General features: G+C 40.3%; 1 protein-coding gene, 1 non-coding gene and 1 pseudogene across 6 annotated transcripts; 1 reads left to right on the forward strand and 2 right to left on the reverse strand.

Annotated features, from left to right (window-relative positions):
• The first annotated feature begins 41,679 nt into the window (after positions 1-41,679).
• Positions 41,680-223,209, forward strand: MPPED2 (metallophosphoesterase domain containing 2). Of its 5 annotated transcripts, none has more exons than XM_036495754.2 (7): positions 41,680-42,194; positions 47,666-47,914; positions 93,140-93,321; positions 137,943-138,168; positions 215,181-215,296; positions 219,041-219,154; positions 221,835-223,209. In XM_036495754.2, the coding sequence occupies exons 2-7, from the start codon at positions 47,787-47,789 to the stop codon at positions 221,951-221,953; spliced, it is 885 nt and encodes a 294-aa protein (XP_036351647.1). In that variant the 5' UTR covers positions 41,680-42,194; positions 47,666-47,786; the 3' UTR covers positions 221,954-223,209. The 5 variants fall into 5 exon arrangements, with proteins under 5 accessions (XP_036351647.1, XP_058519211.1, XP_004585492.1 ...); XM_058663228.1 differs by lacking the exon at positions 47,666-47,914 and adding an exon at positions 60,467-60,489 and having other exon boundaries at positions 41,995-42,194; XM_004585435.3 differs by lacking the exon at positions 41,680-42,194 and adding an exon at positions 44,033-44,107.
• LOC118759551 (U6 spliceosomal RNA) lies at positions 80,958-81,064 on the reverse strand. The gene has a single exon (XR_004996254.2). It is a non-coding gene; the product is annotated as a U6 spliceosomal RNA (small nuclear RNA).
• LOC105941839 (small nuclear ribonucleoprotein F-like) lies at positions 156,006-188,208 on the reverse strand (annotated as a pseudogene).
• Positions 223,210-276,557: the final 53,348 nt, after the last annotated feature.

A 276,557-nucleotide genomic window follows, 5' to 3' on the forward strand; every position in this document is an offset into this window, starting at 1 on the left:
AATGTTTACTGAAGCCCTCTTTCATAAAGGCTTGAACAGATTTATAGGGAATTTGAATGATTTTCTTAATGCCATTAAGAATTACAATAGGAGGGTCCAGCGCAGTAGCTCAGCAGCTAAAGCCAGGATCCCATATGGGCAAGGGTTCCAGTCCTGGCAGCCCCACTTTCCATCCAGATCCCTGCTTGTGGCCTGGGAAAGCAGTAGAGCACCGCTCAAAAGCTTAGCACCCTGCACCTGTGTGAGATACCAGAAGAGGTTCCAGGATCCTGGCTTCCAAACGGTGCAGCTCCAGCCATTGTGGCCACTTGGGTAGTGAATCAACAGATGAAAGATCTGCTTCTCTGTCTCTTCTCCTGTCTGTATATCTGACTTTCCTATAAAAATGAATAAATCATTTAAAAAATGAATTTAAATAGTGAGTGTGGAGTGATGGCTAAAGCTGCCACCTGCAATGTCAGCATCCCATACTAGCATGAGCTAAAATCCCTGGCAACTCTGCTTCTAACACAGCTACCAGTTAATGTACCTGGGAAAGAAGCAGAAGATGATGGAAGTCTCTGGGCCCTTGCATCCACATGGGAGATTTGGATGAATGTTCTGGCTTTAGCCTGGCCCAGGTCTGACCAATCAAGGAGTGAACTGGTGGGTGGAAGATTTCTCTCTCTCTATCTCTCCTGTTATTTAAAATGAATGAAACAAATATTTCTTTTAATAATTTTAATAATGACAGCCTATAATTCACATATTATGAAAAGTGTTCTTCTGCTTTGTGTAATAGATTAATAAAGACAATAATTCTCAACAAAGGTAGTTTTGTTCCCCAAAAGACATTTGGCAATGTCTCCACTAAGGTGGTAATTTTGCTTATCGTATCTTGGGTGGGAAGAGGTAGTGGTTATTGGTCAGGGGTGCTAACTTTAGCACAGGACATTTCTTTTCTCCATCTACAACAAAGAATTATCCTGACCCATAATGTCCATATCCCTAGGACTGACAAAAATCTGAGGCAACCTGTGACAAAGGGAAATTAAGTTATTACTGCAGTATCTAGGCAAGAAATGCTGGTGTTCAGGTAAGAAATGGTGGCTAATAGTGATGGGGATCCCGCTGGGAATAAGGTGAATTTTTATCCACAGGGCCATCACACCAGGCTCTGACATATGCTTTTAACATTCTCAAGAGCTTTAAGAAATAAAGGAGTCCAGCGATTGGCAAGAGTGCAAGTTCTGCTGAGCCAGCTACCTCATCTTGTACCCAGAATGCCTACATCATGAAGACAGGAGAACTGGAGGCAAATCAGTGCTTCCAGAGCCACTACCTAGCTTGCAGCCATCTTGTTTATCCAGAACAGTTGCAGATGCAGAAACTGGATCAGGATCCATTGCTAATACTCAGGTGCCTGCTTGAGGCAAAGGAAAATTCTCCAGAGAAAGGCCATGTTTTCCACATTTTTTTTTCTCCAAGTTTTTTTCCAATCCAACTTCAAGTGAAACCTAATTAAATATGTGAGAAAGCAAGGTAGATATAGATGTAGAGACGTACAGCCAACAATAAGAGACAAGGTAATACAACAGGATTATATTCAAAGAATTATATTCAAAGAGATAAAATTCAGTAGAAATGGTTTCAACCCAGAGCTTAGAAGCTCTTTAAAAAGTAACAAAATTGAAGGGGTACATGAAGCCAAATTAAAATTCAACAGTGGCGAACTTGAACAACTAAAAAGGCAATGGATGGCCAAATCATCTGAGTGGGATATTTACTGAACCAGAAGAAATTAGCAAGGGTGAATCAGGGAAGGAAATTCATTAGTGGCCTAGAGTAGACAAGTAAACCTATGCTTAGTAAATGACAGCCTTAGAGAATAAGAGTTAATAAACAGAAGCAACATTGGAAGAGAAAACAGACAAGATATTTGAAAATCTGCTGAAAGATATCAATCCACAGATTCAAAAATTTCAACTAGTCCTGAGGCGACAATGAAATTACTTCATAGCTAGGCAAATCCCCAAACACAAAAATGATAGAGAGTGGGGATTACTTACTGACATAAAGAAAAGTGGGGTAAGAGAAATGGAAGGTAAGACTCTAATCCTGTAAGTATGATGAAATAGAACATAGTAAAGTTCATTAGCTAAATCAGGATTGTGGCCAAACAGCATGACACCTTTTTTAATTAAAAGAATGCCTCAAGTGAAGCTGAGTGTGCCTGCTAAGTGTTTTCCCATCACAGGAGTCATCTATCACACATTATTACAGTCATCTCTTTGCTCACACATTGATTAACCACTTTGAAAGTAAAAGTAATACCTTCCATCTTGTTATTTTCAGAGCAGTGCCTGACAAACATAATGTTATCAATAAATTTTCATTATGTCCTGTAACACATCAGACTACTATTTGGTTGCTACAAAGGCCTATTGGTCCTTAAACAAGATTCATGTTTCTTTAAGTGAAGGCTAAAAGAAGGCATCCTCAGGACAACTAAGTGACTCTGACTTTCATCAATTTTCTAAGCCCCATCTTTCTTCTTCCCGTGTTGAGAGCATGTCTTCTGTGCTTAGAGTGAGCAAATAATTACAGGATAAACACTGATGCTCCAACGTTAACAACAGCAAAACAAACAAACAAAAAAAGAAGTGTATTGCTCTCTACAAAGTTAACTCCCTTATAAACGCCTTTTCTAAAAACCACACCCAATAAATGTTGATTACATCTATGGCTGCCATATCTAACTGCCCCTAGCATTGTCCAGTCCTCTGCAACTTTCTCTCTTACTGCTTCTATCTGCACTACCATTCTCCCCCAATACCTAGCAGACTACTAGAGTCATTTCTTCAATAACAAAAAGTATATTCTCAGATGTCAGAAAAACAGTTTCCTAGAAAAATACTATCAGTACCAATTATGCTGTGTAGCATTATCATATGTAATAGTCAAGCTTATTAACTATTAAATGGATTTTTATGAACTAAATGTATAAATTTAGCTTCTTAACAAGTAGAAATTATAATATAGCTATACACAATTGTCATGGAAACAAATTTCTGAAACACAAGATCTCAGGAAATTTGAATATTTCAGGCATGTTACAATTCTTGTCAGTGCACTTCTAAATGTTTGGTCATCATTTATTTTTCCTTCTGTACTTCATTGTTTCTTTTGCTATTCTATTACTGCTATGTATTTTTATTTGTTTTTCTTTTTCCAAAGAACATAATAAGATTCCCATTATTATCTGATTGTCTCCTTCACCAGACATTCTTGAAACTCTTACTAATTTTTACTTCCCTTGAACTTTGTAGAGAATTTATTTTAAAAGTTGTGTTCATTGAAAATATACATAAGTTTCCTCTTTAGTATTTGGAGTCAGCGCTGATACATGTTTTTCCACATCATAAAATCAAATTCTTAAACATTGAAAGCAGAGGATTCAGGAAGCTAATATAGTGGAAGCTTACAAAATTAGTGAATTCTACGTGTTGCTGACTACAGGAGTAATAGAATTTAGGCACTGAGTTTGACAAATCTGACTACTGAAGACAAATCTCACTTTTTAGAGCACAAAATCTAGAGTTGCTATTTTAGTATTTCTAATATCTAGTATCCAATAAAAACTTCTTGGATAAGGAAAAAATTAATATATGTGATCATTGTCAAAGGAAAGAAGCAGTCAACAGAAAGCCACCCCATGATAATCTAGATAATGCAATTAGCAAATTAAGCTTTGTTTGTAATTCTGCAAATAGATTGAATGTTAGAGAACACATCTACACACTATGTATGTACGAAGTAATCATGCCAAAACTGGAATTGTACTAAATCCTGACAAAATAACATTTAAGACATGCAGCATTATCAGACAAAAAGAGGACAATTTATACTGATAAAAGTATTGTCATATTGGGGGATACAAAATTTGCAAATGTTTATGTACCTACTGAAACAGCCTAAATTTGTAAAATTCTAAGCATTACAACTATGGTATTAAACACCCCACTGTAAGTAATTGATATAAAAACTATATTTAAAAACTGTATATTCTAGAGGGCAGCATTATGGTGTAGTGTGCTAGACCTTTGCCTGTGATGCCAGCATCCCCTATGAGTGCCAAATTGTGTCCCAGCTGCTCCACTTCTGATCCAGCTCCCTGCTAATGGCCTGAGAAAGCAGTATAGGATGGCTCAATGCCTTGGAACCCTGCATCCACATGGAAGACCTGGAAGAGGCTCTAGGCTGACTTCCAACTTGAAAGTGAGCGAAACATTTGGCAGACATTTCTCCACCAAAACAGATGTATAAATGACTACCAGGTATATGAAAAGGTGATCAATATTTATCATTATGTTCCTCAAAAATTACAAGTAGAATTACTGGATGGTCTAGCTTTCCAACTTCTTAATATTCACACAAAGGAGTTCAAATCATAATCTTAAATGGATACCTGAATTCTCACATCATGGTAGCATTGTTCACAATAGCCAAGATATGAAGGCACTGAAATATGCATAATATTCAGCATTAGAAAGCATATTATCATTGTAACAACATGTATGGACTTCAAGAGCCAGTGAAGTCAGCCAAAGAAAAACATTATGTGATTTCATCTATCTCATATGTGAGGTTTACAACAGTCCCATTTTCATAGAAAGGTAATGTAGTGGTTGTGGTTTTGGGGACATGGGAGTAGGAGAAAATAGAGAGGTGAAGGTCAAACGTCTAATTTCAGTTAAGTAAGACAAAAGGTGTACTCCCTGGCAAATTCCTGTATCTACCCATGTTGTCACATGTATTTAAAAGTTTGCTAAAACAAATAAATTGCAGTTGGTGTTTCTACCATGCACAAAAATTAACAGTAAATACAATTATGAAGTAGGTAGAAAGAAAGTTTGGGAGGTGATTGAGTGGTTATGGGTATTATGATGGCAATGGGTCCAATGGTGTACACTCATCCTTAAATACCTGCAACTACATACATTGAAAATATATATATAATACCATATATATATCATATATATCATTCTCTTTAAATAAATCTATAATAAATTTCACTAAATTGAATTTACTGAATGCATTTTATAAGCAAAAGTAAATTTAATCCAAACTGAAACAATAAGTAAATTATAAGTCAAGTAGAAAAATCAGCAGTTAAACATTTAGGCCTTTGAAAATATTAAGAAAAATTTAAGACAGAAAAATTGATCATAAAGAGAACAAACACAAAAGTCATGTTTAATAAAAAAAAAGAGTATTTCGATATATGTCTTGCAGATGTCAAAAGGAAAATGTAGAAATCTTTAGAGCAACGCCATGCAGGAACATTAGACATATTAGATAAAATGGGATACTTGGTCAGCCAACTTTCTCTCAAGAGAAATAATTTGTTGTCAAAATATTCTTAACAAAACATAAGATAAAAATATAAGATAAAGTGAAAGATATTGGGTTCAAATATTTTCTTCAGTAAATTCTGTCAAATATCTAGGGAAGAAATAACGCCAATTTTATACAAACACAGAACATGGATGAGGAAAAATACTCAATTTCATTTAACAAGCATACTCCTAATGCCCAAATTCAAGAACAAAACAAAAGAATGAGCAAGTGAGTGAAGAAATAAGGAAAAGATGGAAGAAAAATTGTAGGGCCTGTTTAATGGCTTAGTAGCTAAATCTTTGCCTTGAACGTGTCGGGATTCTATGTAGCTGCCTGTTTGTGGCCTGGGAAAGCAGCAGAGAACAGCCCAAAGCCTTGGGGGTCCTGCACCGATGAGGGAGACCCAGAAAAGCTCCTGGCTTTGGATCAGCTCAGCTATAGCCATTATGACCACTTGGGGAGTGAACCAATGGTAGGAAGATCTTTGTCTCTCCTTCTCTTTGTATATCTGCCCTTCCGATAAAAAGTAAATACATGCATATTTAAAAAAACAAAACACATGACACGAGAGAAAAGAAAACCTTAAACATATATGAAGAAACCAACTACAGAAATATATATAATGATGAAGCATCAAGACAATTTGAAGTATCTCAAGAATGCGATATTCATGCAATGTTTGAAATTAACCAATATAGTAAAATATAGAGCTATATAAAGGGAAATATCTATAGCATTTAATAACTGCTTTAAAGCATCACCCATTCATGACTAAGAACTCTCATCAGCATAAGGTATAGAAGAGAATCTCCTTAAGTGCATAACTTTTAAAAAAAAAGGAACAAAAATAGCTAATACCATAAGATGTGCTTCCTCCTAAACTGGTAAAAAATAAAAAGGAGTTTGGGGCCCGGCCCGGTGACCTAGCAGCTGAAGTCCTCACCTTGAACGCACCGGGATCCCATATGGGTGTTGGTTCATGTCCCAGCAGCCCCACTACTCATCCAACTCCCTGCTTGTGGCCTAAGAAAAGCAGAAGAGGACGGCCCAAAGCTCTGGGATCCTGCACCCGCGTGGAAGACCTGAGGAGGTTCCTGGTTCCTGACTTCGGATCGGCGCAGCTCATGCCGTTGTGGCCACTTGGGGAGTGAGTCATCTGACAGTAGATCTTCCTTTCTGTCCTCCTCTCTGTGTATCTAAGTTTGCGATAAAAAACTAATAAATCTTTTAAAAATAAAATGGAGTTTGATTCTACTCCCTTGCTCAACATTGGACTGGAGATTTAGGGAATAAAAAGATTAAAGAAGAATAAAAGTGGCTCTTTATGCAGATGAGTATTCATATTTTAAAAATCAACAAAAAATGGCACCAGTGCTACGCACAAATTTAACAGGTGTTAGATATGAGGTTAGTTTTCGAAAAATTGAGTTTTTCAGAGTGGCCATTTCCCAGTAATTCAACCAAGTACTAAAAACAAATATAGAGGAAATGTTTGATAAATTTTTGTTGGCCGTTTAGAAAATGTGAAGTTGTTTGCTTGTCCAAATACATATGAATCTTGAAGAGAGGTGGCACTATAGACATCCAGGAATATATACTGTTCACAAGGAGTGCCCCATAAATCTCACTATGGCAACACTGGAGACACTACAATGTTTTTCAGCATGCTATTGTCAATGTTGTGAACAAAATAGAGTAAAATGCTTCCCAAAAGATTTAATGTGAGTTTTCAGTATATTTAAGCAGTCTAACAGCTTACATAGTTTCCTGAAATATTGGGGTGGGGGGTGGGTGCGGAAAGAAGATGATGAGAAAAATAAGGAGATCATAGAAGAGTTACTTGGGTTTAACTAAAGTGCCAGTCTGCTCTTTCAAGACAAGCCTACTTTGTCAGAAGAAATGAATAAATGACTGAAAAAACTCCCATGATTTCAATTGCTTTGAAAATTGTTAAAATCCATTTGGTCTATAAAAATATTTTTCACTTGAATAGAAATGGGATGTAGTGTTCTATGAAAGAATTAGGAAAATTAAATCATGATTTATAACATGAAATGTTTAAAAACAAAATGTTTAAATAAAACATAAGAATTAAAGTAATAAAGGTGAAAGACCTCTACCTTAAAAACCAATAAAGAAACACGGGAATATATACCATAATCATAGATTTGTATAATCAGTAGTGTTAAGATGCTAATTCTTTCTATGTAACTATAGACTTAACACAATCCCTGTCAAAATTGATAAAAATTTATAAGCTGATGTGTAGATTTATTTTAAGGAGTTGGTATTATGGCTCAGTGGGTTAAACTGCTGCTTCCATCCTGTAAGAGGATGTCTCTTGGAGTTTCAGCTATGCTACTTCTAATCTAACTTTCTGCTAATGTTTGCCCTGAGAAGCAGCAGATAATGAGTAAATTGCCTGGATACCTTCCACCCATGTGTAAGATGAGGATGGAGGTCCCTGATTTTTGGTTTTGACCTAACTCAGTCTAAGCTGATAGAGGTATTTGAGGAGCAAAGTAGTAGATGGAAGATCCTTCTGTCCTCACTCTATGATCTGCCTTTCAAATAGATGAAAGTAAGCATTTGAAAAAATAATTAATATTGTGTACTCTTGGCATATTGACAGAAAAGTAGATAATTAGATACATGGAAAAGAATATAGAGTCTAACAATTGGCCCATACGAATAAAGTTAATTTTTGTCAAAGCCTCCAAAGCAATTCAATGCAGAAAACGAAGTCTTTCAGTAAGTTGTTTTTAAACAACTGTATCCATTGGAAAAAAAAAACCCACAGCTATTATCTCACATCATACACAAAAATTAATTTGTGTTTATGTATAGGCACACATCTAAAAGTAAAACCATAAGCCTCTTAGAGGAAAATGTAAGAGGTTATCTTTGTAAATTTAAAGTTAGCAGATTTATTAGGATGTATAAAACCACATCCATAAAAGAAAATGTGCATAGATCATATGAAAATTTAAAATTCTGTTTCCCAAGATCACCATTTAAAATAAATAGTTAAGGGGTAGTCATGTGAAACAGCAGGTCAAACCACTGCCTGGGTGCCCACACCCTGTTTCGCAGTATCAGTTCAAGTCCCAGCTACCTGCCTCCATTCCACCTTCCCGTGAATGCATCCTGGGAGAGACCCAGAGGGAGCTGGGGGCTCCTGTCCCGTGAATGCATCCTGGGAGAGACCCAGAGGGAGCTGGGGGCTCCTGTCCCGTGAATGCATCCTGGGAGAGACCCAGAGGGAGCTGGGGGCCCCTGTCCCGTGAATGCATCCTGGGAGAGACCCAGAGGGAGCTGGGGGCCCCTGTCCCGTGAATGCATCCTGGGAGAGACCCAGAGGGAGCTGGGGGCTCCTGTCCCGTGAATGCATCCTGGGAGAGACCCAGAGGGAGCTGGGGGCTCCTGTCCCGTGAGCATCCTGGGAGAGACCCAGAGGGAGCTGGGGGCCCCTGTCCCGTGAATGCATCCTGGGAGAGACCCAGAGGGAGCTGGGGGCTCCTGTCCCGTGAATGCATCCTGGGAGAGACCCAGAGGGAGCTGGGGGCTCCTGTCCCGTGAGCATCCTGGGAGAGACCCAGAGGGAGCTGGGGGCTCCTGTCCCGTGAATGCATCCTGGGAGAGACCCAGAGGGAGCTGGGGGCTCCTGTCCCGTGAATGCATCCTGGGAGAGACCCAGAGGGAGCTGGGGGCTCCTGTCCCGTGAATGCATCCTGGGAGAGACCCAGAGGGAGCTGGGGGCCCCTGTCCCGTGAATGCATCCTGGGAGAGACCCAGAGGGAGCTGGGGGCCCCTGTCCCGTGAATGCATCCTGGGAGAGACCCAGAGGGAGCTGGGGGCTCCTGTCCCGTGAATGCATCCTGGGAGAGACCCAGAGGGAGCTGAGGGCTCCTGTCCCGTGAATGCATCCTGGGAGAGACCCAGAGGGAGCTGGGGGCTCCTGTCCCGTGAATGCATCCTGGGAGAGACCCAGAGGGAGCTGGGGGCTCCTGGTGGCAGCCCAGTCATACGCTGGCTGCTACATGGAACTTGGGAAATGAGCCATCAGATGGTTCACTGTCACTTTTCCTAATCATTAAAAAATAAACAGTCACAGACTTGAAAAAAATTTGTTTATGAAAGATATATTCTGAAAATATAAAGAATTCTCATAGCCACTTATTTTAAAAAGATAGTCCAACTTAAAAATTGGGCAAAAGTTTCTAAGAGACTGTTCAAAACATGAAGCTTTTTTAAAAAGTACTCAACATTACTACTCCTTATAGATATGCAAATTAAAATCATAAATGAGATGCCACTTCACATCTACTAGAATTGCAAATATTAAAGATCATGACAATATCAAATATTTGCTAAGTTGTGATAGAGTTAGAACTTTTATGCATTATTGGTGAGAATACAAAATTGTCTGAACACCGTGGAAAAAGTTTTAGCAATTTATTATCAAGTCAAACATGTACCTCTGACCCGCTAATTTCACTCCTTTTTATTTACCAAAGAGAAATGAAAATCCATGACCCTAAAGCAACATAAGTAAGAATATTCATAGAAGACATATCTATAATACATCAATTGAAAAACAATACAAGTAAGTCTTGATGTATCTATAAAATACAATACAAAATAGTGAATTCTTAATACACACAAAAACATAAGTCAACCACACTGGGTATGCTAGACAAAGACAGCCAGATGTAAGTATACAAACTTACAATTCAATTTACATGCTATAATTTTTTATTCCATTTATTTTAGAACAGGTAAAAATTAATACACACCTACTCCAGGGAATATTATTTAGCCACTAAAAATACTAACATTCCTCCATTTGAAACAAAATGGTAGATCATTATGCTAGAGATCATTATGCTCAGTGAAATAAGTAAATTCCAAATGGAAAAAATATCATAAGTTCTCCATGGTATAAGTAGTCTCCATGCAAAGTGCAAGATAGATATATAGTTAAACAGGCACATACATGTATTCATCTAAAGAAGCCTTAACTGGAGACAGAACCTGTGACCTCCATCTGACACCATCACCACCATCTGACCCCGGCATCCCATATGGGAAACATGTCCTAGTTGCTCCATTTCCAATACAGTATCCTGGTGAAGGCCTGGGAAAAGCAGCAGAACACGGCCCAAGAGATAAGGTCCCTGCTACCCACGTGGGAGACTTTGAAGATGCTCCTGGCTTCTGGTTTTGGCCTGGCACAGACTTGACTTTGGAAGCAAACTGGGGAGCAAAACAACAGATAGAAGATCTCTCTTTTGTCTTCCTTCTCTGTATTTATTTCAAATAAATAAGTATTCAAAAATGTTCATGCAATTAACCTATTTAAATCATATTTAACCTCGTGTTTCTATCTCTGTTCATACTGAGAACACACAACTTTTAAGAATAATGTTTGGCAAACAAATAACCAAACAAACAAAAGATCTAGAATAGATAGAGAACAACAAGGAAAGCTTAGAATCAGACAGGAAACGGTCAGCGTTAGATTCACTTATACCTTATTAGGTGGGACACAAAGATTAGTTACTCCTCACTGGGGTATTGAGGATTTCTCTGCACACCCCTCCTAAAACTGTTCTGCACCTAAACTGTTGACATATGCCTTGTTGGAGTTATAAGCCAGTCTAGACTACCCGAAAAAAAGCCAGGTTTAGCAAAATTATGCTTCAACGCTATCAAATGCTAAATATTACAATGAAAATGGACACGAGACAGCTGAACAGTAATCTATGGCCATTTTAAGTTGTATAGAACTCAGTCGTGTATAAACTAAAATTGAAATGTCAATGTAGAAGTCACAGGATGCAGTTAAGAACTTGCATTTTTTTAGCATATTGGTTACTCAATACTATGTCAATTAATTCCATAACGTTATAAATTGTTACTGATGTTATGTTGGGGCTTTTAATTGATCGGGATGATACTCTGCCAGCTCTACCTTCAGACCAGAGATGGTCTCCCCAAGAAGCCGTTGAACTTGTCTGGACATGCTTGGTATAAGCTCGCAATGAAAGAATCTCAACTGAACTTGAACTGTGGTAATGCAACAAGGTAGAGGAATCCACCCAGGAGAAGGGTTTAGGGAGGGGTGGGGGAATCCCAGTGCCTATAAAACTGTGTCACATAATGCAATGTAATTAATAAAAAAAGAAGAAGAATATTTGGGGCTTACTTTGTCATTTCACTATCTCATTTATAAGCTTTGCTCTGTAATGTTGACTGCATAAGGAAAGTTGCTTTTATATACAACCATAGTTAATATAGGATTCATAACTCAAAGCTATTTCCAAATAAACAAAGCAACAAATCAACTTCAAGACTTACAGAATTTAACAGCAAAAATTATAGACTGTATATTAAGAGTCACAGTTTATAAGAATAGATCATAGAATTCAGCATTGCTACAATAAATGAATAAAACTACACAAAATGTCCTAATGTTAATCAATTTGTCAAGGTCTAATAACAAAAAGGAGTATTTAAAATGGGATTTTAATGCAAGAAATTGATGATGCGAATGACAGAGGAGCAAGAAAGCTGAAGAAGGAATGAATACTGGGGGGAAAGAGGGATTTGCAGCAACCAGATATGTATAGCATTCCTGTGCAATAGAGACAAAGGGGAAAGGGCCCAGGGGCAAAGCCCAGGTGCGAATAATTCTTGGAAGCTTTATCCACAAAGGGTTTATCTCGCAGAAGCTGGAGACAGGAGCAGATGCAGCTGTTCTGGAGACACTGCTAAGACAGAGAGACCTGGGTGTAAAATCCCCTGATTTCCCCGTATTCCCACCCTCCCATACCCAGAAGTAGCTCCCATTGGCCAAAGCCAGCTGACATGGGAGCCTGGGAAACTTGAATTGCTGGGGATTTAAGAATTCTTACATCCAAGAAGAGGATTATGTCTGGAATAGAGTAGGCAACGAAGGAAAAATAAAAGTATGCCTTGGCACAAAGCCTTATATTTCAGTTTTTATCAACTTGTTTAACTTTAGTTCTTTAGTTTCATGTTTCACATTGCAGTAAGCACAGATGTTTAATGTCAGAGTGATTGCTTATGGAGTTTTCTGTCCACTTTCTCACTCCCATCAGAGGTGATCCACAACAGACCTAACGATTCTTAAACCTTAGAACCCTGTTCTAGCCTCGTCTAAGACACTGGGAATATAACAACTTTAATTTTTTTCCAATTTTATTCCTTTGTAAAAAAAGGACCCCAAAAGTTGTATAAGCTTCTTATGCCATTAAAAACATGAATTTTATCATTTCTTAAGCATTTCACAGCCTTTAATTATATCTAAGGCAGTGTCTTTCCATGAATTTCTTCTATTAACACCTGCTTCATCAAGTGAAACTGGGATGGAGGTTCAGAGAATTTGATTTCAATACCACCTAACGCAGCATGTGAAATGTATTTTCCCTTCTGGAAAAACCCCTTACCATGGATTCAAAAGCTTCCTGGGACCCAGAGAGGGAACAAGTCAATGGAAATGTTTAGTTGGTGGCCAGAACAACCCCAGTGGCTGGTGCCAAAGTTCAAGTAACAGATACTCTAATGCAGTTAGTTGTTACATGAAGTTGAATTCACTGCCTACAGATCTCTTCCCTTTATTAAGAGACTCTGAAGCTATTTCTTTTTCCCAAGCAGAATGTGAAATCTTTTGATTTTTAAATGATCTAAAAAAGTTCACTTTGATGTTCTCTTAATAAATCACATCCAAATATTGCACTGAAGCCTTGAGCTGCTAGCTCACAGAATTTGACTTATTGAAAATATGCATAACCTGAGAAATTTATAAACAATCTTTGTAAGAAATTTTACTTTTTCTATTCCCAGTGTTAAAAAAACAAAAGGAATAAGAAGATAAAGCTATTCCAAGAAACCTCTACCCAAATTCTCTAATTAGATTGTTACTGTTTATTATAAATTAAAAACCTGTTTGAACAAAATCAATTTCGTACCAATGTTGTGCTTGGATATGCATATGAGAAAGATGAAAGAGGCTAACAGACATATAATTAAATAGAATACTTAATGTACATGGTAGCTAACAGGTACTGAGCTACCAATGTGAAAAACACATTGTCAGAGAGTCAATCAACAAGCATGTGTTAGGTCAGACACTGTTCTTTCTGCTGTGATAAAGCAATGAACAAAACAGCAACCTACCTCCTAGAAATCTGAAGTTCATTGGATGCAAAGAAAATCAATATGTAAGCAAAAGACATCTTAAGATGATTTGAGATATTCTGAAGGCAGGACACATTCTGCATGGTAGACCACAGTCATGAATATGGATGCTCACCTACAATATTTAAGAAGTCATTACTCTCAGCAGGGCCTGGTGTTTCAGATTTTAGTATTAAGAGCCCCCGAACCATGTCAGTGGAGGAGGAAGATTCCTGAATTGAAGGCTTGGTTGAAGGTGGGATGGATCAGGGAGTGGCAGGACTGTTAATGAGACTGAAAGATTTTGTGTTTATTTTCTTTTATTAAACTTGAAGTATAGTCTGAAGCAAGACCTCAGACAGAACTATCTTGGTTTGGAGCTAACAGAAGGCTACAGCCATTGGCACTACCTCAGTTATCATCATCTGCTGAGGAATCACCACCAAGTGACATATTCATGCCAGCACTATTCTCAAGTCTCCCACAGCATAGCATAGCTGTGGCTGCAATACTCTAAGGTCAGTAAGTATGTCTCTTCAGCTAGCGATGTGTCAATATTTCAATATTGTAATAATCAGGCAGAGTTAACATGTGTGTGTGATTCCTGCACTAAGTCTGAAATCTATCCTCTTTGACATAGAACATCAATGCAAGTTTCTAACCAGGGGAAAGAACCAATTAAAGTTGGGTTTCCAGAAGTTTCCGTGTGCATCTGAGTGCAGAATGAGAGTTAAATGAGAAACTAGAGCCAAAGAGATCAGTTAGCAAGTTATTCCAAAAGAGGCAGAAGATAAGATGAAATAAGCACAATAACTGCCCAAAGGATTTTGCTGTGAAAGTTAGAATCTGCCTTGATAGGAGAAAGCTAATGTAATCCATTCCTCCTTTAAACTGATTTGTCGGAGCTTTGTTTTGCTACTGAGGGAACCAAGTGAATATATCACTGTCAGCTACACGCCCTGTGGGCAAATGATGAAATTCTATCCCTGTTTCCTCTTCAAAGAATAGACTTCAAAACTCTGGTATGAAGTGAGCTAGATTAGGGGTGATTTGCTGAGGTACTTGTGTGCTTTCCAGTGACAGATCTTCTATGAATCTTTGCCATGTTGACCTGGGGGACCGGGAAACATTCATACCTAACATGGACAGTATTTTAAGACCCTCTTTAAAAACTCTAACCTATACTTTTGTTTATTTTTAATAGCAAGAGAGGAACACATCTTTGTTTCCTACTGCTTTAATGAAAGGCTTAAAAAAAAAAGAAGTTTCATTTCTTACACTTCTGGTGAATGGAATTCCTAGATCAAGGGACCTTGTTTAGTGCAGGATTTTTAACTAGTGGGGACACTCCATGGAGTTGTGAGGTGATGCACCCAAGAGACAGAGCAAAGCTGGCTTTTGAAACAGACCCAATGAACAAATCAATCCATTCATGTTAATGTGGCATAGCACTTATGACCCAACCACCTATTAAAGGTCCCACCTCTTAGATTTCAATATGAGCTTTGGTAGGGAGTTATAGGCTAGCAGAATAGTTGAGAGAGGAAGGGAGTGAGGAAGGAGATAAAACAGTATTAAGCACTTAGTGAGTTTTGGTCAGGGGTATATGAATGATCACTGCATTATTTAGCAATGTATTTGTAATTTTGAAAAATTTCTAAATAAGAAATAGAAGACAACAACGTTTCAGTTCACTGATCATTCTTCCTGAGAATTAACTGACCATAGTTATCTGTAGTGATAATTTTAAGTAGTCATTTTATTTTCACTCTTGGTAAGACCTCTCTAAAGGTGGTATAGTAGAGTGAATCCCTTGTGTCTAAATGAAAGACCAACTGGTTAAGTATTCCATAACATATTTTTCTTTTAGTTTTAATTTCCACATTACTATGTGTGAACAATGGACTACAGAGTATTCACAGGAGAAAGGGTCATCTATACTTCTCTCCAATCCATTATTACTCAGACAGACACCAAAAACCAATCATTATAGACTTTGCAGTAACTATTTACAATTTTTAAATTCATATTCATAGCAATTTTGAAGGCAACTACTGTGTTGAACAAATATGATGTAGTACCTAAGAGTGTCAAAGGGTACTTGAAATTCTGTTTATTTTCATATCATCACTTCAAAGAAGGTTCATTGAGTAAAAATTTTCAAATGTGGGCTTAATGTAGTTAGTAGCCTAGTGGCTAAATCCTTCCCTTGAAAATGCCAGGATCCCATATTGCATCAGTTTGTGTCCCAGCAGCCCCACTTTCTATCCAGCACCCTGCTTGTGGCCTTAGGAGAGCAGAAGAGGATGGCCCAAAGCCTTAGGACCCTGCACCCATGTGGGAGACCCAAAAGAAGCTCCTGGCTCCTGGCTTCACATCGGCTCAGCATTGGCTGTTGCAGTCTCTTGGGGGGTGAACTGGCAGATGGAAGATCTTTCTGTATCTAATTCTCTCTGTAAATCTGAATTTCCATTAAAAAAATAAATCTTTGAAAAAATTCAAATTCTCATAGCTTTTATAAACTTGAACAGATTTCAATTGAATTCTAATTATTTTTAGAAGACTCTAAATACCACTTTTGTGATTTATTCATATCTTAAAGTATTTTGTTGAATCATATAAAATCGAAATTTTGTAAATAAAAATGAACACTGATCATTTTATAAAATGTACTCCACTAAAATCAATATTTTTATTTCAGTGTTGATATTAAATAAAGTTATTCATATTTACTATTACATATTATTTTCTCTGTGAATAAACCTCAGAGCTTACAGAAACTTAAAGCATCATTGTTTCTAGAATTTCAGATCTCCTATTCAGAGTATTGGCTAGCATCTATATAGGCTCCCACAAAACTTCAAAAATAATTTATTTCTATGTAGTTTCATATTAACAGTTTTTCTACATCTCTATACCAGAAATATTGAAGAACATAAACTTGTTATGTTCCTGATGTAGCATATTTTTCTGTTTTTATTATTATGGTTGTTTTATGATACCATTTCAAAGATCTGGGATTTCCCTTAAACCCTCCTTAAACACCACCCCCACTGATTTCCCCTGTATCATTACAATAGTATAGTTCTTCATAAATAGTGGTGAGTCCATGACAAAGAGTCCAACATCCTATTGTCAAGACATATTTAACAGGTTCATTGGCAGTCCATCTTTGATCTGGAAGTAGAGATGCATACTACATTGTATCTTCATATCTACGTATGATAGTTTCCATTCACAGCTATTATGCATGCCCTTACATGAAAAGCCATAAAAAAATCAACAACATGAAGAAAAATAGAAATTTACAATGCCATGAAGTTAAGTAACATGCTACTGAATGACTAATGTGTCTCTGAAGAAATGAAAAAGAAAATCAAGAACCTTTTGGCAGAAAATGGTACGTACGTATGACCTATGAGTCAGTGAAGAACTTAATATGAGAAGAAACTGTTTGAATAAATGAAAATAAAAACAAAAACATTTAAATCCATGAGATATAATTTACACTGATCTTTGTGGGTGAAAGGTGTTTCCTGTATGCAACAGATAGATGGGTTTTGTTTTTTGATCCAGTTTACTAATCTATGATGTTTGGTTCATGATTTTAAGCCAATTATATTCAGAATGAATATGAATAAGTGATAATTTGGTTCTGTCTTTTTAGCAATGGGTTGTTCATTATTTGATTTAGTCTTTTATTGCCATTTTACTGGGATGTTTTTCACACTTGCCTTTGGTTTTGGTGGGTACTATTCGTTTTCTCTGTCAAGAGAATGTCTTAAAGTATTATTTGTATGGCAGGCCTGGAACAGACAAATTCTTAGAACTCATCTTTACTGTGGAAGAATTCGATTTCATTCTCTAAGACAAAGGAAAGCTTTGCTGGGTACTTTATTCTGGGCTGATAATTTTTTTCCTTTAGAATCTGGGATATGTAGCTCCATTCTCTTCTAACCAATAGATTTTCCTGTGAAAGTTCATCTGTGAGTCTGATTGCTATTTCTCTATATATCAATTGATTTTTTTACATGTACATGTAAGTATGTTTTCCTTGTGTTTAACTGAAGAGAACTTGATTATCCTGTGTCTTGGTGAAGATCGCTTTTGATTAACCCTTTTAGGATTTCTGTGTTCCTCCTGCATTCTGTTTCCCAATTCTTTCTCCATATTAGGAGAGTTTTCCTTGATTATTTCATTGAATATATTTTTAAATCCAGCTTCTCTTTCTGTGCCTTCTGGAACTCCCATAACTTTTATATTTGGCTTTTTAATAGTGTTTCTTAATTCTTGAACACTCTTCTTAGTTTGACTCAGTTCCTCTTCCAGCTTTTTGATTGTTTCACCATTGTGGCAAGAAATGTCTTTGAATTTTGTGATTCTTTTTTCTGCCTCATTCATTCTATTATGGAAACTTTCCACTGATTTTTATTTTGCTACATTGTGTCCTTCATTTCTAATAAACCTGTTTGATTTTGTTTCAGTGTTGCTATTTCCTGTATAAATTATTCCTTAAATTCCTGCAAGTGCTTCTCATTGTTGATAAGAAGCTTTAGAACAAGTTTTTAAAGTTCTTTATCCCCCAGTTCCTCAATGTATTCTTCAGTTAACTCTGAGGTTGGCAAGGGCTTTTGCTCCTTCGCAAAGGAGTCTTCAGTAATATCCATTATGCCTTCGTCTCTTTTTTACTCTTTGGCATCACACTTCTCGTTAGCAAATTCTTCTCATTACGGAAGATTTCTAAGCTGTGTCACCCACAGGTCTACGGTTCAATTTTACTTATCGCTGTTGGTACCCAGTTCTTTGCTAACAGTCACAGGTCTGATTTCCATTGGTCTCCGGAGCCCCAGCTCCTGGCTCACCATTCTCCACCTCCTATGATCCCATGCTGAGTCTACACCATTGTCTATACAACTTTTCTCCCACCTCCAGGTCAAGTTGTTCCCAGGATTAGGGAGACACTAGTGTGCTAAATAAGCAGGTTTTTGGTGGTGCTGATCTTTCTGGAACCTGCTGGCTGTCAGGTCTGAGGGCCACCAGGACATATTTTGACTCATAGGATATCAAAGTTAGTATTATTTTCCCTATGGGACAAGTGCAATACACTGAGGCAGAAGTGAGTTCACTCTTAGCGCAAGTTAAGCCCCACCCCATTGTTGTCCCTCCAGTATCACTGCGTTTGCCACTTTTACAAAATTGTGCCTGATATGCCACTGGTGGAGTTCTGGATCTCCTGGACGTTACAACTGAGAGCTGCCCAGACCTATTTTGAGTGGAACTTGTAGGATGCCGTGTCGGTGCAATGTACTGAGCCAGAAATGAGTTTGCTCTCAGCTTAGTGTATTCACGGTCCCATCCCACAGCCTTTGTATCCCTACGCAAATTGGCACCCAGTGCAGCTCTGGGGGGTGGGGAGTGAGATTTGGGCTGTGAAATCCACCCTGTTCCTGCACCACCTGTTTGGGGTTTGCTGATCTCTCTGTTTCTGGTCAAATCAAATAAATCAGCAGGAAGGGCAATTATTTGCCTGAGTTCACCTGCTAAGTTCCCAGTGAACTCTACTTCCCACCTGGCTGCTGGTGTAGCTCTGTCTTGCCAGTGGAGCTCAGATCACCACTTTCTGACTGTCGCTAAGGTATCTGGTCACTCCTGCACCACTCTGTTCTCTCTGCTGCTTTCCTGTGTTTGTCAGTCTCCAGCTGCCCCTCTTCCATCAGCCTGTCCTCTCCTATTTCCTGGAATGTGCCCTCTCTGGTTCTCCTTGGGTAATGAGTTTCCATCTGTTTAAATATGTCCTTATCCTATTCTGCCATCTTAACTTAATATAACATTTTTAATATACATTTTGGTCAAAAACTTAATGCTTCACTAAATAGTATACAAGTAAAAGATCATTGTTTAGTAAAAATACTGGCAGTGGTTATAAACAGTAATGAAGTAAAAGAAACACTGAGACACACAGGCACGTCTTTGTGTTTTTGAGTTTGTCTTGTGCTCTTTCTTTCATTTTAGCTCCCAAATATAAGGTAGAATATATGATATTTGTCAGGCTTATTTCACTTAGTGTGAGGTTGTCCAGTTTCAACAGTGTTGATGAAAACGCTACAATTACATTCTTTTTACAGCTGAATAATATTCCATTGTGTGTGATAGATGTATCCATTCTTCTGTTAGCCATCTTGATTGATTCTATAATTTGGCTATTGTGAATTACGCTGTAATAAACATGGTGGCTTACATACTTCTTTGATGCAATTGTTTCCTGTCTTTTGAACACATTCAGCCACATAGCCAACTGATTACAATGCTGAAAGGACAAACTCTGCAATACATGGTTCCAGCAAAACTGGAATTTATGTATGTGTGTATATATATATATATGCACAAAATTAAGTCCATATCTCTTACCATAAGTGAAATTAACCCAACATGGATCAAAGAGCTATGTTTTAGACCTGAGACTGAAGTTTCTGGAAGAAAGTCTTCACCCATATGAGATGTTGGCAGGGCAGTCAGAAATTCAACTTGCTACTCTATACCAACACCAGAAAAAAGGAACTTTTACACACTGTTCATGGGATTATAAATTAGTATAGCCACTGTGGAAAAGAGTATGGAGATTTATTTGTTTAAATATTTATTATTTTTACATTTAAAGGCAGATTTACAGACAGAAGCAGAGACAAAAAACAAGATCTGCCATCTGCTGGTTCACCAAATGGCCACAATAGCTAGAGCTAAGTTGATGCAAAGCTAAGAGCCAGGAGCTTCCTCCAGGTCTGCCACATGGAGGCACAGTGCCAAGGACCAGACCACCCTTTGCAGCTGTATCAGGCCGCAAGCAGGGAGCTGGACTGGAAGTGGAGCAGCCGAGTCCAGAATCAGCAACCATATGCAATACCAGCGCTTGTAGGAGGAGGAATAGCCTGCTGAGCCACTGTACTAGTCCCAGTGTGGAGATATTTAAAACACTAGAAATAGATTTGCCATGTGATCCAGCAATCCCACTACTGAGTCTGAACATACCGCATGACAGAACCTACATGATTAACTGTGATGTTTTCTGCATGTCTTGTTGACACATAAAAATTCTAAAACTATCTGATTATCTTTACAGTGGATCCTTGATTACCACTGCCACAGTGTGTTACTTCTTTACTTGTCCAACAGAAGCTTCACTAAGAGGTTGAAATTTTACTAAGTAGTGTCAATCTATTGGAAAAATCTACTTTTTTTCTTCTCATTTTCTCTGAATTACAGCTTCCGATAACCCCTGAAGGGTGAAAAACCACCTATTGAATTCTTTCACTCTTTTTAACAGGTGGATATTTTCAATTTGGCATGTATCATACTTAAATGCCAAATCCTGAACATAACACATGATGCAATGGGGCATAGATTATCCTAACTGTTCTGGTAAGTGCTATAAAAGAAAAAGTCTCTGAGTAATTCTCATAATTTGGCCCATTTACAACACTAGAATCTTTTTCTTGACAAAGAAAATGCATTTTTGCCATCAAATGATTTGTGTCTCCTTTAGTTATTTCTCGTTAATATCCTTAAGTATTGTAGTCTTGAGAATTGTAGTTTTTCTAGAGGCAGCAAGTTATATAGAGTGTCTATTGGAATCACACTCTGTCAGCAGAGCAAAAAATATTGTAGCTGTAGTACAATCTACCTAGTCTTTCTTTTATCACTTCAAAACTGTGCTGGCAAGATGAATAAACAATGAAGATCAAGAGTTGTTTATTTACAGAATTCACATCACAGTCTTTTTGCCCCAACAACTCACTATTTTAATCAATAAATATTTTTGTCTCTTTTGGCAGAACATGCATATTTCTCCTATTGTTACCTAAGCATTCCTATAATAAAAAATAGCAGATAAGACAAGGAACTGAATTTTAAAAAGCATTGTAGAGAAGGGGCATGAAGAAGCAGGAATATTATGAAGGAAGCAACAAAAGACTTAGGTGAGGCTAGGAACTCTGCTAAGAAATTTGTAGACCCAGGGCTTGGCAGCATGGCCTAGTGGCTAAGGTCCTCGCCTTGATCTCATATGGCTGCTGGTTCTAATCCCGGCAGCTCCACTTCCTCTCTATCTCTCCTCCTCTCAGTATATCTGACTTTGTAATAAAAATAAAATAAATCTTTAAAAAAAAAAAAAGAAATTTGTAGGCCCAAATCACACCCACAAGCACTAGTGCGGATACTGCCATGGCACTGCCAGAGTCCACATCCTAGCTGCAGCTGGGCAATCTCAGACAAGCTGTTTGCCCTCTGGGTCTTAGTTTACTTGTTGATAAAATGAATATAAGAAACATTGTGTATGGAGTTGAGAGAATTGGATGTGATATCCTAGGTAAAGCACTTAGTTCCTGGCTTTGATTCCTTGCTAACGAATGTTAACCATGAAAGTGACAGCCGTATGTTAGTAATTTCTTTTCTAATCTTCATGGTGAAACTCCCCAAAATATATATGAATAAGTTATTATCTTTGGAAACAGTTTTTGGAAACTCAGAAGAACAGTACAGAATCAGATTAAACCAAACTACTTGGAGTACCTAACTATCAAGCAACTGTAACTTTATTAAGTGCGACTTTGAGAGTCAGTCATTTCCAAGGTCTACTTTACACTAGGTGATACTGAACAATTTATCTAATCTTTCTTCTTATAAGATTGTTACAGAAAGGTCCGGTGCGATAGCGTGATGGCTAAAGTCCTTGCCTTGCACACGCCAGGATCTCATATGGGCGCCAGTTCTAATCCCAACGGCCCTGCTTCTTATCCAGCTCTCTGCTTGTGGCCTGGGAAAGCAGTCGAGGACGGCCCAAGGCTTTGGGACCCTGCACCCACATGTGAGAGACCTGGAAGAGGCTCCTGGCTCCGGATTAGCATAGCACCAGCCGTTGCGGTCACTTGGGAAGTGAACCATCGGACTGAAGATCTTTCTCTCTGTCTCTCCTCCTGTCTGTATATCCGTCTTTGCAATAAAAAAAGCAAATAAATCTTAAAAAGAAAAAAGATTGTTATAGAAAAAATCATAATAACCCGGAGGATACTAAGTATACTATAAGCATTCAATAAATGTCAGTTATTATTTTTAAGTGAGGGAAGTGGCCAATGAATACAGTCAGACGATAAAATCAGAAAAAAAAACTAACATACAACATAGCTAATTCAACAAACTTTTGCATTTGCTCTAAGATCAAAATTATGAAGCCTCTCACTAAAACAATATTTCTGATTTACTCCAAGTTTCTTTGGATCACATGCATTATTTCAGTTTTGTCTTAGAAATATAATTTTCTACTACTCCAAGAAATTTGAAATTGTGTTTCAATAAGATTTTTTAAATTCCACCCAATAACCCTATGGGCCTCATTATTAAGCCTTTTGCTACATATCCTATACTTAGTTCTCATAGCAGAACTGAATCAGGTCCCTCAGTTCTCAGAGGATGTTAGACACCATTACTTAAGAAACAAAATAAATATGTTTCAGAGAGGTGAAGTGAGCTGCTTATAAAGCTAGTCAAATATGTTACCAAACTAAATTAGTTACTTAGCAGATATCACCTTGTTTGATTCTGGACCTACTCTTCAGAGGCAAATATTACCCTTATTTTTTATTTATAGATAAGAAAATTGAGTCACAGACCTTGTCCAAGCAATAGTCACTAGCTACCTTTGGTTAATTCTATTTTAACGCAAATACAATTTAAAAATCTGTCCCTCAAACAGTCCAAATTTCAGGTGTTCCAGAACACTACTGCATTATTCAGCTCAAATTATAGACTATAGAACATTATCCCAAAAAGTCTATCAGCATTGCCCTACGAGTTTTAGTGTTTCATCTAAGTTCCAACGATGAACACTTGGTCTAACCAACGTTGAAGTCTAAGGATGCTAATTCTGAATTTGTCCTCTTATCATAGCCAAAACAGAAATGTCTTTATTTCCACATCTAGATTCTTTCAATCATTCACGATTTCTTCACACACACACACACACACACGCGCGCACACACACACACGCACACACTTTTATACAAATATATGTAGCTCCCTTGGAGAATTATTTATTAAACAATAGTTTCCAAACTTAGGACATTCATGTATTACTTCATGATTTTTGACAATCCACATGAAGCCTGCACCAATAGTAAATTTTACATATTTACCCATATTTGAATTTAAATTCATCTAAAATGTAACATATCTGTAATTAATATCTTTATTATAATAAGTTTTGTAAGAATGAATAGAATAAAAACCAATTATTTTATAATATTCTGGTAAGAAACAAAAATATTTTCATTTTATACAGCTATATTTGTATATTGTATAGGGGCTAAAATTATACTAATGTCAATCAGACTGCTTTCACTTGTCCTAAATCCAATTACTGAAAAAGAATTGATTTTCTCTTAATGTGATACAATGGCATTCTTCAATATTTCCATGGAACCCCCCAGGATTCTCCTCCATGCCCACCAAAGAGCTGGGAAGACTAGAACTACAGAAACACATTGGAGAATCTTAGGAAATACAACCAAGTAAGTTTAATGTGACTCAGTGTAGATAGTTGTGATGCTAAATTAATGCAGTGAAGTCAAAGTTATTTAAAGTGGCTCCAATAGTTCACATTAAGGCCGGTACATGGGGTTGGCTGCACCAGGCTAGCCTGCAGTACCCACCAGCATGAGCTGAAACTGGGGGCAGGCTGGACCCAACCAGGCTACAGCACACACTGGTGGATGCCGAGGTGAAACAAGCCATGCCTCTGGGAAGGGTGAGTGCTGATCCATGAGCCCTGGGTGTAGGGGATCTGGAGGGGTGTGGATCACCTGGCTTGAGTCCTTGGGCCCACTTGTGAGAATTGGTTCTCCTCAGAGAAAAAGACAGAGTAGTGGATGGCAGGCCGTGATGCATATGGAGGATATGGCAGTCCATTCGGGCCAGCTGAGGACAACAGGTACCATAGTAGAGGAAGGAGGACAGAACAAATTGAACTACCCCAGCCAAACAATGACAGCAAAACTCTGGGCAAATGGAAACTCTAAGATCAACTGTCAGTCAATGGACATTGGAAGGATTTCCTCATCCTTGGATCAGCAAGATTAACAGCATTTCTGAACTATACAAACCACTTGGGCAGAACCCTTGGAGTGCCCACTACATCTGGACCCTGGGTTGATACTGGGTGGCTGTTTCCCATCTTCGGGTACTAGGGCAATTGGGAGGCTGGGCATGTCTTCTCCCGTATGTTCCTCCTTCCCCAGAAGCAGGAAGAAATAGAAAAATTGAAAACAATCATTACACCTACTTTTCCCTAACCCTGATTAACTATGTAAACACCATCAAAAGTAAAAAATGTAAATTAAAAAAAAGGGTTATGCACAACGGATCAATGGCTAAATGCTTGCTTTGCATCCACCGCGATCCCATGTGTGTGATGGTTCATATACCAGCTGCTCTACATCCCATCCAGCTCCTCACTTAAGGCCTGGGAAAGCAGTGGAGGATGACCCAAAGCCTTGGGACCCTGTGCCCATGTGAATGACGCAGAAGAAGCTCCTGCTTCCGATCAGCTCAGCTCCGGCATTGCAGCCATTTGGGGAGCATACCAGTGGATGGAAGATTTTTCTGTCTCTCCTTCTTTCTGTGTTTCTTCCTTTCCAATAAAAACAAATGAAAAAAGGAAGTGGGTTCAACTTTTGCAGAGAAGGATCAGAATGACAGTTGTAAATGCAAAAATAGCTATTGCTGATTGGGGGCTGGATATGAGAAAATGCAATGCTATAGCCTTTGCAGTTTCATAAATGGTACTTGTACAGGAGGATATAGTAACTCATATTGTTATAACTGTTTTAAATCATGCATATACAAAAACAAGCATATACACACGCACACATACACACACTTCTCAGGAGGCTCATACTCCCATGGGGTGACTGGTTTATCATATTCCCCAACAATAACTATACTATTTAACTATTTATCTGTATGTATCATCACCATCACCTGATTTTTGGGCCTTGGTGCCAGCTTTGGCCTTCAGTTGCAGACTCCTTCACCTAATTGTCCGGGGTTGCTCCTTGTCTCCATTGTTACAAGCTCTTTCTACCTCAGGATCTTTGCATCTATTAAAGCTTCTTCCTTCAGCAAGTCATTCCCCATTCTGCCTGGCTGAACTCAGTCTTCAGATCATTGAGAAGCCTTCCCTAAAGTCTGATTTAAATGAGCCTATCTGAACCTAAATCTAAAAATCTAAACCTACATCTGTATCTGTCAGTCTATCTGTCATGTCTTTGTGTAGTTAAGATTAAGAAATTCCACAGGTATAAACAAAGTTTTGTCCTGGAACAAATCCAAGTCAACATGTTCTCCAATGACTAAATAAAGACATCATTTTAATGTTAGTTATTTTCCATTCTTTGTGAAAAATGTGGATTTAGAAGGCGAATAATAAAGGAAGAGACAGACAAGAGACAGAGAAAGGTCTCTCATCATCCAGTGCATCCCTGAAATGCCTGCAATAGCCAGTACTTGGCCAGGCCAAAACCAGGTGGTGGAAACTCGGACCAGGTCTTCTGTATAGGTAGCAGAGATCCAAGTATTTGAACCATCCTCAATGTCCTCTCCCAGTGCACATCACAAAGAAGCTAGAAACAGAAGCCAGAGTTGGTTATGAATCCAGACATAACAATATGGGACGAAGGTGTCTTATCCAGCATCTTATCCATCAGACTAAATGCCAGTTCCACAGACAAATACTCTAATCTTGTATTATCATAAATAAGATACATTGTGTTCACATGATAGAGTACATAGGCAAGTCATGTACGCATACTGAAATCCTAAAATTATATGCTTGGACTCAAACCTAAGTACTCTGCTATGATATTCAGGCATCCCAAAGAGTGGCTTCACTGATGTGCCAAATGCTTGCTCAACCTTGTTTCGCTTTCTCTCATTTTCTTGTGCTTACATAACCCTAAGATGTTTTGTGTTGTTCAACTCATTATGTCCAATACATATATCAGCTGAGAGAATGGTGAACTACCAATTAATGCCATAGGATTATTACACAAAGTGAAACTTAACTTTTTCATATGCCCTAAAATTTTTCATGTCTATGTCATTTTTTTCATGGAACTAAATTGGTTGCTGTGACAAAAGGACCTCTTAATAATCCTTAGTAGAATTAACTCATTTATTCTGTTACATTTGTGGTTATGTTTCAATCCCCTTCTATCTTGCTCTACAATAAATTCTGTGGGTTTGCAAATCAATTCTTTCAGAATCCATCAATGTCTCCAAATAATTGTAATGACTTCTAATGCTAACCTCCTGGTGTTGAGCCTAACATCACAATTTAGGGCATAATCCTTCCCCAAACTGCCTTTATTTCTTCAGATTTCCTGGCTTCCCTCATTTCTGACTATCTGGATATAAACGCCAAAGTTACTGTTACCTTTTCAGGTTTGGTAATTCACCAGAACAATCTACAGAACTCATAAATTCACTGTATTAAACCATTATAGCTTCATTACAATCAGAATCAGCAGAAGGGTACAACGCAAGGGGAAACGTCTCAGAAGACCCTGCGAGAAAAGCTTCCTTGTTCTTAAAATGGATATTAGCCAATCAGTACGCCAGTGTGGAACAACCTACAAAGTACACCAGCCAGGAAAACTCACCCAAGCTTCAGTGTCCAGAGTTCACACTGGATTTCATTATAGAGACATAATTGTCAAATTGTTGCCTATGTGACTCAATCTCTGAACCTAGAGTCAATCCTAGAAGTGAATCTAACATTAGGTGATGAAAACCTCATAGTACTTTACTGAATATATTTCACCTTTCTTACTATTTAATTTAAACTATATATAAGCCCCCTGGAATCATCATCTTAGCTCAAACCACAGCATGATCTGACAGATTTTCCATGAATAAGATATTCCTCTCACTGTAAAATGCGAAGGGTAGAGAGGTTACTTTCCAGGAACCAAAGACAAAGGCTATATCCTTTGCTATACGATGACTCGTGGCAGGTACAAAAGTATTGAAAATCAACTGTACAATGGCATTGCATCAGTTTTGTTTCTTTTTTTAAAGATTTAATTATTTTTATTGGAAAGGCAGATATATAGAGAGTAAAGACAGAGGAAGATCTTTCATCTGATGGTTCACTCCCCAAGCAACTGCAACAGTTGAAGCTGAGCCATCCGAAATCAGGAGCCAGGAGCTTCTTCAGGGTCCCAAGGCAGGTGCAGGGTCCCAAGGCTTTGGGCAATCTTCCTCTGATTTCCCAGGCCACAAGCAGGGAGCTGGTTGGGAAGCGGGGTTGTTGGGATTAGAACCGGAGTCCGTATGGTATCCCAGCACGTACAAGGCAAAGACTTTAGCCACTACACTATCGCACCAAGCCCCTGCACAAGTTTTCCACACCCAGGTTAGTCTCCTGATTCTGCTGCATTTCACTCACCAAATGAAGATAATAAGAAGAGGTGGCAGAAAAAGAAGAGGAGAAAATCTCTTCTAATCCTTAAAATATGAGGGGCATCAGAAAGTACATGAGAAACTGAAGTAAAATTCAATATTTTCTGAAATTCATATACCTTTACAAAAAGATAGACATTTTTATTTTTTAACAAAAACTTATAACATTTTGGAGTTCTCCATTTTTGAAACATATGCAAATTTTGCTCGCAAAGTCTGAAATTATAAAAGATGCTTGGCATGAATTCTTCATATTTTTTTATATTCCCAGATTCAAGAAAACAATAATAAACTTACTTATCAAGGATATATTGTTTCAGTATATGGTGTGCATAAACAAATCTGATTTGATTGAAATCGCTGGGAAAATTGTAAGTCTTCTGCTTAGGCTTTCTGTGCTGCAACAGAGACATCCTTTTTTTTTTCCTTTAAGTCTTTATTTCTCCTGTTTAATATTACAGAAAAGTCTAAATATTGAAGCATTGTTTTCCACTACTTGTTATTTTAAAAGCACTTATATTGCAAATAACTATAGCAAGTTAAAACTTGAATGAGCAATGACAGCAAGGAAAAATTCTCTACATTTTCTATGCATAGGGTCTCAGAATCAATGGCAATTTATTTCAGTCAAAGAAGCTCCTGATCTAGTACACCAGGTGGATCTCACTCTTTTCAAGCAACTGAATAGCTTATTTGATTGAAAATGATTGAGGCAATTGCACATGTGTATACTAGGCCATGGCATTTGATACAGGTTAAGTGCATATGAAAAGGAATAGAATTTGGGGAGAAATGGCCTTGGGCAATTTTTGCACTTTTTATTAATTTTCATTATTATGCCTCCACCTTGCTTCAAAAGAGAATTGGTATGGTTTGAATATGGTTTGTCCCTGCCAAAATTCACTTCAATTGTATCAGTGTTGAACTCTTAGGAGACATTTCAGGGTTGGTTAGGTCTTAGGAGCTCCACTCGCTTAAAGAGATTAATGTAGTTCCCATACAACTGAGTAAGTTATCATAAGACTGATTGTTATAAAGGGAGATGAGGACTTCTCCTTCGCCCTTCTTATCCACAAGCTCCTCCCCCATGAACCTGCTTTGCCTTTCTGTTTCGTGATTATGATATAATTCAGTTCACAGCTCTTACAAGAAGCTAAGCAGTTGCTGGTATCCCACACGGGAGCAGGCTCCCAAAACTTCTGGCCATCCTGTAAGGTGTGACTCCTGTACAAGGTGTGTGGACGTGTTCTCTAAAGTTTTCAGTGTAAAGAATGATGCAGAATTGTGACCTTTGGATTTAGGTCATCCTCGTGGCAGGAGCACCGCCACACCAGTAGCATCGTAACAGGTCCTTCTAGTGATTAGTTCTCAGTTCTGTCAGTCGCTCTTCCTTCATCTCCGTATCCTGACCCCACCCTGTGAAATATTCCTGTTAGTATAGCCAAGTAACAAAAGCACCTCCAGCTTAATGATTTATAATGCCAATGGAAAGAAGTATTTTGCTCAAGTTGTAGGATTACATAGGCATCTGAAGAGATAGCTCAGCAGGGTTAGCTTGGTTCTCTTCTACCGTTTGTTTATTTGTTTGTTTGTTTGTTTTTAATGTCAAGGCTTATTCCCAGAGGATTCAACCTGCCCATGTGTTTGCTACCTGGTCAGCAAGTCTTAAAAAAGCTAGGGTGGGTCAGGTCAGGTGGGGTTCCATGAAAACTTCTGACAATCTTGATATGGTTTGTCCTGCTTCTTGGTCAGAGAGCGGTTTCTTAAAAAGCAGCTAGGGACCCAAAGATACGTGCCTCAAGAAAAATCACCCCAAGGCCCCATCTTTTTGTGAGCTTATCTCTCTAGTCCTGCTGCACCTTTGGCTGAAGCACTGAAGAAGTTCCACTCAAGGATGCAGAGGAAGGAATACAGACATTCTCTCCACGGAAGTGAATACAGCAGTTGTCACATCATGAGACAAGCAGGTAGATAGAGTATCTATTATTATGGTCATTTTTGGAAAATTTACCCAGCCCTCTCAGTCTCTTGACTGATGGAATCCTGCTACTTTTCAATAAACTCCCTATTGTTGACCTTAGTGAAGGTCAGATTCTCCTACTTAAAATTAAAGAACCCTATCTAAAATCTGTTTTATTAACCCCTTGGCAAATAAATGTCACTTTAGTGCTGGATATTTAATTAATATTACCATCAGTGGATCAGTACTTAGCCATCAATTGGTTGCTAGATACACCTGCACAACTCAGAAATCTTTACTTCTCGGGAGAACGACTCTATGTTGTCAAGCTTCACTCTCTTTGCTGTAAAATCAACACGATTATAAGAAAACAGTTGAGGCAGAGAAAGGTTAGCTTGTTTACCGCAGAAAGCAATGGGGAGTGTGATGCTGCCAGAAACAGGTCTAGAAGTTTCAGGCTGCAACTATTAAATCACATAGAAATACCAGGAAAAGATAAGCAACTTGCACCAGTGATTGCTAAACTAAACACTCTAGTGAGTTCAAAGAGCCCTTAGGGCCTGCTGTTTATTTGGAAACACAGAAAGAAAAAAGTAGTGAGAGCATGGCAGAATAGAATTCTAGCTACATATTAGCTTATGATGTTATCTTAACCAGCCTTGCTTGAAGAATTTACATATTAGGGAAACATGAACTTAGGTATGTGTATGTGTATTTGTATATGCTTAGATTTATTTAATCATTCTGAAAAATCATTTCAGGGCATGTATGTACACATTTTAAATAAAAACGTAAGTTCCAGAGCAGAAGTTTAACCTAGTAGCTAAGATGTGTACATTGTATGTTGGGGTAGCTGGGCCCGTCCCTGGCTCTGATTCTTGATTCCAGCTTCGCACCAATGCCAACCCTGGGAGGCATGCAGTGAAGGTCTGAGTGACTGGGTCCCTGCCACATCCATGAAGAGCTTGCATTGTGCGTCTGACTCTTGGCTGCAGCTCCCAACACCAGCTTTACCCATTGTGGGCACTTGGGAAACTAGCCAGTGGATGGGAATATGTGTCCGTCAAAACAGACACCGAGAAGACCGAACTTCAAACAAACGGTATATTCCAAATAAGTATGCCATCAAAGTTACTCCCTAAAGAGAAAATAGTTTTGGCATAATAGCATATGAATAACGAACATGCATACTATAAAAATAGCAAATGAGATCATTAATATGTAGAATATTATGTTGCTGTACTAAACATAAAAATAGATAATGGAGCAGGAGATTGTGTTCGTAGGAATATTCCATTCCTCTTTCTGGAACTAATTGGTTAGTTTCCCTAAGATATCAGAAAGTGTTAAAAGAATTTTTAAAAATGCAACTGCGTGATTGACCACCCACACTCTTAAACTCTTTTAAAGGAAACTTTTAATGGATTTTAAAAAGAAGGAAATACATGCTTGTGATGGTCTCCATGCCTGCGATTTTATCCATGATATTCTCACAGTTTAATTTTTACTAATAAGTGATCACATATTTTATGTACTTTCTTTCCCTCATTGCATTTCCATTTCTTTTTTTCTCTTTTGGTTATGATCCAGAGGCCACACTTTGCAGTGACAATTTCATGGGCTGTTCTTTGTGATCACCGGCTGTGTTGTGAGAGCTGTTTTGTTCTTGTTTTCTTCTTGCCTGTCAAAGGCCATGGAGTGCCGAGGCCTGAAAACACAGCCCAAATCAGCATGGGCCCCAGAGATTCTAAACAGCATCTCAGGAAAATTTGCAATGAGCCTTTTTTACACGCAGCATTTCAGCTGTAGACGGATACTTTTCATCTGAACCAAATGTTCTTAGATGGCATTTTGCAAACATAAATGATACAAGACACTGGACCTCATATCCTGTTTTTCATTATCCATTATAAACAAAACCACGACTAAAATCCAAGGAAAATCATACATGTTGTTTTCAGAGTCCCATGTCCTAAAATCTCTGATTTGAACCCCCCTTATGGCCTATGCGTGCGAGAAAATTCTATGTCTGCAAAATCACTTATAGTACTATTTTTCCAAAGAAATAATTCTTAAGTTATGTTACTGAAACATCTTCCGGGGATTAATTTTGGAGATATTACTTCAATTGTTACTTTTTGTCTCATTTGTTAACAACTTGTTGCTGCATTCAGATGCATTAATGTTTGCTGTACTGAAGTTTCATAAAAATATGTTATTTTATACCATGATACTAGTTTTAAGATGTGACACTTTCATCTCTGTGTAAGCACAGTGCTTCTAAGTTAAACAACATACACAACTATCTATTATCTGCATTCCCTTTGCATTAGGTGTAACACTGGCACAAAAAACAGCCCCAGCTCCAATTTTTCCAGCTGTCCCTGTTGCCCTGTGATCTTCTGGTACACATTTTCTAGCCTGTTTGAAAAGGCAGTCTTTACCCCCCTCTTTGATTGTGTTTAGGCATGTTGCCAGCCTGAGACATGGATTAATACGAACAGAATCACAGACTTTTCTGAACATAAGTCATTGGCGTGTATTTAGTAGCATATACCAAGCAAGAAAAAGGCGGTCCGTCGGTGCTTTTGTGTAGAGTCTGGGTAGGTTTTGATTTCACTCGAAGTCAAGAACAAAGCGACCTCTGACTTTTCCTCAAATTCAGCCCGTATGGAATGACTTTTAATGACTTCACAAACTGCTGGCCTTCACATGACTGGAGGATTTTTTTACTTCTTAAGTTTTCTCCTTCTATGACGTTTTATGATTATACCTTATGCCACAGTTCTATTTTTGTTCTTCATGTTTTCCTGAGTGCTTACAGTCTAGAGGGAATTTTTTTTAATCATTTGGCCACCATCAAATGTGTTTTTCAGTTTGGGGAGAGTGTAGAGAGCAGCAGTGAGTGCTGTGCCAACATGGCATTCCCTATTGAATGAGCCAGTTCCATCCCCTGAGTCTGAATAATTTAGAGGAGACGTGATGTCATTGTCTACTTAGAGATAAATGGGAAGGAGTCTGGGTGTAGAATTTTGGAGTAGCCTTTGTAATAACAGTAATTAAAAAGAGCATTACCTCATGTATTAAAGCTTTTTGTGCATACCATGTGCTTTCCTCATTTTCAACCAATATCACTCATAAAGGCCTAGTATTTCTGTTTCATTGTTTTTGAAGCACTGTTTGATGACACCAACTTAACAGTTTTCTCACAGTTCACTGCCTCAGTTTTCATCAGATTATTTTTCTGGTTACACTACACATTTTCATTATCAATTTCCATATTTCTTGAAGACAGGCAGGGACCAGTTTGCCAACAGCAGATTCAAATACCAGAAAATAGCTGATGTAGAACACATTTTTCTTTTCGTGCAACCGTGGCTAAAAAAAAAAGTTTACAACTGAACAGGCCAACCCTTTGACACTCACACACACCATATTTAACTTGATAAGTGAATATGCATTATGAAGATTGAGGCGTACTTACAGACTTTCATGTGCAAATTTTAGGAAAAGGTAAACATAGGCCTTATACACTCCCATATACTTAATATTCAGCTAGTAAAAAAGTAGCAGTCATATCATTTGCCAACGAACTTTCAAATTCTAAATAATTCTGAAATCCTCCCCTCCCTTAACAGCTTGCTCATATTATCTCTGTCACATCTTGAACTTCTTGATACTGAATGAACGCTGCTGATTCAGGCCCATTATATGTTCTGGATGACTCTGAAATATGGGAGCAAGTTTTATATCAACAATTGGTAACAAAGTTTAAGCATCAGTTAGTCACTACTATCAATGAACTCTCAGCTTCCCTGTTTTGCTGATGTGTTTAAAATGTCATAAATAAGATTGGATGGCAGGGAGCAAAACATTAAATCCTGATTGGGTGGTTTAGAATATTATTCATGCCTCTAAGCAATAAGGTTTAAGGTAATCTGTAGTAAATTAACAAAATAAATAGGCATCTTCTGTTTTTTCAAACATCGTTCCATCAGTTTTCCAAACATGAATATCAATACTTGAGGGACTTTTAAAATATGCATCAGGACGACTGAATTCTAAAGGCAGCATCTCTTAAAAATAATCTCTATAATCATAAAATATATGAATATATGAAATTACAGTACTCTAAGAACTTTTAGTCATAGAAAGATGCTTAATAAAATGGAAAGGTGTTCAAACGATTTTTATTCAGATGGAAGAATAGTCTATATATAGGTGATAGAGTAAGACGGGGAAAAAGGTATTTTATTTCTTAATTTATAGGGACTATTAATTTTGTGTTAAGATATTTAAAATTCAACTATAAAATTAAATTATGTAACATTCAGTAGCCTAGTGACTGAAGTCCTCATCTTACATGTACTGGAATCCCATATGGGTGCCAGTTTGTGTCCTGGCAGCCCACCTCCCTTCTAGCTCTCTGCTTGTGGCCTGGCAAAGCAGTACAGGGTGGCCAGAAGTTTTGGGAGCCTGCTCCCATGTGGGATACGTGGAAGAATCTCCTGGCTCCTGGCTTTAGATAAGCTCAGTTTCTGCTGCTGAGGCCACTTGGGGAGTAAATCAGTGGATGGAAGGATCTTTCTGTCTCTCCTCTGTATATCTGATTTTCCAATAAAAACCTCTTTAAAAAAAAAAAACTATGTAACAATTTCTTGCTATGTATTAGGAATTATTTCAAATTCCTTCAAAATGTAATTCTTTAAGTATGCTATGTGGTAGGTTTGCATCTCGTCATATCCGAGTGCCTGGGTTTAAGTTCTGCCTCTGCCTCTCATCCAGCTTTCGAATAGGCAGTCAGCGACACAGGCTCATGTACTTGAGCCTTTGCCGCCCACGTGGGGGACAGGATGCAGTTCCAGACTCCTGGCTTTACCTTGGCCTAGTGCAGCTCTCTCTCTTCCTGTAAGAAAACAGAAAATTAAATAACTCATTTAATTCTAATATCAATTCTATAAAATGGGTACTTTTATTATCATTTTTTTTACAAAGGATAAAAATCATGACACAGAGGACTTGAGCAATTTATTCAAGGTCACACAAATAGTAATAAGGAGAGACAGAATTAAAATACCATTCTGCTCTCTGTTTCTCCATTTTTATTAAATTTTTTTAAATACACTTCATTAAAAAGCTACGTAACAAACTAATGGCAAGGAACATTTAAGAACATTGATATTACAGCTGGAATCTGAATTTCTTTTTGCTTGTTTATATTTTTCTATTTTTCATAAGGCAACCAATAGCGTCATTGGGAAAGGGAAAAAAATTCTTCCTGAACTAAGCAAGAAATAAGAATTTTGATGTAGTACCATGATTTTTTTCCTTTTTAAGCTACCATTCAGTAGACGCTGCATCTATTTTATGCATCCAGTAAGACAGCGTGCCCTACTCTTGAACGTTCCTTTTAGTGCAAATATTACTTTGTTAATAAATGGTCATTCTAGAATCATAAGAAGAAATTAATGGAAATTTCAAAAATATAGAAATGCCAAGCAGAGAGATGAGTTAGAAAATAGATTTGTAGTTGTATTAGTTCTATAACACTTTTTATACTTCCTCTGCATCTTTTCTGGGCCTTCTGGGTTGTTAAACATGACCACAGTGATTTAGTTTGTATCAACAAGTTAATTAGCAACTGGACATCATTCCTACAATATATTCTTCAAGTCTCATAGAATTCATATGGAACAATTCCAATACTGAGAGAATATTTTTTTTTACTCATAGTTAATGTCTCTGTGTTTCCTTAGTAGTATATGTGGCTCTTTAAACATCTCAATAACAATAATAATAAAATTTATTATGAATCATTTAAAATAGTGTGTGGAATATCAAGTAAATGGAATGAGCAGAGTCATGAGGTATTTAATTTTGATCTATTTAGGGACTTGTTATTTCATATGAAAAAAATTAAAGTAGGAAATAAATGGGCTTCGATGCCACCTAACTGTCCCTATGTTTCATGTCTGGGCAAATGACATGGTCTTCCACTACACAGACTTCACAGACTACACTTAAGTAGCCCGTGCTTTTTACGGACAATTTACTGAATATTTTTTATCTTTTCCTCTAGAAGTCTCCTGGCAAAGGTCATTATCACCTCCAAACCAATGACTCCAGTAGCCCACCCCCCCATGTTCACTCCAGCACTCTCAAATCCATTCTCCATATTGGGGGGAGGTGAAGTGAGGGAATCTTTGCAAAGCACTAATCTAATCATTCCACACTTTCCACTTAGTGTCTTCAAACAGCTTCCAGTGGCTCTTAAGATAAACTCACACACCTTGGACAGGGTCTTAGCTGTAACCTTCAAATATCTTTGGCATGGTCTTACAGTTTGGACCTCTATCCACAATTCCAGATTGTTTCCAGATTCTTCTTGCACTGAGTCTTCATTCTCAGTGCCCAATGAATGTGGCTTCTTTTTATACCAAAGACATCTTGAAACTTTTTTCCTCCACCCCAGAAGCTTTCACTGAACCTCAAAGAAGAGTTCTCCCCATTTCATATTTTCTTTGCACCAAGTGCCTTCCTTTTCACAGTTACAGCATGTAGTTCTTTGTGTGATGGTCAGTGTCTCACCATGTCTGTGAGATTAAATTCAGCTGTGCATTGCATTGCATAACAGTAAAGATGTATTCTGACAAATGAGCTGTTGGGGAATTTTATTGTGTGAGTATCGTATAATGTGCTTCTATAGACTGAACAGCTAAGAAGTCACTGGGAGTACCATCTTATGGGACAATTGTAGAATATGTGCTATGTTATCAAAATGAATCTTGCCATATAACATGAGAAAGCTCTCAGTGATTTTTGTTTGTTTCCGTTATAAGACAATTGGCATGGTTAAAGAGTTGTGCTTTCTTGGCACATAGTAGAACTTAAACAATACATGTTTGGGTAGGCATTTGGCAAAGAATTTAAATTGCCACTTGTGACACCTGCATCCCGTACCAGAACGTCTGGGTTTAAGGGCCTCCTGCACTGCCAGTTCAGCTTCCTGATAATGAACACCTTCAGAGGAGGCAGGTGATGGGAGGTAACAGGAACTGCCTACTGCCTCCTGTGTGCAAGACTCAGATTGAATTCCAAACTCCTGGCTTCCACCTGGCCCCCAGTCCTTGATCCTAAGAGCATTTTGAAAGTGAATGTAGTCTTTTGTTTGTCCTCTCTCCACTTTTAAAATCAATCAATAAATAAATGCAGAGTATTCAAACCATTACACTAATTATAAAGAACAAGTTTTATATTCTACTTTAAATTCAGTTTAAAGAAAGATTTTTTTTGCTGAAAATAACATTATACATTACATTCTCAAACTATTGATTTATCTTTAGCCAGCTTGTGAAACTGAATTATTAAACTTTTTTTAAAGATTTATTTATTTTTATTGCAAAGTCAGATATACACAGAGGAGGAGAGACAGAGAGGAAGGTCTTCTGTCCGATGATTCACTCCCCAAGTGACCTCAATGGCTGGTGCTGCGCTGGATCTGAAGCCAGGAGCCAGGAACTTCCTCCAGGTCTCCCACGTGGGTGCAGGGTCCCAAGGCTTTGCGCTGTCCTCAACTGCTTTCCCAGGCCACAAGCAGGGAGCTGGATGGGAAGCAGAGACACTGGGATTAGGATCAGCATCCATATGGGATCCTGGCAAGTTCAAGGCAAGGACTTTAGCTTCTAGCCCACCACGCCAGGCCCTGAATTATTAAACTTTAAATATCTTCTTACCTCTATTGTTTTCTCTACCATAGTTCAAGAGAGATGACTAAAGCATTTATTTCAAAGAAGATCCTCTCTTATTCCACGACAAGCCTGTCCTGGTTATCCTAAATCCTACTTTTCCAAAATTGAGACATGTTATAAAAAAAGACTGAAAATATTAAGTTGATAACAATGATCATGTAAGCCTGTTTGGATAGATATTAAAACTAAAAGCACACCAAACCATGTTTACTTTCTTTTTCAGATTTTTTAAAGTAATTGTTGCATAAGCAATACTTTTCTAATTTAATGACACATGCTAGACCTTGACTAGCAAATATGATAAAAAATCGACATGAAATTTTAATGTTTATATGCCTCCCAATGGTTATTACTTAAGTTTAGAGCAAAACTGGCTAAATTTAATCTAAGCCAATTGAGTATAAAATTACTTTGTGAAACAAAATTTATTCACTTCTAGTACTTTTCTGAATCTTTTTTTAGCGATAAACATTTTGTGTTGGTTAACTAAAAGGAAATTTTAGTTGCAAAGAAAATAATATATATACTTATTCTGAGAACTTAGAAGAGGATCTACCAATAAGATTAATCACAGAAACTTCTCCTGAGACTATATCTTAGTCTTGATATACTTTAAGTCCCAAATTTTACTCAGCACTCAATTTTGACATTTCTCCTGTATTTTTAACAAGACTGTCCTTAAATGGGCACGATGCATAATACCCCGTTTAACTGTGAAAAAAATTAGTTTCTGAAGGTCTTGTGCATTATTTCACGTTCCTAAGGCCATTTGCAAACCCATTAAAATGTGCAGTTTCCCAGCTCCATGGGAGGTCTTTAACTCTTACCCCTCCAACACTGGCCTCGTGACATCACTTCCTTTCCTGCCCCTTCATTGTGAATTTGCCTCATTCACTGATGTACTTTCTTGACGTTCTCATTTACAGACCCTTGGAGCCTCTTAACAAACATTTCCAAGCCTCTACTATGTGCATAGCATGTAAGGAAGAAAAACACATAGAGGGCAAAAGTCTTTCTTCCACACAGGCAGAGATTTACAATCAAAATATTCGAAATATGTAAATAATAATAAAAGTAATTGCTGAACTGTGGAAATTCAGAACAAAAATAGTATATTGACTCAGATATTTTTCCTAATTGCAAGTTCCTAATTTTAGTTCCATTAAAAAAGTTATATATAATTTCTGGTAATATGCTTCTTAGGCTTTTTTGGAAATAATAAAAATATTGACAACTTTAAAAGATGAAAAGGTTGCTGTTTGCTATGGGAGTTTGATGGTGTACATGACTTTAGTGAAATTCAGTAATTTCAATGATTTTTTTAAGAATAACTACAAGAATTGAACAGAATTTTAAATTACATTCATGTCCCTGACATATGGTAAATTCTGTTCTAAACAGCAGATAAAAGCCAAGTCCAAATAAAGTATTGGCAATCCAAAGGAAGCATCATTTAGTTTCCAGTCTTCCACACAGTTGAACCACACCCCCTTCTTTCATTGTCTTGCACAATGCATTCAGAAATCACACTTTAAAAAGTATTTCAGTGGGCTATCAAGATGCGTGTTTCACAGTTCCTTTAACTAAGTCACTGGAAAGAGTCCAGCTTTAGTTCCTTTAAGGGGAAACATTGGCAACACTTGTTTAAAGCTAATATTGAACCTGCCATTTGATTTTTGTCTTATTTTCCTTTACATAAAATAAAATTAGTAAGAAACAGAAGTCATTTTTGTAAAAGACAAACAATAGTTTCAGTTGTTAGCATTTAAAATTAGATATACATGACAATATTTGGAAGCTTCTGTGAGGGGAGAGTTCACAGCCAATCACTAAAAAATTAAGTTTTCAGTATAGGTCTCTGTAGAGAAAAGAATTTAACAGAATGCAATATGTTCTAATGCACGTAATGAGCATTATTTGAAGTGATTTCTTATTTCTGGTTGACTTTTAAACTCACTGAAAATCTTGCAGATTTTATTTAGTTACTTAATGGAAATAAAAATTCATAACAAGTCCAATTTGGTTACTACTGGATAACTAATTCATCAGCAAGGGACCCTGTAGGGTCCAACTTCTTCTGGTCTACAAATTATGATTTGGGGCTTTTTATTCTGACCCCCTCCCACTAAAATGGCACATGAATTTTCACCTACTTTGCAAAGGATCACCCACTTGATTTTTCATGCCACTAAATACCCTATAAAGATGCCTGAGTAATACAGAACACATTATTATTCACTATGTGCATGTATTAGATTCAAAAATCATATTCAAACTGGTTGCACTGTTTTGATTGATTACCTGCTTGGTTTATTTTAAATAAAATCACAGAAATTATTTGGCTAGTGATTATCTGGAGGGGGCACTAATTAAATCAGCCCAAACCATTGTAAAAACAAAAAATATAGATAAGAGTGGTGCACTGCTAACACAGAGGGTAAAAGAAAGAAAACCAAGCATTTCTTCAAAAAATGATGGTAGTCGGTGTTTGCTCCTGGGCTGAAAAACAAAAGAAAACACAAAATAAAAGCACTCTTTCACCCCTTCTTTGGGATTCTTTACCAACCACGCTTGGTGCGATTTGTTCTGCACAAGGAAAGGCCTCTCTGTTAGACACCTGCATATCTGACAAGTGGGCACACTCTTGCCCACACTGCATAATGAAATAAATATATTAGGAAGGCCATTTCCCCTTCATTTCAGTCAGGGCATCAGAGATGGGTTACTTAACATTCAAGTGCCAGAAAAACCCATTGTAAAACGGAAATATTTTTAAGTGAATTCCGTTTGATCTCTCTCTCTCTCTTTTCTTTTTTACAGGGGCTCCTACCAGCCTCTTTCCCTTCCTCCCCAGACCTTGGAAACCAATTAGTTTCAGCACAGATCAGTTTGAAATGGCTCCTTTTTAATTTTTAGGGGTTTCAGCCAGGCTGTCTGGTCAGTTGTCATACTGTATACTTAACACACTTCTCTCTTGCACACACTTAGACTGGATTTCCCATTGGAGAATACATAGGTCTTTAGCTGTGACTCCTGGAAAGAAATCAGATCGAGTTGCTGGCCAAATCCTTCAGCGCTGACAATGGCACAACATCACAGGCCACCTCATTCCTCACACACAACACAGCCAACCAAGTTTTCCAAAAACCTCCTCGTCCTTGTTTCCCGTCTTTCAGCATCTTCATATCTCTCCCTTTCCTTCCCTTGTTTGCATACAATTCTTCTATCTTCCAAAGAAGCAGAGAAAAGCCGGCTAACTTTGAATTTTCTAATGTTTTTGAAGTAGTTGTCTTTGGGGGTGGGAGAGGGATGTGTACGAATACTAAATAAACAGATAGATAGATGAAGGAAATAATGAAGACTGTTTGCCTCAGTTCATCTTCCTGTCCTGAACCTGCCTTAATTCATGGAGGTGAAAGAAATCATCAGCTCGGCTGGCCTTTTTCTCTCTTGGAACAACATTGCAGACCGAAAAGAGGTGAGAGTGTGTCTGTGTGTGCTGCCTTGGAGGGCTGAGGGAGAAGCGGAACGCAGAGCTGCCCTAGGAAAACCTCTGCTCAAGGGTGGGAAGGAACCTAGGGTCGCCTTCCGAGGTGCGGGCGAAGCGCCCTAGCCTCTCCTCCTTGTCCCCGCAGCCCAGTTCTGCGCCTTGGAGCAGTGCCAGGACCACTGACAGCGCCTGGCAGGTCGATGGGTGGGGGGCCTGGGTGTTTCTTTTGCAGAGTCCGCCCATCTGGGGGGACATTTCCCTCATTTTCCGAGGACTCCGTGGCCCGTCCCCCAACCTCCGCATCCCCTATCATTTTTTTTTTTTTTACGCTGATCACACATGATGAACTTGCAGCTCAGCTTCCTGCCGCCTGCTTGACCCGGGAGCACCAGCAGGCTGCCGGCCTCGCCCTTGGCTGCCTCCTCCTCTCGAAGCCCTGGGGCCTCGGGGAGCCAGTGGGGGTTCGAGAGGGCCAGGCCCGCAGGAGGGGCGTGCAGGGGGTGCGGGGTCCCGCCGGGGAGCGCGCACGGAGCGGCGCCTCGGCCGCTCAGCTTCCTGGAGCTCTGCTCCTTTGACCCCAGTGGCAGTCCCTGTCACTGCACCGCTCGCGCTCCCTCTGGCTCGCCGCGCCCTCGCTCCCTCTCCTCGCCCCCTCGCTCGCTCTCTCCCCACAACGAGGCTGTCGGGGTCCTTTCTACCCACGCCTCCCCTCAGCGCCGCGCCCCCGGGTCCCCGCCCCTGCCCGCGGCGGGACCTCCGGGGTCGAAGGTTCTGGCCCGCCCGCGCCCCCTCGCCACCCCCGCGCACCCCCAGAGCGCCTCCAGCCGGCTCGGGCCGCTCGGCGATGGATCGCCTGCTCGCCGGGCGCTGAAGGCATCCCCGGGACCCGGAGCGCTGCCCGGGAAAGGTAATCCGCCCCGGGAAGAGAGGCGGAGGGCGGGGGAGGGGGAGGAGGCGGCCGGGCGCCCGGTGCCGAGCGTTAGAGGAAGGGAAAAAAATGCACACACAAAGCGGTGCGCGGGTGAGAGGTGCCTTGTCAGAGGCGCGTGAGAGGCTCGGAGGCTGCGGACCGCGGCTGCCCCGGTGCCCCTGACACTCGGCAAGCGGCCCATTCGAGACCTGGGGAAGACTTATCTTCCAGCCCCGAGCGAAAGCCAAATCTTCTGGAGGAGCTGTCTTCTTTCCCACTCCCCATCTTGCCCCTTTTCTCTTCTCCCCTCCCCCTCAGCCTTCGGCCCCCCGACCTCTTGGGGTCGGCACCTCGCTGACCCCCCCCCCGCCTCCGCTGGGCTTTCTTCGGAGGGGAGGAGGAGGGTATCCACAAGAGGTTGGGGCGAACGCCGGCCCGTGGAGATGGGGGGCTGGGGACGAGGACCGGGGCGAGCTGTTTACTAGAAAGTCCCGAGGTTGTCTGTTCGAGCCGCGCCGGCCTAGGCCCGGGTGCATTGTGTGTTGGCCCGAGCCCCGGCTGCCCGCGGCGGCCCGAAGCCAGGTGCAGTGGCTGGGAAGGCGCCGCGCAGCTTTGTGCTCCGGCTCTGCGCTCCGAAGCCACCCCGGGCCGCCTGCGCGCGCGCGCAGCTCCCGCACGGGGCTTTTTTCTCACCCGGTGCCCGGCTCCCCAACCTCACTCTCCGCCACCGCCTCCAGTCTCCGCTCCGCGATCGCAGGCTGCGCGTGGAAGGACCCGGCGACCCGAGCCGGGGCCGGGAGACGGGGACCGCGCGGCAAGCAAAAAAAAGTAACCGCTGCCGCCCTATTTCTTCTCTACGGAGGCAGGAGTTTTCTTTGCTGTTTGCCTGGAACAAGGTTATCTTTGTCAAGCTTTTGAATTCCGGGGTTTCGCGGCCTACCAGGTGAAAGGGGCATCCACCCTACCCCCGGAGGTTCAAGAGGGGATTGGAATCCATCAACGAGGAAAATAAATCAGGGATGTCCCAGTGGGGTTGATTTATTGCACATGCATTCACCCACCCCCACACACCCTAAATTAAGTGCAAATGCGGGTCATGAAAAATGTGTAATTGATTTGAGGTGTTGCAAACAAATGCACACAAATAGGTCAGGGTGGAAAACAAACAAAAACTTAAGTGGTAGAAAAAAAAAGCAGCAAGAAAGTGAGGGCGGAGGGACTCCCCCTGCCTCCATTTCTCCTTCCAGCGCTCCCTGGCTCTCTCAGGTCCGTCCCCCTTCGCGCTTCGGGCAAGATGCCTGGGTAGCCGCTGGGCACACAGCCGGCGGGCTCTGGCTCCGCTCTATGGGCTCAGGGATGCCAGTGTGCCCAGGAAGCTGACGTCGGGGACTTGGGGCTGTGATGCCCCACCAAGGGTGGCGCGGCGTCGGAGCCTTTAGCCACCACTGGTCAGCAATCCTGCCGGGGGCTGGGGAGAGGGAGAAAAGGGGGAGGGTTAAAAATAAAAGAAATAGAAATAGGCGAGCGCCCAGGGGAAGCTAGCCGGCTCTACCAGCAACTGGAGGCGGCTGCGGTGGCAACGGGGCACTGGGCGAGAAAGGCTGGGTGGCTATTCCAGGAAGGAAGGGCAGCGGTGGCAGAACCCGCAGGCCAAGGGTGGGAGGGTAGGGCGCGCGCACATGCAAGAGAGAGAGAAAGAGCGAGCGAGAGAGACCCCCATCCTCAGCTGCCCACCCGTTTTAAAACAAACAAACCAATCCAAAGTGGAGAATTCCCGCGCCCCCCACCCGCACCGCCCCCACCATATATAGACTCCACGCGTCGCTCGAGGTGCTGGAGAAAAGTCTTGCCCTCACATTCGGAAAGAATGTGTCATTCGGGTGTCCGCAGTGCTGGAGACAAGTTCAGGTGTAAGTGCGGAGGGAGGGAGGGAGGCGGGGAGGGAGTGAGGGCTCTCGGTGGACCGAGGCACGTGGACCATCGTGTCAGCATCTTTCCCCCCACCACTCGCAACTGTGCTGGAGAAGTCGCCGTCCGCCTGCAAGGCGTGTGGGCTTTGCTCCTGGATTAGAGGCAGGGATGCAAGAGCGTGAAAGAGCAGGGGAGTGAGTTTTAAGAAAACACTGTTTCTGAGAGGCGGAGGAAGGGGAGAGTGAAATTTGGCAGAATTGAAGGAGGAGAGTGCTCAAGTTCCTCCAGGCTCTGGGCTGGGCTGTCTTCCTGAGACTAGTGGCTAAACTGAGCAACCGTGGTTTTATTGTGGCAATCGCGGGCTGCTGTCTTTTAGGGTATGCCGGGAACTGCAAAGGTAGAGAGGTCGGGAGTCCTGGCTTTGAAACTTTGGCAAAATCAGACCTTTGGTGTCTAAGAGGTGGAAACAGATACTTAATTCCTCAGACTGCCAGCCTTCTTTAAAAAGTTTTCCAACTGGATCCCTGGGAAAGGGCATTGCTAATCGTTTCGTTTAAGGAACAGGAAAGTGATTGCTGTCTAGGAAATGCAAAATGTGTTCTCCAGTGATTTTGCTTTAAGAGAAAATCAGACTGATTCCAGCATACAAGTTTGGCAGTGTTTGGTCCTTCTTGGATTTCTGTTTAGGTTTCTTAGGGCTTTGTACTGGATTCTTTTGTTTTCCAGAGCCAATGAGTTGAACTGTAAGAGGGATATTTCAGGAGAGGATACAGCCCTTTTGAAGTATTGTGTGTCAAAAGTGAATTAAGTGTGAATAGGGTGAGATGCACCCCACACACACGTGAACACTTGGAAGGTTTTACCACCTAAATACGTGAGGCATGAGAATAAAGCTTCTCATAGTTTTCTGCAGTGTCTCTTTCTGTGGTTTTCAGCTCCCCCTCCCCCTTCTCAGGTTAAAGCAGGTGCCTTTGCCCATTGTCTCCTGTCTGAGAATTACTAGAGGAAAAAAAGAGTTTCTTCCATGTAGTGTTGGTGTTTAATATTCTTGGGGGTATGTTCATTTGGAGTCCTAGGGAAGGGGAGGTGAACATAGCATTTTAAAAAAATAAGCCTTTTCTCGGCTTGTCTGTAAAGGTGCTGTGAAAGTTTTGAAGCTCTGCCTCAATCTGACATTTTCTTCAAAGAACTCCAGATTAAAGAAGATAGACGCTGCAGGTGCACTGTTTCGATAAAGCATTTGAAAGGGAACATGGCAAAGATGAATTCAAATGAGCCACCTAGTTAGCCCTTCGAAGTTACAGGGTGCTTGCTGATGAAAGGGTTTTCTGTTTGTCTTGATGGAGCAGAGGTGCAGAGAGGCACAGATATGTTCGCTGCTGGAGTAAATGCTTGGCGGGTTGACTTTAGGATGAGGGGACCTGTTAGGGCGGTGCATTGATCACCTTTTAAATTTGATGTCTTCTCTGCTTCCCTTGAGAGAACTTGAGAGCGAATCGTGCCAACTACAACTATTTACTGCATAGGTATTTAAATACCAGGCATGTATGTTTTGTTTGTAGAATTCACTCCAGCATCATTCAGATTCTTCCTGGCATCAGGTGCAGAGAGTGTTACCCAGAGGTCAAGGTGGTCTGGACAGGAATTGAATTTCCTTTGCTTCTGAATGCTCCATGCTTCACACAATAGACATTGATGGAAGGAACATAAGAAATGCCAAGTAATTTTTATACCGTTCTCTAATTTATGCGAGCACCAAGTTCTCTCACAGTCTGAAGAATGTGTATTTTTCCCCTCTGTGATGGCTAACATTCTTTTTAATGACAGTCATTTCTATAACAGGAAGATGTTTTCATTTGTATTTACTTTTCAGCGCCACGCAATTATGCAGTTTTGCGCTTCGGTAGTGTCTCGGTACTTTGTGTCTCAAAAGAGAATTACAGTGCTTAGAACAGGGCTGCAATTTGAAGCAGGTGTTGTGTTTTACTGTTATGCAAAATAACAGTAAAATATAATTGTGGGGGAAATTAAGGAAACAGCTGCAAACTTGGTATGAAAACTGCCACATTATGATTTGTAAGCAGTTCTTACAGATATCTTACATCAGAGGAGCAGAGAGTGATTTTTAATTTAGTTAATCCTACTGGCCTGGTTGTCTACCAACTGGTGCTTAAAGGACTTCTACCTCCCATGAAGTGTGAAAGAAGAAAGAGAACCCAATACTTTGCTTTAAAATACCAGATTTTAAACACTGGGGATTCAACTCTCGGCAGTACAGTTATAGGTTAGGAACACAGGCAAGGTAGATGTTGTTTAGCAAGCTTTGCTAATATGAAGATGGCAATGATTTGAGTAGAATGCCTTGGAATTTCTTGCCCCAGCTAGCATATGGAAGACTATACAAGCCCCGGGTTGTAAAATAATAAAATAAATGGCCTATGGCAGGCCATCTGCCTTTTGCTCGATATTTAAGGTGTTTCATGCCAAATTTAAATCTAATCTTATTACGCTAAATATTTTTATTTGAAATAGCAGCTAAGATTCCTGGAGCTTTATGGTGCACATGGCAAATGTATTCAGATGCAAAGTGCCTTATCTAAGAGTCTGGATTACTCCAGAAGTGTGCTACTCACTACTTCTCTGCTGCACTGATCAGTTATAACAGCTTCCACGCAAGAATTCACTTCTCTCAGTTTTGAGTTATCATACAAATAGATATTGTCATTTCTCAGCCTAGTATAACAACTAGTATAATGACATTTACAAGAACAATCAGAACTGGTGGATATTTTCAAATAAAGAAATCAATGATGAGAATTACACAGCGCTGAGAATGAGGTGGTAAGTGTAATGGCTGTGTTTAATATTGTTCTGGCAGGTTCAGCGGAAGGGAGGAAATGAACCCATCCAAAGTGGTAGTACCACCATGGCTGTGTTTGAAGGCACTGTGCCACATTTACTAAAAGGATTTGCCTTGCCATAAAGTTCTTGGCCAGAAAGGAATGTATGTGTATACCAGGAATCACATATTCTGGAAGCTGTTTGTGAAACACAAAGTTGGATTACTGCATTCATATTATGTGCCTATTGATAGTTCTGTGCAGGGATCTGCTAGAAGCAGAGTGTTTTGGGATTGCCTTTGTCGTGGTGTTGTATGGCCTTTGCAAGCACTGAGATTTCAAATGATTACCTGACACCAACTTTGTAAAAACCAAACATTCCAATTAGTGGGGACGGTTTGGAAGAGTCTCTACTTTGAGCACAAACAATTTATAGTGACACCATGGCAACTGAGGATGCGCCCTTTCCCTAATTCACGCTAAGTGCCATCATTGTAATTAAAGAGAAGATCTTCATTTGAAATCCATTGAGATGATTTGGTAATGCCGAGCAATGTCATATAGAGTATAATGTTCACATTGAATGCAAGGAAGGAAGGAAGACAGGAAGGATTATATCTACAAGGAAATAATACATGTCCGTGTTTCTACTGACTTAATTTCATGTCTAAACATCACACTTCTTATTGCTTAGAACTGTCTTTCTTTTTCTTCCAGAGACGCACAGTGGTATTGATGAATAGATCCTTATATTCAGAGGTCAGCTGAAAAGCACCATGCCTGCTTCCATCTTTTGCTCCAGACAATTGTGAATTGCTCATGCCTAAAGGGAGGAAGGATGGCACATGGGATTCCTTCTCAAGGCAAAGTTACCATAACGGTGGATGAGTATAGCTCAAACCCCACCCAGGCATTCACACACTACAACATCAATCAGAGCAGATTCCAGCCTCCACATGTGCATATGTAAGTATTACGCATGCATTTTAAAAAAATTAGCAGTAGAGAAAATAAGAACATTCACTAATGATTTCTGCTAGGGATTATAAAAGGCAAATGATTTACAGAACAGATGCGTATCTGGGGTTTCAAATAAAGCTCAGAAGGAGTCCCTTACATGAGTGTAACGCTTCAAGTTTTCAGACCACTCCCAGTGATAGATTGTCTACATTTTGTAGCTGAGAACAGAGAAGTTAAGACAGTTGCATAAAGGGATTACGTTTGACAGTTTCCTGATTCCCAGTGCACTTTGCTTTTTATTGTGTTACTTGTTTCCATGATAAGACAATTCTTTAAAAATTCTGTGGTTTTTCCCCCCACACCTCACCCAGCTACCCCTTTACATTCAGCTGGGAAATAGGCCTAATTGGGACTAATTGTCTAGCTACTGCTCAATCCATTGTCTTGCCTGTTGCCAGTGAAACACGTGCTGCATGCTGCAGGACTCAAACAATATGAAGAACAAAGAATTAAGGGACAGTGGAACAGTTGGTTCCAGGAATTGTACTTTTATCTCACTCCCTAATACTACTTAGGCCACGGTCAAGGCTTAAACTGTTTCAGAAACAAAGTGTGGGAGACACAAGGATTTTGTAGCACCTGGTTGTACACCAACTTTTTTTTCCCTTTGGTCCTATCCTTCAGGATGTGCTGGGCTTTTAGCAAAAGGGAGCAAAAGGTCACCATCTCCCTTGTTTATTCAAGGTCTGGTGCTTATTCGCTCCAATGTCTAACATGAGTCTTTCATGGTAGGACTAAACCTCTTTGAAAACTGTTGTTCAGTCAACATAGAAAGGAGGTTAGGGCTCTGTTGACTGTTTTTACCACAGCTGGAAGAATTGAACTTGGGGAATGCTTAAGTCACAAGCTTTTTTTTTTTTTAAGAAATTGTTTTATGTGGGCATTTGAAGAATTAGGAGAATTGTCCTGCTCCCACCCCCAAACACACACAATCCACCACTTAAATTTAGAAACACCAGCCACACACAAAGGTCGTTTCCTTGGCTGCTTTGGTACAGTGTAAATGCTAGGAGGTTGGTTTGCAGGAATATTCTGAAGAGCCATGCAGTTACCTAGGATGATTTTCTGCAGTGGTAGTGCTAAGACAGTGTGTTTAAACAAGAGCAAAAGGAACAGGTAGGAACAGCACACTCGCAAATGGTTAATGCTAAACTGTTTTTAAGAGTTTTGTACTCTGTTAAAAGCAGAATGTATTCATAATTATGACGGATTGCTATCATGATTTTAAGGAAAAGTTTGTAAGGTGCTATTTCTTAAAATGGGTCTGCTAAACAATCATCATGCTTCGTTTCAAATATTTTCCTGTTTCTGCTTATTTGTTTTTCTTCCAAGGTGCTACAGGTGTTTAGGATGCCATTAGTTCCGTCGTGTTTGTGTGACATTATCTATCAGAACCTTGTGGGTCCTGTTCATAGCCGGGCAAATGACTGCTGGGAAACCTCAGCTTAGTCCTCAGGCCAGCAGATATTCTGCTCATTTACTCTTGGCATTAAGTTTCCACCACATGCAGATACTTTAAAACCATGTAGTCTTAGAATGGTCTGCTTATGTCTAGTTGTGAAAAGTATGAAGGATCAAATTGTGTCTTTTAGGGGTGTGTGTGTGAAAAAAGAAGGCTTTCAAAATGTGATTTTTGATGACAATCTAGACAACTGCCTGGGATTTTATCAGACTCGTTTTCCAGAAGAGAGGGTTCACCCGCAGTATGGTCCACTGTGTCTTCTCACTTTATTACCAGAGAGCATTTGCTAACTGAACCACAGGCTCCAGCCACACAGGTTTGCGCCCTGTCACCTGAGCACACCATGGGCTCTTCCATGTTGGTGCCATTGGCTTTTCTCTTTCTTGCAGCAGCAACAAAGTTCTGCCATGCTCATTAAGTACCTTAAAGCTACTGCAGGTCCCTCCACTTCCAGACGGAAGCCTTTTCTGCTTCTGTCTTCCCAGTCCCAAAACAGTTGTGCCTGCCCAACATGACATCTTTGTTTAATGTGCATGTACTTCACACAACTTCCATGATTTTTTTTTTAATCTGCTGGCTGTCTAGTGTACTTCTCTATCTAGTCTAATGCTCAGATCTACATTGCTTCTATTTCTTAAAGCAGGGACTGCACTTCTGAACAAGTGGAACTAATTCAAAAATACCGACTCACTGATCCTTTAACTGTGCATTGAAATGAGAACTTGTTATCAGTGCTTGCAGATTTTCCTTGGAACTGTTTTTTAGGTCATATGTTGATGTTTCTAAGGAGGTATGTTTCATGAAGATGCTGGCTCACTTTCTTTTCAGCTTCACATTTTTTTTTTAATTAAAGAATATGCTCTTGTTTTGTAGTCCTGACTAGACAGTGACTGATCTATACTAAGCATGTAGGTATTATGATCTAGTAAAACAAACAAACAAAAAACTTTTGTCTAAATTAGAAACTTAGATTTCCTGGAAAATAATTAGAAACATTTAGTCTGAGATTTCTTTAGGTTTTCCAGCAATTTTCAATGTGTTGTGGCAGAACTTCGTTCTTTCGAAAGATCGTTTTTTCTCCTTCAATGGTTGGTCATTTATTTTTGATGGGATTTTACTTTTCTCTTTCACCTACACCTGAATGAAGTGCATGACTGACTCCTTGGCTTACAGTTAAAATTCCATTCCCTGTTTTCTTAGATACAACCTGATGTTGGTCAGAGTTTTCTCATCTTAATAAGTAACCTACTTCCTTTTTGGAAATTTGTGGCTGACTTTGAACAACCTACTTTATTTCTTTAGACCTCAGTTTACTCATCTGTCAGCTAGTGCATCAGATGTTTCCTGAGGATCTTTTCAGTTGTGACCTATTAAAATTAAGATTTCAGTTCAGACAATCTGTTGCTGTGTGGAGAACAAAGATAAAACACTGTCCATCCTCATCTTCCTGAAGCTCGTTATTGATTTTAGAGTTGACATTTCAACTGGTTTTAGGAGGTCTTGATTCTGTGAGTTCTAGCAAGACTGCCTTCCAGCTTTCTGATAAAAACTGGCTTGAATTTCTGCTTGTGACACAATGATTTTTTTTAAGAAGAAGAAACCAATGCTATATGACCTTGGGAAAAAAATCAAATCACAGCTGGGGTCGGCAAACAAAAATTTAACTTAGATCTATGTTTCCTTTTACTGTGAATCTTGAACATACTAATAGATGCTATGATTGAAACCTAACAATTAACAAGGCTTCATTTTCTCATAATCCCTTCATCTTTTCCAAACAATAATGTTAAAAGAATTAGATCCTATTTTAATGAAGATAGAAATAGGTATTGAAAAAGCCAGGTCTTAAAATACCACACAATTTGTGTCTGTTTAACCATTCAAAGACTCATAAATACTCCAAAAGAATTTTAGAAAGATAACTAGATTCCTTAGTTTTTTTCCTGCAAGGTTTGTGTTAGGGTAAAACCTGCTGTCCCATGTAAAGTAGGATGGCTGATCAGTCTACTGGGGTTAATTTTCCCATCTTTTATTGAAGAATGGGCTGCTAGGAAGCCGAAGTTCAATTTTGTCTTCCATTTTGCCACTTTCTTTGACTTGTCTATGCTTTTATTATTAACAACCTTGGGATCCTGAGTAGCGTTCCTTTACTCTTGATTTAAGGAAACCACTTGGCATAGAGATAATAACATCATCAGAACCAGCTTGTTGGGTTGTAACTAGCCACAGAGAAATGGCTTACCTTCTCTGTGTTTTCTTTTTCCATCTGTAAAATGTGGATAACAAAAGCAGTGTCTGTCTCAGAGGTTATGAAAATTAAAAGGATGAAACATATTAAATTTGAATTTTGTAGGTGTGCTTAATTTTGTAGGTGTGTAGTCTGTGCCCAAATGGTAACTGTTGTCATTAATGATCTGTTGCTTCTGGTTTTGTCAATTGTAAATTGTCTTCGTTTGTTTTGAAAGTCGGTGAAGGTTAAATAGATGAGTGAACAAGAAAATGACTGATGAGTTTTGTGCTGTTTTACTTAAGGAGTCATCACCAGCATGGTACCAGGGAAGCTTTCCAAGTTGGGGTTTTGGTTGTAAGGCTTGGAAAATGTAAGGCTAATTTAGTGCCAGTGAATGTGCTGAAGAGGCCCAGAGTGTCTCACCTATCCGCACTTACTCAATGGGTGTGGCCATCCTGTGAACCAGGTGCTGCCTAGCTTCTCTTTATGGCATCACAAAAATCTTTCTTCAGTTGGGTTGGACCTTGGTCCTCGGTCTCGATTCCCACTATCACTGTCCCCCTCACTCTATATTAACTTAAAAAAGCATCAGTGTGTAACCATAATCCAACTAGGATTGCATGCAGAGGGCCTGGTCTGGGAAACAAGGACCTGGTAACAGAATGTGATCTGAAAGCGGGGATCTGTTATATAGATGTTGATACAGGCATGTCTGGATGATGATGGAAGAATTCTGGCCCTCAGTCTTCACATCTGTAAAATGTGTTCGAGGGTCTTTTATGATGACTGTGGAAGTCAAATGAGATTTCATGACATATAGTCATAAAAGGTGCTTAATAAGTAGATGCAGCTTAGTTTCTATGGTTTTGTCCACTGGCCAATGAGTGTGAGATAAACATTAGTATCTTCCTTTCTGTGATCTGTGTGAATATAATGTGATTAGTTGAACTTGTATTCTTCTTATACTGTTACATTGTGTAATATTCAATGTTGCGGCTTAGGCATTTTTAATCAAAAATGGTCTATAGCCTAGGCTCTCAGGATGAACATTCTGTGCCATATTCTTAAATGGTTTTGTTTGTTTGATCTAAGGTTTTTATTTTTATCCAGTTCCAGAATGTGGTAGGAAGTAGTAGAAGTTCTTTTAGTCCTGGATTAGATATTCCTAGGTTCAGAAAAAAAAGTTACAGAGAAATGTTACAGAAAAATGCCCTGTGACTTAAAAAATATGTAAAAGTAGTAAAAAGATACATAAAGATAAATTCATTCCCAAAATTATTCCCTAAATAGTCACCTATAATGTTTATTACAGGTGACTATTTAGGGAATAATTTTGGGAATGAATTTACTTGAGGGAGTTTTGGGTGAAGACCTGTAGCATTCTATTTTATACACGTTTGTATAATTTAGATTATGTTTACATCAGTTTTGTCATACTTATTTGACAAAAGCTATGTAAAGGAATGGTAAAAATGTAATTTGTCTGCAAGTACTACTTTTTCTGCAAGATTTGTATCGAAGCCTTGCTCTGTTGCAAATATTCTGCTTTATTTTGCCCTTTCTTCCTTGGGCAGCACGATTTGTTTTCTTTTGTATTCATGGTATAGGCCAAAGGCTGTGTTCATTGGCTCAGTATAATTTAACTTGCTTCTGTATGGGAAAACATGGATAATACTAGAATGTTGTTTTCAGCTAAGTCTTTTCATTGAAGGAATTTTTGCTTCAAAGTATCATCAAATTCTGTTTTTGAGAACACATGATCACCAAATAGACTGTTTTAGTAGGCTACCTGACAGTGTTCCAGTAACCTGCATGCTGGATCTGTTGTGGCTGCTAATGAGCCCTGGAATCTTCAGTTAGGGGGTGTTTCAGAATTTCAGCTTCTTCAACAATGATTAAACCTGAGCACCATTAGCAGTATCGCTTGCCATTCTGACAATGTAGCATTTCTCCCATTTCTTATCTTTCCCTTTGTCTATTTAAAAGTAGGAATATGAATTCCATATCGTTTATTATATTCCTTGGCGAAAGAGTATTTTTGTGAGATACGATAGGGATATAGGTAGGGGGAGGCAGAAAGAAATGAACCCTTGACATAGGGAACGAATGTATCAATGAAAGAATGAAAGTGTGGGGCTCCATGAAACTTCACCAGTAAGGTAGAAATTTATTCTTTGCTTTAGAGCTGGCTGCATTAGCCGTTAAAAAGAATTTCTAAATACATACGCCTCTTGGTAAGCCACTTTCTCATTCTCATTACAGATTTATCACTGGTTTGCACATTAGCATGGCCATAATTTTTTTTAATGTTTTCAATCTGAAATTCATCTTACAGATGCTGAATGGCCCTTTTAGTTTGCACTCACATATAAACAGAGGGTATTTCTCTCTTCTCATTTCTTTTGCAAAATAAGTTCTTTTCTCATACTCTTCCCGAGGGTCCCCATCTTGTGGTCCGTGACAGTTGGACTTTATTTTACAGCTGACTCTATTTGGTAGGTTTTTTTGTTTGCATTTGAGCAATCAGAAGGCAGTCTGAAATTAGGATTTTGTTGTTGTTGTTCATATAGATTCGTCCTTAATGCTATAAGTTGATTTTTTGTTTGGTGTTTTGATGATGGACAGTTTTGGAGGGTGCAGAATTTTGACAAATCAAACATATCTACCATGTTATACCTGGATTTTGAATTCTGAAAACAGTTGCCTACGTTTGTTAAGTAAAGATGCATAGAAAAAGTGTAACCACGGTCAATGAACAGACATACCCGTAACCTGAGGAGTTCTACGTTCATCTCGTAGGCATTGAATGTGCTTCCTGTTTAAGGAGTTTTATATTTTTTAACTTCTTCATGGAGGAGCTTGGTAAAATTATGTTTGTAACAAGAGAAACTGAGCAAGCCCTCCTGCTGTACATAGTCTGCATTTTTAGTCTGTAGTTTTAAGTCTGAGATTTTAGAGCCTGTAAAGATGAGAATGTAAATGCAGAAACAAAGCTAATGCCGCTGCATGTCCTGTGCCCCCTGGACACACTCTGGGTGGTTCTGATCCATTTTCCGAAAGCGGAGAACGCTGACCCAGCCTTAGAAGGTATATTCTTTAGCTTTTTTGAAGTTTGCCATATTTTCCTAGCTCTCTGCTTCTCAGGACTCCCCCTCCTCCTTTTCAGACTTTCAAAGTATTCTAGAAATTGATGTTTCTGTAGCTATTCTAGCATGCTTAGGCTATTATTTCAATATCAGCACCGAAAAAAAGCCATGACATTTTTGCAGACCACCATGTTAGTGGGCTTTATGTTTTCTTAACGTAAGAAGTGTACTTGGAGGCTTTGTCTGTGTGGAAATACTAACGCTGCAAAGAGGAAACTCTGTTAAATTTATTGGCCTTTGCAGTGTTGGGGTCTGCATATTTTGTTCTGTTTTGCTTTGAATAAATTTTTGTTTGATTGCCATCCTATAGAGTAGTAAAACATATGCAAATATGAAAATGGATTTTTTGAGAGTTTTTCTGTGTCCTCTTTACGACAAATCTAAACTGTGTGCTTTACTTTTGGTTTAAATCTTTGCAGACCTGTTATGTACTGAAAGTGCCAAAGCTATTTTTAAAAAGACAGAAAAAAAATAACACCATAATTTAGTAAAGCAACCAGATACATCTTACTGCTTAATACTATCTGAACTTTGAATTTGGAGTGAGGATTAGGTCATTATAGAAATTTGTCTGTTGTTTGTGACTTTCTTAAACTATTGTAACACTGCACAATATAGCACGATCTCTATGAAACACATTTATTTCTTGTGCAACAGTTATTAAAACCTATCAGATCAAAGAGTTGCTAATTTCTGGACTGAGAAAATGTCCTTTCCTGTCTTTCTTTGGGTTATTTTGGCATTCAAACTGACTAAGAAAAGTGGCTCCTCTGTGGTATTTTGTTTTAGGTATTTGTCCCTAGAACAAGTTTCAAACTTTTTTTCTTCATGAGCTCTTAACAATGTGTTTTGAACAAAGACTTAAAGCTTGCATGAAAGAATCTCAACTGAATTTGAACTGTGGTAATGCAACAAGGTGGAGGAAGCCACCATGGGGGGAGGGTTTGGGGAGGGGCGGGGGAAATCCCAGTGCCTATAAATCTGTGCCACATAATGCAATGCAATCAATAAAAAGAAAAAAAAATTCAGATAAAAAAGGTTTAACTCAAAATGTTCTGTCTCTACCAGTTAAGCAACCTCTGAACATTTTCTTATTCCCTGAAGGTTTTAAGCCTTTCACTGTACTTTAGACATTTTACCAGATCTGTTTAAGTTCTAAGTTTTATAAAAGTTTTCTACATTTGGTTGGCTTTGCCTTAAGACTACAAGGATAACCATAGATGTATATCAAACTGTATTAGATGCTTTTAAATACAAAAATTGTAGCCATTGCTCCTATGCACTTGTGTTTAATAAAAGATGTTTTTCAAAGTTACCGAACTGTTGTGTACTAGTTCTGCCTCAGGGGTGCTTTAGTCTGAATAATTGTGCCCCTTCAAAATTGCTGTTGCAATGCTCCAAGATGACAGTATTCGAAAGTGAGGCCTCGAATCCACTAGGATGTTGCAGCCTTTGCAAATAGGATTAGTGCCCATAGGAGAGGCCTTTAGCACAGCTCTTACCCCTGTCCTCACGTGAGGACACTACGGTAAGGCACCGGCTGTGCACCAGGGAACAGTTCCTCATTAGACATTGAGTCTACTCACACAGTTGCTTTGGACTTCCCAGGCTCTAGAACTGTGAGAAATCACTTTCTGTTGTTTATAAGTAACCTGATTGGACTAGCACAGGTAGGCATAGCAGAGAAGTAGGAGACAGTGTTTTTGTGGAGAAGAGAAATGGGTATTTGTGAAGGGAAGAAGAAGACAGTTTTTGGGGAAATATACAGCAGGTAGATCTTGTGAGGTCATAACTATGTTTGCAGTAATGACAGACCAGATCCTCGGCTTGTCGTTTTACCTGGGAGGGTCAGTATTCCCAAACATCAGGCAACAGGGAGGTGAGACTTTAATTGTATTTGGTTTCTTGGGTACAACTCGATGGAAGAGTTAGAACTTAATACCTAGCCTCGTGAAATAACTTCTGAACCCAAGCATTTGAAAGAACCAGAAAAATATGTTTGATAAATTGACTTTTTTTTGACCACTGAGAAGGAATAATTCTAGACCTATTTACATAATATCTTTTAGTTCACAGTTCAATATGTTTGAAAAAGTCTATTTGACAAATAGTGAACTAAGAACTGACTTATCAAAAATGTAAGACTCTGCAGTTGCAGTCTCCAAGGTTTACCATCTGTTGTAATCTAGGAGATTTACCATATGTTACTCTCAAATTTTGACTTTTACAGGTTAACTTGTTTTCACTTTGTTCTTAACCCCTGTACTTTAGGCAAAGCTGGCAGCACTGGCGTGTATTTGGATTCAACAAACTCTGAGAAAAAGTGGGGAAGGCTAAATCTTTGCGGATCACAGAGTAGAGTAGGAGGAGGTGTTAACTCCTAAAAGATATTAAGTTCTAATTCTCCCATAAAGTTGTTCAAAGAAGAGTCTAATATTTCCCCCTGTGAAATATAAAGGCAAGATATTCTGTTCAGTGTAGTGGTGTAAGCCCTGTTCGATGCTCTCTGCCAACCAACCCCTGAGAATTAAGAAGGGCAGTGATGCCCTCCTGGTAGGCTGTGTGTTCCACTTTGTGCCCCTGGCTGGTGGTTGGCTCCTCTGTCTTACATCTGTCCATCCCTGTCCCACCATGATGTTAATGGCAGTCCGGCACGCTCTGCTGTTTATCTTGGAATTTGATACTGTCATCTTGGCAACCAAACAAGGACCTTTACTGCTCAAACTGTTTGTCATTTGTTGTTAATTATCTGTTACCATAAATTCTGCACTTTGAGAAAAAAAAGAGAATGTTTTGAAATATTTCAACCAACATGTAAGTGGAGCTTCAGTTTCTGTGTACAAAAGAAAAGGGGGGGAAATGAGCCCTTTAGAGAACTCATTTCGGGGAAATCAAGTGCCCTGTTTTCTCAGACAGGCTCTGTTAGAGCCTGCTGATTCAGCCAGGATTTACACTGTGAAAGGACCTTTGCAAATTCAGCGATGGTGTGTGTTAATGAGAGGTGCCCCCATTGGAGGAAAAAAAAATAATTTAACTTTCCACAAGGAGTTATGCTTTTATCCGCTCTTTATGCCATAATTGTGGTGTGTGTGTGTGTATGAGAGAGAGAGAGAAAGAGAGAGAGAGAGCGAGCTTGTTCCCTTTAGCTGGCTCCTCCTTTTCAAAGGTTATTAAGACAGAGTCGTCCAGAGTGAAAGGTAGCTTCTGCTTACCTGCTTTTATGGGGTGTTTATTTTGTCAAGTGTAGAATGAAAATGAATTTTTCTGGCCATTAGTGGATTTTAGTCATGCTCTCACACTCTGTGGGGAAGGTTATGTCACATTATAAATGGGGAATGCTGTTTTGTGAGGTGTTGTACCAGAGGCTGCAGAAGCAACTGCTGGATTAAATGAGCAGGTTGAGAGAGGGAGGGAGGGAGGGAGGGAGAAAGAGAGAGAGAGAATGAAGGCTTATATTTCGGAGAGGGCGAGTTTGGGAGTGGCATAATTGCTAAGCAGAAATCTGGACACAATTAGAAATACAGAAATATAAAAATATATCCAGATATAGTCAGTCCCCTCTACTCTGTCTTCCATGTATACTTAAAATGTCTACTACAGATTCCTCGTTTTTGCAGTGGGAATCTTAATATGCTTCCATTGGTAATGGTATGTGTTCTATTAAATGATGTGAAGTGCTTACCTAGGCTTTTGGCATATTAATAGTACTCTTGTTTACCATCATAGCATCTATCACGTTAACACCTGAGCTTCAGAGGTTCTGTAGTTCTGGAGGTGGCTTGGAGACCTTCATGCAGGTAGCTTTTTTTTTTTGAGCCATTAGGTTTGATGTTCTTTTTTTTTTTTTTTTTAATTAGGGTTTTTTTTTAGGGTTGTGCTGCCTCCTAAGGGCTTCCCACAGCAGGATGTAGGGAATAGGTCCCTGTTAACTTTCTGATAGCCTGGGGCACACACAAAAAACTCCTGAGCTCAGCTTCCGCTTGCTGCCTGGAATGGTGTCACTGTCAACCACGTGTCTTTCACCGGAGTTGTTGAATTTGCCTGGGTGAAATCATTTGTCCAGATTCCTAAGGAATCATGACAACAGTGCTGTCACTGAAACAAAGCACCATCTGTAAATATTCTGCTTTGAATATTCTCATTTGTTTTTTTGTTAGTGTTTTTCAAAGTGGGTAGAGTAGGTGCGTGTGCCCTATTCCACAGCACAGATGACTATCAAATTTTAGAATTAGGAACAAAATATTAAATGGATTAAACTAGTGACTTAATGACTTTGAGTATGAAACTAATAGACTGGGAGAATATAGTGAGCACCCCCTGATTGTTTTGGGGGAGGCTGGGAATTGGATTTTAACACTTTGGATTTTTTTAGAGGTCATTAAAACTGATGGGATCAGATTACTTGACTGCACATCTGAAATCTGAAACTTGCCCTAAACCATGCAATTGAGTTAAGCTCAAAATTCAAGGCCTCCCCCTAAGACTGGCCTTTGGGTAAGCCTCATTGTTGATCACAAAATGATTTCCTTTGAGAGGAGCAAGACAACAGTGAGGTTTTTACGGCCAATTTTGTCTGCACATTGGTGCCAGCCAGACGTTTGGCAACAGTTAGTGCCAACTTTGATGATCTGTCCGCTGATGATTTTCCCAAGGTCTTCAAAACTGTCTGGATTCAGAACTGACATTGAAGGCAGTGTGGGTTGCAAGTTCAGCTTTCTAGGCATGTCTTCTGCATTTTTAGTTGTTTTTTTCTTTGAGTGGAGAGATACTAAGGGGTGCGGAAAAGCAGCAGATGGACCTGCTACCTTCCACTTTTACACTGCGTAACCTTTACAGTATTCCTCCCTAAACACTATTTTCTCCCAACACTTTTGTCATTTTCTTAAGATTTATTGTATTTATTTGAAGGATTTACAGAGAAGAAAGGACACACAGAGAGATTTACTCACTGATTAACTCCCCAGATGATCCTGATCACTGTGACTTGGCCAGGCTGATGCCAACAGCCAGGATTTTCATCATGTTTCCCTCTTGGCAGCAGGGACCCAAGCAATTAGACCACCATCTGCTGCTTTCCCATGCACATTAGCAGAGAGCTGGAGTAGAAGTGGAGCACCCAGGACTCTAACCAGTGCCTATATCGGATGTTGGCATCACAGGTGGTGGTTTTACTAGATATGCTACAATGTTGGCCTCGCCTTTGTCACTTTACCGGAAAACTTCTACCACTTTCTTTGGCTTAGGTGTCCATATATAAAAACCCAGGGTACCTACAAGTCATGGTTTCCCTTGGTTGTAATTGACACCCATGCATGCTTTAATTTTTAAGTGAAACTTTTGTCTTCTGCTAAGCTATAAACATTATGAAGACTGCAACCCACCATTTAGGGGTTTTTTTGTTGTTTCTGCTGCCATTGGCTGTATCTGCAATACCTATCAAAGTACAGCATGTTGTAGACAGTCTATGAATTCTTGCTGAATGAATGGGTGAGTGAGTGAGAGATGAGTTTGTAAAATAATTCAGAAGATTAATACGTGTTTCTGTAGAAAGTTGTGTTCCTTTTTAATCATCTATTCTTTGGAAAGAAAGTATGTAAACTTGCCGATATATTTGGCTTTGAAAAGGGTAACTTACGTAAGTCTCCCCGTATTTTTTTCAGGATGGAGTTGGATGAAGCTCAGAGTGAGTATTTCTGATAACTCCTGCACTAATGCTATAACCTCTTCTGCCTGCAGTTGACCTTGCTTTGACTGTAGTAGGCGCTCATTTCTAACATAGGAAAAAAATCCAAGTTTCTCTGTGAACTTGACCCTAAACGTTTGGGTTTTCTATATTCTCTTAAGAACAGAAACATCAGAAAATATATAGTTTCAAGTCCTTCTAAAATGCTTATTCATTGATCCTAGAGGAGTCATCAATTATTGGGTAGAAGAATGCAATTAATTATAATATAAGCAGTCCACTCACCAGCAGTTTAACAACTTCCTTTAATGCAAAGGTATTGAGTAAGTACATAAAGACTGTGCATTGTGAAAAAGTATGCATGGATTTGAAATACTATTTGGATGAAAATAAAGTTAACTTTGAGTGATATTTACCATAAGCTTTTTGAAGTTCCCTTATGAGTGGCATTTTCTTGAAATGAAGGCCGTGAAAGCAAGTGATCTAAGACTCGTGTTTTCTGCATAGTTAGTGCAAAGCCGTCTTTATTCTGTGCTGTTAGGTTCAGCAACCTTACCATGTTTTCTGAAATAATAAACTCTAAAGTTTGTGATCTGGGTTAGATACACATAATACCACCGTAACAGCACTAGTGTTATAGCAGTTAGAACCTTTTTAAAGAAATTTCCTTAAAGGCAGAACGAGTAACATTCAAAGTAAGCATGTAACAGAAATCTGATTATGGGTAACTGAAATATAAACGCCCTGAAAGCCAAATGATTGGAGTGAAAGACCCCAATATAAAATGTCAGACTCAAGAAATACTTCTACATGGGGCACAAATTAAAAGAGGGGGAGTAGGAAGAGAAGTCTGCAAAACAAGCACTTTGGGGCAGGATGTTTTTGAAAGGGGTGACTGCTTTGAGGTTTTCTCCCTAACTTTCCCCTGTTTGCTAAGGATGGTGTTATGTAATTAGGCTTCTGGAGTTGCCTTGTGGCTGAAGACCTAATTGAGTCTCTGAACTTGAATGCAGGGTTAGAGTTAGAGCGTTTTGCCCTGGAGGTAGAAGCCCTTTGATGAACCTGCCTCTTTGATAAAGACCTGCAGGGATTGGCAGTGAGATTGTTTCGGTAAAGAATGGTCCAGTAATTGAAGAGTTAGTGCTCCTTAGTATATGAAAATTGTTGTTTAAAACAGGGAAGATACGAAAATCCATATGCACAATTTAAATGAGCCTGTATTCTGCGTTATAAGTATGCACCGATGCCAAGTAGAAAACCGGAACACTCTCAGGATGCTGTTAGGGCCAAGCAGAATCTCATTAGGGACAGCTTCAAAGATCAGTTCCTCGTGTCCATAAAAACAAGTGTAAATTATCTGGTGCACGCCTGCTGTTAGCAGTCGCGGTGTTGCATTATGTATGATTCAAGATTGCACCGACGAGACACAGGCTGCGCCAAGTTTCATAGGTTGTGCTGAGTTCCATAGTGTGTATGTGGGAATCACTCCACCCACATTTATTTATTTATTTAGTTGCTGAGATCTACATTTTGGAAATTTATTGATGTGTTTCACTTCATGGAGGGTGCCATATATAACCCGCCCCTATATTTTTGATAAATTGAAGTCAGTTCAGAGAAGCATGATAAGGTTCTGAAGTGTTTATATAAGCCACCAATCCACTCAGATTTATGTATCTTGTTTTCTCACATATGGAGCCAGATTAGGGGTCTACAAAGGCTGCCTGGGCACATAGGGTTGGGTGTATTCACTTCCCTCATTCCCTCCCTCATTTTGGTCTCCTGTTTCGATTTTTAAAATGAGGTGTGAATGCTCAGTAGGATGAGAAAATGTGGTGAGCTTCAACATGTAAGGCATTAATAAATAGTTTTGGAATGTATGCAAAGGGTCTGGATATACTCACAAGCATTGTTACGTGAGAAGGAAGGGAAGTGATAGAGTATGCCATTTAAGCACATGGAACCATACCACCAAAGCCGAATGTTGATATTCCTCTTACTGTCTGTGTAATTTGGGGGAGGGGAGTCAGTTACTGAGTCTCTCTGAGGGGAAAAACTGGCACCTCCCTCAAACAGCTGTTGCTTGCAAAGGTTCAATGGTTCATTCATGTAGCGTATTTAAATTCCCTGGAAACATAGGATGTGCTGTGGAAGTGTTTGTTCATGATGATGGTAGTGGTAGTGGAGTAGCAGTTGTAGCAGTAGTCACAGTGGTGGGATAAGGTAGACTTCCCAGTGCGGCCAGGCCTGACTAGGTATGGAACAGCTGGAGCCTGGGAGCGCAGATGAAAGGTGTACTGCAGTAGGCATAGACAGATGAAGAAAGAACAGGTAATTCAGGAAACCACCTCTTCAGGCTCCACTAGGAGAGACCACTAAATAGAAAAGAGTGAATAGGTGTGTACTCTTCTGGGCCATGTGGCCCAAGGAGCTAATTGTGGGATATTGGGAAAAGGTTAATAAGTAGCAAGAAGGATACATCTTTTTCCTAACTGGAGTCAGAGAAAGTGCCTATAACATCTTTCTTTTATTTCTCGAAACCTATTCCAGCACCAAAAATCATATGGGAAAAGATACAAAAAGAATAGCACTACATAGACTCATTTGATTTTCTTCTTTTTTTTTCTTTTAAAAATATTATTATTATTATTATTATTATTATTATTATTATAGATTTATTTATTTTTCTTGGAAAGTCCGATTTACAGAGAGAAAGACCTTCCATCTTTTGGTTTACTCCCCAAGTGGCCGCAAATGTCAGAACTGAGCTGATCTGAAGCCAGGAACCCTGCAGGAGTTTCTTCTAGGTCTCCCACATGGGTGTAGAATCCCAAGGCTTTGGGTTGTTCTCCACTGCTTTCCTAGGCCACAAGCAGGGAGACAGAAGGGAAACAGAGCAGCCCGATTAAGAATGGGTGTCCATGGGCCTGACCCCATAGCATTGCAGCTAAAGTCCTTGCTTTGTACACACAGGGATGCCACATGGGCGCCGGTTCTGATCCCAGCGGCCCTGCTTCCCAACCAGCTCCCAACTTGTGGCCTGGGAAAGTAGTTGAGGATGGCCCAAATCCTTGGGACCCTGCACCCACGTGGGAGACATGGAAGAAGCTCTGGGCTCCTGGCTTTGGGTTTGCTCAGCTCCAGCTATTGCGGCCGCTTGGGGTGTAAATTATTGGATAAAAAATCTTCCTCTCTTCTCTCCTCCTCTCTGTATATCTGCCTTTCCAATAAAAATAAATAAATCTTCAAAAGAAAATAAAATTGATGCCCATATGGTTTCCCAGCACATGCAAGGTGAGGTCTTTAGCCACTAGACTACCACGCTGGACCCGACTCACATGATTTAAATACACAAATGTTACCATATCTGTGACCTCTATTTTGAAATTTACATTTGTCAGTTTAGGGCGGAATAACTACTAACATAACAAAATCACTTTCTGTATTGGAAGTTTCTTGAAGGACAGAATTAATGCTGGCTGACCTGGAAACTTCTGCAATATCCAAGTACTTGATGATTAAAAGCATCTTCCATAAATAAATAAAGAATCTTCATTATGTATTTATTTTATCATTTTTAATCTCACAATAAATTTGTTTTGAAAACAGCATCTCTCTGTCCTCTTTAGGAAGTCATCTCTGCTGCTAATGTGTGTGCCCCAACACTAATTAGCTGTACTCCTTGCTTGCTTCAGTGTTTCCGCTTGGAATTTGCTATAAATGCCATGCACTAACCAATATGTTGAGAATGGGTTGTTGGCAGCTCTCATATGTTGGCATTAAGTGATTGAGGCTACATTTGGACTTTTGTAGCCCTGTGATGGCTTTGCTTGAAAAATCGGAAGTGCAGTCTGAAGTACTTGTATATGGGATATCATTGCTTCTTCAGAGTCTTTGAAACCACCAGCAGGATAGAAAGGAAATGAACAAGGAATAGAATGTTTGGCAGAATGTTGATGTCACTGAAAATGTTACAATCAGTGAACCAATAAATATTTATTGGAAGGAGCATGGAGGGCAGAGTTCATGGTTTTGTGATATATAAATAAATTGTTGTTAACAAATGAATATATGAGTGCCTTCTTAGGTTCGGCAGTCAAAATAAGGAAGAGCCACAAACCCTCTGGTCTTAGTATGCTGTATAGATCATGCCTGTTGAGAGAATCCACAGCTTTTGACCTAAGAAAAATTTGACAAAACAATCACATGTATTATTAATAGCGTAGCAAATTTTCATATGTGTGCTGTAAGAAAATCAGTAAGTAAATGACACATGGTGGGTGGAAGTGATGAGAGGCTGAGAGACACGATAAAGGTCACGTAGTACCGCTAGTTTTCAGTATGGTTTGTCTCTTTATGATGCTTTAATGGATATACCTGCCTAAGAACCTTATAGTTTGAGACAGACATTACATGGTTACTGAGTTGGAGGAGAGAATTTTTTCAAGAATTAGACAATAAGCTTTTATGGAACATCTGACTTAGTTTACCAATGTTATTTCCTAGATTTTCCCCTTTGTGTGTACACCAGGATAGTCAAAGGGTCTTCAGATTTGATACTTTCCCCAAAAATGAAAAACATAGGCTTCCCGTGAAAGTAGAATGAACTGGAATGGTTACTTCTGCTTTGGAGAATCACATTTTACTTTGAAGATTTTTTACTGCTCTTACTATTCTAGTGTCCCCTACATCCTTGTGAGGATCTGTCAGCATCTCTTCCCCACTCAGTGATTGTGCACACTGCAACATTAGTTGCATTTTTGCTGGGATGTGGGAGTTGAGAAGTGTGCAGCCATATGCTGTAGGCTTAGATGATGATTTGCATTCTGGGCAAGTTGGATGGCTTCTGGCCCATTGCTTGCAGTGGTTGGAGATGAGCAAACCTATATGCCACGAGGTTTTTTCCATTTGGAGATATGAAAATGGAAGGTTGGGTGTTTCAACCCAATATGTTTTTTTTTTAAGTTCACTATGAACGTAGTTTTAAGATGATTATGGTGGAGGGCCCGGCGGCATGGCCTAGTGGCGAAAGTCCTCGCCTTGAAAGCCCCAGGACCCCATATGGGAGCCGGTTCTAATCCTGGTAGCTCCACTTCCCATCCAGCTCCCTGCTTGTGGCCTGGGGAAGCAGTCGAGGACTGCCCAAAGCTTTGGGACCCTGCACCCGCGTGGGAGACCCGGAAGAGGTTCCTGGTCCTGGCATCGGATCGGCGCGTACCGGCCCGTTGCGGCTCACTTGGGGAGTGAAACATCGGATGGAAGATCTTCCTCTCTGTCTCTCCTCCTTTCTGTATAATAATAATAAAATCTTTAAAAAAAAAAGATGATTATGGTGGAATACTGCTGCTCACAGGGAAATCAAAGTCCATTTTTGAAGAGTATATTTATATTTATTCATTTTAAAAGCAGAAGAGAGGAATGGGGAGAATTTTCTGCTTATTGGTTCACTCCCTAAATGCTTAGGGCAGGCCAAATTCAGGATCCAGGAACTTCATCCAAGTCTCCCACGTGGGTGGCAGAGATTCAAGTACTTGAAGTATCTATTATTTCTCAGGTGCTTAACAGAAAGCTGGATTGTAGGCAGAGACAGAGGTAAGACTCTGTACATACTTTTCCACATGGAGTGAAGATGACTGAGGTGGGTTAACCTGCGGTGCTGCAGGACAAACCCCCGAAATCTCCAAATTTTCAGAAGTTTGCCAAGGTCGCTTTTGGAAAATGATGTGTCTGGTGAAAAATGAAAGGTTGATATGTGAGTCCTAGGTTATAGCTAGAAAGAAGTACAGAATTCTAGGTCTCTAAATGCACCATCAGGTGACTATAGATAATGTAAAATATGTTCCTCCATCAAAAAAACATCCTAGGAGACAGAATTTTGGATGATTTAGCTATGAACAACAGGCAAATGCTAGAATGGATAAATTTACATACCCAGATTGTATATTAGACATTATATACGTGTAACAAAACAACAAATAAAATCCCACAAAATGCACAATTTTTATATTTGTTAAACGTTTTCAATTAAAATTTTTTTCAAGTTTTAAGAACTGGTGCTATTGTCATTTTTTGAAAGGTACTTTTTGCTAAGTATACTTGGTGTTTGCATCACTTGGTCAGTGTTGAAGTATGTCTTCTTCAGTAGGCTTGACAAACCCTGTGGCCACAAATAACTCCACAAGGAGCATTTGTAGCTGCATATATTTTTTTCTCTTGGAAAATGCTATGCAGCAGGTGTGTGGTATCATATTGAACTTCTTTTGGTAGCTGGACCCAAGTTGACTTTGGCCATTATCCTTTTTGCCTAGGGTTCTGCAGATCCAGCTGTCTATAGGGCTGTAGCTAAATGCTTTGGATGCTGGCGGGAAGACTGGCAGCTGGAAATTGGTTCAGTTGCTGCTGGTGAGTCAGTAGTACCTGTTAGATTTCTAAACACTGAGCCTCACAGGAGGGAGAATTCTTCCAGCAGTTTTTCGGGAAGTTCAGAGATGGCATTGGGCCGCAACTCTCACGTTTAGTTGAAACTGTTGAATAGCGCTTTCAGTTGAACTGCTGAACTTCATAAGAGGAACATTATCTAATCAAGGCTGTAGTTTTGGTGATAATTAAAAATAGTAGCTCTGGAATACTAAGACTTTGACTTACTAAGCAGACAAGTTCGTAAGATATGCATCGTGAAGACTCCCACTAGTGAATATATGGGTTGCAGCAATCTTCATTTCAGTGCAGAAATTATATGGCTGTATTTCCTAGGGACAAACATTTTTTGTGTGTTCACATGTAAAAAAAGGGAAAGTTGAAAGTAGATGACAGTGCTTACTGAATACTCTCGGCCATCTACAAAACAAATAAAACACTGGACATGTTTGCATGTGGGTTGAACACCTCAAATAACAATTGCTTCCACAGCTGACCTTGTTTTCAATTGAGGGCATGGAGAAGCCACATTATTAAGCATATTGGGTCAACCCAAGGTTCATGTAACATCATTTTTCTTTCTAAAGAGATGAAAGTGTCTTTAGCTAGATTGTTTTCTCTTTGCACCTCACCGGGCAGGGGGTAGCATGATTTTTGCATGACTACAGATCTGCTCTACAAATAAGCACATTCAGTCTTTTGTTTTAAATGTAATCAGCAAGATTGCATTTGCATTGCTTGTAAGTGAATCACATAAGTGAAATTACATCCTCTGCATCTCATTTGGTATCATAAAATGTTATGGGATGCTGGCTGTTTCTCTGCAAGTAAAGTGTCTTGAGTTAGTATTAGAATGCTTGCTTTCATTTTCCTTTGTGACCAAATTTGTTGCATTCTGCAGAGCTAAGGCTCATATTTTCACGCACGTTAGTTGCTAGAGAAACACTTGTTCAGGCCTCCGAAATGAGCCACGATATTGGTTCAGTAGGGGGTAAATGGGAGTTTTAAGTCTATCTCTTGTTGTATGGCAAGTCGTTGCTAATCACTTTCTGTTGCCTGTGAGTACTTCTGCTTACTAAGAGTAAATGCGATTCAGTGTTCCTTGGAAGTACGAAGCAATCTGAAGCTTTTCAGGCAGTTGGCTACAGAAAATGTTTTGCATAATTTAAAAAGTTAGCCCTTTTTTTTAGTGACTGTTATGAAATACGTATCTTAATTAGCTCTTTGAAAGGCTTCCTTAAGGCAGATGACTCCAAAGTCCTTTTGAGGTTCCCCTACCAATTTTCTTTAAAGTAAATAATTTAGCACAACAATAATAATTGCCAACCTCAGAAGTCAGTGATTTCAGTGACAAATGAGACTGCCCTGTTCTTAAGTTGTTGCCGCTCTCCACTGAGATTTTCCTAATTCATTAATCTTTCAGATTGAAGTCAAAGCAAGGGTGTAAGTTCTTACACACCTTGTTCCAATGTGGTTACCTACCAAGTCTCTGTTTTTAACAGCATTATTAAAAAAAATCTGAAAGGCAACATTTGCTTAAATGTGAAAACTGTTTTCCAAAAGTCAAAATCATACACCAACAACATGTGGGTACTTGAGAACACATGAAATCTTTGAATTTTGAAAGCAGTATTAAAAACCTACTTCACTGAGTTTGAACAGTATTAGAAAATTAGGAGAAACAAATGTGATGAATGGTAAATTAAAATACAAATGTAGAGGGTTTTTTTTTCTCTTAAAAGATAATGTGAAGAATTCTAAATTAAAATGAAAGCTTTCTAAATTGCTTACAGGTTTTTGCTTAATAATACTGAAAGGGGGGGCCCGGCGGCGTGGCCTAGCGTCTAAAGTCCTTGCCTTCAACACCCCGGGGATCCCATATGGGCGCTGGTTCTAATCCTGGCAGCTCCACTTCCCATCCAGCTCCCTGCTTGTGGCCTGGGAAAGCAGTAGAGGACAGCCCAATGCATTGGGACCCTGCACCCGCATGGGAGACCTGGAAGAGGTTCCTGGTTCCCGGCTTCGGATCGGTGCGCATCGGCCCGTTGCGGCTCACTTGGGGAGTGAATCATTGGACGGAAGATCTTCCTCTCTGCCTCTCCTCTCTGTATATCTGACTGTAATAAAATGAATCAATCTTAAAAAAAAAATACTGAAAGGGACTTCAATTTTCTGTTTTTATGTAATTTTTAAATACGTCAAATCATTTCATAAAAAAGGAAGCAGTGTAATGTATTTTTAATTAAGACACTTTTAGTTCAAGAATACCGTACAAATGAGAAATGTTCATGTTTACAGTTTGAGGTAGCAAATTTCTACACAGCAAAATATCTGTGTGGCTAGTGTCAGCAGTGGTTTTACATAGTTTTTTTTTTTTTCAGACATGTATTTTTGGGGCCCGGCGGCATGGCCTAGCGCCTAAAGTCCTGGCCTTGAACGTGCCAGGGTCCCATATGGGCGCCAGTTCTAATCCCGGCAGCTCTGCTTCCCATCCAGCTCTCTGCTTGTGGCCTGGGAAAGCAGTAGAGGACGGCCCAAAGCTTTGGAACCCTGCACCCACATGCGAGACCTGGAAGAGGTTCCAGGTTCCCGGCTCCAGATTGGCACAGCATCGGCTGTTGCGCTCACTTGGGGAGTGAATCATCGGAAACAAGATCTTCCTCTCTGTCTCTCTTCCTCTCTGTATATCTGACTTTGTAATAAAAATAAATAAATCTTTAAAAAAAAAGACATGTATTTTTATTGGAAAGACAGATTTACAGAAAGGAGAGACAAAGAAAGACCTTCCCTCTGCTAGTTCACTCCCCAAGTGGCTGCACTGGCCAGTTGAGCTGATGTGAAGTCATGAGCTAGGAACTTCTTGTGGGTCTCCCACATAGGTGCAGGATCCAAAGCTTTTGGACCATCCTCTGCTGCTTTCTAGGCCACAAGTGCTCAATGGGAAGTGGAGCACCTGGACATGAACCAGTGATCATATGGAATCATGCCATTATCAATTAACGAATTGAGCCCAATTTTATGTAGTCTTACAGATCATTTTATTTTAGGTTGCAAAATATTATCATAGAATCATAAAAACATTAGGTATTTTTACAGTCTACAATTCTTGTTAATAAAAATTGAAGTCACCTTTGTTACCATTGCTTTATAAAATTAGTTTACAAGGAGGATAATTATCCAAATTGCAATCCCCATGGGCTCCCATGCGTTTCTCTACAGCACGCTGCTCCAGGATGTGAGACAACTGTCATTTTCCTTTGAATTGCTCTCCTAGGCATATTTCTCACTGGTAGTCATTTATGATTTCCTGAAAACTCTTCTCTGCAATTTGAAAAATTATCTGGATAATATTTCTAAATTGTTGACCTCCTTGAGTTAAAGTATGTTTTTTCTTCTAGCTCTAAAAATACCCTTATCTTCTATTCCATACGTCAGTATTTTCTCATTAAAAAAAGTAGCCATTCATATCCCACTTCAAGTGAGGTGCTGCCCTTTGAAACTAGGTCCCTCTCTGTCTGCAATTGTCCAAATCAGAGCATCAGGTGTGCTAGCTATTTGAAAAAACTTGCTTGGGACTGTAAAATATTTTTGGGTTTTCAATTTTTTCGTTTTAATTTTCTGTGTGTTACCAAGCTAGGATAAAAGAAAGGGAGGGATACAGTATGGAAGGAAGGAAGGGAGGAAAGAAAGGGAGGAAGAAAAGGAAGGAAGGGAAGAGAAGAAGGAAAAAATAAAAGAAACAGAAATAAATCTTTTGTAAATATAATTTACAACATAATGTATAAGAAAAGAAGCTGGGAATAGCTTTGGAACAAAACAATATAGGATGATCCTAAAAATTAAATCTAAAAAATTTTTTTGAAGTGCAGTTGCATGCTACAGGTCAGAATCAGCTTCTTCTCTTTTTAAATAAGTTTATAAAAATAAATAATTAAGGGCATAGGGAATGTGTGTGTGTGTTCTGCTTGGTGTTGTTATTACTTATTCCTCAGTATCAACAGTGCTGAGCTGCGAAATGACCTCTTTTGAAGCCAGTTCATGGACATTTGAGGAAAGATTTCTCTATTTTTGCTTTTTTTTTTAAAGATTTATTTTTATTACAAAGTCAGATATACAGAGAGTAGGAGAGACAGAGAGGAAGATCTTGCTTCCGATGATTCACTCCCCAAGTGAGCCGCAACGGGCCGGTGCTGCGCCAATCCGATGCCGGGAACCAGGAACCTCTTCCGGGTCAGGTGCAGGGTCCCAAATCCTTGGGCCATCCTCGACTGCCTTCCCAGGCCACAAGCAGGGAGCTGGATGGGAAGTGGAGCTGCCGGGATTAGAACTGGCACCCATATGTGATCCCCGGGCGTTCAAGGCGAGGATTTTAGTCGCTAGGCCATGCCGCCGGGCCCAGATTTCTCTATTTTTGAGCTAGAGAAATTATGTTCGTTTATACCTTTCCAGTAAAAAAGCGTGAGTTCTAGGTCAGTATAGCGTAGAAATAAAATTCACTGTTTAGTTCTCATATTTGGCTTTCACACTCTGGTCAGCAGCCCCTTAGACTCAACAGGCTTAATGTTTTCTTCGATTAGATCTCTCATAGTCACAGCCACAAGTTCTCATATTACTAATTCTTGTAACACATAAGTATTACTAGAGGACCCTCCTGCTTATTCACCAAAAAATTAGACTGACTATTGAAAAGCTGACCTAACAGTTGATATAAATGATCCTTATTTTCAGAGGAATTATGGACTATTAAGCACAGACACTGAAATTGTACATTCTCTTGTGGAGTGTGACATGATGGTTGATGGAATGTTTACTAATTGGTTGCTTACTGAATAGCATATCTTAAAGCTAACTATGAAATAGTAAAAATTCTTATTGGGAAATTATTATTATGGGAAAGTAACAAATGTGATATACTGTTTGGCAGTATATTTTTAACTAGAGAAGAACGTTTCCAAATGAACATGAATTATGGCTTTGTTTATTATTGCTTCAGGTATTTCAGAGATAGAGCTCTCATCTGTGGATTCACTGCCCAAATACCTGAAATGGTTGGTGCTGTGCCAGGGCAGAGCGGGAGCCAGAAACCTAATAAGGGTCTCTGAGTGAGTTACAGAGAACCAGCCAATGGAGTTATCTCTGCTACCTCCCACGTGTGCATTATTGGAAACCTGGAATTGGAAGTGGAGCTGAGACATGAACCCAGATCCTGCAATACAAAATGTGGACATCTCAACCAGTTACTTAACTTCTAGGCCAAATGCCCACTCTATAGCTCTGTTTTATTTTACTGTTTTGAAAGCTCATTACTTGTCTTGATCTAATATCTGCTCTCGGTTGATAATCAATTACATTGACACATTTCCAAAAGAATATTTAAATTCTTATATTTCATAATATGCAAAACTGTCAAAGAAAAAAGTTTTAATTAGTACCTCTAGGTTTTTTCCTAGGCTTTTTGTCTTAACTTCATGAAAACTGCTTTTGGAAACAGCCCTCATCTTCTGTATTGTAAGGCATACACTCCAAGTTAGAACAAGGAAGCTAGCTTTAAAAAGACCAGTCAGCCCAAGAAAAAAAATCACAGAATAACATTAAAGTTATCAGGGTCATTTATTATACTAAATGTAAATTGCCTTAATATAGTGTCTTATTTTTGAGCAAAACTTTTTATAAGTAGATTATTCTCTCTCTTTCTCTCTCTCTCTCTCTCTCTCTCTCTCTTTAATCTGGAAGACAGAGTGCCAGAGAGAGAAAAAGAAAGAGAGAGATTGTATATCTGTTGATTGATTCCCCAAATGTCCACATTAGTTGGTGTTGGACCAGGCCAAAATCAGGGGACAGAAATTTCATCAATTTCTGACACCAAAGTTTGCATGAAACTTGCTAGTTTGTCAAGAAGGCAGTGACAGATCCATGGATATTAAGGATGAGTTTTTTCACTTTTCTTTTCCAAAACAATGCTCATGATAAAATCATATGGAGTCATGAAGAAGCATGAGGTAAATATAATCCAGACCCATAAACATTTTGCAATAATTCCACTGACTGAGACTCTATAAAACAGCATGACTTATGATGATTTCTTTGTACAAAGGGAAACATGGATGTGGAGGAATTAATTATCAAAAGGCTGGGGAATGACATGAATTAAAAAACTGGATTGAGAAACAAATTGTATAGATCTAAGTTTCCTCTTTTGTAAAATGAGCCAGCTGATGGTTAGAGCAGTCTCGAAGATCTTTGCATTTTTATGCATTCTGAATATTTCAGATAAAGTTTGATCAAATTCCTTAGGTTAGTTCCTGCACTTTCCACTCACAAGGTGCAGAGATTGGATGATAATATGGGAGATGTCTCCATGGAGACATTTTACATGTGGGAAAATTCAAAACTATTAAGTTATTCACTTAACACCCAATTCTGACTGGGAAAACTTAAACAAGGTTTTCTCAACATTGAGGTGTACTTGGAGACCTGTGGAAGAAAGGAATATTCTCAAAGGACATGTTAACAATGGAAATATTAAATAAGGATGTAGAGTTCTGGCCCTGTACTGCCTGGAATGAATAATCTGAGTGCCCATGGGGATGTATTAGAGTTGTTTTTTGCATTGGCTCCTAGGTAAGTTCATCCAAGGAGCATGTGAATGATGCCCGAGAGAATTTGGACTTGGGAGCCTCTATTGTCAGCATTGCTGCTGACTCACAGTTTGATGCCAACATCTGAGTCTCTTTTTCTTCTCTATAAGATAAAAAGTGTGTCCCTAAAACTTTTCTCTTGTTAAGAATAAGTGAATTGATGTATCTTTTCATTTAACTGATAGAGAGTGGTAATATTGAGGTGGTATTTGGACTAATTTACCTTCAAGTAGCATGAATTATGGTTGGGTAAACAGTTCAAAGACTCTAGACAGAAATTGTTTCTATTGGGAAGAAGAAAAAAATACTAAAACACAAACCGACAAACAAACAGCAACAACCAACCTCCCCCCGCCCCCCAAAAAAACCTTTTGGTGGAGAAGAACTATTTGTCTAGTTACACAGATCATGAAAAAATGAGAATTCTGCTGTTGGACAAAGTGGCATCTGGGAAGTAGCAGAGAAAGTGGAGTGGTCTGGACCAGCTAGGCCGGGGAATCCTGGAACCTCTCTGCCTTTTGACTCTATAGATGCTGCAGATTTAGAAAGGAGACAAGATTGAATGTGTGGAGCTCTGCTATAATAAACTGGGCAATTCAGGGGCAGCAGGTGCTACGAGGCTTATGTGAAGGCGTGTAGGGGGTTCTTCCAGCAGAGGGGAACATGGTAGCAGACCTTGAAGAGATAGTCTAGAGTATCAACACAGGAATTTTGAAACATATAAATACTTAAAGAATGGAAACAGTAGGTAGGTTATTCTTTCAGGGTCCAAGAGAGGTCGTGCCAGACAAGTCCAGGATGTACTAGGGAGTCTTTATTAACCAGGCTTGGTGGTGACAGGACCCAATAGAAATTGGCAAATGACAAGTCCATGTGTCAATCCAATCTGATTTGAAACCCTGAGAACAAACGGTCATTACCGTAAAACCTACCTGTTACACTGAAGACCTATGTCACAGCTTCCCCAACAATGTAAATTATCCTAAAAGATATATAGCAAACAACCTAGACACACTTACAAAGATGCAGACATTCACCTTTTCCTGGCTTCTCCGTCCATATTCCATGGCAGGTGTGGCTTTCAAGCTTGTGACCCTAGCTGCCTAGCTCGCAACAGTTATTTTGGTTCAAAAATACTTGAAATCTATGTATAGTTCTTTTTTTCATAATATTCATTTTCCATGAACTTTTTGAAGATCTCTTGTAGGAGCCTAGCCTTAAAGTAATAGCACAGACACATGATTGTAGTCTCTGGAATTTTGGGATGATGTCAAAACTTTGTAATAGGAAGAAGGCAGAGGCTCTCTCTCTACAGAGGAAGTTCTGGAAATCAGAGGTTAATGTCAAATGACTTACCACTGGGATGCTGCAGACCTTGGTTTTTAGGATTTTCTGAATGCTACTTGAAGTCAAGTTCAGTTCAAGAGCGGTGGACATAAAACTAATGCTTCAGGGTAGAATGCTGGCATGGGAGCAGGGAGCAGAGACTCAGCTCTTCTGTTGTTGGAAATGAACTGAGTCCCTGCAGGACTCCAAATTGGGAAGGCTGGCTCAAGAAAAGCCAGCAGGTCCTGAAGCTTTTTCCCCCAGCTTCTGGTTTGTTCATAGTGAAAAAAACAAGCAGTAGAAATGAATCTATCTTTCTTTCTTTCTTTCTTTCTTTCTTTCTTTCTTTCTTTCTTTCTTTCTTTCTTTCTTTCTTTCTTTCTTTCTTTCTTTCTTTCTTTCTTTCCATGTTTATTTATTTTCATTGGGAAGGCAGACTTAGAGAGAGAAGGAGAGAGAAAGATCTTCTATCTGCTGGTTCACTACCCGAATGGCCACAATGGAGGCTTTGGGCTATCTTCCACTGCTTTCCCATGGCATAAGCATGGAGCTGGATTGAAAGTGGAGCAGTTGAGACACAAACCAGCACCCATATGGGATTCCAGTGTTCTTAACGGGTGTATTAACCAATTGAGTCATCATGCAGGACGCAGTGGTGATCCTAATTCTGCAATCTGTAGGCCTTTGACCTTATGTTTATGCTTATTTACAGTTGTGCTATCTGACTCCTTGAAAGAGTCCTTCTTCTTGGAATACATACTTTCGGTGCTGTCATTAGTAAGGTAGGGATGGTGCTTGTAGTTGCAGATAACATATGCAGTACTCAGAAAGCCTTTTGGCTTGGTTGTTTATTTCTTCTTCATGAGGCTTACCTCAGAATTCTAGCTCAGCTTATTAAAAAGCCTGTTCTTTACAATTTGTTTATCATGATTTTCAACTTGAACTAAGTCCTTTTCTCTTTCTGATTTTTTTCCTAAGTACAACAGTTTCAAAATTCTGGCTGTAGTGCCTAGAAAATTTATAAATGCCATCTTCACTGCTTAACTGGTAACCTTCTCTAGCAAAAATCCATGTTTGTTTTTTATAATCCAAGTTGTTTCTTAGGGCCATGCCACAATTTCTGAATTGAAATTTGGATCTTAAGGTGGTGATTTGGCATAAGCATGAAGGTGCTGAGTGAACCTTGGTAACTGTGCTTTATGACTTTAGTGTCACATTCTGTGCCCATAAGCAACCTCTACATTGTTTTTCTTCCTAACTCTTGCCCTATTATTTTTTTCGTGAAGAAAATACAATGAACATTATATATCACTTAAAAAGTGGGTTTTAAAGTGAATTTGGTGGCAAATGATGTTGTGTGGTGAGGGAACAGTGATTTGAGGAAATAAACTTTGTAGGAGAAGAAGAGGAGAGAACGTATCAAGCATCTGTGCTCTTGGTTTGCATTGGAACAGTGACTGCAAAGGTGGGAGGTGTGTTTGCTCTTCCCTGCTCTCACTCTGGGTGGCCAGGGCTGTAGAGAACATGATTTTATTTGTCTTAGAGAAGTTGCTGTAATTGTTGACCAGAACTGCTGGCATTTGGGGTTCACACATCACAGGACTCATGGTCTGTTGGTATTTGAAGAGCAGGACCCACGCTGTTTCTCACCTATGGTGAGAAGTTCTGTATCTAGTTCCACAAATGGCCTGGTTCAGGACCCCAGGCAGTCTCCATTGTTAGGACTGTGCATCTAAAATCCTTGTATGGCATGACAGCTTTAAAAGCCTTTTTGGGGAGTTCTGCAAAGGGTAGCAGTTGAAGGAATTATGACAAAACTAAGCCATGAAATATCCTGCAGCTAGTGAAAGCTCCATAATAAGTCCTCAGTAACACTGAAAATGCTGATGTTATGATGGCTTAAATGAGGGAAAAAAATTAAAAACATTATAAAATCTTGAATGCAGGGCAGTCTCAATTATGTAATGCAAAGCAAAAAGAGGAATGACACCAAAATATTACTAATAATTCTTTGAACTCTGAATTTTAGTAAGGTTAATTATCCCTAACCTTAGTGCATATATGCCTCATAATTATAGGGGTATAAAGCTTTTTTGTAGAAACAAATAATTCTAATTTTGGGAAACTTCTTTGTGAATCTGGGCAGTTCTCTTGTCCTTATTATCTTGGTTTCTTGGATCACTGTTGGTTGAATGAATTAGCACATTGCATTTTATAAAATAACAACTATTTGAGTCGAGCACTGAAGTGATGTACAAGCTTTGAAAGTTTTAATAGTACCATATGAACGATAATTTTAAGCGATGCAGTTGACATATGAGTTGCAAAGTGGGGAGTTCTTTCCCAGGTCAGGTGCCGGGTGCTTTATTATCTGTTTGTATGAGACCTACATACAGAACACTTCATCAACAAAGGTTCTCATACTTTGTTGGCCTGGTGAAATCAGGGCAGTTTTGAGGAATTTTACAGACAGAGAAATCACAGAAAAGCAGCAACCGTTAGAAATGACTGTTGGTCCCTGGTACTGTGTTCACTGCATTCTCAGCTTTCCTTCGGAGAATCCTTATGAAGGATTCTTTATGTAAACATGAGAAAACTGTATATAAACTGGGAAAACTAAAGCACAAGATTTACTAACTTGCCCATATTCTAGAAGTTGTCATTTTGGGTATGTGGGATCTAAATCTATGTTGTTGGTCTCCAGAACTTGCTATGCTCATCAAGTTTTCTGGGGAGTCTAGTAAAGTTCCTGCTGGAATTTATATTAACCATCAGTTTTTCTTTTAAATGAAATAAGAAACAGAAGCCAATGATGTTTGGAACAGTAAAATCACCTGATAAAAGACAGCACTTAGAATTTTTAGAACATTTTCTTTTCAGCCGTGTTATAACTATGTGGCTCAAACTAAGATTTTTAAAGTTTCTGAAATATTTAAAAGTGACTTGTTTGAAATATGTAAAACATTTCGTTTCTTCAGGTTAGTGTTAAGCATAGAAAAGCATTGGACTTTTGGGTAGTATAACAGTGAGTAAATCCACAGGTTGAAGAGACTGCCTTTAAGTAGGGTTTCACCATTTACTGCATTTTTGACTCTGGGGAAATCATTTAACCTCTTTAGACTAGTATTTCTCATCTGCAAAATGGGATTAGTACTATCAAGTTTATTAGGATTCTTGCAAGAAGTATTTGCAGTTATGTTCATAAGGTACTTGGCACAGAGCCCGAGTCATGGCCTTAGCGTGTGCTGATGGTGGTGATTATTGTCATTACTGGGAGTTGGGGAGCCTGGAGCCTGGAGTCTGTGTATGGCTGTGTTGCTACTGTTAACCACGATGATAGACTCCAAGGGGAATAATAAGAGTGTTCATTTTACCTGTAAATTGATGCAACAGCTTTTAAACAAGTGTGAAGGCCTCTGTCCGTGTACCTGATCAATTTGGAAGGACACAGAGGCAACAGGATGCCCCTGCCCAGAAATCCAGTTTGCATAGAATTAGTTGAGTGGGTGCCATTCAGTCACATGTAAAGAAAAGCTTTCACAAGGAGAGCTAGGAACACTATTCACAGATTTTTCTGATTTGTGGCCTCTCATCAACAAAGGGCCAACCCTGACTTGGACTGATGGAGAATCTAATCACATCTTTTCCCAAACTGTGCCTTTTGGTTAATAAATCTGTCTGGGGTTTATCCCCTTCTCATGGGAGTGAGAAAAGGATAGAAAGAGCCCATTTTCTCAACCCTGAAAGCTGTGGAAGCATCAGCGTAGGCATGTGTGTGCGTATGTGTGTGAACTTGTGATTCTAAAAATTATCTACACCTTAAATCACCACTACTGTTCAGTGAAGTTTAGCTTTGGCAAACTCACATCTAAATTCCTGGCTACTTTCACATCCTCTCTACAGAACTATATTGGGATAGCCGACCAGCCCTAGGTCCTGTACAAACATTTAACAGTCAGGACAAATGAAGAGAAGCTGTTTGGTAACTCGCTTTATTAATCTTTGCAGTGACTGCTTCTAACATCACCATATACTGCAGATTCTGACAGGAATCACATAGTGCCCACAGAAGAGTATCAGCTCCAGTGCTAATCAAATTTAATCTGCAGCCAGAACTGCTTTTATACAATGGGTTTTTGGGGCATTGCTTATTAAATAATGAGTCTTCAGCACTGTCTATTGGGTAAATCTGAAGTCTTGGTTGGTTGAAGCTAACTTTCTTAGTTTTACTATTATTACTTTAAAGAGCAAGTGATATAGAAATGAAAAAGGGGCTAATTTGAACTTAACATGCGCTCTTGGCCACCTCTCCTCGAAAGATGATTTAAAAACAGGCAATGAGCCAGAGATTTTCCAAGGGTAACTTTCTCAACATGGAAGAGAAAAATTATTGCAGTGCCCTTTAGCTAAGTACACTCACTTCAGCATTTATGGATAGCAGAAATCATGTGTTCACCTCTTTGGGAGCAGGAAAACTTGAAACAGCCCTAGGGCTAGAAGTCTAAGGGTCAGAGCTGGAATGATATCTGATAGTAAGACACAAGAAGTACCTGTAAGGGTTTGTTTTGTTTTGGTTTGGTTTTTAAGTTATGTGGCTGCCCAAAAGCCAAAGTTGACTAACCTCTTTTCCCTCTTAACCATTGTTGCTCCAACAGAGAGAGATAGCTGACGTTCGAAAAACCCTGTAAGCCTCTACAATATGCCATTTTGCAAAGTGCATGCCTAGAGTGTGGCATTCATGTGAGTGCAGGAAGGAGTGAAAAGAAGCAAACAGAATTATGCAAATATGGTGGAGGAAGTCTTTCTAGTAAATTTTTAGCAATGTTGACACACTGCTGTGCTTGAAGTTTATCCCCTTTCCAAAGTATAAAGCACTACTCACAGGATGTGGTTAAGAACTTGCATTTTATAACATATTGGTAACTCAATACCATGTCAATTAACTTCGTGATGTAATTTATTGTTGAAGTTGTGTAGTGGCTTTTCATTGGAGGGGGTGATATTCTGCCAGCTCTACTTTCAGACCAGAGATGGTCTCCCAATGAAACTTTTGAATTTATCTGGACAATAAGATGCTGCACTTTCTGCATGGTCCACTCCTACAATGAAGGAATCATGACTGGATATGAACTGTAAAAAAAAATGCAAGTTCTTAACCACATCCTGTAACTACTTCATTGACATTTCAATTTTAGTTTACACACAATCAGCTGCTATACACCTTAAAATTGCTATAGGGTACTATTCAGCTGTCTCGTGTCACATTTAGCAGCTTTTAGTATTCAAGCATGATTTTTACTGAACTTGGAGAATTTTAGGATAGTCCAAACAGCTTTATAATTCTAACAAGTCATATGTTAATGATTGAGGAGCAGAACAGTTTTAGGAGGGGTATGCAGAGAAATCTTTAATGCCTTAGTGAGGAATAACTAATCTTTGTGTCCTACCTAGTAAGGTATGTGTGAGTCCAAGTTGACTGTTTCCTGTTTGTCCTAAGCTTTTCTTATTGGTCTCTGCCTATCTAATCTATTTTTGGGGGGTTCCAGAGCAAACCTGATGGTCATTGCAAGAGAGGGTGGAGAGCCAAAGTTGGAACTAAGTAAGAACCAGAGAAAGCTCCTCTCCTGGGTTCCGAAGGAAGTTTACTATTCTTCTGTTTCTGAAGACTGTTCAGGGCTCCTGACTGTTGTTCCGATGACATTAGATCCTGTGAGGAAGGATCTGGGCTTCTTCCATCCCATGTGGGAGATCCGATAGGGAATGGATGACGTCAGAGTTCTTGGCCTACGAGGGAGCTCCAATTCCCCGTGGTCTCCTTGGCAGTTGGGATATAGTCCTTGGCGCTCATACTGATAGTCCTTGGTGAGGATCCGGGAGTCTCCAGGGTTGGGATACAAGCCTTCTCCTGTCCTCTTGCTCCACTCTGGGGTCCCCTTCTCTGTGCATATGACCTCCTGTTAAGAGACTGTCAGAATCGCTCTTGGATGCCCCTGTATGTCTTAACAGTTTTTGCTAATGTCTAATGCAGATTTGAGTCTGCTGTCTGTAAGCTACTTGTTATAATCTTGATAGGTTATACTTAACATCAAAAATATGGAACGCTTCACGAATTTGCTTGTCGTCCTTGCACAGGGGCCATGCTAATCTTCTCTGTATCATTCCAATTTTAGTATATGTGCTGCCAAAGTGAGCACGACATTGATTCATTAGTGAGAGTAGAGACATCACAACTGTTAAATGCCCACCCCTCAACCTTGTTATATTAGGAATTAAGTTTCTAACACATGAACCTTGGCGGGTGGGCAGTGGATAATGCAATAGTAACTTCATACATATCACTTTATGGAGCACAAGTACTATAATTGAATGAGATAACTAAAGCTTAGAGAGATTTAATAATTTGTCCATGGTTCCTACCCTGGAAAATTGAAGGACCATGGTCCAAGCCATGTCTTATTAGTCTTTTACGTGACCTAAAAGTGGTGATATCTTAATCATTTTGTCCTTTCTCAATATATGTACATATTGATATAATTTATGATCACATAATTATAGGCATTTTGATTATATTTTGAAAATGTGAGGCTCAAGAAATCAAAATGACATCTTAATAACTTCTGTAAAAATGATATTCTTAAACATGTCAATTTTCATACAGGTACAAAATGAACACCTGTCAAATGTTTATATATCTACATAATGAAAGAAGGAATTGAAGAAGTTGCTACAGGTTTATAGGAAAACCACGCATGTATATGAGAAAAAAAGGAGTGCTAAAGTGAATTTACAAGTGGGTAAAACTGAACAGGAGTCCATTGAGCTACCACTGAACAGAATTCATTGATATCTGCAGAAAAGATTCATTTGGATAGCTTTTAGTCTACAAGTGACTCATTTGTAAACTGTTACACTTGCTTTAAGGGATTGGGTCATCCCCAGAAGCTCCAGCTTTCCATCAAAAGGATGTGCACTACATGGTCTTAAGAAAAGCATTTCATAGCAAAGAATATACACTTATGGTACAAATAGACCAGGATACAAACCCAAACTCCCCAGCAAATGTGTGTGCTTAAGCTAAGCTTGGAGGAGAGTCTAAGAAAGCACACATACACATGCACAGAGACTTTGAAAGAAGTAAAGATACTGATTTTGTAGTATCCTGGGCCCATAGGATATGTGCACTGCCAAATAGTATTAGTAAGTAGAGACCTTATGACTAGAGCTAACATATAGTTATTTCTAAACTAATGTTTGTTGAATGACTGAATCAGGACTGGACAAAGTTTTTCCTTAGAAGAAATTTGGATAGGCCACTCCAAAATATGCCACTTTGGCATATTGATTATTTTGAGCTGAGCCACTTAGAAAACAGCAAATGCTGTGAGAGTTTCCTCTGACTCTCACTTATCTGCATAACAATCATTCCTCCATGAAGAACTTGAGGAAGTCAGCTGTCATCAGTTTACTCCCTGGGACTTTTGTCAATCAGAGAAGATTGAGTCTTCTTACCAGGACCAAGTCTAGAAGTTGACAACATTCCCAGAAAAATTTTGTAGAAACTATTATGTCTCTCATCTATTCTTCTAAGCCCATTCATCTTTCCTAGAATTATTTACTATTTTGTGTTGCCTATAATCCTACCCACATCTGTTTCCCTATAAAAATGGCGTGTAAGCTCCTACGTTTACCACTTTTCCAGTTTTCACTCCCCCATCCATCTTACAACCTACATTTCAAATATCCAGATAGTAATTGTTTTAGCCCTTGCAGTGTAGATGATGTTTGGTACAACTGTGAAACTCTGCTGGTTTATTTGAAAATAGCCATAAAAATATTTAAACAAGTGAGAGTGGTTATGTTCAGCATGTTACACAAGCAAACATAGGGTCAGGTTTTGTATATGATTTACTGACTCATGGACTAAATGAATAATATGAGTTATTCAGAAGTTTAAGGAAGAGAATGAACTATCTTATCTTTTGGAAGACCTTAGCAGTGTTACTCAATAGGAACATGGGCAGAGTTGGGCTGATGTTAATGAGAAACTTAACACAACATTATACAAGGCATTTCTTTTTGTAATTTGCTTTAATAAATTGACTTCTGGAATTTTAGTCAGGCATGGATTTATATTTTTCTTAACCACATATTAGTTTGGTGATCATGGACACAGAGCTTATCATGTTACAACTTGAAGGTAGACCCTGAGATGTCATGGGAGAACAAATCATGAAATGATTCTATCCAGGTAGTGTTTATTTTAAGAGGCAAGAACTTTTATGGCTTTTCAGATGTGTGTAATCTAGGCAATTTTTATGACTGATTGATGGAGCAACTTTTCTGACAAGGGATAAAGAGTTTGGGTAGGATAGATTTTTATTAACATGAAACAGTCTCAAGAAAAACAAGTGTTAAGTCCAAACATTATTTTATTGGTTTTGATAAATCAATGAATACCATCATGTTAAGCACTGTTATGAACCAGCATTTGTCTTGAAATGTACTATTCCCAACTCCTTTTTGCTGTAGATTTTACTAAATCTTTGAAAATAAGTCTATCAACTGAACAGAAATTTAGAAAAAGAACACAGACCTTGAAAACCCAACTTACATACAAGCACTTTACAAGCCATTTAGCCATGCAAATATGAAGTTACTGACTCTTCAGATAAGCACAATTAACTAAACCATGTAGTCCATTAACAACTACATGGGAAAAATTAAGCCTCGGAAAGCTTGGTTTTCATGAGGAAGAAAGAACTGCCTCTCATTTCACTTTTTTTTAATAGTTAAAAAAAGGCTCATATAATCTGCTAGAGCCAACATTTTTAGAACCCTCACACAACATTAAATAAAATACTAAGTGCTCATGATGGCCTTTAATGTTCTTTCTACTGGGCTGAACTAGAGGAAAGTGTGCAGGGTTTGAAAATGATCCATCTTTTCTTTGTCAATTTGCTAAGTGTCATTGATTTTAAAACTGTGTGCCACGTTAGACCAGATCTGCTCTTAGGTGTGTTTTGTGTGGTGGAAGAGAACATAGTATGAGGTTAAACTGAAGAGAAGAGCAGACGCTAAGCTGATGAAAGGCACCCCCTAGCTCTGTGCCTTTGCCATTTAGCTTAAAAATCTGAGTCTCAGTTGACTCACAAAACATGAGAAAAAAGTGGGGCCTCCGTGTGTAAAGATTAAATGAAAATGATCCATATAAAAGTGTTACACAGAGCCTGGCTTCTGTGTGATAACTGCTGCTGTTCCTCTTCATCATTTTGTTTATTAGTATGTTCAGCCAAAATTTTTCCTATGTTAGTATCCACGTCAGTGCAAAATATGTACAAGACAGAACTGGGGGAGGATTAATAGTGTAGGATATTGTTGTGCCTTTTTTGACTACATTTCCAGTCCTCCTTTGCAGTATATATTTGCATGATTATGACTATGGTTTTTGTTTATGATATCATAATCAATTTTCTACTGTCTTTTCTTCATGCTCTTTCTTTTCTGTTTTCTTTTTGACAAAGTTTCACTTTATCATCATATTCCTGGATTTTATTTTTGCAGTCAATTCTGAGCCAAACTTGCCTCCAGTTTTCTCACCAACTAGTTTTCCTGAACTCAGCTTTTGTATACCCTTTGTGTACATTTTCATTGTGTGAGTGGGTAGGGAACGTGTTCTGGGGTTTCCAGGTGTCTGACAGTCTGATGCTCACAGTGTGATCCTCTGACATTCAACTCCCCATCCTATCAGGCTTTTAGATATGATACTCAGTGTTACATAATTTCTGCTCTAGCCATCCCATACTATTGTTTTTTTATTCTCAAGACACCCCTTCATTTCTTCCTGATGTTCTACATTCTGTGATTATTTCAATCCCAACTCAAGTCTCAAGTCTCAGTTTCAGACTGATACTAGGCTGTGTGTGTGTGTGTGTGTGTGTGTGTGTGTGAGAGAGAGAGAGAGAGAGAGAGAGAGAGAGAGAGAGAGAATGAGAATCATTTATCAGTACTCATGCTTCTTCCCTGACTCTTAATGTTGATACGCTGTTCTGGGCCTACTAGAATTCCCCATCCTTCTGCCATATATATATATATGTTTTCTTTATAGCACAGCACCTCAGAACTCCCTGAGTATTAGACTTTTCATGTCGTGTCATTGTAGGACATGGGCCATCTTAGAATTTGTTAAGGCACATGGAAGATGCTTAATCCATACTAGGAACATAACTGACTGAGCAGTTGCCAGGCATGTTAGTAGGCGTTTGTTGAGTAGTGAACTGATAGATTAAGAGTATGGTCCTTGTGAGCCCTATCCCTATTGTTGCTTCATCTTCCTAGACTGACCAATGTACCTGGCATACAGGTGGGCACTTAATAAAACAGCATTGATTGCCCATTCAGTTGATAGTGTGGAATAATGTGCATTCAGTACAATGTCACATGCCTTCCTTTCTCAAATGCAATACCATATCCAGAATTTTAGGTCCAATTCATATGGTTCTAGCAATAGAAGATCAGGAAGCCTTTAACCCTGAACAGTACATCTCTAGTGGAATGTTTATGACCCCATGATATCCATCAAGAGAAGCTCCAGTGGCTGACAGAGTAGTTAGCTTGATGGGCATGAAAACACTTCAAATGGCAGCAGTCGAAGGACTGTGAATTCATAGTGCATGCAGTGTTCAAAGAATTAAATTGTCACCACTTAATATTCATTGAATGTCAGCACTGTACTTTCGTACTTGGAAAAATAGACGAGACTCAGTCTGTGCAGTGGGCTTTGTTAGCTATAATTGGTTGGTGATAGAACAGTGTTGATACAGCAGTTCAGCAGTTAAAGGAAAGCAGTGCCCTTGGTACAAATGTGAATATATTTATACATCTGGCTCTGTTCTGCTTCCTGTGTTTCAGCACCATTACTGTTCCAGGAACTGATGGTTAAACAGGCGGATTTCAGTGGCTTGTAGTTACAGGAGAATGATAACCCCATCTCTGAAGCACCTTTCTGGAAGCATACATCCTTTCACTCTTGTATATTTGTAACTTGATTTCTTGCATATTTGCTTTCCTAAACACTGGATATACCTGGAAACACCATAACTGTCCACAGTTCCAGATGGCAGTTTCACTTCCATTTATGTAAAGTCTCACTGAATCTGATTCCATGTAGATGGAAGTGAACTGCATTTATCATTGCATTGAATATTTCAGACTGAAATACAGTGTTTCAACTTACTTCTGAGATCAAGTTGTTTCTGAAGTCTTTCACCAGTACTAGCAGTGGATAAACAGGTTGGATACTCAGGGGACCTTGTGTCCTTTGGTCCTGCTCCTGTTTTAACACTGGAGAAACAGAAGTTAGAAGAGCGCAAGTGACTTGCTCCTGTTTGCAACACTGATCGGTGATAGTATTGAGAAGGCACACAAACCTCAGGAATACATACTAGAACTCTCTGTAATGAGGCTCAACTGGCAACTAAAGTAATCCCTCCAAGAGACATGTGTTTGGAAACTCAATCAGCTTGTCCATGTGACCTGATAGCTGTGAGATCAGCTTCTATCTTCATCAGGATTCCAAGAACCAAATTTTTATAATATTGACTTTGGCAACGAATTTGTGTCATGCATCTTTTCAAGTCTTTAGGAGACTCCCTTTAACTGGATAACATGTGAATTGAAGGAGTAGTATGAGGAGTGCTAAGCCTTGGATTGTTTTACAATTTCAATAATTTTGAGTAGTTTCTCTAGATAATAATTACTATTAGCACTTAAAGGTCTGATCTACTGGCACTTTGAAATTTTAAAAAATAATTTTTATTCTAAGTGAGAGCGTATTTCAACCTCCAAAATTAAGTGCATGGGAAGACAAATGAAATACAGATTAGGAAGCCTGGGTTCTGATACCTGTTCAGATTCTTCATAGTAAAACAAATCACTGTGAACTGGAAACAGACACCACTGGTGTTAGATGAAATGCACTATAATAGACAAACACACTTCAAATGATATTTTAATACATGTGTGCTATTTTCCATGTGTAGTTGGAAAATTAGACCACATAGCTGATTCTTGAGAGCAAAGCTGCAAAATGTGGAAGAGCAATAAGACATTTAAGCAGAATTAGTTAATAGTTCAGGTTAATAAGGCAAAGACCACATAGATGATACTTAGAAGAGTGAAACATCAGATTAGATCATCTCTAAAATCCAGTATGGAAATTCTGATCCCATTAATGTGTGCCTGCCATTCATTTATTCATTGTTGTCTTAGCACATTTTGCATACAAGTTCATCAAGCAGTGTACCCAGATTGGATGGCGCAATATAACAAGTATGGTTTAACTTTCATGCTACTTAAATTTTCTGAATAAAAAACTTTCAATATCACATTGGAAGGCTTTTAGAGATAAATTCAGTGAAATGTAAAAGCATAGCATCAGGATTTTGAAGTGGAATCGTGATGATGAAGTATATTAAATCCCATTAAAATATTTTATGAAGTTGATGTTTTATCCTCAAATTGTATTGTAGAATAATTGTGTACATAAGTATTTTAACACTCATAGTCTCCAGAAAATCAAGTCACAATAAATCACCAGATGCCAGCCTTTCTGAAGCTCAATATGGCTTTCAATGCCAGATGAATTTGTTATTGTAAAAAAAAAAAATAAAGGATATATTAAATAGAGAACTCCATAATGGAAGTAATAATGATACCATCATCTTAATTTGTCTGAACACATGTATGGGTTGTTAAGAAGACCTAATGTGTCAAGACTGAATAGGTAAGAATGGTTTATTTGTATGAATATCCAATGAAGAATACGAACATTTGATGGTCACGAGTTTGAAGATGTAAGATTTAAGTTTTGGCACAAAAATTGGGAAATTCATTAAACAACAGTTGAAGGTTAGAACTAAGGTCTTTAGGAAAATCCAGCAGTGTGCTCAGCATTGTCACCTCTCCATGGCCTGGACTAGTGTTGGTCTTTGATGAGTGGCTCATTGGTTCATGAGTTCACATAGATCATGAATTCCAACACTACACATGGAGAGGGGTCTGATGAGTGTAATGTTCATGGAGAAGTGGATCACCAGGGTTCTGAGAGCACCAGACATTGTATCACTCAAGGGGAAGCTGGAGAAGCTGAGGTTACAAAATTAGAGAAGATTTCAAAGGATTATATATAGACATTTTCAAATATCTGAGCTGTCAAATGGAAAAGGGACATCATTCTTATTCTCTTGTTATTTCAGAATGAAGAACTAGGATTAAGAAGGTATGACAGGAAGGAAACAAGTGTATTTAAGACTATAGAATTATTTGCCCAGTACTGTGCTTGGTGTTATGTTTGTGATTTCTTTTAATTCATACAAACTCCCCGAGTTGTAGCTATTATTATCTCTTCATAATACAAGCAGAAAATGAGATCATAGAAATTAAGCGATATGACTAATATAACAGAAAAAGACTGTCAACTGCTGATTAAATATTTACTAAATATTATACTGGGAACTATTTTAAAGGTGTTTCATACCTTTCTCATCTTGATAGCAATCTTAGGTTATTGGTACTATTGTTATATCTTTTATATCTTAAGGCACATGCAGTAACCTCACTTTGAATCATACTCTGAATAAATACAAAGTGGGATACAGAGCCTGTGAACAACATAGCAACTAGACAGTATTATTCCCATTTTATAGTAGCAAAAAAAAAAATGAAGCTCGAGTGATTTAAGGAACTTACACAAAATCAGTTAATGACTAACCAAAAATGTTACTTGGTCTTTAGGTCAAGTGTGTTAACAATGCTTAGCTTTCTTAGGGGCAGCAAATGTAGAACATAAACTTTCCAAGGAGTAGAATCGGTAAAATCCGTTATGGGCTGCACATGATGAGAAAAGTGAATTCACAGCTACCTTTCTCTGAAAACCTTAGAATTAAGATTGATGCTAAACAGGCAGGGAAGGTGTAGGTGGTATTCAGAGATTATATAAAGCTTCGGACCAGATGCCTCTTAAGGTTTTGTCCTGCTCTGGGATTTATAGTGCTATGTTTTCTTCTCATCTTCCCATGTCATCTTGTTTTCCTTCTGGTGTACTTGAATGTATGTGCAAATCTCACTCTGATATTTCATTCTGGCTCTGGGGTTTATACTGCTTTGGTAAGATGCTCACCAAGGATATTTGGCATATTGCCCTGTGGAATATGTCGGGTCATTTGAGAAGTCAGCAGCTTATAGAGTGAGTGGTGAAGTTCTTGACTAAAGGGAAAAATATGATGTGATGATCTTCACACGATGTGAACAGGTAGATCTCCCAACTGTAGTCAAAATCTCTCTCAGTTGTACATTTGCAATGAGAAGGTTGAGCTCTCCTGATTTTTGTCTTCAAGGTATTTATCAAACTCCAAGTTTGGGAATGATAGTTTTCCTAGGATTGTCTCAACTTTAATTATTTCTACTGTGACTTGCTTGCTTTACCAGACTCTTATTTTCAAATTTTCTTCCTCCCTGTGACACCTGGGTGATATTTGCTATTCCATCCTGCAGTGTGGCCCTGGGTTACTACATTGTCTTGGGTCAGAACCCATTTTTTGCTTTGCCATTAGTTCTGTGAGTAAAAAAGAACCTCAGTGCCAGCTTGGGTGATCTGTATAATTTCTTCTTTTGTGCCATGACATTTTATACTGTCCTTGTACACACGGATCAATCCTCCACACATTTCCCAAAAATCTACTAATAGGAAGCAGATCTCTGCTCAACTTGCTGTCTGCTTTGAATTCACTAGCTTCTCTCTGTTTTAAGATTTAATTTATTTATTTGAAAGAGCTAAAGAAAAAGAGGGAAACATGTACACACCACGTACACACCACACACACACACACACACACACACACACACACACACACACACACACACAGATCTTCCATCTACTAGTGTACTGCCCACAAGGTAGCAGCCACTAGGTCTGAATCAGACTGAGGCCAGGAATGAGAAGCCTCAACTTGGTCTCCCACTTGGGTGGCAGGAGCCCAAACACTTGAGCCATCTTGCATTGCTTTTCCCAGGCCATTAGCAGGGAGCTTGATTAGAGTGGAGCAGCCAGAGCATGATCCAGCGTTCGTGCGGGATGCCAATATCACAGGTGGAAAGCCTTATTCATTGCATGACAATATCAGTCTCTACTTATTCTATTTCAATTTGAAGTTGAGGGGGAAAAAAGTACTTTCTCCCATTTTCTTGTCCACATGCCTTTGTGTTCCTTGGGCTCCAGTGAATTTTTAAATTTAATTCTGCCAGATGTTTAAATATTTCCCTAGGAGGTGAGAAGCTGGGGAATGAGGTTAAAGCAACTCAGACATTGTAGATCTTCTCCATCTCAGAAAACCTGTTTCCCAGTATGAAATTAAAATGAGAAGCAAAGAATGTACAGTGTGATGATTGGTTGCTGCAGAGTGGGTATTTTGGTAAATAGAGGCTTACTCACAGTGAAAGATTAACACCTGTACTGCCTTCTCTCAAAGTGACTGTGCTGTCCCTCTGGTAAACTGGGAGGGACTCACAAAGAATTAAGATATACCAGCTCAGCCAACTTATGCAAAGGGGGAAGAGATTGTGTCTATCATTTTATTATTATTAGATTGATAACTGAAAAATAAATACATACATAGATGATTCTGAATGTATTAAAATATTGGCTTACTAAATTCTCATTTCAGTATTGAGTGCTGAAATATAAATACAGTTCATTCTACTCTAGTAAGTAACATAACTTCAAGTCAAAATATCACCTATGACTTTTAGAGGATGACAGCCATAGCAGGCAATAATCATTGATTCTCTGGGAAAACTTTTAGAAAGTAGATGTTTATAAGTTGAAGCCAATAAAAATCAGGACATACAACTCTGCACCGGGAAGGAAGAAAAGAACATTGGATGCAATCAGGAGCGTTTCCAGGCTACTACTGAGATCTCAATGGATTTGTCTTCATGGCAATAAATAACATTAGTTTTAAATATATGCATTTATTTTTTAAGTTTTTTTATTGGATAGGCAGATTTACAGAGAGAAGGACAGTCAAAGAGAAAGATCTCTCTGTTAGTTCACTCCCCAAGTGACTGTAATGGCCAGAACTGAGTTGATCCCAGGCCAGGAGCCAGGAGACTCCTCTGGGTCTCCCATGTGGGTGCAGGATCCCAAGGCTTTGTGCCTGCTCAACTACTTTCCCAGGCCAAAAGCAGGGAGCTGGAGGGGAGATGAAGTAGCCAGGACACGACCCAGTGACCATATGAAATCTCAACGCGTGCGAGGTGAGGATTTAGCCACTGAGTAATCATGCTGGGCCAAATATATGTATTTTATATATGTGAAAGGGAGAGAGAGAGAGAGAAATGATCTTTCATTTGCTGCTTTACTCCCCCAAATGGCCACAACAGCCAGGGATGGACCAGGCCCAAAGCAAGAGATGGAAACTACATCTGGGGTCTTCCATATGGGTGGCAGAGGACCAATTACTTTGCCCATTTTTCACTGCTTTCAAAGGCTCACAGGCAGCTGGATCAGAAGTAGTGCAGCTAGGACTCAGACCAGCGCTCTGACATGGGTGTCGCTGGCTTCACAAGCAGTGTAACTAGTTGCACCACAAAACCACCCCATCACATATATGTTTCTAATATGTACAAGAAAATTCTTTTTTTGCAGGAGATGAACTTTGTTTGAATGCCCTGTGTAATGAGCTCACACTTCTTCCTGCTTCCTTTTCCGTCTTCGTCTCCCCATTTCTCATTTCCCTCTCTGTGTGCGTGTCTTTCATTTCCCTCTTCCTCCTCCTCCTCTGTTCTAGTTTTCTCCTGACAAAAACAAAATAGATGAATCGTTGAGTAAATATGACACTACCCATGTTGCACAAGATGTCTTTATTTTTTCACTGAAATTGTCATTGTTAAGACAGATTGATATTTTAAAAAGGGAAAAATAAAAAGGGAATAAAACAAAGACTTTAGAGGTTACATGTACAGGCAGTATTTTTTTTTTTTCCGAGTGTTCTCTGCTGCATGTTAACTATCAGGAGTGGGACTGTGATATGAAATATTGTTCCTTATTTAATGCTTCACACTCTAATCTCTGCATTGCATATTTGCTTCTCTCATGACCTTCTCTTTGCATCTATAATGGCTTCTGTTCACCCGTAATCCAAAAATAAGCATATATTCCTACAAAGAAATTAAAGCAAGCTGTCAGGGTAGAGTTAATATAGTTAAAGCATCCTTAACTCTGCTACAAATCTTTTGAATAATTAAAACTGTATGCTTGAGGAGTCAGATTTGCATTTCTTTACCAAGTTTATTTAGTACACTTTGTTACACTCAATTAAATGAGAATGTTCTGTTTCATTTTCTTTGCTTTGGGTTGATCGTTTTGCCTTTTGATTCCTATGCCCTAGTGTAATTTCACAGTGTGTAGGTTTCTAAAACTATACACATATTAATGCATATGTAGATACTTATACACCCATTTAAAAGGCTTATATTTGTACTGAAGAGAATCCTGCCCAAGACATTAGGGCATTCTTCTAGCATAAGGTTTAACTGGGACTGCAGTTAATTCATCATGATAAAGAAAAGCTCTATAAAATTATTTTAATATCCTTCTACTTTTTTTAGAAAAGCAAAAGCCCTAGTAGTTTGACATTGCTTTCCCTCTACCAAATTTGACTTGAGACTGTCTTAGCAAAAACACCAAGGTACAGGTGTTGAATGTCTGTGGAAAGAAAATTAAATATAAGTTCTGTCTTTCTACATCTCAGTTGGCAGAGTGTGTGCAGTCTGCACTCTCTAAATTAGTTCACTGCTTAAGTTATGCATGCTTAAAATGGAATAAATTGGTTATCCATCTCCTAATGAGTAGTGGGATCAATTGAAGATGAGAGAAAAATAGTGTAATTTCACTTTCCCAGTTGGGGGTTCAATATTCCTAAACCTCACTATTAATCTCTCAGTTTCCTGAGTTTTTCCAACTCCATGTATAAAATGCTCTTTGCTTTTAGTTGTTTTCTACCAAGTAAGTAATAGTTTTGAGTTTTCCCAATTTTGTTGTAGATGAATGGTGCTGTACACCCCCAAAACATCCCTTGTTGTAATGGGTTTGTCTGGCTTTGCATTGGTTTGTCTGGGTGCATTGTGGGATAATAGTCATTATGTATGTGTGATGTCATTTGCAACGGTTCTTATGTGTTTAACTGTTATGGGATCTGTTATGTTTACTTTAGGGTCGACCCCATCCCATATGATACTCCAAAACCAGCGGGCCACACGCGATTTGTCTGCATCTCAGACACACACTCCAGAACAGATGGTATCCAGATGCCTTATGGGGACATCCTTCTCCACACAGGCGATTTCACCGAGCTGGGACTGCCCTCAGAGGTTAAGAAGTTTAATGACTGGTTAGGTAAGGAATGATTGCGTTCTGGCGGCCCCAATTAACCTTTCCCGTCCGAGTGTCACTCACTGTGTCCTAATTGAATTAGAGCACTTGGAAGCCAGCTCAGCCATTTCTTGTATGATATGCGGTGGTGTCTAGCTTTAATCCAATTCTGTTAATTAAAGATGAATTTTTAGATATTTAATTTTACTGTGCATCCTTTCAGTGCCTGGCCTTGGCGGCTCTGGGGCAAAGGGACGGAAAGCTTTGAAACCAATCTCTTCTCACTCATTCTGCTTTAATGAGGGCGTTCATTGGCACACATGAGACCAAGAATCATATTTTTAGTTCATTGGCTCTGCAATCTTTCCCAGATATTATGATCAAAGCTATACAAACGACCTAGTAGTCAGAGAACATTTATAAGAAGGAAAGGAGGCTATGTAAGCCTGATAAAAAGATCTTCCAGTAGAATGAATCTTGCAATAGCTTTTCTAAGGTGAATTGAAAAGTATCCTACAGACCCTCAAAACCTCAAGCGGGCACCTTGGTCCAAGTTCCAAAAACTTATGACTCTGAAACTACCCTGGTAATAGCAAGGAAGATGGTAGCAAACATTCGGTTGCTGTTGAGGCTACCATAAATGGATTTCTGCTAAGTACTGGGTCCTAAGTGTGACAGTTGCCAAATGTTAGTATTGCATGGCAACCATAGAGTTATTCTTACCTGAATTTAGAAGAAAGGTGTTTGTAAGGAAGGAAGTGCTGACATTGTAAGAGTCTCTCTAAGATAATCTCAAGACACTCTACTATTACCATAATAAAGAGCTGAAATTACTCTGGAAAACTAGTGTCATGAATAAGACTCAAGGGATTTAGGCATAAAATTTAAAATTCTGTTTCCCACCTACCCACAGCAGGATTGGAAAATTTTTTTAATTATTGATTAAGCCATTAAAATATGGATAATATGAAATAATAGTCATCAAAAATGTTTACAAAAAGCCTGGTGACTAACATACCTGGTTTAATTTTTTTTATGTTTCTTTGCATATGTATCACATGTTGTGTATAATTGATATCTGAGTTTGTATCTGCTGCTTTACTTTTGGTTTTTTTGTTTAATAGTTTCGGCAAGAATAATTGTTTTGCATAATTTCTGTGGTTATTCTTTTTAATTGCAAAGTGATACTCGCATTGAATTCTATTGCTCTATTTATAAGATACCTCTTTGAAAGCGAACATTTCAGTTGATATCAGTTTTCTCCCATGTAGCTTGTACTGAAATTATACCTTTTGTGCATTTTATTTTTTGCTTTTATTGTTTAATTTCTTATGGACAATACCATGCATGAGTTAAATCACTGAGTTAAAGAATGTGAAACCTTTTCTAATTCGTGTTTCATATTGGCCTCTTGCTTCCAGAGGACATTGTAGCTGTGTACTTCATGGGCTATAAATGAATATTAGCAGTCTTAACCATGATCTTGACATCATTGGATGTTGGTTTTTGTTTTTGTTTTTTCATTGTGGGGTGTTTGAGAGTAGGTAGTGTGTTTTATTTAAAACATCAAGATATTCTAAATATGTAGGATAACCTTTTTAAGTTTGCAAAAACCCGTCAGGGATTTAGTGAGGTCAGATGACACTTTTCAACTTCATTTTGGCAGATTTGGGTCTATAATTCAGATCTTTTTGCTTCTATTGTCCTTTTTTTTTTAATTCTAGAAGTTTTGCTTTCAAGTACCTCTATCATTTCATTCAGGCACTTTTATCTATGAATTATTAGCAGTTATAATTATTTTGGGGTGAATTTTGATACTTGTATGTGATTCTGTGACAACCAAATCTCAACATGGTAGTTACCGACCTGCACTGACAATGTGAAGTTTTACATAAGGGAGCAACACTGGGGAAAGTGTTTACAGAAATTCAAGACAAGTGAGATTCTGCTTATAATCTTGTTTGGCCACTGACCTTGGGCAACTGAGTTAACCTCGCTTTTCCTCTTGGTTTCCTTCTGCAGAACCAAGGATTAATATTACCTGTCTTTCTGCATTGTTGTGCAGATTAATCAGTAAATGATTGCTGCTAGTAAGTTTTTGTGGGCCATTAATAACTGAATGGGGAATGTGGTGAATGAACCATCCACAGATATTTAAAGGCTAAAAACAAGAAGAGGTCAGAGGAATTATTTAGTAGATTAGAAGCAACACTTGGAGATTTTATAAAGGAAAATACTATCTAAGTGGGAATGTGCCTTAGCTAAGGAACTGATAAAGAAATAAAATGTGAAGGCCCAACTGCAGGGTCAGTTGCTTCTCTTTTCATGTCCCCTCAGATCTTGTAAGGCAGGAGAGAGAGGTCTTAGCATGTGGTGCAGAAGACGAGACCAAAGAGAGCCCCTGGGATATGAGTAGAGCCGTAGGGATCCCGTGGAGATTGCCCAGAATAGCTCATTGTTACCCAGGCAACCTGTCAGTGCTCATGGGGTGGGAGATGGTGTGCGATTACACTCTGCCACTTGGCTCAGTCAGGAACCTCTCACCTGAAAACGGTGTTTCCAGCAACAGCTGCCAGGTATTCTGGCAAAGTAGAGTCAGGGGTCAGATAAGGTTAGAGTTTTTGCCATTCGAGAGCATTCAGCAGTCATCAGTATAGGTCTCATACACTGGCAGATATTTCAACAAGTCTAGTGAGTCTGTATTGAGATCTCCATCTTTAGACTTTCATCTAGACCTGTCTTATTATTGAAAACAACTCCACTGTCCCCCAAACCTTTTGACCATATTACTGGTTTCATGTGTTCCTGCTGCAAGTCATGCACTTCTATAGCCATAACATGCCTCTAAAGTTGTTATTGTTCCTCGTACTTTAGAGATGAGAAAACCTAAAAGCTCATCTAGGCTGATTTATCTAAGGTCTGTTAATGGATAAGGATCGCATAAACATGAAGCAATTCACCTTGGCTGGTAAACCTGGGGCTCTCTCTCTCCAAAGCATGAGCCCTTTTGCTTCAGTATAATGTGATGCTTTGAATGGACTTAGGACAGCTGGGAAGCTTGCAGCATTTTAGGCTTCAGCTAAAAGAAATGCTGTAACTTCAGGCAATCTGATGTGGAAGTTGAGAGTTGCTATTTATCCATGGTGGATGTGAAAGATCACTTAAGTCAAAGATGTATGAAAGCCATGACTGTCTTGAACCTCATCCTCATCTACCAGCTATAAGGCATAAGAATCGCATCACAAGTTTGCTGTTGATTCAGAGATGATAATCCCTGGTTAAAATGTATATGTGTCACATGACAGGTGCAAAATTCAAAGTTACTAATACAAAGTAATTTACGAGATAAGCTAGCACAGGTGCAAAGCATGAAAAGGCAGTGCGACTGGTAAAGAGTACAAGCATCCGGGAAGACCTGACTTGATTTGCTGCCTCTGATAGTTTTTGAACCTTGGTTTTCTCATTTGTAAAATGGATGTCATATAATGCCTAACCTTATGAACATTGTGAGACTGCTGTCTGTGATAAAGCTTGTACCATCTGTAACACATCCCCTGCCTGTATAGAACTTCAGCAAATAATGTACAGGAAGACAGCAAAACCAGCAGCTCAGACTCTAAAAGAAGCTGAAAGGGTCTGGCAATGGTTTTTTAAAAGAAACATAGGAGGTAGCAACAAAAATATGGGCACAAAGGCTGAATCTTTGCAGTTACACCAACTATGTAGAATATGAGGCCTGGAAGAGGCCTGGTAAACGAGCCCATCTCCTAATTTGATAGAACTGGATTCTAATTGAATATTAATTTCAATGAATTGTCTTGGATCACTGAGATAATGAGTGGCCAAGGTGGAACTGAAACTTGAATGGGACCAGTGAAGTGGTTTGGGTATAGGAGGAGTTTATGTACAAAAGCTGTTCAGTGTAACAGCCTCTTCCTGTGCGTTTGCTATAAGAGGCCATTGTGGTTTTTTCCATTCTGTTTTATTTTAAATTTTATGGTACAATTCCATAGGTGCTTGTTTTTCCCCTATCCCTTTATCTGCCACCCTGAAGGAGGGCACCAGCATCCTTGTTTCCCCCGCCTGGCTGATCAGGATCCCAGTCTTCCATCCTCACCAAAAAACTGCCCATCCCTCACCTAGACATGGTTCTTGGGGTTGTCTAAAACCAATTCAGGATCAAAGACACAGGGGACTTCTTATTTCCAGAGACTACAGAGTTGAGGGAAACACACATGGAAATGTTTCCCAAAGAGATACTCTTAAAGTGATAGTCATATCCTGTAGTCCTATTCAAATTTCAACTTTGTTATATGAGTTGATGTCTCCGGCCTGCAGCGACACTAACGACGAGGCACACTCTTGAGGGTCTGGGAAAAGCTGGAACTGCAACCGGACCCCTTATTGCCAAAAGTGGCTGTGTTTATACCCTTCTCTCAGCTGCCTTTATCCCCGCTGGTCTTAACTTTTCTCCCTGCTTCTCTATCCCTCTCTCCACTACTTTTCTTCCTGTTCCTCTCCTCGTAGGTCTATATTGCTTTTGTACCCCTCTCTGCTTTTTCTCCCCATACGCCTTAGCTTTTCTACCTCTCTCTGCTGCTTTTCCCCATTCTTGTCCCTGTACTTTTCTCTCTGTCCGTCTTACTGCTTCTGTGCCGCTTTTGTATCCCTCTCTGCTGCTTTTCCTCCCTGTACGCCTTAACTTTTCCTCCCGAAGATCTTAGCTTTTCTACTCCTCTCTGCTGCCCCGTTCTTCCCGTTCAATCCGTCATTCTTCTCCCCATCTTTCTCCTCGCCGTCCCCCTCCTTAGCTTTTACCGGCTGCTTTTATACTGTTCCCCACCAATCACTTCTCCCCGTGGGTCCACTTGGCACTACCTGATAGGCCAGTAGCAATGACATAATCGCAGCGAGGGCATCAGCCTATCCCTGTGACTTCCTGTTTACTTGCTGGCGAGACCAACCCCACCTCCTGGCCCTGGGCCAGCAGCCCTCCTGCAATGGCCTTTCTTATTCCAAGGAGTGGCTTCAGCACCCTGCTCCCCACATCTTCTCCCCTTTTTATTTTTTGCTGGGAATGATGAATTCACGGGTTGATTTCAGCCACCTTCATGGCCACAGAGTGTTCAGGATCACTGGGTAAGGTCCTTTCCAGCAAGGTTCCAGGGTTTGTGGGTGACTTCCGAGCTCATGACCCTGAACTAGCTGCCTAATTCCCTTAGAGACTTCCCAACCCCAATTCTAAGGGTTGCTCAGGGGCACAGAACCGTATCTTCTGTAACTAATTCCTGCTGATTAGGGGCGTCGTAGGTCCTGCCTTTTTGGGGTTCGGGAGTCTCTTCCTATCCCATCTAGTTCACGGGTCCATCTTATGAGCAGTCACTGCCAATGGCTATGCCGTCTCTCAGAAACAGGAAACCACCGCCTCTTAGGTCTAAAATCCGCCTCTTAGGGCTGACCCACCTCTTAGGGCTAAAACCTGCCTCTTAGGGTAAACCCGCCACTTAGAGCATATCACTGCCTGTTAGGGCTGAGCCGCCTCTTAGGGCTATATCACTGCCTCTTAGGGCTGACCCACCTCTTAGGGCTGAACCCACCTCTTAGGGCTATATCACTGCCTTTTAGGGCTGACCTGCCTCTTTGCCCTGGGCCAACCGCCATCCTGCGATGACCTTTCCTATTCTGGGGAGTGGCTTCAGCACCCCGCTCCCCACAAGTTGAACTGAGGCCCTGCCACTCAACCATTGTAGCATTTTCCTTTTCACTGTGGTAAAAGTGTATCTCAATTACAGGCTTGTTTTAAAACTTTGTTTGTTTGGGCCAGGTGTGATAGTCTAGCGGTTAAGGTCCTCACCTTGCATGGACCAGGACCCCATATGGGTGCCAGATCTAATCCTGGCAACTCTGATTCCCATCCAGCTCCTTGTTTGTGGCCTGGAAAAGCAGTCGAGGATAACGCAAAGCTTTGGGACCCTGCACCCATGTGGGAGATCTGGAAGAGGCTCTGGGTTCCTGACTTCAGATTGCTCCAGCCATTGCTGCTGCTTGGGGAGTGAATCATCAGATGGAAGATCTTCCTCTCTGTCTCTCCTCTCTGTATATCTGACTGTCCAATAAAATAAATCTTTAAAAAACTAGTTTATTAACTCTGAAACACTTGTCTGTTAAAATGTGATTTTTTACTGCTTTTTAATAAATTCTAAACTTCAGTAGCTTCTAATACACTTTTGCAAAAGTTAATTTTGCAAGGCATTTCACCCCTGTGTTATTTTCCTTCACCCTACTCCTGTGTTCTTTCCACCTGTGCCTCTGTGATATTAATCCTATTCACTCAATTATTGTGCTTTTATCTTTGGAATATTCCTGTTAGCCTTCTTCTTGATTATTGCATTGCCAGTGTATCTTCATGAGTGAATAGTAAAGGTCTTGTCCTTTGGTTGCATGTGAATCTAACTTTCAACTTTCAGTTATACCTACATTCAGTTTCTTCCAAGTTCCCAAATGCAGTGGCCAACTTCATATGCTTTTTTTTTTTTTTCAAAACCTGTTTTGGCTTCCTGGAATGACCTTCTCCTAGCATTTCCCCATTATGACATCCTCTTTCTGGGTTAGTTGCTTCCCTTAACAGGTTGGTCAGATATCTGTGTAGGCCTTAGCATGTTTGTTACGTAGTCTGTCCATTCTAGATAGCAATTAGGTATGTGACTAATGAATATTCTTCACATACCTGGTTCTGAGTGCGCAACATGGAACACAATTAGTGTTCACAATATTTATTGACCCAGTTAGTGAGCAAGTGAACATGAAGGTGCAGAAAATTTTTTCCAACCACATTTTTTAAAAAATTTATTTATTTTTATTGGGAAATCCAAAATACAGATAGGAGGAGAGAGAGGAGGAGACAGAGAAGAATATCTGTCTGCTGGTTCACTCCTCAAGTAGCCACAACAGCCAGAGCTGAGCCAAGCGAAAGCCAGGAGCCAGGAGCTTCTTCCAGATCTCCAACACAGGTGCAGGGTCCCAAGGCTTTGGGCCGTCCTATACTGCTTTGCCAGGCCACAAGCAGGGAGTAGGATGGGAAGTGGAGCTGCTGGGATTAGAACTGGTGCTCAATGGGATCTTGGCGTGTGCAAGGTGAGGACTTTAGCCACCAGGCTACTGCTCTGGGGCCCCCATTTCTCTAACATAAATTTTGAAATAAAGTGGTATTATACGTGCAGTGTCTAATCCTCCCCTCTCCTTCCCATTCCTCCCTTTTATCCTCAGATCTAGTTGGCTATTGTTAGTGATTCCTACATACTGCACAGAATTATTTGAGAAAGTTTTGCTGTTGCTCTTTATTTTCCTATATTTTAATTAGAAAGACAAGGTTTTTGGGTGGTCTGTTATTTCAGCCAAAAGTTTATATATAATGATCTCGTTGGGCAAAAATTCTTTTTAAGTGTCAGTGCCATGAACCTTGCATTATGGTGTTTACTAGGGCTGGACTGTCAGATAGCAGCACAGCATTTCAGTTTCTCCGGGCTTAAGAGGAATAACGAACATGCTCCTAAGGACAGTCTGAAAGAAGGTTATTCATATTTGTGCAGGAATGTCACATTACACACAGCTGTAGTTGAGTATGACTATAACAGATATCCCAGATGTCCTGTCATCAGCTTAACATTTTACCTTCATAGCCTGAGCTGTGTACTGTGTTCTGATGCTGCGAACTATCTGCGTTCATGCCTGATAACTTAGAAGATACAAGGATGTGGAAAATAAACAGAATTACCTCTTAAAAGAGATAATGACTGTAAATGTGTTTGCGTGAATTCTTACAGAAGGCTTTCTGTTCACTCCCCTACACAAATACACATCCCGCATGTCAGTACCAAAATGAGCATAATTATAGTAGTAATGTTTTGCGTTTTTCCTCTTTACATACTAAACTAAACAATTTTGCACATCAGTAATATGGCAAAACACTTTTTAAAAAAAAGATGTAATATTGTAAGATACCCATATTATAAACAGTCAAATATCTGACATATATAAAGTAGAAAACATGCATGCCTCTGTAATCCTGTCTCCAGGGTAATTACTATTTGGTGTGCATGCGGCATTTCAGAATATTTCTGCCTTCATCTTTATTTTGAGTATCCTCAGTACTAAAAAAAAAAAAAACCTTCACGCTTTAAGGGCTTTTCGTATAATTGTATTTTAAAAATTAATAGGTTATGCATATTCTCTTGTAACCTAAAAAAACTAATGCAGTGTGCTCTGTGTCAGTGCAGAGTTTTTGGAAAAGGGTTTATTTTAATTTATTTATTCTGATTTTTATTACTTTACAACTAAGATGGTTCCATTCTTTCATTGTTATAGACTGGTGTGATGAACATCTTTCTGGCTTTAGTTTGCAATGCCCTTAAATATAGTTGTAGGATATATTCTTAGAATTTGAATTGTACCTTCATACAATATGTGTTTTCTAGAAAAATGTTTTTGCTACATATTGAGAAATTTAAATTTGTAATTTCTCTTTCATATTCTCAGTGATATTTAAGAATTTTGTCATATTATTTAATATTCTTATTAGCAGTGAAAACCTTCACTCTGAATTTTTTTAATGACTACAAACCTTTCTAATTGTTGAACTTAAACTTTAAGTAAAATGTTCATTGGAAAAAAAATGTAGCTGTTGTTAGAGGTAAAACAAAATAGCTACATATGTTACATTCACATTTAATCACTGCTAATAGCTGCTCTGTATGCTCTGACATGTGCGTCTGTGTGTACTGATGTATGAAAGGTATTATGGTGTCAGATTAAGAGCCTGAATACTTGATTTAGTCTACCTACATTTAAGTTGTATTTCAATGTTGCTAATTCTGTGAACTCCAATTTATTCATGTGTAAAAGAAAATTATGAAATCTTAGCGTGTCCAACCTTTAACGGGGCTATGAGGTTAAGATAAAGGCTGAGAGAAACGCCCAAGTCTGTGACATTGCTTGGCCACCAAAACCCTGATGCTGTCCCCTTCCCAAGCACCCCAGACTGAAAAGAGAGCCCTCCCTTAGATTGCAGTGAGTGTCTGAGCCACATACAAGAAGTCTAGCCCTCCCATTTCCCTGCCCCTCTCTTGAAATTCCTGTCATCACCCTGGGTACTTTTTTTTTCTTGTCCCTGCCACTTCAGTATCACCACCGCTTCTAGAAGCTATCCAACCACGAGCTCTTTTAAAAAAAAAAAAAATATATATATATATATATATATATGTATATATATATATATATATATATATATATATATATATATATAACATATCATGCGTTAGCTGGCCTGTCAAGGGTAATTTTCACTTACTTTTTATAAAAGATTTATTTGTTTTTATTGGTAAAGCAGATTTACAGACAGAAGGACAGACAGAAGTAAAGATTTTCTGTTCTCTGGTTCACTCCCAAGTGGCTACAATGGCCAAAGCTGAGCTGATCTGAAGCCAGGAGTCAGGAGCTTCTTCTGGGTCTCCCACATGGGTGCAGTGTTCCAAGGCTTTGGGCCGTCCTCAACTGCTTTTCCAAGTCACAAGCAGGGAGCAGCTGGGAAGCAGAGCAGCCAAGACACAAACTGGTGTCTGTATTGGATCCTGATGGTTAAAGGGGGAGAATTAGCCAATGAAGCCATTGTACCAGGCCCAATTATCACTTGCTTTCTAAAACTTCTTTTATACACAGTATTTTCCTGGTGTGGTTTGTACATTGAAGGCTTTTAGTTTGGGAACAATTGTAGATTATTAAGAATTGGAGGGCCCGGCGGCGTGGCCTAGCAGCTAAAGTCCTCGCCTTCAACGCCCCGGGATCCCATATGGGCGCCAGTTCTAATCCCGGCAGCTCCACTTCCCATCCAACTCCCTGCTTGTGGCCTGGGAAAGCAGTGGAGGACGGCCCAATGCATTGGGACCCTGCACCCGCGTGGGAGACCCAGAAGAGGTTCCAGGTTCCTGGCTTTGGATCGGCGTGCATCAGCCCGTTGCGGCTCACTTGGGGAGTGAATCATCGGATGGAAGATCTTCCTCTCTGTCTCTCCTTCTCTCTGTATATCTGACTTTGTAATAAAATAAATAAATCTTTAAAAAAAAAAATTGGAGATCATCCGCTGGGCATATGTTATTTTTGAGTTGAAAAGCTTTGTTACAATAACAACTTTTATCTAGTAAAGTGCCTAGAATTTCTCAAAGAATAGATCGGAAGTGATTGAGCAGAAACAACCACACTAAAATGTTTGTTGTGTAACTGTATGATCACTAAGTAGTCATATGTAGTAAAAAGGCCAACGTAGGGGGCTCTATGGGTGACGAAATAAGATGCCATTTCCGACTCTTCACCAAGTACACTGTGTCACGGAGTTACCTAGAACACAGATGCTTGATGCTCTATGGAGAGTTCAATACCCCTATAGCTTCTTACTTAGTCTTTAGCTTGCCTACAAAGCAAGTATCTGACCTTCTGTGCTTTTCAGTTTGATTCTCAATTTGGTTTCTGCAAGTATCACATTGTAATTTATTAAATATATTCATTTTCTATTTCAAACAATTTATGTAGATTTTCTGTTTCTGAGTGTGTCATTCTGGAATTTTACGGTTCATCCTTGAGTTACCTATATATTCTATTACAGCAATCCAGTTGTGTAAGACAAAAGCGTTTACTTATGGAATGTACATTTGGCCTTTTTGTAAGACATCACTTAAGATACCTGCAGCTAGAATCAGAGTATCTGGGGTTCCATACCTTGCGCTGAGTCCTGACTCCCACTTCCTGGGAAATTAGGTGCTGGGAGGCAGCAGCGATTTCCTGTTCTCAGCTTCAGAGGATTAGGGGACTGAACCCGCTGATGGGAGCTCTTTCTACCTTAAATAAATGATGAAAACATTTTTAAAATGTGTAATTGCTTAATCTAAATGACAGTGCACCATTTGTATTATCTGCTTGTCTTTCTTCACATCAAGGAGTCTTTTTTCCCTTTAAGTAAATTACTTCTTGGTGTAATGCATTTGTAAGTACTTTTTTCCCAAAAGGAAAAGAAATAAGTTTAAAGTGTTGTTAATCTTGGTATAGAGTTAAGTAAACTACTTGGGAAAATGCACTCAAACATGAAATTATTGAATATGCTCAGATAAGTAAGATTGGATTTTGTTCCATTAAAATGATCATTCATGACCTGAGGACATGATGACTGGGTCTATGTGATCCATATGAACCTAATACTCTTGAGTTATGGGCAGCTATTTTCCTAAATTACATTAATTATTATGCCTCTAATTTATATGACATCTCTCTTCCAAAGGACTCATAATAACTTTGAGTGAATTAAATCATTAACGCTTATAACGTTCTGGGGAAGCTGATATGGGCAGACAGTATTATCCCTGCCGCACTGATGAATGAATAGATAGAGATCTAGAGAGGTAGGATAGACTGGGGTCACATTGGAGCCAACACAATAGTTGGGCAAGAGCTGAACTCACTAGTCCTTTACTCCATTTTTCCAGACTGAGAAATAGACATGGGCAAAATACAAATAATCATTGATTCAGCGCTCAGTAGAAAAAGCCAACTGAACAATTTGCTTAAAAGAATGAATGAAAATTTTTGTACTGCATTGAGATTGTATTGCTATTAAAATCAAAAAGGACCTCTAGGAAGATAAACATAAATGTTCCTAGCTTTTCCAGACCATCTTATCTTCTGTGAGGGAGAAAGCAGAGGCCTCCAACTGATGTCATCATGAATCTTAAGATCGTTACATCCCAGCATGTTAGGGGACATCATCCTCAGATGGTTATTTGTATACACTTTAACTGTCCTTAGGGCCACGTCCTGCATTATAGTAGGCTCTGAGACTGCAGAAATAGCAAGAGACTGAAATCATAGCACTCAGCATTTGGGCATGATTGTCCGTGTTATTTCACTATTTTATAAATGAAGCAGGGAGACCTCATGGAGTTTAGATGTCACGATGACTAAAGAGACAACCAAGGCTCACTTTCCAATTGTCTTTTCTGGAATTGTCTAATAATGATAACTAATTTTTTAGAGCACTGACTATTGCCTTTCCATTAACTGGCACTAACTCATTTAACCCTTCCAACACTCTGAAGTTGGTTGATATTTTTATCACTGTTTTTACTTATAAAGGATTGCAGGAATAAGACATTTTGACCATGGAATTTTCCTCATATTGATATTTTGTGAAATAAATTTTAGAAATGGTTAATCCATGAATTTATTTTTTATTTTTTATACTTTTTTTAATTTCATTATATAGTTCCATGGCCCCTGGGATTTCCCCTACCCACTCAGGGTTAATATGAATAGCTGTTAATTTAATCCTGTCATTTAGAAATGGGTTGTTCATTGATTTACTCTTCTATTGCCATTTTACTGGGACATTCTTCACATTTGCCTTGGTTTTTGTGTGTACTATTCCTTTTCTCTGTCAAGAGAACATCGTTAAGTATCATTTGTAGGGCAGGTTAAGAAGTGTATTCTAACTTTTGCTTACTGTGGAAGAATTTTATTTCATTTTCAAAGCCAAAGGAAAGCTTTGCTGGGTAAGTTATTCTGGGCCAACATTTTTTTTCCTTTTTGAATATGGAATATGTTGCTATATTCTCTTCTGACCTGTAGAATTTCCTGTGAGAGATCAGCTGTGAATTTAATTGCCATTCCTGTGTATTTCAATAGATTTTTTTCACGTGCACATTAAAAATCTTTTCCTTATGCTCAACTGAAGAAATGTTGATTGTCATGTGTTGTGGTGAAGATTGATTTTGGTCAAACCTGTTGTAAGTTCTTTGCTTCTCCTGGATGTTGTTTCCCAATTCTTTCTCAAGATTAGGAAAATTTTCTTTTATTATTTTGTTAAATACATTTTTAAACCCAGCTTCTCTTTCTGTAGCTTCTAGAACTCCCATAACTCTTATATTTGATTTTTTGATAATATCACATAATGTGTGAATACTTTTGTTAGCTTGACCCAACTGTGTGTCCAGCTTTTTGATTGTTTCACAATTGTGAAAAGAAATATCTTCCAATTCTGAGATTCTTTCTTCTGCCTCCTTCATTCCATTATTGAGACTTTCCACAGAATTTTTAATTTGCTCTATTGTGTTTTCATTTCCAATAGTTTGGCTTGATTTTGCTTCAGTGTTGCTATTTCCTGTGTAACATAGTCCTTAAATTATTGCATGTGCTTCTCATTGTTGATACGAAGCTTTATAACAAATATTTTGAATTCTGTAGCCCCCAATTTCTCAATTTATTCTTCAGTTAACTCTGAGGCTGGCAAAGGCTTTTGCTCTTTCGCAGGGAAATCTTCACCAATATTCATTGTGCATCTGTCTTTTCTTCTGCTCTTGGCCATTATATTTCTGGTTAGCAGATTCTTCTCTTTAGAGCAGGTTTCTAAGCTGTGTCACCCACAGGTCTGCAATTCAGTTTTGCTTATTGTGGTTGGTACACAGCTCTTTGTTTGCAGTCACTTGTGCCACAGCCTCCAATGAGTCAGATCTGGGCTCTTATGTTAGACTTTCAGCATGGTCTCCATAGCTCCAGCTCCTGGCTCAGCACTTTATCTCCTGTGATCCCGAGCTGTTGTTTCATCATTGTCTGTACGTTTCTCTCACTTTGGTTCATGCAGATGCCAGAATTAGGGAGATACCAGGTGTCCTAAATAACTATGGTGTTGGCGGTGCTGACCTTGCAGGAACCTGCTGGCCATTAGGTTGAGGGCTACATGGACCTATTTTGAGTCGTAAGATGCCAAAGTCGGTATTATTTTTGAAATGGGACCAGTGCAATGCACTTGAACTCAGTGAGTTCACTCCCAAATCAGTGCATGTGCCAGCTCACTGTTGTTCCTGCAGTCTCAAAGCCTTTGCCACACTATACAAAATGGCTCTTGATGTGCCACTGCTGGAGTTCTTGATCTGCTGGCTGTTAGGCTGGGGGCTACCTGGACCTATTTTTGGTGGAATTTGTAGGATGTCATGTCATTGCAATTCACTGAGCCAGAAATGAGTTCACTCCTAGCTCAGTGCATGCACAGTCCTATCCCATAGCCCTGACCTTCCTACAAAAGATGGCACCCAATCCGTCTCTACTGGGGATTTGGGCTGTGAAATCCACTCTGTTTCTGCACCGCCTGTTTGGAATCTGCTGCTCTGTCTCTGTTCCTGGTGAAATCAAACAACCTGAAGGACAGGCAGTTCGTCTGGCTTCACCTGAGATCCTGGTGAACTCCTCTTCCCACCCAGCTGCTAGTGTAGTTCGTATTGCCACTGGCTGAATGCTGTTGAGATGTCTGTTCATTGTAACACCACCCCAGTTTTTCAACTGCTTTCCTGTGTCTGTCAGTCTCCAGGTGCCCCTCTGCCGTTGTTCTGTCCTCTCCTATTTCCTGGAATGTGCCCTCTCTGCTTCATACTGGCTAATGTTTCTCTGTCTGTTTAAACATGTCCTTACCCTATTCAGCCATGTTAATTCTCCTCATTCATGAAGTTTCAAGACTACTGAGGCATTTCAAGGTGGTTTAATGTATCTGTTAAACTTCACTTTTCCTCACATTCTGTCTTACCTCTGTCTTGGAACTTTTGTATTTCCATTTGTTCTGTTGTTCCCTCTTATTGACAACAGTGAGTTTTTGGTCCAAATCATTCCCAAGTTGAACCTTTTAGTTAGCATCTCTTCAGTATGTGCGTGTCTGTTAAAATATCATCTCTTTGGTATGTTGTATGTTCATATTCGTTATTTGTCTTCCTCTACTGAATGCAAGCTTTGTGAGTGTCTGGTCTGTCTTGGCCATTGCACCATAAAATCAGGGGAAAGTCTCCTTTTCTTCTTATTACTAATGAGGACACTCAATATATTTCTGCTTAACAAAAAATATTTTATTCTATTGTTCCCACTGCCTACCTATCAATCTTGCTACGTCTGTGTGCGTGTGTGTCTGTGTATGTAGTGTGTGTATGAAATCTCATTCATTGTTTAAAGCATAATTCTAAAGTTGTTTCTAATCTACATATTTTAAAACACTGTTGAGAGAAAAAGAAAACAAAAATTTAAAAATTATTTCTGAGCATTTAAAAAACCCTCAAAGCACAATGCTGTGCAACATTCTCTGGCAGAGGAGTTAGGGTTCAGCCTACTGGCTCTAGAGTCAGACGCCTACGTTTGAGTCCCAGTGTTTCCACTTACCAGCTGTGTGACTTCATCTAATTGTTTAAGCTCTTAGTGTCTCAAATTTGTGCTTATAAAATTGAGCTATTTATCTTACCTATATCCTAGAGATTTTTTCAAGAGTCTAGGAGGATTATTACATGTCAATAACTTAGAACACTGCCTACTGCTAAGTAGTAACTAACATTACTGATTTTGGGTGTTTTTAAGGTTTATTTACTTTTTTATTGGAAAGTCAGACAATCATAGAGGAGGAGAGACAGGGAGAAAGATCTGCCGTCTGCTGATTCACTCCCCAAGTGGCCTGAGCTGATCTGAAGCCAGGATCCAGGAGCTTCTTCCAGATCTCCCACGTGGGTACAGGATCCTAAGGCTTAAGGACATCTTTTACTCTCTTCCCAGGCCACAAGCAGGGAGTTCTATGGAAAGCAGGGCTGCTGGGACATGAACCGGCACTCATATAGGATCCCTGCATGTGCAAGGCAAGGACTTTAGCCACTAGGCTACCACGCTGGGGCCTCATTAGTTGTCTTTTAAAAAAAAAAGATTTATTTTTATTTGAAACATAAAGTTACTTAGTTACATAAAAAGAGACAGAGAAAGATCTCCCATCTGCTGGTTCACTCCCCAATTGTCAGAGGTGGGCCAATCTGAAGTCAGGAACCAGAGACTTCTTCCTGGTCTCCCATATGGATGCAAGGGTCCATCTACTTGGGCCATCTTCCACTGCTTTCCCAGGGAACTAGGAGCAAGCTAGATTAGAAGTGGAACAGCCAGGACTCAAATCAACACCCACATGGGGTTTGGCACTACAGGGGGAAGCTTAGTTTACTATGTCACAGCATCACCTGCAAATATTATTATTATCTATGGATATGATTGATATAGGAATTTTATTAGTATTAACTGAAATTCATGAATTTGATTGTTTTAAAGGGAAAGAGAACAAAGAGGCTGAGTAGAAAACAAAGAGGATTTTTATTCTATTTTGCTTATTAAAACAGATATGAAGCAGCTTCAAAATGCTCATGGGAAATTTTTTTCGTATCATTTAATTTCATTTTCCATGAAATTCATGTTCTCCCTCCACATTAGGAAATTTCCTGGCTTTTCCAGATGGCTGTCATTGCTCTCCCCACCCCATCACACCCTATCAAGACCATTGCTCATACTGTCTGTAGGGCTCCCTGCCCCTTCTTCCAGCCCTGTGTCTCCTCAGAGCCCATTCTGAGCCTTCTGCAACAAACAAGCACCCTACTAACGGTGTGCTTTCACCTAATTCTAACCAAGCTTGAGTAAACTGAACATCTTGCTGCCCTTAGTATCAACAGGCTTTTGTACATCAGGGGAAGGAGTCATCAAACTGGAAGGATAGTTTAAGCAGTGTCATGAGATACTGCCAAATGACATGTATGCTTTGAGGTTTTCATTTGCTATAACATCCTATCCCATCGTTGCTCAGACAGTGGAGATCACCAGCTGTATATCCACATCCTGCCATAGGTTTCTGAATAGTGAAAATCATCTTTATACCAAAGTGGTCTTTTGATTTGGCTTTGAACTTGTTTGGAATGCATGCATCACTTCCCAGCTGGCCTGCATATTATTTCCGGGAATTTCAAATTCCAGTTGTCCCCTGGGCTTTTGAATGCCATTTGCCTGGTTCTTCAAGCTGCCGTGAGAATCAGTTTTGTCGCCAGTCTATCATTTGAATCACGAACTCCTGACGCCCCCCTTGCCCCACACTTTGACTGATAAATTTTCATTATTGGTTTTGCGTGAAAGTCTTCAGGGTTCTACTTGTCCTGACCCCTGTGGTCACTAAGTGATTACATGCACCAGCTGAGGTAATTTATTCACTTTGTTTTGGTGTGAACATGTCCCATGGGGCTTGTAACTGCTATAATCACTTGACCCTGGTGACTGTTAAATGCTTTAAACACAGTTATTTTAAATTTATAATTGTTTTCATTAAAAATCCCTCATAGTAACTTAAATGAACTTGCTGTCAACGTGGCATTATGTAGAGGGGAAAATGAAAATATTATGATGCAAATAATATAGGGCTCATATGTAGCAAATCATTAACTCATGCTACACAGTGTAACCTGGAGTCCTGCAAGGCAGATAAAAAGGAAGAGGACATAATTACAGCACTGTCCCCGTAATTCAATACATCCATTCCTGCATACAAGGAAGGTCGTTAGCCTGGGGATGGAAAATAGAGTGGAGTCCAGCGTGAAGTGCTGGAAGTGCCTCACATCAGGTCTGCTAAATGTGCAGACAGCCCTTTTCACACCCATGGATGGCCCCCATTTGCAATAATTTCTGAAGAATTATTTGTAGAGAGAGACAGAGTGAAAGAGCACTCCCATCTCTTGGTTCATTCCCTGAATGTCTGCAACAGCTGAGACTGAGCCAAGCTGAAGCTAAGATCCAGAAACAAAATCCACATCAACCCCGTGGGAGGCAGGTACCCGAGTACTTGAACCCATCACTGCTGCCTCCAGAAGCCAGAGGTGGATATCAAACCCAGGCACACAGATGCCCACCAATCAATCATTCTTTAATTAACATTATTATGCTGCTTATTTTGAAATATTTTTAGATTTTAGAAAAGGTACAAGAATGATGGCATTAACTCTCAAATATTTTCATATAGATCCCCAAGTTGTTAATATTTTATTTCATTTGCTTTACCATTTTGCTCATGCTTGCTAGATGTGTCTGTACATATGCATGTATGTAGTTTTTAATTTTTCCTGTGGCATTTAAGTTAGAGCTGTCATGCACTTTTAGCCTAAGTGTGTCATTATACCTTTCCTGTTATTAAAATTTTCATTGAACTCACTATCATTATCAAAATCAAGACATAAGTTGGTACAGTTTTGTGATGTAGTTTACACATATTTTCTAAGTGTTCACTAGTTGTCCTAATCATTTCCTAATTTATAGCTAATTTTTTTCTCTATCCTGTGATCTAACCTGGAATAATACATTGCAATCAGTTTTTTAAATGCAAAATAAAATCAAGTTAAATCAAAATGCTATTTTTTATTTTCTTGCCTTAAGGAGGTAAGGAAAAATAATAAAAACTTCATCCTTATAAAATTAATATTTTGATATCTACATTTCTAAATAATAATTATAGGAAAGAGCTGTACATGGCAGGTTGGTATTTTGCAAATACATTTATTGTCTCATTTAATCCTCTTAGATATACACAGGAAATTCTTGGCTTCAGTCACAAAGCTGTAAGGACCTCTTTGCTCCAAAGTTTATGTCCTACGGCATATGGGAAATCTGGGAGTCCACTGTCCTCAAGGCCAGGGGCCATGAGGAATGTACTTGTTTTGTGTCTAACTCTCACTTTGTCCTAGCAAAAATCAGAAAAATCTATTTAGATTAGAAAGTTACTGAATCTATGTTTTGGCTCCTAAGCATTGCCTGATATCTTAGTTAACTTTAAAAATCAGTGAAGTTAGTAACAGGTGTTGAGTGAACAGGTTTGTTGGCTGGAAGACTGCTGACTAGAAAGTGCTAAATAACAACATCAGAAGAGATGTGGAAGCTTGGTTTTGTGGTGCTAGAAACTTGGACACCAGATACAGTGAGTGGAGGCATTTTTTAGAGTTGTGGACTAAATAGTTTCTTCAAAGGTAGTCAATTAGTCAGCATTTATAATTTGGCCTAAATACGAAAAATGCGTTTCAAAACTCATAGCTACATCCCTATATCTGTTTTTGATTTTGTTTTTCCTCTTTCTCTTTTATTGTGTAGCATAGGAAGCAAGGTAGAATGGTTTTGGGGTTGGTAGTAGTTTTGTCTTTTCCTTTGAAAGCATGTTGTATTTTGCCAATATGTTATTGTTAGTCAAAATTGCTGTTTATCTGTATGATGCCTTTGCAAAAAGTTGGAACAGGTATTCTTGGGGCCATGCGATACGTGTGTGGTGAATGGCAGACAGCTTCTCCGTAACCTCCCCACATAACCAACACACACTGTGACCATTGTACAACTGAACATATTCCCAATATCATACAACAGCCTTTAGTTGTCCGCTTAGATTTGTCCTCCAAACATTTGTTTAATTTGATTTTTTTCTACCTTTGTTAATGGTCTTATATTAGCATTTATATTTTTCACTGTGTGTCCTTATTTTTTTTAAGATTTATTTTTATTGCAAAGTCAGCTACACAGAGAGGAGAGACGGAGAGCGAGATCTTCCATCCTTTGATTCACTCCCCAAGCGGCTGCAGCAGTTGGAGCTATGCCAGTCTGAAGGCAGGAGCTAGGAACCTCTTCCGTGTCTCCCATTTGGGTGCAGGGTCCCAAGGTTTTGGGCCATTCTCAGCTGCTTTCTTAGGCCACAAGCAGGGAGCTGGATGGGAAGTGGGGCCACCGGGATTAGAACTGGTGCATGTATAGGATACCGGGTATGCAAGGCGAGGACTTTAGTCACTAGACACTTGCACTTGGCCTCCACATGTCCTTTGGATCATCATTTTCATGAATAAAATTTTGAAAATAGGGTAGTCAGGTCCTGTGTAATACCTTATAAAAGAATAATTATAACAAGCTGTTAAGCTTTGAAGTCAAAATGTCTCTTAGTTTTGAAAATTACAGAACTTTTTTCATGTTCCAGAAAACAGTTACTTTGAGGGGATATGATATTTAATTTTGGTTATGACGATTTTATTTTTTATTTTTTGACACCAGGAATTTCATTTAAAACCATATTTAGTACATCCAACATGAATACTTAAGGAGATAATTGTAACATGCATTATTGATTCACCAGATTTACATTTTATTGCAGTGAGATTTGCAAGTAGTTTGAATTTGAAGCGAGCATTATTTGAACAGTTGAATTTCAGAACAAAGAAATAGAACTGTAACTACAGTCTCAAGGTTGTACAAGATACTGTGTTATCTCCCTAATTTCTGTTACTCACGTGAATCGTACTTTTCCTCCTTCAGTTTTTCTCATTTATTTGGAATTGACGTAGTACAATTTTTCGGAACATGCAGGGAAACTTTCCTTGGCTTTGAGAGAGTCAATCGTAAGACTTCAGAGCCCCGATTTCTTTGTCAGAAGTGGAGAATGATGTGTTACAGTATGTTGCAGTTTGCATCTTTCCTTAAATTTTATTGTGTTAATTTTTTTTAATTCTTTATTTTTCATGATACATTTCCTTAGGCTCAGGGATTTTCCTTTCCATCCTGTCCCCCCTTACCATCCCCACTGTTTTCCCCTATGTTGTAGCAATAGTTTAGTCCCACAACAACAGCCACAAGTCTATCACTCTTCTGTTTGTGTCCTGACATTGTAGTTATAGAGAATGGTATAAAACCAAACCTCCTAGTGTCGAGATACATTTAACAGTTTCATTGGGAGTCTGTCGTTTATTCAGAAGCACACATGCGTACTGCAATGTATCTCCACTTGATAATCCAGTCCAAGCCCAGTACGTTCATTTGCGTTATATAACTGGAATTTGGGACTGAAAATCAACTGAAAGGCACAGAATCGAATTTCTAGTGGTAGTAGCGGCAATAATAATAATAGCATTAATGCTTCAGAGAATGAATCCTAGATCAGTCAGCTGTAATTTATGAATCTGATAGGATTTTAGGAATTTTCATTGTATATTCTTCATTTTATGAAGCTTTGCTTTGTAGAAAGCCTTGATTCAGGAAACATAATTAGAAGCCTGAAAGTGACGTATATGACCTCAGAAATAAATCTTCAAACTTGTATGTTTAGTACTGTGAAAGCAAGTAAGCTACATTGTCCTTCTAAAAATAGGTAGAAATAAAAAAGTCCGTGTATAGCTTTCGTAGTACATACACAACTTCCTTTTTTTAAAGATTTATTTGTTTTTTATTGGAAAGCCAGATTTACAGGGAGAAGGAGAGGCAGATAGGAAGATCTTCTGTCTGATGATTTACTCCCCAGGTGGCCACAGCAGCCTAAGCTGAGCCAGTGTGAAACTCAGAGCTAAGAACCTCTTCCAGGTCTCCCGTGCAGGTGCAGGGTTCCAAGGCTTTGGGCCATCCTCGGCTGCTTTCCCAGGCCACAAGCAGGGAGTAGAATGGAAAGTGGAACAGCCAGGATGCAAACCAGCACCCATTTGGGATCCTGGCACATGCAAGGTGAGGACTTTAGCTCTAGGATAACACATGGGTCCCAGGAAATGCCTTTAAATAGTCAGAGATAAAGCTGTGAGCCTGAGAACACGATTTCACATAAAACGGTGTACACAGATGTGTTTCTAAATTTTTTGTTATGAATAAGCAAAAAAGTATGGCAGAATAAGATGCCTCAGACTAAGATATCCAGAAGATTCCTAAGATCCTTTAAAAACTTCTTCTGCAAGGTTTCATTAAGGTAAACATGGGAACTCCCTTTCCTGTAGGAACTCCCACAAGGGAGGAGAGATCATATTATTACAGAGCAGGAGGGATCCCGTTATTAGTCCTGGATATCCCTGCTGTCCTTCATTGTTTCTCTTCATCTGGGCTAGAGGAATTCAAGTCACCTTGTCACTATTCAAAGTTTGGTCTTCACCTTCTCATTGTACCCTGTCCCACCACCTACACTTTTCAGGGATGGGGTATGTGTGATCAATTGGACATAAAAGTCCTCTTAGGTCATTTGGGATGGCTCTGCCAGAAAAACATAGGCATGACTCAAAATTCAGTAAATCTGTAGTAGGCTAATTTTTAAGTTGATAACTTGATGCATAAGTGATGCTGTAAATATCTAAAGAACAACTCTTCCCCACCCAGAGAGAATGAGTGAAGCATCGTAGATGAGCAAAGCCTGTCCCAGACACAGAGACTCACATTTCCTGAGGCTTATACTGCCACTTAACAGATTCGAACAATTTAGAATTTCTGGAGGATAATTACTATGTGACATAGAATGTGTGCAATATTCTTTAACTTCGTCTATAGAATTTAACAAAGCTTCTCAATTCTTTCGCCTGAAAATCCCTTTTAACATACATGCATAATTGAGTCTTTTAAAAAAAGGTGTTTATGGTATTAGTAAAATACACACAGTATTTGTAATACTGTTTTTATTGTGAGACAGATAGCCAACAACTAACAATAGCTGTAAAAATGAAATCTCACACAGAGTTATGCCCTGCCTTCCCCATCAGCATGAACAATGCTTTGGGGTTCAATGGAAGCTTTCCCATTGGGGATATGCTTTGAGAGGAAGGGAGAAAAGGAAGGATAGCAGCTCAAACAGTGGGAGAGGGGAGCACTGAGAATTTTAGTATAATGCATATTGTTGAAAGAAATTGTATCCCATCGTAAAGATTAGCAGGCTGTGTAATTCAATTTAAAATTGGTCGGCGTGTCCTGACTACTATAATGCCTTCTTTCTTTCTTTTTTTTTAATCACCATACCATTATTTTATGTCGTGCTCCAATACAGAATGGAGCATACAGCCAAACTGTACAAAACCTCTTTCTGTGTTTTCACTCATTGGAGAAATTGTTGGTGAATGTAAGAGATTATCTTAAAATGAGTTAAGAAAATGCTTGCTCAATTGAATGCCTCCTTGTTCTCTCTCTGTCTCTCTCTCAGAAGAAGAAAATTAATTTCTTCTGAGCAAGTAACCATTGAGAGTGAGATTCCTTTAAACGCATTTGCTGGACACAGGACTTGGTTCTCAAAATTCCAGCGTTAGCACTTATCTACAGTATCATGGGCATTACTGTGCCTTTGAAAGCCAAGATGCAGAAGCTAATGTTAATGCAACACTGACAGACCCACATCTGATGGCAATTACCCATACTAGGGGGTTAATAAATGTTCTTAGAATTACTGTCTTTATTTTCTTTATTATAAGAAAAATGGGCAGCTTCCAAGCTGAAGCTGTGCCTCCTGCTTCTTTCTACCAACCCTGGTGACTTGCTAATTAACTGTTTTGGCTCCAGAGCTTCATAGGCCCTGCTGAGTTTAATATTCATGTTAGGGAAATGCTAAATCCTGTGGCCAAAGCAGTAGAAACAAATTAGGTGAAATTCAGCAAACATTTATCTAAGTACATTTGATGAACAAGACATGAAGAGTTACAGAAAAATAAAACTGAAACGTAGGCATATTAGAAGAGAATAGAAAATGAATGCACATTACTCTTTTCCACATTTGTTTTGTTTTGCTAGTAGAAAGAGATCTTAATTTTTCTTTTTTTCATGTTCTGAGGGAGGTTTCTGTGCCAGGGTGGCAGAGAGAGTTCATCACATTTGCTAGCTCTGGTCATTGAAAGGGGCTTCCTGAAACACTTGGTCAGGGAGGCTCCTCAGGCCACCTGCAGAGTCACAAGGAGTGATGATGACTCAGTGGCAATGTCTCTCATGCTGTAAGATGGGGGTGTAGAGTGTACTCAGTCATAAAACATATGTTAGCTATTCCTGCTTTAGTGGTACTCATCATTGGTCACAATCATACTTTGTGTTGGGAAGAAAATAACTACAAGGCCTGGTGCAATGGCTCAGGGGCTAAATTCTCACCCTATAAGCGCCAGGGTTCCATATGGGCACCGGTTCGTGTCCAGGCTGCACTCCCCTTCCAGCTCCCTGCTTGAGGACTGGGAAGGCAGTAGAGGATGGCTCAAAGCCTTAGGTTACTGCACCCTCACGGGAAACCTGGAAGAAGCTTCTGGCTCCTGGATTCTGATTGACTCAGCTCTGGCTGTTGTGGCCATTTGGGGGTGTAAACCAGCAGAGAGAGGACCTTTCTCTCTGACTCTCCTTCTTTGTGAAATCTGATTTGCCTTCCCAATAAATATAAATGAATTTTTTAAAAAAAGAACTATTGTGAAAAAAATTATTTTGACATCAAATATGTTATATTAATTATATTTTGACACAAACTTCTGCAATTAGGGGGACCTAGACTTAGAAGGGTTCTGAAGTTTCTTTCATTTTGTAGGCTGGTTCATGTCTGTTACACGAGGTCCTAATTCTGCCTGTGAGGCAAGCAGAGGTTAGTACATATATTAAGTTACCCTGGTGTTAAGGTATAGTAAGTAGCGCTGCTGCCTGCAATTCCAGTTCTATACAGACTGCTCCACGTCCCAGACCTACTCCTTGATGATGACATGGAAAAAGCAGTGGGATATGGTCCAAGTGATTGTACCCCAGCTACCCATGTGGGAGACCCAGTTGAAGATCCTGGCTCCTGGTTCCTGGTTTCAGCCTGGTTTCAGCCTGGTTCAGCCCTGGCCATTGGAGCCATCTGGGGAGTGAACTAGTGGATGTAAGATCTCTCTTTTTGTCTCTTCTGCTCTCTCTCTGGTTCTGACTTTCTAATAAAAATCTTTTTTTTAAAAAAAGTAAAGCTGTGAGGAAAACAAAAATACACATAGAATGGGTCATCATAAAGCTCATAGAAAATATATTTTATCAAAAATATATGGATTTAAAAATGCTTTTGCATTGAAAGAAAATTGGTTTTAGATTTCATTTTCCCATATACTTATTGAAGCATCCTCATGTAACATTTAGTGTTGCATAGAATTTAGGAAGAGAACAAACTTAAATTTGTGATCCTAAATCTATGAAGAATTACCTCTAATGAGGTTTAATTTTTGTATAGATTTTATTTGTTTATTTTAATGTCAGAATTACAAAGAGGGAGGGAAAGCTGGAAAGAGAGAGTTATCTTCTGTCTACTGATTCACTTCCAAGTCTCTGGACAAGACTAAGGCCAGAAGCCAGGAGTTTCATCTGATCTGATGTGGGTGGCAGCAACCAAAATACTTGGACCATATTCTACTACTCTTCCTATACATTAAAAGCAGGCTGGATTGGAAGTGGAACGGCCAAGACACAGACTGGCACTAATATGGAATGCCGGCATTGTGGGTAGCAGCTTTACTTATTGCACCACAAAATGGGCCCCTAGTCCTCTTGCTTCAACTCAGAGTTTGACATGATGTCAAAGAGAAAGTTCTGTATTGCTATTACATGATCAAATTTCAAAGGTCTGAGAGCTTAGGCCATCACTCAGTCTTATGTTTGGCAGATTTCTGTTTTAGAGGAGCTTAAGCTCTTTCTCTTAAACATCTAAAGTTGGGTACATTGAGATTTCTGATGATAGTATTGGAAGTGCCCTTCTCATGATCCTTGGTAATTATTTGTTGTCATCAATTAGACCTGAAAAATGTGAAGACAGTTTGTTAGAAACTGAGCCTATAATACATGGTAGCAAGAATGCCCTACTAGACCTGTAGAGAAAGCAAAGCTTACCCTACTCCTAGAATCATCCCACCATCCGTTCCACCCTAATGGGTTTGAAACCAAAATCGTTGTGTGAGTGAACCAGGTTTAACGTTAGTTGGACTGAAAGCTGTCTTATTCTATATTTTAATACAGTTGGGGCAAGAGGCCTCCACTGATCCCTCCAGTGTAATGTTGGTCACTAAGATTTCATCTAATGAGAAGATAACAAAGAAAAACCAATGTTCTGAAATTATTTTTCCTTTAGGTGATGGCCCACTGAGACCTAGAATTTCAATATCTCTGAGAAAGAATCCTAGAAGTTGATTGTTTAAAAAACTTCCCATATGGTGCCAATGATCAGATTAGTTTGGAAGCAATCAGCTTACAATTGCTATCTCAGGCCTTATAATAATGAAGTAAACTGAACAATCCTGCTTCAAGGATTTATCAACTATGATTCAAGAATTCCCTTCCCCCAACCTCAACCTATCTTCAACCATGGAAGACTCACTTGAATTTGTTTTCATTCATTCAAGCATCTTCATACGCTTTTCATGGCAAAAAATTTCCTAAACTCCCCCATTACCTTTTGCATTATCAGCAAACCAATTTGCTTCTAAGTGGTGTGATGTTCTGTGCGCCATTTCCCATGCTAGCTTTAGAGATGAGACAAAAATCCCATCACAATTCCTGAATGTCTAAGCTGTCACGAACAAAACATGAAAAGTTGGTGATGGCCAAGTAGAATGACTACTAAGCAGATACTGCAGTCTCAGAGCAGGGCCTGTCAGTAGGCCTCTTCCTCCCTCAGACTCCTGTGGCCCATCAATTTTTAATGACATCCTCACCAGAGCATTCTGGTACTTCCTACTTGACATCTCTCAGTCAATGTATTGTGTTATGACGAATTCCAAAGGTAAGTCCGAGCAACCAACCAAATCACCCCTTAACAACTGTATCACCTGACTTCAAGATAGCACATATCCGCCTCAGTCTTGTGCATTTTTATTTCCTTATGGTTGCTATAACGTTACATCCCTATTATGCTTTCTTTAATAATGCACAAAAGTTGAATATATGCATTTTTAAAGATACTCCAACAGAAGAAAAGGCCTTTAAAGTTTTTTTTAACTAATCAACTGTAAGAGGTTGCTATATTTAATTTTTCTTATGAAAACTGAGAGTTTAAAGAAACTGTTTGGTATGCTGTTCTAGACATTTGGAGCATGTATGTATGCATATGTGTGTATGAACGCATATATACGCATCTTGTCCTACCTTCTGTTTACTTTCATCTTGTTACATGTGATCAGGGAAATCAGTTTCTTATCTCTGCAGATTGTTAATAAAAGGCTATTCCTACAAAAAATATTGACCCATCCACTTGAAGACACATTCATTGATAGACACATTTCAATCATTTCCTTTGTTACTCTCTTAGATTGCACCTGCTAATTCCTTTTCTAGCATTTACAGTAATCTGAGTCACATCAGCAAGTACTGCTTTACTGTCTGATACTCCCATTTGAATGTAAGCCTCGTGAGGGCAGAAGCACCTTATCATTTTGTGCATCATCTTTCCTGATCAACACCAGTCATGTTGTTTGACAAACCTCAAGACACCATGGAAAATTTGTTGAATGTTATAAATGACAGTGATCATTCCATGAGAATTCTTGAACCCTATTTCATTATCAGTTCTCTTCTGCCTTCTGACAGAGTCACACATCCAGTATAATTTATCGGGATCCGTAAGCCTTCTGACAAGAAAATTAGGTAGAGATCTGATTGTTCAGGATTCTTGAAACGAGCTTGATTTGAAAGGAAAAGCAAGGAAAAGGAGAGTTAATCCATAAAGTGAGTAAATCTGAGTATGGAGATAAAAATGAAATGCCACATAACAGAGTTAAAAAGAATGATATAATTTACAAAGAGAACCTGCAATCTCTCCAGACTTTCCTACTAAGGAATCAGCTTTACAAGCTTTCGGTCTGTTTGAATAGAAGTGATAGGCATTTTCAGTTCTGAAGAATTCTATTAAACCCTATAAAACTACATCTTCCCCCTGTCAGTGTATCCAATCTCTACCTTCCAGTCAAAACAGTTCAAAAGAAGTAAATATTTTAAAATGAAGGTAGCCTGGGTTTTTTTTTTTTTTTAAATAAAGCTTCCTCTGTATTCCAGGCATTTATGAGCCAGTAGTCCCACCGAAGTTCACAGTTTCAGGAGAATATACCCCATGAGAAAGGAAAGCTAGTATTTCAGAGACATGTAAAAATGAAACAGTATAGCTGAAGTGAGCCTACATGTTATATAACATAGCAACCTAAAAAAAAATCTGACTGCAAATCTTGAAAAGTCATCTGGGTAGCTGACATGAAAGGAAGGTTACCATTTTGGTTCAAGATAAACAAATATATCCTTTTGCTGATGATGGAAAAGAAAGATAATAAAACTTTGGATGATGGCAACACAAATGAACTTAATCTTTGCATTCCATGAAAGAGTGCCTTGATATGGAAAAATAATGATTGCATCTAGATAGGCTATTGTGTCTGTCATCTTAAATTACTCTTCTGTTTAACTGCTCAACTAAGGTCGCTACAGATGCCTTCAATGAATGAAGTGAAAGAAAATGGGCCCACATCGTAATAGCAGAATTTTTAAAAAGAGCAAAAAGATTGTCCTAGCAGTGAAATTTGAGCAGTCCTCAAGATCAATGAAATGCACAGGAGTAGATGAGTCTATATTCTGGATGTCGTTTTGTAACACCAACTGGCAGTGGCAGATTAGTTTTAAGAATCAGAATTCATGGGACCAGTGGTGTAATGGGCGAAGCCTCCACCTGCATTGCCAGCATCCACATGGGCACCAGTTCAAGTCCAAGATGCTCCACTTCTGATCCAGCTCCCTACCAATGTGCATGGGAAAGTGGCGGATGATGACTCAAATCCCTGGGTCCCTGCCTCCATGTGAGAAACTTGGAGGAAGCTCTTGGTTCCTGGCTTTGGACCAGCACATATCTGACCATTGTGGCTATTTGGGGAATGAACCAATGGATAGAAGATTCCTCCCTATGTATCTCCGTCTATGTAACTCTGCCTTACAAACACAAGCAAATCTTTTAAAAATGGGAATTGCCTCTCCATTTCTAAGAACTGAAATTTCCAGGTGTGAAAAGTGAATTGTTTATTTCTGGATCAGAAAATGGACCCTGTAAATGTGCACTTTGATAGAAAACAGGGTCATTCTACCAATTCTGTGTTGTAGCAAAGTCATTGGGTGACCACAGAGAAGTCATGTACACCTGCTAAGTCTCAGTTTCCAGTTTCATAGAAGGAGAGATTATGATCTCTGAGGACTCTGCTAGGTTGGACTGTCAGTAAGCCTAATTGGAGGATTCAAGGTCAGAAGCACTCTGCTGGCCTTTGATTTTCTGTTGGAAGCAAAAATAAAAAGACCCAGCCCTGCGCATAAATTAACATGGATTCTTTCGTCTAACCCAGGGTCTTGGGCCCCTGAGAAGATACACATACATGTCTTATTTGGGTCTGAGCAGTAAACTCATTTGTAAGGAATGGCCTCCACAAAGCCAGCTGTCAAAACACCAGTGTTTTGCCTGAAAGCCTAGGGATGAAAACTTTCAGATGAAGGGAAACGATGAAGAAAGAAATGCAGGTACCTTCCTCAAATGATGAAGTGCTCTTCCATTTACTCCATGTCTTGATAGTCTGAGTTACCAAATCCTGGGCACATGTTAACATGCGACAACAATTCTCTTTTTTTCTGAAATTTCAACACTTTATTTGTTTGGTGCATATAGCCCATTCATTAATGTATTTATCCTTCATGTATTCATTCATCAAACAAAAGTGAATGATGCTCACTGGGTATTGACCAATGTCAATGCCTGCTTTTGAATTGACCTGTTTATAACAGGATTTTAGAATCATATTTAGTTTGTTCACAGCAAATAAACGGAGTGCTTTGTGAGCTAGGTTGTTAGTGACATCCTAATAAAATAAAAATAGATTGGTAGCACATCAAACCCATCCTGAATCCGATACCGAGATATCAACTGCTCATTTCACATGATTCTCATCCAATATAAAAGTACTGTTTCATCACTCCTTCACTTGCTTTAACAGTAATTCCTGAAGTCTTACAGGAATACAAGCATGAAAACAATCCAGCCTGAAACTTCTTAGGTTTGTCTTCAAGTGGAATACAGACAGCATTTAGCGAATTCTATGCAACTGCAAATCTATGAACTGCAAGCATTTGGGAAACTGGGAGCTCAAAATGGGAGTGAATTAGTGAGTGGCTGACAGGGCTCAGTTCACAGAGAATTCCCCACACCACTCTGGGGAGCTTGGCCTCTGGTTTGTAGGCAGTGATTGAAAATGTGGAAGGATTTAAAGTGATTGCTTTGTGTGTGTGTGTGTGTGTGTGTGTGTGTGAGTGTGTGTGTGTGTGTGAAAGAGAGAGAGAGATAATTTGTGTGTGTGTGTGAGAGAGAGAGAGAGAGATTGAGGTCAGATATGTGCTTTGGTAACATCACTCTGGCTTCAGCGTAGGAGGGATTTTTGACAAAGGTTGTCCCTACAAAGTACCACAAATGAGTGGCAAGGACAGTGGGCATCTACTTTCTCACAATTTGGAGGTTAGGACCCTGAGATGAAGGTGTCCTTAGGTTTCATTGCTCCTGAGACCTCACTGCTCAGCTTGCAGATAGCTGTCTTCTCACCGTGTCCTCAAGTGGCCTTTCTTCTGTGTTCTCACATCCCAGATATCCTTGTATGTCCAAATTTCATGTTACAAGAATATCAGTCAGACTGCATTAGGGCACCCAACCCACCATATTTAATATAATTGCACTCTACAGGTGATTTTCAGATATAGTCACATTATGAGGGGCTAAAGAGGAAGATCATAGTATATAAATTTGAAGAGTACACAACTCAGTCCATAATAGAACTGAATCTAAAGGTAGGAGAAGTCTACATGCTGTCAGGAGTTAGCAATACATATGTTATACAGGAAAAATGGACATTTATTGTGATGAACAGCTTGAAGCTAACTGACCTCATCTGTCAGGGACAAGCACACTCATGAAACAAGGGCTTTACAATTTGCTCTTAATTTGCTCTTTGGCTGGGGACGGTGCTCAGGGGATAGGATGTGTTTTCCATCTGATTACCGGGATTTCTTGAAATATTTCATTGAATTACTTGAGCCAGTGGTTCACAGAAATGTCTCAGGCCCTAAACGACTACTTAAGAAAAAAACATGGATTCAGGAAAAAGACATGGTGGAAATTTATCTCAAGCATTACTTTTGTGTTACTAAAAGTCGGTTCTCTAGAAATTGGGGAACTGTAGATAAGGAAGGAAAATGCATAAAGTGATACAGACCTCCAACTCCATGGGTTGGAACCTTTGGCCTCAAGGACTATGATGGGCTTCCCAGAAGTTGTTTCATCCAGTGGAATGGTACTAAACACGTAGTATTGCTTTCTCCTAGAAGGGAAAGAGGCTATGGCGCTGTGCCGCAGTGCTATTCCCAAGGAAAGATACTGTACACTGTTGGACTTGGTTTCCCAGTGGAACTAAAATCTTATCCTAAGGAGATTTCGCTATTTCACACCCTGCAGGAATTCTTCTCAGCAGGTCTGATTAAGTGCAGTTATTATTAGAAAAGAAGGTTGCTATTGAAGGTTAAGAGAAAACAAAAATGGGAGAGGAAATATATGTGGCCTCTAATCTTTCTATCTTTATGATTGTCACTACCTATCAAAAGAACCTTCCCAAAGAGGTTTCTTTATAAATTTTATCCTTGGAGTCCTTTGTTAAAATTTTGAGTCATGAAATGAGATAAGTCAATTTTATTGGTTCCTAAATTTTGCTCTATGCAGTTTCCTTTCCAGAGTGCAAATTATTAAAATTGACAGAAGATGTGTGTGCAAGGTAATATTCCCTTTCGTAGGCACTTCTCTAAATTTCAAGATATTCTGTAGAGTGGATTAGATTATGCAGTGAGTAAAGACCCTGAAAAGAAAATAGAATTGTGTATTGATGCCTTCAGAAATATTATTTGATGGCAATAAAATATTCCATGAAATTCCCTTCAGAGGGAAGAAAATGGAGTTTGTTTGCAGTAATTGCATTTTCTAGCATTTGCTCTCACACTTTCCAATATAAGCGAATTGGAACCTGTGATTTGGTTTTGCTTATTGGCAAAAGTACCATGTAAATTGATCTATGATGCATTTTAAGAAGATGCTGTGAAAGTTTGGAAATTGAGACGGTTTTTTCTTATTAGATTCTGAGAGTATTAGGGTTCATTTCTATATTTTAGTCTAATGTAATATTATCCAAATATGTTCTTTTTCAATTTAGTTTTAATCAAGTTCTAGAAGACCATTTTCATCAAGCCCCAGTGGCACTGTTAAGGCAGAGATTTTATTTCCTCTGTCAACCCTCTGTTCTGGCTACTGCAGCTCAGCTCCTCAGAATCACTGCCCATGATAGTCTACATTCATCTTCCCAAGTGCTGTTTCAGCATACAAAAATAATCCTATTTACTACGGAAAGATTTTTTTTTTGTTCTGATTTGTGAGGTTAAGCAGAGGAGGGCCCAGAAAGCCTATACAATTGTCATTTATTTTAAAAGATGTACCCTTTGTGCCTTGTGTTATTTTTATTTAATTTGATCTTCACCATAGTTAATGGTTTAAAATGCAAACACAGAGGATTTATATTTATTCCTCTAATTATTCGGTAGAATAATTGCCACTTATTTTATAATTATAGCTAGAAGGAATACCTTTTTCTCAGTTGCTTTTTAAAGGTTTTGTGGGACCGAGGAGAATTCAGCACTCTTTTCATCATGCCATATTCTTTGCCAGTCAATAGTGGGAATTTATTAAATATATTTACTGAATATATTTTAAAGTGGTTTAAATGTAGGAGGTGGATCACTTATTATGGATGACATTATAATGCGAAGGACAAAACAGATTTAGAATATAGTTGTTGTTTGTTTTTAAGATTTATTTATTTTTATTTGAAAGGCAGATTTTGTTTAGAGAGAAGGAAAGAAATAGAGGTCTTCCGTCAGCTGCTTCGCTCCCCAGTTGACCTCAATGTTCAGAACTGAGCTGATCTGGAGCCAGGAGGAATTTCTTCCTGTTCTTCCATGTGGGTGCAGGGGTCCAAGGACATGCGTCATCCTCCACTGCTTTCCCAGGCCATAAGTTGAGAGCTGGATGGGAAGTGTAGCAGCCAGGACATAAGCTGACACCTATATGAGATGTTGGCACTGGCAGGGGGAAGATTGGCCCAATACACCACCACCACACCAGTCCCAGGTTAAAAATAGTAAGAATCATCCTTCCTGTGTTGGGTGTTGCATTCGTGTGTTTCCCAATCCCACTTTGTCCTAACATCTGCTTTGTAACGTAGATTGTGCAATTACACTTGTTCATACTGTGCAAAAATCCAACGTAAAAATAGTACATTTTGAGTGTGTGCTTCACAAATGATAAGCAACAGAACCAGAGACTTGATCACAAATCTGTGTGAGCCAAAGCTAGTGCTCTTATCTTTGTGCTATCCACTCATCATAATCATGGATGCCTCTAAGTTCAAGTGATACAAACATGAATACAACTAATTGACATGAAACTGGGCACTATCTCTACCAGTTTTTTGTGACAATCCAGTGAAACCCAGACTTTTTTTTTTAATTGGGAGGTCAGATGTACAGAGAGGAGGAAGAAACAGAGAGGAAGATCTTTCATCCGTTGATTCACTCCCCAAGTGGCTGCAATAGCCTGAGCTGTGCTAATCAGAAGCCAGGAGCCAGGAGCCTCTTCCAGGTCTCTAACATGGGTGCAGGGTCCCAAGGCTTTGGGCCATCTTCAACTGCTTTCCCAGGGAGCTGGATGGGAAGCAGGGCTGCCAGGATTAGAACTGGCGCCTATATGGGATCTTGGCGCGTGCAAGGCGAGGACTTTAGCAGCTAGGCTATCATGCCATGCCCTTGGTTTTGTTTTTAATATGTACTTACTTATTTAAAAGAGTTATAGTGAGTGAGGTATAGACACGGAGGAAGAGAGAGGGTATTCTTGCATACAATGGTTCAATACCTGGATGGCTGCAATGACCAGGCTGGGCCTAACCAAAGCCTTCTGGGTGGCAAACACTTGTTGTGGGGCCCAAGCACTTGAGCCTGCTTGTGCTGCTTTTTCCCAGGCCTTTAGCTGGGAGCTGAATTGGATGTAAAGCAGCCAGGAGATGAACCAGCATCCATAAGCAATGTCAGCATTGCAGGCAGAAGCTCCATTCACAGTACCACAATTCTGATTTTCAGAAACCTGATTTGTATCGAATTTGTGAAGCTTGAGGATGTAGATGAACAGTCTTTAGGAGTTTTAGATCAGCTTTGTGGTAGATAGTATAAATGATTTTAAACAAGCCAAAGTTCACATTTGTAAGAGAAAGTTTAGATAAAGCTTAGTGGAAGAGACTGCGTGATTCCTGTGGTCCAGCCTGGTGGTAATATTTATTTTTAATTGATGTTGGACTGCAGTGGACACATATCACTGCAGCTTCACCTACCGAACAAGCATGTCCTTCTGCACAGCAGCATGTAGAAACTTAGAAAACAAGAGGGACACTGCCATTCTTGTTTACTGCTGCATGGTCATCTTTTAAGGAGTTTTCAGTGACTGGTTATGTATGCATGTGCCTTTGTTATGTGTATGTGGGCGTGTGTAAGTCATAATAAGTTAAATAGTGCAATAACATTTTGGTTGAAACAGGAATCCATACTAAGACCTGATGATTGTCAGTCATATCTTTGAACTGTTTCCTTGGTCCAAGAAGATCATATGTGCTAACCATGTAATCTATTACGCCATAGATTGCCCTTCTTAAATATGTTACCTATTCTCAGTGTAATGTACTGGGGACTGCTCAGGTTCAGAAGGCATCTGCTTTCCTGGAGGTTAAAGGGAGTGGATTTTGTCCCATTTGTGTTGGACTAAAGCTTGTAACGGCCTCCACTGCCTTGGATTTCTTTTTATGGAAAAGGCTGAAGTGGAGGAAGGAACGTTTCCACTGTAACTCCCTCTGCCAGCCCTAACTGCTGCCGTGGACCTGCTAGACTTTCACTCAGCATTCCTTACATTCCCCAGGGTATCTGGCTCAGTGCTGACATCATTGTAATATAGTTTTCTGTGTTTAATATTTCTTAGACTTGATTTTCCATTGCAAGCATGGAAGAAACCCTAATGCATGAGTTTCAGAGGAGAAGTTAGCAGTCTGAACCTGCTGTGTGGCTCCATCAGCATGTGTGAGTATTAACGATAGAGCTGTCAGGACTTGTGAAAATTAATGGAGCCTGACGGGGGACAGACTGAGGTCAGAGATGGAGCTTGCCCTGATTGAATGCTTCTGGTGGCTTGGTTGTCAAGGCCAGTAAGTGTAAACTGTGGAGCCAAGAGGGATTTTTAGGGATCCATTCACTCACGAGTTAGTAGGTGTTTGTCACCAACAACTGCCAAGGGTGCTTCCAGGTGCTAGAGGTATAACAGGAGAAAGTCAGCTTTGTCCCTCTTGGCAGAGAGAGTCCCCTTGCTGCCCCTAGGCTGGACTCAGACCTTCTCTGCTGTTAGCCGCTCGTAATGGCCAGAGGGGAATTCAGATGAATTGTCTGCTTCGCTTAGCCCTGAGCCTCATCATTGCAACCTCTTAGCCATAGGTGTTCTTTTTCTCCTTTCATCTTCCTGCAAAATTTTCTGGCTTGGTCAGTTTCAGGCAGGTCGTTGTGATGCAGTACACAGTGGAATAGAAAAGTTTTAGGATTGGAACATTTTCCTCATCCCTGCTGGAGTTATGATATTAAAAATATAATCATTTTAAACAGGAAACTTTTTCTTTTTCTTTGTGCCTCCAGAGTGTGACAAGGTCCATTTATATTACTGATAGTAGGAACAATGTTTTCAAACAGGCCCCTAGCATTATCCTATTCCCACTGAATGTTTCAGAAATGTGATCAAATTGCGATATATCTTTTTTCTTTAGAAATAGTCTCCTAATATAGGTTTGAATCAATACATGCTTGATTCTTTTTAACCCCGGAAAGCTAGGCATTTCCTAAAACATTAGCAGAGGGAGATAGAGATGAAGGTTTTGCCTTGTGAGTTTGATTTTTCTGGAGTGTGGGGACCAAAGCAAATTCTTCTTTTGTCCTGACTCTCTTAATTGGTTTTCTTTCCACTACAGAGTGAGCTGTATGTGTATGTGCTGCCCAAGCGAGCACAAGTGTGAGCTGTATGTGAATATTATGCAACAGATGTGTTTTGGGTTTTCTCCTTTTTTATGATTTGTAAGTTAGGAGAAAGAAAGGGTGTGGGCGTAGGGAGTGGAAGTCTTAACAGTTTGTCACCTTTGCAGAATTGGGTTTCCTTTTACTTAGGACACTTGGCGAGTCATGTTTGCCTTCGAATGCGCTCTCATAAAGAGCTCCTCAGTAATGCAGGCTGATGTGTCCTTCTTGGCTTTTAAAAGAAAAGATGGTGATTAGCCTTGCTTACCAGACCTCTGGTTAGGTGGATTTGGACATTGGGCACAATCTGATGGGCTGCTTTGGTTGCCTCTATTTCCCATACTTCTCATTCTTTGAGAGAGTTTGAGGAAACGGACATCTTCTAGCAAGTAGCAGACAGATTTCTAGGAAAAATTGACACTCTGAAACTCATTGTAGCTTATTTGGTTGATCTGAGCTTGAGTTTTCTCTCTCTTTCTCTCTCTCTCTCTCAAGAGAAAGGGAAAGGCAGAGATTTCCCATCCGCTGGATCACTCCCAAAAGAGTTACACTGGCTAGAGCTGGGTTGCTCCGAATCTGGGAACTAGGAGCTTCTTCCAGGTTTCCATGTGGGTACAGATACTCAAGGCCATGGACCGTCATCCACTGCTTTCCCAGGCCGTAAGGGGAATAGCTAGAACTCGAGCTTGTATCCATATGGGATAATGATACTGGCAGCAGGAGGATTATCCTACTAAGCCACCCCAGTGGTCCCTGAACTTTTCTAAAGAAATACATGTTATGGTATTTTTTTATTTTTTAAATTATTTTCATTATTTTGCATGATACCTTGTTTGTGACTATGGGGATTCTTCCCTATCCCTCTCCATTTTCCCCTCCCAACATTTACCACCATATTTTTATAATAGTATAGTCCTTTAGTAACAATTACAAGTCCTACATTCTGCTATTTAGCTACACCTTGGAATTGCAGGCATAAATTAAGATAGAAAATCTTGTATCATATTGTCAAAGTCTATTAACTGTTTCACTAGGATTCCTTCTTTTATTGGGGAGTAGAAATGCCTACTGCAATGTGTCTTCACTTCCAGTTGTGCTACTCTCCACCATACACTTCATCTACCAGCATAAATGTACATGCTTGTTCACCAATATATCCATTTTGTGTTTTGCATGAATGTTGTCCTATGTCAGAAAGAACATGATATTAGTAATTTGCAATAGAAAAATTGGTTGTAGCCACGTTAGTTACACTTGAGTTACATTAATCGTCACTAGGAGGAAGGGGAAGGCCTTTCAATGCCATCACAGTTGACTAGAGCAGGGTCTGTGTGTTTGTTTTGAAATCATGATGTACGTATGCCCAACTCCTCATGGCTGTCTATTATCTTCCATCTAGTCCAATTCACAATGTTGTTTTTCCTCTGCACTCACACGGATGTTTGAATTATTACTTCGAACTCCATTCTCCTAACAATGAAATTTTAGTTTCTGAGACCTCCCATGAAGTTGGCATTCTCTTCCTTGGGTAAACTCCTAAATTCTCCTGAGAGTCAGTGAATAAGAAAGTACAGCAGGGCAGTAGCATTTGGAAAATGACTTAATCGAGCCAAGATTTGTGTTTTTATAGTGTGAGGCTGACATTGCCTTATGATCCATGGAGGAGAAGTCTATGACATAGCCAAGGAAGCATCTGGAATAAAGAACTCTGTTTCATGGTACAAACTTAAAGGGCCATCACTGCCCAGATTGGGAGAAAGGATTCCCACAAACGGGGTAATGGCAAGAAGACTAAACTGAGAGCTAGACCCTCACCCAGACATTGCAGGCTGTTACACGTTTGCAATCACCTGCCCGGGAAGGCAGAAGAGCTAGCTCCTGTACTGTGGGTGTCACTAACCCAACCTTTGATTTTGCTCAGCAAGTTGTAGCACTTTTGACGCTCAGTTTCCTCAGCAATAAAATAGATTTGAGCGAGTCATGGCTTTTCTTGATTATTATTTTTTTTAAACAATGGACAGCTTTCTTCAAATGAAATCTTTGCATACATCTGTAAAGGCAAGGCAAGAAGAGCTGCTCTGGAAAGCGCAGGAGCAGGTCCCTCCCCTTGGCCTTCTGGTTTTCCTCTTGTTGTCTTGCTCCAACCCTGGGAGACTTCACGGAACACAAATTTCAAACCAGCAGATGAGGGTGGAAGCCACTGGAAATAACATGTTCAGTGTCCACAATATTTTACGAAGGGGAGGCTAAGCTTGACTAGTCTCCATATGTTTTCTTTGAAGTTGTTATAGATTTACATCAGATGTATTCATTCTTAAAGATCTTACGCATTTCTATCTACCCAGACTGTTACTACATGCATACATATCCTAAGTAAGCAGGTGCCTTTGAGACAAACAGAGTATGGATATTATCCCTCAGGAGTTATAATACTCACCTGTGATAGAGGAGTCCAGTCGGGATCTTTTTTTTTCTCTCTGCATATGGGAAGAGATGTATCAGAGAATGAAGAAAGTGCTGTATTCAAGGCACACATTGTACAGGGTCAGGATCCCCTTATAGGTGGTGGTTGTGCTTGCACTGTGGACAAATCGAGACTTCTCAGTTTCACTCACCTTTGCCTCTAGATCCAGCATTCTTACTGGCCATTAGTTTGAATAACATGGTGGACCTTGCCTGTTTTTCCCCCTAGAAAAATTTTATATGTATGTGTGTGTGTGTGTATATATATATATATATATATATATATATATATATATATATACTTCCAGCTTTGGATGCTTCTCTTCAGGATGGGTGATGTTGTCACTAGCACTAGAGTGCTTTACTTCTCCTTGAACTAATGCTTTCTTAGATTACCACTGGGAAGGATTGTCATGTTCATCATCGTCCTTAAAATCATAATAATAACATTAGCAGCGTAGCTAATAGCTGCTGTCCATTGAATGAATATCAGTTGCGTTGGTGGAAGATAGTGAGCCTAGCAGTTTTGATGCTGATTAAGATGCCTGTTTCACACAGGGGGGACCTTGGCTGATTCCTGGCTGTTGGATCCTGACTAGGTTTCTGCTAATATGAGTGCTGGGAAGTAGCAGGGCAGGCATGACCAGCCATGTCATGTGGAAGACCTGGAGTGTGTTCTTCCCTTCCTACTACATTGCTGGCCCAGATCTAGTCATTGTGGGCAATTTGGGAGTGAATTAGCAGATGGGAACTCTTTCTGCAGAATACAGGAGGGAGAAAGACAGGAATTAGAACACTTCGTATAAGATGTTGTTTAATCTTCACAGCTGACAGAATAGTGAGCCCATGGCTATGGTATTGTTAGGCCTCAAATTAATTTTATAATGATATAAAATTATACATAATTTTACATACAGTTTTATATAAAATTATACAGACTTTATTTATTCCAATGTTTTATGGATAGTGGAATGAGAAAATAAGGTACTTCATGAGGGGCTAAACTCGAAAGAAATGTCAGTACACTTGATCATAGTCCAAAATGACAAACTCAGTTTGGAATGCTCAGGAATATCTTGGAGAATCTTACAGAGGTGCATTCATTTCTATAGTTACTCAAGAAGTACCTACCATTTGGAAGATATTGGATAAGTACTTGCCACATACAAAATCACAAATCATGATCCAGATCAAGCCTAGGGAAGAAAAGGCAAGTTACATATAAGAAGCAGATTGAGGGGTCCCATACCCTAACTCAGATGAATGATCCTCCATTTCCAAGTGCCAAGATCCCATTTGGGAACCAATTTGTGGCTGCTTTCCATCCAGCTCCCTGCTTGTGGCCAGGAAAAGCAGCAGAGGATGGCCCAAAGCCTTGAAATCCTACACTGATGTGGGAGACCCAGAAGAAGCTCCTGGATCCAGGCTTTGGATTAACTCAGTTCCAGCCAAGGTGGCTATTTTAAAAATGAGCCAGAACTCCCTATCTCTATCTTTATCTCTGTCTCTGTCTCTGTCATCTCTATCCCTTCTTCTCTCTGTAAATCGGCCTTTCCAATAAAAGCAAAATTTTTTTAAAAAACAGACATATTAAAGGAGAGTGAGAAAGCATTCAGTATTATCCATAGATGTAGAGATGAAGGAGAGTGGTGTAGAGGAGGCTGAAAATGAGACGCAATGCATGGTAGCTTGAGGAAACGGGACAGTGGAAGAGAATTCCTAGCCAGGAAAAGGAGGGGAGTAGTGGGTACTTGGAGTGCAGTGATGCCACTGCAGCATGAGCAACAGAGCGATAAGGAAAAAGGCTCTAAAGAACATTTCAGGCAAACTCTTAGAGGAGAATAGAGATAGAAATCAGATTGCATTGGATAAGTTCCAAGTGCTCATTTGTCTGTAAGTTGTTAAATCAAGTATTATAACTTCCCATTTGACAAAACCAAGATCATTGAGGCAGGGATGAGAAGAAATAAGCACAAAGAGGTCTGTTGATTCCTGGACTCAGTGTTGTCCTGGTGTTTGGCTTTTCCGGAAGAATCTAGAAATAGTGAAAAAAAATGGTTATTTTATGAACCTAAATTTAGCTCAATAAAAAAAATTATAAAGTTAATTTGAGGCCTAACAATACCTTGTCCATGGGCTCACTTTAGTCTGTCAACTGTGAGTGTCTGGAATCCTCTCCTAGTCGTGAGATGTGAAATGAGGAAACATTTCAAGGAGGAAACAACACTAAAGGATGTTCAGAATCATGTGTGAGGCATGTATGTGTCTGCAGATGTCAAGTGTTGCTTATTTTTATTTCCATGAGTGGGAAAACACAGATTCATTACAGAGGAGGACTTAGCATCTATACACAGAGAAGCTCACAACACCAGAGATGTCCGGATGAGAAGGTGTTAGTGCAAGTGGGAAGAATGAAACTAAGAGACTAATAATTAGAGAGATAAAAAGATGCAAAATATGGAGATTCAAAACTGAAGAGAAAAGATCCTTTAAAAAATAATTTATTTTACAGAGATGGAGAGAGAAGGGGGAGCGGTTTTCTATTTCCTGGCTCACTGCCCTAACAGCCACAATGACCAGGACTGGACTAGGCTGAAGTCAGGAGTCAGAAGTTTCTTCCAGGTCTCCCATTTGGATGCAGGGGCCCTAGCACTTGGGACATTTCCTACTGCTTTCCCAGCCACATTACCAGGAAGTTTGATCAGAAATGATCAGCTGGGACTCAAACTGGCACCCATAGAAGATGTCAGTAGGCCCAACGTGCTTTCACTGCAGTACAGGCCCCTGGGAAGACATTGCACCTCCAGCTTTCTCCATATAATTAGAGATCATGGAGGCAGTCACAGTGAGTTTGAGAAATAAAGAAGAATCTGGAAAATGACTACCTTGAGGAGTAAGGAATGCAATACTGTGGAAAATTAGCAATTAGTGAGATTGCAGGTGACTTTAAATTTTATGAGTATTAATTTATGGGACACCACTTAGTGCAGAAGATAGCAGAACAAAAAGTACTCAAATGGCTTTGAGAGCTAATGATGTTGCATACAGCCTGTAGCTGTCAGTTGAGTTGATGGGCTCCCTTCATATGTGTTAATCATTCACTTGCTGCTGTCATCACTTTGCTATATCTATGCATTTCCTGTGTTGCTATTGTCTCAAAATATATATAAAAATAGATAACTATATAGGTAGAAAACTGTCATTGCTTACATGACTCTATTATTGTATTTTCCAAGCATGCATTTTTTAAAAATATACCGAAGTATTTATTTTATCCAAAGTTCTTCTCCAATGTACCTAAAGCAAGCTTGTGTGCCATTAGCAGAACATGTACCACAACTCGGGAAGAATAGAGCTGTTTAGTTAGCAAGCATTCTTTAGGTCATTCAGAGCAAGGGTTTTTCCATTTTACAATAGCTATAAGTGATCTGAGCTTTTTTTTTTTAATATTCAGCCAAGTCAGCTTAGATGGTCTGATTTGAATAAAATGGATAAAGACAGGCACCTCTTTGTCTGACAATTTTTAAGTGATGCTATTTGAATACCAAGAAGTTTAAAGCTTGACTACAGAGCCTTCCAAATTAATCTAGTCTGGAAAAAATGAAAATGCCATCAAGTAACAGGAGATTTGTCAGCTGCCTGGTGTACACTTTTCATATAAAACATAAAGGTTGGCAGATTATAGATGAAAGGTCAGTTCAGAAAAAAAAAGAATATGTCAGACAATCTCATAACATAGGTAGCAGACGATGGAGGCTGGAAACTACTATTGGAGCCTCAGAAAGAGATGAGTTTGCTGGCAAAGTGTAAATATCATTACTGTTTCTGTGGCTGTTCATTTTGGTAGCTACTTCTTTATGCTGAGCCTCCAAAATTTGATTTAAAAGACACCAAAGATACCTGTCTTCCTGACGAAAATTTACTTTGCAGCTATTTTATCAAAACCACTCTGGAGGGGGGAAAATGTACTTCAATTGCCCTGTGTCTTAGTCTCACTTGTTCCAAGCTAGAGATTTAAAACAGGAGCAAATTGAGAAGCCAAACTCTTGCAAGGGAGATGGTGCATCCTGAGAGGGTCTGGAGTGATTTTCTCTTCATGGATGATTAAGGAGCAACTGGACACCTACATACAATCTGATATGCATAAGTAGACTGCTCCAAAATTCATCCAGATAGGATCTGCCTTGGAATAGCTTATTGTCCAGAAAGGATTTGTAGTTTCCTCTTGCTTTGTGAGCACAGATGAACCTGGGATGCAGTATTAAAGAGGAGGGGGGTGACTTGCATATCTCTAGGGTGGGAATTTGTGGTCCTGTTAATACATCTATCATCTGTTCTTCAGGTGCAGGAAACCTGTGATATAGTGTCAGCTTTCTGTCTGGAATAAACATCACCCGTAATTGCAAAATTCATGTAAAGGCACGCTAAAGGAAAAGGCTTCCTGATTTCTGCAAGCTTTTAGCATAGCCTCTCTTAATAAGCTCCCAGTTACATCCATTGATGCTTACCTCCGTGTTTATAGTTTCATCTTCCTGCAATATTATTTACTCTCTGACATTTTGTTTCTCTTTAAGACTTCTTCCCCCCATAACACATGTCATATGTACAATTGCATCTCTATTTGAAACACAAAAATTGAAAATAAAAAAATTAAAATATTAAAAACTAAGGAGTAGTTAATAATGTTGTAATACATAATCTTCAATACATTTTGTTAGTTTTTTAAAGATTTATTTATTTTTTATGAGAAACTCAGATTTACAGGGAGAAGGAGAGGCAGAGAGAAAGATCTTCCAGCTGCTGGTTCACTTTCCAAGTGGCCGCAATGGCCAGAGCTGAGCCAATCGAAAGCCAAGTGTCAGGAATTTCTTCTGGGTCTCCATGTGGGTGCAGAGTCCCAGGCTTTGGACCATCTTCTACTGCGTTTCCAGGTCAAAAGCAGGGAACTGCATAGGAAATGGAGCAGCTTGGACATGAACCAGCATCCATATGGGATCCCAGTGGATGCAAGGCAAGAATTTAACCACTAGGCTATTGTGTCAGACTCAAAATCTGCTTCAGTATTATCAGATGCATTTTTGGTATGTTTCTGAGATTATGGGAATGCTCCAGTGTTGTCTTTCAAGTTTGCTTTGCTAAAATTCAAGTGGATGAACCACAGAATCCCTGCCTCCATAATCCCCCATTTTCATCACCCCCAAAAAACTTCTCTTCCCTTCCAAACTTCCCTAAAGAAATCATAACATTCTGGCTTGCCAGCAAGGACGAGCTCTTACAACCAGTGTGTTCAATTTCCTGTTAGTGGTCACATTACTTCCTCTTGGAATAGCAGGAAACATTAATTTTCCTTTGAATCCAAGATTCTGAGGAAGCTAACATTCTAGGCGCCATTGCTCTACTGTTTTTTCTTTCAGAATGTAGTAAGATATAGTGATTAGCAGCTCAACAGTGATGTCCAGGGGGTGAGTTGTGACAGGATAGGGGGAAGGGCTTTCATTTCAGGGTGGGGACAGCTACCAATGCTGTGTCCCTTTGGATTCTGGTTCTTAGGCCATCCGAGTGAGTTATTAATATGTATGATCAGTGCATTATTCAAACATAATAAATCTATGCAGAAGTCTGGTATTTGGGTTTTCCTTTATAGCTTTCATTCTTCTTCCCAGAATTATCTCATTTTGATCAGGAAACTTTTGCATAAAAAGCACACACGGAGAACTCACATTTCCATACCATAAATATTAAAAGAGGGTTAAGCTTTACATCCCCTTCTCTGATACCAATGGGAAGAAAGTTAGCCTTCTAATGAGAGGACCTTTAATAATGTTCTCTTTATTCAGAAGCCAAAAAGTAAACTTAACGTTAGAGTCGCAATATGAAATCGAATCATGTGGTTCCTTCCATTTATCTAAGTTGTGGAATGCTTGGTTATACCACATCTTTCATGTGAGTGTTATAGTAAAATTCTGACAATCTGAAGCCTGAGTTGTTAAGAATAGTTGGTTGTTTCATGTTTTGAAGGTTACTCTGGCTCTAGATCTTTTAGGGATCATGATTTACTGGATCAGTATAAAGTGTAGACTTATCGTCATATAGATTTTTTTTCACAGTGAATTTGTAGCAATAGAAAAGCGACTTCTTTAAATGAAACTGGGGAATTTATTCCCTTCTGTGTAGCTTTTTAGCTTCTACACAGCCTCACATCTTATGTTTATTGTCATGTGTTAGTATAAAGGAGTAGTCTTACATTTTGTTCACATGGAAATTCAAAGGAATGAATATGTGAGCTGTTTCATTTCAGTATACTGTCTGCTAATCACACAGTCTTGGCTGTTGTACTTTGTGATGGGAAATGAATGTGCTAATTGATGCTCTTTTTTTTCTTCTTTCAGGAAACTTGCCATATGAATATAAAATAGTGATTGCTGGAAATCATGAACTGACATTCGATAAGGAATTCATGGCAGACCTTGTTAAACAGGACTACTACCGTTTCCCCTCTGTGTCCAAATTGAAACCAGAGGACTTTGACAATGTTCAGTCCCTCCTGACAAACAGTATTTACTTACAAGACTCGGAGGTAACAGTGAAGGGATTCAGGATATATGGCGCGCCTTGGTAAGTGTGAATTCCAACAGCTCCCCTCTCTTGTTTTTAAGCTCTGCATCAAGAAAGTATGGATCACACTTGGCTACTTTAGATGAAAATGGCTGGAGTGGAAGGAAACCTTATGGCTTTATTTTCAATAAAACACATGCTTTGATACTGGTGTAGAAAACAGCATTAGTTTTCCTTGGGATACAGATCCCTCTATGCAAGATCAACGGGAACAGGATGTGCATACATTTATATGACCCTGCTGCATAGGTGCCTGTGACCTACAGCTGGAGCTCAGGGAAGTCTACCCACCATGCTGCACTTTGCTCAGAGTCAGCTGCTCTGAATGATCCTTCAGCCTTAGTTGACTCCATTCCCCCTTTTTCTTTATAATGGAAGTTATCACAAAGAATCTTGTGTAGATTACAGTTTTTCAGCTCTCTCTATGACTAAGAATGACCAGCTCTGATGAAAGGCAATTTTGAAGTCCTACCTCCTTTGAAGACCCCGATTCTCTTTACTAAAATGAAATCCAGCAGTTTGTATTTTTAAGCTGCCAAGCAAGGCAGAATGGAAATTCCAGGCTGACAGCTCAGCACTAGAACTCTCAGGACTGAGGTCCAGAAGGCTGGAAGTGGACATCTGATCCTTTGAAATCAAATAGGAAACATTTCAATCTTGCCACTGTTCATTGTTGATTGTCAGATTGCAATGAAGTTTCTCCCCAGCAGCTGAACCGTAGTTGTTGTATCTTTAATGTGATAAAAAGAATACCTATTTCAGAGTTATTATGAGGATTACATAGGTGAAGTTTTCAATGAACTTGGAAAGGTGCCTGGAAGTCAGCTTAGGATAATAATTACCGTTTTTCTGGCCTTGGCTCTACCCCTCAGTATTTATGTCAACTTGGGCAAGTGACTCTGCCCTGGAGGCAGAGTTTTTTCACCTTGAAAATACAAATTTTATATGAAATGAGAGATCAGATGATTATATCAGAGAATTCTGGCATTTATCCTTTGAGGACTCTGTGTATATATTTAGCAGAAAAACTAACCTACTTAAAAGTCCCTCTGTAGGACCAAGGCAGTACTCCTGCTCAAGCAAAGATTTCCTGGGTGCTTTTCTGCTAAAATTTTGGCTCTTTTCAGAAATTGTAATCCATGGTTATCTATCAGTCTTTGGCCCTCCGGAAAGTCAGCATGCACACTGTCTTTTGCATCCCTAGCATTGCTGTGACTAGCTCTTGACTAGTCGGCTTTTGCTCAGACAGTACCACTTCCTCCTCTTGGTAGCCTTTGTTCTGATCTGTCTTCAGAACTGTCCTGCTGCTGGAGCCAAGTTTCATCTCTAGTTACAATTCATGGAAGGAATGTTGCAGAATCTTGAGCCTGTTTGTCTAACAGGCTTATTGAAAGCTCTGCTATTGTCTGCAGTTAATCTGGGTGCAACAGTTCTGACCACCGTGGAGCAGAAGTGTGCTCAACATGAATGCCTCAGTCAGAGCTGTGTACACTGAACCAGTTCAGATGTCTGTGCTGCTGGCTGTTGTTTCTCTTGGTAATCATCAATCAGGCCTCTTCAATTACGGCAGACGTCAAAATGAATTTTTCCTTAGAAACTGAGGTGGATAATCAGCGACTTTATATCCACCACCATGGCTTCTCTCTTTTAGAGAAGATGTATTTATTTTGTTATTTATTTGAAAGACTGAGTTAGAGAGAGAGAGACATAATGTATTTAATTCACAGGAACTAATAAATAGTAAACAAGAAAGTTAAGATAACAAATGATATTAAAAAAAATAGCCTTCACTCACCCAAACTGGACAAGTACTCCAGGCCTTCCCTAGGAGTTGTAACTGATCATATTCATTGGGAAACCTGCAGGTCTGACTCCAGGAATCACAGAGTGACTGGGGTGGTAGTAGTGGCATGCCAATTGCGGTTCAAAACTGCAGATCCAGTTTGTATCATGCTGCTTAATTAATATCCATCACTTTTATTTTTTTTTTTTATGTGTGAGAAGATGGCAAGGTGAAAGAGAAAAAGAAAAAAAGTAGCAGAAATGAGTCCTGTGAAACTGTAGCTTTCCAGCGTACCATGGGGTCAATAGAATGTTGATATTTGCATTTCTGGGTACAGGATCAGAGAGAGCCTTTCCAGCTCCACAGTCTACTCTGAAACACCATGCAGTCATTGAAGACAGACCTCTGATTTTCAGAGAAACTTCCTGCACTAGAAGATCAATCTTTTATCAGTATCATAGGGTGATTTTTGAAAAATCTTTAGAAAGCACACAGCATTTAAGGGAATCCCTGAGTGAGCAAGGATCCCTAAACTGACTGCTGCTGAAATGATGGCAGCAACACACTTCTACCATTACCTGAGCTGACTGAGATCTGTCAAAGGAGAAGGTATAACTAAACGAGATTACAACTGCAATGAGAGGGGAATGATTTGGGGTCCTGAGGCAGATCTTGCAACATCTCAAGAAGTAATAAAAGAAAGTAGAGTAACCTGATCAATTTTTATGGTACTGCAAACTGAAGTTTGTATGTGAACTGAGCAGATAGTATTTAAATATTTTATTTTAGTGTTGGAGAAAGTGGAAAAGCCACAAGACAGGTAGTATTCATTTATCTTCTGAAATCCTTTCCTGAATATATGCATTGGTATTTCCACAAAGCTTGACTTGGCTACTACTGGTCACCAATTTAAACTGAGGAATATCTCTATTTGGGATTTACTATAACCAGTGGAATCACTGGTGCTTGATGTTTTGACCAAGAACACAGATGCTGATAAAAAGAAAATTTCAGTCACATCAAGTGTTTTTGGAGACTCAGTAGTTGGGATGCTGCAATGAAAATATTCTATTAAGATAAATATTCCCAGAATTATTGATAATATTAATATTAATATAGAAGTTTTGTATTTCTGGGCACAGTGGATATTTTTCTATATCCTGCCGTTGATTCAGTCCTAGCACCTTAAATAAATTTGTTTCAACGTTTCCATGCCTGTATTTTTCCATCTCTGAAATAGGGGATAATAACATTACTTCCTTCAAATGGTGGTTATGAAAATAGAATTAATGCATCCATAGCACACATCAGATTTCCTAAAACAAAATAAGCATTTGTAAGTGCTAGCTCTTGCTACTAGCATTGCCATATTGGTGTTTCCCTCTATACAGTTGTCAGCCTTCTTAAGGAGACTCTTGCACCAGGAGTCAAATGAGATGAACTCTAGTCATATTTCACCCTTTGTTAATTGTATAACACTGAATGAATCGCTTGCCTTCTCTATTTATGTTCTTGATGAAGTAGGTCTGTCCTAATCTTTCTTATATGCTATCCACATTGGTCACCAAAGTTAGAATCTTCAAAGAGAATACTTATTTATTGGGCGTGCCTTCTACAATCTTTCACCTCTTTTACTGTTAAGAAAAATGTGACTGGAATCAAAATTTGAAGGGAATTTACATATAGTCACCATTTTTTCCCCTTCATAAGTTGGCTTTTTCTATCCCTGATAGTCTTCTACCGGAGAATGCCTGTTTGGTAACCCAAAAAGTATCATAATCATTAAATAATGTAAAGTAATAATGACATCTGATTTCCATAGTTTTCTAATGGCTTTTATGCAGGAAATTTTAAGCTCTGCGTAACCGATATTGCTAGTGGCTTTAATTTAAAACTAATCAAATTAGGACCTTGATATGAAAATGTCCATCCTGTTAAGCTTCTCAATTGTAACTCATGGTTTAGGTACAGAAAAGCAATCATCTGCATTCATTATATATTGTTAATTTATGCAATAGCCCAAAAACCAAAACAGAATGAAAGTACTATTTCCTGATTTACATTTCAACAGGAATTAGTGTGTAGAAAGTAATTTACAGCACATCAGAGTGTTCACATGCATTTGCAACCAAAATGGGCTGTGATACTCATTAAGTACCTTAGGAAGAGCATCTGAATGTGGTTTGGTGGGTCTGGAATAATTCAGTGGCCTAACTGAAAGAGATTGTGAGTGGGTGTGAGGGAGATAGACCCCTTGTCTGAGATGGAAAGGGATACCTGTTCAAGGAGAGAAGAGTTGAGTTTCCTAGGATACCCCTGCCTCAGGAGGCTGTAAGCTGGGTCCTGCAACTTGTGTGGTATGTTCCTTCACCATGTAGTTTCAACCACAATGTTGAATATGGGGATCAGGAATCTTCTTACTGGTCATAGACTTGCTTAACTTCTATGTGTCTTATCTTTTCTCCTTCGTTTTTGGAGGACAGAGGGTCTTGTGCTGTCAGGCACTTGGGGAGGGAGTCTCAGACTGCTTTTCCCACAGTAAAACTCAAGGATCCCGCTTCTCTCTAGCCTTGATTCTCTGCCACCAAGATAGTTTCCAATTTCCTCTTTGTGACTCTGTGTCAACTCTGTGATGTCTTTTCCGTGGCTGAAAGGATTAAACAGAGAGGACCAGATTCTGTGAGCTTTTCACTTCAGTGGTAACAAATTGCTTGTCCTACTGGAGTACAGGGGAGGTAGAATTTGGAAATCATTTGTGTGTATTTTTGGTTACTATAACTAAAGCCAGCATCTTTGTGCCAGCACAGATTGAGTTAATTCACATCTGGGAGTTGGCACTTCAAATCGACCAGCCTCTTTGATTTCTGCTGTTCTTTTGAGATCAAGAGGGTGTTGGGAAAAACAATCCACATACTAACCGCTCAACAACAAAACTGCAGAAAGTAAAAAGTTCATATTTCACTGACTGGAATGAAGCAGTTGTGTTGTTTAGTGAGAGCCCACACCTTGTTCTCCTCTTGAACAGAAATACAGAGCAGGTCTCCTGTGGCTTTTAATGAATGTGAGTGGTGCTGATCTGTGTCCAGGAATTTGATCTCCAGGCTGACCAAGGGGTCAGGAACAAAGAGCACATTTTTCACTCACCTTAGAGTGGACCCAGGTGTAATTTGTCAGATTTAGTAACTGTGGAGGAAGTGCCTTAACTTCTGCTGCAGTAAAATTAGATCAGACCTAGGCAGTGCGATTTTAAAATGGCTGAAATGAGACAAGAAAGTCCATTGACTTTTTTTTCCCAAAGAAATTGTTAAAATAGGGGTTTTTCTCTTTCTCCTCCCTCATTTCATATCATAAACATGTTGAGTTCATTCCTTCATTCATTTAGATGTAATTTTCTCAGCATTTTTCAAAGTGGAAGCTGAGAGTTGATTCTACTCTGTGCAGCATTTGTAATTGTGTTTGCACACAAATAGCTACAAAGTTGATCGTGTTTCTTTGTTCTGATCAGTACAATAGTACTTTATGTTTACCCTGTCAGAGAAGCTTCAGATATTTTTATTTCCAATTGTAAGTTTTGCAATGCATCATGTATTTTGCTGACAGTCTTCAAGTTCTTGAAATAGCGAGCAAATTAACAGCAGATACCGAGTGCAAGGATTAGAAAGCCAATTGGCAACTCATGATACAATTCGGATATGAGGATGGGTGGAATGGGCTCATTTATTTTATTTTCACAGTCGTACTTTGTAATTAACTAGGGCAATGGAAAAAAAGAGGAAGGAGGAAAGGAATGGAAGAAAAGAAAAAAGAATTTCTATGTTGGCAGAAAAGTCTTTTCCTGCTGCAGAATGAGATGATACGAATAGTGTTAAGACTGTACTCTATTTTCTGGGATTCCAGCTTTTATTCAGATGGTTCCACAAAGCTATTGGCCCAGAGATTGTGGGGTGTGTGTGTGTGTGTGTGTGTGTGTGTGTGTTAAGCAAATATGCACTCTGCTTGTACATGATTCTGTTTAAAGGCTCAGGCTAACATTTCGTTTTCCTTGGCACAGGTCCTATAGACGCTCCCATTATGAAACCTATGGCTGTTCTGCCCTGGTCTAGAGTTACAGAGCTCTGTTTACATTTTTGCCTGCTTCAGAATGCAGCCGACTGCTCTTAAAGCTGCACTGGATCGGATTCACTTCTGGTTTAACAACTGTCCTGTTTATTTGAAAAGGCAGAAAGCAAAATTGATCACTTAGCTTCCTACCTCCATTGATAGTCAGTAAATACAATTTTGAAGGCTGGTTTATATAGAGCTTGTCAGATTGGATGCAGTTTGGATCTTTCTGCCAGCTCTGTACAGCTCAAATCTTTCATCCCCGTGTCTTTATTAGCAGAATGTGAATGGTAGCAAAGTAGGATTTGTGTTTTTGCTTTTGCTTCATATCAACCGTTAGCATCACCTCAATTCCTCTTATACTTTCGGAGAGCAAGTCAATTAACAAGCAACAATAACCTTATATTGGAAAGTGTATTTTACTTGAAGAACTTTGAAATGTGTTGCATCATTGAATCTCACGAGTCTTTAAAATAAGCAGGGTATGTATGAATAATCATAATAGTATAACTTGTATCGTTTATAAGTTTTTATACATAACGAAAGCTGCTAGTCAGTGTAGCTTCCTTTTGATAAAGGAGCCCAAGATCAACAGAAGTTTCAGATAGCAAATGTGACTTTTCCAGCATCACAGAGTTAATTTGAAGGGTGAAATGGGGCAACAATCTGAAATTCCTTCACTGATTTCCTTAGATTACACTGGCTTTCCTAATAACCACAGAAGTGTATCTAATTCTTGACCTGAAGCACCTTGGGAGGGGGCCCTTGTCATCCTAGAAAAGTTAGCTCTTACCATCCACTTGCAAAAACAGTGCACACGAACGCAGCCAATATTTATCAGGAACTTTCAGGATTAAGTGGTGAGGTGTGCTTTTAGGAAAAGATAGAAATGTAGAAGGAGCCGTGGAAAGAAATGATTCAGCACCTTGCATGTTATTCTCCTGAGACTAGGAATTTTAAAAAGGAAAATTTATACTTCACTGTGTTGTAAGACATGGATCAGCTACGTCTGGTCCTTCTTCTCAGAGAGAACTTCACACATAGCACACATCAGGAGTCAAACATCGGCGGCATGTGGCTTTTTCTCCTGAAGCACCAATGAAGCAGCGGAGAAAGGCAACAGTCTAGCTAGATGCAGCAAGAAGGAAGTGCTGGCGATGTGCCCCAGCTGCAGTGAGGCTTGGCAAGGGCCCACGCACTGTGCTCCTTAAGGAGCTAGGCCTTCACATTGAGATACTACCAGCTGGCAGCTGGGCACTCCTTCATTTTCCTCATGTTTTGTTCACAGAATTCTTCCTTCCTTTAGTGCAGAGTTGCTGCTAGTAGATAGTAGAAGATGACAAAGTGGCTGTATACTCCCTAAGGACAGGGTTTGTTCGCCTGCTCTGCCTACTACCCCAATGACTTATAGTAGGTGCTAAGTCCCTAGCTAGTAAATGAATGAATGAATGAATGAGTGGTGGTTGTAAAGACACCGATGTGACTGATGACCTGCAGACTCATACACAGGAGACACTCAAGTGCAAAGCAAGTAAAATCTTTCCAAAGTAAGATTTTATTGTATGTAAGGTCAAGCATAACTATGAATCTACAATGTGGAAGACTGGAGATATTAGAGGAAATGGAACGGATCAAAGTCCTAATCTTTGTCCATGGGTCTCAAGCACAAACCTGGATCACACAAACATAGAGCTTTATTGAGTCCCTCTTCCCTTAAACCATGAGGTCTTTAGGCTAGCACAGGATGTTAAGTATTGTCCACATACAGTTATCATACTATTGCTTTTAAGTCTCACAGTAGGCAACAAATGAAATAATTCTGCCTCGACTTCTGATATGAGGACATTAAAGATTAGAGAAGTTAAATAACTTATCCAGTAGCACTCATTAGACCTGGAAGTCAATCCCAGATATGTTGACCAAGCTTTAATTTTTTATGACTTGTGATATGTTTTACATATGATTGAAAACATCATGTATGTTAGGTTCCTAGTGCTCAGTAAATGCCCAATAAATGTTGTTTTCTTCCCTGAAATGCAACAGTTATTAATTTTGTGGTGGCCATTGTTAATTATTTGTTTGCTTGGTTAAGTTTTGGTTCTTTGGTGATATACCAGGATAGGAGAAAAGAGATAAAAATTCACAGAAGCAGCGTGAATTGGAAACTTAGTCTAAGAAAATGTCTACTTTCATGTATGTATGTATGAAGATGGGGGAGAAAATTTTAAAAGTGAATATTTTGCAGTTTCTTTGTATGATGAGTGGCTTACAACCTGGTTAAGTAGAAATCATGTGGGGAAAAAATTTATATGTTTGCCGCATTTGATCCAAAGGCATGGGAGAGTGACTAGATGTCTGTTAAACTGTTAAATGAAGACATACGGGGCATTTTTAAGGTCCCCTACATGCACTATCATTTTCTATGTATGAATAACGCTTGGCAGTGTGTTTTCACCCAGGAAAAATAAAGGTGGTGTTGAATAGTGACTATAAATTGAATGTGGAATGTTCCATGGGGGCCGCTCCTAGACGAAGTGAGTGGCAAATTTGAAAGCCTCTGGGTTAGCAGAATGTGTATAGATTCTGCAAGGAGCAGAAAAAGGTGAACTGTAAATCTGTTTAAATTCAGGAGAGAATATAAGAAGACTGTTTTGCTCAAGTATTAGAAAATAGCACCTTGGTTAAATTGTAAATACAGTTACCATGACTAATAATATCCACATATGAAATTTGCAGCAAGCAATGAGATGAAATGGCAAGTTAAAGGAAGTTAAAGGAAGTGCTTAGGATTGAGCCTAAATAAGATCTTCTAAGATAAAATTTCCTAAGACAGCATGTGAAGGGGTTGGTGATATATGTGGATTAATTTAGGTACTTTCAGCCCTGGGGCTGGAATGCTGGGTATATCAGGTTAAATAAAAAGTTGTGCCAAACTTTCATATAGGTCTACTCTAAATCAATACTGAAGACTGAGGAAAATAAATGCAATGTTTGCAAAGGAAGAGTGGGGCATGGCTAATGCTGATTTTCCATTTTTTGCTGAAGTTGGTTTTGCACTTCTTTTATATAGTGTATACAGAATCATTTTATATTCAAGTAAATGACTCTGATGGCTGTCTGGCTTAAGAAACAGTGATGACTGTTTTACTCACTATATTTCAAGCTACTGTGTGTATTGAAATTCTGGGCTACCCTAAGTGTGAATATAATACACTCTACTGATATTCTTTGACACGTGAGAAGTAGCTTAGCACAACATGATACTATAAAGAGGATTATTGAAGACACTAGGAAAAAACATTTTTAAATATCTTAATGATTTTAAAGTCCACTTCCTAAACCACTATTCATAAATGGGTTTTTATTTTTATCTTGAATCAATAATCAATAGAAAAAGTCTTCCTACTTAGATATTTTCAGAATAAAATAGAATACATTACAATAGAACCTCATCAAAAAATTGTTGAGCAGTGGGATACAGTCTGTTAAACTGCTGTTTAAAACACCCCTTTCTATATCATCACACTGACACAATTTCCAAGTACTCAATTTCAGACCCAATTTCTCATAACTGACTTGGAAGAAAGCAGATGACGACCTAAATACTTGGGTCCCTGCAACCAGCATAGAAGATCTGGATGGACTGTTCCTTCCAGGGCAGGAGGTCGACCAAGTCAGTCTGGGCCAAGCACCCACTGGTGTGCATAGGATCTGCCACTTTGAGGTGACCTGATAGAAGAGCTTGAAAAATCCCTCCATCAGGAAGCAGTCCCTGCCAGTGAGTGCAAGAATCAAGATAGGGAGCAGTCCGGCAGCCCAGACCAGGCTAGGTTAAAGTACCTGCTAACATACCTATTAGGTCAGGTCTGGGGTTGAGCCAGGATAGGCCGGTTCATAACACCCACTGGCAGATCTGAGAACCAGGACGGGGTGCAGGATAGGCCGGGTTGGGCACCCACAAGCACGTGTAAGACCTGGGAAGAGGATGTGGAAGAACGAGTCTGGTAGGGGTCAGCAAGGACTCCCCTGCTGGACCACTGCTCCTAATGGTGAGCATGAGTCCTGGGAAGGGAACAAACCAGGTTAGGCTGGGCTACAACATACATTGGCCTGCATGTGAGCTGAATTAGGAAAAAGCCAGGCTGGGCTAAGCTACCATATCCACTGGTGCATGCATGAGCCAGAGTAAGTGCAGACTGGTCGGGCTTTGCCACAGCATCAGCTGGCAAGTGCTGGGAATGGGGGCAAGTCCTGTCAAGCTAGACTGCAGAACCATCTGAAAGGTACAAGATCCAGGTCTGGGAGTAGGCCTAATAGGGAAACCATAGGCATCTCTCAGATGGGCTGCAGCTCCCACCAGAAGGCATGAGAACCAGGGCTGCGTGTGGACCTGGTTAGACAGATGTTAGCACCTACCAGCATAAGTATGGGTTGGATAGTTGGGTTGCCTGGGCTAAGCTAGGCTGCAGGACCCATTGGTGTGTACAGAACACAAGCGGGATGCAGGACAGATCAAATCAGGCCGTTAGACATACTGTCATGTTCAGGAACCATGGCTGGGGGCAGGCCTGGTGGAGGTTGTTGGGGGTAGTTCCAAATGGGTTAAATTTCCCAACGATGTACCTGATGGGTGAGTGTTGTTGGGCAGGGTTAAACTGGACTGCAGTATCCATTGGTTTGTGTAAGAGATGGGACTAGAGACAGAACTGAGTGGGCAATTGCAACCACCAGTGTGTGTGTGTAGACTAATGTGGCTGATGAACTAAGCCAGACTTTGTACTGGCTAGAACACACAGAGACATTTCTGGTGTCATCTCAAACAAGGTTTCTTTGGGAATCCCTGGCCAACTGAACCACTGGGCTCAGAACTCCAACTACAGTGAGAATCGCAGGATCTGTGTTGTGTGTCAGAACTGAAGGCCTCCTCAATGGCTAAGACAGAGAAGTGGACAACATGCCCAAACGCTCATGTGGAATATGGAAGTCCATTCAGGCAGTCCATTCAGTCCATTCAGAGGACGTCTAGTACCATAGCAGAGGAGAGAGGTTAGAACATATTGGATAACTCCGCCAGCCAAGCATTGACACCAAATATTTGGGTGAATCAAAACTCTAAGATGAACTATGTCAACCAATGGACCTTGGAAGAATTCCCTGACTCTTGAAGCAATGAAAGCAACAGCATTTCAGAACTGTTGAAACCACTTGAGCAGAACCTTCAGAGCATGCTCGACTTTGGTGACCCTGGGATGATGTTGGGTGGCAGTCCCCCACCCCTGAGTACTGAGCCGGTTGAGATGTTGTGTGGTTTCTCCCTTTCTCTCCTCCCTTCATCCAGATACAGGAAGAAAAAAAAAGAAACTTCAAAACAATTGTCTCATCCACTTTCCCCTAATCCTCAACCCTTCCCACCCTATTTAGTGGTTCACTTGGGCATACATCCTTGTCAATTATGTGAACGTCATAAAAAATAAAAAAAAAGAAAGATCTGGGTGTAGTGCATGCTCCTAGCTTCAGCCTGGCTTAGCCTTGGGTTGTCACAGTATTTGGGGAGTAAAAGATATTCTTTTTTGGGTATTCAGTATTTGGGTCAAAGATATTCTTTCTATCACTGTCACTCTGATTTTCAAATAAATTAATGAACCTTTCAAAACCATGCTCATGGAGGAGATGTTTGGGCTAGTAGTGGTTAAGATCCCAATTCAGACCGTAAGGTCTGAGCACCTGAGTTAGTTGACAGTAAAGATGGCTCAAGTAATTGGGTTCCTTTCACTGACATTGGCAACCTGGGTTGTGTGCCTGGTTCCCAGCTTCAACCTGACCCAGATCCAGCTATTGCATGTCTTTAAGCATAATTTAGCTGATGGGAACTCTTTCTATCTCTCTGCCTCTTAGCTTAAAAAAAAGAGGGAATAATAACGATAATGGCAAAATTTTCTTATAAATTTGTTCTTGGATGCTATTTATCACCTCAACTCTTCCTTTGACTTTATGATTTAAGAAAAAAATTATGTAAAACTAGTTTTTTTAAAAAACTCATGGAATTCATTTGCAGATTTTGCTTTTATATAACAAGTAAATTTATATCCTTATAAATTTATATAGTTTAACAAGATTAAAACAGAGGCAGCAACTGGGAATGAGAATTTTAAGCTATGCTGATGCTGACTCTGTTACAGTTCCTTAATGCTTGGCGCTTTTTTAGATGAAACAACAAAGACTTGCTCCTTTTCTCAGCTAAATTCAGCATTCCTCTTAAAGCCGAAGCACTGTGAAAGAAATACTTACCATTTGGGCCACCAGAGTGAACAGACAAAACGGGAAACAGTGTGTGTGTGTGTGTGTGTGAGAGAGAGAGAGAGAGAGAGAGAGAGAGAGAGAGATACTAGAGATGACATTTGTGCTTTTAAATAGCTCTTAGCAGGGTCAACTTGTGTGTGGTTGTGGCTCCAACAGCAGACTTCTGTGCCTGTGTTGGCTTCAACAGCAGATTCACAGGCAGACATGAAAGGTAAGGACATTATCAGAGTCCTGTGTGCCTTCCTACATTCACAATGTAGATGCTGTGTGGTGTCAATACTAATGAGAAAATCTAATATTAAGCAGGGGAAGGATTTTTTAAGGTAATTGACTATAATTCTATAGAGGTTGAACTTTGTTCTGAAAGATCTGACAGAGAGAGAGAGGGATCACTTCTTAGGCAGTTTTGAAGTTTGACCGTGAGAGAGCAGATTTGATGGGCAGCAGTGTTGCTTCTGAGACTGTGACTGTTGACAGTTATGAGGTTTCAAGAAGAGTCTTGCAAAGAACAGAATCATTCGATTATTGATAAAGCAGTATGTAAATATGTCAGAGAAAATCCATTCTCTTTGTCTCATTTGATCATATTGAATTAAATATTCCTGTGCTGAATGAGATCTAGAAAGCTTTTGTTTCTCTGAGTCTGTACAAACAAAAAAGAAAAAAAAAATCAAGAGAAAATAGTTAATGCCAAAAATTATCAAGGATAGAAATCATGCAAGAAGTCAGAGTCGCAGTTCTTAAGGTTATTTCTCTTAAACTGTAAAAACTCTTATTAGTTATTTTCTCTTCCTGGAAGTTCTATTTTATTTCTTCCTCTCGTTTTACGTTTCTTGTAATTTTTTTAACATCTTGCTGTGAATGAGTTTCATTTTATTCTCAGCAAAAAAAGGTAATAATCTCTGGCTGCAAACCACATACCTAGGGGTAATATTGAAATAAACTCTCATAACTTCATCCTGTCAGCATGTATTTTGTTGATAATAGGGTTCATATCATGTACACACACTTCACAGATAATCTGTGAGCAGACCACTCCAAAAGATGGGGTGGTGGAAGTGTATACACTCATCAACAAGTGCTGTGGTTTGCCAGACCATCCTTGCAATATAAGGATTCCCCCAAATCCCCAGATCTGTGCGTCATTCTGCTGAAAACTTTTGCTTGCTCTTATAAATCAGAATTGACAAAGAAAGTCGAGCCTAGTGGTTCATTTGCTGCTGGACCAGCTGATGCAGACTTCTTGGGGCTAAAGTTTGATTCAGTCCTGAATTTGCCATTTTGGGATGGGGGTTATTGTATCTGACATTTCACAGGGTGCTCCTTTGGTCAAGGGAACCCTAGAGCCTGCCTACCTTTGCTTATTTGTATTCCAGTGCAGTAACCTCCCCTTCCCTTGTGTGTCTTTGTTCTGTTAATCTGAAAAACAGGGCTCGACTTGTGATTAGTCCTTGGAGCTTGTTTCTATTAATCAGTCTGCAAAACGGGGTAACTTGGATGCTTTTGTGTAAAGCTTAATGCAATCTACTTGTCAGGCTCTAGTTCAGGCTGCTTGGTTGGCCTTAAACACTACCAGTCAATGAAATTTGGTTTTTATATGCTGACTGCATTGTCAAGAAAGAAAATATTCTTTGAAAAGGCAAGGGCGGAAATGCTAATTTTGAATTGTGGAGCTGTGTTAAAGGGGGAAGAAAGGTTCGTAGAAAACAAAACTTTGTAACCTGGTTGTGTTATACAATAAACTTCATAGTACAGTTGAGTGGAACAGAAAATAAGTCATTATTCCTGTTATAATCTGGAAGTATGGTGTCAGGTAAAGGTTGTCTGTTAATAATTTTACATGAATTTGAGATGTAATTCTCTTCTGATACTTAAAGTGGGAATATCATCCTTTTAGCTACAGTATTAGGTAATTATAAAAAGACCTAGTACAATCTTGAGACCTAGTACAATTTTTTTTTTTAGCTTTTTTTCTTTCCACTTTCCCTTGTGTGAAATGACCTTGCTAAAGATTAAAATCATTCTACCTGTCATATAGGGAAAACTCTGTATCTCAATTTCCTTATCTTCATCACCAAGGGACAAGGACTGACCTACCTGTGGAGATAAAGTGTGGGTTAACTGAGTGATTATAAATTGCTTCGTAAAATGCTCATTATCACCATCTTAAAAAAATCTCCCAATGCAAATGTGCAGAAGACAGCATTGCTGGAAGAGAATTCTTAATACATAACTTTTCCCAATGGCTTCAATATTCTAGGAGATACACAATTCTACTGAAGTCGCCTTTTAAATCTGTAAAAATTTCTAGTAAGTTTAGCATGCATTACTTGTGAAATAACTATCACTCTACCCTAGCATGTGAAAATTTGTTGACATATATGCGAGGAGTAAATTCACAGAGGCTCAAATTAAATTTGTCATCAGTGATAAATTTAGTCCTGTATGATAGTTTAATAAGTGCTTCAGCTTGATTTATTGGTTTTGTTAGTTAACAAGAGTGTATTATGTCTTGTACTGAACTTAGCAGAGGCATTTTCTGACTAAACCTGTCTTGATTAAAATATAAAAATGAAGGTCTCATTTTAGTCACAGAGGTAATTATTTTAGGACTAAATTGGAAGGTAAGCACACCGCAGTCTTATCGTTAATATTTTAAAAAAAAAGAAAGAAAGAAAAAGGAAAAAATGTCAAAATGTGAAAGGAAAACTGCTAAAAAGACTCTGATTCTTTATGTTTGTACATTCTTTCCTTTGTGTGTATGTGGAGCGTCTACGCTGTTTTACTGGTAGAGGCTGAAGATGCAGCTCTTGCATATATAATCACTAATGAGTGTCAGGATTCAGCTGCTAATTTGAAAGGCTTTGTGGCTCTTTCACCCCAGACACTAGCAGCTTCATTAGGCACTGCTTTGTCCAGCCTGACCTTTGCTGGCCTGTAGATCACAGCCAAATAACAACATTACACCAACACCCTCCCAGTTGAAACAGTCCAGACACGATTCCTTGGGTGCATATCTTATCAGAATCTCCTACTGACATAAACTTGGGTGTCCCTGCAGCTTGCCAAATAATTGGGATTACCTTCCCCCCCGCCAAAGAAGCCCTATTTACTCACACCCGTGGGGATGTTCAGTTGATTAGAGATTTGAGTTTTAGGACAATTAAGAAACTTCTGGACACCTATAAAATGTTTGTATAAGGCATAGCTTTAAAATTTGTTTTTTTGGGGTGGTTTTTGTGAAACCAACAGACAGCCACTGATAAAATGTGTCTATACCTCTCTTGACTGGGGAGAAGTTTATGCATCCTATCAAATGATATTAAGTAAGAATGGAAAATTAAATCCAGTGAAGTTTCTTCTTTGGAGCCGTGCCTTTGGGACAGAAATGTCCTTACAATTAAATTGAGGAGTAAGCAGGAGCAAGAGGCCTTTCTGTTTGTTGGAATTTTCCAAAGGAAAGGAAGGCCATGATGTTGCAAACTTTTGATTGTAGGGACAGAAAGATCTTATTTTTCAGTGACATTTTGTGAATTTCCCCTTGTACTGTTCCCAATTCCCAGAGAAATTATCCTGCTTTCATTTAAAATTTTACTCTTCTTTTGCTATGAAGCAGTAGACAAAAGGAGGCAGTTTGTCATACAAAATCAGCACCCAGAAAAATGGATCCTGATAAGCTTCTTTCTCCCAGATCCGCCCTTCCAGGTCAGATTTCCAGTGATCTTATTTTGAAGTGATTTGTATTCTGTGTGCTTTTTGCAGAGAGTCATAAAGTTAGAGATGGGAAAGAGCTCTCTGATGACATCACTTTTTCCACCCCTTTGGCCAGTGTGGTCTCTCCATCGGCGTATTCCCTGGTGTTACATTCAACTGAGTTTCAGATAATAAGTCCAGGGAGGTTTCTCATCCAGTCCCTTCAGGGACAGTGTCCCACGGTCCTTGACATGTGGATAGTTTTCAGGCATGCAAGCTGACGTTTTTAGAGAATGTGTCTATGTTCTTCTGTTCAATCTCTTACTGTTAGCACTTGCTTCTAAGCCTTCAGGAGATTTTCTTTCCTCCATCAAGCAGCCTGTTCATGTTGCGAACAAAGAAACAATACACATAGGCATGGTTTCGTCTTCTCATTCAGAATGACAGCATTTTTAGTAGCAGGTTCTTCATTATTTACCGTGTGCCTGAGACATGCCTAAATTTGAATGGTTCATAAATTTTACCTATAAATGAATCTCGTAAATCCTCAACAATGTCATAGACCCCGTGACTACAGCCATTCAGAACTTTATCGCTTTTGAGACTTTTCAGGGGTCTAGAATGACATACGCACTTTGTGAACATTTGTTTTTAGTTGGAAACAATTAAATTAGTCAAAGTCTTCAGCGCACGGGACATTGTCATCATTTGTCTGTGACTTGCCTTTAATGTTATCATGTTGTTTATTCTTTTATGAGTAACATAGTGAACTTCCTAAATTAACTAACACACAGCTTGAGATCAAGCACACCAACAATAAATAAAGTGTTTTGCCCTCTTATTTCTTTGCCTTCCTTGTACAGGTCTACATTGTTCTGAATTTTGTCTTTGTGTTTCCTTTGTTTATTGAGATGCTTCTACAACACACAAACACGCACATAGAGACAAGGAACTGCTACTGTTACTTTATTAAGAGTGATACTGTGAGTTTCTGTTATGGAGGAATAAATTGCTGTAATATTAGCAAACAGCTACAAACTTCGAAAAAAAAAAAGCTACCTAATGGCTGTGGAGAGTGTGCAAAACAGGCACAATTTTGGGGAAGGTGGTGAATTGAAACTCAGAGAAGATGATAGAGGAGTTTTCTTTTTTCTGTGGTTTTGTTCTGAGGGTAGCCACAGTCCAGTCGGGTTGTGAAATGGGTGATTAAAATTCCAACTCAGAATCTGTATTCTTTTTGGCAGGACAACACATTTGAAGAAGCTCAGAATATCCACATTATTAGAGAGTGAATGGGAATCTTTCCCAATCCTACCCACCATTGCCACCAGAAAGAGGGGGCTCAAACAGGAGAACATCATGTACAGTGTACAAATGCTACAGAATCTCTGCCCCTTCAGACATGCTGTGTGGGCAGATTGTGAACAATATGAACCGAGGTCTTAGCTGCTGCCTGCCATGGGTGTGACAGAGTTTAGAAATGCCCTTCCAAGCAATATAATCTAAAATCCCCACAATTTAACATTTAAAATATCTGCTGTTATCTGGTATGAAAAGAGTCATACTGGTCAGTGTGCTGACATGACTGGCTGATCTTCCACCTGCATATTTGTATGCACCGGCATGCAATATATATACAGTTTGAGTCCTAGATGCTCCACCTCCATCCCAGCTTCCTGCTTATGACCCTGCCAAGCAATAAAGGTTGGCCCCCAACTTCGGTTCCTGCACCCACCAGGCCCATAAAGCTGTTGTCTCACGACTTCAGACCAGCTCAGCTCAGCTCTGGCCATTTCAGCCATTTGGGGGTGAACCCATGGATGGAAGATCTCTCTCTTTCCTTCTCTCTACATAAAAGAGCCAGAATAATGTGACCCATTGTCAACAGAAAAAACAGTCAGCAGCGGCAGTCTTTTTTGAAAATTATTATCTAGAAAATTATATATTTAAAAAACCACCCAAGATGCTACTCTCTCATTTCCCCATCTACTTCCTCTTCTGCAACACCTCTAAAGTAAAGGACATTATTACACCTTATTAACAGTTCACCCAGATTCTAGACAATGCCCCATCTATGTATTCTGTATTTGCAAGCTTCCTGTTCATGTAGCTGTCCACAGATAACAGGTAACCCTTTTACCCCATGATCCACTTCAGCTTTACCATCACTGGCTTTCCTATTACTCCATTGAGGAAAGGTTTGCAATTGAGGGGTGCGTGCTGCAGATTCCACACCGTTGACACAGATCCCAGCAGAGGCAATCTGAAAGAGTCAGGTGTTAGACCAATCAGACAGGACTCCTGAAACAGCTATTGTCAGTACACTAAGTGAAGAAAACATGTTTAGAATGATCAAACAGTTGAGAAATCTCAGAAACAAAATAGAAAGCAGAGAACCATGTGATAGTTTTGGAAATCAGAACGGGATACCTAGATATATCACTCATTGGATGATTGAACAGCAAAGTAACTAACAGAGAAGAGGATGAATAAACTTAACGGTAATAATTTGCTCTTTTCTGTAGCTTAACTTTCCATGGTATCAGTTATCTCAAGTCGATTGTCATCTGAAAATATTAAATGGATGATTTCAGAATTGAAAACTTACAAGTTTTACTAGCTTTGAAAAATATGTTGAATTCTCACACTGCCCAGCTCCATCTCACCCAGAGTGGGAGCTGCACATCTGTCTGGTATATTGTCCTCCAATGGCTGTGATAGCCAAAGCTGGACTAACCTGAAGGCAGGAAACAGAGACTACATCCAGGTCTCTCACATGAGTGGCTACAGCTGAAACACGTGGTCTTCTTCTGCTTTCCTGGGTGCATTCTCAGGGAGCTGGATTTGGGAGCAGAACAACTGATATTCAAACCAGTGTTCCATTGTGGGATGCCAATATTGCAAGTAATAACCTAACATGCACCAGCTCTGAAAATGAGAAATGACTGGGAAACAAACAAACCTATGTGACAATATCAAAAGACCGAATAGAGAGATATGAGAAATAAAACACAAAATTACAGAAATAGGTTTCTAAAGTCACCAGATTTGGAGAAGACATAAATGTATAGATTGAAAAGTTAGTTGGGGGCCCGCGTGGTAGCCTCACAGCTAAATCTTTACCTTACGTCCACCAGAGTCCCATATGGGCGCCAGTTCATATCCCGGCTGCTTCACTCCCTATCCAGCTCCCTGCTTGTGGCCTGGGAAAACAGTCAAGGATGGCCCAAAGCCTTGGGACCCTGCACCCATGAGGGAGACCCTGAAGAAGCGCCTGGCTCCTGACTCCCAGCTTTAGATCAGCTCAGCAGTGGCCTTTGAACCACTTGGGGAGTGAACCAGCAGACAGAAGATCTCTCTATCTACTTATCTCTATAAATCTTTTTAATGAAAAAAAATCTTTAAAAAAAAGTTCTTCAGATCCCCAACAGGGAAAATATCATAGATGCATCATCGCTGAACTATAAAGACTAAAGAAAATGAGAAAAGAGTTAAAGTTGTTATGTTGAATAGAATAGATATTAGTTGTCAGAAGGCAGTAGAATGATTTCCTTAAAGAATTGAAATAGAGAACTTGTCAACACAGAAGTAGTAGACCTGCATCTACTCACAATAATATATTAAATGAGTTTGAAAGACAGAGATGACTCAATTAGAAGAGTAAAAACTGCATGCTATTTACAAAATGAGTATTCTGAATAGGAAGATGTACATTAAATACAAAACAATAAATAGGTTGATAAAAATGAAAGGAAAAATATTTGTTTTATATTTCATTCAATGACTGCAAAATATATGACTTTTGTGGCACACATGGCACTTTAACCAAGGTAGACCATATGATAAACCATAAAACAATATCAATAATTTAGATTATATAGACTGTATTTCCCGAATGCAATGAAATTTATTAGATTTAGTAACCATGAGATTTTTATAAAAACCCCAAATACTCACAAGTTAAAATGTAGTTCTGAAGTGAGTCATACATTGCCATATGTAAAACCATGAAATTGGATCCACTTCCAAAAAACCTTTCTCCACAGAAAAACATTGGTTTCAGTTAATTTTTTTAATATTATTTATTTTTTATTTGAAAGGCTGATTTACAGAGAGAAGCAGAGAAAGAGAGATCTGTACCTTAGTTCACTCTCCAAATGGCTGCAACAGCTGAGACTGAGCTGTTCCAAAGCTAGGAGCTTCCTTCAGGACTTCCAAATGGATGCAGGAGCTTAGGAACATGAGCCACCTTCTGCTGTCTTCCCAGGCCATAAACAAAGAGTTCAACAGGGGGTAGGGGCGGGGATGGAGCAGCTGGGTCACCAGCTGGGGCCCATGTAGGATGCCAGTGCAACAGGCTGAAGCTTAACCTCCCACACCACAGTGCCATGTCCAGTTAGTATTCTGTTTTAAGCCATCATATGTAACTCTTGGAATGAAAAATAGTGAGAAAAATGTTTTAATATGGATTTTCATTTCATGAGATATTTTTTAAAAATACCCAAATTCTACATGAACATGTTCATGAATTAAAAAGAAAGAATATTTCTTAACATAATATTTTATGGCCAACATAACAGCATCAACACCAAAATCTAACAAAGATAGTACACACCTAAAATATTGACAAGTAATAACCAATTTTGGCATTTTATAAGGATACAAGATGTACCATAAAAAAAGCCAACCTGATTCCCTCCATTAAAAAATAAAGAAAGAAACTATATGATCGTTTCAACAGACACAGGAACAGTGCTGGGAACAATTAAATGCTCCATTTATGATAACTCTCAGCAAGTAGGAGTAGAACGAACTTCATCAATCTGGTAAAAGGCCACAAATGCCATAGCTAACAGTAATATTGAACGCTTCCACACTAAGCTCAGGAACAAGGTAAAATTCCTGAACCCATATTCTATTTATCTTTGTAATGAAGGTCCTAACAATGTAATAACACACACAAAAGAAACAAAAGAATTCACAGCTGTAGGCAAAAAAGTAAGATTGTCTATTTTGTCTTATGAATTGTTACTAATGTAGGAAATTCCAAGGACTCTACAAAACAATTGGAAGTAATAAATGAGAAAAGGTTAGACTGTAAAATAGGGGCTTAATATACAAAGTTGTATGTATTTATGTATAAGCAATATAAAGCTGAAATAGAGATGTTTTAGACATTAACTGCATTGGCAACAAAAGTCCATAAATGACTCAGATGCAAATAGAGCAAAAAATGGGGATAGGGCCCAGCACGATAGCGTAGTGGTTACAGTCCTTTCTTTGCACGCACCGGGATCCCATATGGGCGCCGGTTCTAATCCCTGCAGCCCTGCTTCCCATCCAGCGCCCTGCTTGTGGCCTGGGACAGCAGTTGAGGACAGCCCAAATTCTTGGGACCCTGCACCCATGTGGGAGACCTGGAAGAGCTCCTGGCTCCTGGCTCCTGGCTTCAAATTGGCTCAGCTCCAGCCATTGCACTCACTTGGAGAGTGAACCACTGGACAGAAGATCTTCTTCTCTGTCTCTCCTCCTCTCTGTATATTCGCCTTTCCAATAAAAATAAATACATCTTAAAAATATATGCCCTTTTTGGCATTTTCTTAAAAAGTTAACCTACTCCTGCCATATTGCATAATGATTTTGCTCTTAGGTATTTAGTGAAGACAAATAAATATCCACGTGCATTCATGCATGGATACCAGAAAGTCAGATCCTTGATAAGGTTGGAGAAGCTGCCCACCTCAGCAGCAGTGGCTACTGAGAAAATAGGTTGTCCATCTCCCTTGTCATTGATGTTTTTCCTTGGGAATATCCAATTGTGGCCTGCAGTAGAAAGAGGTATTCTTGCAGCTGGGGAGATGTTTTGGCAGGAAAAATTCCTGTTCATCGTTAGAAAAAATCTAAGCATCTAAAATTTTAAATAGCTTGTGGGCTACAAATATGATTGCAGAAACAAGCTACATAAAAGGTTTCATAACAATACATAAAATAGAAATGCAAATTATATTTAAGAAGGTCGATCACAGAAAACTAACTAAAGAGAGGGAGGAATAAAAAATGAAAGGAAGAAGGAAAGAAAGAAGGAAGGAAAAATAGGAAGGGAAGAAAGGAGAATTGATTTGAATATTCGGAAGTGTGATGTTGCTTTAAACATTGCACTGTATCCTGATGCCGAAATACCATGTAGTAATTAAAGAGAAATACTTGGAAAAGTTGATTTTAACAGCCTTTTACCATAATTCAGATGTAAAAAGGTGAGTGTTAATGTGAGAAAATGTGATATTCAAACTTTTAGTTAAAATAAGATTTTCAAAGAACATATTTATCCTTGGTTCAGAGGTGCAATTTTGTCTTTCTGATCTATTCATTTTCTATGGTGGTGATACATATGTAACAGAACATTTTCCATTTATAATCCTTTAAAACATTCAGTGGGCACTAAGAATAATCACACTACTGTGCAACAGTCACCATGATCTAGCTTCAGAACTCGCTTCTTCCTCAACATAAACTCTGTACCCATTGAACACTAACTTGCTCACATTTTCCACTCATAGCAATCTCTGGAAACTGCTGCTTTATTTTCTGTTTTTATAAATTTGGATACTCTAAGTACCAGAATAATTGGAAATTCAGAGTATCAGGCCTTCCTTGGTGATGGCACTCAGCTCCACGTCCTCAAGGTCCATCCATGTGGCAGCATGCATTACAGTTTCCTTCCTTTTTAAGACTGAACAATGTTCCATTCTTTCTTCATCCATTCATTCATTGATGGACACTTGGATCTGGAATATTCTTGAAGGGATAAGGACTTAAAGTAAAAGTGTAAGACCACCCCATGAGCTTTAGGTTAAAGTTCCTGTTGGGTTATAGTATTGTAAACTACACCTGTGGTCCTTGATTCTCTTGATTTTCATGCTTAATTTGAGAGGTTGAATCCATTATGCAGAAGTATCCAAATGCAGGCTACAAAAATGTGAACTTGCAAATATTGCACTTCAACTATCCACCTTGGTGGCAAAATTTTTTTTTCATGCCATTTATTACATGAAATTTGAGAAGCTCTTCTGAAATTGATTTTTGCCCTTCAGAGAGCCTTGACTTCTTTCTTTCTTTATTTTTTATTAGAAAGCTTTACAGAAAGAAGGACAGACAAAAAGATCTTCTGTCTGCTGGTTCACTTCCCAAGTGACCCTTGGGGTTAGAGCCAGGAACCGGGAGATTCTTCTGGGTCTCCCACACTGGTTCAGGCTCCCAAGCTTTTGGGCAGTACTGTGCTGCTTTCCCACACCACAAACAGGGAACTGGATGGCAAGTGGAACAGCTGGGACATGAACCAATGCCTATATGGGATCCTGGTTCATGCAAGTCAAGGACTTAAGCCATCAGGCCACCACCCCCAGCCCAAAGTTAGCCTTGACTTCTAAGTCCAAGACAAACAGGGAGCAAGTTATGGAAGATATCTACTCTGTGGTGATCTTTCTAAAGCCCTGCCTTAGTGTTAGATCCTTAGGAGGCCTTGGATTTCACTTGTTTATTAATTTACCTAACATTTATTGAGTACCTGTTTAGTGTAGTTTGAGGCACAGTGTTGGGTGCTGAGAACAACAACAATAACAACAAAAAACGAGCAGAACAAACTATTGAACTTAGAAGGCCTCATTTGTCTCCTAATAAAGTGTGAGAAAAGTAGATCATTTAACAGAGTATCACAAGTGTAATTTTTTCAAGTTCCCTCTGAGGCAGACATGATACGCACATGATTCAGTTTTGGCAGTAAGGAGAGACTTCAAGAAGGTAAAGAATCTCGAGGAGAGTATTTCCAGCCAAAAGATCAGCACATATGGTGAAGAGAAGGCCAAATAAGATTTCAGAACATGCAAGTAATTTCGTTGTAATAGAATGTAAGGTGTAGTAGAATGAGAAGGTTGTGGTCAGACGGATGTGCCAGCTGACAGAGCTTGCATTTTTATCCTGAGGTTGTGATGATCCATGGCAAGATTTTAAGTGGAGGTTTGCTTGACTGTAACTATCTTTTAGAACTCAAGCAACAGTGTGAATTATAATGAAATGAGAAGAGAAGGGAATGATAACAAGAGCAATCATCAGGAATACTGTAATTGCTCTCAAACAAGACATTGAAAACCTAAATGTGTTTTTAGGGAAGATGAACAGGAGAAAAAAAAACTCAAAATATGTTGAGTAGATGGAAATAAAAATTTAAGGCTAATGGGCTGAGGACAAGAGAGCCTTAATATATTTCTGGCTTACTAATGTGAAGGGATTCTGATAACCTGGTAACAAGTCATTAATTCGAACCAAAAATGAGCCAAAATCAACCAAAAAATCTACTGAGGTGCCCTCAGAATGTAGTTCCTGTTATTGTAGAAGGAACAAACTTAGCCCCTCCTGCCGACTTCACTCCTGTTTTGGAATGACTTCACTCTGTAGCACTTATCAGAGCTGAGCCAATACAGACACCAAATCTTTGAATCTCCAAAACCAAGTAACTAAGTAAGTCTCTTCTTCATATATCCGGTGTCAGCTGTTTCTTTAAAGCAAAGCTGAATAACATGTACAGTCCCTGAAAGACTGAGCATAGCATATCCCTCTATTTAATTCTCATAGCAACCTGTTAACTTGTTAGTATCTCTAACTACACAGGAAGAGATCACATCCAAGATATGTGAAGTGTCACTCCTACATCATGTTTATTGGAAAGGCAAAATTAAACATAGATCTCTTATTATCATGTGATTTGCAACAACTCTTATACAGAATTTCTTCAGCTATAACAAAGATATCTATAAGTTTGTTGGCTCTGAGTAATGGAGTTAATACATGTAAACTTTCTAGAACTATGCCTCTCATCTAGCTAGTGTTTCAAAGAACATTAACCATTATTTAATGTTGTTGACATTGTCATTCTGTACCACTTTTGATATTAAACAACAAGAGGAGCCCTATTTTAAAGAAAAAAGTGCATGGTAAGGAAATAAAATTCACACACAGAGAGGTAGTGAACACTCTGCTTCTTTTCTGCTCCCATCAAAGGCTATTAAAATGTAGAGCCTGCTATTGTATATTTATTCAGACATCAATCTTAATCAGCTCCTTTGCTACTTTGGTGGTAAGGGCATTGTAATTCTATTTTTATCGGTTCCTTCCTGTGCACCAGACATTCAAAATAGCATGAGTAAGGATCAAAAATATCTTAATGGATTTTCTTCCCAGAGATATCAGTGGCCAGAGGAAGAGTTTTTGCAGAAATTTCTTCCTGAGCTCATAAGGAAGGTAAGTGGGAGGGTGATGGAGGGCTGACTCAGTGCAGTTGGCTGTTGTCAGTGTGGAGAAAAGGGCCAAGATCAAGTGAAGAGTGAGCTACAGGGTGCCCTGGAAGAATCTGGAGAAGTAGAGCATAAATGCCTCCTACTTCAGGTTCAAGTTTGTGGTCTGTATTGGGTAATTGTTCAGGATAAGACTGCCTCTTCATGAGGTAACCCTGTTTTTGACAAACATGCTTCCTGCTGTGATTGCAGTGCTTAAATGGTTTTGCATAAATGCAGGCATGCCTATGCCATTCACGTTTTTGTTTCGATATACTGCCTGGAAAAACTTCGCTTTGTTTCCTCTTTTTTTTTTGAATTTTTTTTTAATTTTTTTTCTCTTCTTACTTCACCAATTCGATTTCTTACCCACCTCTTCTCATCCTACCTCTCTTTTTCTCTTAATATCATTTTATATCCAAACAAACCATTGTCAAAACATTTTCAGTTTGGAAGCTGAGATCAGTGGCGAGAGAAAATGCAATGAGAATATGCACAGCAAGTGTAGCTCTTAGAGAAATATCTGTAGTACAGAATTCCCGAATCATGTGTGTTATGCCACATGGTGAAGCGTAGCATCTTTTGCAGTACACAAATGTGCATTTGCTCTTTAGTGATTCTGTATTTATCCTATGCATATTGAAAAGTGTTTTTGTGTGTGCACATGTGTGGATGTTGCACCCCACACTTGTGATTTCATGAAAATTATTGTTTAGGATGAGGATACATTTAAGTAATACAAGTGAGTCCGTGTGTAGAGAAATGTTTAGTAAATATTAGTACAGGTGGTACACAGATGTGGCAAATGAATCATGCGTCCTGCACAGGAGGACTGCAGTTTGGGACCCACTCTTGTGATACATGGCATTTTTACTTGAATTGGAGGCCTCTGGGGAGCTCTGTAGAATGTAGGCATTGGTCCAGTCTGAACGATCTCTAAAGAACATCTATGCTGTCTGGCCTTGAGTTTGCAGAGCATCTATGAGTCTGAGAATTAGGGATCCCGCAGCTGCATCTGTTGATGCAAGCCCAAGGCATGAGCAATAACTCTGCACTAGTAACATGAGTTTTTAAACATTTAAATGTGTGTAGCAGGTGTGAATGTTATTCCACTAAGCTATACAGATGCAGGAGACTGTGCCTGAGAGTATCTGTTTGTTTCTAAGGGTTGAAGTCAGGCCAGATCAGAGACCTTGCTGTTCAGCATAGGAAAGAATAAATCACACTGGTGGTAGAGGCTCCGCCTACCCTGGCTGTTGATTCAGGGTGTTGGGGACACAGGGCATTTGGTGGGGACCTCAGGACTTTCATCCATGCTGGCCACTGCTGATGTATGCTGTGTTGGCATTGCACAGATTCTTGAAATCAGGTGATGCTTCTGTTTTCCCTGTCACGTGAACTTGTGGATCCCTAAGACTGGGATTTGGCTTCTTGAGGGAAATTACTCAGTTAGCTAATCATCCTGAGAAGTTGTCACTCCACCCACATGCCCCGCCCCACCTCAGCCCTCCCATTAATTTCAGCAGAGTCCTCTCTAGTTCAAACTCTGCTTTTCACTCCTGTGGAGTCTACCCCCTGAACTTTCCTACAATCCTTTCACTCTCGCCCCAGTCACCCAGGGCTCTCCTCTCCTCGCACTCCCTGCCCCCACTGGTTTCATTCAGGTGCTCAGTGGAAACAAAGCTGAGATTAGGAGGGAGATTCTGGCAACTTCCTCTTCAACTCTCAGATACAAATATCCCTCAGGCAAAGACATACAAAGCCTTCTTAGAAGGACGGAGAGAAAACACAGGGAAATCAAATACAAATTAGTGTTTCTATTAGCCATCCTACTAGTAACAAATCTTTGAAATATTACATATATGTACAAAGTGTGTGTTCCAGTATTACACACACAGTCTGTTCATTAGCAGATACCATGTGTACGGATTAAACAATCAGAATGTCATGGTGATTTAACCCATAATAATCATCTCTGTCAATTGCATTTGAACCCAAAATGCAATAGATATTTGGGGCTGAAAAAAAAAAACCCATTGTTTCCATAGAATTCACGAAAGCATTTTAAGTGGGAAATGAGAACGGAGAGCAGGCTCAGTGTCTTTTTTTCAGCTCAGATTCATTCCTGTGGTTGTCCCTTGTTATGAATGTTGTAGGACTCAGAAGCTGCACTGATCCTGTGGCCTTCACACTGAGATGAGTCCTCTACCAAACTGGCCTATGCCAACAGGGTCCCCAGGTTCTGTTGCCAGTTGATTTCCAGCACCTGCTTTGGAGTACAGCTTTTGCTGTAGAGCCTCTTCCTCTAGGCATATAGCTTCTACTGGTCAGGCACTGTGATTTCAGCAGTCCAGCTTATCCTGGACATCAGCAGCAGTACCTTCTCCCTGTGTCTCTCCAGTCCCATAGTAGAGAATGATATTCTTCTGCCAGTAAATCCAAGTTCCTCTCCTAGCAATTTTGGAAATTCTCTGTATTAATATTAGCCCTTTGGTGAATTACCTGGCCATTTTTATTTTATTCTCTTCACTGAATCTTAACTCAGAGGTAATCATTAATAAATCTATTATGTTCCAAAGACCGTCATTCCTAATTTGAAAGTTGTGAATAAATGTTAATGCCTTCCATTTTTGTAATCGAAGAAATATTTATAGAACGTTTTCTTTTGCTACACTTAGAATCAAAGTCTGAGCTCTCAGGGAACTTATGTTCTCACAAGGAATAGACACAGGAAAGGTCAAGCAACTACATGAACTTCTTGTAAAGTTTTGGGTAAACATTTTGAGATCATTTAAATTTGCATAACATTGTTTTTCCTACGTGAAATCTTGCCACATTGAGGGCCCTATGCTGAACATTTCATTCCATCTTTACCACCTTATCAGAAAGTATACTCAGTCTCATTTTGCAGACAGCACAAAACTAAGACTGAGGAAGTCTTTGCTGAAGCCATAACACTAGTAAGTAGCAGGCAAGGAATGGACTGACTGTTTACTGAGCTCTTATCTGAGCTGGCCTGAACCCCAGGGCCAGTGATTATCAGTCACTGTGACTCAGGAAGGTTAGTATAGGTTGGTCAACCCTGATATGTCATTCATCTAAATGCTTGTACTACCACAATAGAAACTAAACAAAAAATAAATTACAAATAGTGATTTTAGTAAATTATGAGTTATAAAAGTAAGTTGATTAGAGATGAACAACATGTTATAGTTTTTCATAGTCCTAGATTTTTCCTTGAGTTTGTTGACAGGCTTTTGATAAGCAGAAAGGCGCATCAAATTTATGCCCATTGATGAAAAATAGATGCAGGAAATGCTAAATGTTTATCCAAGTGACTGGGAAATAGCTAGAATGCATTAGTGAGAAATCTGAATTTTCTGTTATTACTCCAATGAAGTGAGAAAAGAAGGAAAATGTGTATCACATGTGCTGTGTTTTCATTGTATTCCTCGTGTATCAAACTTCTCCGTCTTGAGAAGCACTAAACTTTACTCAGACATTAGATCCACATTATATTTTGGGCTTTGATTTAAAAAACTGAAATGTCGGAGATGATACTCAGATGTGGTATATGTTTATGGGTATTGTATGTACACATTTGTGTTCTGGTGTCCTTTCCTTGTAAAATACAGATTAGCAAGTTATTAATACCTAAAACATTCCATGACATTCTATCAGTTCAAGAAAAGCAAAAGTCTGGTGAAACCCTGGTTCTGATGAGAGATCAACTCAAAAAGATTGGCTGGCATTAATCTTATCACCTATTTATAAAAAGTGTTTATGTAGCTATTGAGGCATCTTAGTGTATATCTATATGGTTAATTCAATCATTATTTACTGCTTACTATATCACAGATTTCATATGATCTTTTTGGATGTCTGTACTTTAGAGGCTGTGATGATGATGAACAAATTTCAACATGACCTACATTTTTAAAAACTCATTGAATAGGGTAAAAATGTATATTTTACTACATTATATGAAATATTATAATTACATAGTTTACTTATATTCTTCTACCAGTTAAAATTTGTGTGTTGCAAATGACATAAAACTCGACTCAAACTTGCTTGAGCAATTGAAGGATTTCATATGTAGAAATGGCTTACATGGTGGTTCCCATGTGGCCTTACACACACGCTTGGGAAACAGCTCCTGCCTTTTGGTTCTTGTGTTCCAGTTCTTACAGATTGGCTCTGTTCTCAGCCATCATACTTACATGATTTCAAGAGGACTCCCATTTGGCCTTTTTTCAAGAGGAATCCCATAAGGAGAAAAGTCTTAGTCAAATCCTGAGCCTACTATGCCTGCCTTCCCAATTGAGTCATTTACCCAAGAGATAAAGTGTGCTCATGGCCGTGGACTGTAGACCACAGTCTTTGCCTTGCTGCATCTGATGTTCAGTAGACTGACATGGTTCCCCAGGTGGAAGCCAGGGCTTCGGGGGCAAGAAATGGAGCACTCAGTATGGGGAAACAGTGAACCTGGGTCTGCTGTGAATGGTTCACAGAGGGCAGGAAGTGTACAGCTCCTCTCTTACGTGTGTTTCTTTTACGTAATTATAATCACTTAGTGTCTATTTTCTTCAGTGCCTATCAACATTCTATTGCAATTAATATTTCAGATTTGTCCTGCAGAGAAGCCAGTGACATAAATAGGCGATAGGGTACCTAACCTCTTGTCTCCCTTTATATACATTCACTGTTTGAATGCAAATGGACATGTGTGCCGCTCAATTTCAGGATCACTGTTGCTGACAATTCTGTTCCCTTTTTAAAATGTTTTGAGTGAGTTCTTTAGGGAAGTTTTTTTTATTCCAACAGTTAAAATTCTTTTCCCCAGATTTAAAATCTCTTTGTATGTGCCTTTTTAATCTTTTCATTAAACTTTCCATCCATCAAATAAATACCAGATGATAGGCATTGTGCCCTTTTCCATACTTTTTGCCATAGGGGTAATAAATACATCTATTTACTTCAGTTTCTGACAATTAAGAACACTACAGAGACGTTTCGTTTACTCAGCTTTGTGGAATCTAGAGGGGATGGGAATGGTGCATTGTTGGATATGTTTTTGGTATTTGGATGTTCATAAACTTCACTTGGAGATCCCATTGAGGAAAAGATCGCTGGCCAGAAATAGAAAGGAGATTCTTTTTTATACATGAAGGAAGTCATTGTTTAAGTAGTACTTAAAAGACTTAAAAGAGACTAATTGTCCCCTTCATTTTTGGGTATTTCTAATAATATTTTTAAAATCTGTTGCTTTGGGCCCAGCATGATAGCTTAGTGGCTAAAGTCTTCGCCTTGCACGCACTGTTATTAATAATACCTAAAACCATATGGGTTTCTGTTAGTGTCCCAGTGGTCCCGCTTCCCATCCAGGTCCTGCTTGCAGCCTGGGAGAACAGTCAAGGATGGCTCAAAGCCTGGGGACCCCACACCCATGTGGAAGACCCAGAAGAGGCTCTGGACTCTTGACTTCTGTTCGGCTCAGTTCCATCCATTGCAGCCACTTGGGAAGTGAACCAGCAGATGGAAGATCTTCCTCTTTGTCTCTTCTCCTCTTTGTATATCTGACATTCCAATAAAAGTACATAAATCTTTTTTAAAAATCTGTTTCTTTCTTCATATTATTTCCAAATTATGTGGTGATTTTTTTGCAGAACATATATTGAAGTTTTACCCCTTATTCCCATGTTGAATCTATAGAGCAATGGCTGGTATTTGCTCTCTTTGCAGGGCTGTCAGAGAATGAGTTTGGGGTGGGGAGAGTGCTTCTAGTTTCCACTTGGCTTGGTTTTTGTGATTTTCAGTCTGTTGTTAAGGGCTGCTTCTGTTTTTGATTATTTTTTGAGAATGTGGACGTTGTCCTAGAAAGTAGATTTTCAATTTGAACTTTCATTTTCATTTTCTCAAAGTGTGCCCACAACCTGACCAAAGCCTAATCAAGTTCTATTATGCAGATTGCTGCACTGGTATATACAGAATGTTTCCAGCTCTCCCTCCAGGTCTACTTCCCAGAACTATGAGTCTGACAACACTTGAACGGGTATAAAAATTTACTGGCTTACAGTTTTTCAGCTGATCAAATGAACTTCTGTAGTACAGTGTCTGCCTGAATGTGAATGTTGGCACAGGACAATGTCCTGAAACACAGCCGAGTTTCCATTCATGATAGGAAATATATGCCCCTTCCCTTCAGAATCTGAAATAAGACCGAAGAGAATATCCTAGGGATGAAAGTATCAGGATGCTTTTGCTTTCATGTGTAGGGGCCAAAGAACATTACTCTTCATAAAGATGTAGTCACTGTGGTGAGCTTCCACTGCTTTTTTAAGGAACTTTTAATCGTAAGTCTGTCTTGGGGTGCTGCACTTTGTACTCTGGAGTCAGGCTAGTGTCCATCTTTAGCTTCTAACAGCTCTGCTATCTCTTGGGCTTCTTTTCCTGCTTCTAGCATTGCAGTGTGAATGGCAGAAGCTTGTACATATTTTCCACTCTGGCAGAGATCTCTTTGCTGAAGCACAAATGAAGTTCTCAGCCATCCATCCATCCACTGACATCTCTGGTACAATATATTATCCTCATATTAGGTTTTTTCGTGGTGAAAATTTGTAACATAAAATTTACCATCATTTTATTTTAGTATTACTATTGTTTACATAGTTTAGAGGGATGCATGTCCATGTGGGTGCTGATTAGGGTAGGCAGGTTCAGGTATGGAAGAAGGTGGGACACATGTTTCAGTAATTTTTTTCTCTTATGTCTACAAGGAAGGTTGGGGAGAAGGCTGTTGCTACTTGCTTCCAAACCACACCAACACCCGGGGGAGGGTCCTTTAAAAATGCACTAGACACTGATGTGGGGAAGAATATTCTTAGGGTGCTATTTGAGTGGTTTTGATAGTTCTAACAAGTTATTGGTTTCGTTGCTCCAGAATTGAGATCTTTCTATGGCTACTGGCCAACAAAGTCCACATTAGTGCATCCACAGAGACCCAGGAACATGCTGCTAACTTAACCTAAAGAATTGTCCAACCTGTTTTGCAATCCATCTTCTGATGAGGCAGTTGATGTCCCCTGCTGCCCTAGATGAGCTTGACATCATGTCCCCTAGGAGCATTGGACATGCTGTCCACTGCACAGGCATCAGCAATGGAGAAGGCCCAGTTCCGATATTCCAAGGTCAGAGTACACATCCTGTGATTTTCCCTGTGGCCATCTTAACCATTTTTAAGAGGAGAGTTTAGTGCCACTAAGTTCCTCTACCTTATTGTGTAGCCATCACCACCATTCATCTCCAGAGCCTTTTCATCTTCTATGGCTGAAATTCCGTGCCAGTTAAGCAATAACTCCCATTTAATTCTGGAAAATACTATCCTCCTTTTTGAATTTCTGATTCTGACTACTCTAGGGACTGTGTATAAATGTAACTATGCAATCTTTGCCCTTGTTTATCTGGCTTATTTCTTTTAGCTGATGTCTTCAAGGTTGATCCAAGGCATAATATGGGTCAGAATTTCCTTCCTTTTGGAGACTGAATAATATTCCTTACTATGCGTGTGCTGCATTTTGTTTATTCCCATTCATCTGTCAGGCTGCTTCCACTTATTGACTATTGTGAACAATGCTGCTATGAACCCAGTTGTACAAGCATGCTTCCAAGTCCTGTCTTTAACTTATTTTGGGTAAATACTCCAAGGTGGAATTGCTAGGCTAGGTGACAGTTGCATTGCATAATGCTTATAAGACTCACTTATTGTTTGTTGAAAGGCAGTCTGTGGGGAGAGAGAGATTGAGATCTCTTCCATCCAATGGTTTAACTCCTAAAATGGCTGCAACAGCCAAGTCTGGGCCATGTGCAAGCCGGGAGCCAGCAGTTCCCATCCAGGTCCTCCACGTGGATAGCAGGGACCTAAGCAATGAAGTCATCCTCTGCCAGGATTCAAACTGACACTGATACGAAATGTCAAAGTCACAAGCCGTGGCTTAATCCACTTCCTCGCAACACCAGCCTCTGAGGAATTACTGCACTCTTCCCCACAACCGCTACGCTATTTCATAGTTTCACCAGAACTGTCATCTTCTCTTTAGCAAGCACAATTCCCATCCTCATCAGACTCTGAACAGTGTAAGACTTGTGAACTCCTGAGTCTTGTCAGTGAAGGTTTTTCTCCCTTTGGGAATCAGGCTGTTGGGGTGGGCATCGGATTCCTTATGTATATTGTTGCCAAGGTAAGTGGAGATCCATCAAAATAGGACAGGAAGGGAAAAAGCAAAAACTGTGGCATAACAGAAAAGAAAAACCGGCACTCATGGAGAATTAGAATCCCCTGGATTTAAATAGAAAATGTTGTAAACAGAGTGAAAAACTCCCATTTGCCGGTCACTGCTTTATTTTAGGGCACACCTGGTCCTGTGTGTTCCAAGTACATAATGCCCTGTGTCCCTTTGTAACAGCCAAGCTGCCGTGTTGTCTGCTTCCTAAACAAGTGTCCATGTGGTCTACAGACTTGCACAGCTGTCGGTAGATTCTTAGGAAAAGCCTCCTAGCTGCTACTTGCCTCTAGATGTTCAAGCCATGTTAGTTCATTCCTGGAAAAAAAGAGAACCCCTTCCCCCTCCCCCCAAAAAACAGCGTTGGTTTGGTTTTCTGAAAACTATTGCCACCTGAGGGCAAAGCAGTTATCACAATATACAGGATCTTTTCTGGATTTACAAAGAAACAGAATTGTTTCATGCTGGGATGTGGTGCCCCACTTTAACAGACATAAGGCAGGTTGGGAAGAGGGGGAGGGGCAAGAGGAAGTTAGGTCATGTTATTACCTCTTGTGAGAGAGAGAGAGAGAGAGAAACTGACTGACTGTGTGAAACTTTGTGGATTTGAAAACTGCCAGGCTAAAGATTTTAGGACCTTCTTGTCATGGACTTTCACAACATGACCTCGTGGTAGGACCACGCTTCTTTCTTATGAAGAGTTGAACGTTTATAGTTGCAGAAAAGCCCAAGAGACTCAGCGTTTCAAAAGCTATTATTCAGGCTTTCTTTCCTATGCTGGGATGTTTGTGGGTTTTCTTATTATAAAATTAAAGTTGTCATAGTGATATTGTCTATTTCGAATCAGATACTCCATGGTTCCCAGAAAAATTCCACTTTAGGAAATAGGATTTATTTATGAAGGTACTAACTCAGTGCACAGAAAGTAGCACACTATGGGTAAACAGGCCTATTCAGTTGATGGGGTGTTTGGATCAGTTTGAATCCCCGAGGATTAAACAAGAATCTCCTTTATCCCGATAACTGTTAAAATCATCTTAAAATGGTCCTCCCATAGCCCAGTAGCTCCGGGTGACTATAGTTAGTGATTTTATTGGCCTCACTCCTCTAGCTTGGGTTCACGATGGCAAGCCTCAGCACTGACACCAGTGTGTGTTAATCCAGTGCTGGGACCTTCTCAAATGTGAATCAGAACCTCCATCAGTGGGGCAGGAAATCTGCACTTCAGCACCCGGCGTGATTTTTATGCCCACTAATGTAGAAGAACAAGTGACTCTGAAGCAATAGATGTTTTGCTTGGTTGTATGTGCATTACTGCTGCTTGTAAACTGACTCCTAATGGGAGTTATCTTTCTGTCCCTTTTACGTAGAAGTGGAACACAGACTAAATTGCACTCTGTTTCATGCAGATTTTGAATTGGTTGAGACACGGTTTATTATGGTGATGTAAGAATCTTTTCCCATGATTGTTGGCTTTATTTCAGGTATTCCCTTTTGTATTATGTGTCAGGAGAGTGGCATGAAGCTGAGTGGGCCTGATTGCATGCATAGTTTACTTCCCAGTTCTATAGTTTTAGATGTCATCCTTTCCCTCTGGCCTTCAGGTGAAAAACAGGAACACTGGGCTGACTACTATGCTCTGAACTTCTTTGCATCTGTAATAGCTCATGATTCCCACTTTGTAACTTTTTCTTTCCCACTCTCACAATACTTTCTTTCCCATTGACCTGGAAAGGATCTTTCAGATGCTTTAATCTTAACCTTTCATTGCTAACACAAAGGAAAAAGAGAAAGGCAGGTGGGATGGGCTGCTTTGAAAGAGCCCGAAGGAAGACCCAAGGCCCATGGCTCTCAAATTAAGGATCCTTCCACTGTGGTGTGAATTGCATGTCACAAAGTAACTCCACTTTCTTTCATTCCAGAAATATCCCTGTACTATTAGATGGTGTAGCCCCAGAGATTGACCTGGACATTTGGGAATTAGGAATGTAATGCAAATTGGCTCATTTGTGTCATCAAATTGTATCCTTCCTCCAGGGACAAAGATTCTGGGGAGACCCAAATATGATTATGGCAATCCTCAAAGAAACCCCAGGTGGCTCTTGTTATTACCGTGGAAAGCCAAGGCAGCACACACTGCAGATTTTATAGCAGTCCTCTGGTGTATTCAAGAGACCGTGGCCTTTGGCCCTAGAAGTGTGTTCAAACTCTGGTTCAGTTATTTACTAACTGTGTGTCCCTGCACATGTTTCTTTACCCCTCGGAGCCTCCTCAGCCTAAAGGTTGTGAAACGGTTCATTTTCAGATTAAATTTGATCGAACTGGTAAAGGTTTCTGGGATTTAGTGAGCCCTAAGTAAATACTTGCTTTCTTCCATGGACTTTTACCTGTAGTACTTTTAGGGTTTGAAGCTTTACAGATTTTGAGGCTCAAATGACAGTTCTTGAATTCTAGCAGATTATTGTTAAGTTTCTCCTAGGGCTCTTGGATGGAGTGCGGGGTGTGTGTGTGTGATCTTTGAATAATTCAATAAGAGAGAAGCATGTCTTAGTCCATTTTCTGCCTATTTTTAATATATTTATATATTTGATAGAGTGACAGGGAAGGGGTGGAGAGAGACAGAGATGTCCATTCTATTTACTGGTTAACTTTCATAATGGCTGCAGTCGTCTGTGTCAGATTCAGTCCTGGTTTCCTGTTGGAGTGGCAGCAACCCAGTTACTTAGGCCAGCTTCTGCTGCTTTCCCAGGCACATTACCATAACAGCTAGGATTGGGCACTCCACACGCTGACATTACAAGCCACAGCTTAACCTGCAATATCAGGATGCTGGTACTCCACCCATCCCCAGCTCCCTTTTAAAATAAAGATATGCGTTGGTTTCACTGGATACTTGAGGCTGGAGATTTGTGAGGAACAGAGATGCAGACAGTTCCTGGTTGTGGAGGCTGGGAAGAACATGCTGCTGGCCATCCACTGAAGGTTTTCCCGCAGCATAAGGTGGTGAAAGGAACCCCACGGTGAGAAAAAGCAGCAGGTGCACTAGCTCATGGGGCTGTTCCTTCTCTCCTTACAATGCCTTCATGGGGGTCTCATCCATCCTAAAGTCACATTTCTAAATACCATTAAAATATGCATTGGAGGATTGACTTTCCAACACTGGAGTTTTAAGGGTACATATTCAAACAATAGTAGATTGTTTTGAAAAGTAGATGGTAAAATGTCAGGCTCAAGTATGGAAAGTTCCTTTGAACTCCTACTTGCAGGTTTATGTGGCCAGTAAGATCCAGCCCCATGGAGACCCTTGTGACAGGCCAGGTCAGCAAACCCCTCCTTCATCTTTTCCCCTACTCCTTGTTTTCAGTATCCTCTGAAGCTTATGCAGAAGACTTACCCAACAAATTTGATGAGTCTTCCTCTCATAGCAATTAAAGTACTAATCATGAACTTCCTCCTGCTAAAGAAAAGAGAATAAAATTTATCAAAAAAGATTACTACAGGACAGGAACCCGGTTTTCTTTCAACATGTTATTCCTCTTGATGAATTACTAATTTTAATAAGATTGTAGTGTAGATCATTTTTTTCCAGCTGCGGACTAATTCCTAGTGTTCATTAGTCCAAGCCACTTTTGTTCACACTACCAGTCATGTGATTACATGAACACTTAGTGCTTTAAGAGCCTCAACTTTCAGGAAAGTCAGTGCTTTTGTAAACAATTTTATCTGTGAACCATTATGGCATTGTCTAAAAGCTTGGGAAGACCAGATAGATTTACCATGTGCCAGTAGGGAAAAAAGTGTATGCTGAAAACACAGTAAGATGGAGTTTGGCAATTTCTTCTCATCCATATTTCTGTTTGGTTCGTAGGATTGTATATAAGTTAAGAATTGCACCATTTCTTTTTTTTTAAGATTTATTTATTTTTATTGGAAAGGCAGATATACAGAGAGGAGGAGAAACAGAGAGGAAGATCTTCCATGCAATGATTCACTCCCCAAGTGGCTGCAATGGTTAGAGCTGCACCAATCAAAAGCCAGGAGCCTGGTGCCTCTTCAGGCCTCCCGTGCAGGCACAGGGTCCCAAGACTTTGGACTGTCCTCAACTGCTGTCCCAGGCCACAAGCAGGGAGCTGGATGGGAAGCGGGGCTGCCAGGATTAGAACTGGTGCCCATTTGATATCCCGGCATGTGAAAGGTGAAGACTTTACATGCTAGGCCACCGTGCTGAGCCCAGATTGCACCATTTCTTAAAGTTTATTGTCACCATTCAGTACATTGATCCCTCTACAATAGTCATTTATAATACATACTCATTTGCATAAGTGTAGGGAGAGCAATTAAGTGTGAATGAATTAATCCACTTGGTGCTTTCTCACCCAAGGTGTATATATAAATATAAATATAAGGCCAGAACACTTGCTACTCCCACGTATGGTCAGATTTATTTTTGATGGTTGGGTTGCCTCTTCCTCATCACTTCTATGCATTTGTTCCTCATTCCTCATACATGAGTGTTTGTTCTGCTCAGACCTCTCCCAGCCGAACAAAATCCACTGAGAGCCTTCACTCATGTTGGAGAACTCTTCCATCAGCCAGATGAGACTTGATATGTTCTTTTGTTGTCTCATCTCCAGATGGAATTTCCCCAGATTCTTTATTTGTTCCTTGTTATGGGAATGACTAGCCAAACAGAAGGGATTGCTGTCCAGCTATTGTTGAAGGATGTTCAACAGCCATTTATCACGCTACGCCAGTAAACTCTTTGTAAAAATGTCTTCCCTGTTGTTTATATGAGTACAGATTTTCTATAGAGAAACAATATTGTAAAAGTGCAACTAAAGTCATGACTGGAGAGTTTGCAGTGTTTAGTGTGTCATATTCAAAAGGTGAATCAGAGGCTTCAAATTCAGAGTGTGATAAGAAATGCGATCCAGGCCAGTATTTGGCCAGTGTTAGGTGGGGAAATGGAGTTATGGAGCCTGTTGATGGAAGCCTTGTGTTGTCAGGCTCACAGAGTGGCAGGCTGGGTTAGTGTGGAATGTGCCCAGAGGAGCTTCAGAGCTTGGCATGGCGTGACTGTCCAGAATATTCACCTTAGTGAGGGAAGAGCTCCCATATCTCATCATGTTAAGTCAGGCTGATCTGCAAAAGAATGGCTTCCTGAGGGAATAATGGTACTTAATTGATTTATACTGTTGATGAGGCACACAGACATGACTTTGATTTCTTCCTTTCCCATATGGGAAGGAAGACGAAGGCATAGACATACGTCTTGGAATCTGCCTTTCACCATTAAAAAAAATGAGAAAGAAGACATTGGCAAGGACACTGGAATAACCTAAAGATATATCATCGGTGCCTTTTTAAAACATTGTGATTGGAAAACAAGTTTTACACATTAAGTGTGTAGTATTTACTTAATTGAGAGAGAAAGAAACAGAAAAAGACACAGATGAAGGAGGAAGAGTTTCCAATTAAAGGGCCACTTCCTAAATGCCTGCAACAATCCGAGATGCGGGGGAGACAAAGAGAGGCTTTCCATGTAGGTGGCAGGAACTCAGTTGCCTCAACCTACACCACTGTCTCTCAGAGTATGAATTAGCGGAAAGCTGGAGCCAAGAGATGTAACCAGGAATTTAACCCAGGGACTTCAAGGTGGGTTACAGTGTCTTAACCACTAGGCTAAATGTCCTAAATGTATAGTTTAATAGTAAAAAGGCAGTTGGGGCCAAAACTCATTCCAGAAGGCAGCTTTTCATTCATAAAGCACAGGGAAAAAGACACCGTGTGTTTTCAATGCTAACTATCCACAGCCCTCCTCTTTGACCCTTGGCAGGGTCACTCAGAGCTTTTGGGTCTGTTTTGCAGTGCTGCAGAAGGGGCAGAGCATGGGCCAGTGCCGCATGAAGAGGCAGACTGAGGGTGCTGTATTGGCTCTGAGGTCTGTTTGTTCTGAGATCAGGGAAGCCAAGGTTGGCTGTGGCTCACCTGTCATTGCAACAATATGTAGTGACATTTCAAATGGCTAGCATGGAAACAAAGTAAAAACTGCTTGGGACAACTGGGAAATTTCATTTAGATACAATGTCAGACCTTAGTCTTCAGTGTAAATACTAGAGGCTTTCCTCTGCCTGGTTATGTAACAGCACTCAGTATGAAATTTAATCAGAGGCGGGTGGAAAACCTAATAGGATCTAAATGTGTTGAGTACATTTAAGATACTCCCTTAATTTAGGAAACCTTATGCTTCTCCACCCTTTGACACCCATAAGTACATGGAAGAGACCAGAACAGCCTCCAGTAGTCCTGTGAGGATTAGATGCTTTATTGTGGACTGATAACATGATAATCTGCTGATTGTGTGTGTGTGTGTGTGTGTGTGTGTGTGTGTGTGTGCACGCAGACGCACACATGTGCACATTCCAGTGAGGATCTGGCCCAGCATCAATTATTTTGACTTCCCAGCGAAATGCTATCCCATATTCTTGAATAAACAGACAATATTTCAGCCTCTAGAACAACAAAATGCAGATACTCACAAGTCACTATGCCAATTTCTTTATATACAGGATTTTTAAAACAAACGGAGGAAGAATAAGGTCATTTTCTTTCCATTGCTAATCCTTATCACTCAGGGATCAAATGATCAAATTTCAGGAAACTTCTGTTTTAAAGTGGATTTTTACTTTTTTTTTTCCTTCTCCGCCACCCATACAGAAATGCTCAGGGGAAATGTTTGCCTGCACTTCCTGCTATTCAGGACTGTGCATTGTTAAACTGATGCAGTGTTTATACACATTGTGGTTATAGCTGTAGCCCAGCTATTGTTGAAGGATGTTCGACAGCCATTTATCACAGTACGCCAGTAAACCCATTGTAAAAATGTCTTACTAGTTAAATGAGGTTTAGATTTAATGAGGCTGTAAGAACAGAACCGGTTTTTGTCGTACTGTAAATAAGGTTCCTGCAGCAATGTCATCAGGATTCAGGTGCAGATCCTTTGTCTTTCAGTTGCAGTGGTCTATCCCACCAAGGTAAAAAAGAAGCCCCTTTTCATTTAAAAGGAATCTTTTGAAGAAGTTGTTGCTTGTTTCGAGAAATGCATGAAACAAAAGTGTGTGACACACAGAAGACAAGATTGGAGGTGACCCCTTTGGCAGTGAAGTGACACTTTCCTGAACCCCATTGTGTGCCACAGCAGCCTGGAGAGCCCCAGGCACCTTCTGTTAACTCCTGCTGCATGCAAATGCCCATCCAGTGTGGCCCCTCTTTTTAGGGGGGACAAAGCCAGCCCTAGACACCAAGTGCTAGAGTCCTGATCAGCCGCTGAAGGGAGGAATCAGATTAGACCTAGCAAGAGGGCTCGCTTTCAAGGCAAGGAAGGCCAACAGGGGGGTGAGAATCAGTCATTGCTTCGTTTGTCAGTGTCTGGTGAAATCTGACATCTTGAAATCACAGAGAAAAGTGTAGAAAATGACCAGAAATTTTGATACACTCAATTTTCCCCATGGGAAAGAAAAAAAATCAGTGATTTTCCTAATGTCTGAGGAAACGCATTCAGTGAGGCTATACTGCTGTACCCCACCAGGAGTATGACCATAGTGTTTGGCGTTTCTCTCAGGGCTACACTACACTATTTACAGAAATAGCCAGTCTTGAAATTGCCCTATTGGAAAGAAATTTGATTGTTCCAGAAATAAAATAAAGCATTCTCCATCTTCATTTTTCTGGGGCTCCTGCAAAGCTTCAATTCAAAGAGATCAGTTTTGAAAAAGGCTAAATTAAAGGATACCTTGAGATTCAATAGTTGACATTGCAGCTCATGCCCCCTCCATGGTTTGCAGCATCTCTCTAGACATAGACCACTGATTCTGCAATTCGACATATTAGCACATGCCTTCTTGATTAGACCTCAAGTTCTCTTGTCAGTGCAGTGGTCCTAGGGAATTCTTCGTTTCTATTTTGGTGGTCACCAGATGCTGAATTTTAGACCTTGGTAGTTTAGTCTTTACTTAGTGTACTAAGTAGGAAAAAACATTCAAAGTGCATTGTTTCCCTTCTGAACCCACAGGACATAACTCAATGTTACATTCTCATAGGGAACACCTGCTGACCGCACCAGGAAATCACGGTGGGACTAAGTGCAGTGGGTGCTGGGCATCCTCAGTTAGGAGGAGTTTCTTTGTAATGTATCCATCCTTATTCACCTCCCAAGGTTCTTCTTTTGCAGACCCTTCTTTGTTACAAGTTTCAACCCTCCTCTTTGCAGTGACACATAGAATAATGTAGGTACAGAAACTTAAAGATACTCTTAGCTCTTTCATCCTAACATTAGTTTGTGTAGCCCCCTACTGCTAGGCAAAATATATTTCAAGACACATCCTAAGGTAAATCAGCTTCAAGTTTGAGCTAGGTCTGGAGCTAGGGATACAACAATGACTTGAGCATGGTGCAATATATCAAAATCCGTGAGTCTGCCAGGTTTGAATAATAAATGAAAAGACATCATGCTGTTAAGCATGTGACACCGTGGCTTGCATTGGTGACATTCCCTGTGGCAACCAGCTCATGTCATGCTGCTCCACTTCTAAACCTGCTCCCTGCTAAAGGCCTGGGAAAAGCAGTGGAGGTTGCCCAAAACCCTGAGCCCCTGCCAGCCACTTGGAAAATCCAGATGAAACTCCTGGCGCAATGTTGGCCTTTGTGGCCATTTGGGGATGAACCAGCAGGTGGAAGAGCTTTCACTCTCTCTCTCTCTGTAGTGCTAGGTTTCAAAATAAATAAATCTTTTATTACTATTTTAAAAAGAGAGAATACATTGGGCAATTGGGATCTCTGTTATCCACCCTAACAAATACTGCTGTCTCATTTTGAGTTCCTGATTCAACTGCCTAAGAATCAGGCAAGCAGTGGGAATCATGTTTCTGGGACCTGACGGCCAAGATCCTTAGTTATGAGGGGCCTAATCTTCATTACACTGAATCCCTAACTCTCCTAAAAGCTCCTGAAAAGTGAGGAAAGGAAACCTGAAGTAAGGAAGAAAAAAAAAAGGTAAGATCTTGAGGTTCAGAAGTGGAAGGCAGCTGCTAGACTGTGTTGTCAAGGTCTGCATGCCTGCTTTACAAGAGGAGGAGGCACAGGCCCATGAAGGGATGAAGACGTGAAGTCCCCAGTTTGGCTTCAGATTGACTCAGCTGTGACCACTGTGGCCATTTGGGGACTGAACCAGAGGATGGCAAATCTCTATCTCTCCCTGTCTTTGTAACTCTTTCAAATAAAATAAATAAATCTTAAAACTAATAAATCTTAAAAACCTGAACAATCATCATCATCATTAACATCTCTAATAAAGATTATTGATGGGATCTATGAAAGAATATGTGCAATGCCTAAAATGCAAGAACAACATGTAAATAATGCCTAGTATTACTAATTATTGTTTTAGTTATTAAAATTATTATTCTGGTCTACACGAATACTGGTACTGTAGAGTCCCAAGAGAGCCAGGCCAAAGCTCTTTTGCTAATCTCTGCATCTTTAGGTCAGATAGGACCTGGCAGTAATAGATATTCAGTTACCACTTCATAATGAGGTAATCAATTCATATCATAGAGGAAGAAAAAAAAAAACTATTCTATCCAGGGACTGGGGCTTGTGAACTAACCTGACAAAAGACAAATAAGCAAGAGGAAAGACATTAAAATCATATTGTTGAGTTTCCATGCACAGATGCTCCAAAGAAAAGAAGTGAAATCCCAAAGAAGTGGTTAAGCTTGTTACCTCATTTACCATGTTACCAAAAGGCAGTAAATTGTGAGAATGTCACTGTGAACTTAGGGAGTAAGATGTCTTTATGGAGACTAACTTAGGCACCATTTCTCCATCTTAGATGATAAAGGTCACAATGGAAAACGTAGGGTCGTGTTGTTGTTGTTGTTGTTTTGTTTTGTTTGTAGAAGAAAGGAAAGCGAATCTCCCTGTTCCTGGTTGGCTCCAATTTACCTTCAGTTGAAAACAGTTCTTTGCTAAAGTAGCATGTTTTGGAGTTGATCGTTTGGCTCCCAAAATACAATCACAGCAGAACTTTGAGGCTCATGATATTCTGAGCAATTTAATTTGGAATTGTATGTAGAGCCACTGAGTCGTTCCACTAGCATTTATTCTGCTCTATCCATGTGCTAGGTACTGTGTTTGGCAATTGACATATATTAAGTAATAAAATCGACATAGCTGCCTGCTATGCTCACTTTAAAATCTAATTAGAGAAGATGGAGAAACCAGAAAGAAAAAGATCCTTAAAGCAAAATGATCCAGTTCTACATTACCGTAAGAGCTTTGAAGAACACATAGAACAGGGATTAATAGTGGTGGACAGGGCCTGGCATGGTAGCCAAGTAGCTAAAGTCCTCACCTTGAGCACGCCAGGATCCCATATGGTCACCGGTTCTAATCCCGGCAGCCCTTCTTCCCATCCATCTCCCTTCTTGTGGCCTGGGAAGGCAGTTGAGGATGGTTCCAAGCCTTGGGACCCTGCACCCATGTGGGAGACCCAGAGGAGGCTCCTGGCTCTTGGCTTCAGATCAGCTCAGCTCTGGCAGTTGCAGTCGCTTGGAAAGTCAATCATCACATGGAAGATCTTCCTTGCTGTCTCTCCTCCTCTTTATATATCTGACTTTGCAATAAAAATAAATAAACCTTAAAAAAAAAAAGAAGAATAATGAGCAGTGCCCCTCTGGGCTGTAAAGGGATGCTTTCCAGAAATAAAGTATAATCCTTTGCATCTTGTTCTTTGTGATGAAAACCGCCGAAAGGATCCATATCCTTCTTGGCCAGATTGTTTGGCCATACTAGCTTCCTTAAACACTGTAGGATTGTATAGGATAAAGCTGCCGTACCTTGCTGCCCAACCTGTAATCCACAGAGTCCAGGAAGCCTCAGCCCAGAGATAGAGAACCGGCTGCAGGTGGGGCCATGGAACTGGTGTGTTTATGGAGCAGGTGATCATGCTGCATGCTCAAGTCTGAGAGTTCAGTTCACTCTGGGAGCTGCTGAGCCTTCCCTGGCTGACACTTCTGGCTCTCCTCCTCCGCTTCAATAACTGGGATGTTGCTGCAGACTACACAAGGTGATTGAGGTTCAGAATGATTGACACTGACATGATCCCTAATCTTGCCATGGAAACCCTGACCCCTTTTATGAAAATGAGGCCCTGGTGATGTGACTCATTCTACCCGCCCTCCCCGTAGAAGTACCTACCTCTAGATAGTAGTCATCTCGTTCTGAAAATGTTCTTGTAATTGTAGATGAATTTTGTACCTGTAATTGTAGATGCATTTTGTGTTGCTTTTTTGGTTTGTTTTTTAGAAGTATTTGTATTTGAAAGGTTGAGTTCCGGAGAGAGAAGGAGAGATAGAGATCTTCCATCTGATGGTTCACTCTTCAAAGGGTTATAATGGCTAGAGCTGAGCCAACTTGAAGCCAACAGCTGGGAGCTTTTTCTGGGTCTACTACATGGGTGCAGGGGCCCAAGGATATGGGCCATCCTCTGCTGCTTTCCTGGGCCATAATCAGGGAGCTGGCTCAGAAGCAGAGCAATTGGGACTTGAACCTATGTTCATATACGATGCTGGCTGCAGCTAGAGGCTTATCCTACCACACCACGGTGCCAGATCTCCGCTTTCCTCTTTCGAAAGTGTGTGGCTTTCTTTAATTTCTTAAGGGTGTCTGCTCAATTCATATGCATTGCCCTGGATCGCAGAGATGAGGTCCCCTGTATCTTTGCATCCCTAGCACCTCATGCAAGAATGATGGATGACGAGCTTCTCAGGAGAGACGGATCAAATGAAGTGAAGGTTCATTTGGAAGCATGCCCCTTCAGCTCTGGCAGAGGCCTAAACCCCAACTCAGCCTTTTCCCCTTTGTCCCTGCTAGCTGTGCAAGCCCTGGTTGGCATTGCCATCCTCATTTGCTTGCCCGTTCCAGGCTCCCTCTTTCTAAGCTATCAATATCCAGCGAGTGTTGGCTCTTGTCAGTCTAATTTCTAGTCGCTGTTGCTTCTTGACACCCTGCACTTGATCAGCCACACACTGCTTGGCTCCTATTACCACTGATCTCAGCATTGCTAATAAACAACACCACCAAGGCCATATTTCTCAGTCCCTGTCAGGCTGCCGCTTTGCTGGGTGAAATAAAAGTCCTATTAACATGCTCCTCCTCATTGCCTCTGACAGATTGATTAATTAGGCCTCCTCTTTAGATGACCCCGGCACTGACACAACAAGGAGGTGAATTTAAAATGAATAGTTTGCCCACATAATGGGCTACTGTGGGTTTGGGATGTTGATCAAATCAGACTGTCAGAAGTAACGAACTTGCGTGAAATTCCATGGCCTCTAGCAGTAGCAACAGCCTGGAAGGATGGGACTGGACTGCCAGGCATCACGTGGTAGGGAGTGCCCACCTGCCAGACAGCAGCCTGGCTGCCCACAGTGGCCCTTTGTTTATACTGCCTGGTCCAGGGAGTAAAACCCAATTTTGTATGTTATCAAATAAAATAATTTTTGTTTTTGATAATGTTTTCTTCCTTTCCATTCACCCTGCTAGCCATGCAGTGTGTTAACTTTGTGGTTGCTTTGCCTCTTGGAATTCTGCTGTGAAACCATTACTAAAAGATGCTGGAGTTAGATGTCTGCATTTCCATTAAGTCTCTGTTTTGGGGGGAAATCAGTAACAGGGACATAGAAAGTCATTTTCTACAAGAACTCCACTTTGGAAGGATGGGGCGTGGGGGTACCATAGTCCTGGCAAACAGCTTGGGCTGCTTGTTTTCCACTAGGGTGGGTGTGGGAGAATGGCGGGGGGCTCGTTGGCTGCTTTTGTGGTTATGTACTTCTTTCACAAGGGAATGGCTCGGGAAGCCATTAGCCAGAATAGAATGTACAAGGGGCTCTCTAATTGCTTTTCCCTAGCAGAGCAGGCTCCATAGATATTTAAAATCCTGCCTCCGAGGAAGAGCAGAATCGCCTGGCAGAGCATGGAGGCTGCACAGGCTGGCAGACACAAAGATGCCAGGAGTTGGGGGTTGGGGCTGTTTATTTCTCCTGCTTACTTGAATTGATTTTCTTTTTCCTTTGCCATGGATTTATTCTTTTGAAATATGTCTCATAACATCTCAGAAACCTCCACACCCATTCCCAATGGGTGAAACAAGAGGAGAAACCCGCCAGTCTTCTCTCACATACCCCATTTTCTGCACACAGTTGAAATTCCCCAGGCTAGGATGGGACTCACAACATTTGACTTTTGAATGCAAACCACTTCATTTTATATTTGCCTGAATTGGGGTTGGATTATCAGCTATCGGCAGCCATCTGACTGACATAGAGGATGGCCCAAGGAGAAAAGATAGTACTGTTAGTAAATGAGGGACTCAAGAAAGTATACACACCCCGTGCCCTGCTCAGACATGACACCAGGGAAAGGAATATTAGCTTGATCAGATATTGCCTGAACTTCAAAAGCTACGTGAATGCTTGTGTTCATAGGCACGTCATTCCTATAATTAAAAGGTAGAAGCAGACCAATGTCCTTTGATAGATAAATCAATAAGCAAAATGTATGTACCTGTATTGGGGTGTTACTGCATCTTATAAAGGAAGGAGGCCGTCTGGCTAAGATGCTAGTCTGGCTACACACATTCTCTTTGGGTGATCTCCATCTCTGCCTCCTGCTAATAGAAACCTGGAAGACAAGCATAGTGGCTCAAGTAGTTGGGTTTCTGCTACCTCCATGAAAAAAAATAAAAGACCACTAAATACTAGCCTTCCAGCATTGCCCCTGGCCATTGTGTCCATTTGGGGAGCAAAACAGTAGATCAGAACCTCTCCGTATCTCTCTGTATCTATCTCTCTCTTTCATGCACACACACACATTCCTCTCAACTAATTGATTTCTGTATGAAAGAAAATTCTAACACATGCTGCAATATGGGAGTATGATAAACTTGGAAAAAGATATTTGAGTGGAAAAACTTTATTGATAAATAGATTTTACACCATACATATTTCTCACAAAGTTTTAAAAACACTTTGTATAAATAGTAAAAACTTGAAGCTATATAAAACAAATCAGACAGAAAGTGATAAGTATTATGTAATTCTTTTTGTGAGCTACCTAAACTAGTCAAATTCATAAACACAGAGAGTAGAATGATAGTTTTCAGAGCTTTAGGAGTGATTATTAAATTTCAATTTGAGAGACAGTTCCTGGATAATGTGCCTGAGAAAAGAAGGCAGCTCAAATATTTGACTCTCTGTCACCCAAATTTGAGATCCAAGTGGCATTTTACACTTCTGGGTTCCACCTGGCCCCGCCCCAGCTGTTGTAGCCATTTGGGGAGTTAACAAGTGGATAGAAGATTTCTCTCTCTCTCTCCCTCTCTCTCTAAGTACTTTTCACATAAATAAATCTGCTTAAAAATAATTTCAGCTGCAGTTGATGAAAAAGTCCTGGAGAGGAATGATGGTGATGGCTGCACAATGACATGAATACATTTAATTCCACTCTTAAAAATGGTCAAACAGTGGAATGTCTGTGATGTATTTCACCATAACAAAAACATAAGGTTATACTAGTCAATGACAGATGGAATGAGAACTCGATTACCTGTTCAGGAAGATCTTTAGTGTGGGCCTCAGCAGGTGTGGAATCCAGTTCCTCCTGTTAGTCAGAGGTCTTCAGTAAGTCACATCAGCTCTTAGAATCGCGATTCCTAGCTGCAGTATGGACAGGTTGAAGAGTTTGCCAAGTATGTCAGTCTAATACACAGAGCTCTTTCTCAGTGAGCAGATCCTCCAACGGGTCTTGTCAGGGAGTCTGGCTTGGCCTTATATATTTGTTATTTTTTGCCACCGATCATTAAAGCAATGACTGAAAATGTAGAGTAGGTTTATCAACAGGAAAAAAAAAAAAAAAAAGAGGGAAGACAGAAGTCTCCTTAAGACTTAATTTCACAATTCCAACAGAGGAAAGGAAATTAATGTGTTAATGTGTGTTATGGTCTTTCAAACAAGTGTGGTAAATTATTGACTCTCAGAAATCCCTGACAAATAAATCAGAAGACATAACAAAATCTGCTTAATGAAAGAGTACAGGAGCTGCTGCTGTGTTGAACATGATTTTGAGAATTTAAGAAAGTAATAATACTGCCTGGAGTATATTTAATTTTTTAATGTTCTGTTACAAACATTCATTATTTAACAAGTGGAAAATATCCAAACAAATCAGCACAGTCCCAAAGTACAGATTTAAAAAAAGAAGAAGAAAAAAAGATGGATGTAGCAAGTTTTTTTTCTTTTTTAATGAGTGAACTCAAGTTTTTGAGACTGGTTAATTTTATTTAGGATCCCACTACATGTACATTTCTCTGTCTTGTCTCAGCCTGAGGTAAAAATATTACTGGGTTGTTTATTTTAAATAGATTAAGTCATCATGGAATTAGGTCATCTTGGAAAAATGTGTCCTTTCTAAAAAAAGCTATAGAGAAGGACATGTTGTGTGTTTGGGAGTAATTCAGAAACCACTGTTAATATCTAGTCCTGTTATGAGTCGTTCTTTAGAAAGGCAAGAGCCTTTGAAATGCTTAAAGTACTTTAGAAGCAAAATGTTTTGTAGCAATTGAAAGTGACAGCCCTGCTCCAAGCACATGGCTTTATTTTCATTCATTTGCGATGCAGGTGCAATTCAGATCCTGCTGGTTAGTTCCCTTCCTCCCGTTCATGCAGTGTACCTGTCTGTGCTTCAGGAGCAGATGCCTCACTGAACACGAGGTCTCCATCCTGTCTGATTTCCTTTAGACATTTGCAGAAAATAGCCATGCACTCCTTTATATGCTGTTTAACTCATTACAACAAGCTTTAGTCAATTTTCTTTCTTAATAAGTTTTTAACTCTTACAAGATGGCAATAGCAGAGAAAATACATTTAATCTAACTTGAAGTGATGGTTTTTCTAGAAGAACTTGAGTCTTTCAACAGTGTACATTCATCCATTTATTAAATCTGGATTGAGGGCCCCACCCTATTCTGAAGATCCGGGTGTTGGGGAGAAGCGTTCGATGGGCCCACCTTTGCCTGAGATGAGTTTTTGGGCTAGTTATGAGATCATTGTTATGAGTAGAAATGTTATGGATTCACAGTGTCTTCAAGTAGACAGAGAAATTTGTCAAATTACACACTGGTCATGATGGAGCAGGAGACCACTGTTCATTATTCCCAGCTGTGTTCAAATGCTGCCTGCTACCAAAGTTCATTCTTCAGCACCAGGATTTGAACACAGATCCTTCCGGCTGCAAAGTCTTGCTACTTTCCTCACACCACGCCCCTTGTTGGAGTAGTTATCCTCGCTCACCTGCCGGCCTTCACTTTGCGTCTCTTTCCCGCCTTCCTTCTTCTCCTCTGTCTCTCCTTACAATGGGACAGTGATGTACTAGGAGTGCAGTAAGATAAAACGCTGATCCTGAACGCAGACAGGTCAGAGCTTAACTCCCACTTGGGCATGGTGACCTTCAGCAAGTTATCTAACTTCTCTAAGCCTCAGCTGCCTCTGCAACAAACAGAAGATAGCAGTACTCAAGTAGTAACAAGCCCAGCACTTAAAGCTCTTACTCCAGTGCCTGCCATTGGGAAGTACTCAATTCCCACTAAACACTGGCTGTTATGTCTACAAACTCCTCATCCTACATGCTCCTTTTAGGTTTTGATCGTTTTTATGTGTCAGTTCTCACTCAGTCTCCAGCAGAGTGGATGGGGAAGCAGGTGTGGAGAAGGAGTGGTTTCAGGAATCTGTGTATTCGTGAACAGCAAGGGGGCAGGGAGCACATGGATGCTGTATCTGAGGAATTTTTCATGTGATTGATCCAATTCATTTCAGAATTCAAGTTCCTCAATGCTAGCCTTACAAAAACTTATTTTTATTTTATTAGAAAGGCGGTGACAGAAATGAACAGAGAAAGATCTTTCATCCACTAGTTACTCCCCAAATGTTCATAACAGCTAGGACTTGATGAGGCTAAAATCAGGAGCCTGGAACTCAGACTAGGCCTCTCACATGAGTGACAGGGACTCAACTATTTGTGCCTTCTGCTCTCTCCCTGGGATGCGCATTAGCAGGAAGCTGGAATTAGAAGTGGAGCCAGGCACTCCTGTATGAAATGCAGGCATCTCTGGTATTGCATTAACCATCATACCAAATACTTATGCTTGTGTTAATTCTTTTTAAGAGCCTGAATGAAGGGCACAAAGCAATAGCCTGGTGGCTAAATTCCTCATCTTGCATGCACCAGATCCCATAAGGGTGCCAGTTCATATTCCAGCTGCTCCACTTCCCTTCCAGTTCCCTGCTTGTTGCCTGGGAAAGCAGTAGAGGATGACCCAAAGGCTTGGAACCCTGCACCCACGTCGGAAACCTGAAAGAGTTTCATGGCTTCAGATCAGCTCAGTTCTGGCCATTCCAGTCAGTTGGGGCATGAATAAGTAGATGGAAGATCTTTCTCTCTGTCTTTCCTTCTTTCTGGAAATCTGACTTTCCAATCTTAAGAAAAACAAAAAAGAGTCCCAATGTATAGCCAACTGAAATGTCTCCTTTCTTGTGATATTTTCTGTAATTACCCCAGGTCGATAGGGACTCAAGTTGCCGAGGCACTAATACACCAGGAGTGCTCAATAACATTTGTTGAATGGCTGATTCTAAACTAATTTCGCTTCTGCTTCTCTTCCCAGATCATGAGATTTGTTGTATATGGTGAGGAATCTAGAAGATTTTCACTTCTTTTTTGCCTAACTCACTTCTTAAGTGTGAGACAATTAGCAAATTTTTTTTAAGATTTTTTTTTTTATTGGAAAGTCGGAGTTACAGACAGAAAGAGAGACAGAGAATAAGATCCTCTTTCCACTGGACACTCCTTAAGTGGCCACAAAAGCCAGAGCTTAGCTGATCTGAGGCCAGGAGCCAGAAGCTTTATCTAGGTCTCTCCAACACAGGTGCAGGATTCCAATGTTTTAGGTCATTGTCCACTGGGAAGTAGAGCATCTGGGACATGAATTTGCACCTACTTGGGATCCCAGTGCTACTAGGTTACCACACCTGGCATAGCAAGTGTTTTTATTTTGCTTTTGTGGCCTCATCTAGCAGAGGCATTTCTCTGCAAAAGCACTCATGAATTTTATTTCGGTAAATACCTACCTTGGGAGTTAGAATTAGTTGGGTTCCAAAGACTGCTCCTTTGTCTTTTTCCCCTGCTAAAGGAGTCAGAATTTTCTTCAGCTGCCATTCTTGAAGGGCCTTCTCTCTTTTTCTGCAGATCCATCCCCTACCCTTCCATGACTTTCCAACCATTCTTACATTTAGACACTTCAGTTATGGGTCTTGAAAATATGTGAAACACTCCATTCTTGCCATTTCTGAGCCAGTTTTTTCCAATAAGTTGACATGAGGAAACACAACTGTTTCGCGTCTTGATGCGAGGCACCGTATTAGGCTGGGTGGAGTCACAGATAGGGCTGTGCTCCACGAAGCTCAAACAGCAGTGAGTAAACAATCTTAAAGGTAGTGACTACAAGTAAAATGTGAGTAAAGAATAAAGAGGCACAAAGCTAGGTTGGCGTTAGAGGTCAGGACTATGAGCTGGTCTCGGCACTTCTTCCCATTAGGTCTCCAGAATGGAAAAATACATGCAAAAAAAAAAAAAAAAAAAGAGAGAGAGAGAGAGAGAAAGAAAGAGGAGCAAGAGAGTGAGGGTTGTGCTGCCAAAAATGCATTTGGGCACCAAACCTTTAGACACATCATCTACTCCATAGATGGGGTTGAATTAAAAGAAACAGTGGAAGAGAAATATGAGACTAAAACACAGTATCACAGATCTGTTGCCAGTCTGCTAGAATAAGAGGGCATCTTTTGGAGGCATAATTAAGCCATTACCACAAGATTGTAGGCAATTGTAAGTATTTCATACATTACAGATGTTTCTAACAGTGATGGATTTCATAGAAGGGGATTGTGGCAAATGTAGAAAATATGATCTCTCACTTGTTCCATTTCTGATTTTCCACATGGAGCAGATGATTTTAATTGTCTCATGGTCAACCCAGAATTATGAAAGTCTGGGAAGATTAGAGAGAGAATAAACTGCTACTTAAATCTTTTCTCAACAGCGTTGGAAAGCATGTGTTTCTAGTAATAACTCCTGGGAACTATTTGGTCAGTAAATGCATCAGATGTAATTAAAAGGGCATTTCCTTGGTTTTAATTTCTTTTAATTAACTAAAAACAAAAAATATGTCATATGGGTATGGGGAGGTATAGTCCCTTTCTAGAAATGTGAAACTACCACTTTAAAAAGATGAGTATTTCCCAGAGTTTTCTGAAGACCGCTATTGTTGCTTAGTAACTCCTCAGGTAGATTTGTCCAGAAAGTCCTACTCATTCTGTTTTCTTGGAGAGGCCCAAGGCTATTGATGTAGCAAAGAGTCAGACAAGTCTTATGCTTAAGAAACCTCTAACACGAATACATTTAAACCATATGACGCTGTTCTTAACCCAAGGCAAGCAAGGAGAATTCAAAAAAGTTCAAGGACAATGAAATTTAAAAAACACTTTATTTTGGGCCTGGTGGGTAGCCTAGCGGCTAAAGTGCTAGCCTTGCACATGCCAGGATCCCATATGGGTGCCAGTTCTAATCACAGTGGCCCCGCTTCCCATCCAGCTCCCTGCTTGTGGCCTGGGAAAGCAGTTAAGGACAGCCCAAAACCTTGGGACCTGTACCTGTGTGGGAAATCAGGGAGACACTCCTGGCTCCTGGCTTCGCATTGGCACAGCTCCGACCATTGTGACTACTTAGGGAGTGAATCATTGAACAGAAGATCTTCCTCTCTGCCTCTCCTTCTCTCTGTATATCTGACTTTCCAATAAAAATAAAATAAATCTTTAAAAATATTTTATTTTGGTATGAAATGTTTTTGAAATCCATCCACTTTTCCCCTCATCCTACATATTTTCTGTGAGATTTTTTTGAAGCCCTCTTGCATGATCATCCCCAGAACACCATGACAGGACATGCTGCATCTTAGCATCTTCTGCAGATGGCACTGTGAGCAGCAAGCTGATAAGACTCATAAGCAGACTTACCCCAAAAGGAGAGACCTCAGCCACTGATTTGCTATCAGCCCTCATTGTTTGATGGGTGAAATGAACATGTCAGACTGTAGAGGGGAACCCACCGAGCTTAGATCACATGATTGGAGCCTGGATTTGACCTGGCACCATGCATTGTCCTGAGTAAGGAGTTTAACCCGATTGAACTTCTCTCTTTCTGTTTTTTAATCTGCAAAGCAGCTGTTACAATGCCTCCCTCAGTCCTGCTCTCATAACCATCATATGTTCAGTCCTCTAGAGTCAGCTGAATGTCAGCCTATTGGGGCCAAATAATCTGTTGGGACCACTCACCAAGCATAGCTTGCTTGGAAACAGGCAGGGATAATACACAGTTTGAATAGGTGTGGCCGAGTCCCATCAAACTTATTTACACAAATAGCCAACAAGCCAGATTTACTCATAATTTGCCCATAATTTTCTGACTATAGTGTATTTCATGGACTTTTATACATATATTATCACTAATAAGCAACATGAGATCTATACGATCTTATTTGTGTTCATACTGAGACAAACTGTGGCATACACATGTTAAGGAACTTACCTAAGGTGAGGCAGTTAGTAGAATTGAGACTTGCACTCTTATAGACCTTCTAATCTGTATTGCCTTAATGATATTACAAAAGCAGGTTAGAAATTACAAACAATATATGCAAATAGGATACTGGGTTATCCAGGGAAATGCCCTTTCCCTTGGGCCATAAGAGCTGCTGTCTTCTCTTGTCTCTGCTCCCACTTCTAGACCGTTGTTTCACCTCTCATTCAAAAACAATTGGAATTTCTAGGGCACTGTCATTCAAAGGGACTGTATTTTTCTAACATCGCCAAAATTCACCTGCAATCCATTGAACCTTATAGCAACATCACAAATATGTCTGAAATTCCAAATGTCAAAGTGCTGGGATGCTATAGACTTGATTTTGTAATAGCAAATGCAGACATTGTCTTAATAAAAAATAACCCTATGTACACTCACTTACGTTTTATTTCCTAAGTGGAGTAAAACTAGCCCTAGAGTCAAGTTTGAAATTATTTTCATAATTTTGGGTAATTAAGGCACTTCCCAGATCTCATTAGCAGAAGCTCAGAATAGAATAATTGCCATATAATTAGTGATTGGCAAACCTTTAGAGGTTTGGAGGTTTGTTCTTTTCTGAATGTGAAAGCATAAGGGCCTAACCCGAGTTTATCTGAAACCAAGAAATTTCAAAACCAGGCATCATTCCGTTCCCACTTAATGTGTTTTATTTATCTTAAAGATCTATTTATTTATTTGGGATCAGGGAAGCAGGGACAGATGGATTTTCTATATGTTGATTGATTCTCAAAATGACCACAACAGCCAGGTCTGGGCCAGCTGAAGCCAGAAACTGGAATCTAACCTGGTCACCTCTGTGGTTGGCACAGGCCCAAGTACCTGAGCTGTCTTCCACTACTTTCCCAGGTGCACTAGTGAAACCTGGATCCGAAGCGAAGCAGCTGGGCTTGAAGCTGGCAGTCTGACACAGGATGCCAGTGTCACAACACCATTTGTTTGATTTCGCTTCACCTGTCTTATTCTAACAAATTCCATATCCTTCTAAGAATTCCTTGAACACACTTCATGTTTTTGCATTTAAATATTCCTGAATGGAGTCACCTTCTTTAACCAAATTGGGTATATTTCTCCTTTCTGTGTAACACCAGGGGAAATGCTACAGGAATACAAGAAAAGGATCAAACCGTGTCTTTGCCCTCTAGGTGTTTACAGTATGGTGAAGGAATTCCGATTGCAAAATCAGGAGCTCAAGATAAGACAGGTGGCAAATCATTTATGGAAGCCTGTTACACTCTGAGGTTCAGAGTTAAGGCGTCTGACTTAAGTGCTTCAGCTGCTCCCCTGGCTGCCTGGTTAGCCTCACTCATCTCAAAAGTAACTCTGGGAGCTAATACAGGTAGGACAGGGGTTAGTGCTTTCATCTAAAGAAGTTGAAGTCCTGTGGAGTTTGGTGATTTATCTAAGGTCATGTGGTTATCCCTGAGTTTAAAAAAACAAAAATAGACCTTCTGCCCTCTGGCCCCACCTGTTTCTACTCAAATGCGTGAGCATATAGCATACGGTATTTCCTAAGTGTCTCCTCATCCCTTTATCTTACCAAGGGAAAGAGCATGAACTTTGAAGTCAGGCAGCTCTGTGACCAAATCCATGCTCAGCCACTTGGATTTGACCCTTAAGTCAGTAACTTAAACCTTTGTTAGTACTATATTTAATAAGTAAATGGAGACTACAGTACCTGTCTTGTAAAATTCTTACAGGGATTAAGTGCAGAGCCAATGTGAAAGCACCTGTCAGGCTAAATGTAGTTTATCATTGACAGCTCAGTTCACTTTCTGTCAAATCTGACCCCACTCTTAGACCATAAACTCCTTAAGAATGAGTCATTTCTTGGTCATCTCCATGGCATAGTAGTGCTCATGTGTTTCACTTATTGAACAGATGCTGAGCACTTGAACTGTGTCAGATACAATTCTTGCTGTTTTACATATTATAGCTAAGCTATATGACAATCTATGGGATAACAATGGTATAGTATTGATAGTAGCAGTGTGAGAGAGGAAGAAAGGAAGAAAAAGAACCATTACTCTTTGTTCCCTCCTAGATATTAGGAAACTGAGACTCAGGGAGGTTTGTCAAAGTTCACCAGCTATTAGGTGAGGGAACAAGAACTCACACCCAGCTTTCTGGCTCCACATTTCTCATGTACTGCTGTCAGTGAGGTTGGGTTGGGTTGACCATGGGCATCGGCTTTGTTTTCTTCAAGATTCCTGTTTTTTGCCTCTAAGGCTCATTTTGTTGATAGATCAAGGAGTTCTCCATTAAGGTCAGATTCTCTTTTCTGTCTTGCTTGTGCTGCTTTTCATCTTCCTGAAGTTGGAAGTCAAGATGTGAGCTGAGGGGCCAGTACCATGGTATAGCAGGCACCAGCATCCCATATGCGTGCTTGTTCATGTGCTAGCTGCTCCACTTTCTGATACAGTTCATTGTTCATGACCTGGGAAAACAGCAGAGGATGACCCAGGTGTATAAACCCCTCGCTCCACATGGGAGACCCAAGGAAGCTTCCAGGTTCAGAGAGACTCAGCTCTAGCGTTGGGCCATTTGGGAAGTGAACCAGCAGATGAAAAATTTCTATTTCTGTTTTTCTCTGTAACTCTAGCCTTTCAAATAAAAATAAAATAAATCCTAAAAAAAGGAAAAAAGAATGTGAGCTGAACCCCAGTTCTAAATTTCAGTGCATGGAGTATAGAGGTGTTTTACAAGAAGGAAGACTGAACAAGAAGGTCAGCTGGCTAGAGGAAAGCTTGGCTACAATTCAGGAAAGTGCTGATCCAGAGGAGCTGCAGCTCTTAAAGACATGCCTAAGTAATATGGTGGATTCTTATTCACCTGAAGAAAAGAACATACTTAGAGAACTGGAAGCCCATTGCAAGCCTCCTGCTCACTCTAGGGCTTAGAAATTGATGGGGAAGAGAAAAGCTTCCAGATCTTTCTTAAGAGTCAGTGCAAAACATGGGAATTCATCTCCCAGCTCGTAACTAAACTATCAAAGTCATCTTGCACATTCGCAAAGATGTGTGAACAGTTTTAATAAAATCATAGAAAAGCCTAAGCCAACAGAGGAAGGGATATATTAAAGCAAACATAAGGCAGTAAAAAGAACATCAATTCTGAGTTGTGCATGGGCAACTCATTGTTTAGTTTTTTATTGCATCCAGTGCTATGAATCCAGCAACTCTTGAGGTAGGCCTGGCGATGACAATATCCATTAAAGTTAATTTCCTGGCAGAGGCCACTTAAATCTGATTGTTGTTTTAATTTGTTTTGCTGCTAATTTCCTTCAGCTTAAATAGAGGAAGCTCTCTACACCTCCCACGACCAACCAAGGCGGTTTCAGGGAGCTGATATTCAGCATGGCCTTGATCAACCAGACAATGACCTTCATGATAACACTCTCTAGGCAGGAGACATTGTCTTTATTTGCCCCTGAAATCTAGGTGTTGCCTGATTTGGAAAGTATTTGCCTACTTTAGAAGTCCAAAGGTCCATTGACTTTATTAAATAAAAAGTCTTCCCCGTTGCTTAGTTCTTGCCCAAATCCACACTGGATTTAGTTGGAAAAACGTGAGTTCTTGTAATATCCACAGGAACTATTGGGGTGAGATTCAGGATTCTCAGATTATACGTACTCATTTTGTTGTTTGAAGACTAATTAAAAACAGGTTAGAGCATCAAAGTAGGAGAGAAAAGTCTCACAGTAACAATAACAGCAAAAACAACTTTTGTGAAATAGGGTGTTCAAAATGCTTTACATCATGAGCCTTTTTAAAATAGGTACTGCTGTTTTCTGCTAACTGCTAGAACTTGATCGAAGGAAGACTACCACATGCACTGGATGTTACCTTTGAAGATATTTCTCAATCTAGTCTGAGGAATCAAAACATCAACATCACATGAAGCCTGGTTAAAAATAAAACTTTCAATCCCCTCCCTAGACTTTCAGAACTTTAGAGTGGGCTTTCAGGAGATTCTATGCATTCTTTTCTTCTTTTTAAAGTTATTTATTTCAAAATCGGTGAGACAGACTACAACAGCCAATCCACCTGTTTAACCCCCAAATGCCTGCAACAGCTGGGCCTGGACCGGGCTGAAGCCAGGAATTCATCTGAATCTTTCACATGGGTAGCAGGAACTCAAGTCTCTGAGTCATCACCTGGTGTATCCCATGGTGGAAGAGGGATAGCTTGAACACAACCGTGCACTATGATGTGCAATATGTGTGTTTTAAGCACTGCATCAAGCGCCGGCTTCTCCTGATGCACTTAGGGCTTAAGAACCATTGTAATACATGATGCCATATTTCATTCTCTTACATTCCACAAATATTTATCCAAGTACGTAACACTTGGCAAGTACTGTTGGAGTCATGGTAAAGGCAAAAATGCCCCTTGCTCCTGGAAGTTAAAATTACAAAGTGAGACAGAAACTTCAGCAAATTAAATACTCTATATGCCAACCAGTATTATGTCACATTGGTCAATTATGTTGTCCAGTAGTGGCAAAAGAGATACGCTAAACCTCGATATAATACTCACTGGTCTGCAGATGAAAGAGCTACCTAATTTACTTCACGTGACCCAGAAGTGGTTCACATCCTGGTTGGGTGATCTTAGTACCCGTTCTTTTTGTGATGCCAAACATGTTTTCCTGCTCTCATCAGAGGGAAAATACATGAAATTAGATGGACATCCAGACCTGAGGCTAAATCCCAACTCCACTACTTCTTACTTCATTCCACATGAATAAGCATGGAAGGCTGACTGCTGTTGGTAAAGGCAGAGCTAGGAAGCCATTGAGAGTGCATTCTTCAGGCCAGGGCTGAGAGATGAGTGTGAGAGCTAGGTAGGCCTTATTGATCACATGTCTGTCACCACTCAAAGATGTGCAGTGTTCCTTAGTATTGTGAGGCTATCAAGAGCAAAGGACTTGGAAGCATTCAGCAGATGACTACCTAATTGTTTGGGTGGTAATAGAGTAATAAAATGGCATGGTATCAGTTAGAGCTTCCTACGTGTTGGGCACTAATCTAAACACTTCATAGTTATTAAGTTATGTAAACATCACTGTTACCATTGGAGGTTGATTATATTGCAGTAGGAAGACTATGGGCTATAGTGTAAAAACCAGTAATATAGGAGCTTGTATTAATATGAAAAACTTGATTTAAACCTTAAAATTCTCAACCTCCTGAAGGAAATTATGGCTCCAGGATGATAAGTAAGGATGATCTATAAATTTTAGTGTCAGCATAGCATCATGCCTCACTAATGACAAACATCATCATTTAAGAAATACCATGTTGTTCACAATTTCTATTTCACCTCTGCTGTTCTGAAGCCATGATAAATGAGCTGATAATGGTAAAATGAGCAGCTGAGGAATGGAGAAGCCTTGTAATATTATCTTTCCCCACTTCCCAAACTTAGGAAATGGGCAACCCAGAAGAGTCTTAATCTCCTCTCCTTACCTCCTACCAACTCCAGGTTCCTGTCTCTGTTTAGACCAATCCTTGCGTTGCAAAGGAGGCAGCCAGAATAATGACTCATCTCATCCCCCAAGATGTCTGCGTCCTGGTTGCCTAAATCTGTAAATGTTTCCTTACATGGCCAAAGAGGTGTTGCAGGTGATTGAATGAAGGTCAATGCAATGGGAAGGTTATCCTGAGTTGTCTAGGTAAGAACAGTATAATCACATAGGTGCTTGTAAAGGAGGCAATGAAACCAAAGATAAGGAGATATAATTCTCAGAAGCAGAGACCAAGGTAGTGCTAAGAGTCCAAGAATGCAGAACTTCTCCAAAAGCTGGAAAAGACAAGGAAATGGGTTTTCCCCCAGAGCCTCTAAAGGAGCCAGTTCTGCTTGTATCTTGAATCAATCTGGTCAGACTTAATTTTGGACTTCCAGCTTCTGGAACCATGAGATAATACTTATGTGTTGTTTAAAGTCACCAACTTCGTGGCAATTTCTCATAGCAGCAGTAGGAAATCCATACACCAGAATGAAGTAAGCTTGGATTTCCTGTAATGTGTGAATAGATCTTTCTTCAGTTATTTTGTAAAACAAACTAGATTTTCATCTTTCTCTGTTACAAAAAGATGGTAATCTGCAACCTACTAAAAATTTCTAAATCCAGTCTTGAAAGACTCATGACACATAGCAGTGAAGGCCAATTGAAGAAAAGTGATGGGAACCATTTGAGGTAGGTGTGCACATGCCTTTTGGAGACTTTCCTCTTGTAGCTTTCAAGGGCCCTGGTTTCCAGAGTTTATTTTGGCATGGTGATTAAGACTAGGTCTCCATGCAACTTTGTAAATCTTTAGTCTCTTTTTTCCTCAGCTTTGTTTCATCTGAAAAATAATGTTAATCATAACTTGCATCTCAAAGGGACAGTGTGTTCATTACATGAGTTACGTTCACGAAGTGCTTATAACAGTACCTGTCATATCACAAGCTTACCCTAAATGTTAGGTCTTATGAAGGTGGGTGTTTAGCCTAGCAATTATTGTACTCATGGGCCACATCGAAGTACCTGGATTAGATACCATCTCCAGCTCCTGACTCCAATTTCCTGCTAATGTAGACCTAAGAGGAAGTAATAGGGCTTAAGTAATAGGGCCCCTACCTCCACTGTAGGAGCCCCTGGCTTTTGGCTTTGGTTTTGCAGTTACAGGCATCTGCAGAGTAAACCAACAGATAGGAACTCTGTCTCTGTCCCTATCTCTTTGAGTCTCAAATAATTTTTTTTTCAATCAATGTCAGCTATTATTAGTAGGCATTGTTTTGAAAAAGTGGGATAAAATTGACAGGGGTATAATATGTTACAAACATTCGGTTCAGTAAGTTTCTTTTCTGAAGGACTTGTCTGAATCTTTCTTCTGGTAGTAATCTCTGCACTGCTAAATTAGGGAGAACTCAATGGTAGAATGCTTGATCCAGAATACTCTCAGCAACTGAATTGGACACTGTGTAAAAGGGTGCCCTGGAAAGTTATACCAGGAATCTTTGGTTCACAGTCCCTGTTCCCACCCTCTTAAGCCACTTTGAACTAGAAGCTGCATCCCACAGGTGGAAAGACATGTCTCCAGCATCCAGTGCTAAAAAAATCCAACACATGTCCCACCTTCACAGTGTTAACACCGCCCCCGTCATGGTGATATTATTTACCATATGCATCTGCCTATCCTGGGGGTTCCTATGACTTTTAAGTTCCCCCCAGGCAACCTAGAAACAGTTTCTAACACACCTCACAATCCAGTGGCCAGAAGATTAATAGATCAGATAGAGACCAATAAGGAAAGCTTAAAACAGACAGGAAACAGTCAGCTTGGACTCGCATACACCTTTACTAGGTGGGACACAAAGTTATTCCTCTCTGAGGTATTGAAGATTTCTCTGCACACCCCTCCTAAAACTGTTCTGCTCCTCAATCATTAACATATGACTTGTTAGAATTACAAGACTGTTTGGACTATCCTAAAATTCGCGTAATTCTTTAAAGTCACGCTTGAATACTATAAACTCCTAAATATAAAAATGAAAATAGACACGAGACAGCTGAATAGTACTCTATAACTATTTTAAGGTGTATGGCAGCCAGTTGTGTATAACCAAAATCGAGATGTCAATGAAGTAGTTACAGGATGTGGTCAAGAATATGCGTATTCTAACATATTGGTCACTCAATAACATGACAATTAGCTTCATGATGTTGTAAATTATTGTTGAAGTTGTAGTGGCTTTTCATTGGAGGGGATGATACTCTGCCAGCTCTACTTTCGGACCGGGGATGGTTTCCCACTGAAACTGTTGAATATGTCTGGACAGTGAGATGCTGGACTCTGCATGTCCATGCCCGTAATGAAGGAATCATGACTGGTTACGATCTGTACTAATGTAACAATATGGAGGAATTCTGTATGGAGGGAGGGTTTGGGAAGGGATCAGGGGAATCCCAGAACCTATGAAACTGTCATAAGATGAAATTAAAAAAAAAAAATAAAAGTAATGCTGTGGATTTGGTAGCAGATAGCCTAGAAACGGTGCATGATAATGATGACTGTGCTTCTCTAAGTAAGAAATGTTCAAAAAAGAATTGTGTGTTCTGCAGGATGAGAGTATAGTGCCATTCAGTCGTTTTCATTCTGTGATATATGTTTAAAAAAAACAACAGTATGGTGTTTTGGTTTACTTAGGCACCCCTTGTGTAAACATAGAAAATGTACTTCTAGGGAGTTTCAACAGATCAGACCTGACTCACATAAAGATACCTTTCAAAACTAAAGTATAACACATCTAGCTAGACCCAATCTTCTTGTTTTCTTTTGTTTTGAAAGTTGTAAAGAAGTAAAGTCTAATCCTGTTTATTTTTAGCAAGCATTGCTAGAAAACCTTGAACAATGCTGTGTTTATAAAACAGAGTCTGTTTACATGCAAACATGTTTAGTAATAATAACAAAAGAACAGGCTGTAGTATCAGAAAAATAAAATGTTTTTGGTCTCAACATTTCTTAAATTCATCAACAACTTTTGAAAAAATAGTAAGATAGCTGACCTGGGTTTGTTTATTGAATAAAGAGAAGTTACTAGTGAATGATAAACTGTGCTTAATATTCTGTCTGAGTCGATTGAAACTCAGTGAGTATTGCCCTGTGACGAAAAACACTCCCAACACACACACACACACACACACACACACACACACACACACACACATACACTGGAATTTGAAATGAGGATTCATTTAACATCTAGGTGTGAAAGAGAGTGAACCTAAATAATTCTCAAGTTGAATTACTTTAGTATTGGGCCCGGCGTGATGGCCTAGCGGATAAAGTCCTTGGCTTAAACACACGGGGATCCCATATGGGCGCCGGTTCTAATCCTGGCGGCTCCACTTCCCATCCAGCTCTCTGCTTGTGGCCTGGGAAAGCAGTCAAGGACGGCCCAAAGCCTTGGGACCCTGCACCTGTGTGGGAGGTGGGAGGAACTTCCTGGAGGAAGCTCCTAGCTCCTGGCTTCAGATCGGTGCAGTACCGGCTGTTGTGACTACTTAGGGAGTGAATCATTGGACGGAAGATCTTCTTCTCCGCTTTTTCTTCTCTCTGTGTATCTGACTTTCCAATAAAAATAAATAAATCTTTTAAAAAATTTTTTTAAATCTTTTAAAAAATAAATTACTTTAGTATCACATTTTGTAGAATATTTATACTTTCATTATTCTAAAATGTATTTAAAAAATGAAAGAACCTTAGCTAAGTAAATTCCATGGCTATAACAGATTCTAGGAACTGTAAGCACCACCAAAATGTAGTGTGGAGGGCAGGGGGTTCCACCCTTCTACCTTATCATTATGTTCAATGACCCATCACACTGCTCCAATTTTTATAGTAACAGAAATAAAACCAACATTTATTTAGTTCTTACTACACAATAGGCAGTCCACTAAGAGCTTTGTGTGTATGATTTTAGTATGTATCGACAGTAGGTCAAAGACATAGTAATTGTCTGCATCTTACAATTGGGGAAAGCGAGACTTGGATTCAGCAGTTTGCCAAAACACTGCAAGTGTTGGGATAGGTATAGACAAAGCCACACTCTCAGGGGCACCTGGTTCCTCATGTGGCCAGCACTGAACACCTGTAGAAGGCCACAGGCTCGCTGTGGAGTTAGATGTTCACCTCCAGTCTGTCTTTTAATGATGAGAGTCCAAGAAAGTCTTTAAAACCCAAGGCAAAACCTACATGAAGGCTGACCAGAAGAATCATTTTTTTTTGTTTTTCTTCACATGTTTCCCAGCTACTGCTTGTCCCAGGAGAACTTGGGTATGGTCCCCTTGCTTAGCCGTCTGACCTTGTAAATACTTCCATTTGGATCCACGGTTGTATGATTCCCTAGTGACCCTCCATCCACTTGTACTTGGCTCTTGCTTCCCCTTAATACAGAGACTGGTGTATCACAGTCTCTCAGCAAATAAATGATGAGTGAATGAAAGTGTATCCAGGTTCAGCCTGTGCCTCAACATGGACACTTAGGAAGCAGGCACTGTTGATTTTCTCAATCAACATTTTGTCTTAAGAATTTTCTATGTTGCTACATTGTGTTCACAATTAATACGCATAATAGACATTCTACTGAACACTCCAAAAATCGCTAATTTTCTTAACCATTCCTTTGTGCTACAGTGTGTAAGATAAAACAGTTCCCAATATTTTGCTCTCGTGAAAAACACTATAGCAAATAACTGTGTGCATAGCTTTTTCAGCAGCATTAGGATTATTTTGTTAGCATATATTTTCTATGCAAAGATTCCTGAATCACAGTGTAAGCACTTAAGTGGTTTGTGCCAACATTGTCAAATATAGATGTGACATGAAATGTACAAGTAATTTATAATTTTCAAACAGCCATATGAAAAATAAAATTAAAAAGCAAAGTTTGCTTTTAACACATATTTTTATTTCACCCGATAATCCAAGATATCATGTGAATATATGTTCAACATAACAAGTAAGCTATTCTCTTGTTCTTTTTGTGTCTGTACTGTACAAAATACACATTGCAAGTACACAGAAACCGCAGAGCAGCTGTCTTGTTGGGCAGCACAGACGTACAATCCATGTAATCCAGTATTTTCATTGATCTTTGCTTTGTAAAAGCCTTACCTTAGTCTTTTTTTTTTTCCTATTCTGCTCTCTAACCACATGTAATATTTGAATCACTCCCTTGGGCACTCACTCTTTCTTTTTTAAATATTAGCAGTATTTCCTTGATACCTATTTTGTGTACAACACTGTTTGGTAGATTTAGGGGAACACCAAGATAACTTAGACATGACTTATTGGTGAACAATGTCTAGAACGCAATGCTGACTTGACTGCTATTTGGAATTAAGTGGAAAAAAATTTTTTAAATGCATGCAAGCCTGTTATGCATAGTATGATGAATTCCAGGAACGAGAATTAAACTACAAGCCGAGGGGGGTAGGGGAAAGCTTCTAGTGGAAGATATAATTATGAGTTGAGCCTTGAGGGTGCAGTAAAATTTTAATGGGCGGACATAGGGGAGAAGAGCGTTGCCTATGTCTGTTTTTTGATCCCAACCAGATGGCAGGTTGGTGGAGGGAGGGACATCGCTTTGCACTGTATTTAGATATCTCCAGAACCCCTTGCCAGGGTTTTGCAATAGAAGGTGCTCATAATGTTTGCAGAGCCCAATTAATAATATATGGTTGGCTGGCACAGAGTGAGGGTGACACCGGGTCTGTGTGCTGTCTGTAACCTCTGAATTGAAGGGGCAGTTTAAGCTTTTCACTCATTCTTCTGATTGTGTGCTGCCAGCTTGCAGTCACAGTTTTCTCACTTTACTAAATTGATCTGGATTATGACTGGTCTTTTAGAGCCAAAATGGCAGACAAATGGGGGGCAACACTTTAACTTCCAATTGACCTAGCTGTCATTTACTTCAATTCCTCCGAAGTTCCAAAAGGCACAAACGGGCTCATACAGACAAGCAGTGACATGGAACTCTGAAGACATTTCAGCAGAGAGTGCTTTCCTTTTGTTTGAAACTTGCTTTACTAGGCAATTCTTTGATAACTTTGTTCTCTCCATTCCACAATTAAGGAAACAGGAAATTCAGAGACTATATAATTTGCTCAAGGATCAGGGCTGCCATGGTACAGTGCGTTAAGCTGCCACCTGCAATGCTGGAAACCCTATCAAACACTGGTTTGAGTTTCAGCTGTTCCACTTCCCATCCATCACCTATTAATGACCCTGAGAAGGCAGCAGAACATAGAACTGAGTGCTTGGGCCCCTGCCACCCACATGGAAACCTGAATGGTGTTTCAGGCCATTGACTTTAGCCTGGTCCTATATTGACTGTTGCAGCCATCTGGGGAGTAAACCAACAGATGGAAAGTCTCTCTCTCTCTTTCTTGTCACTATCCTTTTTTGTATATATAAATATTTTTAAGAAATTGATCAAGTTACATAGCAAGCAAATTGGAAGACACACCAGGGAACCCATGTCTTATAACTCCCAAGTCCATGTCTTCCCATTATCCAAAGTTAACCCACCTATATGAGACACTGTCCTCTATTTCCTTGTGGTAGATCAATTCCATTCTTTGGAATCTACATTCTAAATATAAGCAGTGAGTGAAGCTAAATTTGTCGTGATATAACGAATACATCTATAAGTAAAAATCAAGGCGTGTATGATGTTAATATTTACATTGGTGTTAACATTATTAATGTTGATGACAAGAACTATCATTTAATTACTAAAGTAGAGCAGGCACTGCTAACTGCATTATACGTGTTGCCACATTCAGTGCTTTCAATAAGCCTGTGTGGCTAGTATTATTATCTATATTTTATAGGTGAGAACACCAGCATCAAGTGAGTGCAAAGCCCAAGGTTATACTGTAAATAAAAACAGCTGGAATTTGTGCCCAGACCTGTTTTGTAACCCTGATCACATAGTTACTACACTACAAAGTTATGTTTGTGCCACTTCAGTGTAGGTAATCTTGGGCATGTTGCTAATACTCCTGTTCCACATTGTTTTTCTGTAAAATTAGCTAATATTCTGCCCATCTCTTGGGTTATTATGAACTACTAATGTAGAAATGATTTGTCATAGTAAGATACTATATGGGTATATCGTCATATTCATATTTAAGCTAATTTTTTTAGGCAGATGAAAGAAGAGGCCCACTGCAGAGAGACCTGGTACAAAGTTGATGCTCAGTCAAGGTCTATTGAAATACTTGAATGAATGAAAGACTTGGCTGCTAGAGATATTTTTTTGTTTCTACAAATGGAAGTGAGAGATTGTTGCCAGTATCAGTTACTCTCACTGTGTTTTTTAGGGGACAACTTTTCTTAACAGCCAAATTCCCCTGGCTCTATCCTTCTGTTTGCTCTAGAATATTAAATAGTACACAAAGTCGGTAAACATTAGCCACATAGATGTGTAACAGACATGTAAACAGATCGAAACTATACCAGATGTCATAAAATTTTGTAGTATCCTGTGTAAAACAAAGTAGAGATTTCATTAACCTCTATCTATCCATTAACAGCTACTCTTAAGGGTTCATTCTGTAATTCCCACGACCACCTCTTCTCTTTCTCTTCTCCTTTTGGGTCTACCTGCTTGTGTTCTGTGACCAGTGTGGAGGGCAGGAAAGGTTAAGAGGAGACACAGGTGTTCCCTGAGGACTAGCAGGTCTTCCCATGCCTGCAGGGTCCTGCTCATCTTGTGCTTCAGAGCCAACCAGGCATGTGACATGCACTGCCCCACCAGGGTTCAGTCTCCAGGGTATATTTTTCTGTTTTGTGGTCCGGTTTTCAGCTGAAGAGACTCAGTAGAGATAATAGAGAAGGGTAGAGAGGAAGCCGTCTCCACCACAGCTCTGCCACTTACGTGCCAGGTCACCTCCTGGCCTGGAGACCAGTCTGCATTTGGAACTTCTGAATTAATTTTCAAATCATTGATGTTCCCCAAGTGCCTCAGAAATCAGCTTACGTAGAAATGAAAGCCAGAGTTTAAAGACCCTGTCCAGGGCATCTTAGCTACAAAATGGTCAGCTGTGAGTTTGCCCTGAAAACACGTTTTGTAATCACAGCTATTAACCTTGCACAAGGTGCCTACTGACAGATACACTGGTCATGTCTGGTGAGCGACGTTTTGCCCCAGAAGCACATTACTGAACCCATCATTGTTGAGCTATCAACCTAGTAACTTTATTTCATAAAGAAAGGAGACTTCTCTATTGCCAATCTAAGTGTTTGGCATATACCGGGCATTCAGAAACCTTAGAGAAAAAAATTGAATACTGTGCGCCTATACAACGGAATATTATGTATCAAGTGTTATTCCTTTACCAAAAGGAATAAACACCTGACACACGCTGCACCATCAAAGAACTTTGAAAACACGCTGGGACAGGCATTGTGGGCAGGTTAGGCCACCACGTGTGACACCAGCATTCCACATCAGAGCACGTCTGAACCCAGGCTGTTCCGCTTCCAATCCAGCTTCCTGCTAATTCATGTGAAAAGCCAACAGAAAAATGGCTCAAGTGCATGGGCCCCTGGTAATGATGTAGAAAACCAGAATGGAGGTTCTGGCTTCTGCCTTCAACTGGGGCAGCTTTCACTGTTGCAGCCATTTGGAAACTGAACCAATGAATTAAAAACAAACAAGTAAACAAAAAAACAAAAACCACAAAAGCCTTTTTGCCTCTTTCTGTCAAATAAATAAATCTTTCAAAAATAATCATTAGACTGTGTAAAAGAAGCCATTGGTTGGTTTTACTTTTTGTGAGTACTAGAGTAGTCATATTTGTAGACAGAAAGTGGAATAGTGGTTACGCAGAACTGAGAAAAGGGAGTGAGTAGCCATTGTGTAGTGGGTTGTTCAAAGTAACTGAGTTGAAGAGAACATGTTGGGGATGTGGTTAGTGGTAATGCCACTGAATCAGACATTTTAAAATGGCTAAACTAATCAACTTTAAATCATGTGTAATTTTATCACATTGAAAAAAAAAATCATCCCATCTACCGAGCAAAGATGACTGCAGCTTTCTTTTTTCTCTACAACCATGAGGCTTTTCTTTACTTTAAAAAAATTTTTTTTAATCTGACCCATGAGTGCTATGATTTCTCATTGAGGAATTCTCTCTGCCAGGGTTTAAACATTAGCACAGGTTCTCTTGCGGGATTTTCCTCTGCAGGGCCCAGACTGGGCAGGGTGGGCCCTGGTTCTAACTCAGAGTACCCAGGTACCTCATCCTCCGTGAAACAAAGAACCGCTTCGTTAAGCACAGGACAAGTTACAAATCCACTTGCCCTGCTCAGCAAGACAGAATGCTGTCCCACCCAATTTTTGCTCTATTAGACCCAGCTCTCTTTGCAAAGTGGATGGGCACAGCTTCCCTCCAAGCCATATGGAAGGAAACAAATTGAACTTCTTCCTGCTGTAAACTTTGAAACTATCCCTCTTCCTGCTATGAATTTGTTTATAAGATTACAGGCAGGTATTCTGGGGAGGGCTAGGCAGGCTCTGTAATTATGTTTTATAATTCAGAGCACACCAAGTTTGGAAACAGGTCGTAGTGTCTTGTTTCTTGATTCCTAAAGCACACACTGCTTATACCACCTCCTCTCCAACAGAGTAAAGGAAAATGGATAACAGAGGCTTAATTCTGACATTTGTTTCTCATTATTCACAAAAAGGGACACAGTAGCATTGTTGTCAAAATTGCTGCTTGTGGCTATCTTGGTTTGAGAAGCCCCATGCGTAACTCCTGGGGCTCAGGTGACTGCGTCAGATATAAGGTGTTCCTTTCCTGTCTACAGCACACAGACCACAATAACTGCCAAGGCCTGTTCTTTATCAGATCCGTATCTTTTTTTCATCCCAAGGACCTCATAAAGATAGATCATGCTACCTAGACATAGTGAGAAGGGGACCAGGTAGCTGGTCAGAGAAGCAAGCGCTGTCCGTGGAGCTGAGCTGGAGGTTAGGGGCTGCGCAGGCTTCCTGAACAGATGTACAAGGGTGGAAATCTCACCCTGAAGTAACAGCTTCCTTCCCTCTCCCGGCAATGGCAATTATAAGTGTGTCTGTTTGGTGCATGAGGTATGAAAATACTCCAGGCACTAATGGAAGATCTATTTTTAATTGTACAGAAGAAAAACTTGCAGTCTGCCAGTGGAGAACTTGGAGTGGTGGAGAGAAGGCTGGCCCTCGTACACAAAATCTAGAGGACTGGAGGGAAAATGAGGAAGGGAAAGGTGGGCGTGGTAGTTGGGTGTGGGACAGGCTGAGGGGGAAGGTGTCTGCAATTCGTCTGGATCTTCAGGATGACACATGTGGTATAAGGGAAACTGCTCTTTCTAACTGACGGGGAAGTTTTGCAGTCAAGGGAGGGCTGAGCTGTCAGGTGAGTTTGAGATCAAGAGTTGTCATGACAGCTTCATGGCAAGTGAAAGGCGCTGTGAAGTGCAGTATGATTTTAACCAGCAGTGCTTAAATTAGTTTCTTTTGGACCTGGTGTGATGCGTGGTTGGAGGAGGCCAATGGCGGCTGAGTGCCAGGCGTGAAGAGGGCTGCATTGCTAAAGTGGCACCCTTTAAAAAAGAATGTGTATGTGAAAATTGGCTTCTGGTTTCAGAATGTCTCTTAATGCAGGTTCCAGGCAGCAGTGACAGCATTAATTGGTAGCTTGTCAATTCCTCCAGTGAACCTCAGTAAGCCCTCCATGATGAATATGCCAAGGACCTGGAATAACCCCTTCACTGAACTTCCCCAATTTAAGATTTTGTCAAAATCCAACCACCTATACCAGCCGGCTAAGCAGCCTTGACTAACCAATTTGCCCTGTGCTCTCGCATTCCACAGGGTTGTCTGTGCAAGACTGAGCCAGGGAGGGAGCAAGCTCCTTTCTTAAAAATTTCCACTCAGAAGTGAACTTGAGGAATTACTCAATAAGTAACCAGCCAGAGGAAATCAGCTTCTGTTTCGTCATCCAGTAATGCTTGCCTATTCACACTGGGAACTCCTTGAAGGTCTGAAACAGGATGGTTTGTGATTTGATGAGCTCTTGCTTATAAAATTACAGAAAGAAGTGATAGCAAGCAACTCTGCACATATACCATTTGTGAATATTGCCAATGTATTTCACATAAACTGAAAGCTGCACATTTATAATCAGTGGTAACACTAATTTAAATAAGTTTAGCAACAAAGGCAGATATCCTGTTTCTATTTAAAAGATGAGGAAACTGGGCCGAGTGTGGTAGCCTAGTGGCTAAGTCTTCAATTTGCATCCACCAGGATCCCATATGGACGTCAGCTCTACTTCCAGCTGCTTTACTTCCTATCCAGCTCCCTGCTTGTGGCCTGGGAAAGCAGTTGAAGACGGCCCCAAAGCCTTGGGACCCTGCACCTGCAGGGGAGACCTAGAAGAAGCTCCTCTGTAAATCCGACTTTCCAATAAAAAAATAAATAAATCATAAAGAAAAAAAAGAAAGGTGAGGAAACTAAAGTTCAGAGCCAGTAAGTAACGGATCTGGAGCCTGTACGTGGGTCTGTTTGACTTCATAATCCATGCTGTTAATCGCAGCATCTAAAATAAAAATGGCTGCATTTTATAGCTCTTCCATGTCTGCATTGCCTTAAGTGGCATAGCTGGCCTGTCAGGTCCCAAGTCTGGGTGTTCTCCTAGCCCTTGATTTTCCCCTTCACAGTTTCAGTGCAGAATCCCAGTGGTTTGCAAGGCTTCACCTCTGCAGACCAGTGCCCAGGAGACCATATTAATAACTTTAATCTTGGTGGTGCAACCAGCTGAGGACCATCTGTCCATGGAGGATTTGACCTGTCACACCAAGGCTGTGAGCCTAAGTAGGCTAGATAAGCAAAACAAGCACCAATTTCTGCTTTCCAAATCTTGTTTTCCTAGGGAGCTCCCACTGAAGTTTGTAGAGGAATAAGCAGCTCTTCACCACTCTGAGCCTCCCTGGATTTATGGCCCGGCAGCTCCCGTCTGCCTGCTCTCCCACACTGTGTGCTGCAAACACAGGTGACCTTTGCAGCAATTTCATTTCAACTTGCTTCCATATAGAAAAGCTGTTGTGTGTTGACATTGTTTGGAGCAAGTTCTGCCTATGTTAACTCCCTTAGCCCCTCTGCCCCTGGAATGTCAGCCCAGAGAGGCCAAGTGCTTGTAATTTCAAGAGCGTGGGGGAGGGAGTCTGGAGAGCATCCCCAGCTCCCATCCATCTCAGACCTCTGTCCAGTGGTTTCACACAGCTGGAGTCTGCTCCCCTTCCTTCCAGGGTTTGCTAATCCCTCCCTAGGAGGGGGTGGTCTGCAGCCTCAGATTGGCCCACTAGCAGTAAGGTGCTTTATGGGACAGTTTATTCCAAGTTGGTTCCCATGTGGTATTTGTTAGTCACAGCTAATTATTAAGTCCTTGGCCCAGGCGATAGACATTGTTCTCTTGGATTCCTCCCGCCTCCTTCCCTTCTTTGCCCCCCATTGCTATGGAACAAAACCCATTGTAGGGCTCTGAAAGTTGGCTGTGCACATATTTTCCAGCGAACCCCTGATGGGCTCACTGCTGGGGTTTCATGTTTCAGGTTGAAACTCAACTGGATAAAGCATTATTCATTGACGCTGACACAGGCTCTGTTCCCGATAGCTATTTCTCCCACACTAGACTTGGGGTCTCACAGGCAATTTAGGTAATTCACTGAGAGTAATTCACAGCACTTACTCCGAATCTTGCTGATCTGCACAGAATTATAACATGTTAGCATCTTTACAGCACAGAAAGCTCATCAAGTGCTAGAGTTTCCCAGCTGCACTTCAAAGTATGAATTAGGAGAGACTGGATGAGCAGGCAAAAGTCTCCCTGCTCTGTGGCCCTGCAGGAGTGCCTCTGCATTGGGCCACTTTGCTTTGTGTGGGACTTTTCCCTATAATTTCCACAGGCTTAAAGCAATCTTGAAATATAATCGTTGTCAGTCCTGGTTCACTTGTCAGAGGAGGATGCTGGCCCACGGAGGATATTTCTCTTATTCCTGGTCCAGGTGAGCTGGTGAATTGAAACCAGAGTGGGAATTGGCATGGGGCAAACAAAAGTTCTTCAGTGGTTTTTGTTTGTTGTTGTTGTTGTTGTTGTTGTTGTTGTTTTTCCAAGCTGGGGAAATTCGGAAGCAAGCACTGGGCTCCTTTTCCTGGTGCTTGCCACTGTCTTGTGAAAAGCCGTGACTTGGAAGATTGGAAAAATGGAAGGTTCCCAGTCCACCTTAAATACATGGCTGCATAGCACCTCCTGATGTTGGACAGTACACAACCTGAGAAACCACATGGAATAGCCACATCTTTCTTTACCTCTGAGAGAGCCAAAGCTTGGAATCAGGCTAGAAGGCTCTAGTCAGGAGTGTGTAGGTAGAATACAGGCTTTGGAACACCAGATCTGCGTTCAAATGTCAGTTGTACTAATGGCTGGTCCTGGGAACATGGATCAGTTATTTGCCATCACGGGTGGCCAAGTTTTTATCGTAAACTAAACCCGACAGTAGCTAGATACAGGATTGATGTAGGAAATTAAATTCAGCAATCAATATAAAAAGCTTTATGGAAAGCATATAAGGCACTTGCTAAGTATTTCTTTTCCTGTAACTTAACCATCTATATACATACAAGTTTGAGTTGAAATAGAAGCCAGACGTTTTCAAACTTCACCCTTAACTTGGAAACTTCTGGATTTTGTCACAAGCTTAATGTTAACCAAATGAATGTAGGGTGTCCATAGACCACAGGTTTGTCTTAATCTTTTACAGAGCACTTATAAAACTGAGCATTTCCTGGTGTGTGTGTGTGTGTGTGCGCGCGCGCACGCGCATGCACGTGTGCATATGGCTGTACAATTTACCAGAAAAAATTCTTCCCTGTTCGTTTGCCTGGATGGTGTCCTGATGGCTCTGGGGCTGGCTGTTTCAGATTGGCTGTGACAGCAAAATCAGAGGCCCTACATGCACCAACCACTTGAGTATGCTGGGGTTTCTTTCAAACCCTTCTTTATTTGTCATCCAGACAAGAGCCATAGTCCCAGAAGCTTGTCTTAAAACATAGGAAAACAGCTGTTTTTGCTTAGTTTTCTTTCTGTCCTTCTCTTGCCAAAAGGTTAGCTGAGTTTTGACTGGTTTCTAAAATTGCATTTTTGGTTTTTATTTTTTATGACAAACATTGAAAGAGGGTCATTGTAAAATGAAAAAGAAGAGTGAGCATCCCCGAAAATAAGATTATACCTTATAGCCTCTTGAAATGTGTAAGACCCTGAAGGCAAGAAGTTCCAGAAGATCAGAGGGATGAAGATTTTTCCAATTCTACCCTAAAAGGATCTCTCTGGCATTATCCCTAGACTTTCAGTAGCTGGTAGCCCCTTTAACAGACTGGCTTAAGAAAACAAGCATTGCTTCCACAAAGAATCCCAAAGTGTTGCATTCACTGAACAAGGCTGCACAGCTCAGAGTGAGGGAGGGTTGGTGCTGTGCTTGTTGAGCATGTACTATACATCAAGCCATGTCCAATGCTACTCACAGTCCCTGCATTTTATATCCAGCTCAGACATTACAGCTACATAACTTTAGTGACTTCAAACACTCTCTAATATCTTACAAATAAGTTGATAAGAAGTCTATCTTGTGGGTCTCCTGGGCTAAACATCAAGTGTTCACAGGTTGTATCTCTCTGGAGGTGTGTAGTGAGGTGTTTTGTTTTTTTTTTTTTAATCCTTACCTTGTCCAATTTGAGGTTGCACATATTCTTTGGCTCCCATTTTTCTTCCTCCATCTCCAAAGCAGGTAAAAGCAGATGTAGTGTTTTAACATAACATCAGTCTGACTTCCTCTTTCAACCCTCACTGCGACTTTTTGGTACCCATGTAGTTTTTAAGCTCACCTGGGTAAGCCAGGGAACTTTTAAGGCCAGCTGAATTCTGTCAGCAATCTTAGTTTCTTCTACCAAGTAAAGGAATCCATATATAAGTTCCGCACAAATGTTCATCTTTGGAAGGGTGGGCACTATTGCCTGGCACAAAGACATAGGTCATTTTTACCTTGTAGATAACAACCGGTGTCTATGCGGATTCTTTCAGTTGCAATGAATAGGTTCTCATTCAAGCTAATAAAAAGAAAGGGATCCTATTGGCTTATACACTTAGAAGGAAAATTTTGGTTGGATTCAGGTACAGGTGGGTCAGTCTTCAAAATGTCATTAAAGTTCTGTTTCTTGGTTTCTTTGTGGTGACTTGATTCTGAGTCATGGACTCTGCATGCAGACTCAAAGAGCTCCCAGACAATTCTAGACTTTCACAGTTCTCAAGCCTGTGGTCCTGGAGAGGAATCAGTGACATTTTCCCAAAAATCGCCAGCATAAGTCAGTGGAGGGTGAGTCTCATTGAGCCAGTGTGCATTGTGAACATCCCTAAGGAGATCCCTGGCGAAGGAAGACGAGAGGAAGATACTAGTCTCATTCTTAAAGGAGAGCAAAGTCAACCTTCGCACATGTGCTAAGTTGTAGAGGGAGTGGTTCGCCAACGGAAATTCAGATGCTGTCGCCAAAAGGGAGGAGGGCAAGAATGTCTGAGTAGGCCGACGCACCACAGTTCCACTCCACCGTGCTATTGTGTGATTTCATAACCGTGAAATTTATAGATGATTCCATTTTAGAGTTCATTTGGTTTCAAGTCATAAGATACATGAAAGTGTCCAGGAAAGTCTGGTTCAGGAAGTATAATAAACTAATTTAGGTAATATATGAGAAGAGAAACTTCATGTTAGTTAAAACGATGGGTTTTGGAAGCAGACTGCCTAGGTTTATATCCAAGTTATTGGTTGTGTTTAATTTATCTTGTGCCTCGGTTTCTTGCTCTGTGAAATGGGGATAACAGTAACCACTTCTTGAGTTTGTTGTAAGGTTTAAATATAAGTAAAACCTTCAGAATAGTACCTTGACATGGAGTACGATTCAATAAAGAACAACCGTGGTAGTAATGATTCTTGTATTATTATTGTTATTTATGTATAAGTACCCTGAGGATGGCACAGGAATTTGAAAAGTGGTTAGGATGCATTTCAGATATAACTTCTTGTTTGCTCTTTTGCTCACCGAGGCCACATAGTCTGTTTTCTCTAACATATCATCTCAACCTCCTCAGTAGGAACTAAGGTTCTCATCCTACACATGAATTTTCGCATGATTTCCTGACCTCATGCCCACCACCAAAGGGCTGCTGTGTCAGTGTTCCTGAAGTAAAATGCTTGTTATAGCTGGATGCTTAGGGATAGGCCAGTACTAGGAACTGCTTTGCACTTGTGTGATATAGCCTGTGGTATTTGTAGGAAAATAATGAAGCATTCTCCCATTATCATAAAGACATTTTCAGCTTCAATTAGAAACGATTATTGGATAGAGAAAAGTTTTTCCCTTCACACAGCATGGATGCCCAGCGTCTCAGACCTGGAGCGGAAGTTACTGCTGTGGTGACACCCTCGCAGTCCTGGTCAGGGAAGTGGATTCTAGAGTGGCGGGGGATGTCCCCTCAATTTTTCCTTTGGTGGTGAGAGAAAAAGCTCACGATTGCTTTTTGTTCACAGTGGCCCTTCTCATTGAAAAGAGCCCTAACATTTTTTCAGTCGTGTCGGTGTAGTGTATTCAGACATCTCACAGGAAGAGGTTTCTGCCTCAGATCCTTGTTCTTTGGTCCAGGACTTCAGTAGGCATTTTTTTTCTTTTGGTTAGGTAGTTCCATAGTGATGGGGAAGGACAGAGTATAGATGGAATTCCTAAGCTCTGAGGTACTAAAGGAGGCTAAGGTGGTGATGCTTTGGATCAGCAATGGGTATCTTGTATCAGAAATAGAGCTTTGGTTGAAAACAAAGCATTGTCACGATTTTGAGAGAGGCCTGCTGGGGAAGCTGCACTGTGAAGGCTTCTGTGTCCTTTCTACTGGAACAATCTGTAGGCTACACATTTACTTTCAAATAGATTGTTTTTGAAGTAGTCAACAAAAAAATATCCTGCTGCCAGGGCCAGCCATCAAAAAGAGCAATCTAAGCTACAGGGAACGTGCGAAAGAAATGTTGCAGAGTGAAGACGTGGCTCTGCTGGCCTGATACCCTGTGCGTTATCTCCCCCAAAGGACTCCGTGGTTTAATGGATGGGGCTTTAACCTACCCAGAGGTCAATCTCTGCTGGACAAGTGGAACCTCATCCCGGAGGGCATCGACATACTCATGACGCATGGACCTCCTCTAGGTAAGTGAAGTAAAGGTGTCCTTTGTTCATAGGAGATGCCTTTTCCCCAGCATAGTAAATAAGGGCTTCAGGGACATAATCACCCCTGCCCACTTGCAAACCAAGTGGATACCAAAAGAAAAGTCAATGCTTTTAGAGATACTTAGCATGATAATTAAACTCAGCAGTTCGGCTAGGCATGCAGGTGTTCTTGAGATTAACTTTTTTTTTATTTGGTTGAGTCAGGGAAACACCAAAGGAGCATGGAGCACCACAGTCTTTGGAGCTTGATAATTTATGAGTTACATTCACTTTGGAGCAAAGCAGGTGGGTTGGAACATGGAAGAAACACATGGATTGAAGAATTGTAGGGCTTTTAAATGACAAGAAAATGATAGAAACTTGGGCTCAGAGAAGCTCATTTTGCTTTTTTAAATGATGTTGCAACCTGGGGGATTTTTTGAAGTTTATTATTTGAAATGATCATAAAAGAAAATTACTTTTTAAAGCTAAGATGTTTGGGAAAGGTTTATACTTAAGGATATTCATACTGCAGTTATACTGAGTACATAGAATACCTAAAACAATGTAAATGTCAATGGGTAATTGCTATACTTTACTGTTTAGAGAGTAAAAACAAAAAGAATGTCCATGTTTAGTGCACAGCATTTTTTTGGGAGGTGGGATATTTTTAATTTGTGGTTGATTGCATCAGCTGATTCAGAACCTATGGATATGAAAAAAGAGCTCCGTATAATTTACAATTACCCATAGGCTTGTTTGGCTTAGTCATGGAATGGTTTTCAGCTGGCACTAGCACCCTGAGTCATGCATCTACACATTACCCATTACTTCTATCCAACTAAAATGTGTGCTCTCAGGAAATTCAGACATGTCATTTCTAATAAGAGATTCTTTCTTCTTTCTTTTTAATTGTGGCGGAGTTATAGTTTGATAACCACTTTGAATGTACAGCATTAAAAGAATTTTTTAAATTATCTCTATTTGGAATGAAGGGGACAACAGTTCATAACATACAAATGATTTTCACAGGTTTTCTTGTGTTTAAATGTCATTATCCATATCTCTTTCTGCTTTTTTTAACTACTCCTCTCCCCCTCCTCCCAAACAAAAACCTAAAACCTCCCTCTAATGCAAATTGAATCTTTGCAGAAGTTTCTCTCATCAAACCACTTGGTACTACATTTTCTCCCTTACAAGGGAAATGTTCTGTGTTTCACAAAGAAATAGTGGAGGAAAGATCCAGGGCCCAGGCCATGGTGAAGCATCTGCTATTTTTTTTTTAAGATTTACTCTATTTGAAAAGCAGAGTTATAGGGAGATGGAGAGTGAAGGACAGAGAGAGGTCTTCCAGCTGCTGGTTCACTTCCCATACGGCCACATGACTAGGGAGGGGCCAGACTGAAGCCAGGAGTCAGATGTTCTTCCAGGTTTCCCACATTTTCCAATGCTTTCCCATTCACATTAGCAGGGAAGTGGATCAGAAGGGGAGCAATAGCAAGAACCTGGGCACCTATATGGGATGTTGGCACTGCAGGCAGTGGCTTGTCTTGCTATAGCACAGCACTGGCCCTGTGACACGTCTTAAGGCTGCAGCAAGCACGAGGGAAAGAGTCAGTTCTGATGCTGATGTGGAAATGGTACAGAGTCATTCTCACGCTTCTTTCACTATCCCATAGCCCTCATCTCATGTTTTAAAAGAGTGTACTTACCCAATAGGTGATTGAGTAATAATCAATTAGCTTCCCTATTTTGTAACTGTTAGGCTAGCTGAAGCACTCATTGTCTAGCTAAATATCCTCCTCATCATGAAGTGTCCAAGGAGAGTATCCTATAAAATTATCCAGCCAACTTGATCATGTTCTGGAGCAACCAAGTTGAGTGCTGGCCTTATTTCTCTTAGGCCAATTTTGTAAGGAATTGGTACATCTTCAGCACAATTTGCATGACTGAAGTATTATATCTCTGAACAGAACAATCAGTTCCTATACTTTACCAAGTCATTCGTTGCAGTGTAGAAACAAATACAAGTGCTAATCTGAAGGATTCAGAGATCCTAACCACTCTTGCTGGAGACGCATTCATACCTCTGCAAAAGTAAAATTAACCAGCAAGAGGTTCTGTGTGGAAGAGTGGGACCTAAATTAAGAAGCTGCTAAGTAAAAGATCATGCAGTACTTCCATAATGGAAAGCAGAATCTTTGCCAACAAGTTTTGGGAATTCTTGTGAATATGTCATACTGAGAGAAGGAGATGGGAAGATTGGCTATGAATTATTTCCCTCTAGTGAGAGAAGCTGCAATGTCACAAGATCTTACTACTGTGATGTGAATAGTATGCCCTTACAGGCATTTAGCAATGGGATGGGATATTTTCTTCCTTTAAGAAAAATGCATCCATGAGATGAGAAAGCAATCACCATGGATAAAGGATGTTTTTTTATAATTAATTACATTTGAAAACTCTAGGACTTTGACTAGGATGCCCCATTTTCTATTTTTTAAGATGTACTTATATTAAAAAGTTGGAGTTATAGGAAGAGTGGAAATACAGAGAGATCTTCCATCTGTTGGTTCACTCCCCAAATGGCCGCAATAGCTAAAGCTGGACTGCTTCAAAACCAGGATACAAGGACCATGTGAAAACAAGGACCCAAGGCCTTGAGCCATCCTCCACTGTCTTCTGAGACCATCAGCAGGGAGCTCCATCCAATGTGGAGAATTGTGGAACTGCCAGCCATATATGATGTGAGCACAGCGGGCAGATGATTAGGGCTCCCATTGTCATTTGATGTTTTCCCCAGACTCTGGTCATCCCTTCAGCCTGAGTTACCATGTCTTTACTGAAACACTAAGTACTCATGTCAGCAGTTTGACCAAAAAAAAGTCCAAAGCTTCCTTTTTTTTTGCCCGGTCATTTCTAAATAGTTGACATTACCTAATGGTACCGTGAAATGGATTTTCATAGGTTACACTGTAGACTTTCATCCCACCTGCCTTTTCTGTGGCCCGTCCCTCTGAGGTGTATAGATTCCATTTCAGACCATAATCATCCAGATAGCTGACTTTGGCTATAATTGATGTCAGTTTTTATAGATTTTCTGCATTAAATAGAAAACTAAGTGGCTTTTAGTTTAAAAGCAGTCAATTAGCCCCAGCTTGCTGAATACCACCTTGAGGTCATTTTGTTGTCCACTGCAAGAGAGGAGCTTGGTGGAGCAACTGGGCTTTCCAAAGCTTTGGTCATTGGTACCCGCCAAGGGTTAAGAGATTTTGTACGGAAAAGAGCAAAGCATTTCTTGAGCAGCTTACAGGAGCTCTCCCTGTCCTTCTTGTTTAAACCATCTTGGAAGTAAGCTATTATATGAAAGATATAACAAAAAGAGAGAGAGAAAGTAACTGAATTGAGGGAGGAAGAGGTATTATGCTCTTGCCAGGAACAAATGTCATCGCACCCATGAAGAAGATTTGAAACTTGTGGCTGAATAAATAAATCAAACTCCTACAGAAAAAAAGATGTTAATTAACAGGAAGGGAAATAAGTGAAACTGAAAAAAATTCAAGAACCTAAAGAAGACAAAGTGAGGAGTAAAAAGTTTCTTAAAAGCCATTGTGAGCATTAATGGAGCATCTAGGATTACAGATAATGTAATAGACCTTCCATGAGTTATGGCTTCCTGAAAGTCTAAATGAAACCTTACCTGGAGAAAGAAAATTAAGAATATTGATTGTGTTTTGCCTCTAGGTTTTCGAGACTGGGTTCCAAAGGAACTTCAAAGGGTGGGTTGTGTGGAGCTTCTAAACACTGTCCAAAGGAGAGTCCGGCCCAAGCTCCACGTGTTTGGGGGAATTCATGAAGGTAAGAGCCAAAAAGAGACACATAGCATGTATGTCATTACCCAGGACCCAGTTAACAGGGGTGTGCTTTGGCAAAACTGGGAATCACTGAAAAGTGGTTTTCAACCTTTTCAGCAGTGGAACCCTTTTCTAAAGTGAAACATTTGAAGAAACCTTTACACATGAAAGTGATAAATATTTTATGTGAAATTTCTGCTACACTTAAAATTTTTTTTTATTGGAAAGTCAGATACAAAGAGGGGGAGAGGTAGAGAGGAAGATCTGTTCGCTGACTCACTCCCCAAGTGACTACAATGGCCCGAGCTGAGCCGATCTGAAGCCACGAGCCGGAGCCTGGAGCCTTTTCAAAGCCAGGAGCCTTTTCCAAGTCCCCCACGCGGGTGCAGGGTCCCAAGGCCTTGGGCCATCCTCAACTGTCCTGCCAGGCCACAGGAAAGGAGCTGGATGGGAAGCAGGGCTGCCTGGATTAGAGCCGGCACCCATATGGGATCCTGGCACTTGGGAGGCAAGGACTTTAGGTGCTAGGCTACCGCGCAGGTCCCCCTGCTACCCTTTTAATAGGACATAAGAACACGTTTGTGCCCACCTCTGTAAAAGCCAAGCACTTGCGCAGGCATGCTCAGGGTCCTAAGGAAGAATTTCTGGTAATTACTGCTACAGAGCAATCCTGAATGCACGTAAGGATAAATTTTCACTTTAAAAGAGTTCAAAAATGTGATCTGGATATTAGAAGCTAACGTGTGTGTAGTCATCTCTTTTACCCATAAGTATTGTTTTAAACGGAATGCACTCAAAGACCCAGGAAGATAGATTCTCTGACTTCAGACACACAATGAAAGTTGTATAACGAAAGTGGCAGGAACCTGAAAATTGCAGGTAGACATTTTCTTGCTAATCTACGAAACTGTTCGCGCATGCTGATTTTAGTAGACTAATTACATCTCCCCTGAGTGAGAACAGATCTGGTTGCTGTTTTCCGCCTTTCAAGGTAAGCAGAGTCAAGGTCACAGGAACTGAAAACCTGACAGGAACCTTCAGGGCTCTGCATTCTGTCTGCCAAGCCTTGTTTTAAGACAGGGAAAACTGAACTTCTGGGTAGGCACAAAAGCCTTTTCAGCGTGCCTTGGTTTTTCTGAGCCGCCCGGAGGTCCCCAGCTTCATCAAACATTTTGTGTGTGTGTGTGTGTGTATTTAGATAGGCAACCACCATATTCTCTTCAGCTCCTCCTGCTTATAGCTGCTGTCTGCATTTATTTATGAATTTGCAATCCAACTGAGGTGTTCAAGCCTACGTGTCTAGTGAAGCAAGAAAACGAAGTTTGTTTTTCAGAACCCACAAAGCCAGTGGCTTCTTGGTTAGGCAGGTAATAAAGAGCATATTGAAAATCATCCTCCTGAGGCCAGAGAAAATCCAGCTTGCTCCCCAGAGCTGGCCCCCAGCTGAGGGGCTGGAAAGCAGAGATGTGGCTCACAGAGAGCAACCAGGCCAGCCTCAGAGCCATGCGCCCTGCAAGGGGGGCACTACTGTAGGGCAGGATGGGAGGGGGAGGGTGATGCCAGCAGGGGAGACCACAGACAATGGCGCCTCCTCCCTGAACAGCACGGCTGAAGGGCTGCTCTCTGAAAAACTGGTTTAAATTTCTACAGCATGCCTATGGGTTTGCATTTCGTCTGCTCTTAAGAACAAAATCATTAATTATCCTTAAACTAGCCAGACAATTGGGAAATTCCACTGAAGCCCCTAAATAATCAACTTGCTTTAAAGGAAGGGATATCATATTCAAATAAACTTGCCTTGCTTTTATTCACTTAAGACAGCTGAAGAGGGCAGAGAGAGGGCACATACCAACCTCTTGATGGAGACAGATAACAAGACTCTATGACCTCACAACCAAACAGTGCACATTTTAAATACCGCTTTCTTAAGGGATTTTTCGATTGACCCTCATTATGCTCCCCATATGCTTACCGGGGAGAATTTTAGAAAATGAAGGAGAATTCAGAAAAAAAAATCCCTTATTAGTTATTTGTATAAGTCCAGGTGCTTTTCTTTTACATGGTCATGTTTTTATAAGCGATTGCAACCTGATACCAACATAGAATCACCAGCTTGGTTTAGAAAGCAATAAAAGGCATCCAGGGAAATAGACGAACTTGCCGACATCCTAAAAATTTTACATATTTAATGTTATAAAAGGAAGAGGCATCCAGAGACCTAAGGAAACTTTCTTAACTTTGTTCCAGTAGGTCACAACCCCCAGTGCAGGCCAGTGTTATCTCCTGATAGCCAGTTGGAATTTGGTTGTGTTTGCCCCTCAGGGGGAATCCATATGGCCCTAGGACTCCAGAGCTTGAAAATGAAAACACTCTTTTAAAAAGACGTAAAATGTTTTTCTTTATTTTCAACAGTAAAGAAGCCATAGTTTTCCCCAACAAGTTTAACACTCAGATAAGGGGAAAATAGTCAGTTGTTGGCGCAGAGAATTCTACATAAAGAAAACAGAAAAAAAATTTGAGCAGCAGCTAGTGAAAGCCGTTGTTTCTGAAGGAGGTTAAGGTGAATTCTGTCTCGCTGCCAGCTGACAAAATTCTTTATTTGTTTTTCTTGCTGCTAGCCCTGAGCTCAGCAGGTCACTGTGGTTTGTATATCTTGCAGTAACTGTGACACTCTCTCCCTACAGGTTACGGCATCATGACCGACGGTTATACAACGTACATCAATGCCTCAACATGTACAGTCAGCTTTCAACCAACCAACCCTCCAATTATATTTGACCTTCCCAACCCACAGGGTTCCTGAAGTTCTAAATGCCCTGTTGGAACGTGAGGGAAAGTCGATAAACTGCCATTTTTCTAATTATAAACTTACATTCTCTTACTCATTTATTTCCAGATTCTGTGAGTTCTTTTTGTAAATTGTTGGAACACAAATGATGCTAGAGGTTGTGCTTCTTTTTTATTTTTTTCATCCATTTGAAATCAAAGGAGCCTTGTGAATTTGTAAAAAAAGAAACAAAAAATGACTTCTCTTTTCTCAAAGGCCACGCCGTTGTAAATTGTTAGTGTTCGCCAAAGGACAGCCAAGCTTTCTTTTAAAAAATGATGAAAGTCTTATTTTAATATGCTTTAAGCTGGAAAAAAAAGAAAGGGAAAAGAAAACAGGTAGGCAGTGTTAAAAACCACTCAGATTTGCACAACTGTTTAAGAGTATTATTTGAGGTGTTTTATATTTTGATATTTTTGTTGTATTCTTGGAAATGCTTCCTTTCTGCAGATGGGGCCCAGTTTAAAGAACCTTCTCCCCAGAAATGGGCTTGGAAAAAGACTTCTCTTCACACTCTTGCCATCAGGAACACCATGTCATGGGAAGAAAACGGCCCTTGTTTAAAGGATGGCTTAGCTAGTGAGATCCATATCATGGTTATACAAAGTCTCATTGTCTGCTTCTTTCTTTTAAATTATTTTAGCTTTAAAAACATGGAAACGGAATCTGACAAGAGCAGGTATTTCATGCAGTAAAAGGAAAAACTAGTGTGCAGACTCCTTTTCAACATGGGTTTATATATATAAGTATTTTTTGTGTATTATGATTAAGTTAGGAATTTAATATTGCCAAGGACAGTACAACTGCAAAGGAATGCTGTACAGCAGCGAATCAGAAGTCTGAAAAAAATGACACACTTTCTCAAAATTCAAGGTCTTAAAGAGCTTGAGTTAAATCTAGGTACAATTACCAATGTGTATAGATGTCCGTGGATGCCATGGAAGCGAACTAAAATAAGGCTTAGTTGTCCTTTCTATTTAAGTACCGTGGATTGTCTTCTTCCTCCCTTCGCCCACTCCCATTTTGCACTGTGTGTCGATGCAATCTTCACTAGCACAAAATATTGTCGCTAATAGTTATTTCTGTTTTCCCGTTGTAAATGCTGTTGAGCTTTATTCTATTTTATGTTATCTTGTTCATGAAACTTAGGAAAGCAGCTGTTTCTTTAAATTTATTGTGATATTCTATATCTAGCGGCCTTTATATGCAAATAAAATTGCAAGATTTTTAAATCTGTGCTGTTTGGAGAAATGACTGGTGGAAGGATGGTGGCTTCATCCTGGAAATGGGGTGGGGGGTTATTCTTCTACAGCATCAATAATCTTTTTCTAAGGGATTAGAATCAGTGATTTTCCCCTAATTTTTAATCATTTTTTTTAATCACCATTCACAGGCTTTCAGATAGATCAATAAGGTATGCAGTGTACCCTTCTTCCATCACACTCGTCTATCTTGCCTTAGGTTTCAGAGGTTGAATATTTCATCTGGGGCCTTTGTCATTTCCATAGGAACACAGGAAGCGTACAACCAAGTCTATGAATGCTGTCTATGTTGAGCATGTTTGTGGTAGTGAGCAAGATGTGGGCATCTTGGAGATACATAACCACTGCACATTTGCAGTCTTTGAACTGCTACATTAGGTAAACTGCTGGGTGGAAATAGCACCTGATTATGGAACTGGCAGCTTCTGGCAGCTTCTGGAAAAGCAGGCTTTCCAGAGCTAGGTAGCTAGGTGGGTAGCCATAATGACAAGTGTTTGTGCATAACCCTTGAGAGAATATCTGGACACAAGCTAATTAAGCTGAGTACTTACTAAAATTGCTTTCCATTGTGTGGGAGGAGGAAGCAATCCAGTCAGCTAAATCTAGAGGGTAGATGGACCCACTGTCGGAGCTTTGTTCCTCTGATCCCTAGACTCTGTGTGTTAATTGTCTCTGAGGGAACTGTCAACACTGTCCAAAAGCTCAGAGCTTTCTCCTCTGGGCCTTGTAACAAGGAACCATGCAAAATTGCTCTCACAAGGTGGACACTTTCTATCCCTCCAGTACCAGAATTGGTGCTGAGCAGGCTTCATATTTCATTTGTATTCTTCACAAAATCCTCAAGGAGTTCACAGAAGCCACGTTTCACAGCTAGGAAGGCAAGCATCCTGAAATCAAATGACTTTCCCTAGAGAAACTGGAGGTTCCAAAGCAGGTCTGTGTGATTCCATAGCGCTTGCCCTTGCTATCCCACTGGTTCCAGGCCAGAGGAATTGAAGCTCTCCAGAAGCTGATATGAAACAGGCCTGAGTCACAGAACATTTCCCATCCTTCATCTAGAAGCTTGTGTGTATCCTGCAGTGTGGCTAAATAATAACATTCAGCTGGACCACTTCCTTTACTTGATCATTGTATAGGCCTGTGGGTAGGTAGGAGTAAAAACTCTAGGGCCACTGGCCAGCCCACATCAGTGCTCCCCAAACTTGCACTGATGCCATTAGCTAAGCAATTTCCTTATAAAATGGGATTAGGAGGAGAAAGTTGTAAGAGTTCATACAGTGAGAGATCGTTGCCTCGCATCCTGATAGAGGTGCACAGTGGGTGTGAAATAAGGTCACTTATTTTTAGCCTTGAGATTCTCCAGTCAGGATTCTATGGGTTTCCTCACTCTTGGCACCGGTGGCACTTTATCTCAAGAAAGTGTTTGAATTTCTTAAAAACATCGCATAGGCTTGACATTCACACGTAGGTCAAAGTACATGATAAAGAGCTATGACCGCTCTGAAGCAGAAAGGACAGAGGTGAGTGCCATCTCCAGGAGGAGGAGGAGGAAGTGGGTGCCCCCTGGCCAACTGGTTCAGGGGGGTGGAATAAATGCTGGAAAGAACATCCGGGGGTCAGATTCTGAGATTTCTTTCAAATATTTTGGTTTTCTCCTTACAGAGTGGTCGCTTATTTTCTGCTGCAAAATCACATCAGTTACAGTCAGAAACTGCCTCTTCATCTTTGATTAATTCTGAATGTCAAGTAAAATAAATGCTTAGAATTAATAGTTCAAGCACCAATGTATAGATATATCTTTGATTTGCTATGTGGCCATAGCAATTCCATGATCATTTGTGTGCCTCTCATGAACTACAAAGGTTGACTTTACATGGGCACCAGGCAGAAGCGGGGCCTCCTAAGGAGATTTCTGTTTTTCTTTCACAGAAAAGTAAAGGTGGTATTTAGAAAGAAAAAGGAAAAGGAACTCTGAACTTCTGGAATGGCCATGCCAGAGACAGGCCATCAGCAATCCTGCCACTTAACTATAAAGGAGGAGAAACTAATTTCATGTTAAGAAGATGGTATGGAGAAGTGGCCTGGAACCCTCTGTGAAACCACACCGTAAGACTGCCCAATCCTGGACTGCTTCCTGTCTGCATCTGCTTCCTGCTCACGCTGCCTAGCAGTGTTTCCAAATACTCCAGCTTATGGACAAATTCTTAACACAAAGTAAACGTCGAATCACGGCTGTTCAATAATTGAACAAAAACATCTTAACACTTCTAAGAAAGTGGGAACGGGGCCTGAAAAGATACTGAAAATTAAAATGATATCTTGGTATTTCACTGCACATCCTTGCTGAATGAGGGTGCATAGTGTAGGCATTATTTGAGAGTATAGCAAGTGCTCTGTCTGAAGTTAGCAAATCCCAAAGCCTCCTAGTTTTCATTTCTCCCTGCGTAAGACCTGGGCCAGAGTATATATTTACTCAAGTAATGGAGATGAAGGAAAGCTTAACACTGGCCACGTGTCAGAGCAGCAGTGACCTGTCTCCTAAAGGGATTTGTACAAAACACCCAGTCCGCCATGCTCTGTCTGCCACAAGCATGGTTATAAGATAAAAAGGGAGTGTAACAAAATTTTACAGGATAAAACTTTCACTGATTGAGCCAGAAGGAGGTGATGGAGTTGAAAGTTTGTAAAGAGAGAGAGTTCTTATGAAATGAACAGATTTGGGGTTGTATTTTCAGTGATGTGAGAGTGGAGAGCCCTTCCCATTCAGAGATTTAAAAAGATTTGGCAAAATTAGATACCTGACTTAAAAAGTCAGTTTCCCTTATCTGCCTTGGGGTTCTTGCTTATAAAGAGAGGCTGTTGCAGTTCTTGATGGTGTTAGAGGTCAGTAAAGAGCCCCACTTTAGCAGGGAAACCGTGACCATGCGATTATATATACCTGTATAATGTGAATAATTCTGACCTTGAAATGGATTTTTCAGACTTGATGTGGTAATATGATCAAGGTCCTAGGTGGAGTATTTTATTGTTCTGTCAAACATAATTTCTTAAAGATAAAAAATATGGACAGAAAGATGCTTTTTACCTTCTGTTAGCCATAATAATTGCTTGAACTGGACAGAGTGTAATGCAGCTGAAAACTCAACACACACACACACACACACACACACACACACACACACACATGCACAAATTGAACTTTTTAAATTCCTGTCCCTCTGAGCTCTCTGGCTAAACATTTGTGGTAGGTTCTTCTCAACTCCCTTTCTTTTCCTTCCTGAATTAGGGATGTCTTACAAGATGCAAGTCTGGAAGTAAAAATGCTTTCATATCTGAGCATCTATATCTGGGTAATGGTGAGTGAGAGAAATGCATATCCATTAGGAAGCACAGCCACAGTGATACTAAAAGCTCAAGTAGACTAAACACAGAAAGCAGGGAACCTCCTCCCCATCAATCAGCTCTGATTTTTATGAAGCCACAGTTACCGTGAGGTGCTTCTGAGCCCTCTCAGAGCTCACTTACTAACGTAAAGGATTTGTGATTTCATGGTCCATTTCTGCCCCCACCTTAGTGGATGACCTTGGGATTGGTTGAGCATTTCCACAGGAGCTCCTCAAAGAGCAAATGACTTGGAACCAGAATGCTTTATGCTTTATGCTTGGGTTTGCCAACATGCCCTTGTACAAGTAGACTATAAGGCTTATGTGACAACAGCTTAATTTCCAAAGGAAATCGTATTTTCTAGAAGCCCAGATCCCCTATTCTCACCATAATATTTCCATCCTAAACTGTCCTAGTTGTATGTACATAACTCTGTCTGCACCACATTCTGGGTGTTTCTTTCCTATTTGGGAGCTTCCCAAGGCCAGTGACTATGCCTTTTGTCTCCATTCCCAACACATGTGACCCAGGTAATGCTTTAATGAATGAATTGATGTTTGGCAAATAATAGCTGGGTATGTGAGAAAGGTAAGCAGAACCAATCACCAATAAAAACAAATATTTACTCAATATTGTAAGTCAGGTTCTGTGCTGGTAATCCTCTTTTTAAAAACCCAGTGCTTGCCAAGAAAAGGCCTTATAACTTGGTGGAGAAAACAAAATATTGATGTATGAAAGTGAAGGGCAAGAAGGCATTTAAGTAATAGTTCTAGGTAGCATGAAATTAAAGTTGAGATCTTTGAAACAGATATTTGTCCGGTTATATGCATGTCTGTAGCTTGGAGAAATTGCAAGGTGAAGTGTATATTTCTGGCAGACACAGGCAGCAAATCTAGGAAAGGGAGTCTGTGATGATAATGTTATTCCTACATAACTTCATTCCTGGAGGAAAAAGCCGCTATGACCAGCAGCAATTTGAAGTGTATCACGTAGCTGGTTTGTTTTCGTAATTTACTCTATGAAATGGTTTTCTCTAATGGCATGCCATTGACAAAATGCACCATAATGTCTCCATCCATCACCTCCAAATGCTTTTGCATGCATCAGTTGTTGACTTGTTTTCTCCCGTTCATCACATAAATGAGAGGAATGATTTATCCAAGGCCACCAGTTATTCTTATGTGGAATCTGAAATAGCTCTCTTGAGAAATAGTTTTGGGAGCACTTATTTGTGCTGCTTTAAGCTTATATTGGCAGATGACTTTGGAATGGTCTATGCTGCTATCCTTTTAAGTGTTTTCTGGGAGTCGGATCAAGGTTGCCATCGTGGTATGTAACTCCTGCATGTGAGAGTTTATATTCCGATGCATGTGACCATTGGTGTTGGATGCTGGGATGTTTAAGTCAAGACCTTAGCCACTGGTGCGAGTGGGCATTTGAACAAGCACGGAGATTCCTCCCAGGAGCTTTCTTCAAATCAGACTCACCAGAAAGAAAAAGGTATTACAAAAGGTGTAATGTTTATAAATCATTTCCCTCCCTTTTTGTAATTTATTCTGTTTCTGTCTGCCTGCAGCAAACATTTATTTTCTTTGCCCTCAGTTTTACATGGATAATATATATCAGAAATTTTTTAAAATGAAAATTAAGGTAATCCATACCTGCTAAGGGTATTTTCTCATTACCAGAAAGTGTCATTTCACATAGCTTTTGTCTCATTGGTGAAACTGGAGATGAGAGATTCAATAGATAATATAATACAAAAAAAATTGTAACATGAAACTCCTATCTGCGGAATTATTAAATTGTGACAAGATTTCAAATCCCGAGTTTATCTTCTCAACTCTTGTCTCAATAAGTTGAAAAGATATAACTTAGATGGTTTCACCTGAGAAAATTTGTTGAAATCAGCTCTGTAGGAACAGGAAAAATAATAATCCCCATCACTTTCTGTTTCTGAGTTAAAGTAAATGTATTTCTGCTGAATGTGTGCTTATCTGCCTCAATTTTACTTTGAATAATATGTAACAATTTAGTCCATTTTATATGACTATTTCTGAAACTAATAAAATTGAAATATGTGAAAGGATAATATAACTTTCCAGCACTTTTTTTTTCCAAAGGGTTGAAAAACCCAAGATTAAAAATACAGTGCTAAACCTTGAACACTGACTAAAGTAGGAGCAATATGTTAGTTTCACATCTTTTGAAAAAAAAAATTTGTGTATTCTGAAGAGAAACAGAACAAGGGATTCCGATAAAAACTGAATTCACCTAGACCCATAGGTATTATTGATGTAGGTCTGTTGATCACTGCTTTCTCCAAAGCTAGGACATCCACCAACAAAAGAGAATAATATGAAGTCTGCAGGCTTTAAGGATGTCTCCTCTGAATCTCAGATAAACTTCTCCAAGACAATGACACCTAACAGACTGGTCTGTAAGGATGCCACTCTTAAGAGTTTTTCCAAGAACTAAATTACATGACTATACTGAAGTGATAATACCTGAGCTATTCCAGCTCTCCTGTGGATTCAGCAGTATTCCATTTATTGATATGAATATTTATATACATGCCAATTGGACTGCAGTTGTTGATTTGCAGTGAATACCTTGGCTAGGATGCCGAGGACATAGCCTACTGTTTTTAAAGCTCAGCATTCTCAAAGCTATTTAAAGAACCCCTTCATCAACACCACTTTGGACCCATGATAAAAGTCATGTAATAGAGATATTCTCCTATCATACCTGTCAAATTGTTATTGCTGACATAGCCTAGAAACAATTCTGCGAGGAGATGAAAGTTAGCCATCTTGAAAATCCTCTATTGCTACCTTTTTAGTGAAAGTTGTACAAAGTTATAAAATTTTTACTCAGTTAAATTTTTATACAGTTCTTTTAGTTTGTCAGAAAATACCACTACTACACAGAGGAAGTCGAAGAGATTCTGTTTTAATCCTCATTCGAGGGATGAGGTTTGGGAATGTGAAAGAACATCTTACCTTTGCAGGTGCTGTAAGTTGTCAGAGAAATGTAACGGGTGAATATTAAATTAGGGTCAGCAATGAAAATATGTACCTCTACAGCCTGACAACAGTAAACAATATTTATTATGACAATCTTACACTTAGCACCTTGCTTATTGTAAGATTCAGTCCAGAGTTACATACAACCAAAACTGTAACCATAAGAAGCCTAATTCATAGTCATCTAGTCAGCTCTAACACAAATGAGTCTGCTTCCCTGGAGTGACCAGTATGAAAATCAGTCATGGGGCCCGGCGGGATAACGTAGTGGTTCAAGTCCTCACCTTGAACGTGCCCGGGATCCCATGGGGCGCCAGTTCTAATCCCGGCAGCTTCACTTCCCATCCAGTTCCCAGCTTGTGGCCTGGGAAAGCAGCCGAGGACGGCCCAAAGCCTTGGGACCCTGCACCTGTGTGGGAGACCTGGAAAGAAGTTCCTGGCTCCTGGCTTCAGATCAGCACAGCACCAGCCATTGTGGTCACTTGGGGAGTGAATTATCGGATGGAAGATCTTCCTGTCTTTCTCTCCTCTTCTCTGTGCATCTGCCCTTCCAGTGAAATAAATGAATCTTAAAAAAAAAATCAGTCATGAAATCTACTGTTTTCTTTTTTAATCACTCATGAAATCTCCTGTTTCAAACAGAATTCTGAGTAAAGAATTCTGGTTCCACATGACACTAGTCTAATTCTGGAAACAAGGAAAAAAAATTCTTTTCTTACCTTTAAAATTTGTCAATTCTGGGGCCAATGAATAAGAGTTAGTAATTTTTTACATTGTATCTAGTGTTAATGAGAAAACAGTCTTAAATCCTATGCTTAGATTTTAATACACAGAGTGATTAGGTATTCATAATTTTGTCTATTTAAAAAGCGTTTCTTGATGTTTCCATATCTTGCCAAAGTCAAAGATGACAATCCCTGCTTTGTAGCATTGCTTTTTGGTGTTAGGGATGATGGTTCAATAAAATTGTTATGGAAGACTCGGCTGCTAGGGTCTGTGAGACTTGTTTGTGTCACTGGTGGAACATCACTCACAAACAGCCCTTTTTAAGACATCAGATGGGCCTTACAGTTACACGCTAGCACCCATTTTCTTGAACTCAAACACCATGCATAACCAATGAAAGTTAGCCTGGGCCTAACTGAAGAGTAGGAAATCAGTCCCTTCAACATAACTCTTTCAAATCTGAAACCTGCAATTTTATGACCTTCACCTGATGAAGGGCCTTTCCATGTTTGAAGTTCCTTGGAGTTTGCTCTGATATTAAAGTTCAAACCATCTTTCATGGCTGGGTGATATTTATTTGCAAGTAATAAAAATTTACTCCAATTTTATCAGGAAAAGAGATGTGTGTTGTAGGATAGATAGAAATACAATAAATATCAAGAGACAAGCAAACCCAGGGAGGGAAGGACCAAAATTTTCCAGGCATCTCAATAAATTCTTACAGACTGCAGTGTTATTCATGTATGCTGTATATGATTCTTAGTAAATATTTTCTGATCATCTCATCAGCTTAGTAAAACCTTAGATCAGATTCTTATTACTTAATGAACTGATCCCTCCAAATCATGTGCCTACTCTTGATTTAATAATCAAAAGTAACCAGAGTCATGTAAGACAGAGCACTCCCTTCTTGGAAACTAGTGAAATAGGTTGAGTTTAGATCAGAGTAATACTAATGAGATTAAATTTGCAGGTGAACCTTACAAATGTTATTCAGTGTTCTTATGGCACGGAATCTTTCAGCACTGTATTATAATAACTGTCATCAGTATGATGATAGAAATTGGTAGGAAGAATGTGAGTGAACTGAGAATAATATATTCTCCACATCTAGGGTGAGGAGGAGACCCAATATTATAGCTTCGACCAATAACCATAAAACAAGGGAAAGCGCAAAATAAAAGGTTATTGAATGTATTTGCCATGTGAGAACTACAAAACACTTCCCATACGCTTGCCTTGTGAAGAAGCTTTTAGAGGAAATGCTCCAGAAAACTAGTGATAGAAGGCAAAGTAAAGGAAAAACCAGCATGCAAGAAACTGGCTGATGATTATGACACAAAGAAAAGAAGGAAAGAAGGAAAAGAATTCATATGTGATACTATTATTTTCTACTTCTATACCTCTCTTAATACATAATCACATTGGCTGATCCTGTAGTACAGAATCACAGTTCTTAATCACAATATCATAATACTGTTGGTATTCAGGGTTAGACTTTATGTAATAAATATTAAAAATAGTTAAAGAAGAACATAAATCTTCACACTGTGACCACTACATAGCAGATAAAAATTAGCAGTAAAAGAAGGCAAGGCAAATAATATAATTTTTTTGGTCAGAATCAGTAACAAATTTGATGCATCCACAATGAATGTGCAAGCATGCCATGCAAATTTTAGTTATTGCTATAGTAATTACTTCCCATTGGGAGCGTTTTACTTTTCCCTTTCATGTGTCTGCATAACTACACATGTTTTACTGTAGAAAAGAAGCAGAAAGCATACAACTGATGGTTATGATGAAAATTATTCTATACTAGGCACCTAGATGAAGACATTATGAAAAAGTTGAAGTAAATCCCATGTTGGAAGGTGTGACTTTCATTCAACTTGCATGTTATCTGGGTTTTCTTTCAATAAGTTTGGTTTCCTCACATCTCTGATTTGTTGATCTGAAGTACAGATTTAGAAGGCACATCTTCCAGACCAGTCACTTGTAAGATTTGAATGTACAAAAATCATAAACTGTATAGCTATGTCTAAGCATAAGAAATAAGCAGTCCCAAGGACAAGAAATTGAAGAAAAATGCAGATACACACACCCAGCTGCTAAAGACTGAGATAGAAATATTTTCAGCACTGGATCTTTGCTGGTATTAGAGGCTTAGATCAATGTAGATGGGCCATTCAACAGGCTTCTAAAGCTCGAAGTTACTCCAGATATTTTGCAAGGTTATATTGTCCATGAATGAATGGTTTTGATTTATGTGCCTGCACAGGGAAGTTGGAGGACAGAGTTGTTCTCTTGGTCCCCAAGAATTCTCATCTGCTGTGAATAGCAAACACCAAGGTAGAGTCAGAGATCTCAAGTTGGGAGCTTTGCTGGAAGGTACGCATCTCAGTATGATAAATATGAACTCCTCTACCCCTTTAAGGAATGAAATTTAAGAACCAGTTAGGTCAAAGATCAGTAAATTTATGACGATTATCTGTGGTTACAGTGTAGAGTGCTTGAGGATGGCTTAACCAGAGTCCAGTGTCTGTAAATCTTGAGAGTGATATTAATACCTCTGCAAACATATGTGTACAACATTTCTGGAAAGATTAATTGCAAAGGCCAGTTCCCAGGAAAGACAAGCAGGTAATTGACATTTAATTAATGAGAATGACGTATAAATTAAAGACTTATAATCCCTAATTATTTATCTTGCATAGTGAAATCTACTCTTGGGTTATTAGCTCAGTACTATCATTTTTTTCTAAGAGGTCAAGTTAAACCTCTGTTCAGGTTATATAAATAGGAATATTTTCATACTCACCAGAAGAACAAAATATCCTTTGGAAAACCACAAGAATTTTTTTTTTAAAGATAGATATACTTTTTAAAGAATCAAATGCAGCAGAACATCCAAGGGGTTGTTAGGCATACTCCATACCTCCAGAATCCAAGAGTTGACATGAACCATTGTGCAGGAGAAAGGATGTGAGTTTGAGGATCAGTCTGAAGCAATGTGTTCATGTTAAATATGTCACTTGGGGCATGTTATTGCAGTTCTGAGGCTTAGTTCTCTATCTGCAGAAATGGCTAAATAATAACACTTAGACTGCATTGTTTAAAAATTTAAATGATACTGTAAATTTCCATGGTGCATTGCCTGCTATATAGACAGTGCTCAATAAAAGTTGGTTTCTTTATTTTCCACTTTGTAGCACATGATGAGCATGATTAAAAATGATTTTAGAACAAAATGGGAGAATTTTTACAACTTAATTTTAAAATTAGTGCAGAGATACATTAATCAAAGCCTTGTGGCATTGATGAAGGGATAGATACACACTACAATGGAATCTAACAAAAATCCCCAAATATAAAACTACACAAATGTGACTGAGTTTTGGAAAAGTACAAAGACCATTCAATAAAAAGAGCTTGTGTTTTCAATTAATGGTGTTAAAAAATCAGACTTCATATGCAGAGAGAAATGTTCAACTGAATTATACAATTTATGCAAAATTTACTTCAAAAAAGATTATCGAAATAAATATAAAACACAAATCTAGACAGCACTCAGAAGAAAACTTAAAGGGTTATATTTCACAATCTGTAGTAGGTGAAGAGTTCTTGCATAAGCAAGCAAAAACAAAACCTATGATTAATTTGAACTTTATTGAAATTACAAACTTGCTGTATCAAAAACACTACTTGGAAAATCAGAAAATAAGCTGCTGCAGACTGAACAACAATATTTTCAAATTAAACATCAAAAAGAATCTTGTAGCTAGAATATATAAAGAAATCACTAAAATTCGACCGAAATAAAAATAGGCAAAAGACTTGAATGAATGCTTTACTGGAAAGATATGTGGGTGGCAGATAATCAGAGAAAAGTTTCTACCTCATTACAAGTTAGGAATATGTGCTGGTGACCGTCTGTTTGGATAAAACCCATACATGTAAACATATACACACACACATAATACAAAGATGAAAACCTGACAACATTGGTCATCGATAAGAACACACAGCAATTAGAATGCTCATGCATTATAACACAAATGAAAGATCGTGCAGCCACCTGCACGATTAGTTAGTTTGTGGTTTAGTTTGTTGTGAATTTAAGCAAACATTTACCATATAGCCTGTCAATCCCATTTCTGGGTATTTATGATGACTTAACATTCCAACAAAACACTGTATGCAAATATTTGTAACATCTTTATCATTACTAAAACATGTAAACAATACAAGTATCCTTCAACAGGTTAATGGATGCACTAACCATAGTAAATTTATGCAATGGAATGTTTCTTTGGACATGAAAAGAAGCAAACTATTGATAAATCAACATGAATGAATTGCAATTGTATTATGAATGAAAAGAAGACAGTCTAAAGGTTATGCACAATTGTATTTACAGAAAAACAAAACTGTAGTCATCTATATAGAGGGTTAGACTAGGAAAAGGAGTAACTAAGAAAAAGGCTGGCCAGCAGAGTTTGTTTAACAAAGTTAGAAGAGTATTACACCCTGACTGTTGTAGTACCTGTATAAATCTCTACTTGTGCTAATACAAATAGAACCACATACCAAAAGGCCTGTTGTCTGCATGCTAACTTAGAAAACAGAACAAAATAATAGAAAAGAAGGAATTTAGAAAAGTAATTCCACCAAGAAATCATTCTGATTATAAATAAAATATAGTGGTCTAGAATTTCAGGACTCTTTGTTTAATTACAATTTATTCATTTATTGGACAAATCTGACAAAGCATCTCTTACTCGTTCTCACAGATTTAAGTCCAGAAAATAACATATTTACAGAAAGCAAACCTTATGTGGGCTTGTATTACTGTAAACAAGAACTATATAGTATGTCAGGAGATTTAAGTATTGTGGTAAGCAGGTTACAAAATTGGAGATGGTTGTGTTGCCATCATCCATGGGTACAAGTTCTGTGAATGTCTTGGGGATGAATGTTGTAGTAAAAGGAACGATCCTAGGTTAAATAACAGTACACCGGACTGATCAGGGTAGAATCATTAAGATCCTTAAAGCACTCTTTGAAGAATTCAGAAGTTTTGGTGAGAAGCCCAATGTGAAAATCACCCTTTTATATTCTTTGTCCTTGTGCAAAGCCCGTTTGCTTTGAGACCAGAAGACCAAAAAGCATCTTATGCAAGGCTAAGAAGGAGTAATAGTATAAAAATCCCAGGAGTTGGAAACATGCTTCAGTCTTGGATGATGACGGCAAACTTCCCTGAAGACCACAAGAGATTATGTTCAGGAAGCGGTGAGAGCAGGAATCACCTTGTCCATCAGCAAAGACTCAAGGGGAGATTGGGCCCCAGCTCTTCCAGTGGCAGCATGGGTGTCCAGCAGTCATGATGGAGAAGCAAGTCTAGGCCCAGTTGACTTCTAGCAAATTTGGAGAAGAGAACTAACTGTAGATGGGAGGTGGTCTCTAGATTGATTTGGACTCCAGGACGGACAAGGACCACTAGAAAAAAGAAAACAGGACAAAGCCACTAAAATGCTGGGATCTAAATGCATGTGGCAAGATACTGATGTGATGAGAAGGAAGCTAGTGGATATACCAGATCCTGTTGACAATCAACCCTGTGCGCAACAATAATGTGAACTCCTACCCAGGTATTCCTGCCTCTGTCCTGCAGTTCAACCAGCTGCCCCTGGAGGCACACAGAAGTGAGAAGCATGAAAACTACCTCCTACCCCCACTCCGCTGCCTATACAACCTGTCCCCTTTAAGAACCAGTGGCTTGCAGAAACTGGCTTCCTGCCAATGTAGAAAAGTAGAGCAGGAGACATTTAAAGCTGTGTTTGAAAACTGTCATTTTTTTTTCAACGACCTCAGATGGGGTGATTAATCAAGAAGCAATTCCGGAGAGAAGCCATCTTCTTCCCCTACTTAAATCTCAGAAGTTAAGTTGTATTTTAAACCCTGGCTTATTTTTAAGACAAGTTTTGCTGTTGTCTAACCCTATGTTAAAGCAATTATTGTCTGCGAGGGTCATGCAGAGTTCAGTAGAACTGAAAATCTCACAGCCTTTAGTATTAATGGGGTGAGCATCCTGTTCAGGGTCTCTTCCTTAAAGGGACAGATCAGTGAGAATAGTCAATAGGACAAAAAGACATTTGACATTTCAAGAGAAAAGGGACTAATTTCATTTTGTGGCTTTTGGCAAAGACCCCAAAATCAAAGAAAGAAAGAAACTGTTAAAGGGGAGTCAATCACTGTCTTCTACTCAGTGTTTGTTTGATCACAAGTGAGAGATTAGAAATTCAAAAAGTGACAAGAAGACAACTCATGTATTTTGAACATCCCTTACAGATCAGATGCCTTACACGTCATTCTACACACTTTTTAGCCAGCTTTTGTGTTGACTGGATAATGATGAGAACTTACTTAAAACTTAACAAATGCCAGACTTTGAAGCAAGGTGATATCATTTCATTTCATTTCATTCACGCAACACCACACACACATAGCAAAATTTTGAAAACACGTAATAATCTATTTTGCAGAGGAGCAAGCTGAGGCCTGTGAGAGAGCTTAAGCTGTTCTAATACTGTGGTGCATGCCCAGGATTCAAACCCAGGTATTTTTATTTTGAAAACCCACAGACCTACCTGCTGCTTCATCCATGTCTGTGCTTCCTCTCCCATGTGCCCAACCTCCACTCAGAAACAAGCACCTGTCCCCGGTTTTATAAGGAATCTAACAGCTGATCTTCAGTAGTCCCAGAGCATAGGAGCAGGGCCCAACAAAGGGTGTAAAGAGAACACCATGGGTCAGTTCCTCTTTACCTTTTGTTTCTGTGACCACTCAGACAAAAGGCCATTGAGATGCCATTTACTGTGAAGCTACTGCTTGCAGGGAGTTGAGCCCAGAGTCACAAAGCCTGCCATTTAGACACAACACCCTTGCTTCTCTAAAGGCTCTAGACATTCCCTTCTTCACTCCTGAGTCCCACAATGCATTTGTGGCATAGTAGTGGTTCATTGTGTAATGCCTGCAAGTCCTACCCTCTGCAGTTTCCGGACCACTTTACAGCATAATTTTGCCACTTCCCTCTTCCATGGTTAGAATCTATTTTTCCACTCCCATCACACTTTGATTCTGGGTTAGAGGTATGATTTGCTTTGAGCCACTCACTTTTGCCCTGTTTGAATGCTGCCCTGGGATCACCATACAGGGAGAATGGTCTCATGTTCCAGAGATGAGAAGCCATCTGGGGGGAAAAGCCGGCAATCCAGTCAAGTGGCCAGCACCCAATGGCAAACACATGATGAGTGTGAGCCACCTCCACCTTTGAACCACACTGAAGGACGTTTGAACCAAGCTATCTGAAAGAAGTTGCTGGATCAAGTGAACCTAGGAAGAAATTAGCGGAGCAACCTCAGAACCAAACCAAAGAATTGTAAAAAGCAATAAATCGTGGGGTTAGGTAACTACTCCTTGGAGAAGTTCGTTAGAAAAGGCTAAGTGAAACAGTGTTTCTTTGAAGTTCAGATCAATGTCAAGGTACACTCTTGTTTGCACAAGAGGGTGACACATACAATTAATGGCAGTGATGCTTATCCGAATGCAGCCTCCCTCATTATATACTGTCCTGGGACCAGAGGACCAAAGTCCACAAACCTTTCACACTATGGTCAGCGCAGTAGGGCAATCAGAAAATTAGGTGGACAATATTTAAAACCTGGAAAAATATTATCTAAATATTTTGAAATAAAGTTGAGGTTAAAATTAATAAAAATCTGATTGAACATATGTGAAATAACACGCCAATTAGTAGCCTGCATTTTAAAGCTTATAGGCAAAATATATTTCATGCGAACTATTGTGCTTAAAGCTGTGATATACATAGAGTGAGATTTTCCAAAAGTACAGGTGATGTGGGCCCAAGAGGTTGCTGTGCAGCTGTGGATGTTCTGTGTTCCTGCATCTTAGCACACTGTATTCAGCCATGAAGTTCTGCTCTGATGCTGCAAACTTTGCCATGCTGCATTCTCCTGTTTGGCAAAGAGGATTCATTGCGGGATTTCTAAAACCAAGTTAACCTTCCAAAAAGGCAAAAATCCACCTCAATCATCCCTTAGGAGCCAGTGGAGCCAAAGTCAAAGAAACTCAATTTGGCAGCGAGGCCACGGACAGCGAGAAGGCATGCTGTGCAGAAGTCGAGGACTGTGGTAATGCAGCGCAAAATGGGATGTGGAATGCAGTCACTAAAGACTATTGAATTATGCATTATCTGAAAATGCTTTCATACCTAAATCCCACCTGGGAAAGGAAAGCAGGAAGTTTCTGGATTTCCGCCCTTCATAATTTCAGCCACAACCACACATTTTATAAACACAGAAGCAAAATCTGGCATCGAGCTTAACAGGGGACCACAAAGAACTTCTATTCCACAGGAACCCTCAGAGAATAGGCACTGTGAGGACTGGTCCCTTCTGCCCGAGTGGAGCCTGAGGGCGACCACACATGCTGCGACTCTCCTCATAGTTCTTGCCTTGTGGTTGAGAGCGTGCCCAGCTTCAGTCGGGTTTCCCCAGATCCAGACAAAGAGGCCTAAAGGCTATGTTGGATGGACGAAAGGGTCAGCCGTCCTTTCTAGAGGCCACTAGGATCATAAACCAAATTCATAAATCACTCCCACAAAGTGACTGCTTGGTGAAGAGACTCCGTTAAAAGGCAGCATGGCTTTGAACTTCATCCAGGGCAGCCCCCAAAGAGGAGCCAGGGGATTGTTTGTGGGGACAGAAAGTCATCAATACACCATGAGAAAGGAAAGCAAATAATAATCATGTGAAGTTCATTTGAGAGAGCAGATTTTGTAGTAATAGTCCTATAATCAGAGTTGGAGAGTGAGAAGGAACAAAACAGAATGGAAAAGGAGTAGGGTAATAAGAGGAGCTTGGTGATTTTTATTCTAATCAGAACAGCTAGGAAAGGCTGATGGTCTTCCCATAGGTTCATGAGCTGTCACTTGGGTTTCTCCCCACCCAGTGATACACATTGGACTTGGCAGGGAATTCTTGCTTTACAACTCCGCAGCTTCTCATCCCACTTTCTCAGCTCACTGGTCGCAATGGACACTTTGTCATCCTAGCCCAAAATGTCAGTCTGCATCCAAGAACCCTTGTCATAGATTCCCTGTATCTGTTGCAGATACCTTTGGTCTCGGTATTTTAACTCATGTCTGAGCAATGAATCAGAGAAACAGGTGCAATCTGAGCATTCACCGCTTATTTCTGCAGCCACCCAATTTTGCTCTGTGTATGCCAGTTTATTTCCAAGAAGCATTCATTCTTGCTAAAAATTTTTTAACTTCACAGAGGATTTTGAGTTTATAGTTTCCCATTATTTACAACACTCTTCCAACTGTCTTTCTCAAAGGTAATCATTATTGCTAGAATTACTTTTATATTAGTTTTTCATTATTTCAAATGTGAGGAGACAGAAGTTTCACATCTGATGGTTCACTCACCAAATGATCACATCAACCAGGACTGGCTCAGGCCCAGACCAAGAGCTGGGATGTCTGACGTGGATGATAGAGACTTGGGTGCCTGGGCTATCATCTGCTGCTCCCCAGGGCACATAGTAGCATGAACCTGCAGTGAAGAGAGGAACCAGGACTCCAACTCAGGAATTCCCATACAGATGTTGGCGACCAAAGCAGTATCTTAACTGTCCAACAGTATTCTTTCAATATCGGGTAACATCCCTAACATTGTTTAACACTTACTGTTTTTAGTTAGCAACATGCCACAGTGTCATTCCCATTTAGTAGTTTTAGATTTGCCCCATTATTTCCAGTACTACAAATAATTTCATTTTATCTGCTTTCGAACTTTTTCCAATATTCCTGCCTTCCCTCCTCCTCCCCATTTTTGGTAAAACTTTTGAGCATCTCCAAAGCGGTGAGGGCAAAAAAGAATGAGATATAAGCCCTGCCCTCAATGACTTCCTGGTCTACAGGAGGAGACAGTCAGTGATGATTTGATTACCATTGTGTGGGTAAAATCCTCATATGAGTCAAGAGCTGAAATCAACACAGGGGAGCAATGTAATCTTTGGAGGAGTTAGAGGAGAAATCAGAAAGAGGGAACATGAAAGTTTGCCAGGCGGACAGGCAGGTAATATAGCAGAGAAGGAGAGCTCTGTTGGAAGAGCTCGTTTGTAGCAGAGCTGGGCTGCCTGAGTAGCAGACCATGAGTTACAAGAGGAAAGCAGAGATCAGGTCAGCCAGAAACCGCTGAAATTTGCAGACACAGATGGTCCCTTTAGACCTCAGCGTCCCCTACTGACAAACATTCAATGCCGCTCCTTCACTCAAGTCTTCAACGCAGCTTCCTGCACAAACCACACAGAGAACATTCTCAAGCCTTAGGCAGACCTTCTCCGCATAGAATATTTGCTGCTCTCCGTGGGAGAGCGGCTGTCCCGCTTGGCTGTCCCCCTTCCCTCTGGGAGCGAAAGCTTGGCTGTGCACCTGCCTCTGAATTGTGATCGGCAGTTGCCGGCCTGGAGCTGAGTGACACAGCAGGTGCCTCCAGCCTGCAGACAATTCCATATTTCAATGGAGCGTTGCCACCAAAGCTTATTATCTAGGGCAATAAAGTTTGGGATTAGGGGGATTCAGGATGATTGTGTGATTCTCTACAAAGCTTATCTTCTAATAGACCAGCTGCTTTATTAGGCCAGCCCCTCCCGCACCAGGCCCTTCCCAAAGCATTCCGAGTCTCAGGCAGCCAAGGAGGGGGCCTTGAAGGCAGCAGTGGCAGACAGCTGGGGGTATCATATCACCCTCAGTCTCCATCTGCGAGTGTTAAATTACCAGTGGCTTCCAGCTGGGCACACCCGAGCTTCCACCTTCCTCCCACAAAGCCAGCCCATGTCACTGTGGGGCATCTGCCAAGGACGAGCTGTGGCTGCCCATCCCCCACAGGTCCCATCTCTGAACTCTGAAAGGACCAGGTTTGGGTATTTAGTTGCTATTAGGCCTGTCACTGTGACAGTGTAGGGGGATAGCTATAGGTAAGGAGGCTTTAGAGCTGTCTGTTGCAAATGGGGTTCTGCTGAAACTGTTCCCTATAAACAACAGAGATGAGATTGTGCACAGCAGAACTTCTAAAGAAGTTAGCATGATCAGGAAGTCCCTGCATATTTTTCCCCACACAGAGAATTTGTTAAGCTTTGGGTCTATGGAGATCACTCTTACACACTTCCCAAATCATCACTCAGTTCTTCAACTGCTGCAACAGAGGATGAGGACAAGGTCTTCCAGTCCCTTCCAGTCACCAGCATTTAGGCCACTTTTGTTTCTTCTCTCCCTGACAGCCTCCTTGGACCAGGCTTGCCAGATAATCTGCGCAAGGTAGAATTTTATGAATAAGTATTGATAAACATGTCAAGAGGACTCTGGGATCTGCAGATATGTATGATACAGAAAGATTTCAATAGAAATTTCTATAGAAGGCCTGACACAGTAGCCTAGTGGCTAAGTCGCCATCTTCCATCCACCGGCATCCCATATAGGCTCCGATCTGTATCCTGGCTGCTCTACTTCGCATTCAGTAGAATGCGACCTGGGAATTCAATAGAGGATGGTCCAAGGCTTTGGGAGCTTGCATCTGTGTGAGAGACCCAGAAGAAGCTCCTGGATCCTGGTTTTAGATTAGTTTAGCTCCAGCCATTGAGGCCACTATGGGAATAAACCAGCAGATAGAAGATCTTTGTCTTTCCTTCTCATTGTAAATCTGCCTTTCCAATAAAAATGAATAAATATTTTAAACAAATTTCAATAGAATGTTCTGAAAATCTAAGTCCAGTGGATTTTCACAAGCCCAAAACACCTGCTTACAGATTTGTGGAAAAGTCCAGTCATAGAATGATTTGGGAGTTCCCATTTCAGACACTGTGAGGTGTGGGAGAGGTCTGTTGCAAACAGAGTCCCCAAGTAAGTTTTTGACTATGTCTGTCTGTGGTTCAGTTAAGAGACAGCATGACTCAGATGCCTTGAGTAATTCACTACAGTACAGCTGGAGCATTCCCAGTCCAAAAAAAAAAAAAAAAAAAGCCACCAAAATCCAAAATGCTCTAAGAGCCAAAGCATCAATAACCAAAATAATGACACAAATATAAAAAGTAGTATCTGCTCACATGTGACAGGTGAAAATCAAGACCCAAAATTATTATCCACCTCTATGCTATGCATATAAGATGTGTATAAAATAGAAGTGAAATTGTTGGTTAGATTTGAGTACCATTCTCATGATACCTATTTCAAAATATGAATTTGGAAACACTTCTATTTCCAATGATTTCGGATAAGGGCTGTCAACTCATGTTGAGGTAAATGGAACTTCAAATCCAACTGTGATTTTGTACGTGTGGGTTATGGAGTTGGGCACATCTATGTTCAAAGCTGCTTCCTTTGCTACCAGCTGAGTAATTTAGTTTTCCTAACCTACTACACGAAGATTCTATCACTTACTCTGCAAGACAGTGCTAACGTTTCTAAATAAACATAAGATAAATGTGACTAGTGCTCATTAAGTACTGGTTATCATTATTATAGTTAATGCTTTTGCCATTATTATTGTGTGTGGCCTGGAAACTATTTATTCATAAGGCCTGTTACTGGAACCAGCATTGTGATATAGTGCGTGACACTGCCACCTGCAATGCCAGCATCTCCTACCTGTACTGGACTTTGTTGTATCTGCTGTACTTCTACTCTAGCTCTTTGCTAATGGCCTGGGAAAAGCAGCAGAAGATGGTTCAAGTGTCTATGCTTCTGCTACCCACTTGAGAGACTCAGATAAAACTTCTGGTCCCTAGCTCAAGCCTGGCCTAGACAAAGCTGATCCCTTTGACATTAGGATAAATGAATAAGCCTTTAAAACAGTAATCCCGCTAAAATGAATGACAGCAAGAATTATAAGTCATAAACCCAGCACACTCGGTCATAAGGGTTTGGCTGATGAGAATGAGCTTGTAGGCATGACTAACTATTGGGCAGTGGTACAAGTTATTGAAATTCATCTGATCTGAATCCTGCTCATTCATTTGTTCAGCAACCAAATTCTGAACTCTATGGGAGGCACTTTTCTGGAGGTTGGGGAAACAGAAGCAAGTGAGAATTTTAAAGTCCTTGATTGTTTAGAATTCAAATATCATTGAGAAAGAAAAATAAATAAAATAAAAAGGAAAGCAGCAAACAGAAAAAATATAATTTGGATTTCAATAAACCTTATACAGGAAATGGTTAAATATTGGAATAGAAGCTGGTTGGCAGGTCAGATAGGATTACATTAAGGAGGGTGAATAAAGGAGAACTCTGATGAGAAAACACATATGTGAAGACCTATGTGAAAAAGATGAAGCAACAACCTGAGCAAGGTTTGGGAGAGAAATGTTCAGGCAGAAGGAACAGAAAACACAGAGCTTCCAGTAAAGAGAGAGCAAAAGAGCCAGTGCAGCCATAGCATCGCGTCTGAAGAGAGTGTGAGGATGGGCCAAATGTCAGTGCACTGAAGTCCTTCAAGGTCATGGTGAAACACTGGATTCCATTGCCATGGAAAGAAAGGAAAGGATTTTGGTAGCCAAAGGATGTCATTGGGTTTGTATTTGGCAAGGCCCATTTGGTTACTGTGTTGAGCAGTTGTTGAATAATGCATTTGCCTAAAGGGTTATCCCAGTGTCAGTCACAGGAATGCCACCATCTTGAAATTCAGAAAATCAGGACAGTAAGATACATGAGGCATGACAAACTCAGGCTAATAGCAACTGGTAAACAAGAATCCCAACAAAAGTATATGTAAGAGATGAGTTCATACCGCTGCCAAGTTGCGTTAATACAAGAATATTTTAAAAGTTTGGGAAAAGTTAAATTGCAGGATAAGTTTACATTGGCAGAAACAAAATTTGATATTTGTTCATAGTTTTTTTTCACAATACGCATTTTCTATGAACTTTTGACAACTCCTTTGTATATATCTGATTTCAAAAAAACACTTTTTTTGCATCAAATTAAGCTACTCTTCTAATTTAATTTTTTTTCTGAAGCGTTTTAGAGTACTCTCACATTGCATTCTCTACTGGCTTGGGACTTACGCTGTACCTAAGCTAATATGTAGCACAACTGGAACAGCTTAAGATTTTAGACCAGCAGGAGATTACATCTGATTATCCTTTGAATTGCCTACCGTATCTGTTGCTATTTTTCCCCAAATCTCTGTCCCTTGCACATATGTCATATAATTTTATTCCAATTATTTTCTCTGCTAATATTTTACATTTTTTTAACTTTTATTTGAAAACCACAGGTAGAGAAATTTGCCAATGAGAGAAGGAGAGAGAGAAATCTTCCATTCCATCCCCAAATGCCAGTGAAAGTTAAGACTGGACCTTAACCTAGGACTTCCTTGTGGATAGCAAGATTCCAAGTAACTGAACCATCACCTGCAGGAAGCTGGACAAGAAGTTGAAGAGCCAGACTTGAACCTAGTTGCCCATGGCTTGAATCCAAACCCTATGTCTTCCAGGCATATCAACCCAACTACTGCACCAAACACCTACCCATAGGATTTCATTTTGATGGGTTTACATAGGCACATGCTTATTAGGAAGTAATGTAAGTGGCTTTCAATCTCTTCTATTGGAAAACTATTGTGATTATTACATATGTATATCTATGAGACTTACTTGTATGTCCTGTCATGTTGTGACAAATTTTTGTCATCTGGAGATAAGTATATAAAATTAGCAGTCAAGAAAGGTATGCTTTGGGTTTTGCTCACTTTCTAACCAGTAAAGTAAACTTGCCAATTAACTTTTTTAAGATCAAATGTCATTTTGTCATATAGGCTTAGAGTAATACTATCTCTGAAATGACTTTGTATTTCCTGAACATGGTTAAGACTCAAATGCAACTTAGAAAATTCCTCGACAAACACCATACTATAGGTTATGCAATCCACATTAAAAATATCTTCCCATGCCAGAAGGCCAAGTCCTCTTTCATCCAGCTGATGTACATATCATGGAAGCATGAGCAACCACTCAGTAGATTGGGTTCATGCCAAGTGTGGGACAGACTGAGTCTTGCTTCTCTCTGGCCAGCTCTGATGTTGTGGGTGTTTAGGGAGTAAACCAGAAAATGGCATATATGTTTATCTGCCTCTGTATTTTTCAAAATAAAACAAAATACCTTAAAAACTCTTAATAGTTTACAGCTCTTTTTTATATACCAAATTTCTCATACATTATGCCCATTTCTGACAAACTCATTTATTGATTCCTAAACCCACTATATAGCATTTAAGAGTCGAAAAATATTCAAACTTAGAAGGATTCATGTGCACTAACATCAAGAAAATAGCAATAGCAATTGACTCCTGTGAATTGAAGAAGTGTCTTTATTCTTTTGAAATCCTTATGATATTTGACATATACATGCAATAGGCACTCGAGATAGATGTTTGTGAAAATAAAATTGATGCTGCTTATTGTGACCTTTGCAAAGGGAAAAACTTCAAAAATTCAGACAGAATTAAATGAATATCAGTTTGGGCCTTGGGTTTGGGGGCAAGTGCTGCTCCTCACAGTGTGGCGGCTGTGGGGGGTGCCCCTGCTGGGTCGGACCCAATGCTGGGGGCTCACGCCAAAGACACTGCCGCAAGGCAGTGAATGAGTCCTCGGCTTCCCCCAGGGCAGCCAGTGCACCATGTGGTGCCAGGCTTTGCCTGCTGGCCACCCGGCAGCAAACTCTGGGGTTTTTTGAGATATGTTTGCTCCCTGGGACACCCATGACTAAGTCCAATTTTAGTGTAGGTGAGTAGTGAATCTTGGGTGATTCCCAGTGACAGGGTCATGGAAGTTTATGGCATGCGTGGGGACTGAGACCTGGTGGTTTGGAGGGAAGTACCCAGGAGATAATTTCGGTTAGACAGATACACCGGCCCAACTAGGAATACAGAAATGGCCTGTTTGCCTAGAACATCACTGATTGTCACACATAGCCCACACCAATGCTATGGATGGGGGTCTCTTTGGCAGTGATGGGTACCATTACCCAACTGTTTGGTGGAGTGGTGGAGTGGTCACATTTGGCAGGGTCGAGACTCTATCCAGCACGTGAGAGAACTTGGTCTGGGGGTAGAATCTATGGGGTTGTGTGGGCCCAACCCTGTGGAAATACAAGTTCCCCTGGTTAGCTTGCAAGCTGGGGTTGGGATGGACTAAGCTAGATGTGACCATGCCACCTGCCATCACACATGGGTGCAGGAACCCAAAACAGTCAGCGCAGGTCAAGGCAGCAGCACCTGAAAGTGCATCCTTTAACAGAATGTGGGGTAGGCCGTGCTGCCACTGGAAGGGGACAGAATGGGCAGGGCTGAACAAACCTTAACTCACAAAAACCAACAGAAATCAGGTTGGAGCACAGGTCATGCCAAGTAGGTCCTTGCACCTACTGATCTGCGTAAGACAGGGATGCTAAGCCACAGCATCTAAGGGGACAGGACAAGTGAGGGACTCTACCAAGTTGAATCAGAGCAACCACTGGCCTTCACAAGATCTAAGGCTGGGAATAGGCCCAGTTGGGCAGCTAAGGGGATACTCTAGCTGGGTTGAGTTTCCCACCAATGAATGCATGGGCTGTAAATGGGGCTGCATTCCGATCAGGATACGAGTGTAATCCCACTTGGCACAAGTGTGTACTGGGAATGGAAGCACCAAGCCGGGCCAGACTCCAACGCCATCTGGTGCTCTGCAGGACCAGGGGAAATGTATGACAGACTAGGCTAGGTCTCAGCCCTTACTGAACCATGTGTAAGCTGTATGGGGGTATGGAAGAGCCATGGCTGGGTTGAAACATCCAACAATAAGAACCAGATTGGGTTGAAGAACAGTCAGGAAACACCACTGTTCCTGCTAGGACAGGAGGTGAACTGAACAGGGCTGGCTCATGGACCCACTGGTATGCGCAAAACCTGGCATTGGGAGAGTTTCTGATGGAGGAGCCTGGGCAACTCCTCTGGCAGGACACAGTCCCTGCAGGTAAGCACAAGAAGCACAATAGGAAACAGCCCAGAACAGGCTATGGAAATTATCCCACTGGTATACACATGGCATGGATTGGGGGCAGACCAGGCTGAACCTGTTCACATCACCCGCTGGTGAGTCCAAGTGCCAGAACAGAGTGTGGGTCAACCCAGGTTCGGTTGCGACACATACTAATACACAATAAGGAATGCCAAGGTGAAATGAGCCGTACCAGATGTGGTTGCAGCGCCCAAACAGCACATGTGATAATCAGGGGGAGGAGGCAAAGCTGACAGGGGAACGTGGGCTCCCCTGCTGGACAACTACTTCCATTGGAAAGCGTGAGTCGGGATGGGGGCAGATCAGAATAGGCAGGGCTACAACACCTGTGGGCCTCATGTGGACTAGATAAGGGAAGGGCCACGGTGGGCTGACTGTTCGGACTGGTGCAAGCAAAAACTAGAGTGGGTGAGGATTGGTTGGGCTAGCCGCAGTACTAGCTGGCAGAGGCTGGCACTTGGAGCTAATTCTGTCAAGTCAAATGCCAGAACTACCTGGACAGTGCATAATCTCGGAGTGAGTGTGGCCTAGAAGGGAAATAGTGGGCACCTCCCTCGGGGCTACCACTCTCATTGGACAGCACGAACACCAGGACAGGGGCAGGGGTGGCTGTACAGAAGGGCACCTGCCAGTAGGTGTGTGGGCTGGGTAGTAGGTTGGTTGGGTTGAGCTGGGCTTCAATACCCATCGACATGTGCGAGAGCTAAACGGGATGCGAGACAGACTTGACAAGCCTGCGGTGCGTACTGGCAAGCATGGGAACCAGGGTAGGGGGCAGAACTGGTGGGGGTTATAGGGAGTCGCCCCAACTAGGCTGCAGCTCCAACCGGTTTGCGTGAGGACCGAGTATGAAGCGGGCAGGATCTAACTGGACTACAACACCCGCTGGTTCACGAGTAAGATGGGGCTGGAAACAGAAGGAACCCAGCAATCCCAACGACCAGCATGAGCATAAGCTGATTGGTGTGACGGACGATGTCGGACTCTGTACTAGCAAACTCGCGCAAGAATCAGGCCTGGGATCATCTCAGACGAAAGTTTCTTTGGAGATCCCTCCAACTGAACTGCTGATCTTAGAAACCCCAACTATGAAGAGACTGTCAGCCAGTGGATTCTGAATAGGGTTTCATTGCGATTGGAACTGAGAGATTGGCAGCAATCCAGAACTGATGAACTATCAAAACTGTATGAGCAGGACCCTCAGAGTGCACCTCCCATTGGGGATCTGGGATGGGTGGGAGGTTGGGTGGGGCTTTTCCCTTTGCTTTTTTTCCCTCACCCCAGATACAGGGAAAAATGATATTGGTGTGGAAACAATGGTATTACCCATTTTCACTCTGTAGCCCTTGACCGTTTGTTCCCTAATCAACTAAGTAAGATTATTAAAAAATAATTAAAAAAGAAAAAAACAAAACAAAAAAAAGAATTAAATGAATATCTAGCTCAGTTAGGGTAGAAGTGAAGAGCCTGATTGAGCTTGATTCCTACGACCGTGGTGGTAACATATGTCACAAAGTAAAGGGTAATAATACAAATGATCTTGAATTCTGAAGAAATCACTTGGTTATGAAAAATAAGTCTTATTTTAAAAGCCTATTGGTCTTGGGCCCGGTGCGATAGAGTAGTGGTTAAAGTCCTCGCCTTGCATGCGCTGGGATCCCATATGATTGCTGGTTCTGATACTGGAGACTCCTCTTCCCATCCAGCTCCCTGCTTGTGGCCCGGGAAAGCAGTCGAGGATGGCCCAAAGCCTTGGGACCCTGCACCTCACCTGTGTAGAGACCTAGAAGAGCTCCTGGCTCCTGGCTTCAGAATGGTTCAGCTCCAGCCACTGCGGCTGCTTGGGGAGTGAACCATTGGACGGAAGATCTTCCTCTCCTTCTCTCCTCCTCTCTGTATATCTGCCTTTCCAATAAAAATAAATTTTTTTAAAAAGGCAATAGATCTTTTACATAACCCAACAATAAGTTCAGAGCCAACGTTACGGCACAATAGGTTAAGCTGCCTCCCACAATGCCGGTGTTCCATATCAGAGCTGGTTCAAGCCCTGGCTTCCTTGCTTCAGATCTAATTCCCTGGCAAATGCACCTGGGAAAGCAGCATATATGACCCAAGTACTTGCTGCCCATGTGGAATATCTGGATGGAGATCTGGGGTCCTGGCTTTGGTTTGGCCCTGGCCAGCCATTGTGGCCATCCAGAAAGTAAACCAATCTCTTTCTCTCCCCCATATATGCTCTTCATTTCTCTCTTTCCTGGCTCACTATCAAATAATCAAATGAGTCTTCAGAAATAAATTAATTTTAAATAGAAACATTTGAACAGTCAATCCAGAGGAGAGAGATCTATAAAGTATAGATTATGTGCACACAGATATCTATTGATCGCATGTTTACACTGCAGGGAAATAGGAATGACATACACAAGCAAAATCCCTTGGCCTCATAAAGTCCACACTCAGTTAAGATATTCAGAAAGGAAACAAATAAGTATAGAAATGCACAGGAAATTTGTAAAAAGAATCTCAGTAGCAAACGGTCTTATCTAATAAAACCTCACGTTTGTCTGACAGAGAACTTAAGAAACTAAATGTAAATGTATATTAAATTTAAGTGTATTCTAAAATAGCAAGGGTTTAGGAAGTAATTAAAGATCTAAAGATAACCATTTGTTCTTACTGTTCATCTTATTATCATGTAACAGACTTGGAAAAAAGTAGGAAATCAAATTGCACTGAGATACAGTATGTTCAGTGTCGTTCTATTCTTGATAATATATTGAAAGTTTGCTCAAGGGCTTTTATTTGGAAAAAATATTTATATAATATTTGATTTATCTGTTTCCTGCAATTTAAATTGTTTTAATGCAGAAAGAAACCACAGGGTACTCACGAGTTCTCTAGTTATGTGTGCATCCAAAGTAATCTGAATGTGTATAGGATGGTCATCATTAAACATGGGAAATTTCTGTTATATCTAGCCAAGATAATGAAGTAGGGAGGAAAATTCATCAAGATGAACTTGGAGATAATTCCTTTAGCACAGAAAGCAGAAACATTAATTGATGGATGAGATGCCCACGCAAGGACACCTTTAGCCTTCGAACATGATAGCTTCAGTTGGACAGTATAAAAATAAAACATAAAATAAAATAAAAGCTTTCTGAATTGAAGTATTGAGAGAGCAGAGATGGAATGACAATATTGGACACTGAGTATCTGTTTTTCATTTTTATAAAAACCCTCATGCAGTCATTAATTCTCATGACCATGGTCTATAGGACACAAATCAGAATGGGATTTCATTCCTCCACTCCCTCCCAGCTTTCCTTTCTTTATAAGTTTTACAAATGATTGATAAATAACTCCTCTAAAGATGAAGCATACAAAAGAAGAAAAATGTTCTACATTTTAAGAGACGATTTCTATTGGAAAACAGTGCACAAATCTTTGCTTATGTTTCCTCAGATGGGTGGCCTAAAAAACATAGTCATGATTTTAAGGATCATAGACAAGGTGAACCAACCTTTCACTGAACTCACCTGGAGCCTTGTATTACTACAGAAGAAAACAAATCTTCCTGATCCTGACAAATCCAAATTGAAGACTGCCTGCCTGGACAAATCGCAGCTTATCAATCAGGCTGCTGGAAGGAAGCTAATCCTAGTCGCGGATTCCCTGTGAACCCAACCTGCTCAGGATTCAGTCTGTTCTCTTTGGCTCTGCATCTCCCTCTGAATTCAAGGAGGGCAGTCTTAGAAGAACAGGCAACACAAATAAACAGAAAAGAGATTGGCCGTGGCAAACAGGGTACTTTTTGATAAAATTTAAGATCCTTCACCTGTCAATGACAATTTGCCTTTACCTGGAACATAAACATGTCCATGAAGCACAGAGAGAAATGCAGGCTTGTCATTAGGCAAAGGTGTGCATAAATTCTGACTGACCGTATGCAAGCTGTGCAACTGAGGCATATTTTCAATTTCTTGAATCCTCCATTTTCTCTGTTGCCTACTGCAGATAGCCATAACTACCAGGGAGTTCATGAAGATTAAATGGGAAAATAAAAGTCTGGCATGGCTGGTTGCATAGTAAGCACTTCATATTATTACTGTATGAAAAACAGTTCAGTTCTGAGAGAAACTGTTGTAGTTGTCCAAATAAAATTCTAGAAAGTGGATCTGTTCTAGAATACAATGTATTGGAATACTAAAATGGTCACATGTAAATGACAATTCCTCGAAGCATTGATAACTTTGTGTGAACTGTATAATTTCTCTACATTCTCATTTCCTTGCTTTTACATGAAATATATATTTTTACCCAATCCTCATGAACTCAGAGATCGGGCACCTTCATTTTACATTGTATTTAATAAGCGCTGATTTCAAGAGTCTGCAAGAAATTGAAAGATATTCTGGATTTTGCTGGCATTCCTCAAAGTTCATTAGAGATTTCTTTCTATTTTAATGTTATTATTATTTTCCATGATATATTTTTGTAGGTATGAAGATTTGTCCCTCCTTCACTTCCTCCATCCCCCGTTTTCCCACTTGCCATTTTTGCCATATCATTACAGTGGTGTAGTCCTTTGGTAACAATGACAAGTTTAGGGGCCCGGCGGCATGGCCTTGCGGCTAAAGTCCTCGCCTTGAAAGCCCCGGGATCCCATATGGGCGCCGGTTCTAATCCCGGCAGCTCCACTTCCCATCCAGCTCCCTGCTTGTGGCCTGGGAAAGCAGTTGAGGACGGCCCAAAGCTATGGGACCCTGCACCCATGTGGGAGACCCTTCCTGGTCCCGGCTTCGGATCGGCGCGCATCGGCCCGTTGCGGCTCACTTGGGGAGTGAAACATCGGACGGAAGATCTTCCTCTCTGTCTCTCCTCCTCTCTGTATATCCGGCTTTCCAATAACAATAAAATCTTTCAAAAAAAAAAAAAAACAATGACAAGTTTAACATTTTGCTATTTAAGTGCATCATGGCATTGTAGGTATAGACAAATGTAGCAAATCTACCATCACATTACCAAGGTATATTTAACTGTTTCACTAGGAGTTAACCTTTTATTCTGGAACATAGATGTATACTGCGGCATATCTTCAGTTCCCGGTATGCTACTCTCCTTTGTACAGTTCACCTATGAGAATATATGTACATACTTGGTTATCTATACATCTGGGTTTTTTTTTTTTTTTTTTTTTTTTTTTGCTTTTCATGAAGGTTGTCATATATCAGAGGGAACATATGATATTTGTCTTTTTTGGGACTGCTTATTTCACCAAGCATTATGGTCTCCAGTTGGGACCATTTTGCTGCAAATTAAGAGATGATTTTAAAACTTGGTTTATTGCAATATGTAATAAATCATTTCACTTTTCTTAGAGACTTCTGAAAAACTAAACCAATCTCCCCATTGTCATCATCATGACATTCTTCCACCCTTCTTGCCATCTCTCTTCTCCATCAGTATGCTATTGATTATTTCTGTGTTTAGAGCTCCTCTGTGCGAGAAAGCATCCTTTCTCTTTGGGAGAGAGGTATAGGAGGAGTATTAAGATGGCTGTTATTGATACCTCTGTTAGGCTACCTGCCAATGAATCTTAAAAAAAGGTTTTCTTTCTTTTGTCTGTTTCACATTGTGGCTATGATAATTAAGTGAGATAATGTGCAAAAAAATGAACCAAGGTACTCTGTAAATTGTATTGTTAGTTAACTTTGGGCTGAGCATGTTTGTGCTAAGCAAATAGTTTAAATTAGTAAAAAAAAAAAAAGTCTGAAGCGAAGTTGGGGTGTAGAGATCAGAGTGCAATGTTATCCATGGGAGTAGATACTCGTATGACCCTCATGTTTCTCATCTTGACTGCCTGGACCTATCTTACCTATTTAACTCTTCTTGTTCAACTTACTCCATGAGCTTCCTTGTTTCCTAGAGAATCCACCAGACCTTCAACTTCAGTGGTCATCCCTCCAGTACTATCTATTGTGAGACTTATCCTGAAATTCCACATGCTTTATTATATAATTACATATTAGCAAAGATCTGTAAACATGGGAGTATTCTCATTACATGGTAGTCATTGGGATACCCTACCCTCTTGTAGGACCAAAAAATCTTTCCTATCAAATAATTTGTCTAGCTTCTTCTTGATCCAGACTTCTGTTTTCCACTTTGAGCTAAGTGAATATATGGAAAGGTCTAGGCTACTGCATTCTGAAATGACATCTCCAAATAACAGGGTGTGGATCCAGGTCCGCATGCAGGCAAACTTTACAATAAACTAACAGAATGTGTACTGACCTGCCAGGTTTTCTTTTGAACCTTTTCTGACACTACTCTTGAAAACCCATCACATTGTAACCGATACAATTGATAGGAGCCTTCTTGCCCTTGCCCATACATGTAACTTAAAAATTCAAGTTCTAATTTTTACAGAGGTTCATTGATACTGTTCAACTCTGACAGTCTCACTTCTACTGCAAGGCCTGTGAAGAGCTAAAATGGACTCTACTGCCTTCAGCTTTCATTACTCAGCCAGATTGTAGAGTCTATCAATTATCCCAGCATTGACAGTCTGGTGAATTAATTGGTTCATTTGATAAGGACAGCTATTACCCTATGTTGTCCTGACACCTGGCTTTTGATATTGGGAATTTATCAACCTCCCCTTCAACGCAGCATTGCGAGGAATGGTTGAGTGAATCAGGAAAGACCATTTGAAAATACCTCCTTCCCACCCACAGCAACTGTGGATAGCCCTCCCCCGCAAAACAGAATTGTTGACATTCTAAGCTGGGGCATTCTAGCACGGATCTGAGTTTGGCTGTACAGTGATCTGCGTTGAGAAAATATCCAGCAAAGTAGATGAAGTCATTAGTAATGAAGTCATGTGTCCTTCAGAACCAGTTGGACTCACTGTTCTCTAGTTTCTTCCTAAGTTTGTTCCTCAGACGTGACTGGCTTTTTTTACACTGATCAGTAGGTAAGATGGTTCATGCTGATGGTCACAATGAGACACACTGTAGTTGACTTTATTTGAGAAGGCAATCAAAGGATAACGATGCAAATAACTTATTTTTAAGGTCTCTTTCAGCTTCAAGCTTCTTATGAATCTAAGTTTTTCTATATATTCTGAAACACATTTTGAATACTCATAATCTAATGGCTTGGAACAGTGAGGGAAAAAATGACAGGATGACCCACTAATATTCTGTGGGATTTTGAAGAAGTCAGAATCATTTTGTAGAACTTTATGATGGGAAAAATCGTCATTCTAGAGCTTTAGAAGCAATTTTCTAAGATAAAGGAGACAGCACCATTAGGATAGAATTTGAATTGTTTTCTAAGACAAGCACAGTTAACCCAAGTCATTACTTGTACATTCCTCCTGGGTTTTTTGTTGGACAAGAAAAGTAGAACCAAAGTGCTGATTTCATTGGGATGTTCTAAGGCCAGGTGTTAATTGTGCTATGCTGCAGTCATTTGGCATAGCTAGTCTCCAATGTTAATGCTGACCATGTGAGTTAACAATTCAGTAGGTCTATGATTGTCAAGGGGTGAGCAAGAAGTGCTGAGCAGTAAATGTAATCCACAATCCATAAAATTAAGCCTGTTGGAGAAATGCAATTCAAGGACATTTAAAAGAGTTAAGCAAGAGGAAAAGAAAATGTTGTTCGGTTACATTTTCTGGGTGGCATGATGGGCTCATGGTGTGGAAACAAATGCTTCGAAAGGTTAATGTCAACGCAATCGCCTCCAGCATTAGCGAGAAGCTCAGCCTTTCCCTTAGGACTTGATTAGGTCTCCGGTAAGCTTGTGGAGGTGTTTCTTAAAACTGTCTGATGTGGATTCCCTCTCAACTACTGAGCATGTCACACTATTAATTGCACTTCTGAGCCTTCAGTATCTCTTCATGAAATGATTCTTAAAGCTTGTTCTCTGCCCTCATTTTCCTCACCTCTTAATTCCCTCCGTGAAATCACATTGTGAGAGTAAAGCTAGAGACGAGAGCAGGAATGCAAGAACTCAGCAGACCCTTGACTTAATAGTATATCTGAAAGTTCATTACCACCAACCAGACTCCAACTTTGGTCCCTCATGGTAGTGATGTTAAATGATTACACAATGTTTGCTGTAAAAGCTCTGTTGTCATAGAGCATACAGCTTTCTGAAGCTTCCCTCTCATCTCTCGAATGCTCTGATTATTAAAACTTTTTTTTAAAACTTTGACCTGAAATTTCCATGCCTGGAACTCCTACCATGAGTTAGGAACTCATCCCCTGAAACCATGTGAAACAAATGTAACTATTTTGGTAGAGCAGGTTGAAAATACCTATCGCAGATCTCATGAGTGGGATGAGTTCAAGCTTTGTGAGAACTGAAGTAGATACAATTTGAGAATAACTTTTTTAAGAAAAACAATATAAGATTACTGATACAAGTTTAGGTGTAAAATGAATTTTATTTTTAAGGAGAAAATATATTGTAATTAAGCACACATTTGAAAAAGCTGAAAGTAGCCCAAACATCACATATGTAGAAATGTATTATAATTTTATTATATAATTACCCAACACACATTATGACTTTTTCATTTTGTATACAGCTGATTTTTTTACAAGCTTTTATAGCATTATTTTCTAAGGAGAAGTACAAAGATGAATCTGTTGTTCTTCTATCATCAGAATTTATCTTTAGGCCACAGAGGGCTAGGATGATGCCTTCAACATTGGCATTCCATTTTTGAGGCACTGGTTCAAGTATCAGCTGTTCTTCTGTTCCACCTGCTGCTGATGCACCTGGACGGGCAGCAGATGATGGCTGGGTGACTTGGTCTTTGCCATCCATGTGAGGACCCTGGCTTTGACTGGCTCAACATTGGCCATTGCAGCCATTTGGGGTGTGGCATAACAGATGGAAAATTTCTTGTTTTCTCTTTCTCTCTCTCGCTCAGTCTCTATCATTCTAATTCATTCCAATAAATGTTTTAAAACCCCCTTTAAAATCTTTTACTTTTGATATTTTAGAAAAGTTTTTTCGTCAGTTAAGCTAGTTGTATGGTTAAAATTAGTATATTTATAATATTATTGTCAAATTTGGGAAAACCCCCATAAGTTTTATTTATTAGATCTAAGAATTAGAAAAAATTTTCCACAAATAAACTTTTTGTTCTGCACCTTTTTTGTCTTGCTTCTCTATGTTACTCTTAAACATCTGATGGCAGGGTACTACATGCCACTTTTGTAGTACATACAGACCTTGGCCTTGGAATGTCAGGACACAATGTGAGAACCAGTGCCATTAGTGAACGAAACTATTTCAGGAAGCCATTCTTACCCCCAGGAAAGGTAGACATATTTACTTCTGCGTAGAAGGGATGCAAACCACAGACATATATTCCACAGCATCCAAACTAAATAAATCCCTGTCTCGAGTTTTCCTTATCCAGAGCTGAACATAATCTCTGACCCAAAGACATCTGTGTGGGAGAGGGAGCTACAGCGAAAAGAGACAGTAGTTTCAACCAATTTGGAGCAGTTAAGACACAACTTAAGAAACCTGCATACCATACTGGAGTACCTGGGCTCAAGTCCTGGCTCTGCTTCCAATTCCAGCATGTTGCTGATACATATTTTTGGAAGCAGCAGATGATGGATCAAGCACTTGGATCCCTGCCACCCACATCAGAGATCTGGATTGAATCCCTGCTCCTCGCTCCTGGCTTTGGCCTGGCTTGGCCCTGGATATTGTGGATATTTGGAGAATGAATGTAAGACAAAATGTACTTTTTCTCTCCAACCCTCCAGATTTCTTTCAAAAAAGCAAGATTTAAATATTTTTTAAAGATGGCAAATTTTTTTTAATTAAAACTGATGACCTAATGATTGCATGAGCATATTGTTGGTTCTCTTCCTAACTCTCAGTAGGGGTGTCAGAACGATTCTGGGGACTCTGACTCCCCAGCTTCATTAACCTCACAGAAATCTACTCCTATCTGTGAGTCTGCAGAGGAAAACAACTTAGATGGTCTTCGACTGCTTTTTGAAGCCACAAGCAGAGAGCTGGATTTGAAGTGGAGCAGCCAAGACAGCACCCAAAAGGGGGTGCCAGTGTTAGCAGGTGGAGGATTAGCCTGTATGCCACCATGTCTCTCCAATGTGTCTTTTTTTTTTTTTTTTAAGATTTATTATTATTGGAAAGCCGGATAAACAGAGGAGGAAAGACAGAGAGGAAGATCTTGCGTCCGATGTTTCACTCCCCAAGTGAGCCGCAATGGGCCAGTGCGCGCTGATCCGAAGCCGGGAACCAGGAACCTCTTCCGGGTCTCCCACGCGGGTGCAGGGTCCCAAAGCCTTAGGCCGTCCTCGACTGCTTTCCCAGACCACAAGAAGGGAGCTGGATGGGAAGTGGAGCTGCTGGGATCAGAACTGGCGCCCATATGGGATCCTGGGGCGTTCAAGGCAAGGACTTTAGCCGTTGCAGAACTGTTTCAAGAGTTACAAAATATCTAGCATAACACATCGTTAGTTCCCATTTCTTTTGATTATTTTTGACACCATCAAGTGTTCAACAATTCAGGGCTGATATTAACTATCCCAGGTTGAGTGCAAAATTCACAGGTTAACAGCTTAATCTCATGAGGTTCTCTCCACTTCAGTTACAAGCCACAAATGGGACACCTAAGCTATCCACATTTCTGCTTACCAGCTAAAAAATCTGGAGTTATCTGGAATTATCATTCCTACTCCTAGGCTCAGTAGTTCACTAGAACAACTCATGGAATTCAGGAAAATGCTATTATTACTCCCACAAATTTATTATAAAGGAAATTATTCAGAAGCAGCCAAATGGAACAGATGCAAAAACAAGGTTTGGAGAAGCGGGAAAGGAGGAGTAGAGCTTCTGTGTCCCCCTTGTCTGTCTGGGCACACATCTTCCTAACACACTAATATTTACTCCAGCCAGGAAGCTTTCTTTACTCCATTGCTTAACATATTTTACTATGGAGATGTGATTGATTAAACACGTTAGCCATTAATGATTAAATTTGCTCTTCCAGCCCCTTTTCCATCTCCAAAAGTGCAGGAGATGGTAGGAGTGAGTTGCAAATTTCAACCTTCTAATCAGGTTTGTTCCTTCTGGTGACCAGACCTCATCGTGAAGCTGCCTTGTTGTGTTAATCAGCTAGTTCAGGGTCACAAGCTTGGAAGCCATGCCTAACTCCACCCCCTGCCCCATGTAATCCTTCTGCCTACCTGTGACATTCACGTGTCATCACCTTAAACCCGAGAGGGGGTGGTATTGCAATGTTGTATAACCAGTCGCCCATGATAGGGAGGGGCTGCTCTCTTGGTCACGTGCTTCTGTTACTCTTGCACTCCAACAGTTGGCCTCCCCAGTACCTTCTTGCCCTCCAGCTTCCTATGCAGAGACTACAATAACAGGTAGGCCCTGAACATGACTCCTGTGTGTCTGTATTCCTCATTCTCTGTTCACTGCTTGGGCAAGTCAGTGAAGATGCTAATGCTAAGATGTTTTGTATTTCTAATTTGTGTACTTACAACAGTTCTAGGAGAGGTGAGGCCTAGTCATAATGGAACATGGGTAGAGAAACTAGGAAAAGGTGAATATTTACAGCTTTGTAAGCGTATCCAGATTGTTTACCATATGTCTCTTAGGATAACCTATATTGTGGGGGAAGCTGGAACATAGGTCTTCAGTCTAATAGACGAACTTCACTGCAACAACCATATGTTCCTTTCAGGTTTCGTTTCAGACTGGATTACTATGTGGACTTGTCTTTTGCTAATTTTTGTTGGACCCTGCCATCACCATGCTTGGTTAATAAAGATTCCTTAACACATCCTTGACTTACCTGGCATGATCGCTCTCATAACAACCTTACTCTCTCACCCCTTAAATCCTCACATTTGCAGGCAGAAGGAATTTATCATTCAAGAGATCCCCAAGATTTTCAAAATCTCTCTGTTAGGAACTAAGCACAAAATGAAAATATGTATTTCTTTGCACAATACTACTCCATAAGTGTCAGTAACACCCTTGCATTTATTTTTCATTTTTATTTTTATTTTAGATGATTTTATGTAGTTGCTCAGGGTGGGAAGGATTGAGGGTTGAAGAAAAGTGGGTGTGACTGGGGAGCTTGAGTTGGGATGGGGGCAGACCAGACCAGGCAGGGCTACAACACCTGTGGGTCTCATGTGAACTAGATCAGGGAAAAGCCAGGTTGGGCTGACTGTTCCAACGGGTGCAAGCAAAAATTAGAGTGGGCCAGGGTTGCTTGGGCTTTGCTGCAGCATCAGCTGGCATAGGCTGGCACTGGATGCTAAATCTGTCAAGTTAAACTGCAGAACCACTTGCAGAGTGCATAATCTGGGAGTTGGGGTGATCTAGGAGGGAAATAGGGGATTCCTCCCTCTTGGGTTACCATTCCCACTGGAGAGCATGAAAACCAGGACAGGGGCAGGGGTGACAAGATAGAAAGGCACCCAACAGCATGTGTGTGGGCTGGATAGTGGAGCTGGTTAAGTTGAACTAGGCTTCAATGCCAATTGACATGCATGAGCTGAATGGGATGTGGGACACACTGGACTAGTCTGCTGTACATAATGGCAAGCACGGGAACCAGGGTAAGGGGTGGGCCTGGTGAAGGTTATTGTAGGTCACTCTGACTAGGCTGCAGCTCCCGCTGGTTTATGTGAGGACTGAGTGTGTCCTGGGCAGAATCAGGCTGGACTGAATCACTCATTGGTTCTAGTGGAAGACAGGGCTGGAAGCAGAATCGACCCAGCAATTGCAACCACTAGCTGATCGGGGTGATGGACCGTGGCGGGCCCTGTACTTGGAAGTACACACAAGAATCTGATCTGGGCTCACGTCAGACAAAGTTTCTTTGGGAGTCTCCCTCAGTCGAACTGCCGGACTCAAAACCCTGACCATGAAGAGAAGCACAGTTTCCATGGTCTGCCATGGAGTGCAAGTGCCAGAGTCGAGCCTCCTCAGAGACTCAGAGGGAGCAGTGGAGAGCATAACCAGGTGCACATGGAGGATATGGCAGTCTATCGGAACCTGCAGAGAATACCTGACACCACAACAGAGGACAGAACAAATCAATCAACCATCCCAGCCATATGTTGGCAGTGAAAAACTGGGCAAATAGAGACTCTAAGGTAGACTATGTCAACCAGTGGATTCTGCAGCGACCTCATTGTGCTTGGAATGGCGACATTGGCAGCAATTCATAACTGTTGAACTATTAAAACCACTTAAGTAAAACCCTTGGAGCATGCCCCACATCAGGGACCTGGGATTGGTGGGAGACTGAGTGGGGCTTCTCCCTTTATCTCCCACTTTTCCCCAGATACAGAAAAAAATGTGGAAATAGTAGTCTTACCCACTTTCTTGTCGCCCTTGAACCTTTGTGCCCTAATTAACTATGTAAAGATAATCAAAAATAAAGAAAAAAATGGGCAAAAAGTGGGTGTGATCAGCATTTCCAATTTTTCTATGTTTTCTTCCTGTTTCTGGGAGAAAGCAGGAGATAAGGGCAGAAGCCATGCCCAGCCTCCCAACTGCCCCAGTACCTGGGGATGGAGAACAGGCTCCCAATATCAACCCAGGGCTCCTTTGTGGCACATGCCCCGAGGGTTCTGCCCAGGTGGTTTGGATAGCTCTGAAATGCTGTTGATCTCGCTGATCGCAGGATGAGGAAACCTTTCCAATGTACACTGGCTGACTTAGTTGACTTCACAGTTTCCGTTCACCCAGATTTTTACTGTCATCCTTTGGCTGGAGGGGTTGTCCAATCTGATCTGTTCTCTTTCCTCTGCTGTGGTACCAGGTGTCCTCTGCAGACCCCAATAGGCTATCATATCCTCCATGTGCATCAGGGTCTGCTGTCCACTGCTCTGTCTTTTCCAGTGAGGAGGACTAGTTCTCACAGGTGGGCCCACAGTCCCGGGCCAGGCGACCTGGGTCCTGCTAGACACCTCACCCCCGGGACTCAGAGACCTGGCACACATCGTGCAGATGGGCCCAAGGACACTCTGCCCCCAGGGCTCATGGACCTGATACCCACCACGAAAGCAGGCTCAAGGACCCAGGCCTGGTGCCCCAAGCCCTGCATACCCCTGCTTCTGAGGCTCATAGACCCGGTATCCACCTCATAGGTGGGTCTAAGGACCTGAACCTTATGAATTGGCACTTAACCATGCAGGCAGGCCCAAGAATCCAGGCCAGGAGGCCAGGGCCCTGCCAGACTCCGCTGCTCCCAGGGCTCACCAACCTGGCACCCCACTGTGCAGGCAAAACCAAGGACCCGAGCATCCTTCCATTTTTATGACAACCAAAATGTAGCTGCACCAGTTTTCAAAATGCTACTCAGAGGTGTTATTCCCCTGAAATCATCTAGTTCCAAGTAGCTTGTGTGGTGTTCAGGTTACATGTGAGATATAGCCACCATTATCTTTCCTTATTCCTTTCCACATTTTCACCTCTCTCACTTGCATGTACTCTGAGGTGTGAAGGGTAACAAAAGACGGGAAGACAACAACAGATAGTCCCTGACTCAGGATGGCTTGACTTTTGAATTTTTGACAATAGATAGTGTGAAATCATACTTGGAGTTTTCTATATCAGTCTTTTCCTTGGCTAGTATATGTAGTGTTGGTCTCTGTCTCATTGGACAGCAGCAGGAAGCTACAGCTCTCAGTCCAGTGGAGATCACACGGATAACTCACCAGTGCTCCATAGTGTTTGGCAAAGCTTTAATGTTCAGTAGCTTAGATAAGTTGAATGTAATTTCAATTTATATTAATTTCAGCTCACAATGGTTTTGTCAGTATGTAATCCCATAAGTCAAATCACTCCCTTGGCAATAAGGCAATAAAAAGAATAAATATCAGAAAAAAAAAGAAAATATACTCCCATTTATGGTACTTATTTTTACTGGTTGGTTTATTTTTAGTTTTTTGTCTGTAACATGCCTATGTTCTGTTAGGACACACTTGTGCCCAAATGAGCATGCTGGTAAATGGAGGCTATATCCTGTTGCAATAATTTACAAGTAGCTGCCAAAGGACTGAAAGAATGAATGTCTTGGTTGTTCTTACTTTTAATGGCATTGAAAACCAAGATGACATCACGCTTCTCTATGGCACCTGTATCATTTCACATGGACCAAAACTGGGATAACCTTATGAGAATTCCAATGATTACTTTTGTGATATTGAAAATAACCAGTGTCCGTTCAAAATCTCTGTTCTAAGGAATACACACCCTTTGAAATAAAGCATAAAACTGAATTTGGGGCAGGGATCAGTAAAGGGCTTTAAGGAGATAAGATGATAATAAATTGGGTTAATTAAAATCCTTTCTGGAACTCATTCAGCTACCCTTATCTGTCAGTTCCGTAAATGCTGGGAATGTTAACTCCTTCATCTTCATAGCTTTTCTCCAAATTCATTGCAAAATGGAGGTGTGAATGTATTTGAGAAGGCCAGGAGAATGAATTTTTTGAACAGCTGAGTAGATGAAAACCTTTAAGATTCTTTGTTCATATAGTAAAAACAGAGAAGTTTTGATAAAATAATGTTGAGGCAATGGTATTAGGTAATTCTGAGGTTTTCATAAAATCATTCCCATTTGATGTGATATTAATAGGATGATAATAAAGTGTTCCTTTTATGACAAGCTTCTCAGTAAGCATTTCAAATTCTCATATTATCTCATGGTAGGTTTTATCACCCTATTTTATAGATAGGAAAATTTAGATTCCTGAAGGTAAAATATCTTCACAAAGATTTTATAGCTGAATTAAAAAAAAAAAAAGAAAATGAAGCTAGTTCAGCATAGATGCCATCTTATTTCATGGCTTTAAATTTCCAACTGAATTTCTCTGCTTTCTCTGGCTTAAAATGTCCTGTTGTGGGGTGTGAGCGAGATCATGCCAGACAAGTCTAAGGCTCCTGGCTTCAGATTGGCTCAGCTCCAGCCGTTGCAGCCGCTTGGGGAGTGAACCATCAGAAGGAAGATCTTTCTCTCTGTCTCTCCTCCTCTCTACCTTTCCAATAAAAATCAATGTTAAAAAAAAAAAGAAAGAGATCTTCCATCTGCTGGTTCACACCCCAAATGGTCTACCACATGAATGATTGCAGGTACTCAAGAACTTGAACCATCTTCTGTTGTTTTCCCAAGCCACAAGCCATAAGCAAGGAACTGGATAGGAATTGGAACAGTTGGGACATGAACTATGCCCATATGGGATGCCAGTGTTAGCAGGTGGAGTATTAGCTGGTTGAGCCAAAGCACCAGTGCCAAAAAAGCACGTCATTTTCTTCAAGAGTCATTGATTTTTATTGGAAAGATAGATTGGATTTATAGAGAGAAGGAAAGGCAAAGATCTTCCATCAACTAGCTCACTCCCCAAGTGACTGCAAAGGCCGGAGCTGAGCATATCTGAAGCCAGGAGCTTCTTCAATGTCTCCCACAAAGGTGCAGGGTCCTAAGACTTTGAACTATACTGCTTTCCTGGAACATAAGCAGAAAGCTGAATTGAAAGTGGAGCAGCTGGGACATGAACTATGCCCTAATGGGATCCTAGCATCTCTTTCAACATTGAGCCATCACACTGGTGTTAGGAGTCAGATGGGCTAATAGTTAGTTAGGGCCTCTGGTCCCTGGTACAGTTACTTTTTAAAATACAAAATCTTGCTTCTCCTAATTTTTTACCCTTCCGAAAGCACATTCTCCCAAGCTTTGTACCCCCAGTTACCAAAATCAGAATATTAGTTCTCATCATTTAGAGTTGTTGCCACGACAAAAGCAAGGAGACATATTTTATACCGATCCCCATCTATGAATTACTATCAGAGAAATGGTTCCTGATTTTTTCAGCTTATCATCAGAATGGGAGGAGTAAGCCACCAGTCACACCCTTCTGATGTCCTTTTTGTTCTGAACAGGATGCTAGATATTGCTGCCCATTGTAAATGAGTTCCTCTCTCTTCATTGACTTACTTGTCTCCCTCCCTGAGATGGTACATGAAATACACCACTTCCAACATTTTCTCGGATCTTCTCCTCCCTCAGAGCCTCCTCCTGTGACTATGATAGGGGACCTCTCTTTCACTCTCTCTTAAATAAATCATACTTTGCACACTGAAATTGTCCACAAGAAAATTCTTCATTCATGTGTGACAAGAAACGAAGTTGCTCTCATCTTTTGTGCTGAATTCTCTGCAACACCGCCCCTCCCCCCAAAAAACCACATCATTTTATCAAGTTTATCTGGCAGAAATTAAGATGCCACTGAGTACACCAGCATCCCACATCCCTACATCAGAGTATGTGGATTTGAGTCTCTGCTGCACTTCTGGTCTGGCATCCTGCTAATGAGATGCTGAGAAGCAATGGGTGCCGCTGTAAGTACCTGGATCCTTGCCACATGTGTGGGAGACCCAGGTTGAGTTCTAGGTTTTGGGCTTCCAGGTAACCCAGCCCTGGTATTGCAGGAATTGGGGGAGTAAATCAGCATATGGAAGCTCTATCTCTGTCTACTTTCAAATACATGTAAATGCTTTTTTTTTAATGCCAAAAGTGGACCAAATGTGGATGCAGTAGGGCAGAGAATAATTGCAATACATAACACAAATTAAGCCTATTAGGAATTTTTGCCATTAACCCAAAATGCCAGGTTCAGTGAGTCACACAGCAGGTCTTTATTCCAGTGGGAGAGGTGGGTGGGGGGAAGACAGAGAAAGCAAAGCAGAGGAAGATGGCCACGGGGAAGGGAGAGAAGGCAGAGAGCAGAGAGACACATCTCCTGTCATAGTGCAGGAGGGGTTTCTAAGGGAGGAGAGAGGATGGGAGTGGGGGTGTGGGTGGGGAGAACCAAGAGTGGGTAGAGCAGAGAGCCAAGAGCAGGATAAGGGAGTGGGCGCTGGAGGAGCAGAAGACAGCTGAGATCTGGGAAAACTGAGAGCTGAGGGAGGGCCCCCGCGTGGGAGTGTGCCTTTATGGCCAGGGGTCAGGCATTGGGAGTGCTTGCCATGAGCGATCAGCTGTGGGCAGACCATGAGTAATTGGTGGATAAGACTATCAGGGGATTGATAGATGTGGCGGCAGGCAGTCAGGAAGGGCAGGGGTCACAAGGAATTGGTGGACAGCACCATCAGGCAGAGTGCCAAGAGGTTAAAACAGATTGATGGGAAGGGGGTTATAAAGTTAAAGCATGAACCTTAAGAAAAGCCTAATTCATTTACTACTTAAAAAACTCTTAAAATTGTGAGATTAAGGACTGAAAATATAATAAAAAGACATGAACAGTTCACAAGAATCGACACTGAATGTGCCTTCAACATACAGAGGCAGCAATGATGGCTCAGATATTTGGGTTCCTACCATATATGAGGGAAAACTGTACTGAATCCCTGGGTCCCAGCTTTTGTCCTGGCCTACTATCAACTATCGGGGCATTCTGGGAGTGAATCAACATATCAAGTGATCACTCTTTCTCTCTCCTTGCCCCTCAAATAAAATGAAAACAAAATATCTTTCTGCTAGATACTAATTGTTAAAATTATAGAACTATAGGATATTAACATCATGCAATTGTTCATATAGTACACTAAAAGGGTATATTTTAATAATTTTTTTTTTTTTGGTATCTTAGGTTTATTCCAAAGGGGCAGGAACAGGGTAGAGGTGGTGAAGATCAGGAAAGAAGGAAGAAGGGGAGAGCAAAGGAGAGAGAAGGGAGAGAGAGGGAGAGACCTGAGAGACCAGAGAGCGAGCCGCACCCGGGGGAGGGGGGGTGGCCTTTTTGTCTGTCAGGTGTAGGGGGCGGGGATTGGGAGGGATTGAGGCCAGGCCCCCAGGGGATTGGTGCCTGCAGGTGAATGCCTAGGGATGATTGGCGAGTGGGCGGAGTTGGGGAAGGGGCTGGAAGATTGGGGTGGAATTCTCAGATGGAATGCCAGGTTACATCTAATTGGTGGATGGCTGGATTGGCGCGAATATTTCTAATATATTTTATAAAGCATGAACGTAAATCAAGACCTCATATAAACTCAAATTGACAACTGTTCTACAAATAATCATCCACAATTCTTGTAGTGGGAAGGTGGGGCAGCCATGTGAAGCAGTGGTCATGCTACCACCCTGAGATGCCTGCATCCTGTATCAGAGTGCTGGTTGCATCCTGGCTATTTCACTTCTGATTCCAGTTCATGTTAACATGCAGCTCAGGAAGCAACAGATACAGGCTCAAGAACTTGGTTCCTGCTACCCACACAGCAGATTCAGATGGAGTCCTAGATTCCTGGCTTCAGCTGGCCCCAGCCATAGCTGTTGTGAATCTGGGGAGTGAATCAGGAGTTGCAAGATTTCTCTCAATTCCACCCTCACTTCTTTCCAAAATAAAGTGAAAATAATAAATAAAAATTAATAAAGGAAAATATCTAGGTGATTAAAGAAAACTAGACTTAGAAAGTGACACTGACTGAAGGAAGCTAAAGAGACTGGCTACTAAATATAGGGTGGGAGTCTGGATTTCCTTCTCCTGAGCCAGAGAGGAAAGTGGGAAACGGGTGAAACTTCAATGACTTTCATTAGTGCTAATTTCCTACTTTAGTAACTGTACTGTAGTTAAGAGGTTAATACACCCTAACTGTAGACAACTGCCTAGGCTGCATTGTACCAGGGCAAGTGTTACACTGCTGGGAGAAAAGCAGCTAATAGCTGGTAGGCAACCTGGCCTGGTTAATGCCAAGTTTGTGTTAACTATACCAGTGTGTCCATATAGTTGCCTTTAAAAAAAAAAAAAAAGATGTTGGGGGCAGACACCGGCACGCCAGCAAACAGGGTCTGGGGACCCACATGAGAGTGTACACAGGCCCTGGGTAAGCAGGCAGGACCTCAGACTGACACGACACACTGCTGGAGGACTGGGCTTGTGGTTCTACACACTCGTGGGCAAGTGGGCAGGGGCTGTGGATTGCTCAGGGAAACCAGTCTGGAGATGTGTCATAGGGAAGACTGCTGAGGGAGAACATAACAGGTGAGAGGTGAATTCAGGGGACTTTCACTAACCAGGCAACTATAATTGCAGATAAATGAGGGGGCGAAGACCGGGTAGTTTAGAGGAAGGAAACCTAAGGACCATTTGGGACTAAACCTATACTAGCCCAGTGGGAGACCTGAGCTGGGATTGTTGATATCAACCACTATCTACTGGCACATATGAAAGCCATGGCGGGTTGGGGGTTTTGCCTGGCAGGGCTCTACTACAGTACCTGCCAGTGAGTGTGGGGGCCATGACACTAACCAGTATGTGAAAGAACTGGATCAGGGAGCAGATTCCACTGGGGATCATGGACTCACTGCTGTGGGACTGCCATAACAGTTGGTTTGTTCTAGGGCTGGGTTTAGTGACAGGCTGAGCTACGCATGACCATGAAACTCACCAACACTCACAGATACTGGGGTTGGGACTAGGCCAGGTTGGTCTAGCCTGTAGCACCTGCTGGGGCACCCAAGAATTGGGTGTGGGGCAGGTCTGGCCACAACATCCAGCAGCACACACAAAGGCTGAGATTGGGGGGGCACACTGTACCAGGTAAGAACCTAAAACTCACTGGCAGGAGTGAGATCTAGGTTTGGGAGTGGACCTGGTGGGAAAACTTGTGGAACTCCCCTTATGGGCCATGGCTCCCATGGTGAGCTTGTGAATCAGGATCCGAATGTTGGTCAGGTTGGGCAGGGTTGCTTCACTTGTTGGCAGGTGTGTGGATTGGCTCTGTGGGGTATAAATCAGGTAGGGCTAGCCCAAAGCATAGCATGCTGGCACACGTAGGAGCCAGATGGGATATGGGCCATGCCAGGCTAGGCTAGGCTATCACACATACCAGTTTCATGAAAGCCAGGATTAGGGCAAGCTGGGTAGGGCTATGCTGTAGCACCCACCAGCAAGAGGTTGGACTGGGGCAGGCCAGCCCAAGCCAGGCCAGACCAGGCTGCAGCACTTGATGATAAAGGTCAAGCTGGGTGATGGTTTTTGTTGGGCTAGTTCAGGACAACCACTGGCATACACAAGACCTGTGGCTGGAAGCAATTTTGGTCAGGAAGACAAAGGGACTCCCTGGCTGGATTGTAGTTCTTACTGGTGAGCATGAAAGAAAACTGGGCTGGACTTGGCTTCAGCATCCCTTGGTATAGGTGTGGACTGGATCTGGGGTGTGCCAGACTGGTCTAGGCTCAAGCACCTACTGGTGCTCTCAAGAGCCAGAGTAAGTAAGTATAGGACAGGTTAGGTATCCACATCCATTGAACCATGCAAGAGTTGGGTCTGGGGATTGTCCAGGTATGACTGGGCTGTAGCACCCAACAGCAAGAGAAGGAATGGGTGTGAGCCAGTTGGGCAAGGCCACTGTATCTGCCAAGACAGAACATGGGCCAAGTGTGGCTGAGCCAAGATTTCACTGGCATGTACTAGATCTGCCACTGGGAGGGGACTTGATAGAGGAGCTTGGGGAATTCCCCTGTCAGGAAGCAGTCCCTACAGGTGATTGCAAGAACCAACACTGGGAGAGGCCCAGACAAGGCCAGGTTATAGGGCCCACTGGCATACATGTGGATCAGGTCTGGGGGTGAGCCAGGCTAGGCCAGTTCACAGCACCCACTGCAGATGTGGGAACCAGCACAGGGTGCAGGGCAGGCTAAGTTAGGTCACAACATGAACCAGCTCACATCAGGTCCATGACTTGGGGTTGGCTGAGCCTAGCCCAGTCTGGCACACCCCATACCCCGTCTATACTCATGTAGCACCTGCCACATCCTGTCATGTTACACCATAGAACCACCTGGAAATTACAAGATCCAGGGCTGGGAGTGGGCACAGTCTGAAAATTGTGGGCACCCCTCCAAAATGCTACAGCTCCTACACATAAGCATGGGAATCAGTGCTGGAGGTGGGCTTTGCTGGATAGGCAGTGGCACCCACCAGCATGAACATAGGCTGGATAGTAGGATTGGTTGAGCTGAGCTAGGTTCCAACACTCATTGATGTGTATAAGAGCCAAATGGAATGCAGGACAGTTCAAACCAGTCTGCTGCACATATCAGCATGCACAAGAACCAGGGCTGGGTGCAGGCCTGTTAAATGTTACTGAGGTCACTCCAACTAGACTGCAGCTCCCACTGGTGTGTGGGGGCCAAGTGTGTGGTGGACAAGGTTAGACTGAGCTGCAGCATCCATTGGGTTGCATATGAGCTGTGGCTGGGAACCAAACTGACCAGGTGACTGCAACCACCAGTGTGAGTGTATATTCATGTAGATGATGGACTGAACTGGATTCCACATTGGCTGGCATATACAAGAGTCAGGTTGGGGTCACTGCTGGTGATGTTTCTTTGGGGACCCCCCAACTGTATCATTGGACTCAGAACTCCAACCATGTTGAAAATCACAGGATCTGTGGTCTGTGGAGTTCATGTGTCAGAACTGAGTCTTTATAGTTGCTGAGGCCTGTGCAGTGGACAGCAGGCCTAGACGCTCATTGGGTACATGACAACCAGTTCACTGAGGCCTACTAAGGATGTCTAGTACCATGGAGGACGGAACAAGTTGAACAGCTCTCCTGGTCAAGCTTTGATGAGTACCTAGGTGAATTGAGACTGTAATGTGGATTATGTCAGCAAATGGATCTTGAAAGAATTTTCTCAATGAAATCAACAGCATCTCAGACCTATCAAATCACTTAAGCAGTATCTTCGGAACATACTCCACATCGGAGATCATGGGATGACTTTGGATGGCCGTTCCCCATCCCCAGGTATTGATGTAGTTGAGCTGCTAGGAGAAGCTCTCTCTCCTTCTCTTCCCACTTTCTGCAGTTACTGGAAGGAAAAAGGAGATTGAAGGCAGGTGTCTTATCCACTTTTAAAATCATTAAAAGCAAATTGAATTTATTATTAAAAATAGGTTAATACAATGGTGATCATGATAAAGGGTGCATGAAAACTTTACTTACTGTGTTTGGGAAATTTTCTGCAGCTCTGTAAAGTAATTTGATTTATAAGCATTGAGGCCCGGTGGAGTAAGCTTCTTGGGATGGTTAAATCCCACTGGAGTGCCTGAGTTTGAGTCCTCATCACACTTTGGCCTAACTTTCTGCATTGCACTTGCTAGGGGGAAGTGGCTGATGGATTCAGAGTATGGGCCTCTGCTACCGATGTGGAAAGCCAAGATGGTGTTTCTGGCTCCTGGTTTTGGCATGGCCAAGCATGAGATGTTATGGGCATTTGGAGAGTGAACTAGGATATAGGACATCTCTGTCTGTTATTGAAGAAAAATAAGATAAATAAGTAAAAATGTAACAAAAATAGCATTTTCTTCATAAAACGAATGCAAACAAAACATAAAAGTATCAGTAATGCTATCACTAACAGATTCAATGTGTTAATATTTTGACATAACTGCACATACATCCATTTTGTTTTTAAAATTAGGCTAATAAAACATTCATTGTAGATAATTTGTTTTTTATTATTATGTCAGCAGTATATCATCACCATTTATTACATATAATCAATACTGTTAAATATTCTTTTAAAGGTCAAAAAAGCCCATAACATAGGTGTGTTAATTAAATCAGCCTAGAGTGTCCTTGAAAATATTTTGCCGACTCCTAGTTTTGAAGTTTGTTTTTTAAAAAAGTGTTTTGTATAAAAGCGGTCTCTGACTAAGTGAATTTGAGACATACAGAGGCAAGTGTGATTAAAAAATAATTTACTGTAGGATTTCTCACAAGATGCTTACTGGCATATTCTGTTACTACGTTCTAAAGAGGAGTGAGAGTGGGGCAGGCATTCCACGCAGCAGTTATGATGCCTACACCCCGAATTAGAGTGCTTGGATTTGAGTTACAAGTCTGCCTTCTCCCCAGCTTCTTGCTAGTGTACACTGTAGGAGGTAACAGTTGATGGCTCAAACACTTGGGCCCAGGTTTGCACACAGGAATCCTGGGGAGGGGTTGACCTCGGCCTGATCTAACCTCAGCTGTTGCAGACCTCGGGAAGTGAACCAGCACATGGGAGTTCTCTGCGCCTGCTTCACTCTTTCTCTGACTCTCTGCCTTCCAAATAAATAAAAATAAGTAAACAAACCTTTCCAGAAAGAGAAGTGTAATGGAAGTACCCCAAACTTACTTGTTGACATATTTCTTGTGTGTGTGTGTGTGTGTGTGTGTGTCTATATTTGGAGAATTTTTATTTTGTTTTATTTTTATTGCCAAGTCAGATATATATGTATATATAGAGAGGAAGAGACAGAGAGGAAGACCTTCTGTCCGATAATTCACTTCCAAGTGACCACAACTTGGCCAGTGCTGTGCCAAGCCAAAGACAGGAGCCAGAGCTTCTTCTGAGTTTCCCACGTGGGTGCAGGGTCCCAAGACTTTGGGCCATCCTCCACTGCTTTCCCAGGCCACAAGCAGGGAGCTGGATGGGCAGCAGGGCTGCCGGGATTAGAGCCGGCGCACATATGGGATCCTGGCGTGTTCAAGGCGAGGACTTTAGCTGCTAGGCCATCACGCCAGGTCCAAGATTATATAGTTTTGGATTTATTTATTTTTACTCGAAAGTCAGATATACAGAGAGGAGGAGAGACAGAGAGAAAAATCTTCCATCCGCTGATTCACTCAAAAGTGGCAGCAACAGCTCAAGCTGAGCTGATTCAAAGCCAGGAGCCAGGAGTCTCCTCCTGGTCTCCCACATGGGTGTGGGGTCCAAAGGCTTAGTGCTGTCTTCGACTACTTTCCCAGGCCACAAGTAGGGAGCTGGATAGGAAGTGTGCCACCAGGATTAGAATTGGGACCCATATAGGATCCCGTTGCATGCAAGGCGAGGACTTTAACCACGAGACTGCCATGCGAGGCCATGTTTGGAGAATATTCTAAGTCAGTTTCTTCAAGATAAATGTTGACTTACTCCAGTTTACTTTTGTAAATAATACTTCTTTGATTATCTTGGCATATAATCTTCCTGGTACCCAATTTCCTTATGACTAGAAGGAAGTACAATTGAAGTGTAATTGTTGTGTCGAAAACTATAGCATTTTTGGAGGTAGTTTTTGTTTGTTTTACTTAGTAGTCAAACCATGTGCCTTGAGGAGTGACTTAGCAATGCATGAAAGGAGAAAAAAAAAATGGAGGAAAGACAGACTTGACTGCTGAGAGTGAGGATTTGAAAAACCTGGATTCCACAAGAGGCAGCACAGAAGAGGCAGGGTTCATTTTTCTGTACTTCTTTGTTAAATCTGGATGTCAACATCAGCCTGAGCCAGACTCTTTCTTGGAAGTTGTAAATGACAAAGGTCAACACTGGTTTAAAAATGGTTATTTATGTGGGTGTGTCAGTTTATGGATGCCAAAAATATTTCACTCACATTCCTCCAACTTTTCAGGATATTTTTTTTTAAGATTTATTCATTTTATTACAGCCAGATATACACGGAGGAGGAGAGACAGAGAGGAAGATCTTCCGTCCGATGATTCACTCCCCAAGTGAGCTGCAACGGGCCGGTGTGCGCCGATTCGAAGCCGGGAACCTGGAACCTCTTCCGGGTCTCCCACGCGGGTGCAGTGTCCCAATGCATTGGGCCGTCCTCGACTGCTTTCCCAGGCCACAAGCAGGGAGCTGGATGGGAAGTGGAGCTGCCGTGATTAGAACAGGCGCCCATATGGGATACCGGAGCTTTCAAGGAGAGGACTTTAGCCGCTAGGCCATGCTGCCAGACCCAAGATATTTTAATATATTTTATTTCACTGGATCAAAGCAATGTGACAGGTACAAATGTGTTGGAAAGGGAAGGAGTCATGCTCTCCTCTTTGACATGGACATCCAAACTGGGAGTCCGTCTTTTCCATTCTCCAATCTTTGGCTCCACCAAAAGCAGATGAGGACCACAATCTACTAATCTCACTACTTATCCCAGAGGAAAGAGTGTTATTTGGTTTTCTATAGGGATGAGAGATTTTTGACTACATCAATCTTGGAAGAAATCAAGGAACTCTGAGTTACATTTTTGTATTAACACAGTGAACAAATAAACTGAAAACCAGAAGAATGATGATGTGTCGCTTAACCATAATCCCATGTAGAACCAGGCATTAGTCCAGTTTTCAAAACAGTAGATGGTGCAAGATACCGCCTTGTTAAGGTAGAAACCAGGGTTTTCCCTGGCCACAACACTAAGCGAACTTACTAATCAGTTGTGCAATCTTGGATATATTCTCTCAGAGTCTTACGTTACCACATTTCAGGTTGGAACTTGAATAACCTTAATTTGCATACCCAGATTTTGATAAAATGCCCAAATTGTTGTAGGGGAATAAGCACTTGTTTGTAACCACTCTACCAGTTCCAATAGTACCTTGGAAAATTGGGCAATGGAATGGATAATTTAGTTTCTCTAAGAGAGAGCCAATCAGATGCCACTTGGCCTACTTCCTAACTTTCCAAGCCAAAGTTCTGGCCAAGCTCAGGGATTTTGCATTTACTACTGCATTTGCCTGAAAATGCTTCCTTACTCATTGTAGTTGTTTTGCATTTCTTCACTATGAAACTTCAGGTAAAATTTCCCCAGAGATCTTCCTCAGCCACCTATCAGTCCCTTTGTAGCCCATTATCATTCCATTTAGATCTCTTTGTAACATTCGCAGTGATCATGGATTTGGTTATGCGTCTATTGCATGTTGTTCTCCACAGGATCTAAGACCCATGCACAATGAATCTTGTGATATTTCTATGTCTAGAATGGTACCCATTGTTGAAAATTATCTCAAGACAAAAAAATAACAGTGTGCTAAGTCAGAAAAGATGCTTTGTGCCTGGGATTTTTAGGATAAGGGTAAAATAATTAAGAGGTGGTTTCAGTGAGGTCAACAGGAGCTAGACCTGTGATTAGAGTGAATATTTCAATTCAAATGTGTATATTTGTAAGAAGAAAATTATTTGCGTATAACCATATTTGATTTGTTATTAATAACAATTTCCTTGAGGCATACATCTCAGGAGATCACCACATCCCAGTGTGACACAACTTTATAAGATCATCTTAAACGCAGGGAATCTCCATTTGGATTCCAAAGAGGGATTTCAGAATGAGAGTTCATATATCTTTGAAATGAGATGAAAAATTTTGCAAGCATATGGACTCTTGAAGAGAGATTTTGTCAGCTTCAGTGGGTCCCTGTAAGCTCCAAATGTACAAATTATTGATCCCTACTCTCAAATTTCTCTGAATACCTCGACTTTTACAACATCTTGTTCCAACTGGAGAATGTGTTGGTTGTCTAAATCGTAACTTATATGCATAAATTATACTTTCTTCAATACACAAGAAAGTAAACATGAAAAAATATTTTATGCATAGATCAGGTACCAAATGACACACTATTGTATGCTGGAATCCATGTGAAAAAGAACATGAATGTAGCTGGCAAGGGCTGATACTCCTCCCAGTGCTGGTGGCTAAAATGCCCGTATAAGATAATATTTCAGTATTTAACTATTGCTTTAAAATAATTACCATGGTTTTCTTTTCTTTTTTTTTTTTTTTGAATCCTTAGCTTATTTTTAATTTATAGTCCTTGAAAAAAAAAGTAAGTTGCTGGCCCAATCATTCATATGCCTGGGCAAAAGCAATACATCTATATAAAAGTACAGTGATATATTTCTGTTGCTACTTTAATGTGCTGCTCCTCGCCCTGTATGTTCTGATTCATTGGAGAGTAGCAATCATGTCGACAGGCGCTGTTCTTCAGTTCCCATCAGCGACAACTAAAGGCCAATTCAAGGTTGTGGTGGGGTCATGAATCTAACACAGTCGCTGATAGAACAATTTCCCTTCCACACAGCACTGTCAGTGGGGCACAGTGGGAATAGACAGGGAGGCTGGCTATGTGTATCTCTATCTTCTTGCTTTTCCTTTTGTTTCTGAGCCAGTGTCTGCGGTGTGTACCAATCTAGTGCCATTAGGGAATAGAGGGCCAGTCCGTGGAAAATTGATAAGGGAGAACATTTCTAATGCTGTAAGAATTCAGAGGGGCAGGGGGAGCCTGTCCCTTTGTGCAAACAAGTCATCTAACAATGTATCACAAGGGGGTCAAGAGCAAAGAAACAGATGGAGAAGCAGAAATAAAGCCCCACTGGTTGGAAACAAGAGAGGCCTCAGAGCTTTACAAAGAAAATGTTTACATGCTACATAATGCTGAGGGTTAATTAAATACCAGGGTTCTCCATTCTTTGCTTTCTAGGGTAGTATCTGAATGAGATGTTATTTCTCTGTGTTCCTTGCTTGGGCTAGGCTGTAGTCTCAGGTCGATCAGAAGGCTAAATCTTTACCCCGAGGACTAGTCTGATTTACAGAAAACTCCAAACTGAGGGAAACTTAGATGAGGCTGTCATAGATAGTGTTGTAACTATGAAGTTTCATTGAGATAAAAACATCTGGGAAGTGGAATGCAAGATGATAATAGGGGCTATGCTGGTTGTGGGGCAAGTGTACCCAACTGAATGGTCCTAAGTTGCTACATTCAAAATGCAAGGAAACCTTCAGGTTTTGACAACATTTCACAGTAATTTTAAACATGGCTGTGAGCTTGTTTGGAGTTTCTAGTAGGGGAGCACAGCTACTCGTATATCCTTGACCAAAGATTGGTCCTCCTCTTGTGGGGATGGTCGTCCTCTTTGACCAAGTGCACAACTTTGGGAGGGATGCACATGGAGTGGTGGAGGGAGGAAGGGGATACCAGCCTAACCAGCCAGATCAGCCGAATCAACCCTGGTGATCAGTAGGGTGACAGATGTCACAGCAGATCGCCCTCACATTCGAGCCTGATGGGGCCAAAGGAAGTTAGATCTACTTCAAGGATGCCCTGGTGGATGCGGAGCTGCATTTGAACAAAATTCTGTGTCTAAAGACCACAGTGGTGGTCACCAGACTTGTGGGTCCAAGTTTGGGATGCC

Source organism: Ochotona princeps, chromosome 4 (assembly GCF_030435755.1).
Source record: "Ochotona princeps isolate mOchPri1 chromosome 4, mOchPri1.hap1, whole genome shotgun sequence".
Taxonomy (NCBI): domain Eukaryota; kingdom Metazoa; phylum Chordata; class Mammalia; order Lagomorpha; family Ochotonidae; genus Ochotona; species Ochotona princeps.

Bases quoted from the DNA above. Each gene is read 5' to 3' on its own strand.
- MPPED2 (XM_036495754.2), top strand. From the start codon at position 47,787: ATGGCACATGGGATTCCTTCTCAAGGCAAAGTTACCATAACGGTGGAT. The intron at 138,169-215,180 runs GTAAGTGTGAAT...TCTCCCCCAAAG, and splicing joins AGGATATATGGCGCGCCTTG to GACTCCGTGGTTTAATGGAT. The intron at 215,297-219,040 runs GTAAGTGAAGTA...TTTTGCCTCTAG, and splicing joins GACGCATGGACCTCCTCTAG to GTTTTCGAGACTGGGTTCCA.